The 262608-nt window shown below is 41.9% G+C and overlaps 14 protein-coding genes, 2 long non-coding RNA genes and 1 pseudogene across 27 annotated transcripts in view; 9 read left to right on the top strand and 8 right to left on the bottom strand.

Moving 5' to 3' along the window:
- Positions 1-12579: 12579 nt before the first annotated feature.
- On the bottom strand, positions 12580-13114 carry LOC306924667. The gene is made up of 3 exons (XR_013790195.1): positions 12999-13114; positions 12742-12791; positions 12580-12618 (listed from the first exon to the last, which is right to left on the bottom strand). It is a non-coding gene; the product is annotated as an uncharacterized lncRNA (long non-coding RNA).
- A 2634-nt stretch (positions 13115-15748) lies between these two features.
- LOC306924666 (serine protease 1-like) lies at positions 15749-19590 on the bottom strand (annotated as a pseudogene). The gene is made up of 5 exons (XR_013792517.1): positions 19533-19590; positions 18813-18966; positions 16909-17167; positions 16287-16423; positions 15749-16056 (listed from the first exon to the last, which is right to left on the bottom strand). The product of XR_013792517.1 is annotated as a serine protease 1-like (transcript).
- A 1650-nt stretch (positions 19591-21240) lies between these two features.
- LOC306924653 (trypsin-like) lies at positions 21241-25378 on the top strand. Its single transcript, XM_079503237.1, has 6 exons — positions 21241-21285; positions 21461-21617; positions 21999-22097; positions 22399-22562; positions 23388-23524; positions 25116-25378. The coding sequence occupies exons 1-6, from the start codon at positions 21243-21245 to the stop codon at positions 25266-25268; spliced, it is 753 nt and encodes a 250-aa protein (XP_079359363.1). The 5' UTR covers positions 21241-21242; the 3' UTR covers positions 25269-25378.
- A 1537-nt stretch (positions 25379-26915) lies between these two features.
- On the top strand, positions 26916-28348 carry LOC306924650 (beta-1,4-galactosyltransferase 1-like). Its single transcript, XM_079503234.1, has one exon. It carries the CDS (start codon positions 26920-26922, stop codon positions 27871-27873), a length of 954 nt encoding a protein of 317 aa, XP_079359360.1. The 5' UTR covers positions 26916-26919; the 3' UTR covers positions 27874-28348.
- A 21851-nt stretch (positions 28349-50199) lies between these two features.
- tomm40 (translocase of outer mitochondrial membrane 40 homolog (yeast)) lies at positions 50200-67648 on the bottom strand. 2 transcript variants are annotated; one of them, XM_079503232.1, is made up of 10 exons: positions 67497-67648; positions 66611-66825; positions 63375-63442; positions 60582-60674; positions 60345-60446; positions 60026-60131; positions 58585-58707; positions 51134-51210; positions 50843-50945; positions 50200-50717 (listed from the first exon to the last, which is right to left on the bottom strand). In XM_079503232.1, exons 2-10 carry the CDS (start codon positions 66822-66824, stop codon positions 50578-50580), a joined length of 1026 nt encoding a protein of 341 aa, XP_079359358.1. In that variant the 5' UTR covers position 66825; positions 67497-67648; the 3' UTR covers positions 50200-50577. The 2 variants fall into 2 exon arrangements, with proteins under 2 accessions (XP_079359358.1, XP_079359359.1); XM_079503233.1 differs by lacking the exon at positions 67497-67648 and adding an exon at positions 67094-67241.
- Positions 67649-71396: 3748 nt separating this feature from the next.
- On the bottom strand, positions 71397-85121 carry ddx61 (DEAD (Asp-Glu-Ala-Asp) box helicase 61). Its single transcript, XM_079503227.1, has 13 exons — positions 84933-85121; positions 82588-83470; positions 82415-82478; positions 82195-82299; positions 81838-81967; positions 76978-77124; positions 76288-76382; positions 75462-75584; positions 74666-74794; positions 74355-74535; positions 74002-74103; positions 73676-73891; positions 71397-73245 (listed from the first exon to the last, which is right to left on the bottom strand). Exons 2-12 carry the CDS (start codon positions 82764-82766, stop codon positions 73683-73685), a joined length of 1464 nt encoding a protein of 487 aa, XP_079359353.1. The 5' UTR covers positions 82767-83470; positions 84933-85121; the 3' UTR covers positions 71397-73245; positions 73676-73682.
- Positions 85122-85285: 164 nt separating this feature from the next.
- On the bottom strand, positions 85286-115476 carry bcl3 (BCL3 transcription coactivator). Of its 2 annotated transcripts, none has more exons than XM_079503228.1 (9): positions 115016-115476; positions 114031-114145; positions 102908-103016; positions 93059-93266; positions 90686-90774; positions 90476-90553; positions 88992-89162; positions 87081-87180; positions 85286-86517 (listed from the first exon to the last, which is right to left on the bottom strand). In XM_079503228.1, exons 1-9 carry the CDS (start codon positions 115440-115442, stop codon positions 86408-86410), a joined length of 1407 nt encoding a protein of 468 aa, XP_079359354.1. In that variant the 5' UTR covers positions 115443-115476; the 3' UTR covers positions 85286-86407. The 2 variants fall into 2 exon arrangements, with proteins under 2 accessions (XP_079359354.1, XP_079359355.1); XM_079503229.1 differs by having other exon boundaries at positions 88992-89159.
- Positions 115477-115632: 156 nt separating this feature from the next.
- Positions 115633-151974, top strand: cblc (Cbl proto-oncogene C, E3 ubiquitin protein ligase). Of its 4 annotated transcripts, XM_079503224.1 has the most exons (15): positions 115633-115704; positions 120399-120534; positions 122343-122751; positions 127164-127310; positions 127614-127770; positions 127903-128024; positions 128474-128611; positions 128921-129008; positions 129099-129230; positions 130559-130729; positions 131449-131601; positions 132010-132062; positions 132570-132653; positions 133454-133509; positions 134066-134851. In XM_079503224.1, the coding sequence occupies exons 3-15, from the start codon at positions 122399-122401 to the stop codon at positions 134215-134217; spliced, it is 1806 nt and encodes a 601-aa protein (XP_079359350.1). In that variant the 5' UTR covers positions 115633-115704; positions 120399-120534; positions 122343-122398; the 3' UTR covers positions 134218-134851. The 4 variants fall into 4 exon arrangements, 3 of the variants coding, with proteins under 3 accessions (XP_079359350.1, XP_079359351.1, XP_079359349.1); XM_079503225.1 differs by lacking the exons at positions 115633-115704; positions 120399-120534 and adding an exon at positions 121442-121532; XR_013790194.1 differs by lacking the exons at positions 115633-115704; positions 120399-120534 and adding an exon at positions 151953-151974 and having other exon boundaries at positions 122211-122751; positions 134066-134416.
- A 4982-nt stretch (positions 151975-156956) lies between these two features.
- On the bottom strand, positions 156957-169532 carry LOC306925068 (meprin A subunit beta-like; the record flags this gene model as incomplete). Its single annotated transcript, XM_079503750.1, has 11 exons — positions 156957-156961; positions 157676-157849; positions 157953-158405; positions 161241-161459; positions 162988-163288; positions 163381-163526; positions 163700-163965; positions 164073-164244; positions 168543-168761; positions 168935-169116; positions 169417-169532. The coding sequence occupies 11 exons, from the start codon at positions 169530-169532 to the stop codon at positions 156957-156959; spliced, it is 2253 nt and encodes a 750-aa protein (XP_079359876.1).
- Positions 169533-182155: 12623 nt separating this feature from the next.
- Positions 182156-187397, bottom strand: LOC306925067 (meprin A subunit beta-like; the record flags this gene model as incomplete). Its single annotated transcript, XM_079503749.1, has 6 exons — positions 182156-182519; positions 184040-184142; positions 184354-184518; positions 185206-185919; positions 186943-187110; positions 187256-187397. 6 exons carry the CDS (start codon positions 187395-187397, stop codon positions 182495-182497), a joined length of 1317 nt encoding a protein of 438 aa, XP_079359875.1. The 3' UTR covers positions 182156-182494.
- Positions 187398-205074: 17677 nt separating this feature from the next.
- On the bottom strand, positions 205075-213788 carry LOC306925409 (uncharacterized protein). 6 transcript variants are annotated; one of them, XM_079504214.1, is made up of 6 exons: positions 213483-213788; positions 213070-213395; positions 206856-207047; positions 206700-206753; positions 206087-206237; positions 205075-205944 (listed from the first exon to the last, which is right to left on the bottom strand). In XM_079504214.1, exons 4-6 carry the CDS (start codon positions 206737-206739, stop codon positions 205368-205370), a joined length of 768 nt encoding a protein of 255 aa, XP_079360340.1. In that variant the 5' UTR covers positions 206740-206753; positions 206856-207047; positions 213070-213395; positions 213483-213788; the 3' UTR covers positions 205075-205367. The 6 variants fall into 6 exon arrangements, with proteins under 6 accessions (XP_079360340.1, XP_079360341.1, XP_079360344.1 ...); XM_079504215.1 differs by having other exon boundaries at positions 213074-213395; XM_079504218.1 differs by lacking the exon at positions 206856-207047.
- Positions 213789-223533: 9745 nt separating this feature from the next.
- apoeb (apolipoprotein Eb) lies at positions 223534-229637 on the top strand. Its single transcript, XM_079503748.1, has 9 exons — positions 223534-223614; positions 223846-223999; positions 224253-224540; positions 224680-225019; positions 227113-227234; positions 227609-227679; positions 227830-227983; positions 228172-228459; positions 228978-229637. Exons 1-9 carry the CDS (start codon positions 223569-223571, stop codon positions 229318-229320), a joined length of 1806 nt encoding a protein of 601 aa, XP_079359874.1. The 5' UTR covers positions 223534-223568; the 3' UTR covers positions 229321-229637.
- A 5699-nt stretch (positions 229638-235336) lies between these two features.
- Positions 235337-236671, top strand: apoc1 (apolipoprotein C-I). The gene is made up of 4 exons (XM_079504720.1): positions 235337-235387; positions 235895-235959; positions 236189-236333; positions 236425-236671. Exons 2-4 carry the CDS (start codon positions 235905-235907, stop codon positions 236477-236479), a joined length of 255 nt encoding a protein of 84 aa, XP_079360846.1. The 5' UTR covers positions 235337-235387; positions 235895-235904; the 3' UTR covers positions 236480-236671.
- Positions 236672-240605: 3934 nt separating this feature from the next.
- Positions 240606-242612, top strand: LOC306924490. The gene is made up of 4 exons (XR_013790168.1): positions 240606-240689; positions 240945-240987; positions 241227-241317; positions 241989-242612. It is a non-coding gene; the product is annotated as an uncharacterized lncRNA (long non-coding RNA).
- Positions 242613-244787: 2175 nt separating this feature from the next.
- Positions 244788-246747, top strand: apoa2 (apolipoprotein A-II). The gene is made up of 4 exons (XM_079503173.1): positions 244788-244865; positions 245098-245142; positions 245764-245995; positions 246300-246747. Exons 2-4 carry the CDS (start codon positions 245100-245102, stop codon positions 246460-246462), a joined length of 438 nt encoding a protein of 145 aa, XP_079359299.1. The 5' UTR covers positions 244788-244865; positions 245098-245099; the 3' UTR covers positions 246463-246747.
- A 9371-nt stretch (positions 246748-256118) lies between these two features.
- apoc2 (apolipoprotein C-II) lies at positions 256119-257739 on the top strand (the record flags this gene model as incomplete). Its single annotated transcript, XM_079503747.1, has 3 exons — positions 256119-256167; positions 256479-256854; positions 257220-257739. 3 exons carry the CDS (start codon positions 256119-256121, stop codon positions 257308-257310), a joined length of 516 nt encoding a protein of 171 aa, XP_079359873.1. The 3' UTR covers positions 257311-257739.
- Positions 257740-260195: 2456 nt separating this feature from the next.
- The window catches only part of LOC306924654 (trypsinogen-like protein 3), a 4077-nt gene continuing 1664 nt past the window's right edge, over positions 260196-262608 (top strand). The window contains exons 1-3 of the mRNA XM_079503238.1: positions 260196-260236; positions 260924-261068; positions 261155-261408. Coding sequence (XP_079359364.1) covers positions 260197-260236; positions 260924-261068; positions 261155-261408 — 439 coding nt within the window. The 5' untranslated portion in view covers position 260196. The remainder of the gene's footprint in view (positions 260237-260923; positions 261069-261154; positions 261409-262608) is intronic.

Here is a 262608-nt window from a genome sequence, read left to right as displayed (position 1 = left end):
TGTGTCAACTTATTCCTACCTTTTATGCCGGTTCTATGGCTGCCCTTCGATTGCAATTCCTGGATGCTGCACTGAGCAATACAGTACAGTATGTTGAGGTAGTTGGATTGGGTAATTCTGTGATCGGTAGGCTAATACCAGATGTTAACCTACAGTACTGAAGAGGCTGGACTTATCTTGTGCCAGTGATTATTATTGCCCAGAAAGTTGTCCATTAGGATATTTTGCACAGACATGCACTTCAAGTGCACATATGAGGCTTTTGTAATGCCAGTGAGTTGAGAAGCTAAGACATTTAAAGAAATATTTAAATCCAAGACAGTTTGGCACCTGCATGGCCAAGACATTGTTGCATTTATTTTGTTATGCAATTTACATTAGAATGTAGGCCTACTGTAGTCTGTACCATGTCTGATGGCTTGCATTAGCACTCATGACACAAAACATGTTTTTTCCAGCAGATTCATAACTAAATTAATTTGAGTTTCACTTTCAAAGACAAATTGAAAATGATTTGACAGTAAATTGTGATGGAATATTAATCTTTATAGTGAAAATGTAACTGTCCTACACCAAAACATCCACAAGCATGTGAAAGCACGTTTTAACGAAACTCTAGATTTTAACATTCAAAACGCAGATTAACATCTTGATAGGGGTGTTCCACCAACCTGTCAAACTGGTTTGACACATGAGCGACAAAGGAAGGAGGAAGTAGGATACACTGTATGGGTTTCCCCCATTCCCCCAGCATTTATTTTAATAGAGGTGCTTGTTTCATGACCATAGTTTGATCAACCTATTCTAAAACACACTCTTCACATTATTCTCCATCTCAAATGATCACAGAGAGACTATCATTGTGACAGGCTCAGTGGTAGGACACACAACAGTCCTCCATTGTGACAGGCTCAGTGGTAGGACACACAACAGTCCTCCATTGTGATAGGCTCAGTGGTAGGACACACAACAGTCCTCCATTGTGATAGGCTCAGTGGTAGGACACACAACAGTCCTCCATTGTGACAGGCTCAGTGGTAGGACACACAACAGTCCTCCACTTACTCTCCTAGCTGTGGCTTGAGTTGGCTCCCACAGTATCAGTGGACTCACCATTGTTTCAGGGTGCCTAAAGGCCTATTCCTACTCCAGTTTTCGGTGATGAGATGACCACCGCCATCATTGAAAACTACAACATGGCGTCACTGAGCTGTGGTCAACAGCATGCAAACCGCTTCTCTCTGTTTTTACTAACCACCAAAACGGTGGTCACATAGATTCGCTCCAGTAGCCGGGGAGCCACAGGCCCAAAAGCTCAAGGAATAGAGATTGACCTGTGACCTGCTCTGCCAGAAACATTGCGAAAAAAAAGGTTATGGACATTTGTTGTATGTACCACACCATAGACAACCAATATTAACCATATTAATTAACCTATGGTTAAAAACAAGAATGATATACACTATACTGACGATAGACAAAACCCCTTTACAGCTCTCTCTTTATTGTCTCCACCAGGCCGAAGGCATGGGGAGAGAGTATGTTTTGCACTCCGTCCGTCCGTGTGTCCGTGTGTGTGTGTGTGTGTGTGTCCGTCCGTGAACAGCTAATCTCCGGCACCGTTAACCCGGTCGATGCCAAATTTTGCACACACACTCCCTGGATGCCAACGATGAACCTCTGCCCCAAAATTTCCAGAACGGCCTGTTATAGCGCCACCAGGAGGCTGCTTTGTGCAAAACAAGTTTTTGGACAGTACACCTACAGCTTTTGTCCAAACATCACGCAAATTGGTACACAGTCTCTCTAGAGCCATTCAACGAAACGCGTCTTTCAGATTTCTCAGACTCCATCCTGATTGGCTAAGATTGGCTTCCAAAGTTCGCAGGAGTGCTCAGTTTCAAACAAAATGCTGCAAATCATGAACACATCGTGTGATTTCCGTGAAATTGTGCACGCACATTCCCACTAGGCCGAGGAACAAATGCCACATGAACATTTTCAACTCAGCCTCATGGTGGCGCTATAACTGGCCGAAAGGTGTTTTTACCTCTAACTGCACGGATCTGTGGATAACTTTGTATGCCAACTCCCTAGAGGCCAAGGAAAAACCTTTGCCTGGAATTTTTCACATCTGCTCTTTATAGCGCCACCAGGAGGATTTTCTAATCGGATTTTATCCAAAGTTCACGCAAATCGGTCCACATGCTCTCCATAGTCATGTGATCAAGACTGGTTTGTTTGTTTTCTCATAATCCACCCTCATTGGCTACGATTGGCTTCTGAACTTTTCAGGAGTAGCCCGCTTTGTACCCGTTTTGTACAAATCGCCACAACTACTCAACGCAGCGTCCGATTGTGGTGAAATTGTGCATGCATATTCCCACTAGGCTTTGGAAGAAATGCCACTTGACAGTTTTCAAATCAGCCTCATGGTGGCGCTACAACAGGCCAAGCATCACACACACACACTCCTATCCTCCTGGTGGAGACCTGTGCCCAGAAGGGCACTTTTTCTAGTTAACGAAAATAATTCGCCACAAACGCCAGCCTATACACGCAGGACTGGACAGAAAAATTCAAGAGTGCACACAATATGGCAGATAATATGCCATACTAATGAGGCTGCGCTCCAACCAGCCAACGCGCATTATGCCCTCTCCACGCCGCGCACCACGGTGTGCATGAACAACAACATAAACAACTAGAAAAAGTGCCCTTCCGGGCACAGGTCTCCACCAGGAGGATAGGAGTGTGTGTGATGTTTGGCAAAATGTTTAGGAGAATTTTTTTTTCCTTCATTTTGTTGAGGAAATGCAGAGCCAGATCACTCATAGCATCTCTGAGGATAGAATTTACAAAACGGGCCACTCCTGAAAACTTTGGAAGGCAATCTTAGCCAATCAGTGTACAATCTGAGAAATCCAACAGACTCGTCTTGATCACATGACTACAGAGATCATGTGTACCGATTTGAGGCATTTTGTTCCAAAAATGTGTTTTGCAAAAATCAACCTGTTGGTGGCGCTATAACAGGCCAATGTGAAAAGGGTGGGATATATTCCTCAGCCTAGTAAGAAAATGTGTGAAAGATTTCACGTAAATTGCATGCTGCGTTCATGATTTGAGGCTATTGTTCAAAACGGGGCAATCTTGCAAACTGTGAAAGCCAATTATAGGCAATTAGGATGGAATATGAAATATCAGACAGATCCGACTTGAGCACATGACCATAGAGATACTGTGTAACGATTTGTGAGATTTTTGGACAGAATCTGGAGGAGTAATATAAAAAAATGTTTTACAAAAGTCGGCCTCCTGGTGGCGCTATAAAAGGCAGATGCGGAAAAGGCAGGTAAAAGGTTTGTCCTTGGCCTCTAGGGAGTGTGCATGCAACGTTTCACGCAGATCGGTGTAGTTTTAGGTAGAGAATGTGAAAAGCTGCCTCATGGTGGCGCTACAACAGGCCGTTCTGGAAAATGTGGGGCAGAGGTTCATCGTTGGCATCCAGGGAGTGTGTGTGCAAAGTTTGGCATCGACCGGGTTAACGGTGCCGGAGATTAGCTGTTCACAGACGGACGGAAGGACGGAAGGACGGACGGAAGGACGGACGGAAGGACGGACACACGGACGGAGTGCAAAACATACTCTCTCCCCATGCCTTCGGCCTGGTGGAGACAACAACTCCACCGTGGACCCACAACCCACGTATGAACTAGAAAGTTTATAAGAAATGGCATGGCGGCCATCCTTGCAGGCAGTGACAGTAACAGAATGAGAATCCTGTAACCTGTTCATGTTATTTTGGGGGGGCATCAACAACAGCCTGTTATTGATGAATGATAGCGTGAAACTTAAACAATTCATTATATAGTACTACTCACCCAATGACAGCACCACGGAGGATCTACCATGTTTAACGTAATTCCAAAGTGTTATAGCCTACATTGTGTAAGTCAAAGACGCATGGTTTGTATGAACGGCTAAAAGCATGTTATTATTATTCCACCACAGCACTTCTTGTCGGCAACTAAGACCTGACTGTCATGGCAGCTGGCTACAACCGAAACAGACTTCCTCTTCAAAATATAATCTATTTGTAACACTAGTTTTATTTCTTAAGTGAATTTACAGGATGTTGTAGTCGACGCAGGGTGTATATAGTGTGATGTTTCCGATGTAAATCAAACACAGGGCTCAGGTTAACCAGGGTCTGGACTTTCTAGTCACGGATTTTATTTTCTCAGGGTTTCTCACAGGGGGAAATAAACAGTGTGAGGCAATGTTCAGGGGGGTGAAGCTCTGTTCTCCTCTGGAGTCCGGTCTGTAGGGTGAGAGGGCACAGAGTTACACACTGACAACCAACAGAAACATACGTTGGGGCCCTGGGTCCACCCAGGGCGGTCTACCAACGTTTAAACACTCGATAATAATCCTCTTCTTAGCACTTCACTTTTTTGGACAGTTGGTACGGCGGCAGAGCCCTAGGGGGCGCCCTCGGGCCGCCTGACTGCCGCAGGTGGGTCTAGAAGAGGCTTTCTCTTGTGCGCGTCTAGACACGGAGCCCGGCCCAACCGGATCTTCAGACGGATACGGTTGAGTGGGTGGGTCCTTCACCGCTATACGATATCTTCGGCCAAATAGTAATAATAATAACAGCTTCTCAATGTCTCTTCCCCTGCGATCTCTTCTTTCAGATCGAGGCGCTCACACAATGTCCATGGGAGCTGGCCAGGCTCGAATTGTTAATCACCGTCTTCTTTAACAGTCTTCTATGGCCGTCCATAGAACGTAAGATTTAAAGGTGGGCTTACGACCTGAGATGAATGAATGCGTCCGGGAGATGCGAGCTCCTTGTCCTCGCATTGATCGACCGGGCCATTTACATATATTCGTCCATAGACGCGGCTGCTCCGCTCTCCGTCTCCGCGTCAGGACTGCTACTGCTGCTGCTCCATGAAGCCTATGAATGGATAGAGTGGTGAGGGTGTGGATCAGGCATACAGGAATGTGGTACAGAGAGGCGCTGCATTTCTATGCCACTTACCACCCAAGGCTCGCTCTACGAGCGCGCTGCGTCTCTAGCTCTCTCTACGTGGTGAACCAACCTGCACTGACACACGAGTCCGTCTGTGTTTATATAGTCCTCGTTCAGGCTCGCAGGTGAGTGTGGTTACCTGACGAGTAGGCGGCGGCATCAACCCTGACTGGCCGAGTAGGAGGTTCGGTAGGTAGGCGTTGTCTACCACGACACCCAGAGCGCGTCTCGTGACGTAGGGTTTCTGTCTGCTTGGTGCGCTGCTGGTTACCATGGCAACGTATGCCGGTGAATGGTGGCTGTCACTGGAGACACCACACATCCTCCCCCTAAGCTTCTCGCCCCCGCCAGAAGCTTCACTGACCTGTCCGTCTTCGTACCGCCTCGAGAGTGCATCGGCGTGTTTTAGCTCTTTACCTGGGCGGTGTTCCACCTTGAAGTTATAGTTTTGCAGCTCGACGAACCACCGTGTCACTCTGTCGTTCCTATCTTTGTTCGTCGACATCCACTTGAGTGGTGCGTGGTCGGTTATGAGCGTAAACCTCCGTCCCCATAAATAATAGCGCAAGTGGTGAATTGCCCACTTCACCGCTAGGCATTCTTTTTCTACTGTTGAGTAATTCCTCTCGTGTTTCAATAGCTTTCTGCTTATGTATGTGATCGGGTGCTCGTCGCCCTCTATTGTTTGTGCGAGCACAGCGCCGACGCCGGTGCCGGATGCGTCCGTGTGCAGCGTGAAAGGCTGGCTAAAGTCTGGTGTGACCAGTACCGGCTCGCTGCATAGTGCCGCTTTCAGCGCTTGGAACGCAGCCTCGGTGCTGTCGGTCCAACATACGTGGTGGGGCAGGTTTTTTTTTGTTAGATCGTGGAGCGGGCCAGCCAGAGTGGCAAAGTTTTCCACGAACTTTTGATAGTATGAAACAAGGCCGAGGAATGATTTGACTTGTTTTTTGGTGGTGGGTCGGGGCCAGGCCTGTATTCTCTCCACTTTCTTTTGTTGTGGGCGTATGCAGCCCCGGCCTATAGTATAGCCTAAGTAGTCCGTCTCCGTCCAACCAACCCGACACTTCTTTGGGTTGGCGGTGAGCCCCGCGGTGCGTAACGCGGCCAGCACCGCTTCCACCCGTTCTATGTGTTGGGACCAAGTAACGGAATGAATGATGACGTCATCAATATAAGCGGCCGCGTACTCTCGGTGCGGGCGGAGGACTTTGTCCATCAGGCGCTGGAAGGTGGCCGGCGCGCCGTGGACTCCGAACGGCATTGTCTTATATTGAAAGAGCCCGTCGGGGGTAGTGAAGGCAGTCTTGGGTCGGGACCGGGGAGTTAACAAGACTTGCCAATACCCTTTTGTTAAGTCCAAGGTGCTCACGAACCGTGCGGGACCGAGCCGCTGTACGAGTTCGTCGACGCGCGCCATTGGATAGGCGTCAAACGCGGAGATCTCGTTTAACTTCCGAAAGTCGTTGCAGAACCTCAGGCTGCCGTCTGGTTTGGGGACCAGTACGATGGGGCTGGACCATGGGCTATACGACTCTTCTATCACGCCTAATTCCAGCATTTTTTTTAATGTCTGGTTAAATCTTTCAACCAGCCCGTCCGTCTGCGGGTGGTAGACGGAGGTTCGAATCTGTTTCACTTTTAGCCATCTGTACAAGCTGGTCATGAGGCGTGCCACGAAACATGTGCCCTGATCCGTTAGGATTTCGTCCACGACACCCACCCGGCTAAATAGCATCATTAACTCGTGTGAAACAGTTTTAGCCGTGGCGGTGCGCAACGGGATGGCCTCTGGGTAGCGCGTCGCGTAATCAACTATGACCAGGATATACTTGTGGCCTCTGGCTGATTTAGGCAACGGGCCGATTATATCCATCGCAATGCGTGAGAACGGAACGTCTAGGATTGGTAGGGGTATAAGCGGCGCATGGGCTACTGCACGGGGGGCCACCAGCTGGCACTCTGGGCACGCTCTACAGAAGCGCTCGACCGCGCTCTTCACTCCCGGCCAATAGAAGCGAGTGACAATTCTATCATAGGTCTTTTGGACCCCTAGGTGGGCACCTAGCTGGTGTGAGTGAGCCAAATACATCACACGTAGGACGTATTCTTTTGGGACCAACAGCTGTTCTACAAGCTCGCCTGCCTTGTCCTTATAACACCGGTATAGAAGGCCCCGCTTCACTACAAAGTGTGGTAGGGAAATTTCACTCACCCCAGGGTTCAGGACGCCGTCGACGGCGGACACGTGGTTCCGAGCCGGCGCCAGGTTCGGGTCGGTCCACTGGCCGCTGGCGAACTTCCCTTGGAGATGGGCTGGCGGCGTGTCAAGCTCTGGGAAGTGAGTGAATGGGTCGTCGCTTGCTTCTCTCTCTGGTGCGTCGGCGGGCGGGAGGGCCGGGTTGCTGGGCCCGGGCCGCTCGGTGTCTGGGGAGGGGGCGTCCGATGAGGGCTCGGACGGGGTCCCGGCGAGCGCCGGGCAGGCCAGGCGGGGGCCAGCACTTCGTCGACCCCTCCGGCGTCGGCCCCCCGGGGGCCTGGCCCGCCAGTACTTCTTGAACAGTGAGCAGTCGGTGCCAATCAGAAGGGGCACCGGGAGGTCGGGGACCACGCCCGCTGTGACCTGGGCGTCACCCCGTGGGGTCTGCACCTGGAGCCGTGCCACTGGGTAGCGGCGCACGTCTCCGTGTACACAGGTGACTGGGAGGCTCCGGGGCCCGGTACTGGTGGCGAGGTCCGCCCTCACCAGCGTCACCACGCTGCCGGAGTCCACCAGCGCGTGGGTATCGGTTCCGTCCACCCGCACCGGGATGGTGGCGCGTCGGAGGCTGCCCCCCGTGTGGAGGCAGGGCCGGCCGTGGTCGAGACTGGCGGCCGACGCCATAGAGGCATCCGCGTCGCGGGGCCGGTCCGGGCAGGCCCAGGAGAGGTGGTCTCCTTGACCACACACATAACATCTCCTGGCCTTCTGGGTGCGCTCGCAGGGGGTTGGGACCGAGAGGGTGTCGGTTGCTGCCGTCGCTTCTCTCGTCCTTGTCTGTCGTCGGCCTTCTGGGTTGGTTCACTGCGTGTTTGCTTCGCCATGTCGATGCTCACCTGGTGGTTCTCCAGCAGGGCCACCAGGGCATCGACGGAGGTGGGGCTAATGCCGGCAGCATATTCTTTGGCCTTGGGTGGCAATGCACGGACGGCCCGGTCAACTACTATCCGCTCTATCCATGGCATGTCCTCGCCTGTGGTTAACCAGTTCTGTGCCAGTCTCATTAGACCTGCGATCTGGGGCCGGGGGGCTTCGGAGGGCGTGTATGACCAGAGATGGTACCGGTGGGCCCTGGCTGGAAGGCTGTAGCCCAGGCCGGACAAAATGGCCGCCTTCAGCCGTTCGTAGTTTTGGGCCTCCCCCGCGGGCATGTCGGTATAGGCCCTCTGGGGCTCTCCGGACAGGTACGGGGCCAGGATGTTGGCCCACTCGTCTGCTGGCCAGTGCTCTCTGGTGGCGGTGCGTTCAAACACCTCCAAGTACGACTCCACGTCGTCCTCTGGGCCCATCTTGGTGAGTGTGCCCCCTCGTGGCCGGCGTTGCTCGCCCTCGCGTTCGAAGGTGCGCGCTAGGTCCCTAACCGCATTCTGGAGCTCTGCCTGGCTCCTAAGCAGGGCAGCAATGGCATTGGCGTGTTCCATCGCCAGCGATGATTTGGATCGAAGGTACCCACGTTCTCCACCAAATGTGATGTTTCCGATGTAAATCAAACACAGGGCTCAGGTTAACCAGGGTCTGGACTTTCTAGTCACGGATTTTATTTTCTCAGGGTTTCTCACAGGGGGAAATAAACAGTGTGAGGCAATGTTCAGGGGGGTGAAGCTCTGTTCTCCTCTGGAGTCCGGTCTGTAGGGTGAGAGGGCACAGAGTTACACACTGACAACCAACAGAAACATACGTTGGGGCCCTGGGTCCACCCAGGGCGGTCTACCAACGTTTAAACACTCGATAATAATCCTCTTCTTAGCACTTCACTTTTTTGGACAGTTGGTACGGCGGCAGAGCCCTAGGGGGCGCCCTCGGGCCGCCTGACTGCCGCAGGTGGGTCTAGAAGAGGCTTTCTCTTGTGCGCGTCTAGACACGGAGCCCGGCCCAACCGGATCTTCAGACGGATACGGTTGAGTGGGTGGGTCCTTCACCGCTATACGATATCTTCGGCCAAATAGTAATAATAATAACAGCTTCTCAATGTCTCTTCCCCTGCGATCTCTTCTTTCAGATCGAGGCGCTCACACAATGTCCATGGGAGCTGGCCAGGCTCGAATTGTTAATCACCGTCTTCTTTAACAGTCTTCTATGGCCGTCCATAGAACGTAAGATTTAAAGGTGGGCTTACGACCTGAGATGAATGAATGCGTCCGGGAGATGCGAGCTCCTTGTCCTCGCATTGATCGACCGGGCCATTTACATATATTCGTCCATAGACGCGGCTGCTCCGCTCTCCGTCTCCGCGTCAGGACTGCTACTGCTGCTGCTCCATGAAGCCTATGAATGGATAGAGTGGTGAGGGTGTGGATCAGGCATACAGGAATGTGGTACAGAGAGGCGCTGCATTTCTATGCCACTTACCACCCAAGGCTCGCTCTACGAGCGCGCTGCGTCTCTAGCTCTCTCTACGTGGTGAACCAACCTGCACTGACACGCGAGTCCGTCTGTGTTTATATAGTCCTCGTTCAGGCTCGCAGGTGAGTGTGGTTACCTGACGAGTAGGCGGCGGCATCAACCCTGACTGGCCGAGTAGGAGGTTCGGTAGGTAGGCGTTGTCTACCACGACACCCAGAGCGCGTCTCGTGACGTAGGGTTTCTGTCTGCTTGGTGCGCTGCTGGTTACCATGGCAACGTATGCCGGTGAATGGTGGCTGTCACTGGAGACACCACAATAGTATAAACATTCGTGCAGAAGAGGAGGAGAGGAGAGGAGGAGAAATAGACTCCAGGCAGTCGGGGCTTTATTATTTTAAAATTTGCCAACAAAATGAACAGGGACACATTATAGTAACGGGATTACTTTTTTGGAAACGTCCCAACCGGAAATGACATTGCATGTTGCCCAATCGACGCTCCCATGCCTCATCCTTCTCTCTGACCTTAACACGGTCCACTGCCCATGCCTCATCCTTCTCTCTCTGACCTTATCCATGACCTGCGATAGGCCTGCGTACAGGTCCAATTCGTGGTTTTTGTATGTGACATCAAGTACATTTCAAGTACCATTCATAGCATTTTTTTGTAGACGCTATCGATGGCCATTTGCTGCTGTGAGCTTCCGTACAGATCAATCATTTACACAGACTTGACCAAAGCTCTTCATTTCCAAGTACCAACACAAGTACCGTGCTGTACATGTAGTTGTAACCGTGCAGCCAGCCATGCAAGGAAAAACTCAAAGAGATGCAAGAAAGAGGCCCTGTCCCTGTCTTTTCCAATGTGCATGTGGGGATGGGGTAACCATAGACATATAGACAGATGCCATAGATGTCAACAAGTTACAAGAAATAGTCTCTGCCAATTACAGGCAAACGGTATGGGATGTCAAAACAGTATTTGATGCTCATTGGTACAGTACATGCATCCAGAGGTAATTGTATTGTATCAGCCAACTTTATTATAAATGTATTATATCCTTCCCTTATACAATTGCAAAGATTTGTTATCTTGCGCTGTGATTGGCTGAGCTTTGTATGTATAACATTTGTGACACATGAGCCAATATAAGTGGCAGAGAGAGGGGGCAGAGAGGGGTGTGGAGAGAAAGAGACAGGGAGGGAGGAGGGAGAGTGAAAGAGGGGGCAGATCTTGAGGGAACCTCTAGTAATTTACAATTTAGGGATGTAGCAGACGCCAATGCTCCTATCCAGAGCATGAAGTGACTGCAGGCTACATTCATGTTGACGTTAAGTGAAATTGTGAGCTTTGGAGACTGTGCTGAAGAAATAGTCTTGTTAATTAATATAAAGGACTTTCTAACAAAGGCAGGGGGGGGGGGGGGGGGGATAAATACATGAACAAAAATCTTCTCAACACAGCAAGTATTTCAGTAAACTCTGGAGGTTGCTTTAAGAGGAGGTAAACAGTTACAGCTCAAGAGAACATATAGTTCAATTCGATATAGTATATATTTCCGCCGTGCCCCTCGCAGAGTAGAATGAGCCTCAGTGCTGATGTGAGCTTTGTTTAAATAGCCCAAGCTGATCAGATCCCAGGTGTCATCACTCGTTAATCAGACACAGCAGTCATAATTATCTATGATCGTTTCGAGTTGATTGAGGATGAGTGAAGGAATGTACCCCTCAATCACTGCCTAGGGTCAATCACTGCCTGAAGTGCTAAACCGCCACAAAATGTGAACAAACCACCATCCTTCTACAACTTCCTACAAACAATATCTGATATTTACGGAACAACATGTAAAATACAGATTCACAGATTTTGTTTTTATTAGCCTGAGAAGTTCTATAACCATCATAATGAAGAGGTTTGTTTGTTGTAGAATAATCTTTTATAATTTAAATGGCAGCGAAAATATCCATTTCTTATTCAATAGAATTGAGATTAATTATAGGCTGCAAGAAAATGTACTGCTTCTCAGCTTTTCAGATCATGAAATACATATATCACAATACATATATTGTCTTTGTCATGAACAAAAATGTCCACTGTTAGAGACAACCATACAGGCATGCATGTATTGTATTAACTCCTCAAACCTCAGGTATGGGTAGTGTATAGTTTCCTAAATCCAAAAGTTCAGCCGAGAATAACTTTGGTCTCACAGCCTGTTCATCTTTGTGTGCTCTGTCAGCACTCTTTCCTCATTCTCGGCAGCTGAAAATTGCTCTCACACATGAGAGAATGAGGGAAAAAAAGAGATGGGTGTCATGGTTTCTCCCCTCCATAGAAGCAGTTCATTGAGGGAATGAGGAACAAAATACTACAGATCTAGGGTTTCTGATCTTTTGATTACAGGACTGAATACTGTCACAGGCTCACAGCAAAAGTAATCACAGCAAACAAAATCCAAAATATGCCTGGTGAAACCAGTGCACTCCCCCTGCTGGACAACACTGCCGCAATCTGGCGGAGTCAGGTTAGGCCAGTAGGTAACAGGACAACTCACCCGTTTTCCTCACGGAAATTTCTCTAACTATAAACGTTTGCAACAGCAGACTATAAGAATATATATATATATGGAAGTTGTTGTAGTTTGAGCTCATATACTAAATTATACTACATTGTTTATAGGGTCAATACAAGTAAAATAATATTCCAAAAAGAATACAAACAGCCAAAAGCATTACAGTTGTCCCCCTCACTGGGGAAAATTCCAGGAGGAAAAGCGGGCAAGCACCGGGGTGAGTTATCCAGTATTCGGCCAGTAGGCCTATATGCCTATGTCCTCAACACCACTATGGCTGGCACATGGTCCAACAAACAATCTGGTAAAACCCAGTCTCACATACAATATGGCATGGTGGGAAAAACAGTGAAAGGTTGTAGGTTAGGTTAGTTGTCCGCTAGCCCGTTTCGGGACCATCAAACCCTACAGAAAGGTAACAGAGGGTACAATAGATCAAATAAATCATGGTTACCCCTCAATACAAATTCATTACGTTATACACAATATAGCAGAATGACTAACAGAAGGGACCCATTGAATACCCACAGCCACTGGAGTTGCTGGATGTGGTTAAACCAGTAAAAGACCTGGAGGCTCTGGAAGTACAGAGGATAAATTAGGCTAACAGTTGACTAACATTGTCCCCATGTCAAAAGTTCAAAACCCCTCTTAAAACCCATTCCCCTACCCTTTACTCACTGACTCCAGCAGCGTCCCATCTAGAATTAAATGTCACTATTAAAATATATCCCCATATAATCAAAATGAATTATCAAAGCATCATTTGTTTGAGGTTTTCTTACCAAGTACTAGGGCTGTACACCTCATGCCTCCAGGTCCCCAACAAACACAACAGGCCAAACAGGAGGCCTCTTCTTCTTCATGGGATTTTATGGTGCTTGGCATCCTTATTGTTGCATTACCGCCCCCTACAAAAAGTATTTACTATCAATGTACAGTGTTCTGTGTGTGCAAAGTGACTTCCCTTACAGTGTAAGCACTTTGGCTCTTCTGAATCACAGTCCTCGTTGCACTTCTACTTTCCAGACCTTCCACATAGTCTTACTTCTCTGCACACTGACGCAACATGGCCATAATCTTGACAACAAAAACATCTTTATAGGGGCTCTTTCATAAGGCCTGACTGCTGACTCTATAAAAACATCACATAGACCTATTCAACATATATTCGTTCTTGTAGTTCTCTAAATGTTAAACATATGGAGTTCGTGTCTTCCCTCTGCTCCTTTCTCACAAACACCCTGTACTTGTAGAAAAACGTCTGGCTTGAGTGTCAGCGGCACTCTTGAGTGTCAGCATCCTGTGTAGTACTGGGATACGGGACTCACCAAACTGATACTCCATAATTTTAATAGCCCTGTATGATTGCTCATGATCCCTGCATTCGATGATCACAATTCCGCTTCTGGTTACCCTCACTGACTTGACTTTTCGGACTTGTTTCTCAATAAACGTTCCCACCTCGTGTGGATATCTGAAAACACCATCAGCTTTTGTCTCTGCTCTCATCCCTACCACAGTGCTTTGTTCCTGCTCACTTTCTTCTATTCTGAATGAATCACTTCTTCCCTCCTTCTCTTTCTATCCACTGATATTCTCATGTCCTCCTCCGAATCATCAAAATCACTCTCCCCTCCTGATGTCATTTCAAACAATCCGCCCTCTCACACCGTGCTTCCTCCTCCACCTGGGGCGGAACCCTCATGCACTTCCCTTCTCCAACAGGATCGAGGCCTCAAACCAGTGGCCACCGCTTTTATGCACTACCCTTAAAGGGGCAGTGCTACATTTACATGCAAACAAGTAGTATTCTAGTAGTAGTTTCTAGTAGTAGTAATAGTTTCCTCCGAGGTGGTGGAAAGCCTGGTGAGGCGAGGTTAAACAAGTAGTGGTTCAGGAAAAACAACTTCAAAACTAAAACTATTACTTGTTATTAGGCAAAAACTACAGGGATATATCAAATTCAGCCGTGTCTGACTAAAAGCCACTCCCAAATTTGATGATGTCAATATCTCCTCCAAAGCTACATGTGCTCTGCCTCTGTGATAGTTTGGGGGGAATGGTCATTCCAGACCATGACAGTGATGATGTGAGGAGGCACCATAGCAGAGACCACAAAGATGTTGACACAGCAGTATTCTGACATACTATTATGTGTTTGTTTTCAATCTCTATCCAGCCATTGTATTCAACCCAATCACAGGGCCTCCAGGTTAACTGTAATAATGTGTGAACGAATGCAATCTTTTATACAGTGTTTTGTGATATATTATCATATTGGGTTTTTTACCAGCTGCTTGGAAAGCATGCTGGTCTATTTTTTTCTCTCAGGTCGGCTTTCACCGTAGTGACGACCTATCGTCCTGATTGGCTGCCTTGTCTCTATAGGCAACCAGACACTTTTTGCCTCTAGCCGACAGCATTGCAGCCAGCAACAACCCATCGTCTAAACGGCATGAACACTCAAAACATGATCATCTACAAGCTCCAACACTAGTTTTTATCATCCTATCCTTGTTTTCGTCACGCCGCGCGCTAATGTTATTTGACCAAGGGATTCTAATGTCAACTTTCAAGTACAAGATGTAAGCTAACGTTAAAGTAATGCAAAGCAGTCACGTGTGCGTGTGTGCGTGCGTGCGTGCATGCGTGCGTGCAGATGTTGAAATATGATGTCATACAGTATGTGTCATTATGTATGTCATTTTGAGCTTGTTTTATTATTATTATATTTTTTTTTTTACTTGAATATTGAATTATATCCTCAAGGAGGCCTTGCCTTTTGCCAGACCACAATTGTAAATAATAAGAGTTCTTAATTATTTTTTTCCAGGTTATATATAAAAAAGAAAACTCTCAGGACTGATAAACTGTAACTATGTCACATGTGTTCGCAGTGTAACCTTTATTCTCACACCCTGGAGTAGCACTTTAATGATCAAGGAATTATAGTACCAGGACCAGTTGTTCCCAAAACTTGTCTTGTCACCTTTGATGAATGGTGATCACGCTTTTGCAGGCTCTTTTGCGGGAACTCTGGAATGCTTGCCTGTATTTTTCTTTACTGTACACTGTACAATTTGTATTCCCATCAACCCTGTACAGTACAGGCTTAGGGTTAGACCCATACTGTGTGCAAATGTTAAAGTGTTATATTTTAGTACTGTTATTTATTATTAGGATTGTGTTTTTGTTTTGTTTTTTTGCTATTGTGTCTTATTGCTGTAATGACGAGGAGTTGAAACCAAAGAAATGCATTCTCATACTACATACTGTACTATTATAGTTAATAGTTTGCCAAATGCAGGTGATAATCTATACAGTATACTGTATAATGTGGCTAACCAGACTTCCTTACACAGCATGTCTTCTTTGTTTCAGTGTTGAGGAAACAATCATACCAGTCATGACAGCATTTTTAATGCATACTATTTGTATTCCCATCATCTTTGAATAAACAAATAGAACAAATACACAAGTAAAACAAATGCACAAATGGCATCAAGGAAGTAATTTTATTGATAAGGCAGGAACCCCTTCTGTGCTATACTGGAGAGTGGCACATCTCTCTCTCTCTCTCTCTCTCTCTCTCTCTCTCTCTCTCTCTCTCTCTCTCTCTCTCTCTCTCTCAGTTGTTCTCCCTCAAAAGTTTCCTTTGCACGTCTCCTGTGATGGGATGTGGGGGGCCTAGCTGTAGTTAGTGAGGATTTCGTCGATCCAGGGTAGCAGAGAACAGACCTTGGTGTAGACTCCGGGGTAGTTTGGCTGAGCACAGCCGGTGCCCCAGGAGACAATGCCCTGCAGCTCCCCATTACAGACCAGAGGACCACCGGAGTCACCCTGAGCAAGGGGAAAGGAAAGGAGACGGTACAGGGCAGATGAGGAGAGGACAAGAGAAGAGAAGGGGTGAGTGGAGAGCAAAAGAGCCAAAATCACAGTATGAATTAATAATAAATTAACATTTACAATAATTCACATATTTGTCCAGGACAGCTGCGGTTATTGTATAGTGTACCACCGGTCCACCAGTTTACGGTGTCATGCCATACAGATTATTATGTTTTGAATACCTGACAGGAATCCTTGCCACCCTCCAGGTATCCGGCACACACCATACGGTCAGTTATCTTGCCAGGGTAGGAATTATCGCATTCCTTATCAGACAAGATAGGAACATCCACACACTGCAGGTAAAATGGGTTGAACACTGGATGGTGTGATAGAAAGGTGGAGACATAATACAATACAGCTTTATTCCACACAAAGGGCTGGGTAGGTCACTCGTACCAGCTGGAGACATGGGTTCCAGCTGGCAGGACAGGACATGACGGGGAAATAGCCTTTCTGATACGGTTAAACTTATTTTGCAATAGGGTTATAATCCAAAAAGAAAGAGGCCTGGTATAGCACCATAGACGTACAGAATCAAAACACACACACACACACACACACACACACACACACACACACACACACACACACACACACACACACACACACACACACACACACACACACACACAGACAGGAGCGAATAACAAAATCTTCGGCTTCTGGACACACAATATAATTAGGAGAGTGATATTTCTCACATCCGTTTCCTGAACATATATTGGGATGAGATTTTCCATACAAAAAGCAACAATTCTTCATATATATAAAAATATATTTTTCTCCTCTCTCAAACCATACTGAATCAGTGTAGATGTTGCCCCATCCAGACACCAGGCACATGTCGCCGGCCTTGGGGCAGGCCTGGGGCAAGGCTATGGGCTTGACATACTCGGTGAGATCGGCAGGATGGGCCAGCCTCATCAGCATGATGTCATAATCCAGAGTCTGGTAATCGTAGCTCTGGTGCCAGTAGATGGCATCAACGGACATGTACTGCTCTGTGCCCTCGTACTTGTAGATGTGGTTTTCTCCCAGGATGGCAATCAGGGAATAGGGGCTGAATTAAGAGAGAGAAGACCAAACACAACAGGGACAGGGAAATTCACGTAAGAGAGACGAGAGAGAGAGAGAGAGAGAGAGAGAAAGAGAGAGAGTGTCTGCTTGAATTTATTTAATTATATTTATCCCTAACCCTAACCCACATAGATCTATTAGATAGATCTATAGATCTATTAGATAGATCTATAGATCTATTCAAAAGACACGCATTGATTCTCTTGAACAAAACATATGAAATCCAATTAAAATAATGCCCTAAAGCTTTGATTGATTGATTGATTGATTGATTGATTGAAATATTTATTAACAGTTTGCAGAATTACAGTACATTTCAAGCACAACTCAATACAGATTCCGATTTTACGGGGGCCAGTTTCGAATTGCAGCCGTCCGTAGGTAACCTGACTCCGCCAGATGGGGCAGCAGAGAGTACACTGGGTTCCCCTCCTGCTCCCATTTGGGAACTCTCAGGCAGACTTGATGCCCGGCCACAAAACGGCCTGGCCAATCAGCAGCAGCTATCCCGCCTCTGATTGGCCAGGCCGTTTTGTGGCCAGGCATCAAGTCTGCCTGAGAGTTCCCAGATGGGAGCAGGAGGGGGGACTCTCTGCTGCCCCATCTGGCGGAGTCAGGTTAGTCCGTAGTTGCCCTTTGAGAGCAGTTTTGAAGGAGTCAAGGGATTTGCATGTCTTAATGACTGTTGGTAGGGCGTTCCACATTTTGGTGGCATAGGAGCGAAAATAATTTAGTCCCTTGTTTGTGCCGAATCTGGGTTGTAGATGGTTTGTTGCACTCCCTCTGGTGTTGTGGGTGTGGACTTCGTTAACATTAAGGAAGTATTTAGACAGGTACATGGGTATCTTGGTGGTGTATCGAATCTTGTGGACCAGACCCATATGCTGTACTCTGTCGTCGACCCTAAGCCATTCCAGCCTGTCAAAATGGGCAGGGGTGAGGTGGGTTCGGGGGGTGAGGCCAAGTAGGAGCCTGACCAGTTTGTTTTGGGAGGTCTGGAGCCTTGTTTTAAGGGCCTTTGAAGTGCTGTGGTACCAAGAGGTGCATCGAAGAAACCTTGTACGAGGGCTCCTGTTGACCAGTGAGGAGATCCTGTAAAGGAATCTTGTTCTTTGATTGACTTTTTTGATTACGTTGGTGGCCATTTGGTGGCCATTTTATCACCGGAAAGGTGTGGTTTTCAACCAGTGGTCCTTGAGGGGGTTCCAGGTGGTCCCCAGCTAAATGATGGAGTTGGTAACCAAAAAGATCTTTAACTCTTGAGAGTGAAAAATGAAACCAAACGGACCCTTATGGTTTCATTTTACGCTCTCATTGTGCTCAATAGTATGATTATTGTTAATTGTTTAATTTACAAGAAGTCTACACAGTTAGATAATACAAATTATATTTTGATCAAGTTCGCCTGTTGTCTCTCCTGGAATGGTTCTGGAATTGTGGACGAAATCTTATCCAACAATAACAAAATATTCTTCAGTTTTGGATCCGAGAGGCTAAATCTCATCAAATGGTGGTCAGTGGACCACCATTTGATGAGATTTCCACCAGTGGAATTAATATTAGGCCTTGATATGAAAAAGGTTGAAAACCACTGACTGAACTCAAGTAAGCCATACTGTAATATTTACTTTTGCCAGCAGTGGGCAGCAGAGATGATCCACTTGTCGTTGATGAGGGAGCCTCCGCAGTAGTGATAGCCGAGGTTGATGGACACCTGCCAGGGCTGGGAGTGAGCCTCACACTGGTAACCTCCCACTATCTTGTCATCCATGGGGGCTGCCACTGAAAGACAGGAAGGGGAGAGACGGCAATTGAGAAGAACGCATATACAGGCTATATACAGAGTAAAATCCCCAGTGTAAAGCATAAAGTTTAATCCTATAAGGGTGGCTCCCTGATAAAATTCAGTGAAATGTGGGACCCTTTTTTAAACATGAGCTGAGACTCCCTGATATTTCGGACTAATTGTCCAGTCAGTCATTCATATGGCGGTCCGACTATTCATATAACTTTTACCAGTAGTGTATTATAATAATAATTATTATTATTGTTTTTTTACTATATATTTTTTTGTTTCCCTTAATTTTTGTCTTGTCTCGTCTTTTTGATTTCATTTCCTTTTTGTGTCTACAGTATTTGTATTTGTGAATGTCTTGCTTATTGTTGTCATATTGTCTTTGTGTGTGTGTGTGTGTGTGTGTGTGTGTGTGTGTGTGTGTGTGTGTGTGTGTGTGTGTGTGTGTGTGTGTGTGTGTGTGTGTGTGTGTGTGTGTGTGTGTGTGTGTGTGTGTGTGTGCACGCGCAGTGTGCAGTGCGCACGCATGTGAACGGCCGAGCGTGTGTTTTACCTGCAGCACCCAGGAGTGTGAGTACGATAAGGCCGATCATCCTGTAGCCTGACTCAAGTCTTCCTCTACTCGAACTGGACAAGACTGTTCTGTCATTCACAGCATTTATACCTCATGCCATATATCTGTGTGCTGACCAGAACCCCCCCACCCCCCTCCATCCAACCCCCACCTGTTTACTCCCTCTGCCCCTGTTCCCACCCAGAAAATGCCCCCTATCTCCTAAATTGACCTGTCATCACAATCTGTGAAAACTCACACGTAACCTTAATTCATAGCATTTTATTTTGTCTCTCGCCGTGTTCTCATTGCCATTATATAATGTGATCTTCATTTAATGTTCTCTTTCTTACTTTATTATAGGGGCAATGCAAGTTAACATGACATACATTCAAGTGCAGACGAACATGTTGCGCTGCACCGAGAATATTGTTAATTTTCAAATCTTGTCCTTAGTTGAACTTTAGGCTACATGTATTACATTTTTAAATATACAGCTTTCATTGTCATAAGCAGCACAATACACTACAGATACATGACCAAAGTAAAATATGGTTCAAATAATACAATAAAATAAAAAGCTAAACTAAAAAACTATTAACAATACAATACACTTAGCAAAAACTGGGAACAGCTTTGGTTGTTCTTAGATGTCTCACTCACTGTCTTCCAAGTGGCTTTGTGCCACAGAGTGACCAAGGCAAGGACCAAGGTCATGTCTATATTTTCACACTTCTGATGATTAACTCAGGCCAAAGGAAAACAGCCAAACAGAGTTTTGGGGATGGCTGCCATCCAAATGAATGACAAGTCTGTTTTCGACATTTGTCAATAAGGTTGTATTTCTGGTTGCCCTTCAAAACAAGCCGAGAGACGTGAGAAACATCTCACCTGTCCACAAAAGTGGAACATTTTGAAGTCCCATAATTTATCACTCGCATGACTGAGAGGTCATTTTGACCTATCTTTTGAGATTTTGAAGTTGATTATCTTTACCCATGAAGCTTTCAGAAGATTCCCCTTCCATGACCATCATCATTCCATCTCAGAATCCGAAACATTTTCTAAATATGAATTTAAGCACATTTTACTTCAGTCATGCAGTGATAACAGACATCACTTGATCATGCATTTGATTTACAAGAAAAAGTAAATATCTAAGGTTCTCATGGACTTGAATCAAAATATAATTGTGTTATTGCTGCCTGTCTTGGTCAGGTATCCCTGGGAAAAGACAAATGTTAAATATTCCGTTCAAATTAAGCTATATTGTAAATCTGATCCATTCTTTTGTGTGTGTGTGTGTGTGTGTGTGTGTGTGTGTGTGTGTGTGTGTGTGTGTGTGTGTGTGTGTGTGTGTGTGTGTGTGTGTGTGTGTGTGTGTGTGTGTGTGTGTGTGTGTGCACGCTCTGTGTCTGGCTGGGGTAACACTGCCATGGGAGAGGAGGGTGAGGGTGTGTGTACGGTGGAGGGGTGGTGGTTTTAGTAGACCGATAAGGGAATTGGGGCATGATAACAAGCCAGGGACAGGGGTGCCAGTTTGGTGGGAGGGAGGGATGGGGTTGGGGGAGGTTTAGGTGAGGGGGTGAGGACTGGGATGTGGGTGTTTGATTAAAGGGGGTGGGTCGGGGGGGGTTCAGAATGGACTTGGAGTTGGATATAAATAGGAGCCAGTGTTTCCCGGTGTCTTCTGATCATTCACCAGGCATCATGATGACACTGCTGGCCCTTCTTCTGCTGGTTGGAGCTGCTGGTAATCCATACACGCACACATGCACACTAATACACACAAGCGTCCACTCAAGTGCATATGTGTATATATATAAAACCAGCTGTGCAAGTAGCCTACGATGCATTGTGAATTGTTGTGAATGTGTGACTTGCATAGTTAATTTCCCCCTCTGTTAATTAACCCCTCTGTGTCACAGCGGCAGTGCCCCGTGAGGATGGGAGGATCATTGGCGGACAGGAGTGTGAGCCTCACTCTCGACCCTACATGGCCTCTCTCAACTACGGTTATCATTTCTGTGGCGGCGTGCTCATCAACAAGCAGTGGGTGCTCTCTGTCGCCCACTGTTGGTACAAGTGAGTATAAAAATAACTCAGAAACACTTTATTGTATGAGGTTCATACAAGGAATTTGGTTTAGTATTTAGTATTCAATGTACCTTGATGGTGTGGTCAGGTGTTTATTGCCACATATACACATACAGTACAATACAGCTAGTTTAACAATACAAGTAGGCAAAACATACTGTACACACAGTGATTGCGACTGTAGGTCGCAGTTTACTATTAAAACCTGCATCTCCCGTCAGTCAGTCAGTCAGTCACACCTCGTGACACGCTCCATATATGGCCTCGTGACACGCCCTCAGGGCGTCTTACTGGTTAAATAATATACAATGTTTATAGATGTATAGACAGCAAATTACCTTTTTATAAACCCATCCTGTCCTCTCTCAGTCCCTACTATATGCAGGTCATGCTGGGAGAACACGACCTCCGTGTGTTTGAGGGCACCGAGCAGCTGGTGAAGATAGACACCATCATTTGGCACTCAGAGTGAGCAAAACATTCTTTACCCACATGAACCCCTGGTGTCTTTATTCTGTGAAAATGTCAGCTCTACAAACTGTGTTGTGTGTGATCTTATAGATTGGCTATTTTCGATGAAGACATTTGTATAGACTCTACCCCTTAATTAATGTATTTGGCCCTCTACATAATAAAACCAATATAATTTAGAAGTTAGGCCTTTTCTTCTGAATGTATATTATCTAAACATAACAAATCACGACGCTTCTAACAACAATGATCCAATTCCATCCACCAATACACACCTTAATTATTCACCTGTTTCCAGCTATGACTACCAGACCCTGGACTATGACATTATGATGATCAAGCTTTACCACCCTGTGGAGGTGACTGAGGCGGTGGCACCCATCCCTCTGCCCACGGGCTGTCCAATGGGGGGCATGCCCTGCTCTGTGTCTGGCTGGGGTAACACTGCCGTGGGAGAGGAGGGTGAGCTGATACCACTGATCTTTATATTGTAGCATAATTAATAATTACACTAGAGCATAATTATAATCATATTTATGTAAAAGTATGTGAAATTATATCGCGACCCCATGGACGTTTTTTACGAAGTGGCTCTGCAGGGAGGCTAGCCGTTTATAAGAGGCTATAGTCTGTCTGTGCCTGATGTCTGTGTTTGCCTGAAGCTAATCTTGCAAACCAGTGAAACCACTGGACCAATCTGTGCCAAATGTCTTGTGCAAACTGCCAGTAGGATAGGTACGTTAGTACCTTCACTAATGTTGTGTTATATTTTTTTAATATTTACTAACTTTTATAATGGAAGTCAATGGGGCTCGGATCGGGCTTGCCCACATTTGAAGTCATACATCATAGATACGTCATAGACGAATGAGGTCACAAGAAGTCACATAGGAGTCACGCCAATTTCCACATGATTCAAATTAAAGGAAACTAGGGTGCGTGGCCTGATCCCTAATGCATCTCAAAATGGGGGTCCTTGAAATTAAAAGGTTGACAGTGCATTGTGTTTTTCCACGATACCGTTTGTTTCTTTCTTTACCATCAATGACGTTGGATATGACAGGGTACATAACACAAACTTAATAGATTTTTCTCACCTTCAGATTTACACACTATATGTTTGCTTGGTATTGTAGGGTACAGTTACAATAAGAATATTTCTTCCCCATTTGTTTTGAAAAATAAAATAGAAAATGGACTAACCAGCTACTGTACTATACTGTATGTTTTCTGATAGATGTGCACAGCCGTTTATAACTTTCTCATTGTGTGTTTGACCTGTTTCAGTCAACATGCCCGTCCTTCTGCAGTGCCTGGATGTGCCCATTACGGATGAAGCCGACTGTGAGAATGCCTACCCCGGTATGATCTCTCGCCGGATGGTGTGTGCTGGGTACATGGATGGAGGCCGAGATGCATGCAACGTAAGTACTGCCTCAGAAAGACAAGAATAAATACACAGTACTTTGACCTAAGGTTGCTTTCTGTGGTTGACAAAGTTTGCCTTTATGTACAGCTACAGCGGTTGATAATGGAAACTTCTTATCACACCACTGAAAGGATGTGAATTTCCGCGAAACGGTTAATCAAACGAATCAATTTAATTGAGTATACAGAAATATTGATTGTCAATCATTTAATAAAATTATGAAATAGTAATCAATCACTATTTTGGGCATGTCATTAAAAAAAGTAAAAGCATTCAAAAATACTTAAAATAACTGATTTACAAGCTCACAACTCATGATCTTATAGATCAGTTATTTTCACTATTAATGCACCATGCTGTGAAAGGGGGGTTAGTTAACTAATACAGTTTAGTTGAGCTAGGCCAGGCAGAAATGTAAACAAATAAACAAATAAATGTTTTAATTGTGACCAAAGTATACGTAAATGCATTTCATAAAAGCATAAAATTAATGGTAATTGCAAAGAGGTCTGAACTTCAATCCGGTGTGCGTTCTGCTTCCAATAACTTTATTGACATTGTTAACCAGTAGGTGTCCTACTTGGCACCAGGATCAACATGTCTCAATGGAAGCTCTCTTTCAACCACTACAGATATGCTATTGTAATAACAAAACTCTGACTTGACATATCTTATTCATTGAAATAATTCCTAGATTGTAGCTTTAATTACATTAATTGTGGTATAAATGTGTAAAATGTACATTCAATATATCAAATACACTTAGGTATATTTGTTTTCTTGCTTTGCAGTCGTGTTGATTTCCTGTGATCTATTGCGTCTGTGTATTAGCACGATGCTCCTAATTGTTGGAATGGGTTAAAGGCGGACAAAATAAAAAGGACAACATTTGTAGTCAATATATATATATACACATACATACACAGTATGAGAAATAGTTAATTTTAATGTATTTACATTCCCTGGCAATTTTCCACACTAAGCAGTATTCTAGCTTGGTATTGTATGCCATCTGCACGTGTATATCTTTCCATAATAGAAGACTTGGTTGTGCTTGGCACAACTCATTTGTTTTGTTCCACATTGCTTATGAAACAGGTTTAGCATCTTCCAGACTCACTTTCCACTTGGATAATGGTCTATGATGCTATTAGCCATCCGGAAAAAACTTTGCAATACATTAATGTATTGTTTGGGTGTCACATCAAGAAATAAGCACAGAGATAAAACAAAGTTTGAGCTTGCTTATAAGCTTTAAGTTTAGGGCACCAAATGAGTATGGACAGCCAGATTTTTGTTTCTCTCTTATGCTATGATATATCTTGCCAAACCTATAACAACAGCCCTTATGATAAAGCTAAACTACTACCACTACAATATAACGTGTAACTACAAAATAGAGTATAAACCTACATCCCAACTTCCACGTGCCTTTATGGAACATTTGTATAGATGTGCAATGCACATTGTCATGGTGGGGCTAAAACAGTGGTAGATGATATATCATATAAATCTATCCTTACAGCAGTAGACAAAACCAGTTGAAAAATGAATTAACTGTGACACTCTCTTTTTGTTTTGGACAGGGTGACTCTGGCAGTCCTCTGGTGTGTTCTGGAGAACTCCACGGCCTGGTGTCATGGGGCCAGGGGTGCGCTGTGCCCGGCTTTCCTGGTGTGTATGTTAAAGTGTGCGAGTTTCATTACTGGATCCAAGATACCTTGGCAGCCAACCCCTGAAAACCTCTCCTGGTCCGCATCTGCACCTATCTTCCCATCCATCTTTCTCTATACTCTACCTATTGTTCCTTACCCACCACAGACTGCACCTGACTAACCACATTCCTTTTTCCATTACAACTCATGTTCCACTCATGCATTATTTCCTGCTCTTTCCATTACCCTATCACGGATGATGTCTCTCTGTCTCTTACATCTGGATGGCACAGAGTTAACACAGTGTAAAACACACAATAAAGCCTGTAGTAACATACTCATCCATTTATTTTGTCTTTGAGTGATTTCAATAGAATATCATTGGATAGTTGTACCACAGTCTAACCAGCATTCCACTTGCTGTCTTAAGTCTTTTTCTGGTTTTATCCTCTTAGAAGATTTTGTATTGACCTGTACTTTCCTTGAACTGTACCCATTCTGCAAACTGTTAATACAATTTTCAATCAATCAATCAATCAATCAATCAATCAATCAATCAATCAATCAATCAATTGCATGAACAACCTGAAACCATGACCTTATATAGAGTGTTATAGTGTGAGACTTTTTAACACCATGGGGTCCGTCTTTAGGCCTGTTATTATGAGTGGGGAGGAAGTGGAGCAGGTCAGTCATTTTAAATATCTGGGAACAACCATAGACAATAAACTCACCTTTCAGACCAATGCAGATAACATCTACAAGGCAAGGCAGCGGCTTTATCTTCTCAGGAAAATGAGAAGTTTTAATGCTATAGTAAACACACCCTGAACATGGTCTATTTCATTCTGACCCCTCCACGAAAAGGCCTCGATGTCCTGACCCCTTATCTATCATTTATACATTATGGATAAATAGTGTGGACTTAGACTGTTTCTTCGTCTGTGGCATTTTAACGGGACACGAGACGGTATCACGCTAAAGGTTCACAAAGTTTATTACACAACAGGGAACATATAGTGCTGGATCATAATGACGTGACAATAAGATATGAGACAAAATAACGTGCCTACTGCAGCAAGGCTGACCTTGCTGCCGCTGAGATGTCTCTCGTAGCCTATCTATATATGCTACAGTTCAGGCAGTACACAATACATATCAAGTACACTGTATGTCAAGTTCAAGTACACAGAGGAGAGTACACAGACATGGGCAACTCATGATTATAACAACAATGAATGGAGAATTTTACGTCATGTCTGAGCAAAATAGGCATATTGTCTATTTTACATCATGATGATGTACGATGATAAGAGCACCCCTCACTTCACACAGGTGTGATTTATTTTTTAAATTATATTATAATGTAGGCTACTACTTCGAACTATAAATATAGGCCTATGTTTATTTGATTCGTTTCTAACCTTTTTACCAAATTAATTGCAAAGATGCTGTCAGACAGTGTGCGACCAGAGGTGAGAGAGAGGGGAGAGAAACTTGAGAACAGTCATGTGACATGTAAAAGTGACACCAACAGGTTGAACTATTTAACGGGAATCAGCCAGGGTGTTTGTTTGACTCATAATGAACTTTGACCATTTCGTAGTATAGGCTTAGCTATAGTAGGCACTAGGCATGCGAATATCCAAGGCTTTAATAATCTTCAGGCGAAGATTTCCTTGACCAAATATTAATCAAAATGAGGACAAAACGCTGGCTCACATTATTGACGTTAATGATACTAGTGTGTTTTGTCTTGCTGTGTTTTAAGTCCTATGCCGAATCACCTGTTACAAACAGAGTTGAGAGCTGGCACTCGGCTTGGCAGGACGCCGTCCGCGACGGCAGATGGATTTGGAAGAACGAGACCAACACGGGACGGTGCCCCGATACTTCACCTCACCTGTCCGGTCCGTTCCCCGTGGACCTCAACCAGACAATGAGTCTAGACACCGTCAAGGAGGAGAACCCTGCTCTTCAGCTCGGGGGGCGATTCAAGCCCCGGGAGTGCGTCGCCGTGCAGAGAGTGGCGGTGATCGTGCCATTTCGCAACCGGCATAATCAGATGAAGTATCTGCTTCATTATCTTCATCCCTTCCTGCAGCGGCAGCAAGTAGAATATGATTTCTATGTCATCAACCAGCACGGGGATGGGACGTTCAACAAAGCTAGGCTGATGAACGCGGGCTTCCTCGAGGCGCTGAAGGAAAATGAATATGACTGCTTCATCTTCCACGACGTGGACATTATTCCCATGGACGACCGCAACCCGTACAGGTGCTACAGCCAACCTCGGCACCTGGCCGTGGCCGTGGATAAGTTCAACTTCAGTTTGGGATACAACCAACTCATTGGTGGAGCGATAGCCCTTTCCAAAGCGCAGTTCGTTAAAGTCAATGGTTTCCCCAATTCTTTCTGGGGATGGGGTGGTGAGGATGATGCTATGTATTTGCGTATTACTTATAAAGGCATGGCTATTTCTCGACCTAATTCACAGATTGCCAGATACACAATGATCAAACATGCAAGAGACTTAAACAATGAACCTAATCCGAATAACATAAAAGTGCTGACTAAAATAAGACATACCATGGACAGCGATGGAATAAACTCCCTCGTATACCATGTTGTTGAGACTGAGAAAGACATGCTTTATACTTTTATTACTGTCGACATTGGCACCCCGTAGTGTGTGCGTGCGTGCGTGTGTGACTGTGTGTGTGTGTGCGTGCGTGCGCGTGTGTGCGTGCGTGCGCGAATCCTCTTAATTGATCCAGGCTCACCCAGCTCATTTACATTTTCAACTCTCAAGTCATGACTTTTTCCTTTATCCATCAATATCAGGTTGCCCAAAACCTTGGTGTATAGGCCTACGTCTTATTTGATCCCACTCTAAACATTTAAGTTGAGACAGGTTTATATAATTGCTTGTTTAGTTTAGTTTAGTTTTAGTTTAGTATTAATGATGAATGCCCTACTTCATTGTACAAGAAGATATTCAAAATCATCACACATACTTTTGTCTCTGTGCTTTGACTTGTTTTGTTCCAAAAGGAACAGACGCCTACTTTTCAGCAAATGTCTATTTCATAATTAAATGGTTTTTAATTGCATTGTTTGATTCACATGTTTCTTGTATAGTACTGATACTGAATATATACGTGAAAGCCGCAACATTCTCTTAAATGTCTCTTATATTTGCTCTTAATTTTCTGTCAAGAGAAAAATAAGAGAAGTCAATTCACAGATTCACCAAATGTTTTTAACATCTGCTCTTACCCTTGTGTTGAATGACGAATCCCACACTTGATCATAAATCAGAGTGGCATGGGCATGGCTGATTATTTTTCATTAGCATAGATAATTTAGGTATTACTTAAACCCTAAACAATAAATAAGAGGATTTGCGCATGTGCAAAGACTGGCAGGTCCATATAGCGTCTCTGCATGACCAAAAAGAAAAAAAAAGCACTGTTAATACATTTGAATAAAGTAAACATGTTTATTTTTTATATTTGTCATTTTTACTTGTATTTATTTAAAAAATAAACTGCAGATTGTGGGGAAAACCTGTGATGAATTTAATTGTGATTTTCTAGAGTACTGACATAAAAAACACATTTGTTAGAGGAGGGACACAGCAATTTAAAATAAAAGAACCTGAAGAGATGAATGCATGCAATATCATCCAATGATTTTTATATAGTTTTGACTATAGTAGCTTAGTTGTTTAGCCCACAAATGTAATAATTAAATAATTATAATTATTTATAATAATTAAGATATACTATAAACATATGATAGTATGAGTCATTGAGAGAGGAATATACACACTCTCGAGTAGTTTCTTATGAACTTGTTTATTTTGAGAAAACACGCAGTAGACTGCAACGTTTGCGTGTGTTTAGTTCATAAGAAACTATACTCTATATAATAAGAGAGTGCGGATGTTCCTTTCTCAGTGTATCTTCAAGAATCTGCACCCAGCTATAGACTACTCCTTAAGACTCCCCCCTATGCTGGGAAAGTTCTCCAGTATGCGTCATGTATTGTTCAAGTTCCTCAAATGTAAAACGTATTTTCCTTGCATTGGACAAATCAATCAGTAGACTGAAGACAAGATGTTTTTCCCCCTTTTATGTCAGTACAATGTATTTTTAGAAGAGCAAAAATAAGAACATTTAATTGGTGAATCCCAGAAATGAGAAATCCATAAAAAATACACAATTGTGGATACTAACAAAAGAAAGAGAAAATGTGTTGTTATATTACGTCCTCATGTGTGACTGTGATAGTCCCTCCCCTCCTTCAATGATTTGCATACTCTGTGATAAGGTAACCCAACACATCCCACTGTTTTGACTATAACCACCGAAAAGGTTAGTATAGCCTACCGGTATCACCTAAAACTGGAGTATGCGTGCGGGTCTTTACAGGCTATAAAGCACATTGCAACTTTTTTCAGATCTTTATAATTCAAACATGCCAGTTCTTTTCGTAACGTTGTGTCAGTAAATGGTTTCAGGACCCAAGTGGAACTCAAACAAATGCAGGAGATGAGGATCACATTAACTTGTCTTTACTATGAATTAACAACTGTCTGAATTATGACCTTTATCTGCTAGACTGTGTGGATCCCATCACTCATTTTCATAAGCATAATTGATAGCCCTTTGCCTGTGCATCTCGCAATGATACGAGATACACATTCTATTCCACATTGTTCTTGTCCTTGTCTCCTATCTTCTGGTGATCACGCCATGTGTTCTTACTGCGTATATTCTCTATGTAAGTATGTATTAAACTTCCCTTCAGAACTTGTCGTGTGATACTGCCTGCATGGTGGCACACAGTGCAGTCAGACTCTTGGCCTCAGGGCAGGGAGAGTGAAGAGGACATTGGGCTGAGGGGAAATAGGAGCAGGGCAAGGGAGGGGCAGAGGCAAATGCACAGATACAGTCACATCAGGAACAAAACATGTACCATCAGAACAAGACAAACAAGTCGATTGAGTGTGTGTGTGTGTGTGTGTGTGTGTGTGTGTGTGTGTGTGTGTGTGTGTGTGTGTGTGTGTGTGTGTGTGTGTGTGTGTGTGTGTGTGTGTGCAAAAGTCACCTGTCTTGTCTCAGGCAGTGTTCTGTCTCTGCTGTCTGACCTGCCTTTTGCCACGCCCAGTCCCAAGTGCAGAGGGGAGACATGATATGAGGCACTAAATACAATGGGAACAAGACCCCCAAACTTAGATTGATTTGCCTGTATCTGTGTGACGCGGGTGCCTGGCCCTATAGGACAGCGGTTCTCAAAGTGGCCTTGAGGTTGTTCCAGGGGTCCCCCGCTAAACCATTGATATAGGAACCAAATAAAAACCTTTTAAGACCCTTAAAAGACTGTATTAGGTTGTATTTTGGGGGCATCCACCCCAATGTTGTTTAAAGTAAACCAGTGGTTCTCTGACACTTTCATGTAAAGGACTCAAATCAATATGTATTTGCCCGCACACTCCCATCTGACAAATGTTTTATGACAGGGACCCTCATACATGATTTGTGTAGTTAAAATGTATACAAAAATCTTTTCAAGACTTTTTGAAAATAGCCAATGCATATATAGGGTTCAAGTGATAAAACTGCTGAGGACCATCTGTGTGTGTGATCACGTGGCCTTATCACGTGGCCTTATCACGTGGCCTTCTTTTGGGCTTGTTTCTCTTGCAAAATCTGGCAACACTGTTTCTGATGTGAATTATGTTTCCATGTCCTCAGGGTGCTGTAATTGAGCATGTTGGCCCACTATCCCTAATACAGAAGATACCACCTTCCAGGCTGAGGCTACACACCCGTGAAATGGTTTCACTTCCAGCTTCCAGTCTCCTATTTAAGTATCAGAATGTTCATAAGATTAAAGATACTGTATGTGGTTTGTGAATAATGGGTTCAATGGGGCAAAATAATCTACCATAATTTGTAGTCATTTGCTCACTTCTGCATTGCTTCTGATCTCCTAATGGGCACTTTCTTATATAGCTCAGTGTTGGGCACCCACATGACACAGATACAAGGCAAGGGTGTGTCTGTTTCATCTCAACTGTTTCTGTGTTGGCTCCATAGACTGTAAACAAGAATGACTCACGTCATAACTGCCAGGTGCAGCAAGCTCACTATGGGTTTTATCTCCCATTGGCTTAGAGAAGAGGTTCCCAACCACTTGTGTACCTGTGCTCGTACGCCGGGACATGTCCCACTGGCAGGCGATTGAATCCCAAGTTTTCCCGACGTGAATCTATAACCATGCGTCACCAGAATCAATGATATGGTCATAGACAATGATATAACATTATGTTGTGATATAATAATATAGCAGTGGGTAGGCTACTTGAAGTCAGTCAACTGTCTTCCGTGTTTTGGTACGATGATGCGCGACCGCAACGCACCCCCGCTCCCCCACTGCCCAGCCATGCCGGTCCGCGAACATTTTATGAACTGTCAGCCGGTCCGTAGTAATAGTTGGGAACCTGGCTTAGACGGCTTCACGTTGCAGCATTCAGACTATGGGCAAACAACAAAAACATCTCTGACTGTGAGAAGGAAAGCAAGGCTCATATTGTCGCTGTTATATGAGTTGATCCAGCACTAACAGTGCTGGATCATGCTGGTCAAACTAGCCAAACCACATTGCTTGGTCTCTCTTATCCTTTATTGATCCCAAGGGGACATTCAGGTGTCATAGCAACACTGCAGCACATAACACATACAGGTAAAGAATAGAGACATACAAAATAATTGTAAGTAAGGTAATAATATATAAAGATAAAATATAAAACAGTATACTGCTACAGAATATCAGATGAAACAGTGTGGATATGATGTGATAGCCTGGCTAATAAGCCAGACTCAAATCACACTGTCGTGTGGTATTTGAGTCTGGAGATGCTGTGTATGGATCTTGTTTCCCGGGGGGGCGGGTTCAAACTTTTTCTCTTTGACGCAATTGGTCAGAGCTACTGTCAGTCAAAGGTCTCGAGCATTGAACGTGGATCATTATGTACAGTCCATTTATAGTGAGCAATATGCATCTATTGATGATGGTGAAACATTTACAGCAGGTAGCCTAAGCAGGCCCACTGTTACATCCCAGTCGTCCATGATGAGCAGAAGTAAGATAATCTAAGGATAGTGATTAGAGAACATCGATCGGCATGTAGCTTAATGACCAAGCGATTCGGTCACCCTTTTGTCAAAGCAAGGGACGTTGAAGGTGCTCCTTCACTCTAGATCATCACGCTAATATGAAAACCTGATTAGTGTTGCCACAAGGAAGTTAGATGTTATCTGCTTTTAAATTGAGATTGTTGCTGGTAAAGTTAAAATGAAAGGCCATGATCCACATAGTGTGGCTGTTGCCTCATGTTTGTTTGCTGCTTTGTCATACCGCCATTATTGGCCTAATGGCTTGTGTAGTTTGGTGGCTGTTTGTCTGGACACCGCTGCATGCAGATTGCAATTCAATCTGATCAGAATCATGGTGGCACTATACTACCCACTTTGTTTTGACCTATAACACAACTTTTTGCTACTAATCCTACACATTTTGCCAAAAACTCACAAATCGCTACAAATTATCTCTGGAGTCATGTGATAAATATGTATCACACACATTTTTCATATTCCATTCCATTTAGCCTTTATTGCCTTCCAAATTTCCCAAATTGCAGGAGGGGCATATTTTAGAAAAATACCATAAATTATGAGCGTGTTGCCCGATCGACTCCACATTTGTCTCAGATGAGGGGCCACTATTAAAGCGAATAAACTTAGACCCACAGGCCATAAGTGTATAAAATCTACAAATGTCACTGTTGCAGAAACAGATTTGTTTCATCAAATGTGGTAAACATGATCTCAGGAGTCATGTGACAATGAAACAGGTTTATATTACATACCGTTTGCCTTCCAAATCAAATGGTAGGGGCCTATTTCTTACAATAAACACCATATATAATGAACAATTCCATGTTGAGGGACCTCTAGTGCTTTCTGCCTGCTGAGCGCCCTTTCTAGCCTAATGTCTATTTTCCATCCCCTTCCTGCAGCATGCTGCCACGGTTGTTCAGTTCAACAGCCGTGTGTGTGTGTGTGTGTGTGTGTGTGTGTGTGTGTGTGTGTGTGTGTGTGTGTGTGTGTGTGTGTGTGTGTGTGTGTGTGTGTATTGTGAAACAAGAGCTGGGCCGTGTATGGGCATTGTGAGAAAGTGTGGGCAATTTGTTCGTAGTCTTACATTTATTATGCTGTTCCATGAGCTATAGGTTAAAGTCCTAAACGATAAATACATTTGATTTGTCGTCTCCAACAGGCGAAGGTATGGGGAGAGTATATGTTTTGCACTCTGTCCGTCCGTCTGTCCGTGTGTCCGTCTGTGGACAGCTAATGGCTGGCACTATGGACTATGCATGGCAGGGTCGTCCTCTTCCCTGAGCCAACCATAACACTGACCGCATACCAACCCAATAGAAATGCATACTTATGCTGCACCCCATTCGACCGTTATCATACCATTAAATCGGCGTTATCATCCGTTATCATCACCATCGAATGAGGCCAGTATGGCCATACTGGCATACTCATCACCATCGAATGGGGCCAGTATGGCCATACTGGCATCTCTGTCTATACTCTATGGCTCTGTTGTAATCCAAATGTACACGTGTGTGGGTATAGGGATAGGGTGGCCTGGCTGGGTGTATGACTTGACTACCGCGGCCTGAATGATTCAGCCCTGCAGCCCTGGTGTGAGATATGATCTGGACAACAGATGTCAATATGAAGTTGAGGATAACATTGACCACTTGTCATACTTCTCTCTCCTTTCTTTCGTAATATTTTTTGTTATCAGACGGACAGCTTGGTCATATACTTCTCTCTTTGTTGACGTTTTTGTTAACTCATCCTCCTGCCGTTAACCCAGTGGTGGAAAGTAACTATGTACATTTACTCAAATAATGTACTTAAGTACAATTGTATGTTTTGTTTTTGTTTTTGTCTTGTTTTTGTCTTGTTTTTGTCTTGTTTTTGTTTTGTTTTTGTTTGTATTCTTCATCCTTTATAGCTATGTTGAATACTAGAATTTCGCCGCCCTTCGGGCGGCTCATCTTAGTTCCGTTGCAGCGCAATGGGAAGAAGGAAATTGCGAGATTTGACAGACTCCACTTCATGTTTCAGCTGTGTTTTTAAACCCAGTATTGTGCCCTTCACATGTAGTAACGGATGGGTATTATTATTATTTGTTGTATTTTATTTTCACATCAAAGCAAATTAAAATAAATTAAAATAAGCACACATGAAACTGCTTTTTACTGTTTTTGTTTACTTACAATAAGTGACTGTTTTTGGAAACCAAAAGATGTTGAGAATGGAGCAGAACATACTGTAGTATATTTTTGTGGGGACCTTGACTGCATTATAGTAGGCCTACAATCTTTTGGATTGCAGTGACCCCACATTGTTTCTTCGGGAACAATATTTGTAGTTACAATGAGGGCTACATGAGCCGAAGGGAGAGAAACACGTCGCCTCTCTCCAGTCCGTGCGTCTGGTGCTGCTGGTGGCTGAATAACAACGGATCGCATCGCTGACTGACATAAACGCACAGTTACAATTCAGAGGCACTTCAATAAGAAAACTCAACTAATAACGCTTGTGTGTGTTAATCTGCCCGATGCTGACGTTAGTATATAATGTTTAGATTGTTTTCCTCTTGTACATGCGTTTGTGGGCACAGTGGCAGGGGGTGAAAAGCCGATTTGTCCCATGGTGTGCACTGCGCAACTGTGCAGTGTAAAACATGCTGAAATCAAACTACACACACACACACACACACACACACACACACACACACACACACACACACACACACACACACACAGTCACTCAGTCACAAATCCTCCACAGTGTGATTACGTGTCTGCAGTGACACTGATGCGAGGTTACAATGAGCCCGTGGTGTGGTGAGACTGGGAAAGGAATAATGCGCGGAAGAGCTTGGCATCCGACTGCGCGCGTTGTGGCGATGAGATGGGCGCGTTCGGAAATACCGCACCGAAGCACACTCGCCTATTAGTTTGCATTGCATTTGCACAGTGCGCTCAGTGCGATATTTCCGAACGTGGCCGTTGTGTGTGTGTGGGTGTGTGTGTGTGGCTGGCTGGCCTGTGTTTTGCTGCGTGGGGATCGCCATGTGAGGGGGCTAGCCAATAAGGGCCCTGTGTTGCATGTGGAGAATTGTGTAGGTGAGTGTGTGTGGTGTAGCCGAACGGGGTGGTGAGAACATGAGGGGGATGTAGCACAGCAATCGGTGACCCCTACATTAAGCTGTGTTGCTCCCGACATGCAGTGCAAATGCGTGTTGTAGCAACCGTAGCCAATGGGAAAACAGGATGCAGTGTTGCCAGGTCCGCGAATTGTAAGCGAGTTATAAGTAGCGTGTTGAATGGCATTTTTTCTGGGCTTGTTTTCATAGACCTGGCAACAAATTAGGCGGGGGTGTCGGTGCTTGTGGCGTGTTTGTGTTTATTATTGATATTGATATTGTTTGTGAGTCTGGACGGGAGGCGGCTTTAGTGGCAGTGCAATGACAATTTTTACGCGGCTGGTGTTGAGTGTGGGCGTGCTGCGCGACATGAGTAGATAGCGGAGGATCGACGCGGAGGGTAAGTCTGTGACGTGTTAGTGTGTTTAGTGGGTTGTTGCAGTGTGTGTTGCAGTGTGTCAGTGACGTAGTAGCTGGTGCCTTTTGTTCCTGGCTGGCGCACAGCTTTTTGGGCACACCTTTTCAATTGTATAATAGATTAAAAGGGCTGGCATTATAAGCTGAGGCTTCTGCCAAACACTCCCTTTTGGTCAACAAAAAATAAATACCCTGAATACATTGTATAAGGTGTGTTTATTTTAAATGACCAATAAACTTGAACTTGAACTTGAACTTGAATTTTGAGGTATTTGTACTTTACTTGACTGTATTCCAATTTCCAATACATTTACATCTACTCCACTACATCTCAGAGCCAACATTTGTACTTTTACTCCACTAGATTTATTTGAAAACCTTAGTTACTAGTTACTTTGGACATTTACATTTTGATTAGAAAAACATACATTACTGTAACCACTTCAACCCTATATACATTTCGACCATTTGAAAATAGCTGATCTACAAGCTCACAATGCGTCGCGATGCGATGCATTGTGTGCGACCTCTCTTTTCTATTCAAATATGAATATAAACTGGAAAGGTTGCAATTTTGAAAAAGTGCAAAGTGTGGTTGCCGCAGTCGCTTACATAGGCCCCTCCCACTAATGTTGCTAGCCAATTACAATGTCGCGTCAACCTTGTGATCATGCGTAAGTAATTTATCCCCCCAAAATCATGTTTTTGCAACAATCGGTTACATTTTTCGCATTTGCGGCACCCCCTATGGATGAAAATGGAATTGCTTTTGGAACTTGGTTGATTGAACCCAAATTTGGGATGGTTTGGACATTCCGTTCGTGATTTGTGGCATTTTTTGTAAAATAGGCCCCTCGTACTAACTTCGGACGACGATTACGGCCGAAGTATATGCACTACCAAAATACAGTTGGTCTTTTAATCGGATAGGTCCGGAGATCATGTGTGCCGATTTTTGTGAGATTTGGACAAAATCTGTAGGAGGAGGAGCCAAAAGTGTGTTTTGGAGAAAATTCAAATTTGCAGGATTTTTTTTCCCTGACGAAAATGGGCGTGGCCTATATGTGGAAATGCATCATGACCCAAGGAATCCATGGAAAAATAAATTTAGATTTGACGACTTACGGTTCAAGAGTTATAGGGAAGTGGGCTGTAATAGCACCACCATGAGGCCGACAGATGTAATTCCCTTTCAATTAATTTTCATAATTATTATGAACCTTCCCCCAAGTCTTGTAAATATGGCGCTTACGGTCTCCAAGGGAAAAAAATACTTAAATTTAGTCTTCGATTTCCCCATTATAAGTCTATGGAGAACTAATTAATTAATATCAATTAAACTATACAGCGGATCTCTTAGCAAAATACAAGCACACGAGGAGTAGCAAAAACTGTGGGAGGAGTAGTGCGGCAAAGTATCCAAATGTACAATAACAATAGTCTGGTTGCCCTGCCCTGTTAGGGCAACCACACTAATTAGTAAAGCACACAACAGAGAACGCATTAATTGCTAAAACTGTTCACTGCTAATTAGTATTCAGAGCCTGCACTAGTATAAAACAGTCATCTGAATTCCATTCATTTTGTTATGGTGAAAGGCTGAAAGCAATGGAGCCTGATAGAGCAAGATATCTGTAAAGATTAGAGGTAGAATGTCTGTCCACCTATTATGGGCTTATTGTAGCTACGGTCACACCACACCCTAGCCTAGGACATGCGAATAGGGGAAGGGAAATGACAATCAAAAATCAAACAAAGGGGCTTTTTTGTGTTTGGCTTCTTTTTGTGGCTTGGGAACTTGAAAATACAATAGATTTTTCATGTTGCAATCCATGCACTGTGCCATAGTTTTGCACTACGATATCAGTGGTTATTTTCTTTTACTGTTCAGATGATCTAACATTGTGTTGCGTTGGTAAAGCTTGCACATGAAATAACATGGACATATTGAAATTGGGCCCTGAACGCATTGATTGATTGATTGATTGAAATAACAGTTTACAGTACATTTCAAGCACACACTCAATACAAAGACTGTTAACTGTGAGTGGACGACCCAATTAAGCATTACACTTGTTTACAAGAGGGTCCACCATGTTCAATTCATCAAAACATTTAGAGACGTACAAATAGACACTTCTATATAGTCAAAGAACAGAACAGGAATTCATCATAGAGGTAAAAAGGGAAAAGAGACAGTTTCGAATTGCAGCCGTCCGTAGGTGCCCTTTGAGAGCGATTTTGAAGGAGTCAAGGGATTTGCATGTCTTAATGACTGTTGGTAGGGCGTTCCACATTTTGGTGGCATAGGAGCGAAAATAATTTAGTCCCTTGTTTGTGCCGAATCTGGGTTGTACATGGTTCGTTGCACTCCCACTGGTGTTGTGGGTGTGGACTTCGTTAACATTAAGGAAGTATCTAGACAGGTACATGGGTATCTTGGTGGAGTATCGAATCTTGTGGACCAGACCCATTGCAAGATGCTGTACTCTGTCGTCGACCCTAAGCCATTCCAGTCTGTCAAAGTGGGCAGGGGTGAGGTGGGTTCGGGGGGTGAGGCCAAGTAGGAGCCTGACCAGTTTGTTTTGGGAAGTCTGGAGCCTAGTTTTAAGGGCCTTTGAGGTGCTGTGGTACCAGGAGGTGCATGCATGCGTTTTTGTTGACCAGTGAGGAGATCCTGTAAAGGAATCTTGTTCTTTGGTTGACTTTTTTGATTACGTTGGTGGCCATTTTATCACCGGAAAGATTAGCCTCCAGGATGGAACCTAGGTAGGTAATTTCATCTTTACGTGTGATAACATTGTCACCCACTCTAACCAAGAAGCCATTTGCCTTTCTGAGATTACTATTAGATCCAAAGAGAATGGATTCAGTTTTTCCCAGGTGCAAAGATAGTTTGTTATCAGCGAGCCAGGTGCATAGGCCTCAGCACTTTAATCATTTGCCTACAGGTGACATGAATGAATCATTAACTCATTGTTTACTCTCTCCTGATAGTATCTAGAAAAGCGAGCACAAAGTAGAAAAATAGGAGAAAGGCCTACTCGTTCTGTAAGTCGTACACTCCTCCTCAAAAGAGCGCTTACAGTGTGATGTGGCTAATTTGTACACTATAACGGTTGAGGAATAAGTAATGACAAAAGAACGGTCTCAGTGATATTTATTACACGTATAGCCTATACGGATGTTAACTGACAGATGTGCAGAAATCTCAGGCAGAGAGAGAGAGAGAGAGAGAGAAGAGGGGGGTAGGGGGAGGGGAGGAGAGGAGGTACAGGCAGAGAGGCGAGGGGGAGAAGATAGGAGGAAGAGTGCAGGGAGGAACCAACGCTATCTGTGCGCGAAGACCTTGACAAGTTTCCCCAGTCAGGGAGAAAACATTAATATAATTGCACAAAATAATGATCAACTTTTATCGTTACATAAAAGGAATCCTACGCACTCCTATGCCACCAAAATGTGGAACGCCCTACCAACAGCCATTAAGACATGTGAATCCCTTGACTATTTCAAAACCACTCCCAAAGGGCACCTACGGACGGCTGCAATTCGATACTGGCCCCCGTAAAATCTGAATCCCCCACACCCCCTTTGCCCATTACTGTATAAGTTTCTTTCCCCTTTTTACCTCCTTACATGATTTCTTGTTTTTGAGGGGCGCGAGCCCCTCCTACAGGTTTATTGACAATGAAGGGTAAACTTACGTCATATTGTCCCTCATTACGTCATAATGTCTCTTTATTGTTAATGACATTTAATGTTTGTGTTGGCACCGTTTGTTTTACATTACCATTACATCACCTAATCAACATGAGTTAGATTTTAATACATTATAGCGCCCCTCACTTCACACGGGTGTGATTTTTTATATAGAAGTGTATATTTGTACGTCTCTAAATGTTCTGATGAATTGAAAATGGTGGACCCTGTTGTGAAATGCTTTATCAGTGTGCCGTCCAACGGTAACAGTCTTTGTATCAAGTTGTGCTTTCATGTGAAATGTACCCATTCTGCAAACTGTTATAAATACTTCAATCAAACAGAGCTAACCAGGCTCTCGGATAGCCATTCTGTATATCTGTTCTTTTCTTGGTTATTCAATAACCAAGAAAAGAACAGATATACAGCAACACAATAAACAAAGTGGGGCAAAAAAAGGGATGGAGGGAGACTGTACGCTATACACCAGGGGTTCTCAACCCGTGGGTCGCGACCCCTCGGGGGGTCGCCAAATTATTTTGGGGGGTCCCCAAAATATTAAAAAAAAAAAAAAAGATTTTTTTTAAAATTTTATTTTCACGATTTTTCAAAAATAGCAGACCTACAAGTTCATAGCGCGCCACTCGGTGGCGCGCTATGAGCTTGTAGATCTGCTATTTTTCAATAGCTAAATTATAACAATGCTTAAAACATCAAAAGGGGTTCCCGCCCAAAATGGGTTAAGGTTATTGTAGCAGTCAATTTATATTGGGGGTCGGGACTCGGGAGGGGGCGGGGCGGGGGTCCCGAGACATTGCCAAATCATTTCCGGGGGTCCCCGGCCAAAAAGTTGAGAACCCCTGCTATACACAATGAAACCACGTCAGCAGAGGAGGAAGCGCTGCGTGGTCCGCTTGGTTTAAAACCTGTAACAGGTGCTCGTTGGCAAGGGTTCGACAATAGAATATATTTGCTTGCCATGACTACCAGTATTTGACCCTGATGAAGGCTTGACAGCCGTTTTGTAACCCTTTTCTTTACAATAAAGGCTTTTTATACCTTTCTGAAACAGAGTCCTTTTTCATAAATGTTTCTTCTGATTGCCTCATTGTTTTATCCTCAATTGTGCGTCCTCAAATACATGCAGATACCATACCATACCATACAAACACGTAAATTAATGAGCCACCGGAAACACCCTGTTAAACAAATATCTGACCTCTGATGATAGTACCATTAGTGTTCTACACAATAGTTTACCTATTAGTGTTCTACCAAGGTTCAAGGTTGTACTTTATTGCTACATCTTGTGCACAGGTACATAAGAGCAGCACTTATTTTGGTTCAGACAATTCAGCAGAATAGATTATAACATCAGAATAATGATAAAACACATCATCTTGGTATATTTCTCAGGCAGAAATGCCCAGCAAGTCTTCTCACTTGTGCTTACATCTAATGTATACAATACTACACAAACAGCATTTCTTCCCTCAGTAGCTGCCACCTAACTTTTTATAAACAACTTCACAGTATATTCGATATACAACAGATTAGTATATTCTATTCAACTTCAACAGATTAGGTTCAGTTCACCCATGAATGCAGTCTATTGCCAGTAGCTATGAGACTGTGTAGCCGTTTTCCATGCGGCAACATCTACAGTACCAGCCCTTATAAGTATTAGAAAGTATGGTGTGTAACCAAACATTATCATCTCACACAGCTTTAATAGCTTCAATGTGGAGTCCCTCAAGGGAGCTGCCTGGGTTTGTTGCTGTATATATAGCCTATTGTATTAATGATATTTTGTATGTACTGTAGAAATGTGATGCCACCATATTTGCAGATGATGTAACAGTGTATGCTGTGGGGTACTCAAATGGTGAAATAGAATAGAGGAGGCACTGACGCTGGATCTCGACAGATTCATAGAGTGGGTTAGGCTGAACAAGCTTGTGCTTAAAATGAAGAAAATCTAATTGATGGTAGTTGGTTCTGGGAGGAAGAGGAGCACTGAATCCCCTCTGCAACTCAGAGAAGATAACAGAGCATTGGACCTTGCATGTTTCTCATCTGAAGAAGAAGAGAAATGGAACTGCATGTGTATGTTACATAGAGTGTCAGATTATCTCCCCAGAAAGGTTTTAAATCAAGTAGCTCATGCACTAAAACAAAGTCAGATATCCTACTGTGCAGTTTGGGTAAATGCAGGGAAGGGTAAAATAAAGGTTATACATAATACAGCAGCTAGAAGTTTAATAAAGTGCCCATGCACTCTTATTGTTGAGCGTCATAATCCCTAATCGGTTAGGGATCAAATTGATAGGTCGATCACTTACTTTAATGTACACAATTCAAGCAATGAAGAGGCCACAATTGATACATTCAAGGTATCATATGAAATCATATGTTATTCCAATAGTTAAACATTTATGTGGTAAACATACTTTTTCTTACCAAGGGTCAATATTATGGAATAAGTCTTTGGCTAAAAGAGATCCTAACTAGAAAAAGTGCCCTTCTGGGCACAGGTCTCCACCAGGAGAGAGAGAGTGTGTGTGTGTGTGTGTGTGTGTGTGTGTGTGTGTGTGTGTGTGTGAGACACGGCTTTGCCTGTTGTAGCGCCACCATGAGGCTGATTTGAAAACTGGCATTTCTTCCTCAGCCCAGTGGGAATATGCATGCACAGTTTCACCGCAATCGGACGCTGCGTTGAGTAATTGTGGCGATTTGTACAAAACGGGTACAAAGCGGGCTACTCCTGAAAAGTTTAGATGCCAATCGTAGGCAATGAAGGTGGATTATGAGAAATCAAACAAACCCGTCTTGATCACATGACTATGGAGAGCATGTGTACCGATTTGTGTGAAATTTGGATAACATCTGAAGGAGTAATATTAGAAAATGTGTTTTACATATGTCGGCCTCCTGGTGGCGCTATAAAGAGCAGATGTGAAAAATTCCAGGCAAAGGTTTTTCCTTGGCCTCTAGGGAGTTGGCATACAAAGTTATCCACAAATCCGTGCAATTGGAGGTAAAAACACTTTTCGGCCAGTTATAGCGCCACCATGAGGCTGAGTTGAAAATGTTCACAAGGCATTTCTTCCTCGGCCTAGTGGGAATGTGCGTGCACAATTTCACGGAAATCACACGATGTGTTCATGATTTGCAGCATTTTGTTTGAAACTGAGCACTCCTGCGAACTTTGGAAGACAATCTTAGCCAATCAGGATGGAGTCTGAGAAATCTGAAAAACCCGTTTCGTTGAATGGCTCTAGAGAGACTGTGTACCAATTTGCGTGATGTTTGGACAAAATCTGTAGGTGTACTGTCCAAAAACTTGTTTTGCACAAAGCGGCCTCCTGGTGGCGCTATAACAGGCCGTTCTGGAAATTTTGGGGCAGAGGTTCATCGTTGGCATCCAGGGAGTGTGTGTGCTAAATTTGGCATCGACCGGGTTAACGATGCCGGAGATTAGCTGTTCACAGACGGACGGACACACGGACGGACGGACACACGGACACACACACGGACGGACGGACGGAGTGCAAAACATACTCTCTCCCCATGCCTTCGGCCTGGTGGAGACAATAAAGTCAAGTCAAAGTCCTGCCATTTCAGCACAATATACTGGCTTTCAATAGCAATTTCAATGTCTGGTGGAACCATGACTTTGGATTGATTATGTATAACCCAGAGACAAAATGTGGAAAAAACAGCTGATCTACAAGCTCATAACACAGCACATTGTGAGCTTGTAGATGAGAAATGTCCGGCACAGAGAGGTGATGTATTGTAGAGGGAAAACCCTGTGACCTATGGCAATGACGTAAAGCGAGAGGGAAAGAAATGTCAATATCTGGTTTTCCCTACGCCTAAACCCCCCAGCTAGAACCTGACCACCATCCAACCCATTACCTACTCAACTGGTAGAGCAGGACGTACACCTACTGCCACTTCCCTGAATCCAGTTCAGTTATATGTAGGGAACAGAACAGTCAAAGTGGTTAAGGCAACTCCGCAATAAAATAATCTAATGCCCCTGTAGCCCACTGATTACCACATTGGTTTAACTATACTTTGTTGTAGGTGCTGTAGTCTACTGTAGTCTATATATATATATATATATATATATATACACACACACATACTTTGGCACAACCTCAACTTAACAGACATGTCAGACCCTGATGAACCAGAATCACAAGACCTGAAACCTGAAAGGTCAATTACAGCCTGCAGTGCTGTAACTCTATGCTTAGCTATTTGCTTTTCTTTCACATATTTCCCTTTCTCCTCTTCAAAACTTGTGTTCAGTTTCATTAGTTTTTCAACTGCAATTACATAAACTCTACTTTGTTCAAAAGTCTGCTGACTACCATGTATACCTAAAAGAAAGTTACCGTTATCAGAAAAATGAATAAAGTACTCTACTCTCAACTGAATCACTATCCACAGTTCCACCAACAATGACACCCCAACTGCAAAGTGTACAGTAATACGGTGCACTTAATTATATAATTTGGTAAGATTATAATTTCTCCATGACAATGAACCGACAACTGCTCACAACCACAGACAACATAAACCAGTAAGACGCCTGAGGGCGAGAAGCGACGAGGGCGAGGTCGCGTGCACGCATCCGCCTCGTTGACGGAAGACTGCTGGGCGAGCGCTGGCGCTTTGGCATGGGGGGTCAGATCAACATGGAATGAATTCTGTACTGGCCATATAAGGAGCATGTCTTGAGTGTACAGGGTTTGATGAGGTCAGATCAACATATGGAATGTCAGAACAGGTCAGCTCCATACAGTATGGAGATCTAAGGGTGGTAGCAGGGACATTCTCTTGAGTGTACAGGGTTTGATGAGGGCCCAGGTAGGGCCGGGCATTCATTTTTGGGCCTGTTGAGAACTCTAGTTTTCGCCGGCTGCCGTGCGCGGCTGCACTAATAACTTTGGGGCAGGCCCGTCTAGAGTTTGAATGGATAGGTGGGCCTGTTGAGAACTCTAGTTTTCGCCGGCTGCCGTGCGCGGCTGCACTAATAACTTTGGGGCAGGCCCGTCTAGAGTTTGAATGGATAGGTGGGCCTGTTGAGAACTCTAGTTTTCGCCGGCTGCCAGGCGCCGCTGCACTAATAACTTTGGGGCAGGCCCGTCTAGTTTGAAATTTGAATGGACAGGTATAAGTCAAAAGGGAGACATCGAAGAGGGAGGATGAATGGGGAAGGATCGAAATATGGAATGTCAGAACAGGTTCTGAAATATATCCATATATGGAGATCTAAGGGTTTGAGGTTTTAGGTAGATGTAGAGTTTCTGGCCAATAGTGATGACATCAGGGATCTCCATATAGGCCTATGGGCTTAACTGCGACAGCAGGTCGCATTTACAATGACATTAGGGTCTCCACATATCCATCCCTGATGATGTCACATGATGTCACGAGACCTGGGCACCATATATGGTGTCCGACACACTAACTGACGGGAAATACTCGATTCCATAGTTAACTGCTACCATCTGTCGCAACAAACTGACAAGTCTTCAATGAGCACACCTGTGCACAAGTGTGCAAAACCTAGTAGAGGAACAAGTAGCATGCACTTTAAAGAACTGTTCATCAATTGCAAGTTTAAAGCCCTCACAATATAGATGCGGGGAGGCTGAGTGTATGAATTGAATCACTACTTACACTACTGGTAACAAATATAACATATCTTTTCATATTATAAATCTAATTTAGCATAATAGTGTCGCTTGTGAAACAGCTTTAGGATTTTATGGATCACAGCTCATAAAATGTATTATAAACCATGTACCCAATGCCGTTGGGCACAATAAAACAGGAGTCATAAAACTGGATCTGAAATAAAGGAACATCTTTTGTCCTGCACAATACACATACACACATCCTATCCAATCCATTGCACACCAGCTTATGTTCTGTAGAGAGCCGCCACACCCCACCAGACCCAAAACTAAAGGTGCATAGGCAAGGTTTCATTACTTTCCACAGCTATGAGAGGCTGCGAGAAACAAAAACTGACCCAGAAAGCTCTGGCTGAGGCTTGGGTGCATACCACATTCGTACAGTGATCTGATCAGTGACCTGCTTGCCAGACCATTTGCTGAATGTTATCCCCCTACTTTCTCTGCTTTTCCTGTCTCTCTCCACTGTCAATAAATAAAAGCTAAAAATGCCAGGTCAGTTTCTCTAATTTGATTTGATTGGCTGAGCAGCAAATTTTAACTGGAAAAACACATCTGCTGCGAGGAGCTAATCGAATGTGAAAAAGGGAGATAAAATCATCCACAGAGCCTATATTGCGTATGTATTTTTCTGTCCTAGCACAAATCTTGAAAACTCTTCAAAAATATTAGTTTGTCAAGCTCTTGAGCCACTGGAAAAGAAAAAAAGCCCACACACTGTCTTCAAATTTTGACTAAGTTGTTTCTTTTCCAGTGCGTTGGACCCTCTTTCGGTCTTCTCCAACGCACCTGTTGCCTTTGTAGGTGTGCAAGAGACGTTTTATAAGCTCTAGACTAGAGCCTCGAAAAGGAGTCAAGTCCACGCAGGAAGCACACACTGTGTGCAAAAAAAAAAAAACATGTCAAAAAATGTAAAACGTGGGCACTCTGGGGTTTTTTTTTTTTGAAAGTGGTGTGTGGGCACACAAAGTGTTAATTGCTTAACAATGAACAGCTGAGTACCAGGAATGTGTGTGTGTGTGTGTGTGTGTGTGTGTGTGTGTGTGTGTGTGTGTGTGTGTGTGTGTGTGTGTGTGTGTGTGTGTGTGTGTGTGTGGGATGGAAGGAAGGAATAGCTATGGCCGCATGCGGCCCAGGTGCGGAATGTTGTCACTGATGGGCTCGTTAACAGTCTATTCAACTACTAGTTGAGTTGTTGTGGATTACTCTCCTCACACTCTGATACAGCAGGACATGAAGAGGCTAACCATAGTTGTTACAGCTCAGTAGTTTCATTTCCCTTACCAAGTGAGGAATATAGTCTCTCTACTTACACACGATAGTCAAAGCAAAGAGATGCAAAGTGTCAGATTTCATGATGGCTACATGTCATTTGCATACCAAAGGTGCGAGGTTTGCAAGCCCTATAGAGCGTCGCAGTCCCGCCTCCTACCCTGGACCAGGAAATGAAACCCAATGCATTATTCTCATAGACATTTCTTAAAGTATTTATTTAAAGACGGTTACGCCACGGACAAAGCCAACTCGAGTCGTGACAACTCATGACAACACAAACAATATTTTGGACCAAACAAATAATTAGAAAGAAGAAAAAAACGGCAGGTTACAACACTTTTTTTGTTGTTTTTCTTCTTTGTAATTATTTGTTTGGTCCAAAATATTGTTTGTGTTGTCATGAGTTGTCACGACTCGAGTTGGCTTTGTCCGCGGCGTAACCGTCTTTAAATAAATACTTTAAGAAATGTCTATGAGAATAATGCATTGGGTTTCATTTCCTGGTCCAGGGTAGGAGGCGGGACTGCGACGCTCTAACGTGTATGTCACCAAGAGGGGGGCGGCGTCTGAAAAGCTTGGGACGGCCCTCTCGTGGGCATTAAATTCTAGCCCACATCACTCAGAATAGAGTGACGGTGGTATGTATTTGTAAATATTAAGCTCGTTCTTGGCGACAACATAGTGAACCAACACCAGGGTGGATAGAAAGAACGTCGGGCCCAAATACATTACAAGGACAAGGAAAATGTTGTGAACAAACACGGCTGTGCTTAGATACTTTGTTGAACATTATGTCTCTGCGCCCGTGCGCCGATCCAAGCCATTCTACGTCTTTTTGTAAACTTGTCAATCTGGGTTCCTTGATGCTGTCTCCATGCTGGAAAGCTGAACATCTAATTCCGTTTTCTGGCTCATTTCCTCGACGTGACCTGCTGTGGCACTTATTTACTGAGCAAGTCTGCACCATTGTGAGGTCAGTTTAAAAAAAGAACGTATACAAGCACACGGATAGTCGCTCAATGTAAACAAACCAGACAAGCCAGCAAGTATGGCGGCCGCTACCACGTGACACATATGTTGACGCCCCCTCCAGGAGATTTTGGTACACCCTATAAGGGCTTGCAAACCTCTTACCTTTGGTATGCAAATTCGGGGGGTGTGCCATTTTGGCTGTGATGAGTCACTACTATACCTGGCCAACGGATAGGCATACAGTGGTGGAAAAAGTACTCAATTGTTTTACTTAAGTAAAAGTACCAATACTGCAATTTAGAACTACTCCGTTACAAGTAAAAGTATCGGCATCAAAATGTACTTAAAGTACTCATATTGCAGGGCCAGCAGACCACCATGGCCCATCACCATTACTTTTTTTAACCGATATTGATAAGATCCTGCTTCTCAAGACCAATACCGATAACTGATAATACATTCAAATATATATAAAAAATATATAAAGATATAGGCTATTTGTAAATGTATATTAATCTATGTAGTATTAGCACACCTGAAGGTAACAAATACTAGTAGTGGGCAAAGATGGATTTAACATAGCTTTGACTTAACCAAATACAGTATATCATTATTCATTATCATGACTACAAAACCCAGAATAGTTCTGACTGAATGAACATATTTATTTTTTCAAGTCCTATGACACTGTTTTCCCCACAAGCAGGACTAAAAACCCATGGGTGCTTTGTCACTTGTCAAGAAAATAAAATGGACAATAAAAATATAGCCTACCCTAATAATACTAGGGACTTTCTGAGAAGGGCACTTCTCATTGAGGTTTTTACACACTGAAAACACGAGTGTTCATTTAACTCTGACTCTCCCGTACACTCTCAGTAACCTCAGTAGTTAATTTAACTCGTGTTTTTAGTGTGTAAAAACCTCAATGAGAAGTGCCCTTCTCAGAAAGTCCCTAGACATATGAGCTGGGGGTATATTTGAATGTATTATCTGTTATCGGTATCGGTCTTGAGAAGCAGGATCTTATCAATATCGGTTAAAAAAAGTAATGGTGATGGACCATGGTGGTCTGCTGGCCCTGCAATATGAGTACTTTTACTTTTAGTACTTCAAGTACATTTTGATGCCGATACTTTTGTACTTTTACTCAAGTACATTTTCAATTCCATACTTTTACTTGTAACGGAGTAATTCTAAATTGCAGTATTGGTACTTTTACTTAAGTAAAACAAATTAGTACTTTTTCCACCACTGTATGCCTATCCGTTGGCCAGGTATAGTAGTGACTCATCACAGCCAAAATGGCGCACCCCCCGAATTTGCATACCAAAGGTGCAAGGTTTGCAAGCCCTATTTGCCATTTTGGATATTTTTGATAAAATAATGATTGCATTTTTAACTATTTTCGAGTGGTTTATTGGGTCTTTTTTCCACATCTCATACCAAACGTCTTGTAGCCTACAACTGTAATACAAATAAAGTCAATTTATGTCAATAAACAGTCTAGAAAACAAAGCCAAGTATCAAGTAGTGTAAGTCAACCCATGTGAGCTGCAACTGGCCGCGGCCCTCATCAAGTCACCTTTCGCGCAATGTGGCCCTTGCCCCAAAATGAGTTTGACACCCCTGGAGTAGACCATCTTCGGAGGCCGGCCTCTTCCAAGTGGGGCCAGACACGAGGGCGTGGCAGCACAACACCAACATCTGAGGATGATACAGAAAAGAAGAGTGAATTAAGTAATTCCTAGGTAGAGGTCTTCATTATGTTTTTATTCGATTCAACCATTCCATTTAAAATATACATTAATGAATGTTGTATTACCTTCTACAATTGCATGTCAAAGTATAGTCCCATTTATGCGTTGTCTTTGGAGAATTCATCATGATAATATTGAGGAATCCATTTTCAATTTTATAATTTAACTTTTTCCGTAGTCTGTTGCCAGGCAAAGTTAGAGTTTAAGCCATATTAGATGCACAAAACCTAACTTTTACTATTCGGCAAAGATATATTCATTATGAAGTGTCTGATGCTGGAATCTGGTGCAACGCACAGATCCCGGTCGTACTCCTGGTGAGATGTAGGAAGTGCCCGGCCAGAAGTCAACCCAGTGCCTAGTCCCTCCACATGCCGGATGGCACGCCCAGTACCGGCAGAGTAGTTCTGGAGCAGCGGATTGTGTGTCCCTGGTTCCCTAAGGGACTGATCGAGGGCAGCTACGTGGGAATGATGTTGGAAGACCCGAAACCCTGATGACCTTAGGATACATCCCTGAGGATACGTCCCAGTTGCATCCTAGCAATGTTTTTTTTGTTATTATAAGTAACCCATAAGAAAAAATAATTTGTCAATTATCATCCCCCTCTAGCTAGTTGTCTGACCTATCCTAACATGGCTCCGTCCCCTTGTTAGGGTGTTGATTAATGCCGTCTTTCCACCACAATTAAAATCATTAGCAACAATGTTCCTCCACCTTCCTGGGGAATTAAACCATAAATGCAGGCTTCTCGTGTTCCAGAAGCACAAAGGTGGCTTCTTTATTTTGTATATATACACTACTGTCCAGGAATGGCAGCATTATCAATGTCTTGAACGTCCTTTGTCTTGTTTAAACGACCACAAACATCCAGCATTACAAAAGAAATTGTTTATTTTCAATCCATGATATATCAAGTCTAACAAACTTGTTTTGATTCAACACAATTAAACATCACACATGCATCACCTGATGCTCTCTGCCACGCATCACTCTAGCCTCTGGGGTTTTTCCCCCAGATACAACGAAAAGGAAATACACATTTGTGCTACAGTATGTAGGCATGGCTTGGCCAGTCCTGGCTCCTTGGGTAGTCGTTTCTCTTGCTCTCTCTGCGCTCTCTCTGTCCCTGAAGTCAGTTATAAGAGTCTCTGAATCTGGTTTCTACAAAAAAGATCAGTCCAGGTCCCTGCGTGTCTCTGTGCCTGTCCAAGCAGAGGCCTGTGTGCTGGCTCTTGATTGCCAGTGGCCCCTCTAGCCGATGGTGACGCTGAAGCCACACTGGAACTTGTTCTTGCGGTGGTTGAGGAAGGCCGCCAGTGCCAGTGTGAGGGGCAGAGGCAATAGTTTCTTTTCTAAGGTTGCTCCTACAACCCAGTTACTGTCAAGCGTACCTACAGGACAGAAAAGGAAAGATGGTAAACGTACTGGAAACTGGTGAATCATACAACTAAACATTTGTCAAGCACACACACATTATACAGCACTCTTATAATGTGTGTACTAGTTATTTGTTTACCTTTAAAAACAAGGTCGGCTTTGGGAAGGTCCAGCTGGTAGCCAAACGATGTTGTGGTGTCTTGCATCCTCGTGCTGGCCTCAAATTCAACCCCTACTTGCAGCTAGAAGACATCAAATAGAATATGGAATGAAAACACTAAATACAGTACATATTGTTTAAATTTAGTTAGAGTTCACACCTCCCTGTTGGTAAAGAAGATGTCCTTACATTCACTATAGGGACAGATGTGATGATTAACAGCAAACTCAAGACAACCACATGATAGCGAGATGTAACAAAGCTACCTACCTGGTCGTTGGCTTTGTGGTAGTATGTAGCATGAGCTCCAGCTCCACCAAGAGTTAACGTAGCAACATAATTATCACCTGGAGGGAAGATTGGATCACACGGCAAAAACAATATTTAACAACAAACAATAGTGTTAAATAGCTACATATTCCAATAATTGCTGTAGAGTAATTATTAACAAACAGGAGTCTCCACATCTCTGTAGTGCTTTAGCAAACAGAAGATACTTTCTCAGGTCAGGATACCAATTTTATCCAAATCATACAGGTTACTGGAAGTGATGAAACAAGAAATATGTGCAGAAAACAATTGGAAAACAATAAAATTGAAGCAGATACGATCTTTGTGGGGTTCCCTCTCCTGACTGGATAACATTGGTATGCTGACCTGAGCTGGAGTTCTTCCATCTGTCACACTCTAATGCTGATTTTGTGCCACTACTACAGTAGTTAAACTATGTAATTATTTTGAATGAATACAATGTAATTTTGTCCAATCTGTATGGTAGAGTATGTTAAAATACAATATATCTTATACAATTGGGATTGTTGCATTTTGTCTCCCAGCTCATTTATTGAGACATTTAGATTGTGTCAAAGGTCATGTCTCACCTAGACACAGGATCTGACACATCTGATGGTCAAGATTACATTTAAACCCCTAAGCTCTATTAGCTTTACGGTACAAAATTCTGCACTTGTGCAGGAAACCGGGTTCAAATCCGGGGTAGAATGAAGGACCGGAAAGTCTGGCGTGGCATTGTGAAATCCATGATCTGGACCAAGGTCGAAAAATGATGAATGATGATGACATAGTGCAGCTTTAAGTCAACATGAACCTAACTATCAAGAGACCGGTGAATATTATTGTTCAAACAAGGAAAAAGATATCACCAACAAAGTTAAGGTGTGTGAAAACATTCAAAGATTTCCTTTGAATACCTAAAACTGCAATCAAGGGAGGCATGGTTTATGAATGGCGTTTAGTTTACGTCAATTTGGGCAATTGTTGGTAGATACATACCGTAGCTGTACAGTAAACACTAGCAGCCGTCATGTAAACTGTGTAAAAGGAAAGAATGCAGCTTGCATATTGGTGCATCCAGAGTTCTGGCATAACGAGATCATAACCCGATTGTACAGATTCCTGGGATTGAAATGTCATGTATCCTATCCTTCTATCCTTCCCCCCCTCTGCCACTCAGGTGGAAGAGCACATCACTGCATGCCTGGCTGACATCTCACAGTGGATGTCCTCCAACCACCTCAAGCTGAACCCAGACAAGACTGAGCTTCTCTTCTTCCCAGCTAAGTCCTGCCCTATGCGGGAGCTAACTATTTCCGTAGACAACGCCCTGGTAACGTCTGTCCCAACAGCCAGGAACCTTGGTGTTGTCCTGGACAGTCAGCTCTCGTTTAAAACCCACATCACAGCTGTCACTCGATCCTGTAGGTTCACACTCTATAACATACAACGAATTTGACCGTTCCTCACCCAGGAATCAGCCCAGCTCCTAATCCAGACAACTCCCTCCTTACTGGCCTACCGGCATGTGCACTTAAGCCTCTCCAACTGATCCAAAATGCTGCAGCTCGCTTTGTCTTCAACCAGCCAAAATTCTCACATGTCTCCCCCCTGCTCCGCTCCCTGCACTGGCTCCCGGTCGCTGCCCGCACAGAATACAAAACTCTGATGCTGGCATTCAAAGCAACCAAAAGGTATGGCTCCCCCATATCTTGCAAGCATGATTGAACCCTACAAAACCCCCCGCGCACTCAGATCAGCCAACGCAGGAAAGCTGGAAGTACCCTCACTAAAAACGCCGGGACAACGCTCCACACGTCCCAAACTCTTCTCCCTTCTGGCCCCAAAACTGTGGAATGCACTTCCCGTTGCAATCAGAACTGCAGCATCACTCCCAATCTTCCGCCGTAGTCTGAAAACCCTAGCCTGGTTAATAAACCAGACCGAATCAGCCGTTGGCAAAAAAAAAATTCCCTGCCAGCGGATTAGGGTCTGGCGAGGCTCAGTAGCACGCCTCTTTCCTACAACCGAGAACAGGTCGGGCCAATCGGGACACGGTATGCAATATGGGCGGGCTTTGGTACAGTGACGTTCAATGCTTGAGACCTTTGACTGACAGTAGCTCTGACCAATTGCGTCAAAGAGAAAATGTTTGAACCCGCCCCCCGGGAAATGAAATCCAAGTGGAGCCAGCCCAGACTAATATACCGCGACAGTGTTGTGTGATATTAGTCTGGCTTATTAGCCAGGCTATGAAAACCCACCTTTTCAGACTCCATCATGGCCCATAGCACATACTAGTTGGCCCATGCATCCAGCAAGTCCAACCCAGTAGTCACTTTGAGTGGCACCGCATAAAACCACGGGTATGTACTTTATGTGAGACATTATTAACCCTACCACAAACCCTAACCTCAGTCTTATCCGGCCATGTATGTCGGCCTCCATCGCCTCAGTCTTAACCGGCCACCTATGTCGGCCTCCATCGCCTCAGTCTTAACCGGCCATGTATGTCGGACTCTGTCACCTCAGTCTTAACCGGCCACCTATGTCGGCCTCCATTGCCTCAGTCTTAACCGGCCACCTATGTTGGCCTCCATTGCCTCAGTCTTAACCGGCCACCTATGTTGGCCTCCATTGCCTCAGTCTTAACCGGCCACCTATGTTGGCCTCCATCGCCTCAGTCTTAACCGGCCACCTATGTTGGCCTCCATTGCCTCAGTCTTAACCGGCCACCTATGTTGGCCTCCATTGCCTCAGTCTTAACCGGCCACCTATGTCGGCCTCCATCGCCTCAGTCTTAACCGGCCATGTATGTCGGACTCTGTCACCTCAGTCTTAACCGGCCATGATCTAAAGCAGTGGTATTCAACTGGCGTGTGTGTGTGTGTGTGTGTCCAGCTGGTGCTCGTTGATGGTCGTTAATGTCAAGGCAATTATGTTTATGCACTGTCAAATAGGTCTCCATCTATTCTAAGGTAGCATATACCTGCATAGACATATTATCCTGCTCATTACTGTGCAGAAATATACATAAATCTTCGTGTTTGAGCACAAAATGAATTTTGAGAACCCACAAATGTTCACGCTTCGCGCGTGAACACTGTGCGGCCCCCCCACACACAATCATTCTACAGTTGTGGCCCTGTGGACAGGCAGTAGGCCTCAGTGAAGTTGGATGGGGTCAGGTCAGGGGAATCGCGGAAAACAGCCGCTGGTCAAGGGTCAGGGGCTGGTGACTTCAGGACAACCCTCATCTGAGGGAGGGGCCGCCTCTCCAGCATATGACGCAGTCTTCAAAGTATGAGGAAATTTTCCCCAGAATGCAGACCGGGCGGCCACAGAGCAATGAATATGGGCATTGGGGTCGCAAGGCTTATAATGTTTACCCAAGGGGTCGTGAGTCTCCTCCAAGAGAGTATGTGCAGGACGGACGTTCCAGCCAGGGTGGACCCATTGTGAGACTCTACTGCAGGAACGGGGACTTTTGAAGTTCCACAACAGGCCCACTGATATATCAAAGAAGTCGGCGGTTTAGGGGTGATTGATGTCATTAGTGTGATGAGATCATTGGTGTTGTTCGCCAAAGTGTTTGTTTAAATCTATTAATCTATTTTTGTTTAAATCTATTAATCTATTTTTGTTTAAATCTATTAATCTATTTTTGTTTAAATCTATTAATCTATTGTAAAGTTTGTATGGTCAAGTTTATATGGTTACTATGAGAAGATATTTTATACCCCATACGATAAAAGGGAACGAAACAGCAGACGTGCATGTTGTCCTCCATATTAGGAGATTAGTAAACTGTCTTACTGACCTATTGTGACCTCCCCTGGTTTCCCAAAGTCTCTATGAGAGATTTACACCCCCACCCCTAGTTTCACCCCATGTCAGCTGATGTGGCAGACACTATTCATTTTATTGTGTTTTGATTTTGTTTTCGCCTCCGAATCTGATATGATTAGTAACCGTTTTGTTTGTAATGGTTTACAAGTTGAATTGAAGAAGGGACGATTGTTTTTGCCTACTAACTAACTACTAACTAAGTAGAAGTTTGATTCCAGGTTGCTCATGTTTTCATATGACAACATGTGGTGTAAGCCTAAACATGTTAAATGAAATACAAGTTTTAATATAAAATAGGGATGATGTTATTTTAGCCTCCCTAGATCCTTAGAAACAGTATTGCGTTTTAATTAGTTTTTAATGCTAAAATGTAATGTTTGTAGGAAGTGTGTTTGTATATGACATGGTAAAAGGTCCTTAGATCCTTATTTTTATTGATTATATCATTTTTGTATGCAACTACAAGTTTATAATAAATCTTCACTTTTGGAAAATCAACGCCCTGGTCTTGTATCCGTCTATTTTGGTGAGTAACTGTAACTGTAACTGTAATTAATATTCTGCACATTCTGAATTATGTTTCCAGGGTATAATCATGCACTTTTGGGTGAGCAATATGTCAGTTGCCTCAATTGACATGCACGGTCAGGACAAAGAGAAGAAATCTACTAAAGTCTGCTTTTCCTCTCAACTCATGTCACATGCGAGGCGCTTGTGACTCCTGTGTTCAACGACCGGACTCCTCAGGCGAGCCGCTGAGGGTGTCCTTCATAGCAGAGGCCGCTCTATCCTTTAGGCGAGACGCTGGAGGTATAGTACGGTGCTCTCTCCGTCAGTAGTTCAATAGATACCCAGGCCTTACAGGCGAGTCGCTGTAGGGTCCTGGGGTCTGACTGACTGACTTCACCGACCAGCCGCTACGCCACTCACTGGATCCTCCAGTGACGTGGTGGGAACAGTTAAGGAACAAACAGTACACAGAGATTTGTATCTCACAACCGTTCGGGTGCACTACACAAGGCAGAAGGAGTGGAAGGACAACTTGAACCCTGTATATATGAGGTCCGATATTCCTGAAAGGCTCAACCTGTCAACATGGCCAGGGGGCTGCTCCGCTCTCTATGCGAGTCGTATAGGGGGGGGGGGGGGGGGGGGAGTGGTGCTCTCTGACCCAGCAGTACAGTACTTTTCCCAGGCCTTACATGCGAGCCGCAGTATTGCCCTGGGATCTGACTTCACCATAAAACATACCTGGAACCTGAAACAATTCAACTCAACTCAACTTCACCGTACTATAACAGACAGAAGGAGTGACCGACCGAACTTGAACCTGCAAAAGGGGGACAGATTTTTTCTGGTACACTCAGCCTGTCAACAGGCCCCCGGCCTAATCTAGTTGAATACCCCTGGTCTAAAGCGTTACTTTATCGGCCAAAACCAAGTTGTAGTTCGCACAGAAATAGTGGCGTAAGCAGGATTCGAACCCAGGATCGATAATCGATTTTAACATTAACGATGTGACTACATCGATGCACGTGTGTCTGGATCGGTCAAAATAGCGTCTGCATCGGACGTTGGTTCGATCCTAAAGTTGTGAATCGATATAATTCAACTAACTGCGGGAAAAACACAGATGTACAAGCCCAAAGCGCTGTGCATTGCGAAGGGGAGATAACTTGTAGATCTGCTACTTCCAGCGCAGGAAGGGCGCATGCTTATGACGCTCATTAACTATGCATCAGCAGCCAGCGACAGTCACAACCATAGAGTATATACGAGCAGCAGACAGGATGCACAGGCAGATCCGACACAACTTTATTGCACACATCTGCGCTTTTATCCACACTTCCATAGCCTTTTAAATCTTATGTCCCATCCACGGGCACAAGCAGTGATATCAGCAGCTTCCACCCGATCTGTGGTGGTGTTCTGTTGTCTGACGAGGGAAGCTACTAGCTAGTAGCTAGCATGGGAGCTAATGTTAGTTTAACTTCCATATAGTTAGGAGTTAGAAGGAGTCCTCCTTAATAACACTATGTACTTTCCATCCGTTCCCCAACCCCTCACACTCGCTGCTGCGTTTACACGGGCAGACACAAAGACGAATGGGAATATCATTTGGAGCTTTAACAATGAATGATAGACTGTATCGTTGCGTCTGCCCGTGTTTAATGGTCAGGGTTTCACTGTCCACAGCAGGCAGACCTGTCAAAACTATGCACTTCCCAAAACTCAGAGACATGCCACCACCTATAAATTCAAACCCACCTCTGGAATATCTCATTCCACTTTAATTTATTCTATTCCATAGTCTTAGTTTTTCTCTAATAAAGTTGTCTCATGTTCTCCTTGAAAAGTGTCTTTAAGTACTCAGAGAAGCATTATATAAATAATATTATTACTACTTGTTTTATTGCCTATGCTTATGTAGTCACTATTCATTGATTCACTCATATACAAATCCATTTGAAAAAAAAAAGCTCACTGCTCAGGTCAAATAGGCCTATTGATATGCGATTAAAATGTGATTAATTCTTTATAGATCTAGCTTCAAATAAAAAATCAAAAAAAAGGTTAAATGTGTCAGATCGCACCGTATCATATCGAATCGCATCGCATCAAATTCCATGAAATTCCACAAAATCGAAATCGCATCGATTTGGACTGAATTGAATCGAATCGTTCTGTATATAAAATGTATCGTCCCCGAATCGCATCGTAGCCCACGCGTATCGATACGTATCGAATCGTCTTGTAAGGGAGAGATGCACACCCCTAATAATAGGATTTAAAGGAATCATAATGCAGTGTCACAACTAGTTTCAGGCAAGGGCTCTTTGATCAGAGGTGAACAAACTTCTAAGCTGGAGGTCTGATGGTGATGGAACCCCAGGCTGTGGATCAAGGTTTCCACCGTTTATGATTGTAGAGTGATATTATAGTATTGTGTTGTTATATTTGGACACTTTAAACTGTGAAAGTCTTTTTCAGCCAGCTTTACTTGCCCAGTTCTTTTCCTTCTTTTGCTTTTGTAGCACAGATTGTTCTGAACAGATTTTTTGATTTGTTTTTTATCTTTTCCTGCACCTTTTTCACTGTAAATAAGACATAAAATGGGCTACGGACATAGAAAGGTCTTGCCACGGACAGGACACGTTTGTCCATGTACAGTCATGTTGATGACCCCTGAATCCGAGCACTCAAAAGATTTAAAGGAGAGGAAGGAAAGTAAAAGTTATAACAAAAAATATTCTATAAAAATGTTTTGACCAGGTCTTCACCCGTTCTTGTCCTGTTCCTTTTTAAATAAATAAGATCTGTGGTTTTCTTCCTCAATATCTTCCCCTCTGGGGTTTCCTACTTTCCACACATCATAATGTTGTTGGTTATGCTTCCCTGTTGCTTCCCCGTTTCAACTATCCTTTTTGACTACTAGACTAGTGGCACAAATACAGCATTACAAAAGATAACATCTACAAAAGATACAGTATGAAATTCTACTCAAAAGGAATCCTTCCTCACCCTATAAAACCATATTTTACATGTTTACAGTGAGGGTGTGTACTAGTAGATCTTACCCGTGTACCTGCCCATGAGGGAGGTGACGGCTCCTTCCTCCCCAGGTCTCCTGTGGTAGACCAGCTCACCACCAAGAGCCAGTGCTGGTGTTATGGACTGGAGGTAGTGGCCCACCAAAATACCTGCAACGAACACATACATTTTTCTTTGACTTAATTCGATGACCATTCAATACAAGCTCACCAAGGTAGTCAACCAGGCCAGTAAGATCATTGGAGACAAGCAATTGCAACTTCAGGACATATACAACCGCTCCATAACCAAAAAGGCAATTCAGATTTACAATGATTCCACCCACCCTCTTCGTTCTGAATTTGACTTATTGCCATCAGGCAGGAGGCTTAGAGTTAAATTAGCTAAAAAGAAGGTTTACAAAACTTTGTTTGTGCCAACTGCTGTGGACATTTTAAATAAGAAAATGTTTAAATAGTTCACCACCTAATCCCCACAGCCCATGATCACTGTTGCTGCGTTATATAGTATTTTAATGCATTTGTGTAGTTTATGTAATGTTTTTATTGTTGTGAACTGACTGCTGGTGTGCCGAAGACAAATTTCCATTTTATATATGTATTGGACAATAAAGTTTTTATATCTTGTGGTGTGTTTGTGCGCGCGCACGCACGCACGCACGCACGCACGCACACGCACGCACACGCACACGCACACACACACACACACACACACACACACACACACACACACACACACACACACACACACACACACACACACACACACACACACACACACACACACACACACACACACACACACACACACACACACACACACACACACAGTAAGTTTGTCTCTGGAACCTACCCTTCCCGAGCCATGTGGCCTGTTGTTCAGTCTCCTGATTCCATATAATCTCCTGATTCCATATAGCCTGTGGCTGCTTGATGTACATACAAGTACACCCCCTGGACATGATTCTAGTATGTCACAGGGACTTACCCCCAAGCCAACCCTTGATCCTGAGTGCCAAGCAGGGAGGCATTGGTTACCACTTTTATAGTCTTTTGGTATGACTTAGCCAAGGATTTACCACCAACCTCCCAGTATCAGAACAGACACCAACTACAAGGCCACTGAACTGGTCAACTATGTTTTGTCCTTAACTTTCATGATTGGTTTCTCTCACACTCTACCACCCTTTGGGGCAGCGGTGGCTCTGGGGTAGAGTGGCTGGATGGGAACCACAAGGTTGCCAGCTCGAACCCAAGCTCCCCCAGAGTTAGTGTCGAAGTTCCCCCGAGCAAGACAGAGGTTGTGCAGGTAGGTGCCTTGCATTGTTTCCTCTGTCATCGGTGTGTGAATGGGTGAATGTAATGTAATGCACAATCTATGTAAAGCGCCTTGGATAAAGGCGCTATATAAATGCACCATTTAACCCTTGCAATTTGTGAATCAATGGCATGTTCGACATAACTATACCAGAGCCGACGAAGACATCCGGGTTTCCGAATGTTACAGCAGAAGTAAAGTCCTCCCCGCGGTACTCCATGTCACACTGCCAGTTCACAAACTTATGTTGCTGAGTCTACAAAATACAAAAAGGCACACATAACATTACAATTTAGATGATATACTGTACATGTGTAACATTCTCTAAGAAACAAACATATGCTTAGAATTGTTCGCATATTCCATTTGTTCTTCATATTTAATGAAAATGTATCTTAACTAGAAGAATAGCGTACCTGAAATGACAAAAAGGAAATAAAATACCAATATATTTCAGCGGTCTGTATACCTGCATGACTATTTTGGAGCGAACAGCGGTGGTGAGCTGGTGGATGATCTGTGCGTTCAGGCTGCCGGTGTTGTCCATATCTCCAACCATAACTGGGAATGACTGAGGGGAACCAAGGTTTCATTTATTTTTCAGTCAAAATAAAACAAAACTTGATAATGTTGTGTTTGTTTTTTTCCAACAAAATATCAAAGAACACATGGGAACAAGGAGTGCTAAATGGACTGGTGGACCTACCTCTCCGGGTCCAGTCTGCTTGGTGCCTACGTAGGTGGAACCAAACCGATAGCCAGAATCCGCAAGGGTACTTAAGGTAACAGTATGACTTATCTATAAAGAAACGGGACACACAAATATGTTCAGCTGTAATCATAACATTGGAACTGTGTACACCAAAGTAGACACTAAGCCAGATGGATGAGCCGTTTAATTGCGTTTACATACAAGAACTGTTTCATAGCACATGTTAGGGAAGAGGGATCGAATGATCAACTGTTGCCCTCCATGAGGCGGTTTAGGTTCCCTAAATATAAGAAAAACAGGCTAAAGAACTCTTTTGTACACCAGTCTGTTCTGCTTTTAAACCAAAATCGGTAAACCAAGAGGATATGTTCTATTGTTCTTGTTCCTGTCTGCTTCTGTGATTTGTGTCCTGTAATGCATCTTTTGTAATATATTCTGTATGTCTTGTCTGTATCTTGAACGGTGACGTCATGGACACAAAACACATTTCAGTGCAAGCTGACAATAAATGTATCGAATGATCCCAATCCTGCGGCCGCCAATTACCAATAGTTTGAATTTGTCAAATTGTTTTGACTGGCATGCGTGCAAATATTTGATGTGCCTCTCACACCGAGAACACAATCAGAATGTTGTTGTTTTGTAGACTGGTTCAATGTCCCACCCACAGCCTTATTGGATTAGCTGAAAAACACGTACAATGACGCAGAAATAGCCAATCAACACTCTCCTCTATGTTCTCTCCTCTATGTTCCAAGCAGTACAGTTACAACCCCACACTCCTCCTTCAAGGGGAACATAAAGGCTGTTTGTTCACCTCTCCTCACACACATGCATGTACACAAGGATAGGCTACACTACAGCACATGTATGGCACACCCCCAAGTAAGTAAAGCATGCATGTACTGTATTGTATAACACACTCACGTTGCCAATGCATACTCATGTTACAACAATCACTTGATAACGAAACATTCCGCTCTCCTTTCCTCTCATGCAATCGCTCTTTTGTCTATCCCTCCTCTCACTCACATGCATACAGTATGATATTCAAGGGCTTGTTGGGAGTTTTATACATCCAGAACAATAAATTACACATTTGTTTCATAAAGAAAAGTCCTGATGATGTAGCAGTCTGCTCTTCATGCCGACAGATTAAATAATTGAAATCAGATCTAATTTAATGTCAAAAGAAAAAATAACCAATGAAAATTGTTCAATTACGATGATAAACTTACTCCATTCAGTCACATTCGATTTGTGCTTTAATAATTTAAGCATATTTCAGTGTTTTGCCAACCGTTTTGTTAACCAACACATGTCCTGTATACTGAGGCACTTATCACAGATTATGCTAAGGACGTGTATACAAGTCCTGGGAATCAAAACCACAGGGTGCCTTGGACGTGTATAGGCGTCCTTACTCCTTAGGTCTTTTTTATTGATATATAAAAAAAAATGTTTTGGTTGGCCTTTCCTTCCTTTCCTTCTGCAGCGTACTCCTCATGTTTCGTGTAGGGATGTTGAAAAAAGTTGAAAATCGACTCGATTTTCGACTCATGCCTTCCGCGACTCAAAAACGTATGAGTCGAAAAATCGTTTTTATTTTATTTTTAATTGTTTTTGCGCCTGTCAGCGCCGCACCTCACATGCATGCCCTGGCTGCAGTTAGGGCGCCATCGTCCAAGGGTGTGGGGTGAAGGGGAAGGGTATCTTAGCAACACTGAATGCTCTGTCCCATTGGTCGTGTGCTCGTATCATGAGCCAATGGCTGCAGCTCTGAGCCCCCAGACCCCAGGTTCGCAATTCGCATCTCATTGCTCACGCTCAAAGACAGGTCCGCTCTGTTCTGAGCTGTGAGCGCTCTTCTCTTCTCGTGAAGAAAGCAGGACAGCGTTGTCAAATAAATCCCGCCGTCATTCATACTGTATTTATTCCCCGACCCGACATTAAAATACGGAACAACGTGCGTCCCGTATCAGTTCATTACGGGACTTGTGACAGGCTGCTGCAGACACTTGAGTTGGGACTAGCTGATAGCATAGCAGCCGATAGCGCCGCTGCTCCTTCAGTGTCGTTGTTTACAAAATAAAGTTTATTTTTTATTAATGGGCTTTGATCATTGATGCAAATTCTAAACATATGGATGCAGCTGCAGAAGTTGTGTTGCTTAAAGGAATGCATAGTTGCGTTCTCCTCAACTGCTGCGCAGCAACAACAAAAATAAAAAAATAAAATATAATGGAAAATAAATAGGAAAAAAAGTCGATCGACTCGTCGATTTGCGGCCTCGATTTATCGATTGGCCAAATATGAGTCGTTTGGCATCCCTAGTTTCGTGCATGTGCACTGCCGTTCTTGTTTATGGTTCCATTAGAATGGCTCATAACTCTAAATCTAGGGAGCTCTCCATGGTTTTGACCAAAAGGGCAATGTTCTGTCTTCATTTCTGACTTCAGGAAGCATCTCGTTTGGACTATAAATGCTTTTAGAGAGACTTTAGATGTGACAGCGTGAGGTAAGAACGGAAGATTATGCCTCCTGGTTTTTTTGGGGGGGGGGGGGGGGTCAGAAGGCGGGGCTTTTCAGAGTAAAATCTGCATCATCTGCTGGCACTCTAGCGCCATTATTTTGAAGAATTCCCCAGCAAAAATAGTGTTACACTGTATCAATGGGGATGAATGTGCAAGGTGCCCTGGCCCCTGATCCCTGACTTGGCCAATACTGACACCTAGTGGTTATGGTAAGTCGTTCAACACAAGCAAGAGAACTGGATCCATCACTGACCTGAAAGTGATTACTTAGACCCTTGTTGACCACTAACCGTGCTCCTTCCATCTGCATAGGGAAGACCTCTGGAAAGGAGAACAGAACAAAATTGGGGATATGAAGCAAACACTTCTTTAAACTGGATTTTAAGATGACATGAATAAAATACAGCATTTATAGATGGTCAAACATTGGATTTACATTGCATTCAGCATTCAGTCTTTTTTTCATATTTGGTTCCACTATATAATCCATCATGGTCTAAACATGATCACATAACATTTAAAATATATATACATTAAAGTTATTGTTCCTGGACTAGTATCATTCCACAAATTCGCCATTAAGAACCTTGCAATACTTTGTTTTTGAAGGTATAGACGCCTTAACAGACGACGTCACACTGATAAGCAACAGCATACCGGCAGCACAAGAACCCTGCCTCTCATAAGATGCAATGGAAAAATTCTAACTGCACTCACGTGTAAAAAAAAAATGCACCATCAAACTTTCAGATGCTATTTTTCTCCCAGTGTGGAGGAAGAATGATTAGGATTTTTATTGTGATCTCTCGACCTTGAAATATATAATCCTTGGTTTCTGTTGTATTTGAACAATAATAATTCAAATCAGTTGTCCTCAAAACCACACCTCCAGTCGCTGTCATAAGACGTTGCGCTCATGAAGAGCCTGTTTGTCCATGGCTGCACGCGCACCTGCAACCCAACAAGTATAAATTATGCTTCGTCCCGCGATGGTGTCGTGCACGCAGACGCTCACAACAGTCACATCCGCGATGCAATGTGAGCTTGTATATCAGCTGTTCTCTGTGCGCAATACTGTTGCACATTGAAGTATAAATGTCTCCTAGGGTGCATCTTACTAGCAAACACACAAGAGGAGGTTGAATGAACTGAAACCAGCGCTCCCCAAAACAACAGGTTTGGAGATCTGTTGGGAATTGATTACATGAAACAGTCACCCATGTGCCCAGTCCCAATGTTTGTAAACAAATAATTGGTCTATATAGGATGTTAACAACTTAGAAACCCACGTGCATTGTCCAACTGAATGTGATGTCTGATTAAGGGCTAAGGTATTGACTGTTGAGCAAGGCCAAAATTATAATCCTTCTTGACGAGGATTTGCCAAGTTACAAGATGAAGTGGACTTTCTGAAAAGCAATTATGGAGAGCACATGAGAACAGTGAAACAAAAACTAGTGAAAGTCACACTGACTGTCCCTGTAACCAGTGGTGTCATGGTGATTTTTTACTGGTACCACGGAACGTCACGCGCAAAAGTAGATTTAAAATGGTCAGACAAACATCTTTACTGCACACTAGCGAAAATAAAAAGTTTGCTTTGGACGAATTCATCTGTAACTGTTCTTTGATGGAGGAGAGCTCACAGCTTCTAGCAGCAGCTTCTAGCTTCTAGCTGCTGCTGATGATGATTGGCCAGGCCGTTTTGTGGCCGGGCATCAAGTCTGCCTGAGAGTTCCCAGATGGGAGCAGGAGGGGGGAACCCAGTGTACTCTCTGCTGCCCCATCTGGCGGAGTCAGGTTAACTCACACACCGTCAAGAACTGGGTTTGGGGACATTGGCTCTGATCCATAGCTCTAAATGCGCATTTAGAGCTATGGATCAGAGCTAGGGGAGGAGTAACTGTTTTGTATGTAGGCCTATTTATTTTCTGTAATATTTATCATTTTATTATGTTAGTAGTCATAAAAAATAAAAGACGCTTTTACAATGAGTTAGACCTGTCATGGCTATTTTGTTCACTATTATATTGTGAGGTTTATTGTATATGACTAAGCAAGTTTCAACTGTGATTTACTCTGTAACGGTAGATGGTAATAACTCAATTTCTTTTTTATAATACAGTATACATTCAAGTCTATATTTTGATACATTTCATGGGCACCAAGTCATATCAAAACAATGTCCTTGGATGTGTTTTTTATCAAAACTGTGTTTCTTCATAATAGGTTTTTGAGATACATGCATGAACAGACAAGGTACTGGTAAGACTATGTAAACATGGTATATATCAAAATGTGCGTTAGAATGTCTAATTTTACCCCAAAAATAATTGAGTTTATATGATGTTCCAATTCAGAGCTATGGGGACTTTTAGCTGGATAGGTCAGATTGATCATGACTGACCATGCTATTTATAGATGGCAAAATATCAACAGTGGTACATGTGAGAAACTTTTTATTTTATTTTAATTGAACTAGACAACTCACCCTTTAAAATGAGATATTGCATGGCTATATATGCCCAGCAGAAAAAAAGTTATTTAGAAAATAAAACTTCAACCGGGCATAACTTTTTTTGTTGTCCTAGAAACACTACCCAGTGTAAATGCAGGCTCTTTTAAATGGCTTCCAACACAAAAACTAAACATTTTATCAACTCAGTTAATTTTTTTCCTGTAAGCAGACAAGTCAAGCTTTCTCTGAAGGTCTTTCGTTGTCACACATTCACAACAGAGAATTTTCAATAAATCATTCAAAAACGGGATTATGCCATAGAGAAGTCTACCTACTATATAGAAATCCTTGAAACTCTCAAAGAGTTAAGGGACTATCTTGGCAATTCACAAAATTGCGAATGCAGAGGGATGCTAGTCTGACAACGTGGTAGTGTCTACTTGCCGTCCAATACTGGTCTTTTTAGCCTGCAATGTGCATAAGCTTTGTTTTGCATTTTTGTATTGGGTCATACTTGGCCAATGATGGATTATGTACGTGGACCCAAAGCCTCGCCTCACCAGGCTTTCCACCTCGGAGGAAAGCCTGGTTTCTGTTCCAAAAGTGCCGCATGATCCGGTCGGGAGCGGGCAGGAACAATCAAACGGAACTTCCTTTTCCCTCAAACCGGAAGAATAACAATAAAAGCTCTCACTCTCATAGCCTGTAGCCCTGATGAAGACCGTATAGGTCAATAAAATATTTCCTCCTTTTAACATTAAGTGTGCCCGGATCTCCTCTTTGCTCTATAAGCCTGTAGCTTTTATTGAGAAATTTGAGGGAAAGGGAAGTTCCGGAATATTGCTGACTACAAAACAATACTACAACATGACGTAGCGATATCATCCGCTCCTGACCGGTTCATGAACCCGAAATGGAATGGTGCCCACTGCCCAGGCTACCAAAATGTAGTTTAAAGTGAAAATGATTAAAGCAAAATCCTTCAACATTCCAGGCACACTTGTCCAGAGCAACTTACAACAAGATCTGACCTTTACATTTGCGGTGACACTCCTCATATGTGCCTGGGTTTGGAAGAGGGGATTCAGCATCTGCAGGCTGGACTGAGCCAGATGTTGGAGGGACAGGAGAAACTGGAGGCATGGTGAACCCTGCAGGGACAGACATCAGGCCTGGTCCCCCCTGGCCACTTCCGGCTGCAGCAGGGGCTGGGGCCGGGGCGCTGGCAGCCAACACACTGCCCATACTTTAAAAGGAAGGATATGACAGAAAAAGGAGGGGATTAATTGAGAGTATGGGGGCTGCAGATCGGCCAAGGTCATCTAAAAGCCAGCGGTAACACAAATTCACCTGCGGAGGTGACTGGCACAGCACAGGTGATTAGTAGTCATTGCCTGGTGGTCCACCAGTGGTGGACACTGCTTGTGCCAAGTGCGTGCGTCAAAGTTACCGTACATAATACATTGAACTACTAACTGGTTGCACATGAGTGATATCAACGCTAGCCAACTTACCTTGGCTGCTAAGGATTCTTAATCGTACCCCTAGTCAGTCAATGAGACTAGCATGATTCTATTTGTAATTGTAAATGCCCTACTTTGTAGAGCACGTTCCAGAACCATTTTGACAGTTGTCACAAGTAACTATTCTGCCATTAAACTGGTTAACTAAAGAAGGCACACGCAGATGTAGATTTTATCCAGCAGGTCTTAGCAGCAGGTGTCAATTAGCCTACAGTAGCTAATGCAAGCTTAGCATGGAGGGCTATTTCGGCTAGCTAGCTAGCTAACTGGAGGAGACGCACCATGAGTTCAGCTCAAAACTTCATTAATTGACTGGTACAAAAACATCGGGGCCTGCCCGAGTCATCGGTACATATTTATACAACTACTATTTATATATATAGTTTATACTCACGCTGATGTTCGTGCCCGGAGGTAATTCAATACCCGGCAACTGAACCAACCAAGTTCACAGCAGCACTGTCTGTGACGTTTGTCACGTTTCTTCTGTCCGCCGAGGGAACAGACTAGTGTTCGAGTCGTAGCCGCGATTGGTTACTGTACACGTCACTCAAATCAGGCTGCAAGGTGTCCGCCTACCGTATCCGGTATTTTGCAAAAAGCATACAGGCATTTCCGTCTCCGCTCCGTGGCTGATCAGCAAGTTAACACCTTTTAGTCAGTATATACCTGCTTAGAGTACTCTAAGTCTAAGGTATATACTCGCTTAGGTTAACACCACCACCACTACCCGACATTCCAAGGACAGACCAGTGCCGTCGAGATGCTTAGTTGTGACACCACTGACAAATCCATGCATGACGTTTGTTCAAAGATGAGTACAAAAATCCGCCAAAAGTAACTTTATTAATAATAAAGCTGAGGAAAACAAAAACAATCCTCGAGAGCTCTGGAAGCTACTCAACAACCAATTAGGCTATAGTCAGAAACTGAAAACCAGGTTTTCAAACATAAACATTAAAGCGAACAACACTCTCATCACTGACAAGCTTGATGTGGCCAACTACTTGAACATCTTCTTTACAAACATATCAACAACGCTGGTTAACAATCTGCCCTCCCACTCTGGGCTCTTTGGTGTAGAGCACATTAAAACCTTCTACAGAAACCTAGGTGTTTGTAAAGACGATTTTAAATTAGTTATGGTAACAACTGATGAGGTACTTAAGAAACTGAGTGCCCTCCAACCCCACAAGGCCACTGGCCATGACAATATTCCCTCCAAATTTCTCAGAGACTCAGCCATCTCTATAGCTCCAATCATCACCCACATAGTAAACCTCTCCATCAAACAGGGACAGGTCCCCCTAGATTTCAAACTGGCCAAAGTAACCCCCCTGCACAAGAAAGGGAGTAAATTAGACCCCGGCAACTACCGCCCTATTTCTATTCTAAGCTCCATCTCGAAAGTGATGGAAAAAATAGTCTATGAACAGGTTGAAAAGTATCTTGCCACTAATAAATTATTGTACGAGTTCCAATCTGGCTTCAGAACATCCCACTCCACTGACACATGCCTTCTCTATTTGAGCGACCACATCAAACAAGAGGTGGACGCTGGCAAATACTGCGGCATGGTCAAGCTGGACCTCCAAAAGGCTTTTGACACAGTGAACCACTCCATACTGGTTAACAAGCTAAAAGCAATTGGTTTCGATAGCACATCAGCGAGCTGGATGCAATCCTACCTGGAGGGGAGAGAACAGATGGTGGAAGTGAGCGGAACACTGTCCCCCCCCCCCCCCTCCCAGTGAGCTGTGGCGTTCCACAAGGAAGCATACTAGGGACTCTACTGTTCCTAGTATATGTTAACGACATGACTTCAGCTTGTGACTGCAACTTGTTCCTGTTCGCAGATGACTCGGCACTGCTGGTCTCGGACAGGGACAAACTGCAGGTTGAAAATGCCCTCAGCTCTGAACTCGGTAGAATCTGCACCTGGCTCGCTGATAACAAACTATCTTTACACCTGGGAAAAACTGAATCCATTCTCTTTGGATCTAATAGTAATCTCAGCAAGGCAAATGGCTTCTTGGTTAGAGTGGGTGACAATGTTATCACACGTAAAGATGAAATTACCTACCTAGGTTCCATCCTGGAGGCTAATCTTTCCGGTGATAAAATGGCCACCAACGTAATCAAAAAAGTCAACCAAAGAACAAGATTCCTTTACAGGATCTCCTCACTGGTCGACAAAAACACCTTGAAGACCTTAACAGGAGCCCAAGCTTGTACAAGGCTTCTTTGACTATGCATGCACCTCCTGGTACCACAGCACCTCAAAGGCCATTAAAACTAGGCTCCAGACCTCCCAAAACAAACTGGTCAGGCTCCTACTTGGCCTCACCCCCCGAACCTCACCCCTGCCCACTTTGACAGACTGGCATGGCTTAGGGTCGGCGACAGAGTACAGCATCTTGCAATGGGTCTGGTCCACAAGATTCGATACTCCACCAAGATACCCATGTACCTGTGTAGATACTTCCTTAATGTTAACGAAGTCCACACCCACAACACCAGAGGGAGTGCAACGAATCATGTTCAACCCAGATTCGGCACAAACAAGGGACTAAATTATTTTCGCTCCTATGCCACCAAAATGTGGAACGCCCTACCAACAGTCATTAAAACATGCGAATCCCTTGACTCCTTCAAAACCGCTCTCAAAGGGCACCTACGGATGGCTGCAATTCGAAACTGGCCCCCGTAAAATCTGAATCCCCCCCCACCGCCCCCCCCTTTTTCCCTCACTGTATATGTTTCATTTCCCTTTTTACCTCCATTATGATGAATTCCTGTACTGTTCTTTGTCTATATAGAAGTGTCTATTTGTACGTCTCTAAATGTTTTGATGATTTGAACATGGTGGACCCTGTTGTAAACAAGAGTAATGCTTAATTGGGTCGTCCACTCACAGTTAACAGCCTTTGTATTTTCAATCAATCAATCAATACATAATTTTGTTCAGATCAGCTCAGCTGAGCAGCTCCTTAAAATGTATTAAAGTCCTAATTAACACTTCAAGGGTGTTTGCGTGCAACCCTCCAATGCATGGCTTTCCGTAGCCCTGGTCCAGTGCTTACAGCGAGTCTCTCTCAGACTCGCTGTAAGCACTGGACCAGGGCTAGGCTTTCCGAGGGAAAATAAATAAATAACAACTTCAGGCAGGGTAAACTAAAGTGATATTTTATAACAAAAAGGTTAAAGCACTACTCTGATCGTAATAATCACTGTTCAGTAACACTGGTATCACATCTCTTTGGCTGTTTAATACAAAAAACCAGACAATGAAAGTACTCCAATTTTCTGTTTAAGCCAACAAAACAAGAACGTAAAATATGTGCTATTTTTGAGTCTGTCTGTTCGTAACAAAAAATGAGCACGGTTGCTATGGTCACCCAGTTCACACGGGTGTGATTTCATTACGTCAGACATTACGTCAGACCACAGCTGATCAGTCTATATAAGACCTTACACCACTCAGTTCACACGAGTGTGATTTTTCTTTAACAAAGTAATACCGTTTTGGCAGAGTAATACCTTGGTTAAAGTAATATTACTAGTAGTAACTGCCCAACACGTCTAAGAGCTGGAGAGATAAGGAGTCATCCTTTTTTACTGAACACTCCGAATACTACCATTGAACACTTATTTAACAAAAGAATATCACATACCCCAACTTGATTTAACAGGACAGTCTGTTCGATACGAACTTAACCGGGATGTAGAAACCTCTAATTCAATGCTCTACGAGTTGCTTAGCCAGATATTGTCTCATCTAGACGACTAGTGCCAAAGGTAATAAAAGCTATTGTCCCACCTAAACCTCTGATAACTTTTTATTATACTATTAGTTCGATGCGTGTCATAATGACAATGCTATCCAATTGAATATGACACGTGTATATCCTTATTTAGATGGGGTTTCCATTTTAGTCTGTAAGCATTGGATATTTCCGTTATTTCCACATATGAGCTATAAATTATCCCCATATCGGAGCTCCAAGTGACGGCCTTTTATCCCCATATATATAGATCCACCTGAGAGCCTTCACAACAATTGCATTTCCACTTTGGCTACGGTTAGGGACTTTCTTGGCTATGGCAATTTGCAAAATGGTGATGCTAGTCTGACAACATGGTAGTGCCGTACGTACAATACTAGGCATTTAACCTACATAAGCTTTTTGTATCAGCAGAACACCATTAGAAGAGCCATTTAACACTTTTAACAAAAGAATCACATACCCCAACTTGATTCAACAGGACATTCAAAAAAATACAAAAGCAGAGATTCTGTTGGGCTTTTAATTTCAAATCTTTGGAGGCGCTGGCATCGATACACTTTCACAGAAAAAGAAAAGAAAATTGGCATCTCCCCCTAACAAAACCTCTGCTGTCATGAGAAAGAAAAACAAATTGAGGCAATTTAAATCCACAATTTCAGAGCTGGGGGCAAGAATCATCTCACATTTTACAAAAGGTGTCAAACAAGGTTACAAACAAGGACATACAACCGTGTTTGTGCCATTGCTCTGAAATACCACTGGTAGGGGTTCTTTCAGCCTCTGTAACACAAGTACCTCATTACTCAAGTTATATTTATTAAATGTTGCCTTTCCAAGGATTTAGTTCACCAGGGAAGCAAGCATTGACCTGACCAGGGTACATCAGAGCCAGACAAGAATGACACAGGACTCCACATGAGTAATGAAGACTAGAGCAAAAATACAATGGTCCCTTTTCTGCTGGTGATGGACAAATTATGCTGAAACCAACCAAAGAGTTGAGGTGTCAGGCCGAGTTCCAAGTTATCCACTGAATTTGTTGCACAAGGTCAACTCTATGACAGGCATACCTCAATATAGAACATTTCTTACTTTTTATGTGCCATGTACAAAGAGTCCAAGGCTGTATGACCCCAATGTGCGTCTTGCTGGTCTTGTCCAATAAATCGGTAATAAAAAGATAAGAAAAACAGCGAATCCTGTCATACTCCAAATTGTGACTACAAAGTGCTGCATTTAAAAGGAAAATTAAATCATAAATTGATTAATCTTTGAGGTAATGTCCACTCTATGCAACTACCCTCATTCACAACCAAGAAGTCCTCTCCTGAATGCCACTAAGTGCCGAGTACAAATCTGGAGCAGTTCATGAAAATAAAGACTGGACTGAGGCCAGAACAGAAAAACACACAAGACCGCAAAATGGAGCGAGGCTGGAGTAAGGCACTTCAGAATGTAAAATGGAAAACAAGACAAACAGAATGATCAAACAACTGGTTTGACTGGTTTCAGCACAATACATTATCTTGTGATCTTGACATAAACATCAACTCAACACATCAGGTTCATGTTAACTTCAAGACCTCTGAAGAAGCTGCCAGGTAGTACAGTTCTAAAAGTATACTGTATATTAAAAAGTAAACTAGCACCAAATACTGGGCCTGTGCTTTGACAAAATGAACTAGTGACAGTCACTTTTAATTAACACATTCATGTAGCACAAAAACCTCTTTGTCAGGTACATTGTTTTGGCCCCTTTTGTACTGCAGACTGTAGAGTACCTCAGGCAGCCTCCAGAGCAGAAGTGGCCATTTTGGTTTTTCACTTATTTATTCTTATAGTTTCTGGAATTCTCCAGTTTATTCTTTCCACTTTGGTTTTCTTTCCAACTATCTGCTCAAAAAGGTACATGGAGATAAACATTACCAGTAGGAAGAGTGTCAACTACACCGCAGTTATGCAATCTTGGCTGAAACAAATCAAGTCCACATTAACTTTTCACATCGTTTCTCTTCACATCATTTTCTCTCACCACAGTGAGGTTTATTTTAGGCTAGGGTTAAGGATAAGACTTCAAAAGTTCAGCCCAGGTCACAAGTTACAGTGATGACACTGGCAATGTGGCCACGGGCCAGCGTGATTAAAGGTTGGCAGTTTCGATGGGATTGACCAGCAATGGCTGTAAACTAGGCCAGGATTTACTGATTCACTGCTGTAAACTAAAACTGGACATTAAAAAAGTAGATAAAAAAAATTGAAAAGACCATTTGATGGACAAAGACATCTTCATTTGGAATCTTGTTGTCTGAATGTGCAGCAGAGATTTGGTGCGATGAATGCCAGACACCAACCATTCTGAAAAACAAAACAAAACTTCAGCTGTTTCCCTGTCAAAGTGGTCTCATTGCTTATCGGGAGATAACTTAACTGAAGGCAATAAGGTCAACTGTGAGGGGTTTCTGTGTGTCAGCATTTAGTAAAGTTATTAAAATAAGGTAATAATTCATGGCTGCTGGTGATTTAATTTGTATTTATTTTTAATCCAGGGGGTCCAGGTGCATTCTTGATTTTGTAAGAAGCTCATTAGGTGACAGGATGGGCAGGAGTTGCATTACTGAACTTCATTTGCACCATTTGGCTTAGGCCTATGCCAAGGGACGTTTCAATAAGTCATGCTATATTTATTGTTGACGCAAAACTGCCATTACTCGTGTAAGTTTTTTGTCCTCTATAACCATGGATATTTCCCCCTCCAACTTAGCATTCTTGTTTGAGACTAACGCACCATTGATTCAAGCTGCTCCCAGTTCCTTGTGGTTGCCTACTGCATCGCCGTCATCATCTGGGTCCACAGAGTGGAACTCGGCCACATACAGGCTCTTGTCGATGCTCCCAGGTATGGGCTTGATGTCAGTCACCAGCTGGTCCTCAATCCCCTTCAGGTTGAAGCGGTCCTCGGAGGTGATCAGGTTGATGGCTAAACCAAGGTGACCGTACCGCCCTAGAGTAGACAGGAAATGTAAGAGGGTGTCTATGCAACTACAACACAAACCAGGCTTTTGTAAATTAATACAATCCTGTATCCTATGAGGGCCCCTCATAGGATCTTACCTGATCTGCCAATGCGATGCAGGTAAGTCTCTGCACTTTTGGGGAAGTCAAAATTGATGACCACATTCACTGCCTGGATGTCAATGCCTCTGGTAAAGAGATCTGGGGGAAAGCAAGCACAAGCACTCAATTTACTTTATTTTATTTAATTTATGTATGAAATATTTTGCAATATTCTGAGGATAAACACAAGACATAGGTACACCATAATACACTCCTTATAAGATATCCACATCCAAGTGTAATAACGCAAATGTATAACTTTAAAAAAAAACATGAAAACACAAAACATGGGATGGCATTAATACAACCTCAATGGTACATTACAATCCCCTGCCATGTCCTTGACCTACCTGTACAGACCAGGTTTCTGCACAGTCCATTCCTGAAGTCATGGAACACACGGTTCCTGTACTCCTGCATCATCTTGGCATGAATGTAGAAGCACGAGTAGCCCAGCTGTGTGATCTTCTTGGCCAACAGCTCCACCCTCTGGGTAGAGTTGCAGAAGATGATCGACTGGTTGATCTGAAGCTAAATGCATAAGGGAAACCAACAGTGTGTCAGAACAACTAGGAATATAAAGACATGAAGGATTAATGTGCCGACGACGTCATGTACTTTACGGGTCTGTACAAAACTGAAGCAGTCCTACCACACTCACCCTTGAGAAAAGCGTGTTGAGGCAGTGCACCTTCTGCCTCTCAGTCACGTAGGCGTAGTACTGGGTGATGCCCTTCAGGGTCAGCTCCTCCATCAGGTTGATCTCATAGGGTTTCTTCAAGTGCTTGTTCTAAACAGGACAAATGTAATCAAAAAGCTGTACTTAAAATCATTGAAAAAAGTAATCAGTTGATGGGAGCCATGTCCGTGAAATAGATACATTGATACAAAGTCTCTTCACAGCAGTAATAAGCTTGTGTGATCCTTTCCATTTTCTATCATCATGATACCCAGGTATTTTCAAGTCTGGTTTACTCGAAGACGTCTAGCACACAGGCATATGAAGATTGTGACAAACTAATTTGTTCACTTTTCCCCAAATTTGAGCAGTTTATTTTGTGAACAGTCCTCATAGGCAATCATTGAGATCTGTAGTCATGGTTGCAGTCCCATGGCCCGGCTGGACGGTGGGTGGAAATGGCAGGTATCGACTAATTTGAGTAAATAAGCTATGCCATGTCACAGCATGGAGCTCCTTGAAACAGCATGGACAATCTTTAAGTGCCAAAGAAATACAATGCCAATGCTTTTTGACTGCAAATATAAATTATTGGGCAATGCCATTGCATTATTCTAAAAGTTGCGTTTTGACTGCACACATTTTAAATAAAGCACACATTTTTTGTTTTCCATTTTACAGTCAAAGTATGGAGTATCAAGGGATAAAAAATTAAAAAAAAAACACCAGCTAGTTGATGATATGGTCACTCTGCCAGGCAGTTTCTCTGTAGTCTTACCATGAACTTCTGCACACTGATGGGGAAGGTGGCAGAATACAGCAAGATCTGACGGTCCCTGTGCAAGAAGCTGATAATGTCCTCAATTAGGACAACAAAGTCCTGAGAGAGCAGCTTGTCTGCCTGTGAAATATGAAAATAAAATTGTGAGAAAGAAAAAAGGTTAGGCTACAGACAGAAATCTCCATGTAGTAATGATTATTTTGTTAGTTTACTGTACTCATTAAAGCTTTATATAACTGTACTCATTGATAACGTGTTCGTTCAGTAAAATGTCTGCCCGTCTCTAGAGCCTTTCAGCAAAACCAAGATATAATTTCAAGTTGGGTGGCAACAATCAGGCGAAAGAAAAATCATGCATTAACTTCAATTTTAGTGTGTTCCAGTTGTGTCAGCTCACTTTTTTATCCTATATCATGAGTTCACATTTCTGATTGAATAAAATTGGTATAACCTGAAAAATGAATTTTCTGTTGACTTTGAGCATATATTATTTAATTAAGTGTGTTTCAGTGAATTAAAGGGAAACTCAATCTCATCGCGTCAGTACATTTTAATTCAGCAATTCACTGAATTGCTTAGGTGTGCCGTCATCAGGCGCGGAGCCAGGAATTCTTTATGAGTAAGGCATAGCCAATACGAGGTAGGCAGGCACACGTCGGGTCGGTAATAGGTCGGTTCGGTCAGAGTTTGAGAACTTAACTGTTAACACTAAAACTAGGCTTCCCATCATGCATGTCACCTGTTGGTACCCTAAACATACAGACAGGGACAGATATTGCTGGTCATTGGAGTGGCTGCACCACTCAATAGGGACAGTCCTCACCTCATCCATCACCATCATTTGGATTCTATCCACTTTGGCCACACCTTTCTTGATCAGGTCCAAGATCCTCCCTGGTGTGGCAATCACCACATGCACTGAGAAAGCAGAATAGCACAGTTATATCAACAACCCCAGCACCTCAGCCAACACTGCTTGATTGTGAATTCAAGCACAATCAGGTAAATTTAGCATTAAGTCTACTAGTGCAGGAACCAGAGTTTACACCAGGCATTTTGGGCAGCCATTGTCTCAGGGGCTAAATGCTAAACTGATCCTCAGATCGGCCATTATGTCATGCACAATAGTGTGCAGATGTGCTTGCAGTGCACCAATTTATTACCGTTTAGTTCTTTGCACCCCATTCATTACCGTTCAGTGCTTTGCACCCCTTTATCACAGATGCACTGTGCCCTTCCTGCATTTGTAGTTTCCCAAAACAATCCACTATCAGTTTTGTAACTTATTTTACTGCATCACAATTCCAAGAGTCACTTGTGTGCAATGCATCACAAAGTTCTTCTGTTAGCTCCACCGCTCTAACCGTCATTGTCATATCATACCCTGTACCGGTTTGGGTCCGCATCCTATTATGCTAAATTGGGTCCAGGTCAGTTCAGATTTTACCTCAGGTCCCAGGGTCCATTTTATTATGTGTAATATACAATGCTGCTATGAGGGGATAGTACATACCCGTCTCATCAAGACGCATGATGTCATCCCTCAGGTTGGTACCTCCGGTGGTGGCCATGACCTTGACTCCCCCCAGGTGTTTACTGACCTGGATGCTAATCTGGCTCACCTGGAGAGCCAGCTCTCTGGTAGGCACCATCACAATGGCTGAGGGAGGCACAGAGAGAACAGAACGGATGGATATTTGGGAGAAGACAGGGAAAGAACATACTGTAGGCATAGAAATATATTGACAACCTGAAGCTATGTTTTAAAGACCAGTTGAAATGAAAAGTAGGTTTCAGATTTTAGAGAGCATATCCGTGGTCATAATGGACATACAATACTGTAGATGCCCAATCTGAATTACTTTTTTAGTGCAGACACTATAAATGCATCCCATAGCTCAACCTGATTTTAATTACAGAGCTACTGCTACTCCGCTACTACTCCTTCAAAACACAGACTTCATTTTAAACATGAAGTAACCTATATTAGGTTAGAAATCAAATGTATTTGTATAGCACATTTAAAAACGACTCAGAAATACAATACACCAGTGTAAAATAAAACGATAAACACAATGCATCGTTAGGATAAGTTTACCGCGTTGCTGTTAAACTGCTCTTAACGTTTCTTTTATACTGTACCATATGGGGGGCACAAATTGTACAACACCAGTCACCACAGTGTAAAGCTATACAGTTGCCCAGTTCCCCGAATCCCCACTTAAATCTTTGACTGCCATCTAGTGTTTGAATGCGTTGACTGGAGATCTGCCTCTCGTCTGCTCCCATTATACTGCGCTTGAATTGTTTCCGGGTTAAACAGGAAGGGGGGGCTTCCGGAAGGGGAACACCACCACACAACACAGCTCACAGCCTTTAGCTAGCAGTACAACCAGCTACATTTTCAATGCGGTGCCATACAAACTCACAAATGATTTACAATCGTCGGCCCGTCGGGTGCGCGGTGGCACACCATGGACAGCTCTAACCTTTGGCGATACGGCGCTTTGAAAATCCTGTTATAATGGAGGCTCAACGGAGCTGGATTTAAAAATCACATCGCTGGTAGTGACGGAGGAGGCCGATACTACCCGGAGCAATGCTAACAGACGGACGGCGCGTCCATATATGGACTAAACTGTTGGCTACGCTTATACGCGTAGTTGGCAAGAACAGGTCCTGGGGGGGGGGTACGTTTATAAACTTAGATAATAAAAAGGTTAAAGAGATATTTCACTTTTGGTAATATTATAGTCTCAGGCTAATGTGAACACCCCAGGCAGTTATTAAGTAGCTTTGCGTGTGTCTGGCTGCCTGGCTGGCTAGTGGCTACCTGGGTCCGAGCACGGAAATTGCATTTGGTTGGTTTCCAAAACCAAGTGTCACTGTAGCGCAGCCTAACACACATAGTAACTGTATATATGATTGCAGGTGTATCAGTACAGTACCCCCCTGGGGAACCCCACATGGTAACTGTCATTTCTCAACCGTTCGGACGTGGGGCGGCTTGCCAGAACCGGCCCAGACCCCTGGGCGCATTCCTGGGGGTCTGGATGTTCCGGGGACCCCCACACGGTACCTGTCATTTCTCAACCGTTCGGACACGGGGCGGTTCGCCGGAACCCTGGGTGCGTTCCTGCAGGTCTGGACCCCCACACGGAGTTGCACCACTTACTTCACACGGGTGTGATTATTTCTATTAATTTGGTCATTAAGGTCCACAGAATGAGAGGCCTGCTCTGCCGTGACAATTGTGACATGTTAAACTAGGGGGTTTTCATGATTCTGAATCCTTTCCAAGCCATTTGTTTTGCACGAAAAACACTCCTTGGCCATAGCCATCATCACAAATGTGATGAGGTCAGCACATTTTGGCCATGGCAGAATTTAGGCCAAGGAGTGTTTTTCGTGCAAAGCTAATGCTTGGAATGGATTCAGAATCATGAAAACCCCCTAGTTTGACATGTCACAATTGTCACATGCTACTTAAAGCTGCTATAAGAAATAATATGTCAATTTTAATGACCTTTTTATTTATTTTTGTATTCAGACAGCCAGCAATGGGTAGAACGCTCCCAAAAAACATTTTAGTCTCTGAGGCACATCTAGGGGCCACAATCTGTATTCAAAGATTTTCCTAGAAGCTTTGTCATTGGTCGATTTTCCTGATTGGTTAGTCATTGCAACCGGGGGTTTTTTTCCGACCAATGACAAAGCTTCTAGGAACATCTTTGAATGCAGATTGCGTCTCCTAGATGTATCACAGACTACATTTTTTGGGGGGAGCGTTCTACCCATTGCTGGCTGTCTGAATACCGAAATAATAAAAAGGTCATTCAATTTTTGACATATTGCTTATAGCAGCTTTAAAGCATGATGAAATTTGGGAAATGTTGTCTTATATTGGTTTATGGTGTAGTATACAAAAATGGCCATACGTTTTTTTTCGTGATGTTTTCGGCAGAGCAGGCCTCTCATTCTGTGGACCTTAACTGGCTTATGGCCAGCCTAATTAACATTGGATTGTGCCTTCTGCCTGCACTATTCATACGTTTAATTCGTCATTTTAATGCCAATAGAAAAATCTGTGATATACACATATCTCCTTCTGACACGGCAATCTTATAGTATTATACCCAGTCCTGATGGTGGTGGTAACATCACCATTATGCCGATTTGACCAAATAGTGAATCTGGCGAAAGCACTTCCGGTTTAACGAACAATAACATCCGGTAGTAGTTTGGACTGTGCTGCACTGTCAGATGTCCGGGATGCTAAGCGATCATCATTGATTTTAATAACCAAGTCAAATTAAGCTCTAATCAAGCCCAAAACATCGCATTTTACGCAGCGATGTACATAAAGAAAATGCACGTGCGAGAGAGCGTGCATGTGCGGATTTCGGCCGGTTTTAGGTAGATTACGTCGGCCGTTAGCCAAACAAGCTAAAAGTTGCTACATTAAGCCCCCGATTACAGGGAATTAAACGATTACGTCAATTACATCACTGGCCATAAGGGATTTATTGATTCATCGCGTAAATTACATCAAGGGCCATAAGGGGGTTAATGACCAAGTGAAAAGAGAAAACACAAATAAAAAGTACGGCATGACATCACAGGTAAATCCTTAACTGTTAGTTTTTGGGCCTGTGGCTCCCCGGCTATTAGGGATGGGTCCGATTAATCGATAATCGTTAATAGGACCCGAAATCGATTAAAATGAATAATCGATTATCGATAAAAAAAATATTGTCATCCAAACAGGACAGGGCTATAGGCCTACCAAAGTGTGCCTAGGATGTGTCTGTGTAGCTGCATGACTGAGAGGAGTGTGAGTGACTGAGTGTGAGTGGAGATTGATTCCAATCAAGATACAGGTTTGGAGGATTTAGCAGGTGTTGGGAATTTACCTAATCAGGCTTAGGCTGGGGTTGCTATGGTGATCAATTGGCTCAACACTGGTCCAGGGACCACCAGTGGTCCTCGAGTTAGTAACCAAATGGACCCTTATTAACTCTCAATAGTTAAAATTATTGTTCATCATCTACATCAGCGGTTCCCAAACTTTTTTGACTTAGGAACCCCTTGGGGGGGGGGGGGGGGGGGGGTTGAAATCGATTTTCATTTTGGACACATTTACACATCCCTACCGGCTATGACCATTTGTTTGACCTGCCATCTTGCTTCGGTAGCACCCAAGCAAGATGGCCACCGGGTGAACTACGTCGGAGACACACACAAGTAATTAAGGGAAGGGGTGCGAGTCACGTGACTGGACACCAGGGCTGCACCATATAACGCCACACTTCCACCATCCGTGTGATACGCATCGCTCCAATGAATTTCAGTGGCAAATGAGGCATCTACCTTTCTATGCCTATGGCCCACAGTGCATGGTTTTCACGTTGTTAAAGGTTTAGCGGCTCCTAACTGGCCAGTCGGTAGATACAACAGCAGTGACAACACGTGTGTGGGGAGGAATCAATTGGCATTAATGATTCATTACGTCAATTAAGGCACTGGCCATAAGCGGGTTAAGGACTAAATTGGGGAGAAAGGGGGTAAAAAGCAACCCAAAAAGCTGATTTAAAAGAGGGATATTTCACTTTCAACATCTACACAGGCTTTTGTCAGCACCCCAGATAGTTCAAGGTGCTTGATCCAGTATTTAGATATTTGACAGTCATTTGATCAGATACGCCGCCTTCCTATACAAACCCATTGTAACTTCAAACACCATATTAACCATGCTAGATTAATGATTGATATCGTCCTTCTACGTGAGGGGGACGTGTTTGATTACTTTCCATTTATTTTTTCCATTTATTTTTTTTATACAACAAAATGAAAAATGTTTTTGATTCTTCGTTCACCGCAACAACAAAATGTATAGTTGTATTCACAGGGTGTGTAAGTGATATGGAAACAGAAGTATCCCTCCTCACGCTCTACATAGGCTGCTAAAATTGTGACCCAACTACATTAGTTTTCAAATCTGGCCAAATTTGAGTAAATTGCAATACGGTACTCAACTTTTTGTTCAATGTACTTGCCCCAAACCAACTGTCCGGGTGCAAATGTTTATTAGATTGATTTTTAACCAACCATCAACAACTGATTTTCAAAAATATTTTGCTCAAGTTTGGGCAATGTGAACATTGGACATAGAAATAGGATGCCTGTAATCAAATGTGCAACTAAACGCTGCTTTTCCCTTCTTTTTTTAAAAACTTACAATGTTAAGCATAGTCTTTAAACACTTAAGAGACATTGTTTGCAACACTTCCATTTCCTGCACGGCAAGTGCTGCTTCTTGCCGTTATTATTCGTTGCACAGTCGCTTTATGTCAGAAGCTGGCTCTGTGCTCACCTTGGATATGGTCCTTCTTCAGGTCTATCCTCTCCAGGAGAGGGATGAGGTAGGCTCCACTTTTCCCTGTGCCGTTCTTGGCTCTGGCCAGAATGTCTCTGCCTGACAGGGCAATGGGGATGCTCTCTTCCTACAGGAGCATACAGACATATCAGAACAGCGTCAAAGTCGACTTGGAAAAAAACTACACTTTTACATCATTGTCTCCACCAGGTGAAGGCATGGGGAGAGTATGTTTTGCACTCCGTCCGTCTGTTACCAACTACTCTCCGGCACCGTTAATTGTTGCCAAAGGCTATGACCATAAGAATAAATTTCAATGTTTTGCAATTCTGGAACTCCATTTGCAACAATTACCTGGATAGGCGAGGGCTTTTCCCATCCCATTTCAAAGATCCCCATGAGCAATTCCCGCTTCAGACAGTAGTCCTCAAACTCGTTCCCTTTGGTTGATGTCACATCCTGGGAAATGTAGAGGACAAGGGAACCACATTAAGCTCTGATGTACTTCATCACACAGAGGGTAAATAAACATTCAGTAGAAGCACGAAAAAGGTAATGCAATGAGTTAGTTTACCGAGGTTCTCATTCTAGTGTCTTTTGGAGGCAACTGCAGGCACTTCTTCCAGTCATCGCCAAACCTGCAAGAGTGATGGGTTTGCAATGTAACAGAACAATACCTAACCAATGATTGAAAAGAGCAAAAGGCAGTAATGGGGTAAGAGGGCAATTGTGCAATTGGTATTTTACTTGATACCCCCACTGGTCTGGGGAATGCTGCTTCCTTTCTGGGGGGTACCAGGTTGCTGGGTAGTTGGCTGGAGTCCCGACTGTGGCCCAGGCGGCTTGGGCTGTCCTTTGAGTTGCCCATTTGCTGGCTTGTTCAGTTGCATCATGGGTGTGCGGTTTGCTGTTCTTGCTGTAGCCATGTCTTCAAGAGCTTATTTCACAGTTTCCAAAACTTTTTTCCTCTTGTTTCTTTTTAAACCGCAACAGTGTGTCAAGCTTTTTTTTGTAATTGTTTTTTTTATTGGTTCCTTATGCCCTCGTGTAAAAATATTTCTAAAATCTGAAACCCTAAAAAAAAAAAAAAATCTTTGTTTCCAGTTATTCTGATTCAAAGAATGTATTTGCGTACACAAGTCTACGTTCAGACCACTTGAAAAGAAGAGTCTGACGTACTTAATACCATCTATTTACAAGACTCTCCAAAAAATGGAGAAATAAGCATTCATATGAATAAATAGATCATATACTGTATGTATCCAAAACAAACTGTATTTCTCTTTGAATTTTGTTCAGTCTTGGTGTAGACTTAAACTGTACTTGACTTCCTTGCTACTGTGTGTATCTTGGCATTCCAAGTGCTGTTTTGACTTTGTTTTCATTCAGATCGGCAAGTAGTGATATTATGGTCCTCTATGCCAAATCACAGACTTTTCTTTGATCACTTCAAGAGTCTTTCAACGCATGTGCTGATGCTCAGTAATAGCTCAAAGCAAAAATCACTTCCAACAGTCTGTTAGATGGATGGTCCACTTTGAATCTCAATACTTAGTCTTCTTGCCCCGTCTTCTGTGGTAGACGTAATGTTACAGATGGCAGTCTGAAACTGCTCTCAAATCCAGATTACCTGTCAGGCACCAACGAAAAACGAAAGGATATTAAATCATGTGATTTTCAGTATATGTAGCAAGTTACACGATGACAAGACCCAAAGGGAGACAGAACTGCAGTGGTTATGCCACTGGTTCCCAACATGCAACCTGGGGAAACTCAGCGGTCCTTTGGGTCCCACTGCCCTGCTAAATGGTTGCTAGTTAGGAAACAAATGGGCCCGGCCTGCTCGGTTAAATTAACACAGGGGAGTTTACGTGTAGATTGCAGCCCCCAGAGATATAAATACTTTTCCAATTGGGGCCAGTACAGTGGCTTAATGTATTGGGGGGGTTCTTGAAATTAAAGAAGTTGCTAAATAATACTCCATTACAGTATCATTCTCAGGTTAGTAGGTTAGTATGCAAAAAAAACATCCATCAACTAGCGACCGAATGATTAGGAAGCACATCAGAGCGGAACCCTTGTTTCTCCAAATAACGTCGCTTATATTTTGTTTGTTAATTAAAATGGCTATATAAATTGTATCAATCAACTAGCGATTAAGTCATTATGGAAGTAGGCTACACCAGAACGGAGCTACGTTGGTTCGGTTCCCACCATCGGTTCCCCAATCAATGAATCAATCAAAGCGTTGGTTCGGTTCCCATATGGATCGTTGTGTGTACATTACAATGTACAGTCAGTGGTCTGCCAAACTGCCATTAAAATAACGTCACGTTCAGAAACACCACTTACTATTCTGTCAGATACCCGGGGCATCGCAGTCGGATGCCCAGCTCAGAACAACAACCACCTGTTTTCAAACTTTGGGCTGTTTTCGCTCTTTGTTGTGAAACACGCCGCCTTGTGATGGCTAGCAATAGCCAAAAGTTTTATCTGGAAAAGCTAAAAACAAACGGCACGTAAGCCCATCTCCATGAGCTCCGAAAATCAATGTCTTCATTAAAACCACGGCGTTGCTTAACTAGCGAAATAAATTAAAGCGAGCAGACAGTTTGATCTGTGAGACAAGTCAGTCTGCTGTCAGCTAGGTTTAGCTTAACTAGCCGAGAGGTGCTAGCAGGCTAGTTGTTGAACAACTTCTAGCATAGAAACGTGGCTAACTGGCTATCGGTGTGTAACGCTAGCCGACAAGTCCACGTTCATTTTATACCCGACGACCCTTTGGTTCGATAGAAACGACGCGTTTCAAGCGAAACGGTCGGAAAAATGTGTTTTTATGTCGAAAGAAAACTGACCAGGCGACGAAGTACTATGGAATAGCCTTTAGCCTGGTTTATACTTCGCCCCGAGGTCTCGCGCACCGAGGATTCGCAGATCTGCAAGCTCACAACGCGCAGTGGGTGCGACGCACAGTGGGCTTGAAGATTGGCTATTTTCGGCGCGCGACGCTGTCGTACGGCGGGGCATAGATGTGGCATTAAGAGAACAGACTTTTAGGTAGTCGCATACGGGAAAAGATGAGCGCAGCTTACCTTTATTGCGTTTACACGATGTTCTTCGACGCATTTGACGTTAGTTTATAATGTTGTCGAAGTCGTTTGGATCGTTTCTTTATTATTATTATTTTTTTTACAATCACTCGGTTTGTCGAAATCCCATCGAGTCGTTCACTCTTCTAGTCTTCTTGTCTTTTGTCTCTTTCAGAAAATTGACGATTCAACATGGCCGCGCGCTCCTTTTTGGGCTGGCTGGTCTGCTGTGCACGCCGCCGTCTGTCCAATCACAGCCACGCTTTTAAATGAACACCACCATCTGTCCAACCATTGCCACGCTTTCAAATGTCAGGCCCCCCAAAAAACCTACTGCAACTACAAGTGTGTACTTTTGTATAAAAATATTTAATACTTTTTTTAATCAAAATAATTGGTGTAAACTGTAAACCATTTCTCATACAAAACAAGACAACAGTGGGAATCTGTGCATACTACATTCTCGGTACCGCTTGAGTTGACTGACTGACAGAATAATTATTTTCTACTGTGCAAATAGCTGATATTTGTTTATAATAAGTATTTTTCACCATTTCAACTGGACTGACTGATAAAAAGACAGATGTGGTCCAAATTTCCATTTAGTTCTTTCCAAGCCTTTTGCAACAGTTCCAGTTTACAGATCGCCCCACGCACGGATCCATCTCGATCTGTCACCATGACCATGCTGTGCCTGTAGTGTCTAGTCAGTTTCAAACTTGCCCTTGGCCATGGCATGAGTTGCCATCTGTCACTTGGGCACTGGGGCAGGACAGCAGCTGGTTGAATGCACAGGATGTGGAGTTTCCCTGGGAATTCTAATGTGAAATAGGAGAGTAGAAATACCAGGCATCACTAGGCCAGTCAATCTAAGATTTGACCCAAAATAAATTGCAATAGTAATCGTTCAAGGTTTTTTTATGATCCTTAGGGTCATCCAAATAATATATTAAAAATTGATTATTATATACATTTTGACTGGCCTACACAGCATTTAGCATAAAGGCCTTTTCAGACAGGGATCGAGTGACGCAGATGTCACCTGGATCTCATGAGGGGCGCAACTCCAGTTGCATAAAAAAAAGCTCAACACAATCAGTTGTGGGTGTGTGCACGAAACGAGCATGCACTCAACAATTTCACGGGGCCGCGGCCACGAAAATACACGTGCGTTGTCGCCCCTCAATTTCTCCGTACGTACAAAAAAACGCAGGCCTCTCAATGAAAATGAATTACTAGGCGCGTCAGTCACTGCCTGTCTGAAAAGGCCTTAAGCCTGATTTATACTTGGTAGTGTGCCAGTGTTGCAAATAGCGGTTCTACAATCAGGCAATAGTGGCAGGCAGAGGCAGTAGCATTGGGGCCTTTGAAATTTCCTCTGTTTCATGATGCAGTTTCATGTAGCTTCTACTCAGGAGGATGTCCACTGGAGACTGGCTCTCAGTGGGACGAGGCTTAAAAAGTAGCCAGTTAAGTGGCTAAAATATCATTGCGAATGTAGGTGGAGCGGAGCCCTTTGGAGACAGGGAGGCACTGTGTGGGGTGGATGACGGCGAGTGCCCAAGACTGTGGTTGGGAGATGGGGATCCTAGGACAGGGAGAAATGGCAGCATTTAATATTGTCACTTTACAAACATGTGTAATTGTGTATGCGTTGGCATTTGATCATGGTTATGACATAATGTCAATTTAAGGAAATACAAGTGAAAAACTGTCGCTTTACACAGTGTGCATGTGTTTGTGTGTGTGTGTGTGTGTGTGTGTGTGTGTGTGTGTGTGTGTGTGTGTGTGTGTGTGTGTGTGTGTGTGTGCGCGTCACATACTGTATGTTTGTTGTTTGCATGTGTGATTTATTTTTGGGCTTTTATACCTTTATTGATAGGACTACTGTCGTATCAATAAATGGTTGGCAGGAAATGGGGAGAGAGAGATGGGGGTGACACGCAGCAAAGGCCGTCAGGATCAGGATTCGAACCCACAACACGCTGTCAGGCTGATTGATTGATTGATTGGAAATTGTATTAACAGTTTGTAGAATGGGTACAGTTCAAGGAAAGTACAGGTCAATACAAAATCGGGAGGCTAGGTGCCCACATTGCCTGGCCCGCTACCCTAGCCGTCCGGGCCTACATGTGTGTTTTTTGTGCTTACCACTTGCTGTCAAATTGCTCCCATGTGATGAGCTTGACAAACAATGCTGGTCTTGACTTCTTGTCTGCTTGGGGCCCTTCCCTCTAAGCACATCTGTTATCTGGAACAGATTTACGGATCAAAGTGGGTCAGCTATTGTGTGTTTTTTTGTTAAAACAAAACAAAACAAATACACAAAAAAAGGAAACCATCGATAGATTTGTGAACACAATGGGCCCCATTCACTAACCTGGTCATAATGTTATTTACAGTATGTAAAACCTTGTGGTACATTTCATGTATATTGCATGAGTGAAGTGTGATTCATGAAAGGGGATGCAGAGCTGTGATTTGTGTGGATCAAAGGGGTATCTCATTTTTGTTTGCGCTCCTGTGTAGATAATTTGCATTGTTCCACTCTCACATTTAACACCATCAGAAATAACCCACATGGGGAAAAAAACCCAAAAAACAGACCTGCAAGCTTACAACGTGTCGAGTCGCACCGCTGTGACAACTTGTACATCTGTTCTGTCTGGAAGCGAGTTCTTCGATCGCCCAATGGATCAACTGAACATTAATAAAGTAATGCTCTCATGTGTAATGAGAATAAGAAGTTACACAGTTTAACCCCACCAAATAATAGGCTAATAAAACATGGAAAGGATATCATAGAGAAGCCTTTTCTAGCTACGCTGGAATCCAGGAACATGAGATCCGATCCGATCCAGATTGCGCTTTATTGATTAGCCTATAGAAATAGAATATAGATTAACAACATATCCTGTCCTACGTCGGAATGGGGAATGGATATGGACACAGCTAGAGCCTAGATTTCATCCATACTGTTTCCTCATCAGATGGTAAGACATGATATAAGCATGATGTGATGTGGTCAATATTATAAATGAATAGAGCGACGTGGAGTTGCCATGGACGTCCAATACACAAAACTGCATGTGGCCACACTTTAAGAAACGGCAAACATGCTGAGGGATAAATAATAAATAAAAATCAGTTGAATTTGCAACGTGTCTATAATATGCATCCAAGCAATAGATCGTTTGACATCTTTTTTCTTTCTTTCTTATGTGTTGACAAATGTTCGGCACATGAATATTGTATTTGAGGTTTGGCACTATTGTAAATTTATGTTGCATGAAGAATAAGGCATTCTAATGACATATGCAAGCTTTGGTCCCATAGAAGACGTGAGTTTGAATGTCCGTCAAAAGTTATGGACTGTGCTTAAGTACAAAATATGTGCAACCCAAGCTTAGTGAATGAGGCAGACTGTGTACCCTCTATATCTGACCACTAGATGGCCTGATATACATTTGCATTTGCTAGAGTAACAGTCCATAGTGGAGAGGAGGATGCCATTTGTATCTATTGCTACTGTCCTAACCAAGCCTTATTGGTACAATTAGGATTTGCAATTTGTATTTGTCTTCAACTACATGCAGAACCATGAGTGTTTAAAAAAAATATATATATACATTTATATCTTGCCTAATTGACACTAATTGTAATTTATTCCCATCTGGCAATCAAAGAAACTGATAAGAAATGCTATAGATCAGTAGTTCTCAACCTGTGGGTCTGGACCCCCCTGGGGGTCCCCACATGGTTTTGCGGGGATCCTCAGATCCTTGAAGTGACAATTCAAGGACTTTTAAGTCCTTTTAAATACCTCAAAAGGAAGAAAGAAAAGAAAAAATATATACTATAAAAACTGGTCAAATTGTCAAATCATATAATATAGAGTTCACTTCGATTCTTTTTGGGGGTCACTGCCTAAAAAGGTTGAGAACCACTACTATAGATGACAAGTGAACTCTACTCGACCTGGGACTGTTTTCCCCATCTACCTCCACCCCCGTAATATCCTCTGCATCTCTCAATCATCAGTTACTTTCTCTTCCTCCTCACCATCTTGTTCTTGGCCACCATGACAGGGGTGTCATTGTGGTAGTTCTTGAGGCTGCTATCTGCTCCGCTCTTTAACATCAGTCTCACTGTGTCCACCTGACCCCGTCCACAGGCAGCATGGAGGGCTGTGTTCCCGCTGTATGACTGGCTATTGACATCACATCCATTCTGCTGGGGTAGAAGAGCATGCCCAGATTGTAGAAAACAATGGAACATGCCAAGTGCCTCAAAAATGCCTAATTATATTTTATTCTGTAATGAAGAGCAGTGATCGAGTCTAACAACCACCCAAGGTTTTGTGCATCAAACAAATTAAAGTATCTTCAACGTATCCTCAAGATAAAAACTGGACAATAGAAAGTGACATAATAGAAATAACTTTAAACTTAATGATAAAAGTCATTATGATTCCTTCATGTGTTTTTGACTGTGTCATGTCAGTCTTATGACATTCAGTGTAAAATGCCTAACAATGGCTTATGAGTTATATTTGGTTGGCGCTGGTGTACCACGCTGAAAATACCACATCTACAAAGCAATATGACACTGTGTGAACAGTGTGACATTATAGATCATTTTACTCAGCATGGCAATCCCCCAACCATCTTATACAACAAGGTGGTGAAAACAAATGATAAGAGTTCCTTCTTACTATCAGTCTGATTGACTGACCATTCTCCACGGTGCATTATATGCAGTGGCGTGCACAGATAGACACTAGGGGGTGCTAGAGCACCCCCTGCCCTTTTGGCAATGTGCCCTTTTGAAAAAAAATAGCAGACCTACAAGCTCGTAGCGCGCCACTCGGTGGCGCGCTATGAGCTTGTAGATCTGCTATTTTTCAATAGCTAAAGCATAACATAATGCCACGCGCTGCACAAGGTGCCCTTTTTTTACTTGAGCACCTGCCCCTCTAAATGTCTGTGCACGCCACTGATTATATGCATACACATACTGTACAAAGCATGAAAAGGCTGAGATAAAAGATGGGTGAAGCAGCATATCTCTCACTATCATAGTATGAGAGAGATTAAGTAAATGGGAGGACAACCGTGGTAAGGAAAAGGAAAGGAATAGAGTGATGGCAGAGCGTTGAACACATTAGCCTCAATGGTTATATTTTATGACAACCGCTGAGGTCTGGCAATAAAGCAATTGTGAATCATCTAGTCACATTTCTCTGGAACTCTTATCTGTGTGATAGAAGAGAAAGAGAAACTATGGGGAAGGGGTGGAGCTCACCACAAAACAACCAAAAAATTAAAAATAAACTATTCAACGAATGAGCTGAAAACAGCATTAACCACTTTCTACTTGGCATCCGTATCTTGGGAATATTTTTTTTTAAATTCTTTTTGATTCGTCTTCTTTTTTTTAAAAGAAATGTAAAAAAAAAAAAAAGCAGATTTACAAGCTCAGGCTAGTTTAAGGTGACTCACAGAAACTAACACACACGCACGTGCATGCACATGCACGCTCATTACCTCAATGAGGAAGTGGACCATGTTGATATTAGCGCTCTCTACCGCGTGCATGAGAGGACTTTGGCCACTTTTGATGTCCTAATTAGAGATTTATAAAAAAAGGAAAAAACATTGTCAGCATACACAAAAAGTCAGAAGAGACAATAATGAGTCCGGTAAATATGTTTGTGAAAGCCTAAACACTTATGTAAAAGCAGGATGTGGACTGACCATAGCATTGATGTCGGCTCTGGAATCCAGCAGCATTCTGGCCAGGTCCTTATGGCCCCCTCGCACCGCCAGATGCAGAGGGCTCAAACCTGCAGGCGGGGAAGGACAACGCAGCCTGAGCTAAAGGGTATAGGGTCACCAACCATGAAAATGCACTGCCATGTGCACGCACGCACGTACGCACGCACGCACGCACGCACGCATGCACGCGCACTAGGGTGACCAGATGTCCCTCTTTGCGTGGGACAGTCCCTCATTTCCAAGACTTTTCAGGCGTCCCACAAATTGAGACCCTGTCCCACATTGTGACTGGCAGGCAAATACCCTAATATTTTAGTCCCCTAATAGTTGGCCATCTGTTGTAAAGCTCTCTCATTGTCTCTTCCTGCAAGATGTGTTTTTAAGCCTGTTAAAATAGCATAAAAATATGACCCGGTACTCCAGTATCGCTTGTGTGGGACAAATGGGATGGGGGGACGGGGTCCCCATCCCACTTGTCCCACACAAGCGATACTTCTGTCCCTCAAATGAACAGTTTGGATCTGGTCACCCACCGCACGCACGCACGCACGCACGCACGCACGCACGCACGCACGCGCAAACACACACACACACACACACACACACACACACACACACACACACACACACACACACACACACACACACACACACACACACACACACACACACACACACACACACACACACACACACACACACACACACACACACAGAGAGGAATGCACAATCACATAATACGTGCCCTGTGACTGGTATCTACGTATTTAACTCTGACAGTGTATAAATGTAACCAAGTAAGTATCACTGAGGTTACATTTAACCACTTTCAACCTGCTGTTCCAACATTAAGGATTTACTGTGTATGCACACTGCACAGCCTCTCTCTCTCTCTCTCTCTCTCTCTCTCTCTCATATACACACATGCATGCTCATTGCTCCCTAACAGGGCTCATGAGTCAGCCCAGGGGTGTCATTTTGTTATTTCTTTCACAATGTTAGTCAATTTTAAAAAGTTTCTAATCGAACCTGTTCATTTGTGATGGTCATCTACAGTACATCAGGATGTTACATAATATTGTCATTCTCGATTAGATCATATTACCAATAGACAGACTAAGGGGCTGATGACTGACAAGTCACATCAACATTTTGCTGTGTCATGAGGAAGTAAGTCATGAAATGAATGATAAATTGCGAGCATGTTTTGGAAAATCATAGTTACAGTTTATCACCGGGCTTAATCGGATTATCTGATCTAATGACATAACTTAATCAGTCATTCTGGAAAAAAATCCCTCACTATTTTTACAGCATGGTTCTACAAGAGGCTAGCCATCTACGAGAGTGTCTGTGTGTGTCTGAACGGAGCAAATCGTGCAAACTGCTGGAAAAATCAGCGCCAATCTTGCACGCTGCTAGTAGCACAAAGATTACCTCCAGTGTTGTTCATGTATGTTTTAAAATCTTATAATCATAAACAATGGAGATGCCTTGATCGTGCTGAGACCTTGCCCACATGTTGGAATCATAGATACATCATAGATGGTGACATGAAGTCCAAGATCCACATCGGAGCCACGCTGTCTCTATAAACATATATCATTTCCTAGTTTCTTTTGAAGTAACAATTTGTTGTTACTTCCTGTCGGAAAACGACAAGGAAACACACCAAATTACACTGGTAAATAAAAGTGCCCCTAATGTGTGATTCTCACATTTCAAGCACCCCCAGTTTGATATGCACAACGCCACAAACCCTCATGCAAGTTATATATCTGTGACCCCAATCTAAACTGTAAAATGCTGTTGATTTAACTCTGAGAGTATACACTGACACCACGCTAGACAGGAACGCCCAAAAACGTCACATCCGGTTTTAGCCTGGGGTAAGAATTTTCTATGGCTACCAATGCAACTTAGTCCAATCCTTAATCACATACGGACAAACATCTATGCGATGCTATCTAACTTGCGGAGGTAGCGTGCCTTGTCCACGGGCAACAGATCTTTCAACGTATGGCATTGCAAATACGTTTGATAATCGCTACTCTGCTCAATATTGTTTTGAAAATGCTGCAAATTGCATTGCAGTGAACGAGCGCAAATCATAACTTCCCCCGGTTGTGGGCGGAGTCACAGTTTGAGGCGCTGTTTACACGCCGTGGTGTCAGTGTATACTGTACAAATGGAACAAAAAGGAGCAGTAAGGTGCCATTTCGTTCCATTTGTACATGGTCAGAGACTGAGTTAGAGACCCCTGGTTCCCACTTCCCTACTGTCAATCAATTATCCGGGCACCCTGGGGCAATCTTTGAGACCCAACTCTGAGACCAGCAGACTACAACCTACCTTCATAGTTTCTAATCTCCAGACAGGAGGAGGAAGCAGCACAGGAGTGAGAGAGGATCACTGCGAGGCAGTCCCGCTGGCTGTACTCGCAGCAGAGGTGAAGTGCCGTCTGGCCGTTGCGGTCCAAAGCCCCTGGGTCGGCACCGGCTCTAAGCAGGGCCTCCACCATGCCTGGCTGCTGGGTTATCACTGCTAAATGGAGAGGAGTCTGACGGAGAGAGAAAGAGAGAAAGAGTTACGGTTGGTATTGAAAGAGAGAGGAGTTGAAAAAGAAGGATATAAAAGAGGGTGATGGCGAAACAGTGGGGTAGATTTTTTACCAATGAATTTCCAAAACATTTCCAAAACTTTCCCAGAATATTTAACCCAATTTCCAGGCCTATATAAGAATCATTCAGTGCAATAATGAGTCTCTAACTCGTACTCCATGTGCAATACCCAAAGACAGGCAGTGTAGCAACAATAAAGCATAGAATATAGAATGCTATAATTCTATTCCAAATGTTGTGCCAAATGTTTTGCTACACCACCTATCTGATATTTTTGTCACGTACTGTTACACATTAGGCTGTAATCACGCTGCCCGTTTGGTGAATAACGACTTGTTGATGTTATTCATGTTTTGGAAAAAGGTTTTAATTAACAAAATCAATAGCAAAAACAATGTATAGTCAACTATTTTTACAGGACCCTTGAAAAATTCAAACATTTTCCAGGACTGGAAAACTCAAAAATATTTCTAATTTCAAAATATTTCCAGGAATTTCATGACCGTGGGAACCCTGTAAATAAAATAAAAGGGGTTGGTACAGAGAAAGAGACAAGTATAATTAATTATTTAATTGGATTAGTTTAATTAAAATTTTGCACAGTAAGGTTAAATGAACTTCAGTAAGGGTCTATTTGGTTCCATTTGTACACTCTCAGAGTACATTTAACAGAGGATTGCATTGTGTAGCCTTTACTATAGGTGGCACCACAACTACAGTTAACTACAGTTGATTACTACATGATAACACATGAAGTCACTATAAGACTCTGCCTAAAGGACACACACACACACACACACACACACACACACACACACACACACACACACACACACACACACACACACACACACACACACACACACACACACACACACACAGTGTCGATAGATCTAGAGCAGGGGTTCCCAACCTTTCTATTACCACGGACTGGTCGGGAAAACTTGAGATTCCCTTCTCGCGTACCAGTGGGACATGTCCCGCGTACCAGTGGGACATGTCCCGCGTACCAGTGGGACATGTCCCGCGTACCAGTGGGACATGTCCCGCGTACCAGCACAGGTACACGTACCAGTGGTTAGGAACTTCTGATCTAGAGCAGCGATTCCCAACTTGTGGGATGTGGGCCATTGGAGGGCAGTGAGAAACACATTTTAATGCCAATATAACATTAAAAGAAACATGCTATTCTTTCTTCAAAACCTAGAAAATAGAGCCAAAATATATTTATTGCATGTGCTGCTTACGGCGGCCATCAAATGCATTACAATTAAATGGCTAAAACCAGCCCCGCCGACATACAGTATGTGGGTGGAAAAAGTATGGGACATTTACCAGATGGAACAAATTACTTATGCCCTGAGGCTTCAACCAAACATATTTATTAAAAGATGGAGTCCTGTACTGCCTCTACTAATGAGGTAGCAGGTTTCGGAATCTCGAGTAACGACTCACTGAATACACTTCTCCCCAGACCTTCTGATGTGCTCATACTCTTTCCTCTGTCTCCAGTCATGTCTGTTCTCAGTTTTGTTCACTTCCCACTGTGGTCGACGCTCTGTTGTTTTTGTCTCGCTACTTATTTCCTTGTTTTATGGTGAATACTTGTAGTATTCTATTTCCTTGTTTTATTGTGAATACTTGTAAATGTATGTGAAGTTGTTTGTGTGTATGAGTGTATAATATATATATATATTTTGTGAAGGTATGAAACAGCTGAGGTTGTGTAAAAAAAGAAAAAAAAAGCAGTTGTAAGAAAAATGTATGCTTTTAATTCTGTGAAGTTGCCTAAACTGAAATAAAAACAAAGTTCAAAAAAAAAAAAACCTAGAAAATGAGTTTTAATGTTTAACCGTTTTCAATGTGTTTTCACCGCGTCACAGATGAACAGGAACTTAATGTAAACTACTCCAGTTCCATTGATCCAAGCCGGAACACAATCGATTGATGGATAATTAAAATAAACGCCCATCTGAACAATTAAGCGGTCAGATGGGAGGGCTGTGAATGCCTGTGAGATTTTCAAGTGGGCCCTGATGCAGAAAACACTGATCTAGACAAGACTTACAGTCTCAGATCTTGGTGATTGTGTGGGAGCAGTAAGAGGCAATGTTATTCCTGGCAAGACAATCCTGTCATCTGTGACTTTTTCTACATGGTTGAAGGTCAAAGATGGCAATGAAATGACAGCAATATGAGCCAACGCCTACAAGTAAACAAGCAAGCCACGTCAGATCATTGTTATTGACAACCAATGCCAAGATACACTGACACATGCTACAGTGAGCCATAAGACTATCATACCATATTATACATGCAATTATGTACATGCATGTGCACGCTTGCACACTCACACATGCATGTACGTAGGCACGCACGCACGCACGCACGCACGCACGCACGCACGCACGCACACACGCACACACACACACTTGCACACACAAACACTGTGTGCGGGTTCAAAACATCCCAGTCTCTCAGCAATTCGTACAGTGTCACTGTGTCACAGAACAGCAGTCAGGAACAGCGTATACTGTGTTCCTCCAACTTCAACTTGTCATCACAGGTTTACAGGTGTAGCTTTAAGGAGTGATTGAAATGATTTAAATGATTCGACAAATGACAAAATAACCACATGAAAAATACATAAGGTGTGTAGGCCTATTCAAATTAAAATCCCTTATCTCTTATGGAAGTAAGATAGGCTACACCACTTAGCTGCAGATATCGAGTATGAACTAAATGAGTGGCAATGGAGTAGATAAACAAGTCATATGAGGATGTCAAAATGAAGATTAACCTGTTCTAAAAGACAGATTGTCCAGAGTAGACTGACACAGTTCCGCACCAGAGGTGTTTTCCCGGTTTAACTCTGGGGCGAAGGAGAGGGGGAGATGGAATGAAAAACCTTGCACAATCTTGAATCTTCCACTGTACTGTGTGTTGTGCCATTGATAACTGTGTTAACTCTGGCATTGGGCCATGGCCCTGAAGACCTTATTGTGTAGATTATGCCATCCAAGGACAATAGTTTTGTGTGGAAATCCTGCTTAGTCATAGAAGGAAATATTTTAACCTGGATGTTCTAGAAGTTATTAATGTTAAACGACAAACGGAATGGTGATGCTCCAAGTTTCACTTTAGTGACATTGCTGGAGGCCCTCGACTGGCGCAGCTGTGGCTGTTCCAGTAAAGAGTAGAACAAAGTGGAGTAATAGTGCTAGATAAGGTTGCTGGAATTCCTTTGGTGTATCAATGCCAGTGGCATTCAGTGTTTCCCTGAATTCTGTGACTCACAAATGAGACACACACACGCAAGCACTCGTACACATGCACACACACGCATGCACGCACGCACGCACGCACGCACGCACGCACGCACGCACGCGCACACACACACACACACACACACACTTTGTGTTGCAATAACAGAACACTGATTGTACTAGGTTGTAGGTTACTGTTTTTATGACCTACTTTTATTTTACACTTTTTATTATACATTGCATGGCAGTTCTTGTTGGAACATGTGATGCAAAAGACATCTAAGTTCATCCGAATGGATAATTAAAAAATATCATCTTATCAGTCATATGTGACCAGATTTGACTGAGAGACTGCCATTGCGCAAATTACAGCTTTTCACCAGAGGAGAAAAACCTTTTTTTTTTTCAAAATGAGTTAATAGCACAGGCAGACTCTTCACATACTAGAGCATGTCTGAAATAAGTGTCAGAGCTGAAATCGACATATAATCGACAATAAATGCCCAAACATTTAGCTAGGTGTAATGTTTGCTTTCATATGACATGATAAAACGAAAATTCAAAAAAATCCAATGGCAGTCCCTCAGTCACATTTACTCACATATGACCCTGCAGGATTAATCATAGCCAGGATTGCATTATGTTTGGAGTCCACACTGCAAAAAAAAGTTAAGGTAACTATCCTCTACAATCATCCCCCTAATTACAGCAGGGGCCTGCTTGCAACTTAGGCCTTTTAAGGTCTTTCCAATAACATCTCAAAGTTCACAGAATTTAGCAACCAGTTTCCTGTAAACCATTTCAAAGTGACTAAAAACAAAAACACAGCGCAGATAAGAGGGCTTGGGAGGGAGGGGGGGTAGGAGAAGGGGAGGATAGAGGGAGAGACGGAAGTGGCGGCGGGGAGTCCAGGGGAAAGACAGGATAAGAGAGGGAAAATCCCTCCGTTCTCCCCAGCATGTCTGCCCTCACGGCACTCTGCACATTCCTGCAAAATGAGCGGATCAACACCCAAAGGAGGAGGAGGAGGGGTATAGGAGGAGGAAAGAAGAGAAGAGAAGAGAAGAGAAGAGAAGAGGAGAGGAGAGGAGAGGAGAAGAGAAGAGAAGAGAAGAGAAGAGAAGAGAAGAGAAGAGAAGAGAAGAGAAGAGAAGAGAAGAGAAGAGAAGAGAAGAGAAGAGAAGAGAAGAGAAGAGAAGAGAAGAGAAGAGAAGAGAAGAGAAGAGAAGAGAAGAGAAGAGTGGGATGGCAACAAGCCCTGGGCTGTATAACTCATTCCAAGCATAGATACTAAGCAAACACAAAGGATATTGCACCGTAAAGTCCACTCTTCAGTGTTACGCACATTAACCAAAGTGTCCCTGTTCTAGGCATGTCATAATAGTCAAACATTCAGTTAAAATAGGCGCACATTCTGCCCAAAATTGCAGACCCACAAGCTCACAACACTTTGCAACGTGACACGTTGTGAGCTTGTAGAGATTTGGTGTATGACGATGGGATTCTCAGATTGGGTGTAGAGTGAAAGAACGAGCGGCCCAAGTACTAACAGACCTATTGACGACACCTGTCAACAAAGTATGTAGGGTTTAATTGGTTAGTAGGCATGACGATTTGAGACATTTTTTACACTATGAGAGTAAACACAGATGAAGCAACAAAGAGATAGAGAGAAAGACGTCACGTGCGTGATATACAGTACACTGGTATAACATCACCTTATCAGTGAACCTTATACAGTATGGAAGACAAAGAGATCGAACACAATACCCTGGAAACTACGGCAGCCTCGTTGGAAAGCTTATATCGCAATGATCAGTTCATTGCGGAAGGTCAGAATTTATTTTATAATATTATTACACAGAGAGGAAGAGGGATAGAGAGACAGAAATGACAGGAGAAAGAGAGAGCAGGCAATGAGGTAGGATCCACCCCCATGGGTGGTATATAGAGGAAGAGTGGGAGTGGGATGATCTCTGAAACTTCATGCAAGCCTACCGAGCACACGCACGCACGCACGCACGCACGCAGGCAGGCACGCACGCACGCACGCACGCACGCACGCACGCACGCACGCACGCACGCACGCACGCACGCACACATACACACACACACACAGAGACAACAACTAGCTACTACTCATTTCTAAGCAAGCAACAACTACATCACTTCTACCCTGTATTTCTCTTCCTGTCCATGAGAAACAGAGAGATAGACTGTGTGTGAGTGTGACTGTGTGTGTGTGTGTGTGTGTGTGTGTGTGTGTGTGTGTGTGTGTGTGTGTGTGTGTGTGTGTGTGTGTGTGTGTGTGTGTGTGTGAGAGAGAGAATCAGGGAAAGTCCCTCTCAACTACCCTCTGAACCTCAGGTACATACAGTATGTTGAGAAACAGCCGGGGGAGGGCGGGGGGTGGTCATGTGACTTCTCGGAACGAAGATACTGAAGCTCACAAAAACACACATGCCTGCAGGAGAAGCACGCACGCACGCACACACGCACGCACGCACGCACGCACGCACGCACGCACGCACGCACGCACGCACGCACGCACGCACGCACGCACACACCACAGGCCACAAGCACACACAATGCTTGCTGAGAAATTAAGCAACCATTACCGGTATATGAATATCAACTAAATATAAATATAAACTATAGCATTACAGGAGATTCATTTTACCTGCAAAAAAGAATCTTTTGGCATTAATTCAGGCCGACATATATTGTGCTGAATTGTGCACGATGATTGTTTACTGTCAGTGGCAGTGCATACCGTCCGGGAGGCATGACTGACAATAACTTTGACGGGAACTTCTTATCACAAATGGTTAATGAATGTACCGCAGAGAACAATGTAGTGGAACAAAATGACACGTGTCATGTTTTGCATTCTTCACAGCAGCTGTAATGTGTGACTAGTTGACCGTGGCCCAAGCACACTGCACACATAAGACCTGTCAGTCGCGTTTCAGTTTCCTCTACAGCGTCCCCTTTCATGACGACGCCAGGCCCAGGAAATAATTCCCAATGCATTTTTCCCATGACATTTCAAAAAGTATTTATTTAAAGCCAACTCGAGTCGTGACAAATCATGACAATAAACACAATATTTTGGACCAAACAAATAATTACAAAGAAGAAAAACAAGAAAAAAAGTGTAACCTGCCGTTTTCTTCTTCTTTCTAATTATTTGTTTGGCCCGAAATGTTTTGTTTGTTGTCATGATTTCTCACAACTCGAGTTGGCTTTGTACGACTTAAAAGGTCTTTAAATAAATACTTTTTGAAATGTCTATGAGGAAAATGAACGGGGAATCATTTCCTGGGCCCTGGTAGGGAGCGGGACTGCGACGCTCTATACAACTGGTCCCCAACCAACCCTTTTCCTTGGAGCCCCCCTTCCTACATCTGACACAAGCTAAGCTTGTGAGCTTGCAGGTGTGCAAATTATTAACCTTTTTGAAACAAAGAACAATGTTTTCTAATTTACAGCGCACGACGAGTTGTGCTGATATCACATTGAGTGGATGAAAGTTGTGATTTTGAGCAACATGCTCAAAATCAGTTTGATATCAGTTGATATCAGTTGTGCTGATATCACTTTGAGTGGATGAAAGTTGTGATTTTGAGCAACATGCTCAAAATCCCCCCCCTCCGGGACTCCAATTTGGGGAACACTGGAGTCCAATGTGCTACTCTGCAAATAAACCCCTGGAAGAACGGTTAGCTTGCACCAGAGAGAGAGCCTATAACCCTGGCAGGCGTGTTGCATCGTCCCATATGTAGTATGTACAAAACTGCTATTGGTACTTACTGGGATAAAAGAACCTGTGTTCCTAAGGACTCAATGTTGTTATTCTTTAGTTACAAGCTCGTGTTAATAGCCTATCTACAAGCTTACATGTGACGCCTTGTGAGCTCGTAGTTTGGCTATTTTCACTACTTTTGTGTGACACACTTGTATGATGAAGGCATTCATTTACAAAAAAGAAACAGACATAAAAAGCTTAAATATGTTGAATTATGCAGGATAGCGATGAAATGCAAAACCGCCAAATTACAGGATTTCTCATCAATATTGGGAATTCTCCCCCTCTCCCTCTTATCTCTTCCTCCTTGAGAAGCGTGTCATTTGTCATCAGTGCTGTCTGTGAAAAAACAAATATTCCCAGAGCTGAGGATGTCAAAGGCCTTTGTGCTCAATAATCACGACCACACGATCTGGTAGTCAAATGATTGTGGTGGTGTGCCGTGCCGTGCCTGCTGCTCGAAAGTCTTGGGTTTAGCAACATCTGCCATGATAGTTAAATGTCCTTGAAAGTGTGTGCACATACAGTAGTACAAGTATGAGTGCGTGTGCGTGTGAGTGTGCATGTGCGTGCGTGCGTGCGCGTGCGTGTGTGTGTGAGTGTGTAAGCTCATGTGCATGAGCATAGACGTCTATTTGAAGGTGGTGCGCATGCACACGCACTTAAGTGTGTGCGAAGACACAGGATATTACAACGTGCACAAGGCCAAACCGAGCATCGAGTGGTTGTCGGCACCTGGCGTTATTTCTGGTAAGTCAGCCGGCGATGTCGCGCGACTGTGTGAAACCCCATCCTCTGTGAAGTACAAAGCCATGCAGGCCTCAGGTGCTTTCCTCTGGTACAGAAAGCAAGAGGGCAGGAAAGACTGGAAGGTTAGTGCAGTTTTTCCCAAACGGTTCACCTCAAGACCCGAAAAAAAATCCTTAACTATTCCTTTCTTTGTAAGAAACGTAAAAAAAGGACTGTGACCCATTGTTTGGGAAATTGGGAAACAATGGGCCAGTGGGCTAGTAGTGGATGTGGTGAGCTCTGAGTGTGACAGGATGAAGGGGCGGAGGTTTTGGGGCGGTGAAAAGAGAAAGTGAATTTACAGGGCAGACTAACTGGCTGCTGAGGGCAAGCAGCTGGGGCAGCACGGGATTGGGAAAGACCTTGAAGACCATTCCCTTTGCATAATTGTGTCTGTATCCAGTTGTGTAAGCCATCAGGAGTCGGACACTCCAAAGAATGGTGTAACATATACTTAAGCCCTACAGTACATACTTGGTCATATGACAAATAGCAAAAATAACGAGGCTAAATGCTCACAACGTATTGGATTTTTGCTATTTTTGTAAGTAAAACAAAATAGAAAAATCCAAAATTAGGAACGCCAGGGTTAAAATGTTTGAAATAAAGGAAAAAGGGAGGTAGGGATGGCATAGCGGCGAAGACATGCTACTATGTTCAATTCCTGTGACTGGAACATATCCGTCAACATTGTGTTATATCAAACATTGAACATGCTCATAGGACTCAGATCATCAAGTCTTTCTCAAGAGCCTCAGCTAAATCCCTAAAATGTGGTTAAGGTTAACTGATGAAGTTCTGATAAACTGGAAAATGATAGCCGATTTCATAAAAAAGAAAAAAAGCCAAATGTGCTCAAGATCCTAATACCAGTAACTCCCTAAGGGCATAATGCAGTCCCAAGGCTTTGATAAGGAAAGCAGATTATGGTAATGCATGGGTGACGAAAAGGAAAAAAAAACATATTACGGCCAAACGCGTGTGACACAATAAAAAAAGAACAGAACACAGGAAGTACACAGAGTACACAGCCGTTCCTTCTCAGCAGACTTTGGCTTCCAGCCATGTACAGGTGGAGTAGCAACAGGGAAGGGTGCATTCCATCACCCAGACTGCGGCCGCCATGCTACTGGGTGTCAGAGCGTGTGGTAAAAATGTGTCAGGGCAAAGAAGGAAACCCAGGACTTCCTCTTTCGTTTTCTTTCCCTGTCGCTGTCATCTGAAGGCCACAGCTGTGCGCCAATATACGCCCTGACCCTAAATTGATCAGGTAAAACCAGTGCCAGTATGAGACATTATGTAGAGAGGCCGGAGCCATGGATGGAAGGAATGTCTTTTACACCTCATGCGACCAAAAGCTTTTGCACTTAATGGCCAGTCAATCCACACCAATGCAACTCCTGCAACTCCTTGCAACATGCAAGTACTTGCTACCATCATTGCAATGAGTTCTATTGGCGTGTACTGGCCTTAAAACTGTTTTGTTGCAGGGAGTTGCGACTAGTTACATTGGTGCGGTCTGGCCTTTTAAGAGCACACAGATGCTTATTGGGGCAAAGCAAAAGAACATCAGTAAAAATAGGGTTCACAATTTATGTGTGTGTGTGTGTGTGTGTGTGTGTGTGTGTGTGTGTGTGTGTGTGTGTGTGTGTGTGTGTGTGTGTGTGTGTGTGTGTGTGTGTGTGTGTGTGTGTGTGTGTGTGTGTGTGTGTTTCACCTGTCGTAGGTTGTTGTATATGTCAAGGTCTCTGTGAGCCAGCAGCAAGAGGTGGATCAGTGTGTGGACCACACGCTCTTCTCCCTGCACCACTGCTATATGGAGTGGCCTGCAATGACACACACACACACACACACACACACACACACACACACACACACACACACACACACACACACACACACACACACACACACACACACACACACACACACACACACACACACACACACACACACACACACACACACACACACACACACACACACACACACACACACACACACACACACACACACGATCATCAACGATCCAAACTACTGTACCCCAGAAATGGATTGATGAAAAGATACTAGCTCACTTTGCTAGTATCTTGCATGGGGCCTTCATGCAGCAGGCTAGGGGAGAGTTTATAGATCCCCAGGCCCCCAGACTTCTGAACTCAATAAAGCGATATAACAGGACTGCACTAGTGGCAGATATGGACTGTACAAGTTTTGCTCAGATTTTATATTGTCATTTGATCTTTAACTACTATGGTACAACCATACATTGATCCTAAAACTAATTTACAACTGTTTGGAAAACCCATGAGGTAATGTTAATGTTGCTTGCTATTTCCCCCATTATATATTATCAGCAGCATTATTATCAGCAGAGGTCTCTTAGATATTTGCTTACAAAACAAGCTCATGGCTTAATCATGTGTAATGCTGTTAGATAGTTCATAAATGTGAATGCCTGAATGGCAAGGGATTATAACTCAATATTTATCAGCGTTGACCTGATTAGTCCCCAAGCAGCACCAATGTCCTCCATAGTACGTATACTGTATGACTCACCCAGCTTACTATTGAAACCTTATCAAGACTAAAGTGGGAACCACAAAACAAGAAGCATGTAAAGTGAAAGAACACACAGGTCAGACTTTGGGACAGCGGAGGAAAATAAAGAACAGGGAGGAGGGGTAGTGTTGTAGATAAAGACTTTGTATTCTGTTATCTTTGTTGACTTCCAGTAAAGAGGCTTTATGTCACATCCTGACCTGTTGTAGTAACAACGGCAGCTGTCTCTCTTGTGTATGTCTCCGTCTCTTTCTCTCCCTTCTGTGTTGCATGAATTATAGGCCTACTCCGTCGTAAGATGTAGTAGGACAAAAATAACAGGCAAGCAATGCGGCAAGCAATGCGGCAAGCAATGCGGCTCTATGTGACGAAGGGTACTCAGCTCTTAATTCAAAAATGGAGGCATAGTCATACTCAGAGACAATGTCGGGGAGCAGGGACCATTTAAGACTAACTTAAAAGTACGGTTGGAGAAGTTCAGTTCTCACTCACTGAGTCATTGAACACTGTACTTATCTTCCGGACCACGATGTACATTGTAAAATTCTCAGCGTTTATTTAACTCTCCTTTTCTACAGGTTGGTTCCCAATGGGAACCGATTCAGTTATTTTTGGTTCCTTGAGCCAGTTCTCCAAAATTGGAACATAAATCATGAATTGAGTGAGCAAAACTATATCTATATTACATTTTCTATTGCATATTTTCCTATATAATGCCTCATTTGCATATTTAAAAACAATTTAAAACAAAACAAAAAAAATTGTAATACAATAAATCATTGTCTTCGTGTAAGTAATCAACTGGGGAAGTTTCATGGTGATAACAATCTAATATAGGTATGGTTGTGCCCACTCAATTCATAATTAACGTCACAATTTTGGAGCTCTGGCTCATGGACTAAGAACCAAAAAGAACTGAACCGGTTCCCATTGGGGAACCAACCGGTGGAAAAGGGGTCTGAGAGTTACAGACCCTCAAGGGTCCAGTTGGACACCTGCTGGTCCACGGACCTGACATTGAGAACCAGTGATCTAGGGCACGAGCAGAACAAAATAATAAATAATTATTTGCATATAGTATTAAAGCCAAGCATGCAGAAAGTGAGGAGGGCACTCCGACAAGTAAGGACAAAGCTCTTTCTCAGTACACAACAGGCGTTGGCTGACAGTATGGTGCATGAGGACAGAAATCTTGTAAACAAACACAGACACCTAAGGAACAGCCTCCAACATTGTAGGCTTAGAGTCAGCAACAGTATGTAAGAACAAATCAGTCTTTCTTTCTTTCTTTCTTTCTTTCTTTCTTTCTTTCTTTCTTTCTTTCTTTCTTTCTTTCCTTTCCTTTCCTTTCCCTTCCCTTATGTCTACATTCTTTACTTCCATCCATCTTGCATCTATCTATCTCTGCCAGCCAATGTGTGCGTGCGTGCGTGCGTGCGTGCGTGCGTGCGTGCGTGCGTCCATGCATGCACAAATAAGCTACTTATGTTTTTTCTTGCATGTGCCAGCATGAAATGTCAACGGCATTGTGTGAGTGATTAACCCACACATCTCTATAGAGCAAAGCCCTTCTGAGCATTCCTACTGTTTGTTTCCATAAATGAAAAAAAAACCAAGACAAATAGGTTGTGCATCGGAGAATGCACAACCTATTCTCCTACAATAAATGATAGCAAAGAAATGCAAATACAAGTGTCAAATGATCAGATTGGAACCACAGCTACCATTTCCAAAAAGATGATTTGCTAATGACACCGCTGTGAAAAGCAGAACTTTGAATGTCGGTTCTTTCCTCAGCAGGTCCCTGTTCCTGTAAGTGAGTATGGAGCTTTCCACAAAAACAATCAACAGTATTTTATCACCCTAGCTCCGGTCAACAATGTGTTGGGGATTTTGAGGTGTAAAGTACGAGCAAAATGCTATATGTTGCATAAGTGAATCCCACAGGTAGACTATATGCTGCTGAACTGAAATTAACTACCGGTAACTATGCTGGGACATAAGCAGCTGAAATGAGATTTCTCAAACCCTCTGCTGCTCCTTTACGTGGAAAGGAGACAGTAAGGTGGTTTGGGTATCTCAATGGGGAGGTCATCTGGGCATGTCCCACCGGGAGGACACCACAGGGCAGACCAAGGACCAGATGGGGGGATTATAGCTCCATGCTGGCCTCAGAACGCCTTGGGATCCACCTGCGGATGAAGTCGCTAATGTGACGTGGGAAAGGGAAGTCTGGAACTCTCTGCTGGAACTGTTGCCGCAGCGACCCGACTCCCTATAAGCGGTTGAAGATGAATGGATGGCTGGATAATTAACTCGGACAATAACATATCATCTTATCTTACCTTAAAAGCTGCACAATGGTATTTTTTGTTTGTTTGTGGCCACCTGGCTGTAACAGATTTCCCAGATGAGCATGACAAGGGCGTTTGTGAAACGAGTGTCATCACAGCTGTCTCAGCAGCTGTCAACAAGTAGCAATGTACTGATGGGAACACAGGCATGTGCACGGCTGCACGCACGTGCGCATGCACACACACACACACACACACACACACACACACACACACACACACACACACACACACACACACACACACACACACACACACACACACACACACACACACACACACACACACAGTCTGTCTGTCTGTCTGTCTGTCTGTCTGTCTGTCTGTCTGTCTGTCTGTCTGTCTGTCTGTCTGTCTGTCTGTCTGTCTGTCTGTCTGTCTGTCTGTCTGTCTGTCTGTCTGTCTGTCTGTATCACTCCTTCCCCTGTTTAATTGTATGAATCTCTTTCTCTCAAGACGAAACTCTATCTGTCTCTGGTTCCTGGAAGTGGGGCAGACCGCAGCCCCAGATAAAACCCAACACAGCGACACTGACGCAAGATGGGGTCCCAAACCAGCCACATTCACACTGACAGACCCAGAAAGAGGCAGACAGACAGACAAACAAAGAGACAGGGTGAGAGAAAGTGAGAAAGAAGGTGTGTGTGAGAGAGAGAGTCAAGTCCTACTGCGAGCATTGTCCTGTGTGGATCAGGTGAAGTGCGCAGATGTTCTCAAGACAGCAACATGGACAATAATGCAATATTACAGTATGAAGTGAAATAGTCTTGCCAATAATCTCTATTTTAATAAGCAATCAACAAATGCTTAAAGTGCAATCGCTAGTTTAATCACACATCAATTGGTGATTATGTATTGTAATTGCGACATAGCTCTGGTCCATAGCTCTAATGCGTTGCATTTAGAGCTATGATACTCTCAACTTCTGCCGCTCGCATGAATGCAGACCAGCCTCTCGTCTTTAGCGTAAATAAAAAGAACGTTTTTGCTACTAAAACAAAGGCGGGTTGTGTCATTAGAAAGCCTACTTTCCTTAGTGGAAGCGCTCTGAGCCACACGTATAAACGGTACTTTTTGGCCAGAAAGGGATTTCTTTTCACCAGAGGAAAAATATTCTCTATGAGGCAATTCTCTGGGCAATATCGGTAGAAGGCGCAGTGGAGTAACTAAAGGTATTTTTTTTCCGGTGGAAACAAAATCCTCTTTTGGCCAAAAAGTACCGTTTATACGTGTGGTGGGGGGCTCAGAGTGCTCCCACTAAGGAAAGTAGGCTTTCTAATGACACAAAAAAAACGTTCTTTTTATTTACGCTAAAGACGAGAGGCTGGTCTGCATTCATGCGAGCAGCGGAAGTTGAGAGTAACATAGCTCTAAATGCAACGCATTAGAGCTATGGGCCAGAGCTAATTGCGACAGTAGGTCGCAGTTTACTATGAAAACCTGAATTTCGCGTCAGTCAGTCAGTCCGTCCGTCACACCTTGTTCCATATATGGCCATCTCGTCCATCACGCCTCGTGACACGCTCCATATATGGCCAATACAGAATTCAATCCATATGTTGATCTCATCAAACCCTGTGCACTCAAGACACGCTCCATATATGGCCATTGGCCACGACACTTGACCTCATCAATTTATCAAACCATGGATAGCCATACATGGAGAAGACTGGATCATCACCTAGATCTGCATATATGGAGCCGGCCAGCAACTCTACATCTGACCAGATTAATAGTTTAACTTCTGCTTCTTAACTGTGCAGTATAAGAAGCTCTATTTGTGTGTGTGCGTGCGTGCGTGCGTGCATGCGTGCGTGCGTGCGTGCGTGCGTGCGTGCGTGCGTGCGTGCGTGCGTGCGTGCGTGCGTGCGTGCGTGTGTGTGTGTGCATGTGTGTGAGTGTGTGAGAGAGAGAGAGAGAGAGAGAAAGAGAGAGAGAGAGAGAGAGAGAGAGAGAGAGAGAGAGAGAGAGTGAGAGTGAGAGAGAAAGAAAGAATGCTAACACGGGCAGTGGCGTAGATGTGGTATCCTGTTTGGTGTGGAGGTTTGAGGAAACAGCTAACCTGATTGGCCATGCCCGACATCCCCAGTGGGTTCAATAAGGACTGCCTGTGCTGTGAGCTATAATAGTAAACAAGAGGAGATGCGAGTCGAAACCTCACCACAATAAGGTTTATGAGAAGTGACGCCATTAGACGGCAACAAAGCATGACACTACTCCTCAATGCTGCAAAGGCAGTGCTACATGTCTGTCATAGAACATATGCATGAGAACCAGGTGTACGAAAACAGCAAGCTAAGCTGTTACTATATCTTAATATACCAGGGAATGGGGTTTTTGAGCATGAGCTCCAGATTCACTGTACATCATGTACAGTGCACGACGAGCGATGTAAAACCACGCTGAATTGAACTGTTTGGAAATGTGGGTCTGTCCTGCGCCACACAGTTCCAATAACTTCACTTGCATCCATTAATGAGTATGTGAGTGTGTAATTGGCTGAGCTAAAAATGGGAAAAAATAGCTTTTTATCAGTTCGTACAATAAACGGTATGACTGAGGGAAGAGACACGGTGTACATGATGTGTCGAATACGACTGGTCCAAATGACACCTAACTAGCTCTGCGCCACTCGTGGGCAGCGATCAGCTGGGTAGGGCTGAAACTAGATCGGGTGATCGGAAATCGGGGCAGATCACGTCATTTTCAAATGATCGGAATCGGATCGGGAGCCAAAAAACATGTTCGGGACATCCCTAGTATAAATATTATATCTATATCATGATATTAGACTGGAAATTGTCTGTGATTTGGGATATTTTACTATTGTGATATGGCATAAACGTGTTCTATAAAATATAAATATCGGATTGGGAAAAATCGGTATCGACAGATGCTCAAAATTAGGGATGTCCCGATAAACCTTTTTCGTTTCCGATCCGATCCCAATACCACAATTTTTGTGTTAGCCGATACCGATACCGAATACCGATACCAGAGAATAATATTTATAATTATACAAAAAGAAAAAAGATCTTATTTTGAAGTCCACCGACCGGGAATAGTGTTTATAGCTATCTAGATACCGGTATACATCTTGTGTTGTGTTTATAGCAGACTCCTCACTCAAATGTGCACTTGCAGTTTGGGCAACTCGAAAGCAAACTCCACATGCCCCAACATTTTATTTACCTGCCAGTGTCAACCGCTTACCCCTGTGTAGGATCGGTGGTTAGACTGGCATATTTGCCGATACCGATATGACCCGATATGACCAAATAAGGGCCGATACGATACTTTTCCGATACGATACAGTATCGGGACATCTCTACTCAAAATCAAATGATCGGAATCGGATCGGGAGCAAAAGAACGTGATCGGGACATCCCTAGCTGAAACCCAATTTACCCAGCAGGAGTAAGTAGGTCAATATTATTCATATTATTCTGGCACTAATAAATATCACTATACGCAACACTATAAAATGGCGTAATCCCTATATGGTGCACTAAATAGTGAGTAGTGAGTGCTTTCGGAGTGAAGAACAGACAGGAGAGTGAGCGCAAATGAGAGAAGGGGAGGCAGCGCTAGAGCAGGGGTTCTCAACCCGTGGGTCGCGACCCCTCGGGGGGGTCGCCAAATTATTTTGGGGGGTCCCCAAAATATTAAAAAAAAAAAAAGTTTTATTTTCACGATTTTTCAAAAATAGCAGACCTACAAGTTCATAGCGCGCCACTCGGTGGCGCGCTATGAGCTTGTAGATCTGCTATTTTTCAATAGCTAAATTATAACAATGCTTAAAACATCAAAAGGGGTTCCCGCTCAAAATGGTTTAAGGTTATTGTAGCAGTCAATTTATATTGGGGGTCGGGAGGGGGCGGGGCGGGGGTCCCGAGACATTGCCAAAGCATTTCCGGGGGTCCCCGGCCAAAAACGTTGAGAACCCCTGCGCTAGAGAGCAAGATGAGGTTGATAGAGGGAAAGCGCTAAATGAGGAAGTGAAGAGCGGATGTTTGGGTTTTTGAGCCCATTCATTTAAAATCACTGTGAAAGAGAAAGGAAGAGAAGAAACACCTAAGAGAAAACCACAATCATATATTTAAAAGCTGAACGTCACACACACAGGTTTTCCCGACACTGAAGGGCTCTGAGGCGCTGAGAACAGGGTATCAAAACCACATTGACGTAAACGTGTGTGCGCAGTGCGCACACGCACGATTTGAGAAACACAATCAAGGAAGTATATAGGTAAAAGACACCCATCAAAGAGCTACACAGTTGATGAGAAGGTAAAACACAGTTTAGTGGTTGAATCAAGTTTCTTTATTTTTTAAGAAATAATGTATATTATTCTTTATTTGTGCTACTGTATGTGGTACTATCTGTAAACTGAGAACTTGCCCGTCAATCCACAATTATATTCTTTTTATATTATATATATATTTTTAGTTTTTGGCTATTTATAGGTTGAACGTAATCTGACAGGAAATGGGGAGAGAGATGGGGAGTTGAACCTGCAGCACGCCGTCAGGCTGGCTCAGCAGCCTAGATGCCCAGACCCCACACGGTTGAGCTAACCGTCCGGGCACCACAGTTATTGTCTCCACCAGGCCGAAGGCATGGGGAGAGAAATGGGGAGAGAGTATGTTTTGCACTCCGTCCATGTGTGTGTCCGTGTGTGTGTCCGTCCGTCCTTCCGTCCGTCTGTTACCAGCTAATCTCCGGCACCGTTAACCTGGTCGATGCCAAACTTTGCACACACACTCCCTGGATGCCAACGATGAACCTCTGCCCCACATTTTCCAGAACGGCCTGTTATAGCGCCACCATGAGGCAGCTTTTCACATTTTTTACCTAAAACTGCACCGATCTGCGTAAAACGTTGCATGCACACTCCCTAGAGGCCAAGGACAAACCGTTGACCTGCATTTTCCGCATCTGCCTTTTATAGCACCACCAGGAGGCCGACTTTTGTAAAACACATTTTTTATATTACTCCTCCAGATTCTGTCCAAAAATCTCACAAATCGTTACACACTATCTCTATGGTCATGTGCTCAAGTCAGATCTGTCCGATATTTCATATTCCATCCTAATTGCCTATAATTAGCTTTCACAGTTTGCAAGATTGCCCCGTTTTCAACAAAAGCCTCAAATCATGAACGCAGCATGCAATTTACGTGAAATCTTTCACACATTTTCTTACTAGGCTGAGGAATATATCCCACCCTTTTCACATTGGCCTGTTATAGTGCCACCAACAGGTTGATTTTTGCAAAACACATTTTTGGAACAAAATGCCTCAAAAACATTTATATAAACGTTTATATTAATCCTAAACATCTCACACAGTCCTATCCTCCTGGTGGAGACCTGTGCCCAGAATGGCACTTTTTCTAGTATTCTAATTAAGTCTACGTGTTTTTCTTTTCTTTTCTGTCACTTTTTGATAATTTGGTTGGCGGGGGGGGGGGGGTATAACAAAAATGATGTACTTGGGTTGGGCCGATCATACATGCATGAAGGCAGATATTTGGTTTTGTGTATAGTTGTCTTTTTATAATTCCACACATTATACTATAGTTCACCATACTTCCACTTCCCTCACCTCTCCATTGTGGAAAACTCACACTAGAGCCTCACTGAATGTTTTGCCTGATATATCGGTCATTAATTGACTTTTTTTGACAACATCAGTATCGGTAATTATGCAGCCGATTTCTAACCACTTTAGATCTGGTGTCCCTATTTTGTAAAAGAAGAAAAACAACCTTCAAGCCTGTTCAAAAATAGCAAATCTACAAGCGAACATGTTGCATCACAACGCGTTGTGATCGGCTATTGGGTATTAAGTGATTCAATAAAATAAATACCTTTTTTGTAACACAAATAAAGAGACTATGAAAATCAAATCACAGGGCATCCTATCTGTCAAACTTCTTCCAGGTTACCAAACACAGCAAAGGTTCTCTCTCTCTCTCTCTCTCTCTCTTTTCTTTTTTTTCCTTTTTAGTTCCTGCACGTTTTGCTAATTCCAGTGAAACCAATCATGGTGTGCAATGATAGTTTTTAGTTTCACATTCATTCTTGTTAAACCTGTGACCGTTTCAATTTCACAGCTTGTGGACTAATCTGGCACTGGCTTCCTCTGTGAAGGCATTTGGGATGTAGTAGACCACTGAGTGGTCCTCTCCAAAATATATATGCTATCTAATGAAGTTTACACATAGACAGGGTGTTGTTTGGAATTCGGGTGCCATGACAACACAAGTCTGTTGCCTCCAAATATTTATTTAAACAATAAAATCTTGATCTTTCATAGCCTGGGGGGGCCTAGGATCTTTATTCCCTGTTTGATGCCCCGGCGCAAAGGTGGCAGATTGTCAAGTTGACAATTTGCTGTCTGTATTATGATAATATATCTGGGTAATCAAATCACATGAGTCATATTACATGCTATGGGATAATTATGCAGTGCCTAGAGTGAACCTGCAGGTGTATACATGATGCTTAGCTCTTCTTTCATGTCAGTTGTCATGGATATAAACATATGAGGTCCTTGACAGTTAGTTTTGATCGGTCACTGTACCATCACTCTGCTATAGCTAACATTCTGTTACCTCCTAGGTCTTTGTTAGGGCTGACATTGCAGTCTTGAAGGAACTATTTGTTGGTGGAATGAAAAGATTGCTGAAGCAATCAACAAAATCATGTACTGTTGTCGCATATTTCTTGACACATACTTTTGGTACAACTGGAAGAAATATTACATTGAAGATCGTGCTGTGATTATCTTGGGCATGGGGCCAAAGGCTGAGTGCCTACGACTGACAGGCATGCTGATGTACTTTATACTGTAGTGTACAATAGCACCCCCTCTCATGTGACTGATTTGCATTTCCTCGAGTTCACATACCATCATGCACTTGAAAATGTGCTGCATTGTGATTCTGAACAATAATCACTAATCAGAACAAAAGTTTGAACAGAACAAAATATTTGATATATAATATATCTAATATATGACATATTTTCAATTCTCCTTTTCTTTCTTTGCATGGTACATACGGTCTGTAGGTGTATCTATACCCGCTATAGTACACGTTTACTGTTTACTGGTGGACAGGACTACCTTTTTCGCAGAGCGTTGGACCTGATGGGTGCTGATGGGGCGCTTGTTTTACCCGCCGTGCCGTCAGTGGGGTAGGGAGTGCTACGTTGTGTTCATTTGGATTGCACGCAAGTGGTTATAATAACCTCACAAATACTATGCCTAAACCTAACCTTAACCTGGGCCAGGCTAGGGTTAAGGCACTGGCCAAAATAGGGCCCAATGGAGCTCCTATATCATTTATTATGCTCCGAGTCCACACAAATGGAACAAACTTCAGGACTCTCTGAAACTGGTTCGATTGATCTCCATAAAGAAATTCAGGGTGCTTCTTGAGGAAACACTACATAGTGACTGCACCTGTTGTAACACTAATTATTTCCATCTGTGACGTTGTAATGTGGTTCAAATATTTGTTATTTCTTTCCTTATATGTATTGTGTTTTATATCGTCTTTGAAAAAGAGAGCTTGCTTTCAATGGGCTTCCCTTAACAAAGAAAGAAAGAAAGAAAGAAAGAAAGAAAGAAAGAAAGAAAGAAAGAAAGAAAGAAAGTGACCAACAGTAAAAGGCTTTAGTTGTACTGGAAAGCTTCCAGAGCTAAACTGCACAGAAAACACCTCAGTGTAAATGTAATGCTGATAATGTAAAAACTGCATATTTCAAAGTTGAGATCCAGTGTAGCGCTTAACCTAGTGATCTTATAAATGCCTCATGTTTTACACTCTCATTGAACAATGTGGATTTTGTGTGCATGAGAAAGCAATGCTGTGGGGAAGAAGATAAATAAATAATATCAAAGTCATCAACATACGTGTCTCCATCCTCATCCTGGTCTGTGGCCAGAGTGACATCGGCCAGTAACTTCTCTTCTTGGGTTTGGGCTGGGTGGAAGGCAGCCACGGGAGGCCAGTAGTAGACTGGGCACACTGGATCGGACCAGAGAGAGATTGGGAGGAGGAGTGAACAAGTTGGCAAGACAGACGATATACTTTCCAGTTTCCATCATAAGGAAGTACAATCCTGGAAGGAAATGGACCCGCATGGTCACATTTGTGCACTCTCAAGAGTTAAGAATAACTTGTAGAGGATGTTTACTGTACTATACTAAGTTTTGAAATTACCTACTAAGCTATTCTTTTAGACTGCAAACTGCAGTGTTACTTAAGTTTCATCACTGAACTTCAATACTGTATAGCCTACTATAGGCAGGTTATTTATTATATCTGTGTTATAATTTAAAGCAACATGTAAAAATGTACCCATAATGGTAAATTGTGTTACACCCTGCAGACTTAAATTGTAACAGAGAATTTATTTTGTTGTGTAAGTATGAGTATTATTAGTGTAGGAATCCATGCATACCCCAGATCAGCCTAATTGAATGGGTTGCATTCAATCAATCAATCTCAATCTGGCCATGTTAAAGGCTATTCATGACCAATACTTCCATTACTTGTATTACAGTATGGTCCAGGTGTCCTTGGCTTGAGGGGCTTTCAGGGGTCCCCAGCTAAATGATAAGATTAGGAATAGGAACCAAATGGATGCTCTGGTTGTAGCCTATACTCTCAGAGCCTACAGTGTAGATTGGGTCCCGAAGATGATGATAATAATAATAATAATAATAATAATAATAATAATAATAATAATAATAATAATTATTATTATTATTATAGTAATATAACGAATATTATTTATTTTAATAAATAAATAATCAAATGGGGGTCGGTGGCATAATGCATATCAAACTGGGGGTCTTTTCAATTGAAAAGTCTGCATGAGAATCGCTAACTTACTGTACGGACTATACGCCTGCACGAGTCCTGCTGCTGCTGGATAGCCGTCTCTGACACCGGACAAGGACATGTGCCTTGGTGGCCGCGGTGGCGCACTGATACTCCTCTCCTCATCATCGAAGCACCTCGGGGGACTCCTCCGCTGGAGCCAGGCAGTGTTTTGTGCAGCCGGAGATAATAAGCGGTCTTCTCTGCCTGGTGGCGGTGGAGCGGGCGAGCGCTTCGGGATCGCCGCCGGGGCAGCAGGAAACCGGCGTTTCCTGAAGGGAAGCCTCGATGAAGATGTGTCGACCGCCGCGTCATGCTCGCTGCCCAGTGCGCTCCTATAGATGCGCTTGACCACATGTCCAAGTCCTTCACACTCGACTGCCTTTCCAAGTCCTTCGGCTGCACGTGTGGTCGAGTGTCTTGTGTCCAGCTGCAGCATGGGATTCGTAGGAGTGGGAGGCAAAGACCCAGCAAGCAGCTGCTCCCTGTGCAGCGCGTTCGTTTCCCCACCGTGTCCCATGCTGTCCGCTCGTGTGCGCCTGCTGCTGCACGGGGATGCGGTGACATGAGTGTCGCTGTCCCCGCGGTGACCTTTGTCGTCGTCGGGTGTCCTCAACAACACGCCGGTGCCTCCGCGGTCCCTGTTGGTGGTGCGTAGATCCAGCGGCGCTGTGGCCACCGACTGACAGAAAGCGTCCATGGTAATCGTCGGCATGAACCCGTCTCGCGGCGCAGTGTGTGGCCAGAGAGACAGTTTTCAGGTGTGTGGACTGTGGATTCAGAATCAGGAGGTTGAGGTTCGCAGATGATGATTCAGACGAGAGAAATCCTCCCGAAATGACCAACAGTCAACAGACGCCATGTCCCATTATCAATGTAGACTGTGCGCAACCATCAAATCCACTGCTTTTCCATGCAAGTTTGATCCTTATAGGTTTTCAGACAACTATAATTCAAAATGCAAATTTGTTTTCCGAGGAAAATAACCAAACTGACCGCGGTCACTTACAGGTAGGCTCAAGCGCGCACCTGCACACCAACAGATGTAGCCTAGGTGAACTATGCTGCATGCTGTGCGACGTGCGTGCATTGAACCGGATTGAACAGTGATCGCCTTTTGCAAATGTTGGGGCTTTCCTAAATCCTTTGCGCTACGAATTGAGGGAGAAAAAAAGCGTTTGAAGAGCCCATACACTGACAGTGTGCAATGAGGCAATGCAATCTCTACGATTGCTTTATTTTACTGTACTTCAGCTTGTACTGATGTAATGATAACTCTCTGAGTCTCTGGCGTCAGTGTATCGAGTATCGACTGTCTGTCGTCCGATTCGCTGTTTAGAAACTGATGGTAGACTATAGAAACTCAATCAAAACAACTATGTCTAATGCGTTATGCACAGAGGGCAAATCGTTCGGCACTCTGGCGCTGTTTAAGAGGAAGCAGACTTCGCATGTGATCTAATCTATCAATCGCGCAGTGTTCTGTTGGCCGGGCAGCATCTTTGGTGGATTTGTTGTGCCGTTCAGCCGTTGCCCGGGGCTGTTTTGTCACTGAGCAGAACGCGCAGATCTGGGATCTTCCCCAAGTGTCTTAATAGGGAATAAATGTATTTCCTGTGGGTGTGACTGATTGGTGAACCATGACAAAACTGGTCAGTTTATGACCTGGCATGACTTGATTGATGTAGCCTTGGTTCTCAAACATTTTCATGTCAAGGACAAGGACACCCACATAGCCTATTAATTTGGCTGCACCTCGATCTGAAAAGATTCTGTGCCAGGGATTGTGTACAATCTTTCAAAATCATTCAACATTTTTCACAAAATGTATTCGATTTTGCTTAATCTTAATCTTAATCTTAATACCAGATCTGCAAACTCACATCACTACAATGCACTGTGACCTTGTAGGTTGGCTATTTGTGAACATAGCCAAAGTAGTAAAAAAATAGGGTTAAGGTGGTTAAACTGATTTTAATGCTATATGAAGCAATTTATCTGGTCTGGGCGCCCCTGGAACCCCCGGCCCCAAGGACCCATTTTTGGAGAATCCCTGTACTAGAGCTGCCACTGGTCTCCACATGACCCTGTGACTCCATCTGCTCCCTCTGTGACAGAATGGTGACAAGTTGTCACCATTCTGTCACACACACACACACACACACACACACACACACACACACACACACACACACACACACACACACACACACACACACACACACACACACACACACACACACACACACACGTCCAGATTGACCACTGAAAGCACACACAGGACCACAATGGAAATAAATTATGGACTATTGTGTTTGATTTTAACCAGCAGCAGCAGTGGCTCAGCCAGGCCTCAGGTGTAGAGTGGTTCAGGGGGAGTGGCAGGGGTAGAATAGCCGGATGGGAACCCATGAGGTTCCCAGTTCAGCACGTGCGTGCGCGCGCGCGCACACACACACACACACACACACACACACACACACACACACACACACACACACACACACACACTTGCAGAGGCATGTGTGTGACACATTTCCTAATGCAGAGGCAATTCTATATACCCTGGTATAACAACCTGGTGTCTATAATGTGTGCATGCATTTATAGGTGAACATTTTAATTACAACCGGTATTTATTTTTTGCAAGCTTTATTTTTGTCTTGAGACTTTGCCCTCAGGCACAAAAAGTGTTAATGGCCACATTTATTTTAATGATCAATCAATCGATTGTGTTACGGCTTGGATCAATGGAACTAATGTAGTATACTTTCAGTTCCTTTTTATTATTGTTATATTAGCAATAATAATGTCTTGTTTTGCCAATTATTTGGGGGCCCACTTGCTGTATCTTCACGGTCAACCAGTGGCTCAAGTTGACAATCAATCACTGATTTATGTCACAGTGCAACAAATTCTGTGAAGATGGAAGAGAATTCATGACGTTCTTGTGCCCTTTTATCCGTGTCTCGTCTCTGTGTTTATGCACATACTGAAATACTTGTCAGTGATGGTGATGATGTTGAAATGCAATGTTTTCATCGGTCCATTTAAAGGGAAACTTCGCCCTCTTGTGCTGGGGAAGCAAAAGTGCAATGAAAAAAACGTAAAGGAACATAATTCTGTTAAATTACAATCTACATTTTGACCCTTCATTCCAAAACAGGATCTTGACAGTCAATGCCAGTTAATTTATGCAACTCACAACTCTTTTAGTTTTTATGGAATATTTTTAGTGTTCTCCATCACCAAATGTTGACCTGGTGTCATATGCTGTCATGGGTCCCAGCACGTCCAGAAAAGTCTAGTTATGTTCCCCATTGTCTGTCAAATATTGAACCTTGGGTTGTGTGTTGCGTCGGAATGTTGGAGTTTCAGAATGCCGGTGTGTAACCGTCACTACATTGTGATGCTCACTGTGCATTTGGTTAATTTGTTTTATATTGATTACATTTTCATATGATTAACCCAACTATACTGAACATATACCTGCGTGTGAAAGGAAGCTTTGTATTCCCAGTCTAATAACTCTGAAATACTTGCCATGTGTCTACTCTATACCCTGTAAAGTAAACATTTTCATGAATTAAAAATAAACAAAAATAAAATGTTTGTCTGGCTGCAACCAGGAACTCATCAAAGACAACAAGAAAAGGGGTTACACACTGGGAATACAAAGCTTCCTTTCACATAATTGTATGTTTATCATATGAAAATTGAATCAATATAAAACAAAGCAATACAACAACAACATGCAGTGAGCAACACAATGTATACTGTGAGTCTGTGACGGATATGATGTGTCTAATTCAGCATTGTGAATAAAACATCAGTGGAAGAAAATGGAATGTTCTCATTCCACCACTCGATGGCAGCAGATAGCACAGCTGATCCAACAAGTAGTATTGCTTCAATACCAAACATTTACATTTAGGGCTATGTTACTGGCATTTAACTGACACACAACTGTTTCTGATCCTTAAAACACCAAAACTACAAATAATAATAAAAAAATACAAAAATCACACCCGTGTGAACTGAGTGGTGCAACAGTGACGTCACACACTAACCATAGCAACCATGCTCCTTTTTGAGTGGTCACACACACACACACACACACACACACACACGGGTACTAACAAAGCCAGTTGTTGGAGTGGTTTGCACCACTCAAAAATAAGTAATTTCCTATGTCATGGTGGTAGGCTAACTCAATTGGTTCACAAAGTGGGGTCCAGGAACCATCATGGTTCCTTGAGGTGGGTTCTAAATGGACCCTTACAGTAACTCTGTAACTCGAGAGTTTACATTATTTTGTATACTCTCAGAGTAATGGGGGTCCTTTAAATGAAAAGGTTTCAGAACCACTGATGACACTTGGGTAAGGATTTAGATCCGGGTAGAGAGATGGCAAGGTTGCAGCACCTGTTTCATTTCTGGTGCTGCAGTGAGTGTGAAGTGACATTACAGGCGCACATCCTGTCTTGCGGTGGTCTGCACACCATTGTATGCTCCGTTCGCCCCCTTTCCTCTATCTACACACACATGCACACACAGAGGTATTGTGGGTGTCTTTGGTTTCCTCTGTTCTTAATTTGTAATAGCTGCAATTCATTGCATTTTAAAGTATTTTATTGAATTTCCACAAGTTACGGCCGGGCTCCACCGGGCGCGTCAGCGTCGCGTCTCCGTCACCGTCAGGGAATGTTCCCTTTTTAATCAATGAAGGGTGGCTCCACTGCCCGCGTTGACGGAGACGCGACGCGTGCATTAAAATTGAACCGGTGCGTTTTTTGACGCGACGCAGACGCAACGCAACGCGTCCGGTGGAGCCCTGGCGTAATCACAGTACATAAAGACTTGGAATTACATATAAAAACAGGCTGCTTGTCATCATATAAATACATATATCAAAATTACATACATGTCATCAAAACAAACATTTCGTATACACATTTAGGGTTAGCAAGTGCGAACAAAAAACACCATGCTTTGGTGCCATGTGTGCATGTGCTCGCACTAAACAACACCCTCAAAACAAAGCACTCAGTAGGCTACAAAACACCTAGGCGCCAGAATGCGCGAAACAGATAGCACCATCCGTTGATGCGATGTGTGCCTCTGCACGCACACTCCAAAGCCCAAATGCCTGCGCCGAATGCGTTGCTCTGAAGGTGCCACCATGCGCCAACAAACAGCACCATGCTTTGGTGCCATGTGTGTCTGTCCGCGGACACATAATAACACCCCCAAAACAACGCACTCATTATAAACATTAAGAGTATAAAACAGGTCGCGACCGGGAGGCGAACCCAGGTCCTCACATGCAATTCATTGCCCACACCTATCATAGTCTCTCTCTCTCTCCCCCCCCCCCCCCCTCTCTCTCTCTCAGAAAGAATTAAAGGAGTTTGGAGTTCCCAGTCCTAGAGGTCTCCGCGGCAGTAGAGGAAGAGGAGGGTCTACTCCTCTCTTTTTCAACGCCAAAGCTGGGAGACATACGTGAACTGTCCAGTAAGACCCTATATGCTGTGAGTGTCAAGGTCATCAACAAGGACACACTGGTGGGAGTACGGGAGTCAAAGTGGTCAAAAGTACTTGCACCAGGCTCCTCCCCACGGGGCAGCTGGAGGTCCATGTACAAAGCTCCAGTGGAGAAACGCACAGCGGATCTACAGTGGAGAATAGTGCATGGGGCCGTGGCTACAAACAGACATGTGGCGCACATTAATTGACTCTAGGGCCAGTAGAAGTTGTCCATTCTGTCAGGAGAAAGAAACACTTGAACATCTATGGTTAAGGTGCCCAAGGCTTGGTAGTCTGTTGGCGCTGCTACAGAGATGGTTCAACAGTTTTAATGAAGAGCTCAATGAGGAAATGTTTATTTTTGGGCCAAAGTACAAAGCATCAGAAAAGAGACGAGTGGGCCTGCTGAACTTTTTACTTGAGCAGGTAAAGATTAGCATCTGGCTCACTAGGAGGAACAAAATGCAAGGAGCAGGGTCAGTAGACCCAAAACTCATGGCAAAAGGACTGATAACAGCTCGTCTCAGAATAAAACTACTATAAACTGATTTCCTGTCTAGAACAGTTCGTTGAGATATGGGGACATGAGAACCTCTTGTGTAGCATTGAGCAAGAATCACTGGTTTTACCTCTTTAAGACAAGGAGAAAAAAAAGGGAACAAAAAATATATATTTTTTAATATTATTAAGCATGCAATTTCTAGAAATGTCCTGAAGAATATGTGAGTGTACACAAAATATTAAATAAAGGCTTCGTTAAAGGTCTCTCTCTCTCTCTTACTCTCTCTCGCTCTCTCTCTCTCTCTCTCTCTCTCTCTCTCTCTCTCTCTCGTTCTGGGCTATAAAAAGAAAACAAAACCTGTTTGTCTGGCTGCAAACAGGAAACTCATCAAAGACAACAAGAAAAGGCAGTGTAGCTGAGACAAAGAAAGAGAGTGAAGATAGAGAGATAGTGAGAGAAAGAGAATCAGCAAATTAAGCCACTACGGTCTTTCCATCTACTGTAAGTAGTCCTCAGAGATTTGTAGTTCGTTTTGAATGTAAGTTTTGAATGAGTATCACGCTTCACTGAAGTCAAAGCATTGTATCAGCAAAAAACGATGACAGAGTAAGTGAATAAATGTGATCATTAGCATGGAGAGAATAAGAATAGAATGGAGTGGAGTTGTTTAGAGAGAGAGAGAGAGAGAGGAGGTTGAGTGTGGGTTTTGAGACCTCCCTTGACTTAGTTTCAGCTCACCCTTTCCCTTATGCACAGCCTCTCGGGTTGTGCTGCTGATATACTGAAAGTTATACAGTTACCTAGTCACTTTGTGCCGTGTGGCACACATAAGGCCTTGGAAAGTTATACAGTATATACGTCTCAGTTATTTTGCTCCTGTGCTGCTGCTGCGGACATTTTTTGAGTGGAGACTTCACCATCTTGACACCTTTCTTGAGGATGCTTTGACCACGGATGTGCTTTCTCCTTGTTTAACATGATGCTACCGGTATGATGCTTGGTTCTGATGCTGTTAATGGATGCCAGCATGCTACCGTAAATATCTCACATAGATGTTGACAACGTGCAAGGTATCTCATCACATGCAGTCAATAACTTGCTACAATACAATTTCCAACAGCACACGTCACACGCACACACACACACACACACACACACACACACACACACACACACACACACACACACACACACACACACACACACACACACACACACACACACACGTGGACAGACAGTGAAGGAGAAAGAGAGACGCACATGTATTGACACTTGGCATTTGTGCCCATTTTCGGACTGAAAACAACACAGCAGGACCAGACCAGTCACCAGACCTTCCATACAAGCCAACTGAAGAACTGTAAACAATGGCGCCAACAAATAGCTCCAGCTCTGAGTTCCCCACCATTAGCGACCAGCGGATGGTGGAAAAGGCTCTCAAAAGACTGGAGAAGCTTTACCGGCGGTGCACCAACCCTCGGCTGAGCTTGAGGGCCAGCCCTCCATACCTGCCGGAGGTGGTGTTTGAGACTGCCACGTTGCTCACTCAGGTCTGGGAACCGTACCAAGGGCCCAGGGGACCAGGGAGCAAAGTTCCACGTGGGGATGAGGCAGAGTACCTGAGGATCTTCATTAGACACCTGGTGGACAAGACCGACAGGGCTGTGCTGCTGTTTAAGGAAGGACGGGACAAGATGTTTGAAGAGACATCCAGTTGCAGGTAAGAAAGCATCTATAAGGAGGGGACAATTAGAGTGACCTTTAACCACATGAACCCTAGTGTCCCTAGTATTCAGGGACTTACTAAGCATTGTAACTCAATGTGCTGTGAGCTTGTAGACAGGCTTTAGATGTAGATGATATCTATCTATATCTATCTATCTCAGGGGTTCTCAACGTTTTTGACTGGGGACCCCCGGAAAGACCCCCAGGTTGAGAACCCCTGATCTATCTAATGAAAATTAGCATAGGCAATGGGTGGTTTGAAGATGAGGTAACACATACTTTCTCCCTACCTCTTTCTCATTTGCACAAATAACATGCACAATGTTGCATTCGATTCTGACAGGTACTTCCTGTCAGAAGTTCAGAACAGTTAAAAATGTGTTCATTTCGCACAATTGTATTTCCTGCATAAATGATGCAGTAGAGCTGTCTACACATAAGAGTGCCCACAACAATAATGGCCTTTATAGGTTGCAACAACAAAAAAAGGAAGAAAGAAAAAAATGTTTCGGCAAAATCTGGCAAAGAGCTCAGAAACTCTATAGTCTTCCTAGACCAGTGATTCTCAACTGTTTTTCTTAATTTCTAGGACCCCCAGTTTAGTATGTATCAGGCCTTAGGAATTAAAGAGGATTTTGTTTTAATATTGTGTAGTTGTACATGTAATAATGGTGAAGATTAACTATCTGTCTCTAAACTGGGGACCTCATGGACCCCTGGAAGTCCCTGGCCCTCATGAGAACCACTGCACTAGATCTCTTGTTTTAGCTAATGATTGGTTGTAGCTTGAATTTGTTACTGCAGGAAATATTTAACATTTTCAATAATGAGTAAAAACTATTTTAACGGCACAAAAGAGACAACATAATGTCGTAAAATAACTTCTACTTAGGCAGTTGGGCCGAGGCCGAGGGCCCCAAAGGTCAGAGGGGTCCTAGAAGATTGGGCGAACTGAGACTCACTAGTACTCCAGAGCCTGACACTGAATTTCAAAAGCTGAGCCAAACCAAAACCCACATAATAGATACATTTTATAAACAGGTAAAATAGGCATTTTTATTTAATATTTACTTTTTACATTCATTATTTTACAATAATTATACAAATATTTTTAGTTTTGCCAATTACAGTTTTTCACGATTGTTAACACGTGTTTTTCACAACCTAACAGCATTCTCAAAACCCTCTGGCTCAGGGTCAAACCATGATTGAGCACATGGTCAACCACAGTTGCCCGTTCTCCTTCTTTCTCTTCTTCCTCTCCCTCCTCCTCTTCCTCTCCCTCCTCCTCCTCCTTGTCCTCCTCTCCCTAGCTCTTCCTTCTCTCTGTCCACCTACTCCTCTACCTCCTCCTCGTCCTCGTCCTCCTCTTACTTTTACCCCTCTCCTTCTCTGGTTGTCGATCTCTTCAAGGTTGTCCATTGTTCACCCAGAGGCTCTCAAGTCCCTTTTATGTTGCAGTCCTGATTGCAAATTTCTCACCAGATCTGAATGTTTAGAGATTTGACTATTTGTGTGTTGTAGGTTGATGCTTTGAGATTTTATGTGAGAAGTGTGTGCAACAACTAAACATTGTGTGTAGTGTTTGGACAGCAAGGTGTGTTGTAGGATGATGCTTTGAGATTGTATGTGAGAAGTGTGTGCAAGTGTAAAGAAGGAAAGTCAGAGTCTAATGCAGATAAGGGAGTGTGATGTAGTGCAAATTGTGTCGAGAGATTAGGTACATGAAGTGAAGTTTTCGATTTTTGCGTGTTAACAAACGTGAAAAACTGTATTGCAGTATCCTCTCTGCCCACCACCTCACACTATTTCAAACTTAGCCTATAATCATATAATCATATATGCGTAAATGGCAGCATCCATAAATAGCATCGACCAGCATTGACCATTGCATTGATACAGACATAATGGTGGGTATGTAGTGAGTCAGTGATTTTGATATTTGTGGAAAGGACAGGCTAAATGTGGTGACTTTATATTTGGAGTTTGGTTTCAGTCGCCTGGTCATGTTAGGACTACTAATGACAGAGAAGAAGAAAAGGTCGAACTTGGGCCTTTGAGATGTTAATGTGGAGTAACTGGGATACTAGCGTACTGCGTGCGTGCGTGCGTGCGTGCGTGCGTGCGTGCGTGCGTGCGTGCGTGCGCGTGTGCATGTGCAGAGAAAGAGAGATTGTGAACAATTTAGATTCTTTGACCAATGGCTGCCTCTACTAAAAAGGCAATGGATCAATTTGAGCTCATGTGTTTTGCATTGTCCTGCAGGTAAAACAGTAGTAGTACAATAATAGTAAGAATAGCCAGAAGAATAGTCATTCAAATATCTATAGCTACAGTATGTATATAAATAGCACAGCCACTAGTGTTTGCGGTGGTGACAGTATGGTGAAAAGTTTTGTGCAGACAGTATATTATAAAAACAAATTGCAGTAAACAATTGTTTTTACAGAACTAAGTGTGAACAGGATCTCTACGGTCATATACAGTATGTAACCTGTAGTTACAGGCTTACCCTGAAAAGAATTATCAATAATAGGCCTAATTGATTTGATTACTTGATTATATACTGTGTGTATATATATATATATATATATATATATATATATATATATATATATATATATACAGTATATATCGCTGTTGTCAGGCAGAAACTTTCATATTTTAGCTTTTTGTGTTTTTTTGCAAATGAATGCCCTACCTGAGAGTACAGCGCTGCATCACACAAAAAGTAGCAGGTCTACAAGCTTGAAATGAAAGTATGAAACAAGTTTTGGAAATATGAGGTTTTCATCCGACAGAGGCGAGCACGCACGCACGCACGCACGCACGCACGCACGCACGCACGCACGCACGCACGCACGCACGCACGCACGCACGCACGCACGCACGCACGCACGCACGCACGCACGCACGCACACACACACACACACACACACACACACACACACACACACACACACACCATTAAGTTGGAGGGAGGTGTGCATGTCATTTTCTAAAATGTGTACAATCATCCATATATATATATTACATGCATTATACGTATATCAAACAGTATATCAAACAGTATATCAAATACATTTATCAAAAACAAATCAAGCATAACATATGATGAGTTAAAAGCAATGCCATTCTCTTGACAAATATTGCTAATATTATGTAAACCTTTACAATCGACATGAACTGCATCGCAAATTTGCAATTTGATTAATCATCGTCAGTTTTCACTATTCTTGGGTGAGGTTTCTTGTCTGGAGGGCCAAAATGTTTCTGTGTCTACTCTATATTGCACTTTGCTATCTTTCTAAAATATGTAACGTAAATTCAGTGTCATGCAGTCATGCTAGGGTAACAAGTAGTCATTTCACCAGGGAAATTAGAAAAATAAAAGTTATTTATGAAATGCTACTTGCTTGCTACCACATGCATGCCATCTTAGAGGCAGGTGGTAATTTATGGGATAGAAAACGTGTAAATGCAGTATTATTATTATAGGGAACGATGTTGGCATTATTATGTAGTAATTTATTCTAGTTTACATCATACTAAAGTGCATTGCATTGACAGTGATTTATGTTGTTAGCAAAGATTGACTTCGCTTGACTTGCTGAGGTGTGACTTGGTGGCAGATGGAACATTTTGTGGTATTGACAGTCAAACCAGTACAAGAGAGCATCCTGTTTGTATAACATAGCTTGACTTGTGCGAAAGTACTGTGTGTGCGTGTGCATGCATGTGTGTGCGCACGTGTGTGCACGTGTGTGTGTGCGTGCGTGTGTGCGTGTGTGTGTTCGCACATGTGAATATGTATCGGTGTGCATGTCTGTGAGTGTTTTTCTAAGAGAGCTTATGGAAAGTTTCACAAAACATTTATTTTTAAACAATGCCACATTCTATTTTAAGGTTCTACAACTGGAAGTTAATTTTATCATTGTCTCCGCTAGGTCAAAGGTGCTTTCTTCAAAAGCGTTTGTACAACTCATCTTACAGAAGCTCACTCAAATTACTATAATCTCTGTAGTCATGTGATAAACACGCAATAAAATAAATGATGAACGCATAGTGCAATCAACCATAAATTGGAATCACATGTGTTTATTGTGGAAACATGATTTGTTGTACACCAAAGGTACACGTGATACTGTTTGTAAAAGGATTGACAGCAGAGTTAACACACAGAATGTTATGATTGCGATTACAATCGTATTGTATGTATTATTTTAATGAACAACTCAAGAGGGAGTAAAAGGACTATAGTTAATTTGCTACAGTATATGTTCATAGCTCATATGTTTATCATATTTGTAATTGCAATAGTTTAACATTTTAGAGTGGAAGAGCTCATGGACCTTTGCATCAGTTCAAAAACAACAGCTGAATGTCTGCTTTCCCTTTTATTCCCAGGAGGAACTTGACCAAGCTTTCTCTGCTCTTCAGTCACATGCTCTCCGAGCTGAAGGCCATGTTTCCTGGGGGACAATTCCATGGCTTTATGTACATGGCAATGAAGACGGAGGCCGAGCAGTTCTGGAGACATTCATTTGCTAACAAGTGAGAATGGGCACAGATACGGGTGGGATTTGTAAATGACTTGAAAATCTTGAAAGATTACACGTCGGATGGGTGGGCTTTATTTTATTAATCGATTGTGTTCTGCACGCAGTGTAATTTAAGTTCCTATTGCCATTGTTTTTAAAGAAAAGAATATGATGATCATTCTTATTTATTTATTAACTTTTTACATTCATTATTTTGATATAAATATTGTGTTGTAGAAATCTTGTTGAGAATCACTGCTATTAGAAACGACAACATGTAAAATAAATGTTATGTTTCCTGCCCTCGCCCACCCAGGTGTATAGTGCAGTGGGCTAGTTTTAAACAGCAGCTGAGAAGAGTGCATGCGTTCGAGGAAGGGATGGAGTGTATGGCACTGAAATCCACCATTGACCTCACCTGCAATGACCACGTCTCAGTGTTTGAGTTTGACATCTTTACCAGACTGTTTCAGGTATGCTACTTTCAGATTGATATTAAACAGAGCATGACACAGACAGACAAATGAACACAAGATTTGTTTCTAAATGAAATGCTCAGTGTCTCTTACTCTCTTTTTCATTTCTGTTCTGTCTTCTCCCTCAAGCCTTGGAGGACGATTTTAACAAACTGGAACCATTTAGCAGTGACTCATCCAGGCTACATGGCCTTCCTCACATATGACCAGGTCAAACTTCGTCTGGAACACTACCGACAAAGAGCCGGGAGGTGAGTTACAGTCTAACTCAGGGGTTCTCAACGTTTTTGGCCGGGGACCCCCGGAAATGCTTTGGCAATGTCTCGGGACCCCCGCCCCGCCCCCTCCCGACCCCCAATATAAATTGACTGCTACAATAACCTTAAACCATTTTGGGCGGGAACCTCTTTTGGTGTTTTAAGCATTGTTATAATTTAGCTATTGAAAAATAGCAGATCTACAAGCTCATTTTTTTTTTTTTTAATAATTTGGGGACCCCCTAAAATAATTTGGCGACCCCCCGAGGGGTCGCGACCCATGGGTTGAGAACCCCTGGTCTAACGCACCTTCCGTGTCTAACACTACTACTACACTAGTCTTGCGTATAGCCAGACAACTATTCCACAACCCTCTGATGAATGCTACATAGACTAGGCTAAACATTTACCCATTGGATTTACAAACTCTCTCCCCCTCCCAGTTACATTTTCCGTCTGAGCTGCACCAGGATGGGCCAGTGGGCCATAGGTCATGTGACAACTGAGGGAGCCATCATCCAGACCATCCCCCAGAATATACCTCTCCACCATGCACTCATCCAGGGCTTCGGGGAGGGCAGGTGAACACACGCGCGCGCACACACACACACACACACACACACACACACACACACACACACACACACACACACACACACACACACACACACACACACACACACACACACACACACACACACACACACACACACACACACACACACACACACACACACACACACACACACACACACACACACACACACACACACACACACACACACACACACACACACACACACACAAAGAACAGATTTCCAAAGTCATATTATGAAGTCATACGAGTTACAACACAGTATGCATTTGGGTTTTCTGTTCTATGGCTGCAGCTATCTATACCCAGATGGCCGTGATGTGAACCCTGACCTGACAAGTCTGTGTGAGCCAGCCAAGAAAGGCAAAGTCAAAGTCACAGAGGTAAACACACTTACGCATGCCACACATTCACATAATAAGACACCAGAGTATCTATTTTCCCCTATTATTTCATCCGATTCCTTTCCCCAGGAACAGTATGAGCTCTATTGTGAGATAGGGAGCACATTTCAGCTGTGTAAGATCTGCGCAGAGAGGGACAAGGACACACGTATCCAGCCCTGTGGTCATCTCCTGTGCAAGTCATGTCTCCTAGGCTGGCAGGTATGTAGGTCAATCCACTGACATCGTTTGTACCTGTAACTGACCACGCAGCTAGTATAAGCCACTCTGTCAGTTGGTCGGTTGGTCCGTCTGTCTGTCAAACTACGTGAACTTGCTTAAAGCAAACATTAAACGTCCATAGACTTGGCTGCCACATGCCAATGTTCATTGCCACCAAGTTTCCCCAAAATCTACCCATCCGTTCTTGATTATGACCTTGATTATGACCTTTTCAATCCAATAGTTGGTTAATCGTCTCTTCTGGGCAGACTGCTGATCATTACTATTTGCTCTAATTGTTTTGCTAACGGGTGGAATAGAGTAAAAACATAAGCTCCACACAAATCTTCTCTGTTGGACAGATAGGAACGATTACAAATCCCTGCCATGCATTGCTTCCTTCAGGGTGATGAGGTTTAGAGTTCTAAATGTTACTGAACTATAAGCTATCCCATTTGTACCAACAATATGATCTCAGACAGTGATTTATGATATGCCGACTACGTACAGTAAGCCCTGCTCATTAAATACACAGAAATGGAAAAAAATGCAGCAAGTAGGGATGTTAATAATTAAGCGTAACAGTACATAATAATACAAATTCTGCGGTTCTATCATTGGGCAGTTTTCTGTGCTGTCTGCACGCGGCCAAGGAACGCACATGTGGGCCGGGTAAAAAAGGTCCCCCCCACCTAGCCACAGAAACGTCTCTGCCTTTGCATGTGATGTGACAGACAAGACAGTGCACTTTTCATTTTATTCCTCATACAAAGATGCCATTGCCGGGTCCTGTATCTCAAATGGTCAAGATAATATAATATGCCTTTTGTATTCTTTCTAAGCAAAGGGTAGATTTTTATGTTACATTGAGGGAAATGAAGATTCTCAGATTTAAAAGAAATGGCGCTTATCAACTAACCGGTTAATCGATCAATCGATTAATTGATTAATCAAGGTTATCAAAACTTATCGATTATTAGTTAAAGACTTAATCGATAATTCCCATCCCTAGCAGCAAGTGTTCACATAGGAGGATGCATGCACACACACACACACACTCTCTCCCTCTCTCTCTGTCTCTGTCTCTTTTAGTATGCTTAGCAATAACCTTAACCTATACTAGTTTCCCCAAACCATACTCCACCTCTGCATTTACAATATACAGGAATAAGTATGTAAGTAAGCCTTGCCGAGCCTGTTTCTGTAGCGTGAGGTAGCTTGATGTACAAGTACACCCCTTGGTAACTCATTATTTAGGCTACTTCAGTGTTGCAAAATAGAATGGGGTGCATGAAGACTCTCATTCGCTGTCCATTGTTGTTGTTCAGAAGTCTAGTGGCAACTCCTGCCCATACTGCCGCTGTGACATCAAAGGAACAGAGTCCATCCTGGTGGAACCCTACCTCAAAGCCGCCGATCAGCAGGACAGCGACGAGGACGAGGAGGACGACCACGAGGATGTGGAACTGGTGATGAAGACAGTGGCCGCCTTGAGAAAAGTGTGTTCTGCCCACAGTTTGTGTTTATGAAAAGATGTCAACGACGAATTGTGAGCTTGTTGTACATTTTCAAATAACCAAAGTATGAGACAGAGGAAAAGGCAGCCGCACACTCAAAACAGATGTGCAGATATCAGAGTTTAATGCAAGCTTTCGGTCTTGAAGGACGAAACAGTACAAGGGTTTGAGCAATGTGATCACTTGATAGCCAATGCAAGGCACCTGTGTTCAACATTCCAGTTTGTAAACATCAAGGGAATTGTAGTCCCAAATGTAGTGTAGCCTACAGAGACTGTGCTCTGAATAACCAAAGTACGAATAGGGTTATAGTGGCTAAACTGATTTTGATAGTATATTAATTTAGCTGGGGATCACCTGGAACCCTTTCCAGGACCCCAACAGGTTAATAGGGCATGCAAACCTCGCACCTTTTTGGGGGGGGGGGGGGGGGGGGGGGGGGGGTGCGCCATTTTGAATGTGATAAGTCACTATACCTGGCCAACGGATAGGCATAGCAGAACAACAACAGTGCATCAAAAGTATTAAGCCAACAATGTTATGAGCAAGATTCAAAAACATATTTGTCTTTAAAACAAGGCACATATGTTACTGCCAATATTCAAGTTGCTACCCTCTCTTTTACAGTCTACCCTGTCTCTCTGCCCCATATCTCTCTCTCTCTCTCTCTCTCTCTCTCTCTCTCTCTCTCTCCCCAATAGCTCTCCAATGAGGAGTACCAGGTTCCTAGTTCCCATCCTAAATCCTTTATCAGCCCTCCCCCATTACCCCCTAAATCCAGTGTGGGCCAATGGAGCCGGTCTCCCCACTTCCACACTCAGCCTCCTGCGCCCAGCCTCCCCGACAGACATTCTGTAAGTTCCCACATCCAGACATTTAATTTGCTTAATGCGAAGATAGTATCTTACTTGGTGCAGGGATATTTCACTTTCACTTTTTTCCGTTTGCTGGCACCTCACAAGGACCGATGTGCTGTGCTCCTTTTGCATATAATATTTCACTTTCAAACATGAAATGTCCCTTTACTTACTGTGAAAATGATGCAAGAGTTTTCAAATGAAGCTATGGGATACAGAAACCCTCTTGAAATATTCTTCATATTAATTAAGTACAAACATAAATAATGTTTTCAATAAATCCGTTATTGTCAATGTTGTGAACGTAATGTACAATTGTAAATGTTGCACGATGTGGCCAAAGATGTGCATCAGGCAAAAACATGTATTGATGGTCCTACCTTTGTTCACACTCTGTTTTAACAGTATCCCAGTAGCAAACATAAAGGACATCATGCCCTGCAGGCCGACAGTAACAGGTAGGTTTCTTTTGAAAATGTAACCAGGTGTAGGACTACCTGCAATCTCTAGGACTAGGTAATATACTCAGTAGCATTTTGCCACTTGTCGCTTGTAAGCATAATGTTGACCCCTCCAACTGAAAACAGCTCAACTCTGCATCTGCGTCATCCCCATCCACACTAAAGGCTCATACATAGTCTGGATTTTCGGTGGTGGGGTGACCACCGAACTACAACATGACGTCACGAGCCGCGGTGAAGAGCAAACCACCGCCACCACTCCAGCCCTTCTCTCTGTTTTTACTCACCACCGCTCAACGTTATTTCAGCTCCGGTGGTCAGCTCACCACCGGAGCACTGGTCACCTCACCACCGAAATTCCAGACTATGAATAGGCCTTATGGGTTTGCTAATGGGGGAAAGCCACCCCAGTTTTACTCCTATTAGCATTGTCTGTTCAGAGTTTCACATGTGACATATCTCTGCACTGTTTTTTTGTGTTGGTTGTTCTGTCCCGTCCAATAGAAGGCAGTGGGAGGCAGCAGCCAGTACAGATGAGGAGAGTGCTGGTGGGTTGCAACCGTCAGTGTCTTACCCACTTTCCAGCAGGTGAGTGCCAGTCGTCTGCATTGAAACTCTCTAGTCTATTGCATGATTTCCAGATAACTGTTAGTATTTTGAACGTGTTTTAAGAATCAGCTAAATGGGTTAATACTAGAAACTGTCTTTACCATTCACGTTGAGCTACTTTGCTTGGGTCAACCATAGGCGTGCACGCCGTGCAGTTCCCCCTCCTTGAGGAAAACAGTTCATATCCACATGGTGTGGCCCCGGGTCTCTGAAAGATAAAGAACACATAATTATGGCTGATTGACTGTCCTTGAAAGTCTGACAGGCAATCAGGTCTCTTGATTACAGTTATTAGCCTCCTGCTGAACCACTTGCTGCCGACAGCAAAACACATACACAGTATCCCACTGCCACGGACTGTATGAGTGATATTAACCATTTAAACCCTGTGTACTTCATTGCCCGGTGTCCCCCAAGTTGTCTATACTGGACCCTTTCTTCTTTTTTTCACTCACATTTACTTGCCAAAAAATAGCCGATCTATAGCTCGGTATCACCCATGGTTTAGACACTATTGGATTGGTCCGACTGTCATTAGACCGACAACCTACGAGAGTCTAATCTTGGGCTAGTTAGTACCACCACTACAACCTCAGCTTAGTCCTGGGAAATGTTTGCACTGCTGTTCTGGCTTTCATCCATCTGATCACATCGCAAACTAGCACTAGTGGGTACCGTACCTGTGGACTGGACATGACAACCTATAGGTTTTATACAGAACCATATGAAATGTGCTGAATTATTGTTGGATTAATTTTGTGGTCATCTCTCTGTGACAGTTTGGAAATGCTGCCAGAGGCAAATCATCCTGGCTCCTCCCTGTCAGGTGCAGAAGGTAGGCTTTGTTTTGGGAAATTACTTAGCCCTCAAGCCATGACCTTTCAATGTGCATGTATTGTGTAGACCTGCAGCGTCAAAACGTGAATGAAAGGTGTCATTTTAAAATGTTAAATACAGTAAGATTGAATTATATATTGCTTTATTTACACACTTTCTCTCTTCTTATAGAATATACAAATATCAGATCATATAGATGCTCATCATAACACATTGCGTTGTTGCTTACTTACAAATGCAATGGTGAACAATATAGTTAGTGCTCAGTGTGGATGGCAGTCCACACTAAAGGTGGCCTTACACTATAGCTGATAATCGGGCATTTTTGACGCTCGGGGGGTGCCCGACCGCTCAAAGAATGTTTGATATTTGCTCTGCCCCGCTCCGATTATCCTGTAGTGTGTGGTGCTATCAGATTTCAGATTGAAAAAAATCGGCTAGTGTAAGGCCACCTTTAGACAATATAACTAAGACAATAGTGAATTATATAGTTATGGCTATATCCCTTTAGACAGAATATAAATAAAGCATTATATGTTCCTTCTTTTGTGTAGGTGGAGCAGCAAGTCTAACTCCCCCCATCTCAGTCAAAAAGAAAAAGGGAATAAAGGACACAAAGGGAAGGGGGTCAGAAAAGACAGAATCCAGAAAAGACAAACGCAGCCAACGAGGGATGGACAGAACCATTTCATATGAAAGGATATAATGAAAGGATCTTGTCTGTTGTCTGTAAAGCCTATTTTCTTTTACTTTGTCACATGATGTGCCACTTGCAGAAAGTCAGATGTCTTGTTTTTTTTTCAGTGAACATTGTTGTACAACAAAGTATAAATTATTGACTTTAGGGGCAAGAACATTCCATCACTGAAGACACTGGCAGTGAAGTTTCATCCACAATTCTGACTGTGACTGACATTTGACAAGTATTTACTGTAAACGGCACTGTAAAATGTAGGCCTATCTGTACTCAGGGATTGGTTGATAAAGGTCAGGTGGATTGTTTTTTGGTTAATAATACAGTAGTTACAGAATAGAGCTTATAATGAAGTCTGAGCTCTTTCCAAAGTGTTTTGATAGTCAATACAGCCTGTGCTTGATAATAAAATCAGTCAAGTGAGTTGCTTGGCATTCTAAAGATGCTTTAGTACTTAGGTACTTAATCACTGGGCAGCAATAGTATACTTGCTCTGAATATGAAACAGTGGAAATATGCTTATCATTATTTAATTGATACCTTAAAATATAGGCCACTCGTAACATTTGTTATTGTGCATATTGCATACATTGAGGGTGCGTTATTCCACTGAAATGATAATGAGTGTTATGTGAGAATTAAATTGTCAAACAAATTGCCATCATTTCCATCACTACGAAGCTTTCAGCAGTGATGATATAGGCTACTCCAGTTAAAATTCAAGTGCAGAGGATGCAAACAAAGCTAGAACAAAGAAAAGACAATGACTGAGAAGTGAACAAATCACCACTTAAAGCAACTCTGTTACTAACAGATGCAATGAACCTGGAACATGAGCAACAAGACAAAGATGATCGCAATCAGTAGATCTGATGGAGGGGAAACAATGATAATTTCTGGGCGCCCTCTGGTGGTGAGTAGGAGTCACGACAGCAGTAATTTGTGGAAAGTCTGTAAAGCTAAAGGCGTAAGGCTCATAGGTAAGCAAAGCAAAGTTACTATATTTACCCAGGGTAAATGGACTAAGCATCAGATACTTGTTTACAGCCAGGCCCTGCTCATAGAACATTTCATGGTAGTGGTTCAATGCCTTGCTCAAGGGCACTTCAGCGGTGGTAATTTTAACGTGCCGGTCCGGGGATACGAACTGGCGACCTTCCGGTATCAAGACCGCTCTGCAAACCGTTCGGCCACCGCTGTTTGGAGGTAAGGCTAAGCGGTAAGGCAGGATGAAGGGACGCCACGCAGAGAGCTGGAAGCCAGTGAATCAGCTGTAGAGAGCATAATGTAGGGATGGAGTAAGCTGTGGTCAGACGAGAGGTTCGGATCCAGATGCCATTAACAATAGTGTGTAAAACAGCGATACATAATGTGAAGATGCTAAAATTGGGTTTATGGCTCTAAAGAAAAGGTCATTCCAGCATTAATTTAAGGGAGACATCAACTTAAATCTGACTTGCACAACAATCTTTTATTTGAAGGGTTAGAACAACAGAAATTCCACTATTTAGAAAGCAGATGGTCAAGATAAAGTATCAGTATAGCTAAAATATAAACAAAATGGTATAGCCTCATCGTTCAGAAAACACTGAACTGCAGGCCAATTTTAAAGTTCTATGTTTCGTCAGTATTACACTACAGACAAACCACACCAGTATAATGTTAAATAAATTCTGCCACTTTCTTGTTGCTAGTTCATGATATGATATGATATGATATGATATGATATGATATGATATGATATGATATGTTATAGCGGTCACCTTTTCATAATGGTCTAAAGTAGAACTGGTCTGGCAATACATCTTTATGATCAGGTTTCAGAAAAGGTTCAGATCCCTTTTTTTACAATGGGTTTTAGGTGGAACAGTGGAAGAGCTAGACAGGATGAATTGTATGTTTAACCACATTTATTGATTGATTGATTGAATACTTTACTAACAATTCCAAAAAGTTATTAAAATAGTACAAAAAGGAACGATCTACAAGCTCACAACACGTCTTGTTGCGACCTGTTGCAGGTCATCTATTTTCAGATTTGGCATTGAGGGGAAATGGGAGGACCCCTGGTGGCGCATGTCAATAGAGTTTAAAGGTTAAAGAAAGAGTAAGCTGTTGATATAACCAGGAAAAGCTTGTTTCAGTTGTGAGAGAATTATTTAGAAAAGTTTATAATAAGTAAAAAGATTCTATCAAATAATTACAGCTGAGAACATCAATCAATGTCAAGCCGGTGTGTCAATGACAAATAGGAACCTTAGACCATTCAAGTTGTTGAAGTTTAACAAAATATTTGTTTGTTAAATTGTTTGGCTGAATTCACAAAATACTGTTTTGCATAAGTAGAAACGGTAAAATCTCCATAAAAGCATGAATCATTCATGCTCTTAGTTCAGGCCAAGTCAAAAATGAGACATTTCTGACTTCAAAGTAGGAAAAGTCCACATGAACAGTCCTCCTTGTCAGTCCATTATGTACCAACCACAACCACTTGAACACTGAGGTGGGAAGATCCAAGTGGATATGTTCCCAGTTTCCATTCTGCATGAACGCATCATAAGGTTGAGTTGAAGATGGGAGGAGATCACGGATTCAAAAGCATCACAACAGCCAGGATGAGGAGCAGATGGGAGGACACCATTCCAGAAGAGGAGTCGAAGATGCTGCAGGCAGGAGGAAAATAAATGGTTCAAATAAACTGCATATAGAGCACCAAAGTTTTTCCATCATTGCCGCTAGAGGCCACTCCCTCCACTATCCTAGAACTGTGGTCCAAAAATAAAGAAACCAGCCAGGCGATGTCACTCATATGGATATGAAGTATCAACTGACGGTGAAAAAAAATACTAATTTATCCAAATAGTAAGAAAATATTTTTTTCTTTAAATACATTATCAAATGTAACTGAATATCATATAAAATAATTTACTAAATCACCGGGCTAATTTGTTTATTTTTGGAACACAGTTCTTATAGAATGTAATCTCTGGCAGTGGTTTTCAACCCTTTCCATATCAAGGCCCATTATTTATTCGACATTTGAGCCAAGGACCACCATTTAATGAGATTTAGCATCTCAGACAAAACACTTAGAATATTTTGTTGTCATTGGATAAGATTCGTTGGACCACTGATTCAAAACCACTGCTCTATGGGATATATATATATATATATATATATATATATATATATATATATTGTCTTGTAGATCAGCTATTTTCAGAAATGAGCAATTTCAACATGAGCACCTGTCGTCGTCTTCTGTCGTTGAAGATGGAGATGGAGTGTTTGTTGGAGGTGGAGTAGGTGGAGCAGTTGTTGGAGGTGGAGTAGTTGTTAGAGGTGGAGTAGGTGGAGTGGTTGTTGGAGGTGGAGTGGTTGTTGGAGGTGGAGTAGGTGGAGTAGTTGTTGGAGGTGAAGCAGTTGTTAGAGGTGGAGTAGGTGGAGGTGGTGTGGTTGTTGGAGGTGGAGTGGTTGTTGGAGGTGGAATAGGTGGAGTGGTTGTTGGAGGTTGAGTAGTTGTTAGAGGTGGAGTAGGTGGAGTGGTTGTTGGAGGTGGAGTAGTTAGAGGTGGAGTAGGTGGAGGTGGAGTGGTTGTTGGAGGTGGAGTGGTTGTTGGAGGTGGAATAGGTGGAGTGGTTGTTGGAGGTGGAGTAGTTGTTAGAGGTGGAGTAGGTGGAGGTGGAGTGGTTGTTGGAGGTGGAGTAGTTGTTAGAGGTGGAGTAGGTGGGGGTGGAGTGGTTGTTGGAGGTGGAGTGGTTGTTGGAGGTGGAGTGGTTGTTGGAGGTGGAGTGGTTGTTGGAGGTAGAGTGGTTATTGGAGGTGGAGTAGTTGTTGGAGGTGGAGTAGTTGTTAGAGGTGGAGTAGGTGGAGTGGTTGTTGGAGGTGGAGTGGTTGTTGGAGGTGGAGTGGTTGTTGGAGGTGGCATAGTTGTTGGAGGTGGAGTAGGTGGAGTGGTTGTTGGCAGTAGAATAGGCCTAGTTGTTTGAGGTGGAGTGGTTCTTGGAGGTGGGGTAGTTGTTGGAGGTGGAGTAGGTTGAGGTGGAGTGATTGTTGGAGGTGGGGTAGGTTGAGGTGGAGTGGTTGTTGGAGGTGGGGTAGTTGTTGCAGGTGGAGTAGATGGAGGTGGAGTGGTTGTTGGAGGTGGAGTGGTGGTTAGATGTGGAGTAGTTGTTGGAGGTGGAGTAGGTGGGGGTGGGGTAGTTGTTGGAGGTGGAGTGGTTGTTGGAAGTGGAGTAGTTGTTAGAGGTGGAGTAGTTGTTAGAGGTGGAGTGGTTGTTGGAGGTTGAGTAGTTGTTGGAGGTGGAGTAGTTGTTGGAGGTTGAGTAGTTGTTGGAGGTGGAGTGGTTATTGGAGGTGGAGTGGTTGTTGGAGGTGGAGTGGTTGTTAGAGGTGGAGTAGGTGGAGGTGGAGTGGTTGTTGGAGGTGGAGTAAGTGGAGTGGTTGTTGTAATTGTAATTGTTGGAGGTGGAGTATGTGGAGGTGGAGTGGTGGTTGGCAGTAGAATAGGCCTAGTTGCTGGAGGTGGAGTGGCTGTTGGAGGTGGGGTGGTTGTTGGAGGTGGTGTAGGTGGAGTAGTTGTTAGAGGTGGAGTGGTTGTTGGAGGTGGAGTGGTTGTTGGAGGTGGAGCGGTTGTTGGAGGTGGAGTAGTTGTTGGAGGTTGAGTAGTTGTTGGAGGTGGAGTGGTTATTGGAGGTGGAGTGGTTGTTGGAGGTGGAGTGGTTGTTAGAGGTGGAGTAGGTGGAGGTGGAGTGGTTGTTGGAGGTGGAGTAAGTGGAGTGGTTGTTGTAATTGTAATTGTTGGAGGTGGAGTATGTGGAGGTGGAGTGGTGGTTGGCAGTAGAATAGGCCTAGTTGCTGGAGGTGGAGTGGTTGTTGGAGGTGGGGTGGTTGTTGGAGGTGGTGTAGGTGGAGGTTGAGTGGTTGTTGGAGGTGGAGTAGGTGGAGGTCGAGTGGTTGCTGGAGGTGGAGTAGGTGGAGGTCGAGTGGTTGCTGGAGGTGGAGTAGGCGGAGTAGGTGGAGTGGTTGTGGTCGTCACCCTATAGGGAACAACAAAGATTTACAATTTAGGCATTTAGCAGATGCTCTTAATCCAGAGCGATTTACATTAAGCAAGAACAACACATGGTAATACAAGAACATTTACAATCTCACATTGCAAAGCATGTGTTCAGTAATACAGCAATAGCAGCATGTTTTCTCATAGTTGTCAAGAATGGATTGCAGAAAATAAAATAGTGTGTGAAACTGTGTGATAATTAATTGCAGTACTTGTACTTGTCTTGCAATACTGTAATTTATCCCCACATAATAATCAGATATATTGTCCTACTGTGCGGCACATGGATTGTTATGATTATCCGGAGGATGTGTAATCTTTGCTGGCGGAAGTTTTGGACATGGAAGATCACTGCCATTAACAAGAGGAGAAATATCTAGAAGAGAAGAAAAAGAATTGTGTCCAGTGGTTCCAACTCAGATATCAATGTACAGTATAGAATCCTAAGTAATTAAGTTTTATATCTGGTTTCATGGTCAACTTTGAAGGTGAAATGTTTACCTAGTAGTCAGTGTGCCTACCTTGGAAGTCGATATGGAAAACCACATTTCCCCCCTTCAGGAAGTCTCTCTCTCTCATTGAACTCAGACTGGCAAAGTACTTTATGCCATACATCTTGTTGGCAAAATATGTCTCATTGTTCTCCCCTGTCACCACTACACCATTTTGACGAGGGTTGCCCCAAGTATAAGTACCTGTTTACAGATGACAGGTAGAAATGGTAAACAACCCACAAGAAAATACTGTTGAAGATGACATGCAACAGCTAGGATTTCTGAACAAATCAGTCCCTCAAGCTCACCATCACTCTCAGTTTCATTGGCATCATTAACAAAGCTCCTCTGCTTGGTCATCTGCAACTGGATATTGGGGTTCTGATCCAGCAACTGAAAAGTCACCTGCTTCCATGCGCAGGGCCATTCCAGCTGGTCATCGTTCTCACCGGACACCAAACGCACAAACAGTCCGATGTAAGTCCAGAGCAGTACTGCTACAACCTGGTATGCATAGCCTTCACTGGAATACTGCTTTGGGCTATACAAGAAGGTATTGTAGGGACTGGTGGACCAAACCTGCTCAAAGTCATTCATCTGCCAGGTCACATGAGGACACTCGGTCTCGGAGAGGTTGATGTCGTCTATGGAGAAGCCTCCTGGAGATTTACAGGTACCACCTGCTCCTTTCTGTGCCTGAAACTCCACTTGGAAGGTCTTGCTGGCATTTAGAGGAACATGGTGGAGCTGCCAATGAGCTGTTGGTGAACCTGGAGGAAGGATTTCCATAATAATAAAGGTTGTGATTGCAATATAATATTTGAACAATTTAAGACTGAGGACGATTCCGTCCGTCCGACCATACCAGTGATCTGTCCCATGAGACGTAGTTTTCCTGTAGAGTCCCACTGGTCCTGGAACTCTCTGATCCAGATGTTGAGCTGGTCTGATGGTCTCCCGCTGTGGTAGTAGTAGAACTGGAGACACTGGACATGACACGTCCTGCTGGGACTCATCCTCATGGTCTGCATCCAGATGGAATCTCCTTCCATGCCAGAGGCTGTGCTAGCATGCATGAAGTAACCTGCATAATGGAACAATGTTTCTCAAACTTTTACATTTCAAGGTCTTCCCTTAACTCTGGAACCAAATGGACAGCAATTGTTTTTGATAGCGCATCAGTGAGCTGGATGCAATCCTACCTGGAAGGGAGAGAACAGATGGTGGAGGTGGACGTAACACTGTTTTTATGAAACAAACACTATGCAGATAGAAAGAGGATAATTCAAGCTTTTCGTACAGCTGCAATGTTGGTGAGTTTGATGGTGTTTAATACAATTAGATAGGACGTTTCTGTTTGGATGAATGGGCTGTCAATGGGAAGTTGCACCAGTTAGCACCTTGCTGGCAGCGGTGTGCATAAGGTCAATTAAGCTAAGCAGATTTCACGCAGCTTTTTTCATCTCACTGACTCACTCACTTCACAGAAGTTCACACACTAGCTAGCACCCAACTGTACTGAAGCTGATTCTAGTTTCTGTTCTATTCTAATGCTCTGATATTAGACAGCCCATATGGGTATTTGGACAAAAAGTGTCACTGCATCTTTTGAGACGCAGGAGCTTAATTTTGAATGACAAAGTGTTTACTGCTGTGTTTTGCGTTTGAGTTATATTCTGTGAAAAGAGATTCAAGTCTTAGTGCCTTTTCTGGTTTTATACTCTTTAGCAAATTTTGTATTGACCTCTACTTTCCTTGTACCCATTCTGCAAACTGTTAATACAATTTCCAATCAATCAATCAATCAATCAATCAATCAATCAATCAATCAACCAACCAACCAATCAATCAATCAATCAATCAATCAATCAATCAATCCGTATGTTGTCATAAAACATTGCAGGCCTTTTGCTCCAACCATGTGTTATATGCAAATGAAAATGTTGACAAGGCTAATTGTATAAAATAAAGTAGAAAATACTGTATATTATTTGCTTTATTTATTATTATTATTCTCTATAAACAATACAAATTGGATTATAATTTGGCATGCAATTTAGCTGTGCAACAATTAATTGAAATAAATAATTTAGTTGATCTTTTTTTTTTTTTTTTAGACAGTTAAAATAGCAGGTGCAAGCTCACAGTGCATCACGATGAAACTTGTAGAGCTTGTGGATGAGCAATTTTCGCAGTTGACTGTTGCGTGACAATAAATAAAATGTGGCTCAAGTGGTCAATCAGACGAATGGATTTCATTGATTGTAAAACATCTATTAGATTTTTTTTCACTTAAAATTTCTGATACATAAAAAACAATATATAAAACAAAATATGGCACAAGATTATTCAGTTTATCAAAAGGGTAATGGACTAAGAGAATAAGACAATGGAATCAAACAGAGATACTACTATGGGTTAGCATCAGCTGAATTGTAAAAACGTACCACTGACACTAGGTAGGTTAGTGTGGTCAGAGCTCGGACCCCCAGCAGCAGATGTCTCCCACTCCCAGCGTCCATGTGAACTCAAACAGCGACTCATTCCACAGTCATATTCCTCGGTCATATGAGAAAAACCGCAGTACATTTTAAATGCAATGGTTGAATCTGTAGGCATTAGAGCAAAGAATAGAAGACAATTAGGTTGGTCTGACCAAATAAAAACATCACAAAGGCCTGTAGCAATTACTTTATATATATAGTCTGCAGGAATGAATTTAGCAAAAGTTAACATCCAAAATGTTATTTGAGAATGTCTCAAAATAGCTCTAAAGCAGTACAAGTACAAGAGATCCAACACTAATTATGCTATAACTAGATAACCGAGGAATGATGGGAAATGAGACTGTATATGTTCCCTAGATTAGAACACTGTTTCTCAACCAGTGGTCCACCTGCCACTAGTGGTCCATGCTAAAATAAAGATAGATTCTTTATCCCTACATGTCTTTGCCTTTTTTACTATTTTGGGGGAAAAAAGTAATCTTTCAAATAGTCGATCTACAAGCTCACAACGTGTTGATGTAGATCGGCTAGTTGAACAACTTTAAAGAGGAAGTGCCACAATTTTTGTATTTTTCCAGTTTTTCATGTGTCTATGTGCAATGGTGTATTAACTTTGTATTTAGGGTTACTTCCTGGAGGCTGAATCCTTGACAGTCAAACGGGCCAATGAAATAAACAGTAATATAGTGACATCACACTATCAGCCCCTCCCTTAACCCCTCCCCCTTTATCATACAACTACAGCTGTGGGTGCGGCTTCAGTTCAGGCGGATCACCACCCATCACCACCCACCAGGCAAACCAGGCCTACTTAATGAACTGGTGGGCGTGCCCACATAAAAACGACATTTTAACAAATACTGTACACTTTTTTGAAAAAATTATACCAACTTATATAACAATAAGTCCTGATGATCATATTTGTTTTTCAAAATAGTAATACAAAAAAAGACGAGGGATAAGGGGTGCGATTGTGGCAGTATGGGTGTGTCTCCCACAAAGGTATATATACCTTTGTAGTTGTACCTTAAATGTATTAAAGAAAACATGTTTAAATAATATGGTCCTTACTGCAGTGATAGAGTCGGTTCAGCTTCAGCACGTCGCTGGAGCTCATTTCCAAACGTTGACCAATCACATTCTGAAACTCTGGGTCTTTGGTGATAATAGTGGGCCCATTGCCATTTGTGAAAGCATACTGACTATAGTGCATCACTGAGTAGTAGTCATAAGAGACTCCCTGGGTGCTGCTTCTGTTTTCACTTAGTTTAGCAAAATTATGCAGTTTACCTAGATGAGACACAAATCCATCGTCACACCATAAGATAATTACAGAAACATTAAAATTATCAGTGTTCTTTTAACTCCAAAGAGTGTAGCTATAGTCTTCGGAAATCGAAATTAACACTAGATTCTACTGTGTAGCAAAATGTGAGAGTAATGAAAATGAACTTTAGATGTTAATAAAACCTTCTTTGATGTTAGTATTATTGATGGTCACGTAGTCATCTCGGTCATGTCTGGACTGTTCATGATAAAAGCCCAGAGCATGGAGAAACTCGTGTTCAGTAATGGATGTTGTATCACATCCTGGCCCAAGACTGAGCGGCTGTCCATCTTCACCAAAGCCTGATTGCCCAATGTAGGACCAACATCTGAACAGGGAAACAAAAAAACATTTAAATTCCACCTGCATTCACATCACCAGAAAGTAGCCAGAAAGTTAATTAAACTTATTATTATGGCCATCTGTTCACCATGTTATATTGAAGGAAGGAAGGAAGGAAGGAAGGACGGACGGACGGACGGACGGACGGACGGACGGACGGACGGACGGACGGACGGACGGACGGACAGACAGACAGACAGACAGACAGACAGACAGACATTGATACATTGATGGATAAAACCTACCCAGGTGACGTCTGGACAGAAATGTAGTTATCTTCAGAGTCCCTGGGCTTGAAATCAATGCATGACTTCAGTCTGAATTGTTCAAAGGCTCTCAGGCAGACCCCCTTGGAATTCATGTCTTAATTGGTCCATTAGATGGTGTCATGGTTGTGCAGTAGAGGTGGACGGTCATATCATGCAGGGTTAAAATGAGTCAAATGTCAGGAATCTCTTTTACGCTGATTGCTTTGACTTACCAATAGTGGTGTGTTGTGTCATCATTAAGTCACATCCAGTCAAATCTGATTCAAATCTGATTTATTTCTCAAATCTGATTCAAATCTGATTTATTTCTCAAATCTGATCTTTTGGCCCGACCGTTCACACTGCATTTGCAAGTGACCAGATCGGATCTGTCACAGATCTGTGTGTTCAGACTGGCAGCCAAATCTAGCCTGAATCTAGCCTGAATCAGATCTGTGCCACATCAAGATTGAAATCTGATTCGTTTAAATGAGTCTAAATGCAGACAGGTCACATACTGTACAATTCACATAGAATCAGATTTTTTCCAATGTGACTTGAGCCACATTCAGAGGTGGTTTAAAATCTGATTCAAATCTGATTTCAGGAGATCTGTCTCAGTCTGAATGCAACAACCTGATCTAAATCGGATTCCATGTGACTTCTTTTTAGCAAAAGGCCGATGCACACCTCAAGGCTATTGACAGGTGCGTAGGGCAATAAAGCATACTTAAAAGGGTATCTTTGAAAAACAAAGAAGGGTCCCGCACACTGTCAGAAAACTTGCCAAAAATGTTGCTCTTTATTCATGTGACTTCTTGACATAAACAAATCAGATTCCAATCTGGGCGTGGCACTGATCTGATTCAGGCTAGATTTGGCTGCCAGTTCAGGTGAATGACTGCATCTCTTTACGTTTAAGATGTAGATAAGATGTACAAAACATAGTGTTGTGGCACACTATTGTAATGATCAAATGGTTACCTGCATGCTATTGGTTATGAAACCATATAATCTGTGATAAAGAATTAATCTCTGACTGAGAGTGTATATATTACAAAATAATAGTACATATCTGTATATGTAGTCAGCTTTGTATTTACCAAGGGTCTGTCTCAGAACATAGGGTACTGGGATTGGCCATTGTTGACTGATGGTGTTTCTCTGATATGTCTGAAATAAAGAAAAATAGTGTTTTTGTGTTTTATTACATTTAAATGGTATGTATTACTTTGTCTGTAGACTGTATACTACTGTTGTAGGCCTGGCTTTAGTGGCCTATACCACATTTAATTTGGACAATTCAATGGACAACAAAGTTTCCTTTATCTTATGTAACTTTAAAGTACTGTAATCTCACACACGCAATGTGCCAATTACCTCAAGTAAAAGCCTTTACTTAGTCCTCAGGGCAGGGGTCTACTAGGCCCCCTCCCTTGACCTAAAAAGCCAATCTACAACCTCAAAAGGCATCACGTTGCTATGCGTTGTTGTGAGGTTGTAGATATGGTATTTTCACCAAATGCTCACTGAATAGGGTACCAATTAAGTGTTTAAATTGTAGTGATTTTATGCAATATTAATCTCACCTCCCTGATGTCACCAAATGTTAAGTCTAAACCTGTAACGAGAACATAGAAAATGGATGACACCACCACACATAGTTCACTTCATTTGAATTCCATTTTGTTTAACAATTTGTTACCCTCGTTGATTTCAGTAATGTCCATGACATCGCCAATATCTAGAGCAACAGAGAGATGATACAACATTGTGAAACTGACAGAAACAACGGTATGTAACACTGAGCACCAGATAGATGCCGTAGGCTGACTGGAATAAAAATCCAAATAAAGCATGCATATTGGGCCTATTTAAACCCATTTCAACCCATTTCAACATGAATATAAGCTTACCATGGATTGTTTCAGGCTGAGGGAAAAAAAGATTTGATCAAATCAAAAATCAACGTTTGTCAGATTTATTGTGTCATATTGAGATTAATTAAAATATAGATTTATAAACAAAATACAGTTGAAAAATCATTCTAGATTTATATTATATATAAAAATGAGTCTGTCAGTTGTAGTGTCAGTCAATAAAGCAACTGCTACAAAGCACAAAATAGTAGAACTGACAGGCTATAGGTATTCTTTCTGAACTTATTAAGGTTAGGCTTATACTTTACGAACTTAAACAATTTACATGCTTATTTTGTAAATTCCTTTCCCGACTAGTGTATAAGAAATGGTACTCTTACCCTGGAGAATGATGAATAACACAGCACAAGAAGTATAAAAGTATTCATCCTTTTCACAGTCCCTTGGTCAGGCATATCTTTTATTATTACCGGTATTATTATTATTATTATTATTATTATTATTATTATTAATAGTAGTAGTAGTAGTAGTAGTAGTAGTAGTAGTAGTTATTTTAGTAATATTCTTTATCAAAAGTTATTTTGTAGTTCATTTTTGGATTTATTAAATTGAATTAAATTACATTTAATTAAAGGTTAATATTAGCATGTTGCAAGCCTGTATGTAGATTCATTTGTCTGTTGTTCAGCAGAATATTTAGGTCTGTGTGGTACAGTTCTGTACATCGTGCTTATAAGCAGTCTATTTCTGGATAGCCCAAACAGGTTTCAAACAACAGAGGAGGACATACCAAATGAGAATTGTCAAAAAATGTGTCCCTTTGTCAATCAATGCATAGTTTCAAAGGCATTATCCACTTGGTCTCAACTGTAATCAGATACTGTATGCATTTTTACTATAATACACCTTTTTTTTAAATCCCAATATCAAAACATATTTTACTTATTGAAGAGTAAAACTGTACCAACTAGGGTTGTTCCGATCCGATCGTGTGATTTGAAATTGGGGCCGATCACGTCATTTTAAAAATGATCTGAATCGATTCAGGACAAATGGACTACCCTAGTATCAATATTATATTCATATCATGATATGATGGATATTGTCTGTGATTCTGTGATTTTGTCTGTTGTGATATGGCATACCCTAAGTGTTTTTTGGGGAAAATCAAACGATCGGAATTGGATCGTGAACAAAAAAACTTGATTGGGACATCCCATCCTAGTACCAACATTCGGAAAACTACACAATCATGTATTTACTGAATATATATAATATAATACCAATGAACTCTCAGACTATCTGATGAACTGGGAACATCTGTCCAGAATTTCTCTAGGTTGGTACAGAAACTATTCCTATGTATTTGGGTCCCTAATCTCACATTTGGTGCAAAGAGGAGATTTTATGTCAGGGAAGAACTTATGTAACTATTGTCTTTGTGTAATGAAATGTGTGTTATTTTAAACACAATAATTCCATGATGCTGTATAATATAACTTTTACCCACAGTTCTGATGTTATTACTTGTCCATCAGATATTCCATCAGATATTTTGCTATTAAATTGTCCATTTAATTTAGCACTGGATGTTCATCAGTCGTGGGAAAATGTACAGAAATCAGCTGTAGATTTTGCAGCTTCAATTATTTGAGTTATACAGAAGGATAAAAGAGCTGAGAATTTCTATTCACTGTTGTTTAGGAATGTGTGAAGGCTGCATAATAGCTGTTGACAGATATACTGTAAGAGACTGTACAACAGAAAAGTCACATCATTGCAACAATACAGTAGGTGTGATGATAGGGGCTGTCATTTGTTTCAAAAGTTGCTGCCAGTGTACGGTTTGTTCTTTTGTAGAGATGAATGGACGAGTCACTGAACGGAACACTGAAGATGAAATAATTTACAATCTGGCCCTTGGGATCATGTGTGTCATGTGGCTGCATGTTACGACATGAATTAGATATACAAAAAAATAAAAAAATCAGTGGTGGTGGACCACTTCAGCCCTATATATATTTTGGCCATTTGAAATGTGGTTAAAGGCTCGATCTACAAGTTCACAATGTGTCACATTGTGAGCTTGTAGATCTGCGCTTTTCAAAACATAAAGAATCATATAGAAAGTATACTGTGCATAAAGAGTACTTTCTACTTTGAGAAATGTGCAGCTGACAGAGTTTTACCTTCGGAGATCTCTGAAGAACCTGTTTAACTGTCTAGACTAGAACAGTGCATTCTCAACCTTTTCAGGCTGTGACCCCGCAAAATAATCATATTGGAATTGGGAACCCCCCCCCCCCCACACACACACACACACACACACACTCTGATAAGCACTTGGAATTGTAGGCATTACATTTAGTTTGACTCGGTTCCACAGATAAATATCGTGAAAATAGACGATCTACAAGCTCACAACGCAGATAAGAGTCGTTGTGAGCCTGTAGATCTGTTATTTTCTTGACAATTGGGCCATTGTTTGGCCAGTTTGTAGTCAATGCAGTAATGTTGTCACTCCTTCTCGATTTAGATGGTTCAAAATGCAGCTACTAAAGGTTAGGCTTCTTCAAGTATCTCCAAATCCGACACTTTTTAGAAAGTCAGAGGAGAGAGGGGAAACTACATTTTGAAATGACAGAAATTGAAAAACTTTTTATTAGCCCGATGTTAGCAAGGGTCATATTTCAGATATATATCATATACTGACTAATATTGGTAACTCCTCCTATGACTCACTGAAGCAAGTATGGGAGGAGGATATTGGGGTGACATTTGACCCAGAAGAGTGGATCTTCATCTGTAACAAGATATTTCCTAAATGTACCTCTATAAACATCCATGAATTAAATTTCAAATTCTTTCACAGAACGTATTACACACCTCTCCGTCTTCATAATATGTTTCCCAACTCCTCAGAACTTTGCTTCAAGTGTCATTAGGAAGTAGTACTATTATGTCTTCTGGAAGTGTGATCTAATTCAGCAATACTGGAAGAAGGTCCATTTTCAAGGTTCTTAGTTTTACTCCCAGCCTATACTTATTGCATCATGACAGTGGTTTGGCCTTGGACCCTGACTCTACCCGTTTATTGTCTCCACCAGGCCGAAGGCATGGGGAGAGAGTATCTTTGTCTCCACCAGGCCGAAGGCATGGGGAGAGAGTATGTTTTGCACTCCGTCCGTCCGTCCGTGTGTGTGTCCGTCCATCCGTCCTTCCGTCTGTGAACAGCTAATCTCTGGCACCGTTAACCCGGTCGATGCCAAATTTTGCACACACACTCCCTTGATGCCAACGATGAACCTCTGCCCCAAAAATTCCAGAACGGCCTGTTATAGCGCCACCAGGAGGCCGCTTTATGCAAAACAAGTTTTTGGACAGTACACCTACATCACGCAAATTGGTACACAGTCTCTCTAGAGCCATTCAACAAAACGGGTCTTTCAGATTTCTCAGACTCCATCCTGATTGGCTAAGATTGGCTTCCAAAGTTCGCAGGAGTGCTCAGTTTCAAACAAAATGCTGCAAATCATGAACACATCGTGTGATTTCCGTGAAATTGTGCACGCACATTCCCACTAGGCCGAGGAGGAAATGCCACATGAATATTTTCAACTCGTTTCAGTAGTAGCCCGCTTTGTACCCGTCTTGTACAAATCGCCACAACTACTCAACGCAGCGTCCGATTGTGGTGAAACTGTGCATGCATATTCCCACTAGGCTTTGGAAGAAATGCCACTTGACAGTTTTCAAATCAGCCTCATGGTGGCGCTACAACAGGCCAAGCCGCGTCACACACACATGTTTATATTGCTCCTAAACATTTTGCCAAACATCACACACACACTCCTATCCTCCTGGTGGAGACCTGTGCCCAGAAGGGCACTTTTTCTAGTTTGCACTCCGTCCGTCCGTCCGTGTGTGTGTCCGTCCGTCCGTCCGTCCGTCCGTCCTTCCATCTGTGAACAGCTAATCTCCGGCACCGTTAACCCGGTCGATGCCAAATTTTGCACTCACACTCCCTGGATGCCAACGATGAACCTCTACCCCAAAATTTCCAGAACGGCCTGTTATAGCGCCACCAGGAGGCCACTTTGTGCAAAACAAGTTTTTGGACAGTACACCTACAGATTTTGTCCAAACATCACGCAAATTGGTACACAGTCTCTCTAGAGCCATTCAACGAAACGGGTCTTTCAGATTTCTCAGACTCCATCCTGATTGGCTAAGATTGGCTTCCAAAGTTCGCAGGAGTGCTCAGTTTCAAACAAAATGCTGCAAATCATGAACACATCGTGTGATTTCCGTGAAATTGTGCACGCACATTCCCACTAGGGTGACTAGGCCGAGGAAGAAATGCCAAATGAACATTTTCAACTAAGCCTCATGGTGGCGCTATAACTGGCCCAAAAGTGTTTTTACCTTAACTGCATGGATCTGTGGATAACTTTGTATGCCAACTCCCTAGAGGCCAAGGAAAAACCTTTGCCTGGAATTTTTCCACATCTGCTCTTTATAGCGCCACCAGGAGGCCAACATATGTAAAACACATTTTCTAATATATTACTCTTTCAGATTTTATCCAAATGTCACGCAAATCGGTACACATGCTCTTCATAGTCATGTGATCAAGACGGTTTGACGTTTGTTTGATTTCTCATAATCCACCCTCATTGGCTACGATTGGCTTCTAAACTTTTCAGGAGTAGCCCGCTTTGTACCCGTTTTGTACAAATCGCCACAACTACTCAACGCAGCGTCCGATTGTGGTGAAACTGTGCATGCATATTCCCACTAGGCTTTGGAAGAAATGCCACTTGATAGTTTTCAAATCAGCCTCATGGTAGCGCTACAACAGGCCAAGCCACGTCTCACACACACACACACACACACACACACACACACACACACACACACACACACACACACACACACACACACACACACACACACACACACACACACACACACACACACACACACACACACACACATTTATATTGCTCCTAAACATTTTGCCAAACATCACACACACACTCCTGTCCTCCTGGTGGAGACCTGTGCCCAGAAGGGCACTTTTTCTAGTTAGACATGTTGATGACAATTTCTGTTAATACAACCCAAGGACCCCCCCTCTTTTATTTGTATTTTCTTTCTTTTTTCACTTTTCTTCTTTACTTTTCTCTCTCTCTCTGTTTTTGTTTTTGTTATTATCCTAGTCAACGCTATATGTATAATGATGGTTGTGGATTCTGTTTGTTCTTTCCCTTTTGTTTTCTCCTCAGCTGTTTTATTTTTATTTTTAATGTTTTTAGTTATTCCTCTGGCGCTGATTTGAATGTTGTCTATATTTGTTTTGGCATACTACGGGCTGACCCAATGTTGGGACAGAAGTCACTTGATTTATGCACAACGTACTGTATGCTGTCAAAATGTAAAAAATCAATACAAATTATAAAACAAAATGCAGCTACTAGACTTTTAAATGTTTTTTTTTGTGGCTTTCGCCTTTATTTTATGGAGGGACAGACAGTAGGCTGACAGGAAATGGGGAGAGAGATGGGGGGAAGACATGCAGTAAAGGCCGTCGGGATCGGGAGTCGAACCCGCGGCACACTGCCAGACTGGATTACCAGCCAAGGTGCCTGGACCGCTGAGCCACGGCCCAGGCCAGCTACTAGACTTTTAAGTGTGGAACAAAGAAAAGACAGTACATCACGCTTGTTCTGGCTCTGGCATTGTTTGTTGTCCACAATTGTCCAGAATGGTTTGTTTTTAAAGCCCTACATGAAATAGCTTCTAGCCCACCCTAACTATTGTCTACTATAACTAAGACAATGGGAAAAAAAGACATGAAGGGAAGGGGGTCGGAAAAGACAGAATACAGAAAAGACATTCAAGTATTTCCTGTACTGCACTGTAAAATGTATATCTGTACTAAGGGGTTGGTTGATAAAGGTCAGGTGGATTATTTGGTTAGTCATACAGTATAGTTGCAGAATAAAGTTTACAACCCTAGAACACAATCACTAAACACGGGTATATTTTACCCAATGTCAAATATTCCATAAAAAATATTTCTCATCAAAATATATTGAAGTACAGCATGGTAACTTGAGCTACTCTTCTTTAATATTTCATCATGACTTTTCACAAAAAAACATATCGTGGAGGGGACAAAATCGGTGAAAAACGTGCATATATATTTTTTTAAATATTCCTGAAAAAGTTAAATGAAGTTGGGTCCACCCATTCCTAAGACATGTGAGAATGGTCCAATGAAGAAAAAAATAAAAAAGTCCATTGTGGGTGTATGGGATTCTTTCTCTATCACACTATCACTAAACACGGAACACCTGCCTGTAGAAAAAAACAGGGATGTGGGCAGGGAAACAAACCTACCTTCTATGATGTCACTGAGCATCATGAAGGTACTGAAAGACCCATCCACCTCAGACATCAGCAACATTATGAAAATACCAAAAATATAATCGTCCAGGTGAAAATCCCCCGTGCTTAGTATTCTAGGGATAATGAAGTCTGAGCTCTGTCCAGTGTTGTCTTGATAGTCAATACAGTCTGCGCTTGATAATAAAATCAGTCAAGTGAGTTGCTTTAGTGAAGATGCTTTAGTAATTAGGCGCTTCATCACTGGGCAGCAATAGCATACTTGCTCTGAATATGAAACTGTGGAAAAATGCTTATCATTATTTAATTGATACCTTAAAATATAAGCCACTCATAACGTTTGTTATTATGCATATTGCATAAATTGCAGCTGCGTTATTCCACAGAAAAGATAATGAGTGTTATGTGAGAATTAAATTCTCAAATAAATAACGGATCATTTCCATCATCACTAAGAAGCTTTCAGCAGTGATTTAGGCTACTACAGCTAGAACAAAGAAAAGACTGAGAAGTGAACAAATCACCACTTAAAGCAACTCTGTTACTAACAGATGCAACTAGAAAAAGTGCCCTTCTGGGCACAGGTCTCCACCAGGACGATAGGAGTGTGTGTGTGATGTTTGGCAAAATGTTTAGGAGCAATATGTGTGTGTGTGTGTGTGTGTGTGTGTGTGTGTGTGTGTGTGTGTGTGTGTGTGTGTGTGTGTGTGTGTGTGTGTGTGTGTGTGTGTGTGTGTGTGTGTGTGTGTGTGTGTGTGTGTGTGTGTGTGTGAGAGAGAGAGTGACACGGCTTGGCCTGTTGTAGCGCCACCATGAGGCTGATTTGAAAACTGTCAAGTGGCATTTCTTCCAAAGCCTAGTGGGAATATGCATGCACAGTTTCACTACAATCGGACGCTGCGTTGAGTAGTTGTGGCGATTTGTACAAAACAGGTACAAAGCGGGCTACTCCTGAAAAGTTTAGAAGCCAATTCTAGCCAATGAGGGTGGATTATGAGAAATCAAACAAACCCGTCTTGATCACATGACTATGGAGAGCATGTGTACCGATTTGCGTGACATTTGGATAAAATCTGGAGTAATATTAGAAAATGTGTTTTACATATGTCGGCCTCCTGGTGGCGCTATAAAGAGCAGATGTGAAAGATTCCAGACAAAGGTTTTTCCTTGGCCTCTAGGGAGTTGGCATACAAAGTTATCCACAGATCCGTGCAGTTAGAGGTAAAAACAGTTATAGCGCCACCATGAGGCTGAGTTGAAAATGTTCATGTGGCATTTCTTCCTCGGCCTAGTGGGAATGTGCGTGTACAATTTTACGGAAATCACACGATGTGTTCATGATTTGCAGCATTTTGTTTGAAACTGAGCACTCCTGCGAACTTTGGAAGCCAATCTTAGCCAATCAAGATGGAGTCTGAGAAATCTGAAAGACCCGTTTCGTTGAATGGCTCTAGAGAGACTGTGTACCAATTTGTGTGATGTTTGGACAAAATCTGTAGGTGTACTGTCCAAAAACTTGTTTTGCACAAAGCGGCCTCCTGGTGGCGCTATAACAGGCCGTTCTGGAAATTTTGGGGCAGAGGTTCATCGTTGGCATCCAGGGAGTGTGTGTGCAAAATTTGGCATCGACCGGGTTAACGGTGCCGGAGATTAGCTGTTCACAGACGGAAGGACGGACGGACACACACACGGACGGACGGACGGACGGAGTGCAAAACATACTCTCTCCCCATGCCTTCGGCCTGGTGGAGACAATGAACATGGAGGGGAAACAATGATCAGTTTCTGGTTGCCCTCTGGTGTTGAGTAGGAGTCACGACAGTAGTAGTTTGTGTAAATATGCTGTGTATGGCTGGATGAAAGGGGACGCCCGGACGCCACAACCTTAAAATTGATGCAGGGAGCTGGAAGCCAGTGAATCAGCTGTAGAGAGCATGATGTAGGGATGGAGTAAGCTGTGGTCAGACTCCTTGGAGAGGGTCAGATCCTCTGGATGCAAACCTACAGGACAGAGTGATCTTTGTAAAGTGTGCAAGGACAGCTGACTGCTTCTACTCTAATGGGATCACAGAACCAAGAACCATACTGAGGAGTCAGCATCCATCACAGAGTTTAAACCTGTGATCACATGTGTGACCTGACCATGCTTGACTTTGTTAGTCACCTTAAATACAAAAAGTCAAAACCAGATTAATTGGCCAAGTAGGCCTATACATACCCATAAACTATAGGAGCAGGGATTCTGTGTCTTGCTCAAGGGAACATTAATGCCATGAACAATTGGTATCAAATGAAGCTTAATGAAAAACTACCAGTATGGTCTGGTCCAGTGCAGCATGATTTCAGCATTAATTTAAGTGAGACATCAACTGACTTGGACAAAAAGCTTTTATTTGAAGGGTTATTAATATAACAGAAATTCAACCATTTAGAAAGCAGATGGTCAAGATAAAGTACCATAGCTGAAATATAAACAAAATAGTAGCCTCACGGCCCTCACCGCTCAGAAAACACTGAACTTCAGGCCCATTTTAAAGTTCTAAATGCTTCGTCAGTGTATATCAAGTATTATACTACAGACACACCCCACCAAATGTCTTACTTGATTTTATTTTCTATAATTTAATCCTATCTTTCATACTCGTTATATGTCTACGCATTTGGTTTTAAATGAACTTCCAATCTTCAAACGTTCTGCTACTTCCTTGTTGCTAGTTCATGATATATGATATGATATGATATGATATGATATGATATGATATGATATATGATATGATATGATATATGATATATGATGATATGATATGATATATCTGATTATTAAGTCAAAAAAGTTATTCAAATAACACAAAAAGTAACGATCTACAAGCTCACAACAAGTCCTATTGTTGGACTTTAGTATTGGACCCGTAGTATTGACGCTCGTCAATAGAGTTTAAAGGTTAAAGAAAGAGTAAGCTGATGAATAACCAGCAAAAGCTTGTTTCAGTTGTGAGAGAATTATTTTTAGTAAATGTTTATAATACAAGTAAAAAGGAATCTATAAAAAACATCAGTTAATGTCGAGCCTCTGGTCTAGTTCACATTCTAAAGGTGTTTTCATTCCGTTCCCACCTTTATTTATTGATTGAATACTATAGTAATCATCAATGTAAACAGTACAGAGTATACAGTCAAACATTTAGTCTTAAAGGATATCCTTGCGGTGTTGTTTCCATTCAGGTCCTGGGGTAATCAATTCATAATCATGACATGAAAAATAACAACAAAATTCAAATCATCACAAAAAAGGGGGTTCTGAAGAGGTGGGGGGTATCACTTGACTAACCACTTGAACACTGATGCTGTAAGTTTCCAAGTGGGAAAGTTCCCAGTTTCCACCTTGCATGAACGCATCATAAGGTTGAGTTGAAGATGGGAGGAGATCACGGATTCAAAAGCATCACAACAGCCAGGATGAGGAGCAGAGGGGAGGACACCATTCCAGAAGAGAAGCCGAAGATGCTGCAGGCAGGAGGAAAATGAATGGTTCAAATAAACTCCATACAAAGTCTGCCATCATTGAGGCCACTATATCCTCCTGGGTCACAGAGTGATATCGTCCGATATTTGCAGTATCGGTCAATATTGGTATCGGCAAATTAAGCTGACATTAACCGATGGCATTAGCCGATATCTATATGTTATTGATAAGCATACAATTTGTGCTGGCTATGTTGGTGTGTTGCTTATCTGTAACCAAGCTATAGATTCTGAACAGTTATTTTCTATAACCAAGAATTTCTATATTGGTGCATCCCTATGACAGAGTAATTTCTTCTATTGGTAATCCCATAGGGACATCTTAGATTGCGTCACATATAGAATAAAATAAATAAATAAATAAAAACACCCGGGTGATTTCAGCAGCATCAACTGAGTACCCATTTATCCAAACAGTAAGAAAATAACACAGACATTATCAAATGTAACTCAATATCATAACATAACCGACTAAATCGCCATGTTAATTTGTTTCTTTTTGGAACACAGTTCTTATAGAACGTGAAGATTACTCTATGGGGGAGAATAAATAAATAAATAAATATTTATATATCACACACACGCACGCACGCACGCACGCACGCACACACACACACACGCACACACACACACACACACACACACACACACACACACACACACACACACACACACACAGACACACACACACACACACACACACACACACACACACACACACACACACACGCAACATTTCTTGTCGCTTGTAGATCAGCTATTTTCAGCAATGAGCTATTTCAAAATGAGCACCTGTCATCGTCTTCTGTCGTTGAAGATGGAGATGGAGTGGTTGTTGGAGGTGGAGTAGGTGGTGGTGGGGTGGTTGGAGGTGGAGTAGGTGGGGTGGTTGGAGGTGGAGTGGTTGGAGGTGGAATAGGCCTAGTTGTTGGAGGTGGAGTAGGTGGAGTGGTTATGGTCGTCACCCTAGGGAACAAGAACAATTTACAATTTAGGCATTTAGCAGACGCTCTTAATCCAGAGCGACTTTACAGTAACAACACATGGTGGTAATACAACGACATCTCACAATCAGTAGTCTTACATTGCAAAGGATGTGTTCAGTAATACAGTACCGTATTGCACAGATTATAAAACGACCCAAATTTTTCCAAGACCCATTTGTGGAAAAAGAACACTGAATGTCAAATTGTCTAGTCCCCGATTATAATACGACCGCGTGGAAAAACAACGTACTGTAGTCTTAGAACAATAGGGTAATAGCAGCATATTTTCTCATAGTTGTCAACTTGTCATGAATGGATTGCAGAAAATAATTGTGAGTGAAACTGTGTGATAATTAATTGCAGTACTTAGTAATGTAGTGCTAAATTGTACTCGTCGTGCAATAGGCCACCATAATTTATCCCCATAATAATCAGATATATTGTCCTACTGTGCGGCACATGGATTGTTAACAGTATCTGGAGGATGTGAAATCTTTGCTGGCTGTAGTTTTGGACATGGAAGATCACTGCTGTTAACAAGAGGAGAAATATCTAGAAGAGAAGAAAAATAATTATTTCCAGTGGTTCCAACTCATGCAGGTATCAATGTAAAGTATAGAATCGTAATTAATTTATCTGGTTATAATGGTCAACTTTGAAGGTGAAATGTTTACCTATTAGTCAGTGTGCCTACCTTGGAAGTCGATATGGAAAACCACATTTCCCCCCTTCAGGAAGTCTCTCTCTCTCATTGAACTCAGACTGGCAAAGTACCTTATGCCATACAACGAGTTGGCAAAATATGTCTCATTGTTCTCCCCTGTCACCACTACACCATTTTGACGAGGGTTGCCCCAATAGTAAGTACCTGTTAACAGATGACAGGTAGAAATGGTAAACAACCACCAAGAAAATACTGTTGAAGATGTCAAGCAACAGGTTTTCAGAACAAATCAGTCCCTCAAGCTCACCATCACTGTCAGTTTCATTGGCATCATTAACAAAGCTCCTCTGCTTGGTCATCTGCAACTGGATATTGGGGTTCTGATCCAGCAACTGAAAAGTCACCTGCTTCCATGCGCAGGGCCATTCCAGCTGGTCATCGTTCTCACCGGACACCAAACGCACAAACAGTCCGATGTAAGTTCTGAACAGTACTGGTACAACCTGGTATGCATAGCCTTCACTGGAATACTGCTTTGGACTATACAAGAAGGTAAGGTAGGGACTGGTGGACAAAACCTGCTCAATGTCATTCATCTGCCAGGTCACATGAGGACACTCCGTCTCGGAGAGGTTGATGTCGTCTATGGAGAAGCCTCCTGAAGAGTTACCTGCTCCTTTCTGTGCCTGAAACTCCACTTGGAAGGTCTTGCTGGCATTTAGAGGAACATGGTGGAGCTGCCAATGAGATGTTGGTGAACCTGGAGGAAGGATTTCCACAATCATAAATGATGTAATTGCAACAGTATTTTAACCCATACAGCTGGTCGCATTTACTATGAAATCGTGCATTTCCCGTCAGTCAGTCAGTGTATCACTCAAAATCCCCATACATGGGGTAAGCATGACATCATCAGGGATAGAGACCTGATGCCATAGTAAATGTGATCTGCTGTCGCAATTAAGCCCATATATGGAGATCCCTGATGTCATCAATATTGGCCAACAACTCTACTTCTGACCTCAAACCTCAAACCCTTAGATCTCCATATATGGATATATGTCAGAACCTGTTCTGACCCCAAAGTTACTAATGCGCCAGGCAGCCGGCGAAAACTAGAGTTCTCAACAGGCCTGAAAATTAAGGCCCAGCCCTACCTGGGCCCTCATCAAACCCTGTACACTCAAGCCCCCGCTGCCACCCTTAGATCTCCATATATGGAGCTGACCTGTTCTGACATTCCATTGATCTGACCTCATCAAACCCTGTACACTCAAGACACGCTCCATGGCCAGTACAAAATTCATTCCATATATGTTGATCTGAACCCCATGGCAAAGCTCCATGCAGCGCTTGCCCAGCAGTCTGCTGTCACCCAGGTGGATGCGTGCACGCGACCTCGCCCCTCACTTCTCGCCCTCAGGCGTCTTACTGGTAAAGTATTTTGAAATGAGCTACTGTCGGTGAAGTGAGCCAAAGTAGCTTAATGGGGTGATGAAACTGAACGAGTGAATCGTGCACAATGCGCCACATATCAAATAACTTCTTTGACTAGACAATTAAACACAATGGGCACAAGGAATTGACACTCTGCTGATAATAGGACAATTACAATCACAGATTTGTGGAGAATTAAGACAGAACGAGACCTCTGAGCTGTGAATGTTCTGCAATATTGTGCGTCATCGAGGCAGCTCCAAATCAGGAGCGCATTCTTTTATCAAACGTATTTGCATTACGGGTAGTTTGAAGAGGCGCTTTCCGTTGTCCTAAACCTGTGTGCATAAGATAACAAATATAGGGAAAGTGCATCAACACGCCTACAGACACACCTCCACCTGCAAATATAGGAGTCAGCTAAATGTGTAGTGGGTTGTGTGTGGCCGCCCGCAAGGTACCGTTACGCATAGTGGAAGCTCCTAAATGTGTAATCACGGAAAGTGGTTAATTCTTGCGGGTAAGGCATGAGATACGATAGAGCCCTATATGTTTTTTCCAGTTATATTTCCTTTTATGATGATTTCTTGTTTTTGGTTATATAGAAGTGTATATTTGTAAGTCTCTAAATGTTCTGATGAATTGAAAATGTAGGACCCTATTGTAAACAAGTGTAATGCTTTATGGTGTCGTCCACAGTTAACAGTTTTTGTATTGACTTGTGCTTATAACTGTTAATAAATACTTCAATTAATCAATCAATCAATCAATCAATCAACTAAAAGCATCAACATAAGAAAAGGGAATTTCTGGCATCTAACAAACTGTCTTTCAAATGAATCAGAAACGATCAGATTCAAGGCTGTTTATTGTACAGAAACTTTGCACCTTGCTGTCACTGAAACACTGCTAGGACTGTTTAGCCAGCAGATGTCCTCCCAGCCCAGAGTATTTGCTTATCTTATGGTTAATTTCCTACCCATCTCATCTCACACTCAGAGGGTGTCAATCATTTTGGTGATACCCTTGCTCATGGTCCTGACTGTGCACCCTCTTCTTTTGTTTAGTGTCCGTTGTGGTATCATGTCCGACAACGTTTTCAAACCGTAACATGCTAATGTCAAGCATTCTAAATGTTGTTTACGATCCACTGATATTCAGGTTGATATGCATGCATGCCAAGTTAATGTCTCCAGTTCTCAAACTTGGTGATGTTATGCAAGGCTGTTGAAGGTGCATAATCTTCATATCACTAGCAATCTCCCAATCTTCAGCAGGCTTCCAATTGTTAATGACATTCACACTACGATGAGAACACAATCTTTAAACAACAAAAAAATCAACTCTTCTTGATCAAACCTACATGTGAACCCCACTCCAAGATCTTACCCGTGGATTTCAAAGTGGGGGTTACCAGGGGTTGCAAGAGGGACCAAATGGAAAGAACTAAAATACATCATATGGATACATCTGGGACGTATCCTTAGTGATGTATCCCAAGGTTATCAGGGTTTCGGATCTCGCGAACATCATACCCCTCACTCAGGTGACCCTCGATCAGACCCAATAGGGCAGGCTTTCCCAAACTGTGGTTTGTGTGCGGATTGTGTGGCCCTGGTCTTTCCCTATTGAATAGGGAAAGACCAGGGCCACACAATCCGCCGCTCCAGGACTACTCTGCCGGGACTGGGAGGTAGACCAATCTGGCGCATGGAAGGATTAGGCTCTCACCAGGTCCACTCCTGCTCACACCAGGTCCAGGACCTGTGCGTTGTACCTCCCAGCACCAGACACTTCATTCAGTAGTGGTAGATTCTTGAGCCGCAATGGTTCTGCAGGCTGAGCAGATGAAACAGATGAGCATGTAGATTTTTTGCTGATTGTGTGCGTGAGCGTTTTTTCCCCTTTCACAATAGGGGGGGGGGGGGGGGCGTTTGGGAACCCATGTTCTACAATACTCACTGTAATCCTTGTCTTGATTTAAATTGTATACGATACAGTTACATGATTTATACTTTACTAATGCTTTTGTTGTGGAAAATGTTGAAGCATATTTTGTCTATAAGTGGCATATGGAACGTGTGCCGATTCTAAAAGTGTTTGTCCATTTGTTTTTCTGTGTATCAATCTGTCCGTCCGTCCGTCCATCCGACCTTACCAGTGATCTGTCCCATGAGACGTAGTTTTCCTGTAGAGTCCCACTGGTCCTGGAACTCTCTGATCCAGATGTTGAGCTGGTCTGATGGGCTCCCGCTGTGATAGTAGTAGAACTGGAGACACTGGACATGACACGTCCTGCTGGGACTCATCCTCATGGTCTGCATCCAGATGGAATCTCCTTCCATGCCAGAGGCTGTGCTAGCATGCATGAAGTAACCTGCATAATGGAACAGTGTTTCTCAAACTTTTACATTTCAAGGTCTCCCCTTAACTCTGGCAATATAAAAGTGGAACTAAATGGACCCATTAGGGTCCCAAACCACACCAATGCAACTCCTTGCAACTGCCATTGGGGATAATGGTTGCAAGTAAATTATGATTTGAGTCTTAGTGCTTTTTCTGTTTTTTCTTAGCAGATTGTATTGACCTGTAGGCCTACTTTCCTTGAACTGTACCCATTCTGCATTTTGTTAATACAATTATCAATCAATCAATCAATCAATCAATCAGTTGTCATAAAACATTGCAGGCCTTTTGCTCCATCCAATTATGGCATTATTTTATTTAATTTAATTAATTATATCATCTATTTTATGGGTTTTCAACTGGTGGTCCGTGGACCACTGGTGGTCCGTGAAGGTATTGAATGTGGTCCCTGACCATGCATGTAGGAAAGTGAAGATTTGTATTTTAATTTATTGTATTGACCACAAGTTGAGAAACAATGCAGTAAATGACCTGGTGACATGTGATGATGACGCGTCAATGTTGTCAGTTACTGGGAAGTCGGACGTCAAGAACTTCCACAGAAAATGGAGTTAGAATCTCAAGGGAAACTGTACCGGATTGCCTGATTGAGTCACCATTATAAGGAAATGAGCCCATAATTAATTGCATGAGTCTGCTCGCTCATACATACAGTAAGTTACAAAGAACAGCAACATGATTTTAATATGGAAGGTAAATTTTTTTCCCCCACACCACGCCCATATCCCCCGACCCCCCTCCTCCCAACGCAACATTGGTCCCCAGGTTGATTCTCAGTCAGGTCCCTGGTTGCACACACACTCCCTGGTTCATAATCAGTTGAAAACCCCTGATCTATTTGATTTTTTTCACTTAAAACTTGATACATAAAAAATTAAACTATGCTGCAAGATTATTCAGTTGATCTAAAGGGTAATCAAGAGAATAAGACAATCGATATCGAATCAAACAGAGATAGATGGGTTAGCTTAGCATCAGCTGAATTGTAAAATCACACCCGTGTGAAGTGAGTGGTGCAACTCCGTGTGGGGGTCCCCGGGTGGTCCCCGGAAGTTCCAGACCCACAGGAACGCGCCCAGGGGGCCGAGGCCGATTCCGGCGAGCCGCCCCATGTCCGAAACGGTTGAGAGAGGACAGAGTTACCGTGTGGGGGTCCCTCTACTGTACTGTACTGCAGGGGTTCTCAACCTTTTTGGCCGGGGACCCCCGAAAATGCTTTGGCAACGTCTCGGGACCCCCGCCCAATACACCATAAATAAATACTGAAACCATCATCATTAGGGAAGGTGTATGTGTACTATATACTATGTGTACTATATGTAAACTCTTCATTTCCACTTTACAGCCATTCAGTTGCACACAAAAAAAAACTTATTTTTCTTTTTTTTTCTTTTTTAAATAATTTGGGGACCCCCCAAAATAATTTGGCGACCCCTCGAGGGGTCGCGACCCACAGGTTGAGAACCCCTGGTCTTTACCTATAGCTGTAGGGATGGTGGTGGTACCTGGAGCTGGTGTAGTTGGTGTAGCTGTTGCAACTGGTAGTGGTGACAGGCCAGGACAGGTGACGTTCAGGTCACTGTTAGTCCCAGAGGACGTGAAGTTGACAAATCCTGGCTGGTCGCTGCTGATGTGACCGTTGATCCAATCTTGGTACTGAGACACTCTGGCGTAGACTCCAGGGAGATTAGGCAGGGCACAACCCCGACCGAAGCTCACTATTCCAGACTGAACCCAGCGAGAACCTTCTTTGCTCACCATTGGGCCTCCTGAATCTCCCTGTCGTGTAGGGAAACACATACTGTATTAAAACAATGAGATCTTTTCCGGGAAGAAATGCTCACAATGAACACAACCGTTCAAATGATCACCTGACACGAGTCCTTCCCTCCATCAGTGAAGCCAGCACAGATCATATTGTCAGTGATGGCGCCCACTCCATAGTCACAATTACACTGTCTGTTCCCCACCACTGGAACCTCCACCTCCTGGAGGTTTTTCGGGGAAGGAAGGGCAACTAGGGAGACACAAAGTTAGTTTCATGAGCAAATTATCATATCAAACGTATTTCTTTTCTTTCATCACAGTCACTGAGTTAATTTCTGTACAGTGGTTTCTTTGTTGTTTTACTGTAATTCACCTGGTTTGAAATGCTACCATTAAAATGGACCTTTACTGTACTGTACTCACGTCCAGATCCAATTGTGCCCCAGCCGGTGATCCAGCTGTCGATGCCACTGAAGAAGGTGCTTCCCGATGCTGCCAGGCAGACTGGTCGGATATAGCTGGTAAAAGTCACCGGCGATGAAAGTTTCAGGAGAGCGATGTCATTATTATTAGGAATACTGTTGTAGTCGGGGTGGCGGATGATCTGGCTAACCGACCGAGAGACCTCGTTAGGATTGGATAGTTCTTGACTCTGCCGACCCAGATAAACAGTGAGACCAGGAATGTTACTAGGAATAAAGAAAAAAGGCAATCCATAATTAGCACAATATTCACTTTCCTTTTGCAAGTATTAATGAAATGGTCTCAGAGACTCTTGCTGATAATAACACCCCACCTTTGGAAGCAGTGAGCAGCTGACATCACCCATTCATTGTTAATAAGAGATCCTCCACAGAAGTGACTTGGAAAAGAACTAGATACATGTAGACTGGCCTGCCAGGGCCAGCTCCCTGCAGGAGCGTCCTCACCTCCAACTATCCTGGTGTTCAGAGAAGGCTGGCCGCACACTGAGAGAGACACAACCGTCAATTGATCTGGGTTGCAATGCTTTGTCGTACGATGAAGTATTAATCATTACCCCCCCCCCCCCCCCCCCCCCCACACACACACACACACACACCTCTTATTCCCTTTCTTTGTTTTCTTGGAAAAATTACATGATGGATTTACATGATGCACAAAAATGAATTTCACCCACATTTTTACTTGTAAAACTGTGATGTGACAATGAAGCTGATTCTGATTCTGACGCTTAAAGGTATATTCAGTGATTTGACTTAATTCAAATATCACTTTCTTTTTTTTTCTTCTGGATAATCCTCCCTACTGTAGAGTGTGCTGACCATATAAGGAGTTCCTCCCTGTCCCCAGTGAGCCCCTGGGGTCAAAAACCCCTAGTTTCAGTTTTGGTGGCGGGTGGCAAAGCCTTCATCCAATCAGGATGAGAGGGGCCTTCCTCCAATCATGATCGAGTGGGGGCGGGCCTTGGTGCACATGCTGTTGGCCTGTTGCACTTCCCCCCACTGTAGAGCGTGCATGTGCACATTTTGTTACCGGGGCAGACTGGGTGGTTTTCCAAATCACCCAAATCACTCAAGTTATTCTACAACGAATCTCTTTGCTGAAAATAGCCAAACTACAATGCCTTGTAGTGAATTTGTACTGAATGAATAGAAAAATAGAAGAAGTGCCCTTCTGGGCACAGGTCTCCACCAGGAGGATAGGACTGTGTGAGATGTTTGGCAAAATGTTTAGGAGTAATATAAACATGTTTGCCTTTGATGGAAATTGGATGATTTGAGGCATTTTGTTCCAAAAATGTGTTTTGCAAAAATCAACCTGTTGGTGGCGCTATAACAGGCCAATGTGAAAAGGGTGGGATATATTCCTCAGCCTAGTAAGAAAATGTGTGAAAGATTTCACGTAAATTGCATGCTGCGTTCATGATTTGAGGCTATTGTTCAAAACGGGGCAATCTTGCAAACTGTGAAAGCCAATTATAGCCAATTAGGATGGAATATGAAATATCGGACAGATCCAACTTGAGCACATGACCATAGAGATACTGTGTAACGATTTGTGAGATTTTTGGACAGAATCTGGAGGAGTAATGTAAAAAAATGTGTTTTACAAAAGTCGGCCTCCTGGTGGCGCTATAAAAGGCAGATGCGGAAATTGCAGGTCAAAGGTTTGTCCTTGGCCTCTAGGGAGTGTGCATGCAACGTTTCACGCAGATCGGTGCAGTTTTAGGTAAAAATGTGAAAAGCTGCCTCATGGTGGCGCTATAACAGGCCGTTCTGGAAAATGCGGGGCAGAGGTTCATCGTTGCCATCCAGGGAGTGTGTGTGCAAAGTTTGGCATCGACCGGGTTAACGGTGCCGGAGATTAGCTGTACACAGACGGACGGAAGGAAGGACGGACGGACGGACACACACACACACGGACGGACGGACACACACACACACACGGACGGAGTGCAAAACATACTCTCTCCCCATGCCTTCGGCCTGGTGGAGACAAATAGCTTAGGCTGTTTATGGAGCAAATGTTCAGCATGTACTGTAAGTAAAGGTAAAAGGTGTGTCACTGAAGACAGTCTGCTGATCCTTGAATAAAAACACATAAATATGTGTTCTGTTCTAGGACTTAAGGTCCTAGCAGACTGATGCGCTTTTCTGCACTTTTCCGCCGTTCTTTCCGCCATTTGTCAAAAAAACAAAACAAAACAAACTAGAAAAAGTGCCCCTCGGGGCACAGGTCTCCACCAGGGCAGGTCAGGTTGTGGCCTCCTGGTGGCGCTAATGTGAAAAGGGTGCCATTTCTTCATACGCCTTTGATGGCAATTGGATGATTTGAGGCATTTTGTTCCAAAAATGTGTTTTGCAAAAATCAACCTGTTGGTGGCGCTATAACAGGCCAATGTGAAAAGGGTGGGATATATTCCTCAGCCTAGTAAGAAAATGTGTGAAAGATTTCACGTAAATTGCATGCTGCGTTCATGATTTGAGGCTTTTGTTCAAAACGGGGCAATCTTGCAAACGGTGAAAGCCAATTATAGCCAATTAGGATGGAATAGGAAATATCGGACAGATCCAACTTGAGCACATGACCATAGAGATACTGTGTAACGATTTGTGAGATTTTTGGACAGAATCTGGAGGAGTAATATCAAAAAATGTGTTTTACAAAAGTCGGCCTCCTGGTGGCGCTCTAAAAAGCAGATGTGGAAAATGCAGGTCAAAGGTTTGTCCTTGGCCTCTAGGGAGTGTGCATGCAACGTTTCACGCAGATCGGTGCAGTTTTAGGTAAAACATGTGAAAAGCTGCCTCATGGTGGCGCTATAACAGGCCGTTCTGGAAAATGTGGGGCAGAGGTTCATCGTTGGCATCCAGGGAGTGTGTGTGCAAAGTTTGGCATCGACCGGGTTAACGGTGCCGGAGATTAGCTGTACACAGATGGACGGAAGGACGGACACACACACGGACGGAGTGCAAAACATACTCTCTCCCCATGCCTTCGGCCTGGTGGAGACAATAATGCATCAATCCGCAAGGGAGTGCAGTGAGGTTTTACATACAGTCAGAGCCATAGAGTAAGACAGAGTTACGACAACTCCGTTCACTTCATGGGGCCAGGCTCTTCTACATAGACTTCTATTGAATGGGGACAACCGGAAGTTTACGGAATGCATTGGAGTCTATAGGGCTCGCACGAGTACATGAATCACGTGACCAGGCGGTTTTCTGCCCCCTCAATGTCCTAACTCTGTCTTACTCTATGGCTCTGCATACAGTAAATTAGTCTGTAATTCAACCACAGTATGCGTCAACGCTGGGTTAGAAGAAATGAGCAGCCTTAGCAGGGATATAAAATTGCTCTTTAGCCAGGTAAAAGAAAAAAGAAAAGAAAACTTTACTTACCATCTTGTGAGTTTTGTGATTGAGCCACTGAAAAAGGAATGAAACAACAAGCTATTAAATTTAAAAAATGTACAGCACATCGATTGGTTTTGTTCATCAGGTTCATTTGTACACTCGGATTTTACAGTTCTGTTCTTGAGAGATTAAGGTTGGGGTAGCAGAGATAAATAAATAAGATATTGTATGGTGTGTCCGAGTGGCCTAATGCATATCCTTGAAATGAAAAAGGTTTATGTTTACTGCTGTACTACATAAAGTGTCTGTACCAGTCATTGGGTTTAGTCATTATACGTCTACTGTAAGTGTTGTGTGCAAACAGCTTCAGCTATAAGTGGGTTTTTAGGGACTCACTTATAGCTGTATTTTCTTTTTAATATGTTCAGTGATTTTTACATTTTTATGACAGACAAAAAACAAACAAACAGACAGCTCAGCTCAGACACATTGCAGAACAAAGGACACATATATACACACATACACGTACCTACATCGGACCATAAAATACAAACATAAAAATACACAATATACTGTATATGGACACATGGTGCTTGACAGTCTAGATCAGGGGTTCTCAACCTTTTTGGCCGGGGACCCCCGAAAATGCTTTGGCAACGTCTCGGGACCCCCGCCCAATACACCATAAATAAATACTGAAACCATCATCATTAGGGAAGGTGTATGTGTACTATATACTATGTGTACTATATGTAAACTCTTCATTTCCACTTTACAGCCATTCAGTTGCAAAGAAAAACAAAACTTATTTTTCTTTTTTTTTTTTGAAAATAATTTGGGGACCCCCCAAAATAATTTGGCGACCCCTCGAGGGGTTGCGACCCACGGGTTGAGAACCCCTGCTGTACTGTACTGTACTGTACTGTACTGTACTGTACTGTACTGTACTGTACTGTACTGTACTGTACTGTACTGTACTGTACTGTACTGGCACACCCGAAATCATCATATATACAGTTTATATGTGCGTGTGTGTTTGTGTGTGTTAGGTTGCGCACAGGTGGTGAAAAACAACCATGCTGTTTTCGAGCTCATACCCACCCTGGCAGGCAGGCACCCACCCACACACATAGCTCCAAAAACATACCACTTCCAGGCCTGACACTAGGTAGGTTAGTGTGGTCAGAGCTCGGACCCCCAGCAGCAGATGTCACCAACTCCCAGCGTCCATCTGTACTCAAACAGCGACTCATTCCACATTCGGTCACATTAGAAAAACCGCAGTACATTTTAAATGCAATGGTTGAATCTGTAGGCATTAGAGCATAGAATAGGACACAATTAGGTTGGTCTGTGAATGTTTAGAACACTGTAAATATACCTTTGTACTTGTATTCTTGTGTATCATGTTTAAATAATATGGCCCTTACTGCAGTGATAGAGTCGGTTCAGCTTCAGCACGTCGCTGGAGCTCATTTCCAAACGTTGACCAATCACATTCTGAAACTCTGGGTCTTTGGTGATAATAGTGCGACCATTGCCATTTGTGAAAGCATACTGACTATAGTGCATCACTGAGTAGTAGTCATAAGAGACTCCCTGGGTGCTGCTTCTGTTTTCACTTAGTTTAGCAAAATTATGCAGTCTACCTAGATGAGACACAAATCCATCGTCAAACCATAATTACAGATACATTAAATTCATCAGTATTAATTTAATTCCAAAGAGTGTAGCTATAGTCTTCGGATCGAAATGAACACTAGATTCTACTGTGTAGCAAAATGTGAGAGTAATGAAAAGGAACTTTAGATGTTAATAAAACCTTCTTTGATGTTAGTAATATTAATGGTCACGTAGTCATCTCGGTCATGTCTGGACTGTTCATGATAAAAGCCCAGAGCATGGAGAAACTCGTGTTCAGTAATGGATGTTGTATCACATCCTGGCCCAAGACTGAGCGGCTGTCCATCTCCAAAGCCTGATTGCCCAATGTAGGACCAACATCTGAACAGGGAAAAAAATGTTTAAATTACACCTGCATTCACAACAGAAAATTAATTTAACTTGTTATTATGGCCATAAGCTGGTACAAGTGATGAACAGGGACCCCCATTAACAATATAGTGTGTGCCAACTGACAACTAACAAAACATGTATGTTAAAAATTCTGTTCACCATGTTATTATTATTATTATTATTATTATTATTATTATTATTATTATTATTATTATTATTATTACAGACAGACAGACAGACAGACAGACAGACAGACAGACAGACAGACAGACAGACAGACAGACCTACCCAGATGACTTCTGGACAGAAATGTAGTTATCTTCAGAGTCCCTGGGCTTGAAATCAATGCATGACTTCAGCCTGAATTGTTCAAAGGCTCTCATGCAGATTCCCTTGGCATTCATGTCTGAATTGGTCCATTAGGTGGTGTCATGGTTGTGCAGTAGAGGTGGACGGCCATATCAGGATTAAATGAGTCATTAGGAATCTCTTTTACACTGATTGCTTTGACTTGACTGATAGTAGTGGTGTGTTGTGTTGTTTTCTTGGGTCAGAGTGAGACCAATAAGTGTTTCAGGTGAATGACTGCATCTCTTTACTTTTTAGATAAGATGTACAAAACATAATTTGTATTGTGCCACACTATTATGATCAATAAATGACCTGCTATTGGTTATTATGTGAAGAATTACAAAATTACAAAATAATAGTTTAGCATTTTACTGTATACAAGTTCAGCTTTGTATTTACCAAGGGTCTGTGTCAGAACATAGGGCACTGGGATTGGCCATTGTCGACTGATGGTGTTTCTCTGATAATTCTGAAATCAAGAAAAACAAGAGGCACTTCAGTGTTTTATTACATTGTATGTATTAGTTTGTCTGTATACTACTGTAGGCCTGTCCTATACCAAATATTAATTTGGAAAATTAAATTTGGACAATAAAGTTTCCTTTATCTTTATCTTATGTAACTGTATCGGTCCGGGCACCTAGGCTGCTAAGCCAGCCCGTCGCAGGTTCGACTCCCGATCATGACAACCTTTGCCACGTGTCACCCCCCATCTCTCACCATACTGTACACTATCCAATAAAGGCAGAAAAAGCATATAGAAAAAATGTATCTTTTAAAAAAAAGTGTCGGACAGACTGTTGACTCATGTCAAAGAGGACGCTGTGTTTTCCTTTGTTTGCCAATGGGTTACCAGATTGGTGTCAATTTAATTTATAGCCTTACATAGTCCCCAGGGGTCTAAACTAGGCCCTCCTTTTCCTTTGACCAAAAAAAGCCAATCTACAACCTTAAAAGGCATCACATTGCTATACGTTGTTGTGAGGTTGTAGATCTGCTATTTTAGTATTATTACTAAAATTAGTAATAGTTTATGAAATATTAATCTCACCTCCATGATGTCACCAAATGGTAAGTCTAAACCTGTAACGAGAACATGGAAAATGGATGACACCACCACACACAGTTGAGTTCATTTGAATTCCATTTTGTTTAAGATTTTGTTACCCTCGTTGATTTCAGTAATGTCCTTGTCATCGCCAATATCTAGAGCAACAGAGAGATGATACAACATTGTGAAACTGACAGAAACAACGGTAGGCCTATGTAACACTGAGCACCAGATAGATGCTGTAGGCTGACTGGAATAAAAATCCAAATAAAGTATGCCTATTGGGCCTATTTAAACCCATTTCAACAACTGAAATAACGTAATTTAGTTAATGAATATAAGCTTACCATGGATTGTTTCAGGCTGAGAGGGGGGGAAAAGATTTGATAAAATCAACAAATCAACATTTGTCATGTTCAGATTTAGTGTCATATTGGGATTTATTAAAATATAGATTTATAAACAAAATACAGTTTAAAAATCATTCTGGATTTATAAAATGTCTGTCAGCTAGTGTCAGTCAATAAAGCAACTGTTACAAAGCACAAAATATAGTAGACTGACAGGCTATAGGTATTCTTTCTGAATTCATTAATGTTGCTTATTCTTTATGATCTTAAATAATTGACATGCTTATTTTCATAATAGTAAGTAAGTGTATGTAAATTCCTTTCCGGACTAGTGTATAAAAAATGTTACTCTTACCCTGGAGAATGATGAATAACACAGCACAAGAAGTATAAAAGTATTCATCCTATTCACAGTCCCTTGGTCAGGCATAGCTTTTAAAAACTGGAACGCTGTATGGAATTATTATTAATTATTAATAATAATTATTAGCAGTAGTATAGTAGTAGTAGTAGTAGTAGTAGTAGTTATTCAAGTAATAATTGTAATCAAAAGTTATTTTATTAAACTATGCTGCAAGATTATTCAGTTGATCTAAAGACTATTTTGTAGTTCATTTTTTGATGTATTAAATGTAATTCAATTACATTTAATTAAAGGTTAATATTAGCATGTTGCAAGCCTTCATGTAGACTATGTTTGTCTGTTGCTCAGCAGAATATTTAGGTCTGTGTGGTACAGTTCTGTACGCCGTGCTTATAAGCAGTCTATTTCTGGATAGCCCAAACAGGTTTCAAACAACAGAGGAAGATGACATACCAAATGAGCATTGTCAAAATATTTGGCATTATCCACTTGGTCTCAACTGTAATCAATCAGATACTGTATGCATTTTACTATGATACACCTTTCTTCAAAATCCCAATATCAAAACATATATTACTTAAATAGTAAATAGTAAAACCAACATTCAGAAAATTACACAATAATGTATTTTCTAACAATACCAATGATCTCTGAGAATCTGTGATGATCTGAGAACATCTGTCCAGAAGTTCTCTATAGGTTGGTACAGAAATTTGTGGGATACATTTGTCGCAAAGGAGATATTATGTCAGGGAAGAACTTATGTAACTAGTCTTTGTGTAATGAAATGTGTTATTTTAAACACAATTCCATGATGTGATATATAATATAATATAACTTTTAATCACAGTTCTAATGTTTTTACTTGTCCATAAGCTATAGACAGCATTCCATCAGATGTTTTGCTATTCAATTGTCCATTTAATTTAAAACCGGATGTTTGCAGCAAAGAGTCTCTTTTTAGAAGTCGTGGGAAAATGTACAGAAATCAGCTGTAGATTTTGCAGCTTCAATTATTTGAGTTATACGGAAGAATGTCATGTTGTTTGTTCTTTTGTGAGTTGAATGGACGACCGAATGGAACATTGAAGATGAATTAATTTACAATCAGGCCCTTGGGATCTTGTGTTGAAATATTATGGTTTCTAACATGTGGCTGTTATGACAAAAAAAACAGTGGTGGTGGAAAGTTTAAGTACTGTACTAAAGTACAATAATTATGAGGAATTTGTACTTGTGCTTAAGTATTTCAAATGTCCAATACTTTTGTGTGTTGCAATGTGTTGCATCTATGATGCAACACATTGTGAGCTTGTAGATCTGCTATTTTCAAAACATTTTTATACATTTGAAAACTTTAAATGAGACCTGGGGGGTGAAGTTGTGTTATTTTCCATTATCTTAGCACAGCTTGTGATGCTTCTATCGACCATGGCATTCTTCCAAAACAGTGACAGTGGCATTCAGACGCACTGCCATTCTGACTAGGTGGTTTCCGTGTGCGGTTAGATAATGGAATAGATAAGGGAATCGGAATGGTGGTGTGTCAGAATAGCGGACTTCAGAATTCCGGCGTGTAACCTCTTCTAAAACACCTGGAGGGTGATGTTGGTCATCCCCGACCCTGACTGCCATTAAATGTGACTTCCCTCGAGGTTCAGTTTTGGGGCCTTCTGGTCTGATGCATGCTCTCCTATGGCTCTGTCTTTGAGAAATATATTCCATATCACGGTTATGCAGCTGACAGATTTTTACCTACCTGTGTTCTCTGAAGAACCTGTTTAATGTCTAGATTAGAACAGACAGTGAACAGTAGAACTCAACCTTTTCAGGCTGTGACCCCACAAAAGAATCATATTTGAACTGGGGAAACCCACTCTGATAAGCACTTGGAATTGTAGGCATTACATTTAGTTTGACTCTGTTCCACAGACAAACATTGTGAAAATTGTGAATCTGCAAGCTCACAACGCAGAGTCGTTGTGACTGAGCTTGTAGATCTCTCTTATATCATTTGACAATTTTACCATTGTTTGACCAGTTTTTACTATAATTTGTTGATTACTTTTGATGCAGCAATGGTCTTTCCATTTTTTGTTAAACACTCTGACCGCCCAGGGGTATTTGGAACCATTAAATCAGGGCGCCCAGCGATTTGCAGCTTCAGAGCCTATTTCAAGGTTGCTCCGTGCCATCTTGGAAGTAGCTAGATGTAGCCAAAACACCCTGAGGGGATCGACAACAACTGGAGGTTTGATGACTTCTAACGCGACAAGCGACGGGACCGCGATGGGCCGTCAAAAACATAATCTTTGGTTAGAATTGGAAGCATTGATTTAGATCAAGAGTTATTCACGTTATTATTTTTCATCCCATCCATTAAAATGGAGGGGGACCACTTTGGATGACGTCCCAACCGGAAATGACATCGAATGTTTCCCAATCAACGCTCCCAGACTGTAGAGCGGTGCAGGTGCGCTCGGTTATGAAATGATTAATGTTCCGCGTTTTGATTAATATCCGTTCGGGGTTCTCAGAGTAACTATTTGATAGGACGGAGACCTCCATTTTGGCCGCTCGTAGTGTTAAAAGCATCTAAAAATGGGGGCACGGTGGCATAGTCGGTAGTGCTGTCGCCTCACAGCTAGAAGGTCCTTGGTCCGATTCCCGCTGTGGGCGCTGGGGGCGTGTTCTCTCCTCCACGTCATCAGTGCCCATACCCAAGGTGGAGTTGGAAAGGGCCTTTCTGTGTGGAGTTTGCATGTTCTCACCGTGTCCCCTAGGGTAGGTACACTCACAAAAACACGCATTAATCCTGATCTCTAAACTACCTCCCCTTGCCAGCCGGGGCGCCTGATGGAGGGCAAAGGATCTGGTCGGAATAACGTGTTCCTTCCACACGCTACGTCCGGCCGGGGAAACTCCCCCTGTCAGGTGAAAAGAAGCAGCTTTGACTCCTCATGCATATAAGGCAGCATGAGGTCAGTCCGCTGCCCTCCCCAGGTTGGCAGAGGAAGTGTAGCGCCCAGGATTACATTTCACTGGGTGAAAAAATGGGTTGCAAAATCGTGGGATAAAAATGCTAAATTTAATTTAACATTTTTAAATTTTCACGTTTCCAGAATCGTTTGTTTTTAAAGCCCTACATGGGATAGCTGGCGTACCGATAGGCACAGAATCATCTTATCCCCCGTCAACTTTACACTAAAGGTTCCAAATGTAAACACAGAACTGGGAAAAACAGCCTTTTGTTTTAGTGCCCCAATCACGTGGAATGATTGATCTTAAATGAAAGATCTGCTCTCCCATTACATACGGTCAATTTAAATCTTTGATTGCAGACTTACCTCCAAGTGTCTGCAACTGTTTTTAAATGCATTAGATCACACAATGAGAAAATGTTGCTGTTCTGTTCTGTTGTTTTTTTGTTTATTGCTTTGAAAATGTTGTATTATGTTGTACTGTATCTCACTAGGAATAGATAGAACTTGCACAGCTTTACTGACATATTAGCAGAATATATGAGGCACAATTGTGCTTAATTCTTCGTCGTACGATGAAGTATGAGTCACAGAGTCAGGCTTTATACGCTTCACTAAAAATAAATTCACAGGCGGTGATGACTGTCTGACACCAGCTTCATGGTTCAGATGCTCGAACTGGTCCAATGGCGGCAGGTGCTTTATCAAGCACAATGGTGTTATGCAGACTTCTGTCGATGATGACTGGGGGAAAAATATCATTTGGAGATGCAATGAATACTTGGGAGATAAAATAAATAGCCTACAATAATTATGTAATTGGTTTGTTAAAAACAAATACAATATCTGGAATATTTCTACAATTTCCTGATGATGAGCCTTTACATATTTTCAACATACTGTACCATCCCTATTTTGGGAATGTCATTATAGGTGAACATTGTCGTGCAATATCCCCATCATTGTCTTGTGATTGAGCCCCATCTCAAATGAAAATGTTTTTCTTGTTGTTTTGTTTCCTTCTTAATTATATAGTCTGTGCTGTAGATGTTTGTCATCATTTTAAAATGCTACAAGGATGTGAAAGCACATTTTAACGGAATTACATGACGACATATCTGATTGAGGTGTTCCATTTGTTCCAACATGTCAAACTGGTTTGACACATGAGGGGAAGGAAGTAGGAAGAATTTATCTTAATAGATGCTTGACGTGTGGGATGTTTCATGACCAGATTGATCAATCTAAAACACATCAGTTGGGTCGGTGCAGCATAGATGTGAACTTTGTGAAGGCTGCGTAGTGGACCGGACCTCTAGTTTCATGCTCTAGTTTTTGAAAATGTACAAAAAACATTTAAAAAAAGATCTCACATTTTCGAACTGTTCAAAATAGCAGAACTACAAACTCACAACGTGTCGTGTTGTTATGTGTTGTGAGCTTGTTGATCGGCTATTTCCACTATTTGTCGTCTGACAAAGTAGAGGTTAAATCAGAATGTCTCATCATGAGACATCACTGGTGCCACCATTTGCCTGATGAAGACCTAAAGTAAAGGGTCGGAATGTTGCAGATTTTTTGCCAATTAAATAAAGTAAGTCTACTATGGAGCTCTACAAACAAGTGTATGGATTTTCCTTCTTTCTCTTTGATGTTTGCCTTGATACCGTGACGTCCAGCACCTGGCCTAATTACAGGCAAAAGATGTGCACACAATCCTCTCTGTGAACATCACTCAGGTGAACAGGCTTACAGGCCACGATTAAACTTGAGTGTCCACCCTAAAATATTACACACTTCATATAAAGTGTTGGGTCAGCTACATGTAGCTTAACGTGCCCAACACTGGTTTTAATTATTTATTTGATGGGTTTTTTTCAGTAAGAATTGAGGCTTGAATACCTGCACGTATGTGGAATAAGCAATAGGTCTATTAAAGTTAATTGATAAGCCTATTAGCTATGATTCATTGTTATCTGCAGTGTTGGGCAAGTTAAGCTACATGTACTGTAGCTGACCCAACACTGCAAAACAGTGAATCCAGTCTAATGTAATCCAGGATTACAAAATCATGGGATAAAAAATAAAATTTTAATTACATTTTTTTAAATGTTCACGTTTCAAGAATCGTTTGTTTTTAAAGCCCTACATGGGATAGCTTCTGGCGTACCGATAGGCACAGAATCATCTTATCCCCCGTCAACTTTACACTAAAGGTTCCAAATGTAAACACAGAACTGGGAAAAACAGCCTTTTGTTTTAGTGCCCCAATCACGTGGAATGATTTACATCTTAAATTAAAGATCTGCTCTCCCATTACATACGGTCAATTTAAATCTTTGATTGCAGACTTACCTCCAAGTGTCTGCAACTGTTTTTAAACATGTATTAGATCACACAATGAGGAAATGTTGCTGTTCTGTTTTGTTGTTTATTGCTTTGAAAATGTTGTATTATGTTGTACTGTATCTCACTAGGAATAGATAGAACTTGCACAGCTTTACTGACATATTAGCAGAATATATGAGGCACAATTGTGCTTAATTCCTCGTCGTACGATGAAGTATGAGTCACAGAGTCAGGCTTTATATGCTTCACTAAAAATAAATTCACAGGCGGTGATGACTGTCTGACACCAGCTTCATGGTTCAGATGCTCGAACTGGTCCAATGGCGGCAGGTGCTTTATCAAGCACAATGGTGTTATGCAGACTTCTGTCGATGATGACTGGGGGAAAAATATCATTTGGAGATGCAATGAATACTTGGGAGATAAAATAAATAGCCTACAATAATTATGTAATTGGTTTGTTAAAAACAAATACAATATCTGGAATATTTCTACAATTTTCTGATGATGAGCCTTTACATATTTTCAACATACTGTACCATCCCTATTTTGGGAATGTCATTATAGGTGAACATTGTCGTGCAATATCCCCATCATTGTCTTGTGATTGAGCCCCATCTCAAATGAAAATGTTTTTCTTGTTGTTTTGTTTCCTTCTTAATTATATAGTCTGTGCTGTAGATGTTTGTCATCATTTTAAAATGCTACAAGGATGTGAAAGCACATTTTAACGGAATTACATGACGACATATCTGATTGAGGTGTTCCATTTGTTCCAACATGTCAAACTGGTTTGACACATGAGGGGAAGGAAGTAGGAAGAATTTATCTTAATAGATGCTTGACGTGTGGGATGTTTAGTGGCCAGATTGATCAATCTAAAACACATCAGTTGGGTCGGTGCAGCATAGATGTGAACTTTGTGAAGGCTGCGTAGTGGACCGGACCTCTAGTTTCATGCTCTAGTTTTTGAAAATGTACAAAAAACATTTAAAAAAAGATCTCACATTTTCGAACTGTTCAAAATAGCAGAACTACAAACTCACAACGTGTCGTGTTGTTATGTGTTGTGAGCTTGTTGATCGGCTATTTCCACTATTTGTCGTCTGACAAAGTAGAGGTTAAATCAGAATGTCTCATCATGAGACATCACTGGTGCCACCATTTGCCTGATGAAGACCTAAAGTAAAGGGTCGGAATGTTGCAGATTTTTTGCCAATTAAATAAAGTAAGTCTACTATGGAGCTCTACAAACAAGTGTATGGATTTTCCTTCTTTCTCTTTGATGTTTGCCTTGATACCGTGACGTCCAGCACCTGGCCTAATTACAGGCAAAAGATGTGCACACAATCCTCTCTGTGAACATCACTCAGGTGAACAGGCTTACAGGCCACGATTAAACTTGAGTGTCCACCCTAAAATATTACACACTTCATATAAAGTGTTGGGTCAGCTACATGTAGCTTAACGTGCCCAACACTGGTTTTAATTATTTATTTGATGGGTTTTTTTCAGTAAGAATTGAGGCTTGAATACCTGCACGTATGTGGAATAAGCAATAGGTCTATTAAAGTTAATTGATAAGCCTATTAGCTATGATTCATTGTTATCTGCAGTGTTGGGCAAGTTAAGCTACATGTACTGTAGCTGACCCAACACTGCAAAACAGTGAATCCAGTCTAATGTAATCCAGGATTACAAAATCATGGGATAAAAAATAAAATTTTAATTACATTTTTTAAAATGTTCACGTTTCAAGAATCGTTTGTTTTTAAAGCCCTACATGGGATAGCTTCTGGCGTACCGATAGGCACAGAATCATCTTATCCCCCGTCAACTTTACACTAAAGGTTCCAAATGTAAACACAGAACTGGGAAAAACAGCCTTTTGTTTTAGTGCCCCAATCACGTGGAATGATTTACATCTTAAATTAAAGATCTGCTCTCCCATTACATACGGTCAATTTAAATCTTTGATTGCAGACTTACCTCCAAGTGTCTGCAACTGTTTTTAAACATGTATTAGATCACACAATGAGGAAATGTTGCTGTTCTGTTTTGTTGTTTATTGCTTTGAAAATGTTGTATTATGTTGTACTGTATCTCACTAGGAATAGATAGAACTTGCACAGCTTTACTGACATATTAGCAGAATATATGAGGCACAATTGTGCTTAATTCCTCGTCGTACGATGAAGTATGAGTCACAGAGTCAGGCTTTATATGCTTCACTAAAAATAAATTCACAGGCGGTGATGACTGTCTGACACCAGCTTCATGGTTCAGATGCTCGAACTGGTCCAATGGCGGCAGGTGCTTTATCAAGCACAATGGTGTTATGCAGACTTCTGTCGATGATGACTGGGGGAAAAATATCATTTGGAGATGCAATGAATACTTGGGAGATAAAATAAATAGCCTACAATAATTATGTAATTGGTTTGTTAAAAACAAATACAATATCTGGAATATTTCTACAATTTTCTGATGATGAGCCTTTACATATTTTCAACATACTGTACCATCCCTATTTTGGGAATGTCATTATAGGTGAACATTGTCGTGCAATATCCCCATCATTGTCTTGTGATTGAGCCCCATCTCAAATTAAAATGTATGTTTTTCTTTTTGTTTTGTTTCCTTCTTAATTGTCTCCACCAGGCCGAAGGCATGGGGAGGCCGAAGGCATGGGGAGAGAGTATGTTTTGCACTCCGTCCGTGTGTGTGTGTGTGTGTGTGTGTGTGTGTGTGTGTGTCCGTCCGTCCGTCCGTTACCAGCTAATCTCCGGCACCGTTAACCCGGTCGATGCCAAACTTTGCACACACACTCCCTGGATGCCAACGATGAACCTCTGCCCCACATTTTCCAGAACGGCCTGTTATAGCGCCACCATGAGGCAGCTTTTCACATTTTGTACCTAAAACTGCACCGATCTGCGTGAAACGTTGAATGCACACTCCCTAGAGGCCAAGGACAAACCGTTGACCTGCATTTTCCGCATCTGCCTTTTATAGCGCCACCAGGAGGCCGACTTTTGTAAAACACATTTTTTGATATTACTCCTCCAGATTCTGTCCAAAAATCTCACAAATCGTTACACAGTATCTCTATGGTCATGTGCTCAAGTCGGATCTGTCCGATATTTCATATTCCATCCTAATTGGCTATAATTGGCTTTCACAGTTTGCAAGATTGCCCCGTTTTGAACAAAAGCCTCAAATCATGAACGCAGCATGCAATTTACGTGAAATCTTTCACACATTTTCTTACTAGGCTGAGGAATATATCCCACCCTTTTCACATTGGCCTGTTATAGCGCCACCAACAGGTTGATTTTTGCAAAACACATTTTTGGAACAAAATGCCTCAAAAACATGTTTATATTAATCCTAAACATTTTGCCAAACATCTCAGTCCTATCCTCCTGGTGGAGACCTGTGCCCAGAAGGGCACTTTTTCTAGTTTGTAATTGTCTCCACCAGGCCGAAGGCATGGGGAGAGAGTATGTTTTGCACTCCGTCCGTGTGTGTGTCCGTGTGTGTGTCCGTCCGTCCTTCCGTCCGTCTGTTACCAGCTAATCTCCGGCACCGTTAACCCGGTCGATGCCAAACTTTGCATACACATTCCCTGGATGCCAACGATGAACCTCTGCCCCGCATTTTCCAGAACGGCCTGTTATAGCGCCACCATGAGGCAGCTTTTCACATTTTTTACCTACAACTGCACCGATCTGCGTGAAAGGTTGCATGCACACTCCCTAGAGGCCAAGGACAAACCTTTGACCTGCATTTTCCGCATCTGCCTTTTATAGCGCCACCAGGAGGCCGACTTTTGTAAAACACATTTTTTGATATTACTCCTCAAGATTCTGTCCAAATATCTCACAAATCGTTACACAGTATCTCTATGGTCGTGCTCAAGTCAGATCTGTCCGGTATTTCATATTCCATCCTAATTGGCTATAATTGGCTTTCACAGTTTGCAAGATTGCCCCGTTTTGAACAAAAGCCTCAAATCATGAACGCAGCATGCAATTTACGTGAAATCTTTCACACATTTTCTTACTAGGCCGAGGAATATATCCCACCCTTTTCACATTGGCCTGTTATAGCGCCACCAACAGGTTTATTTTTGCAAAACACATTTTTGGAACAAAATGCCTCAAATCATCCAATTGCCATCAAAGGCAAACATGTTTATATTACTCCTAAACATTTTGCCAAACATCTCACACAGTCCTATCCTCCTGGTGGAGACCTGTGCCCAGAAGGGCACTTTTTCTAGTTTGTCATCATTTTAAAATGCTACAAGGATGTGAAAGCACATTTTAACGAAATTACATGACGACATATCTGATTGAGGTGTTCCATTTGTTCCAACATGTCAAACTGGTTTGACACATGAGGGGAAGGAAGTAGGAAGAATTTATCTTAATAGATGCTTGACGTGTGGGATGTTTCATGACCAGATTGATCAATATAAAACACATCAGTTGGGTCGGTGCAGCATAGATGTGAGGGCTGCGTAGTGGACCGGACCTCTAGTTTCATGCTCTAGTTTTTGAAAATGTACGAACTGTTCAAAATAGCAGAACTACAAACTCGCAACGTGTCGTGTTGTTATGTGTTGTGAGCTTGTTGATCGGCTATTTCCACTATTTGTCGTCTGACAAAGTAGAGGTTAAATCAGAATGTCTCATCATGAGACATCACTGGTGCCAACATTTGCCTGATGAAGACCTAAAGTAAAGGGTCGAAATGTTGCAGATTTTTTGCCAATTAAATAAAGTAAGTCTACTATGGAGCTCTACAAACAAGTGTATGGATTTTCCTTCTTTCTCTTTGATGTTTGCCTTGATACCGTGATGTCCAGCACCTGGCCTAAATACAGACAAAAGATGTGCACACAATCCTCTCTGTGAACATCACTCAGGTGAACAGGCTTACAGGCCACGATTAAACTTGAGTGTCCACCCTAAAATATTACACACTTCATATAAAGTGTCGGGTCAGCTACGTGCCCAACACTGGTTTTAATTATTTATTTGATGGGGTTTTTTCAGTAAGAATTGAGGCTTGAATACCTGCACGTATGTGGAATAAGCAATAGGTCTATTAAAGTTAATTGATAAGCCTATTAGCTATGATTCATTGTTATCTGCAGTGTTGGGCAAGTTAAGCTACATGTACTGTAGCTGACCCAACACTGCAAAACAGTGAATCCAGTCTAATGTAATCCAGGATTACATTAGATAATTGACACTGGGTGAAAAAAATGGGTTGCAAAATCGTGGGATAAAAATTAAAGATTTAATAATTTTTTTTTAAATGTTCACGTTTCCAGAATTGTTTGTTTTTAAAGCCCTACATGGGATAGCTTCTGCCGTACCGATAGGCACAGAATCATCTTATCCCCGTCAACTTTACACTAAAGGTTCCAAATGTAAACACAGAACTGGGAAAAACAGCCTTTTGTTTTAGTGCCCCAATCACGTGGAATGATTTACATCTTAAATTAAAGATCTGCTCTCCCATTACATACGGCCAATTTAAATCTTTGATTGCAGACTTACCTCCAAGTGTCTGCAACTGTTTTTAAACATGTATTAGATCACACAATGAGGAAATGTTGCTGTTCTGTTTTGTTGTTTATTGCTTTGAAAATGTTGTATTATGTTGTACTGTATCTCAATAGGAATAGATAGAACTTGCACAGCTTTACTGACATATTAGCAGAATATATGAGGCACAATTGTGCTTAATTCTTCGTCGTACGATGAAGTATGAGTCACAGAGTCAGGCTTTATATGCTTCACTAAAAATAAATTCACAGGCGGTGATGACTGTCTGACACCAGCTTCATGGTTCAGATGCTCGAACTGGTCCAATGGCGGCAGGTGCTTTATCAAGCACAATGGTGTTATGCAGACTTCTGTCGATGATGACTGGGGGGAAAAATATAATTTGGAGATGCAATGAATACTTGGGAGATAAAATAAATAGCCTACAATAATTATGTAATTGGTTTGTTAAAAACAAATACAATATCTGGAATATTTCTACAATTTTCTGATGATGAGCCTTTACATATTTTCAACATACTGTACCATCCCTATTTTGGGAATGTCATTATAGGTGAACATTGTCGTGCAATATCCCCATCATTGTCTTGTGATTGAGCCCCATCTCAAATGAAAATGTTTTTCTCTTTGTTTTGTTTCCTTCTTAATTATATAGTCTGTGCTGTAGATGTTTGTCATCATTTTAAAATGCTACAAGGATGTGAAAGCACATTTTAACGAAATTACATGACGACATATCTGATTGAGGTGTTCCACGTGTCAAACTGGTTTGACACATGAGGGGAAGGAAGTAGGAAGAATTTATCTTAATAGATGCTTGACGTGTGGGATGTTTCATGACCAGATTGATCAATCTAAAACACATCAGTTGGGTCGGTGCAGCATAGATGTGAGGGCTGCGTAGTGGACCGGACCTCTAGTTTCATGCTCTAGTTTTTGAAAATGTACACAAAACATTTAAAAAAGATCTCACATTTTCGAACTGTTCAAAATAGCAGAACTACAAACTCACAACGTGTCGTGTTGTTATGTGTTGTGAGCTTGTTGATCGGCTATTTCCACTATTTGTCGTCTGACAAAGTAGAGGTTAAATCAGAATGTCTCATCATGAGACATCACTGGTGCCAACATTTGCCTGATGAAGACCTAAAGTAAAGGGTCGAAATGTTGCAGATTTTTTGCCAATTAAATAAAGTAAGTCTACTATGGAGCTCTACAAACAAGTGTATGGATTTTCCTTCTTTCCCTTTGATGTTTGCCTTGATACCGTGACGTCCAGCACCTGGCCTAAATACAGGCAAAAGATGTGCACACAATCCTCTCTGTGAACATCACTCAGGTGAACAGGCTTACAGGCCACGATTAAACTTGAGTGTCCACCCTAAAATATTACACACTTCATATAAAGTGTTGGGTCAGCTACATGTAGCTTAACGTGCCCAACACTGGTTTTAATTATTTATTTGATGGGCTTTTTTCAGTAAGAATTGAGGCTTGAATACCTGCACGTATGTGGAATAAATAATAGGTCTATTAAAGTTAATTGATAAGCCTATTAGCTATGATTCATTGTTATCTGCAGTGTTGGGCAAGTTAAGCTACATGTACTGTAGCTGACCCAACACTGCAAAACAGTGAATCATAGCTAATACGCCTATTAATTAACTTTAGTAGACCTATTGCTTACTCCACTGTACGTGCAGGTATTTGAGCCTCAATTCTTACTAGAAAAAAACATCAAATAAATAATTAAAACCAGTGTTGGGCAAGTTAAGCTACATGTAGCTGACCCAACACAACGTTATGTCAAATGTGCGACAACTAGTTGCCATATTCTCAGTTAATTGTTGTTCATGTTATCCAGAAGCCGTTTGTGGACTTACTGTGCACCACATGGGCTCTTATTGGCATGGTTCTTTGTAGTGAAGTTGGTTGGCTTAACCTTGGGACATGGGAGTGAGGGTTCATTCTGCAGATTTGAAATATCTGGAGATAAAACACATACAGTTAAATGAGACAGTTAAAAGACATAGTAAAGTTAAAGGTAAAATATGGGTACCTGTGGTGATCTAGTGTAAGGAATCAACTCAATATTGACATGAGTAACAAACTACTAAGCACTTATAATTGCTGAAAGCTAGCTGTTGTTTCCCCCCCATGTGCTGTTGAAAAATTAAAATATAACAATTTATTATACCTTGCATTGACAAGAGGAAAATAGCACTGCCACCCTTCAGATAATTTCTAGATCTCAGTAGGTCGAGGGTGAAGATTGAGTCATAGCCAAACCCGGTGTTTACATACAATCTCTCTCCATTGACTCTTCTGAGTTTTCCAACTTTACGAGGGTTGTCAGATTCCTCTGGAAAATATACATACAAGAATATCAGCAGAGACTGTAACACAGTAGTTGACAAATAATATTGCAGCCATTATTTGCTTGAGACATCACATAGGGCTCCATGTTCGTTCAATCTTTCTAAATACACTGTTTGGGGATTTAGCAGTGAGGAAGGGGTGTTCCCCCACTAAAGTTGGTATTTTGGTTACCTGTCTAAATCCCTAAAACACCTCCGTTACCCGTTATATTATGCATAGGTTACAAAGAGATGCAATAGGAGAATAAGGAGAGATGAGGCAGCCTGATTAGTCTGTGCCTGGACATCTCCATTGAGGCGCACGCCACTGGTCACATCCCAAATGTATGTGACCAAAATAGCAATTTAGGGGAAAGCGTGCCAACACGCCCATGACCACAACTCTAGGCGTAAATACCGGTGTCGGCTAAATAGATAGCGGGTGACGCTGGACCAAAATACCATTAAGGGAGTCACAGAGCAAGCTCCTATACTCGTAATCTTCGGGTAGCGGCTGCATTGCGGGCCGCATCGCGGGAAACGGCGGCGACAAAAATGGAGCCCTTAATGTACAGATTTTTGTCCCCGGTGTATCATGGCCATAATGATAACAGATCTCTTGAGTTACTGCATTTCAAACGATTTCCCCCCACAGCACTGAAACTGCTCATAACAGATGTACGTACACTCACCTAATGACGGATCAGTGGTAATGGTGATCTGTTTAGACATCTGCTGCTGAATGTGAGGCTCCTGGTCCAGCAGTACAACAGTCACTTGCCTCCATGGGCATGGCCACTCAAGCCTGTCGTCATTATCACCTGACACCAGCTGCACGTAAACCCCAAAGAACAGTTCTTTGAGAATAACGGTCACTATGTAGGCATAGCCTTCGGGAGAGTATGTCCGAGGGCTGGGCAGGTACGTATTGAAATCGCTGGTCGTCAACAATTTATCAAAGTCCTTGATCTGCCATACACGATGTGGGCACTCAGTCTCAGACAGGTTGATGTCATCGATGGAGATGCCTCCCGAGGAGATACCTGCTCCTTTGCGCACCTCAAATTCCACCTGGAAGGTCTTGTTAGCATCAAGAGGAACATAGTGAAGTTGCCAGTCAGCCATCGGCGGATCTGAACTAGAAGGGTCTAAACTAATCCCGTCTTCCTCCTCCTTGTCCCTCTCAGAAGCGATCTGTCCCATGAGGCGGGGCATGCCCATGGAATCCCCTTCGTTCTGGAACTCTCTGATCCAGATGTTGAGCTGGTCGGATGGGCTCCCGCTGTGATAGTAGTAGAACTGGAGACACTGGACGTGGCAAGTCCTCCTGGGTCTGAATGTCTTGGTCTCCAGCCATGCAGAATCCCCTGTCTGGCCAGATGCAGTGCTGAAGTGCATAAAGTATCCTGTGTGGACAAAGTTTCAGTTTTGACCATTTTCAACAAATGTCTGGTGTTCAAATTTCAAGAGGGGGAAGGGGGGTTGGAATTAGTACTGTATTGAGGTTGATGCATGTTTTTGTTGTTATTAAAATCCCTTTTCTCAAATGCACACATTTTGTAATGTTATCGTCCTAGTATATCAATGTCCTATATCTATAAATCTACAAATATCTGTGGATGTGCATCTGTCTGTCTCTCCTATCCAGAGGGGATGATTTTAGTGTGACAAAAGTGGTGTATTTTGATTGGGCCTTTTGACTCAAACTTTAGGTGTTGCAGCTGTCCATGCTCAAACATACAAACACAGACATACATACATACATACACATACATACTGTACATACACACATTTATGCGTAATGGAGCGGTTCAAAAATACAAAAATACACAGGGAAGACATATTTGAATATTATAACCACACCGGGGGGAATAATGTTAACTCCATAGTCACACACAAAACCGAAAAAGTACAAAACTATGGCACTCCATTCTTTAAGTGAAATTAACAATGTGACTCCTTTCCGTGTGCTGCTAGTTGCTACCTTGTCGTGGTGGAGAGGCTTGCGCGCCTCCGGGACTCAGAAAGCTTTACCGGAGGAGACAATGTGACTGTGTCTGTGTAAGATGAAGGTCTTACCAGTGGCGTGCACAGACATTTAGAGGGGCAGGTGCTCAAGTTAAAAAAGGGCACCTTGTGCAGCGCGTGGAACCGGCCGGTTGCCTTAATCCATTTTGGGCGGGAACCCCTTTTGGTGTTAGCATTATGTTATGCTTTAGCTATTAAAAAATAGCAGATCTACAAGCTCATAGCGCGCCACCGAGTGGCGCGCTATGAACTTGTAGGTCTGCTATTTTTGAAAAATCAAAAAAAAAGTAGAAAAAAAAAAGTTTTTTTTTCTTTTTTTTCTCAAAAGGGCACATTGCCAAAAGGGCAGGGGGTGCTCTAGCACCCCCTAGTGTCTATCTGTGCACGTCACTGGGTCTTACCCTGGGTTTTGTTACCCCCACTGATGTCCATGAGGGTGTGATCAGCGGAAGGCCCTCCAGCAGCTGCCGTGATCCTCCTCCAGCCTAATGAGCCGTGTGTGCAGTGACTCATCCCACACACGTTCCCATGGTTAAAGTCGCAATGCTCCAGGAACGATATGGATGTATCTGTGGCAACCAAGCAATATATCAATACATAAAATAGCAAAATAATACATTTCAGTTACTTTTTCTACTCATCAAACGTTTGGACAAAATAATGATGATAAGAAAAAATAATTAAAAAAACAGCATGAAATCTGCCATTCCTTACTACAGTTATATAGTCGGTTCAACTTTAGGGCATCATTGGAGCTCATCTCTATACGCTGACCAATCTTATTCTGGTATTGTGGAAGCTTTGTTACAATGGTGTATCCGCCGTTTTTGCTCCAGAATTTGGCCCCGTAGTGCATGATTGAATTATAATCATACGGCGTGCCAAGTGTTGTTGATGTTCTTTTAGACAACTTTATGAAATTGCCCTCGTGACCTGTAGGTGAGATTGTTAGGCACATGAAACAAGTCCTGTCAAATTGCTTGTATCGTTACAATGTTTTGTTACGTTTTTCTGACTGAATTCAGATTTGGAGGCAATCATTATCGAGATAACATTATATGCAACAAAGTAAATAGTGTAATGATGTCAAATCTCATTCAACCTCGTTCAATGTTGTCATAGATTATGGTGATATAATCATCTCTGTCATATCTGGACTGTTCATGCCAGAAGCCCAGAGCATGGAGAAACTCATGTTCAACTGTGCCAGGATATCCGCATCCTTCACCAATAGAGATCTCCTGGCCACCTTTAATAATTTTGCCAATATAGGCGGCACACCTGTAATGGAGAGAAGAGTGGGTCAGGAATCTCAAAATGGACCAACTGACAAAACGAGGATGCTCTAGGTCCCCGAAAAGGTCAATAATGTTAATGTATGTGTAAGGGGGAAAAAAAAGTATCACCCATGATTCTTTTCCACACTAAGGTAGTATTCTTGAGAAACCCTGGGCTTGAAGTCAACACACGATTTCAACCTGAAATGTTCAAAGGCCTGCAGAATGACCCCTTTTGTGTCCACCGCTGTGTGCTCATGGAAAATACAATATCGAATGGTCAACCAACTGATCTACCATGCATGAATCTTGTCAGTCAAATGTTCACTGTTGGTCATAGCTTTATCCATGCATGCCTTTACAGTTTCGAAATCATTAAAGGTAGGGAAGTGATTATTTATTTTCTTTTTATCTTCCCTTTTAAGTTAATGCTCTGATATTGCTGCAGAGCAGGGCCCAAAAGGTAGCCCGAGATCTTTATAAATAAAAATCACAAAACTCCTCTTTTTGCCATCACGGCTCCCTTCACGATTTCTATTGCAGGAAAACCCACAATGCAATGCTTTGTTTTCAAGAGTGTTGTGAGTAAACGGCAGTAGCATTACAAAGTTATATAAAAATGTGCGTGGCAAAGAATCCAAAAACCTGGCACTTCCATACAGAATGGGAGGACCATTTTCCCCCCACTATTTCCCATTCCAAGTGCATTTGTCTTTGCCGTTATTCCAAAGCCCCCTCGATCTTGTTGAGCTGGTCATTTTAAACGGTAGTTCTAAAGTAAAACAAAGTGTGGGCACCCTGCTGTAGAGCGTTTGTTCAGTTAACATGGTCTCCCCATCTCTCCAGACATGTCCAGGTGTAAGACCAATTCAATTTTATCGTGTTTCAGTGTTGATTCTGCCCGCCTATTGCTTCCAATTTAATTAGCTTATCCTATATCCTGAGTTATTGTATAAAATTGGTTTCCTAAACTGAAAATGTATTTTCTTTTTACTAAAGCTGGAGAGACAGGGAAACACCTGAGTCTATATAGCAATGAGTATAGAGCTATTTAACCCTTAAACAATCACTTACTGTGCCTTTAATACCGATAATAATAGTAGAAATAATAACAACAACAATAATAGGATCAAGAGGAATGTATTGCTAACTTACAAAGACTTCCTTCAAGCACATAAGGAACTGGGAGATCCCAAACAGCATTTCTATCCAAAACTGCATTCCTTTTTGTCCTTCTTTTAGTCTAAATGTTGAGTAGAAATGAAAATGACAGTAGGAAAAGGAAAACCAACAACAGCTACCTGACAAAATTGATAAATATCAGATATTGTTTATAAAGAACAACAAAGTCTTACTTGTACATTGTTGTCTTGCAGGATATCACCTTCAAACAAATCTAGGTCTAAATGAGTACAAAATACATTTGCTGTTGTGAGTCATGAAGTTCAATTATGATGTTTTTCAAATGGAACATCTCAATATCTGTCCTGTGTCATCAAGGACACATAAATACACATTGATCAAAACAACTTGCTTTTTGATTCAGTGATATCTCTTTTAGCCACAGCTGTACAATGCAACTTAACCACTTCCAAGCTGGCATCCCTGTGCATAGGCAATTGTCAAAATTGATCTATAAACTCACAGCACGTCACATTGCAACTGTGAGCATGTAGGTCGACTATTTCCGCTATTCATCACACGACAAAGTATAATGGGGCTTAAGTAAACTCACCCTTGTTTATCTCATTTATTTCCAAATCGTCATCAGCAATATCTTAAGAAAATGAGATACGAGTTACTCATTTGGGAGCTACAGTAAGTATATAATTCATCTTCTGATGTTTCTCTGTAAGCACGTATAGTAATGTTATTCCATGAAGGCCAAATACAACAATTTATTCTATATTAAAAAAGATCTCACCTCTAAACACCGGTTCAACAGATTTGTGATGGATAGAATGGATCTGAATGGAATAAATTCAATCATAATTACATGAACAGCATTTTGAAAATAAATCTCCAATAACATAGGCCTACATGATGTGAAATATATTCTTTGTGGTGGACTGCAACACTGGTACACAGGAATCCATATAAGAATGTAACAGATTTTTCTACTCCCCTGAAAATTTGACTTTCTGATACCAACAAGGCTTTGACTTCTTACCTTCGAGAGGTGGATAATGGTTAACACAAGAACAATGTTAATGTACATTGTTGTAATTGTCCGTCTCCAGGTTTTCACAAAGTATATAGACTACTATATAGGCTGATGAAAACAGAATTCCTGTGTCACTATGGGATCAACAGAACTAAAGGCTTACGAATAGAATTCTTTGAATCCTGAATCTTCAATGCTCAATATTGATCCGTTTATTGCGGTGCATGTCCAACTGAGTCCACCTCAAAAGATCCTTGGAGAGTCCTCTGGGATTCAGATAACGTGAGAATAGCTATTTTAATCCACTATTATTGCCAGTCACAAAAGGTAAGTGAGTCAAAGTTTGCAAAACTGGAATATTTGACTTTGTAGCCTTCGTAGCCAGATCCGCAAATACTATTTTATTTACATATTATCCTCTAGCTATTTACATTATTTGTGACACAGATCATATGCCACAAACAAACATTACTCATTTTCTGCAAGCAAGTCACTCAGTTCATACTGCAAATTATAAAAATAAGCCCACATTAAAAAAACATGTTTGGACAAACACTGGGACATGTGTAGAACTGGCTTTCATTGGTTATAGTGACACAGCATCATTTAAGTTTAAACTAATGATTCAAAAGGAAGAATAATCATATTCCTCGCTTTATTTCAATGTATTTTGAAGTACACGTGTATATGCCACAGGGGGTTTGAGGAGGGAGGGGCCCAGTATCTGTTCAACAACAGGTTTGTTCAGTTTTCGGTCAATGTACTGCTCATTCCATTGCTTTGTGATAAGCTGTTAAAAAAAACAAGCAAGAAAAAGATATTAGTAACTGATCCATGGAGACAGGCAGCAACAGATCAGATCAAGTCATCACAAAAGTTCTCTAGGTTTGCATGGAGAAAAACATGATTGCTCAGTCAAATGTTTCCCAGCAGGTTATTTCAAAGAAATTAAATTATTACAACTTTATCACACTTATTAGATCGGCACCGATCTAGTGATCTCTATATCTCTATATTTGAATATAGAGATACAGACAGAGACTCTGTATTCAATGGATGGAAATCACCATAGTAATACATTTTATTTATAATGCACTTTACATTTGAAACGAATCAAAAAGTGCATGCTGCTCAGTGACATCATAGAAGGTTGGTTTGTTTCCCTGCCCACATCCCTGGTTTTTTCTACAGGCAGTTGTTCGGCTCAATTTCACCCGTATTTAGTGATAGTGGGATAGAGATGGATCCGCAATGGATTTATTTTTTTATTTTTTTCCACTAGACCATTCTCACGTGTCCCTTGAATGGTGGACCAAAGGAGAAGTTCCCTAGGAATATTTTTGAGGGGCGCTAGCCCCTCCTATGTCCAGCTTTGAGGTTTGATTGCTGTACTTCAATATATTTTGATGAGAAATATTTTTATGGAATATTTATATTCCATAAAAATATACCCATAATAGTGAATATGTTTAGTGTAACCTTTTAAAAGCGTCCGTGGTCGGGGAGGGCATTTGACACCCGAGGAGCAGCAGGAGGCCTAGTCCCCCATATTGCGGAGATTAGTATTTTTTCCTTTGAATGGATCGGCGGTTGGACAACTGGATATCCATATGCCTAATTGTTATAGTTCACCCTGTGTAGGCTAGACTGGAGTGCATACGTTGGTTAGACATACAGTCCGACAGGCATTGGTCCGACAACACTGTCGCTCCCGACATGCATGGGCGGTTACAACTAACCCGTGCTGTGGGTTAAAACTCACCCGTGGCTCCCGACATGCATGGCTTCATGTGAGGTTAGGTTTGAAGTTTTGGGTAGGGTGTCAGACTAATGCCTGTCGGACTGTTACGGACTAAGTACGTCGGACCAAACACATGCACCCGGCTATACTGTGTATTGGCTCATTATAACGTCTGGGTTTCCGAGGCTACTGTATCGAACCCGGGTCTCCCGCGTGGAAAGCCAATTAACATCTTAAGTTCTTAACCACTGTGACTAAGCCAAAGGGACATCCCCATGACTCAGGGGAGATATTAGACTTTTAGGCCATCAGGCTGAGATAATTGTCAGGCATGAATTCTGTTGTATAAGAGTTCCACAGTATGTGGAATTTACAGTAGTGTTCTTCCACATTCTTCAGATCACAATCTGCTTCATTCTGTTGTAGGTTTGCTTTTAAATCTATCCATCTCACCCATGTCCCTTTGTTTTTTGTGTGCTTCACACGACTTGTGTTGGTTCCCAAAGGTTTAGAAAGCTTTGAACAATTTTGATACAGACCAAATCAATCTGAATTGAAAACAGCATGAATGAAAAGAGAACAGCACTCTGCTGCACACTCAGCTAAACTCAATTATATCTGCTGCCCAGAATAGACACATTCTTGCAGTGGAGAGCCTTTTTCTTTGGTGGTTCAGGCCGATATTAATTCATTAATTTATTTATTTGACAGGGACAAAGCTCATTAATCAACATGTCAGTTTTCACATCAATGTAAATGGGCCAGTTATAGCCAGAATGCTAATTTTCATCTGTAGTCCCTGAGCAGGCTCTTAAAAATGAATGATAAAACCATAATATGCGACCTTCACTCACACGCGGAGGCTTTGTCAGAGTAGTACCTGTCTGTGTCCCTTTTGTGGCCATATATGGAGATCTCTGTATGTGTCTGTCAACATGTTTCCCTTGTATGCCCATATACTGTATATGGAGATATCTGATGTCATCAGTATACCCATTTACCCTCTGCATTTACCCATATAGTGGAATGCCCATATATGGGCATATTGGTTAGAAGTCAGTGGGTCTCATATGCACAAGCATAACAATATATGGGTTCTGTGGCTCTGGACAACTGGTACTAGCTGTATCTGTAGTGACGTGAGATGGAATCAGGTTTAGTTTAGTTATGCTTATTGGTTGTTGGTGACAAATGCAACATGCTGTCATCCGTGAGCAGTGCAAAGTGCAACACTAAGTGCAAAGTGCAATATTATCAGCAGGGAGCAGTCACAGAGTGTTGACTTAGACTGCACCGCTAGTCAGTATAGGTAGAATTAGCCTGGCTAATACCTTAGCCAGGCTAAGGTAGCATAGCCTAGTCACCTAGTGTTAGGTATTTAGCCTTGTGTTGGAATGCTGCATATAGTGCATACTGCATACAGTTACAGTATAAGAAGAGTCAGGTCGAGAATGTGAACTCAGAGAAAGTCTTTATTGTTACGTAACAAGTTACATAAGAGTACATTTATTTTGTTCTGGTTCCCTAGACATTGTAGTGACATAAATAACAATACAAATACGCGTAATAATACATTATAATAATCCCCCAATAAATGCACGGAATCGTATCGTATCTGTAGTTCACATTCTTGAGAACCGTCTGACTGACATCATGTGGGTCAATACATCATCATCATACATCATCATCATACTCATGTGTGTGTGTGTGTGTGTGTGTGTGTGTGTGTGTGTGTGTGTGTGTGTGTGTGTGTGTGTGTGTGTGTGTGTGTGTGTGTGTGTGTGTGTGTGTGTGTGTGTGTGACAATGTTTGGATAATTTTGAAATCTGGCAACACTGGCTACAAAGCGACTTGGAGAGAAACTCACATCCGCTGATGTGCTCAGCTGTCCTAGTTGGGGAAAGAGTGAAACCTCAGTCAGAGAAGAGTGAGGCCTCCATCACAGCCAAGTGTGTTTTCTGAAGTTTTTTCCAGAGCTCTGACATGGTGACATGGTGATTGTGACTATCTTCATCGTCACTGCTGTCACTGTCACCCAAATAAACCTCCACTCGACCAGTGACTAATTTTTTTTTAAAAAAGAAAAAAACGGAGACACAAAGAGAGCAAGCGATATAGAGAGGGGAGAGAAGAGAGAACAAGATGCTGTTAAAAACATATATGAAATATAGCAAATGTCCTTTACTAAACATCAATCGACAATCACTATACTCACTCACCTGTGGGTACTAGCTCATCCCTCCTGTTTGATAACGGCTGGGTGACTCGGTTAGAAACTGGTTTGACCTCTTTCCAGGCGTTATCTAATGCTTTACATATGCACAAACACTTTAAGAATAATATACAATCCAAGTTATACAACAACCACCTACAAACACACGCACGCACGCCGTTTATCTACAACAAAAAAACACAAATACTAGCTCTTCTGTGATATTGCCTTTACAAAATGATACTCACTTTGTATATCAATTTGTGTTAAACGTTTAGCAGAGGGTTGATCCATGTTGGTGTCACAAAGTCTCCTTTTATCCATTATTTCTGATATTTGGTTAAGCTTCATCAAGCTGTCTTTGTCTGTAGGCATATACAAACAATTTCATTATAACACACACACACACACACACACACACACACACACACACACACACACACACACACACACACACACACACACACACACACACACACACACACACACACACACACACACACACACACACACACACACACACACACACACACACACACACACACACTGAATACTTTATTATCAAGATTATTAACAGTACAGTCAGTACTCAGTAGTGAGTTTTCAAACTATGGCAGTAGTCGCCCCCTACAGTTTTTACTGCAAGGGGAAGTTTATTCCACAGCTTGGAAGCCAGGATGGCCGGGAAGTGCCTCAACTAGCGTCTAGACTTCCTGTAACCTGTACTGCCATGGTGAGCAGGAAGGGGTTGGGTTACTGCATTCAGTGCCTTATCCCCAGTGTTTTCTACTCTACTGTGTGCAAAAGCGAGTGAAGCACACACACGTTATATGTATATCCAATTCAATTCACTTCAATTCAATTCAATTCAACAATGGAATAGAGCTATGTCAAATTGCAACTTGAAAAGCTGGCTTACAAAACCACAAATGTTAATTTGCTGTATATGCCATGTAGACAAGGGTAGCTTGGTGTAAAGATTTTTTAAACAAATAGCAGCAATTGCTCAGGATTTTGCAGTCACTTGGTAAAAAAAAAAATCTTTGGGAAACATTCACAGCTTACCGTGAACGACTGCCATCTTTATGTGATCAAATGGTTGACTTTCAGGTGACTCGATCCTCCTGGCTGCAGAAATGAATGAATGAGCCCTGCTACGGCACAGCCTGCTTTATATTGATGACCAATACACATTTACCTTACAAAGGCTTTGTGTCAACCTATCTAGTATCTATATGTAATACTGGGTGTATGGCTGTGCTACTGTACCCGAAAGTGAGAGAGAAACGGAGTCATAGACAGAGAGAGAGAGAGAGAGAGATTGTTATTTCTTTCCATAAAGTAATAATAAATAATTAATTCATTATATATATATGTATATATATATATATATATATATATATATATATATATATATATATATATATATATATATATATATTTAACAGAAAAAGAAAGACATTGACTTATATGTGCACAGATTTGATTGATTGAAATTTGTATTCAAAGTATGTAGAATGGGTAGGCCTATACATTTCAACGAAAGTACAGGTCAAAAACAAAAACTGCTACGAAGATAAAACCAGAAAAAGCACTACGACTTGTTTACATCAGGGTCCCCCATTTTTAATTCATCAGAACATTTAAAGACGTACAAATATACACTGCAGATCGGTGAACCAATGGGATCTACCGGCTGTTTTCGCTGGCAAATTTGAAACCGCCCCTCTAGACCAGAATTCACACTGGCTGGGGCAGGCTAACTTCAGAGTTAATACAAGTAAGACGCGTAAGTAAGTAAGTAAGTAAGTACATTTTATTTATATAGCACCTTTCACAGAGAGGACTCACAAAGTGCTTTACATACAATAAAAATACAGAACAAAGTAAACAAGCAAACAATGCTTCCACGCGGGAAGCAAACGAAGCTGTTGTGGCAGTCTGACTGACACACACACACACACACACACACACACACACACACACACACACACACACACACACACACACACACACACACACACACACACACACACACACACACACACACACACACACACACACACACACACACACACACACACACACACACACACACACACACACACACCTGTATCGTTCCAATTTCAGTTGCCCTCTGGTGGCGGGCGGGTGGTGTTACAGCGTGACACACAGACACACACACAGACAGACAGACAGACAGACAGACAGACAGACAGACAGACAGACAGACAGACAGACAGACAGACAGACAGACAGACAGACAGACAGTTTTGGCAAGCTTCTATAGTTAGTGCTCACTTTGTTCGCAATAAAAAGCTTCTTCTTGATTCTTGATAATGCAATTACCAGTGAGACTGAAGAGACTAGGCTATTGGCCTAGGGCGTGCAGGGGGCTGGGTGTGAAAGTCACATCGGCATGTTATTGGTAGATAGTTACTTCTACAGCATGCATGAGCAACTGGCGGCCCGGGGGCCACATGAGGCCCCCACCTTCACTTAAGGTCGCCCTCAGGTTATCAGAAATACTGATATATTATTGATTGGCAAACATGAACCGCTTTAATTACTTACTCTTACTCTTAATTAGTAGCTTAATGATTAAAGTTAAAACGGTATTTTCTAATGTCCAATGTATGCATTTAGTACATAACGTTAACATAACTATAATTAAAGGCATTTGAAAGGCATTTGAAATTAAATCAGAATGTTACTTTTCAGGATTCCAATTCAAAAATAGCAAAAAAAATAATAATCAGGATTTCAAATAATAGTAAATATAGCTGATCTACAAGCTCAAAACATGTTGCAGTGCGACGTGTTTTGAGCTTGTAGATCGGCTATTTTTGCTACGACAGTATGCAATGTGGCCCTCTGGAGTGAGTGTGGTAATACTGGCCCTCTCCATCGTCAAAGTTGCCCACCCCTGTTCTACAGTGCAACAATGTAACAGTGAAGTGCTGGTTATACTATACTCTGTTACGGCACCAGTGTGCTGCGACAATAGGTGATCTACAATCTAAAACTTTTACATCTAGTAGTAGACAGCTTGAAGACACAGTGCTCAGTGGTTCCCCATAACCGAGTGTGCTTTTGTGAAAATCAGATTCTGATCTGAACCCAAGATCTGCACGAAGTAAAAAAAATCAAATTAATGATTTATAAATATGTATATAACCAAAACAGGATAAAAACAAATAAATAAATCGACAAACTACTTTAGACAACTATTTGTTATGTTGATTTGCTACAAGTTACCATTACCACGGTGGATGGTTTTGACATTTCAGACCCAAACAGGCTATGCATGCACACTACATTTAATCCTATAGTATAATATATAAACATTGCCTAGTGGGTCGACAGTCAACACTGGACGGTGGATGTCACAAGCGTAGCACCCAACTTGGCACAAACACAAACCACGTTCAACCCAGATTTGGCTCAAACAAGGGGTTAAACTCATTTAGCTCCTATACAGCAGGCATGCCGATGACACACAACTGTTTCTATCCTTCCCCCCCTCTGCCACCCAGGTAGAAGAGCGCATCACTGCATGCCTGGCTGACATCTCACAGTGGATGTCTTCCAACCACCTCAAGCTGAACCCAGACAAGACTGAGCTTCTGTTCTTCCCAGCTAAGTCCTGCCCTATGCGGGAGCTAACTATCTCCGTAGACAACGCCCTGGTAAAGTCTGTCCCGACAGCCAGGAACCTTGGTGTTGTCCTGGACAGTCAGCTCTCGTTCAAAACACACATCACAGCTGTCACTAGATCCTGTAGGTTTACACTCTACAACATACGACGAATTAGACCGTTCCTCACCCAGGAGTCAGCCCAGCTCCTAATCCAGACAACAGTCTTGTCAAAACTTGACTATTGCAACTCCCTCCTTACTGGCCTACCGGCATGTGCACTTAAGCCCCTCCAACTGATCCAAAATGCCGCAGCACGCTTGGTCTTCAACCAACCAAAATTCTCACACGTCTCCCCCCTTCTCCGCTCGCTCCATTGGCTCCCGGTCGCTGCCCGCACAGAATACAAAACTCTGATGCTGGCATTCAAAGCAACCAAAGGCATGGCCCCCCCATATCTCACAAGTATGATCGTACCCTACAAACCCTCCCGCTCACTCAGATCAGCCAACGCAGGGAAGCTGGAGGTACCTTCACTAAAAACGCCGGGACAACGCTCCACACGTCCCAAACTCTTCTCCCTTCTGGCTCCAAAACTATGGAATGCACTTCCCATTGCAGTCAGAACTGCAGCCTCACTCCCAATCTTCCGCCGTAGTCTGAAAACCCACCTCTTCAGACTCCACCATGGCCCGTAGCACTTGCCCTAGCCTAGCCCCTTAGATAGCACATTATGTAGACTTAGATAGTATTTTAAACAGACTTATAGCTTGTTATGTAGACAGCTCTAGAATTGCACTTTATGTAGTCATAGCACTTTATAGTACACATGTATAATATATTATATAGTATAGTATGTATAGTTTACATAGATACTCCACTGTTACGTTCTTAGTTTACGCATGATTCATGATAACTACTTTTTATACATGTGATGTATGCCATGCTTTTTGTTATTGCTTAATGTAAGTCGCTCTGGATTAAGAGCGTCTGCTAAATGCCTAAATTGTAAATTGTAAATTGTAGAGGGTATGCACGTGACATCATCATCAAACCCGGAAGTTATGCAAGAACGCCTACTGAGTTAGTCCATGAGCCAGACCCCCCTAATTTGCGCGTTAATTACGAAATGGGTGGGCAAATTCTTGTTTGAATTTTTGACTAGCTGTACTTGTCTACTTCACATTTTTGTATGATAACAATCGCAGACTAGCAGCTTAGTGGTAGTTATCATGCATTGAGTACATGCACCCCTATATTGCCACATGCAAATTGTGACAACAAATATATGATCAACTTTTGAACCTTACTTTGTGCAGAGACCAATGAAACCACTTTTCTGCATAATTCAAATATGGGGAATTGATTGGAATGGTTATTTTACTTCCACAAAACTTCCATATATGCTTAAATGGGCTTTTAATGCAGTATTTTGCACACACATCTAAGAAATTTAAAATAAGGCTTGCAAATATCCCCATTTTGGAAGTGTGTGCTAAGAACCAACATGTTCCTAATGGCTATAGAAAACTGCTCACCATTCTAAGCTTTAATATGAGTGGTAACATGTGTTTGTACGTTTTGTAACTCTAGAGATACAATCAGAAACACTATTATAGTGTGATAACACGAGCCAGGGCCATAGCTATAGAATCAAATCGGTGGGCAAAGCTGGTGTGATTTTTTTGACTTGTTGTGCATCTCTACTTCACAGTTTGGCATGATAACCATTGCAGACACATAGCTTAGTGGTCGTTATCATGCATTGAATATGTGGCCCCCTATATTACCACACACATTCTTACAAAAATATATGATAAACGTTTGAGCCATTATTGTGTAGAGACCTATAATCACACCTTTCTGCATAATTCAAGTATGGGTAATTGACTGGAATAGTAATTTTACTTATTCAATACTTTCATATATGCTTAAAACTCGACACCAGGCTGGCTGAAGAAGTTCCTCATGCAGAAGACCCCAACACATTGTAGTGTCTGGCCCTTAGACTTATTGACAGTCATGCCGAAGCAGGGTCTCACTGGAAACTGGTGGGGCAGAGTGAATGGATAGATGATGTTGGTTGGACACACTGCGTGGCCGTGGACTGCATCCCGCATTGACACCAACCACAGATCTTGCAGCTTTAGGCGTGCATCTCGTGCTTTGTCTGACTCAGCTCTCTATGCACGTTGTTGTGCGTCACGCATCCGGTTGCAGTATAGGCTCGGGTACCTTTGGGCATATTGGCATGTAAAAAAGGTGATCTGTAACTGCCATCTATTAGCCAATTCATCGTTCTGTTGAGCTGGTCAAGTCATGGTGATGTCAGCGGTATCACCTTTTATGCCCATCTTTGTCAGGCATGCCCAAATATGGGGTCTATGCAGATGTCAGAAGTCGGTGCCCAAATATGGAGTTGCAGAGGCAGAGGCCTTGTGATGTCAGCTGTGGCCCGGGCAGAGGCCTTTTGTGGCGGTTCTGGACAATCATGGGTCCGACCAACTCAACACCGGGCACTGCACTCCCTGTGGGGGTGTAGAACGCGTGTGTCGAATTTGAAGTAGGTGGGGCGAACGGTTTTGGTGTTACATGTATTACAGACGTACAGCTGTACAGACACAGAGACTTTGCATTTATAGTTAGATGATACATTGGCTACTATATGGACATTGAATATTCCCTCATTTAAAACCTTTGATTTTGACATGTTAACAAAATGAAATAAGAATGTTGACTCTGTCAATACAATATTCAATTGACAGTCATGCAAAATCAGGCATATTTTCCTATATAATGCCTAATTTGCATATTTAAATATACAATTTCAGAAAACTTGTAATACAATAAATCATTGTTTTCATGTAATTAATCAACTATAGGCCGTGTTGGGACCCCAGAAAAAGTGCCTAGAAAATGAATTTCGTTCCCGCGTCATGGGCACTACTCATTCAATGCATTTTTTCAAATCAACCTGGGGACCACTATTGTGTTGGGTGGGGATATGGGCTAAGATTAGTGCTTTTGTAACTTAACACTTGCTATGCATCCCATGTGTATACAACATCCCACTGTTTCTCAACCGTTGACTACTACTGGTAAAATGTCCTAATAATAATGACTCAACCAGACAATCCGGTGCACTTCCCCTTTCTTGAGATTCTAACTCCCTTTTTCTGTTGAATTTCTTGAACTCCAACTTGTCAGTAAATGACTACATGGATGGACTCATCATAGGTCACCAGGTCATTCAGTGCACTTCCCCTTTCTTGAGATTCTAACTCCCTTTTTCTGTTGAATTTCTTGAACTCCAACTTGTCAGTAAATGACATGGATGGACTCATCATAGGTCACCAGGTCATTCAGTTCACGGTTTCTCAACTAGTGGAAAGAACATTTAAAAAATCAACAAATCCTACATTACTAAATGCATGGTCAGGGACCACATGCAATACCTCCACGGACCACCAGTGGTCCACGGACCACCTGTTGAAAACCCATGGTCTACTAGATGGACGTGTGTATGCACGTACAGAGATTTTGTGCATTAATTATTTAATACTCCTATCTGTATCAATATGAATGTGTATATTAGAGTGTTCTAGATAGATGTAATCATACATCAGAGCATTTCAATGTGGCCTACTAGGGAAGTTTCATGGTGATCACTAGTTCTTAAGTTTTTTCATCCTATTCACATGTATATAGGTGAAAATAACAAAATGTGTGATAAATATGAAAAAGCTGCTCCTGTGGAAGTGTTATCATATATTAATTTACTTATATTGACCTTCTAAACAATTTAATATAGGTATGGTTTTGCCCACTCATTTCGTAATGAAAACTTGTCTGGCTCATGGACTAAGTGGCAAAAAACGACTTTCTGGCCTTGGCAGCCCATAGGCTACATCAAAACAGAAAAGTCCAATCTGATTGCATTAAACAACATTAAACAATGTTAAACTCACTTTGCCTGTTGCTTTGCCACTCGATTTGCCACTCGATGTGCCATTCACTTTAAGCATGCGCATACCCTCTATTCCACTAAAATGTGCATGGAACCAACAGCCGTTAAGACTCTCAAAGAGCACTTACGGCCTTACATGTACATGTTTTCCCTTATTTTCTAACCGTGTACTGTAGGCCTATATGATGATTTTTTTTGTTTTTGCATAGAAGTGTATATCTGTATGTCTTAAAATGTTCTGATGAATTGAAAATGGATGACCCTTATGTAAACAAGTCTTAGTGATTTTTTTGGTCTTAGATTTTGTAATTTGAATTGACCTGTACTTTCATTGAACTGTACCCTATTCTACAAACCGTTAATACAATTTTCAAGCAATCAATCCATCAAACTCTTCCTGGGTCTGCCATGAGAAATATCACACCAGGGGTCACATGTGGCTCTCCGGGACTCTGTCAAGGCCATGCAGGCGTATACAGTAGATGTCACACTATACATTATTGCATTATATGCACTACAGCAGTGTTTAAAGGACAACTTTTTTTCAACCAAGGTTCATGTTTTAGGTTGTTATTAGAGAAAGTAAAAGATGATTGTTTCTTTCATTTTAGCGATTTTAGCTATTTTTAACAGGGGGGCGGGGGCTTTCGAACATGGGGCTAAATATAAAAAAAAATTTACACACTTTTATATTGATTTATTATTTTATTATTTACTATAGTCCTACTAGACCCCAGGAAATTACATCTGGCCACAAACGATCACAGGATCTACTAAATGTGAAGGGGGTAGCAAACTGACATGTTGAGCCATACACAAAACACAATATGGCATACCCCTATAGTACCCCCCTTCACATTCAGTAGATCCTGTGATCTTTTGTGGCCAGATGTAATTTCCTGGGGTCAAGTATAGTCTGGCAGCCAACAGGCTTCTTTTGTTTAAAGTGGGAAATTTGGCTGTCACTATTGGGCAATTTTTTTTACATTAACATCCTATGGCAGGCAAAATGTCAAACTTTCCTTTTGCTTTAAGTAGCATGTGACATGTCAAACTAGGGGGTTTTCATGATTCTGAATCCATTCTAAGCATTCGTTTTGCACAAAATACACTCCTTGGGCTAAAAGCAGCCATAGCCACTTGCCCAAATGTGCCCAAAATGTGCTGACCTCATCACCTTTGTCATGATGTCTATGGCCGTTTTAGCCCAAGGAGTGTATTTTGTGCAAAACTAACGCTTGGAATGGATTCAGAATCATGAAAAACCCCTAGTTTGACATGTCGCATGCTACTTAAAGCAAAAGGAAAGTTTGACATTTTTGACATTTTGCCTGCCATATAGGATGTTAATGGTATGGTCACAAGAAACCCCTATAAAAAAATTGCCCAATACCGACAGCCGGTCAGCAAGTGGATTCATGAATGTATGTATATAGACAATATTTTAGGCCAATACAAAGACTATCAAATTACCCACCTGTCCTCGGCTGCCGGACTAGTAAGACTATACTAAATAATACAAAAAATAAATCGCAATAAAATAGTGTAAAAAAATACATATTTAGCCCCATGTTCGAATGCCCCCGCCCCCCCTGTCAAAAATAGCTGAAATCGCTAAAACGAAAGAAAGCAGCAAATGAACACTCATCTTTTACTTTCTCTAATAACAACCTAAAACATGAACCTTGGTTGAAAAAAACTAAAGTTGTCCTTTAACACTTAAAACACCATTGCTCTGATCACTGCAATATAGGCTAGATCTAAAGAAAATCTAGTAATGTAAATATCCCACCAAGGCAAAATACCCACATTATACATACACCATACAATTTATATTCAAGCCCTCATGCTGCTCTGTCAACGTGCTACCACTAGATGGCAATGTAGCCCATAGTGTGGGGAAAGGATGACCTGATGTTTATCCCAAACGGAATTCAAGTCTGAATAAGGATAGCATAGGAGTCAAGTCATTTTCTTCAGACACAAATGTAGGACATTCAGGTCATGGTCTTATTTACAACCAACTATTAAAACCAAAACTTGCAACCACATCCAGCAAGTTTCATCACATGCATTTTCTGCGAAGGATATACACAGCGATAACCTGACTGGGTTATTGTCCAGACCCCCTATAATTACATATCCAAGTTAGATATGTAATTATATGTATGGGATGTTAGATAATCTAACATCCCACCAGTCCACAGACAGAACAAAACAACACGTAGCCAGAGGGGTTGGAGTTTTACAAGCCCAGCGTGGAGACAGCTATCTCCTGCTGCTGATCTACTCATCTACCCGAGAGCAATATTCAGAACAACCTGTTATCTACTTCAAAACAAGCTTGAATCACTGTATGTCATAACAGTGGGCAAGGCAAGACACGGCATGCTCAAAGAAACTCCTGCCTGCATCCCACTGGCTGTATGTAAACAGGTCTAACAAATCCTCAGTCAAAGACATGCATCAAGAGCCTTAACCGTAATGGATCTGCAGAGAATGAGACAAACCAGACCTGGAACTGCCTCATTTTAGGGGCAAGGCCACTTGACCTTTGTTTTAAGGGCACAAAGGCCAATTGCCAGGCCAGGAAGGCCACAGATTAAAACAAATGATTACAGCTATGATGACTCAGTTCATTATTTAAAAAAGAAAATCATAAAATGAACATACTGGGTCAATCTGAATATTTAGAACTAACACTCAACATCTGTGTATATATATATATATATATATACACACAAACATCAACAAAGGGTCCAAACTCTCTGCTATATGCAAGATCAAGCATGTGTTTGTGAGTGTGTGTGATGTTGTCATTGGACTCTGACCCGCCACGCTGGACGCTGCTGTGTGTGTGTGTGTGTGTGTGTGTGTGTGTGTGTGTGTGTGTGTGTGTGTGTGTGTGTGTCGACAGCACGTCATTGACTTTTGATTATCAGTTCATGGTGCTCAAATTTAGGATAGAGTTCAGTATCTGTCCTGAGAAACCATGATTTAGTTTACACAGTACATATCATGATTTATTCACTTGGCATTGGCAATGAATATCATATAAAATCACATACAAATGTAGCCAATCCATAGGCCTCTCCATCTCTCTCTCAAGTCAATTTGACTTGATTTGACTTTTCTGTTCAAATAAAGCATAAGGGGGACCTATGGCAAGTACTAACAGGTACAAGAACAATGTCTTGCCTGCCACTTTATAAACCCACTGGATACCAAACTGTGTGACAGTACATGTCAGGACATGAGGTGAGACAAGGTTATGGAATCTAGTAAATAACTGTGGCTTACTCAGAGAAAACAGTAGCATGTGTCCTAGCAGTAAACATCACGGTTTGGTGGACCCTGTGTGTGTATACTTAGTTGATAATCATTGCTTGAATTTGTTATTTCCATTATCTTTCTATTATTATTATTATTATTATCTTTGTTTTACGTGTTTTGAATATTTAAGGCTATGACGTGATGTATAAGTAAATATTGACCAGCTTTGGAAGGAATCAACAGTTGTGTTCATATATGCATGCCTTTATTTTTGTTGATAATTTAGAACAATTACAAAACAGTAACACTTCAGTTACACTTTCAAACAACACAGCACAAGACTACAACAGTATGTACACGCTTGATGAGTGCAGAGGCTGGCTTGCTGTCTCTAAACCTTGCACTGAACAATAAATACAATACGCCCTCTGTTCATTTCTTATAATACAGTTCAGGTAATGACATGAATTATTTGGATGCTTGACTGAGCCACACGTAGGTAGACCAAACAAGGCCCACATCTTAATAAATCATGGATCATGTCGAGGTCAAGGTCTTAGTTGGCATTGACAAACGACTGATAGAGGGAGCTGAGCTGGGCCTCGAGGTCCCGAGCATAGGGGTCCAACTTCTCTTTCAGGTCCTCGGCGTAGGGGGCGACCATCTGCTTGACGAGCTTGGCTCTCTGGGCCAGTTCGAGCTGGATGTTGTCGGCCATGGGCGACACGGTCAACTGGAACTCCTTCAGACGCTCGTCTACCTTATGCTTCAGCTCATCCGCGTAGGGCCCCAACTGAGCCTGCAGCTCCTGGAAGCTCTGCTCCAAGCTGGCCGTCAGCTCCTCCTTCTTCTGCTCCAGGGTGACCCTCAGCGTCTCGGTGTCAAGGGACTCGGCGTAGGGGGCCAGCTCCTGCTTGAGCTGCTCCAATCTCTGCTGGACCTGGGTCTTCATCTGCTCAGCATATGGCTCAAGCTTACCCCTGACACTGTTCAGGTCCTGGCTGATGCGTTCTGTCAGCACCTCTGCCTCCTGGGTGATCTTGGAAACCAAGTCCTGGGCCATGGGAGGAAGCTTCTCCTGCAAGGAGACAGCATACTGGCTGGCAATGTCAGCGCTCTCTGTGAGACGGGAACTGGATGGTAGAGAGAGACAGTGGGATAGTTATTATGTTGGTCATGACAGGTCATCATCCAGAGTTCGCGTAATACAAAGCCAATGTCGTGAAATATGCAACATGACAAGTGACATGAGATGCGAAAGGTTACGAGACTTACTTGACTTCCTGGCCAAACTGAGTCTTCCTGATCATCTGGAGTGTGTCATCAGCTGTCTGGGTTGCCTTGGCGACATAGTCCCAGAATGCATCCGTCAATACTTCCAGCTGTGGTTTGGGTTCATCAGCATAGAAGAGGTTGGCATGGCAGCCTGGTGCATAGAGAGGATGTCGTTAACTCCATGAGCACATTGAGCACTGATGATTTTGTGTTAAATTGTCACATCTGCCACTGTTATGCTGCACCGTATGTACTGCACCTGCTGCCATTTCTAACCTCACCTTACAGCTGCACCTCATGTCTGACATCACTTCATATCAGCTATGATTTATGCTTACCGTACGTATGATGTACTGTAGCTTTGCTTTTTTTGCTTTTTCTCCTTGCTCATTCCTCCATTTCTATTCTTTATACCCTTTTCTGAAAACTACAAAATACTGTAGTTGCACGAACATTTAATTTCACCCACTTTGCACCAGTAAACCTGTGTGACAATGAAGTTGATTCTGATTCTGCTTTCAATTCAGATATACGTTTCTTTAGCTTAATGTTGTGCTGTATTGTAATTGACATTGCAATCAAATTATGTTATGCGAGGAAAAATTAAGCTTACCAGACAATACCGCAATAGCAAGCACCACAAACACCTTCATGACTGCGTCTCTTCCTGAAAAACAGACAAAACACTGATCACGTTTAAATTCAAAGAGGACTTGAGTTCCTTTGCGTTCCCATCATAATATGTGCTGAATCCTGGTTTAATTCCTACCTGCTTCCCCCTGTGGATCTCTGAGAGGTCAGTGTGAGTGTGAGTGTGTCTGGCTGGTGCTTTGCTGTATATATATACTGCAGTCAGGTGAGAGTTGTAGCAGGGAGGCCAAAGTCCAGGAGTCACTGCCAGGTTGTCACTGCCACGCTTATTCTGTTGCTGCCACACCTCTGGCTACCATCACATGATAGGCTACCCGATGACAGTGGTGGAAAAAAGTACTCAAAGGTTTTACTTAAGTAAAAGTATCAATACTGCAATGTAGATGTACTTTGTTGCAAGTGAAAGTCCAGAATTAAAAATGTACAAAAGTATTGGCATGAAAATGCACTTAAAATACCAAAAGTAAAAGTACTACTTATACAGTAGGTCCCATTTCAAGTTATTTTGAAAATGAGTGATCTACAAGCTCTAATATGTCGCATCGCAACGCATTGTGAGCTTGTAGATCCCTGTATTCAAATGGCCGGAATATAAGGCTGAAGTGGTTAGTGTGTTTAACAATATAAACAAATTACAAAGTAACAAAAGTTTTCTTAAAATTGTAGTGGCGTAAACCACTAAAATTTGGTTGATGAGCACAATGGACACACACAACCACACAAAACACCTCAGATTGTTTTTTAGAATAACAATTCGATACTATGCAATAAGCTATTAAAATCACACATATCTGTCACTGTGAGTGCCACACATTGTTCATAGGATATGATTCTATGTTTGAAACAGTTACACAGTTAACTCAGATAACCTCATGCAAACACTACTGTCCTCAGGCTCACCCTATATTGGACTTTGTAATAAGGTCAAGCAATGAGACGGAAACGACTATAGATGCTCCTACTTTCTTGAGTATAATAGGTCATTGACACACACACACACACACACACACACACACACACACACACACACACACACACACACACACACACACACACACACACACACACACACACACACACACACACACACACACACACACACACACACACACACACACACACACACACACACACACACACACACACACACACACACACACACGTTGATGATGATTCATGATGGTGAGAATGATGATAATCTTCAGATGCATATTAAGTTAAACCAAAATATGGCTGCTGAAAAATCCAGTTTTGCTAATTTTACAGTCATGTTTTGAATTATTTCCTGACTCCTCAACAGTGAATTCCTTCCTGACTCCTCAACAGTGAATTATTTCCTGACTCCTCAACAGTGAATTCCTTCCTGACTCAACAGTGAATTCCTTCCTGACTCCTCAACAGTGAATTCCTTCCTGACTCCTCAACAGTGAATTATTTCCTGACTCCTCAACAGTGAATTCCTTCCCGACTCCTCAACAGTGAATTATTTCCTGACTCCTCAACAGTGAATTATTTCCTGACTCCTCAACAGTGAATTCCTTCCTGACTCCGCAACAGTGAATTATTTCCTGACTCCTCAACAGTGAATTATTTCCTGACTCCTCAACAGTGAATTATTTCCTGACTCCTCAACAGTGAATTATTTCCTGACTCCTCAACAGAGAATTATTTCCTGACTCCTCAACAGTGAATTCCTTCCTGATTCCTCAACAGAGAATTATTTCCTGACTCCTCAACAGTGAATTCCTTCCTGACTCCTCAACAGAGAATTATTTCCTGTGTTTGCAAGTAATAGCTTAAAAAACATTCAAACAATACTTGTTGAGCCCACGTCTTTTTGACAAATCCTGAAAAGAGCATGTCAACTCTGGTGAACTTTGTTCTACAACAATGGCTGTTCTTCTTCATAAACTATAGCGGTGCAGGTCAGCTACCCTTTGGTCAGTCTATTGACACATAGCAAGATTGGACACAGACATCGCACCGAAACTAAAGATGCCAATTGGCACAGCACCAAACTAATAAGGGATTATAAAAGCATAAAATAAAAGTCTGATATCAAAGTCATTGGGGATGAAAGGCTCAGTCTTCCCGGGTTACATGAGGCTGATAAACGAAATCAAGAATCCTGAATTAACCTCAGTTTAGCAAGTGGCCCTGCAATTTGAGTGTCAGGATATCACTGGTTGAAATATTAATTCTCAAATCACACACTAAACAATCACCCTGATATTATAACTGTGCTTATGTAGCCTACAAAAAAATAAAATAAACATAAACCTGCATCATTAAACAATGAAAGCCAATGAATGTGTCATGGTCACAGATGAACAGTGTATTATGCACTGATAGGTAATGAAATGATCCTACCTTCGGAATAGCAGTAACCTGATTACAGAAACATCCATGTGAGCAAACATGGTTTCCATTTTCACGTTATGAAGAATAACTCAGTTATCTAAATTTCTGCTGGAGAAACCTGATTACTTGTGTAGCCTTATTCAGGTTTATTAATGGTTATTAAGGGTGCACAAACACATATGCACAACAAACACAGATAATATATCATAATCTGACAATATCTGATACGAAATATATATAGTTTATATAGCTATATAGCTTTTTCAAAAATGGGTCACTTCGTCTACTCAGGTTTTTGTGAACACTCCAGACAATTTAAGTTGTTTGATTCAGTATTTCGATATTTGGATATTCATTTTAGATGCCCCTCCCCATCCTAGAGTGCTGTCACAAAGGTAGGTACTAGGGGTGCACGATTATGAAATTATGACTGATATCCGATCTCCAATTATTTGTAGGGTCATATCTGCCGATACCGATTCTGACCAATTCCGATATTATACAGATTATACTGCCTTCAAACATTGAGCCATTGACTGTCACATAGTTATTGCGTCATCAATATCTGTGAAAATAATCTGGATTATTTTTAGACAGATCCGATACTGATATCTGATTTGTATGGCCGATATGGCTGATTTCAATATCTTCCGTTGATATCTATGTGACAAGTGATGAGTGGGGTAAATACTCCACTGTAGAGTAAACCTCTAGTCTGCTCGTCATGTTTCAGGGCTGACTACTGGTGTCAGCTGACTACTGGTGTCAGCCCAAACTGGTGGGTCTGGTGGGAGTACTGGTGGGTCCAAAGCAAAGCTAGCGAAAACATGCTATGTGTGTTTTGTTGCGGGCCCCATGGCTCTGGGGTTGCCAGATTCTGTGGTCAGGTCTATGAATACAAGCCCAAAAGAACCAACCAGTTTCACCATTTGAGCCCCATTAAAGCAATTTAAAAAAATAATCGTGAAAGCAAGCCCAAATAAGCAACGTTACACTTCAGAAACAAGCCCAAACTAAAGCAACGTGCAACTATGAACATCGGAGGCCTCGCAGTTTCTCTGAAAACCAGTCTGTTGCAATCAGTGACAGGGACCTTTAGTTGTAGTGTATGCTCAACAATTTAAAATTACCAAAATAAATAAACTATTAACACAAACATAAAAATGTTGTGGGATAGGGGATTGAGTTTTATTTTTATATTTTATTATGTCTGTTTAATACTTGCCCCTGGGCTTCTGTTACAAAAAACCTGAATAAAAAGATTTTGAAAAGAAAGAACAAAATGTTGAACACATGCATATGCTGAATGCACTACATTCAGTATATATTAAGACCTCTTTTAATTACAAGATTGTATGCTGCTTTCATAGGCTTTTTGTGCTAAAGAAGCAGGTAAGAAAACTGTTACCCGTAATTGTGTTGTGACAATAAAGTTGATTGATTGGTTGTTTAACTATGCCAGGAAAACAACCGTCTCTCGACATTGATAAGACCAAGGAGGTGATTGTGTATTATAGTAGGCTGAAAGGTGAACACATTCCATCTACATAGATTCGACAGCATTGTGGTGAAGAGGGTCAGTGACTTTGGACCCTGGTATAGGACCCTTTTAGAGCACAAATGTACAGCTGGGGTTATAGGACCCGGGGAACATAGCGCCCTGGGAATAAGACCCTTTGTTATGTCCCCATTAATATAAAGATGGAGAACGTACTGTAGGACCCTGGGAACTTAATGTACGGTATACACGTATGGCCCTGGGACGCATGTCCCCTTGATGCGTTTCTCTCAACGTTCATTATTAACTATTCACCACAACACTTTGTTTTAAATCATGGATTCTCAAATTATTTATGCAGGACCTCACGTTTGAAGGCTACAGAAAAGTGTTTACTGTACCCATTAAGACATGTGAATCCCTTGACTCCTTCAAAACTGCTCTCAAAGGGCACCTATACGGACGGCTGCAATTCGAAACTGGCCCCCCTACTATCTGAATCCCCCACCCACCCCTTTTCCCCCTCACTGTATATTTTTAGTTTTTCCCCCTTTTTACCTCCTTTATAATGATTTCCTGTTTTTGGCTATATAGAAGTGTATATTTCTAGGTCTCTAAATGTTATGAATTGAAAATGGTGGACCCTCTTGTAAACAAGTGTAATGCTTTATGGTGTCGTCCACTCACAGTTAACAGTTTTTGTATCGAGTTGTGCTTGAAATGTACTGTAATTCTGCAAACTGTTAATAAATACTTCAATCAATCAAACCCATTCGTAAATTTACAATTTAGTCATTTAGCAGATGCTCTTAATCCAAAGCGATTTACAGTAAACAGTAAATGGAGTGATACAGTACACTGTACAGTATATAGCATATGTTGCCAGAACCTTAAAAAATGTATTCACACATGGGCTTTTCAAATACAAATAGAACAGTTTGTTGAAGGACACTTTTTATTTTTTCACTTGTCTATATGCCCACCATCACCTTCCCGTAACCCGGCCTGCTTAGGTCCCGACCCATAGTTTGAGAATCTCTGTTTTATATGGTATTACTGTAATCCATTGACCATCAAAACATAGTTGTAGACAATCACATATTCTGTATCATCATGTTTGGTTCAAGAGATATACGCAAAATACATCGTTTTGTTATGGCGGAAAGTAAAATGTCCACACGGCCACAAGGGGTGTTTTTCTATGGCTCCATCTGAAAATATTCAAGGCCCCAAAATGTAAAATTGCATACTTTTGTATATAAAAATTGCGCTCTGTGTGAACTGACTGGTGCAATAATAACAATACTGCAGTGTTCAATGGGTGAGTGAGTGAGTGAATGAATGAATGAATGAATGAATGAATGAATGAGTGAGTGAGATAAATATGATTGTTTATTTCATGTCTTTAAAATGCTGTTTGTAGTCATTCTCTTGAGTACCACTTTGAGACTAGTACACAAGAGGGCTCTTTCAAAGATCAAGCTAGCAGACAAAGCAGAGACAATCATGTCCAGGTATGCAACCTCTGAACTCTGACTGATGTTACGTGGGAGTCTGGGAGATAGATAGGTGGAGAAAAATAAAACGTTTTAAACAAATGTAGCAAGCGTTGTCTAGAACCCTTGCGGTGGTTAAAATATTACTTATAATAAAGCACAGATGGTGAAAATATTGATATTGGTTTTGGTGTAGTAGAGACGTGTGTTCAAAATACTCAGGAGAGTATATCAGTAGAGTAGTTTTGCACTACCGAAACTGAAACTTGTCCTGCTATTAGGCTGCCACTCCTTCTACTCTGATAACGAGATGCATTCTGGGACTATGATGCAAGGCAAAGCAGTCAGTTCATGACACCCTGCAGATTCACAGGGAGTTTCAGTAGAGAGAGGAATTAAGTCGCGTTTTTAAAGGCTTTGTTCATACTGCAGGCATAACCAAATTGTCCCTCAAATCTGATCTTTATGTACAGTATGAAATGACTACGCCATCCTCACAAATAGGAGTGAGGGATGGATAAAAGCTATATAACTATATAAATGCACCATTTGCCATAGCAATAACCATAATACTGTGTATGCTGGACAATGTAAATGAACAAGGTAAAGTTCCCCAAGTTAAAATATAGAAGGGAAGAGGGGTTATTATAGCTGGGAAATCATGATCCTAAAAGTGGGACTGAGCCCAATTAAAGGGCAGGTGATATGGGGTGAAGGCTTCAGGGCCTATACCGGGTCCTCCAAACTAAACATACACAGCAATTAATAAACTAATCAAATCAATATAAATATGCAAAACTAAAAGCAAATAAAGTAAATCAAGTATAATTATTAATTAAAGTAATCACAGCAAAAAAAAATCAATTTGGTATCCAGTACCTAATCTATGTCCTCAACACCACGGCACATGGCCCAACAAACAATCTGGTAAAATACAATATGGCACATTGGGAAAAACAGTGGAAGGTTGTAGTTACCTACTAGTTAGGTTAGGTAGGTTAGTTGTCCTCCCATACTCAAGGCTCCACAGGACAAGAGTTCTTTAAAAGCTCTAGTCTATACCTTTGAGTTTGTAAAAGTTCACAATGGAAAGAGAGTTGACGGTGGAAAACTTTAAAGATGATCCAAGGCAGCTCTGTTCAGTTTGAAGTAGAAAATCCTTTATTAGATGTATATTTCTATAAAAATCAAGGGTTAAAAAACGACCTGAGGCCATCTTCAGGGGCTCACTCAGGGGCTCAAGGCTCCCACTGAATACCACAGGAGTGGCTGTGGATGTGGTTAAGGAAAGGACCTGGATGCTCTGGAAATACAGAGGATAGGCCATAATCAAAATGGGAGGCATACCATTTCGGGTTTATGATCCAGTCGGGAGCAGATGATAACTTACGTCATGTTGTAGTCTGGTTTGTAGTCATCAGGCCAGAACCCCCAAACCGGAATCAGAAACCAAAATAATAAAAAGCCTTGATGTGGCGTATGAATCCGGCAAGTTTCTTCAAGTACATCTTGGAATATTAGCATATTCATCTTTTATTCCAACTAGTAGCGACTGGCAAGACTAAAAACAATCAGGGGGGAACAAAACAAAGCAACACCGGGAATAAGAGTATTTATTTATTTTGTATCATCTGGTCTAGACCATGTAGCAGGCTACCGCAAGGTTATGCCTCCAGGTCAGCAACAAACACTCAAATCAGGCTTCTGGCCAAACATGAGGCCTCAAACCTTTTCACCCGTTTTATGCACTACCCTTAAAGGGGCAGTGCTACTTTAGTGGCAGCGGTGGCCGAACGGATAGCGGCGCGGTCTAGATACCGGAAGGTTCCCAGTTCGAATCAGCCGTCCGACACGTTAAAATTACCACCGCTGAAATGCCCTTGAACAAGGCATCAACCACTACGATGAAATGTGTTCTATGAGCAGGGCCTGGCTGGAAACAAGTTCTTGAGCTTAGCCCAGATACCCTGGGTAAATATAGATTTCATTTCATTTCATTTCATTTCATTTCACTGTTCTTCTCCCATTGTTTATATTGTGTTTAGTTTCCAAGATGGCCGCAGCACCAGGAGGGGGTGGGGCGGAGGTGAGCGGGCGGGGTCGACATATGCCCTTACTGGGCTGTATTCAAGTCCCTTGCCTTGTGTCTGACACCTGACTTGTGTCTGAACACAGCTTTGATGGATGTGTTCTGCCCCCCCTTCCCCCCATCAAACAAAATGTTTGGTCAAACCATATGGGCTTCCATTGGAAATGCATTGGAGCGGCCATTAAACACAGACACAAGACAAACGCAAGACAGGTGTCTTGAATTTGTGAATGCAGCCCATAAGGGCATATGTCGACCCCACCCGCTCACCTCCGCCCCACCCCCTCCTGGTGCTGCGGCCATCTTGGAAACTACACACAATATAAACAATGGGAGAAGAGTGGGGCCGAGAAAGGCCCTTATCAGTTCAGATTTGTGTTTTCACTCAGGCATTGTTGACATATCTGCATTAGTTGCTGATAACAATAGAGCGCCAAAGTCCGTCACTCGCTCATCAACTGGTTCCACAAGGGGTTCGCAGAAGTTTCTCAATACAAAAACTATTAACTGTGGACGACACCATAAAGCATTACTTGTTTACAATAGGGTGAACAAGTAAACAAGTGTAATGCTTTATTTTTTCAGAGCTATCCTCTATGGAGGATAACATTGGGTCATCTTAAAATCGTCTCATATAAGAATTGTGGTCCAAAAAGAAACAAACTGTGTTGTCACTATTGTCGGTGACGTGTCTCTGTATCGACGAAAACTAACTAATTAACTAACTAACTAAACTAACTAACTAATTTGGCAGTAACATTTGCGTTTTCTCTCAGTCAGTTGATTCTTCAGTGAAACCGCCGGGATGATTTGTTTATTTTTCAAACACAGTTCTTATATGAGGTGATCTAAAATCCCCCTATGGGGATTATAATCCATATAAATGACTTCAGCGCTCTATAGGCATGGATTATACTTAAATTATACAAAGAATCACACCCGTGTGAACTGAGTGGTGCAAATCCCCCCCCCCCCCCCCCCTTCTCTCTCTCTCATTAGCAGGCAACAGTGCAGCACTATCTCTCTCTCTCTGTTTCTGGCACAACAGCGCCACTTTTGGTACTCATTGGTACTGGTGCTCATTAACGTCACACACAAACACACAAACATAGTCACATAGGTTAACACGGACATTGCTGTTCCTTGGAGTGGTTGCACCACTCAAAAATAACAGGTGTCACTCACAATGTCACGATGTACCACACAATATGAACTTGCGGTACTTCTTAGTATACTGTACATCCTGGTTCAGAATCAGAATATCCAGACACATCTTAGAAATCACATTTCAAACTATCTAGGAATGTGAATGTCAAATCTGATTCACAAAATTGTGTCTCCAGTGCTCCACGGACCCTTTTTAGACAATCAATGTGCAAATGCAAAGTGCAAATTGTGTTGGGGGTGTTGAATCTTAATCCCAATTTTTTTCATCTTTGAAAATAATAATAATCTGGATAGGCCAAAGATTTGGGCTGCCAGTCTGACAGGGCCGGATCTACCATATGGGCACTTTGGGCACGTGCAAAAGCTCCACAGAAAATGTCCCTGCTAATCCGAATTAAATAAATGGTGTCTAAAAAGATTAGTGTTTTATTGTTGGTGAGAAGGGCAGCTGAAAAGTGCAATTGTGTGTAAAGCAGCAACAATGCGCTAGATGGCTGTCACTCTGGGGTGGGTAGGCGACCGGAAATAGGCCAATATAACGGCATAAAACTGCCCCAAAACAGCTCCGAAACAGCAAAAATTAAGGGGGGCCCTTCGAGCTTCAGTGCCCAGGGGCCCTCAGAGGTGTTAATCCGGCCCTGCAGTCTGAGTCTGAATATATCCTAATATAAGTAAGGCATGTGATATTTTATGTTACATGTTGGTGTATTGTTGGACATGACATTTCTGAGATATGATTTAAGATGCTGACTTGACATGAACTTTCTCTCTATGCCCCCATCCACTATTGTCCAATGGCTGTCTTGGAGAGAGCGTTGAGTTGACCCAGCCTGTGTGCAGTTTGCAAGAGAAACCCAGAGATCAGAAGAATTAAGGTAGGATGTCCGCACACTGTCTGTTGAGCTCCCAATATGTTTACATATTAAGGGATGAGAATCAACATTTCGACCCTTCCGGGTCTTCGCCAGGAATGATGTGATGGGGGTCGAAACGTTGATTGTCATCCCTTAATAAACGTATTGGGAGCTCAACAGACGGTGTGCGGACATTCTACCTTCTTCTGTGCGTGCTTCCCTTTTGGATTTTAACCCAGAGATCACCCAAGAAGCTGAGTTACTGGGAGAGTGTATTGTCTGTGCGTGGGCTGGACATCTTCAGGGACAAGCAGGAGTCTTTTGTGTTAACGAGGTTGATTTAACCTCTAACCAGTCAGATTATTAACACATTCTAATCATAATGCCATTTCCACCCGGTCAATTTTCTGTGTCCCCTTAATTTACTAAATTGATGGAAATAGCAAGTAAATAAAAATACATAACTGACGAAGTTGGTACATTCAATATCCACAGAGGCTGATGAGATGGTACCGTATTAAGGTCTTCATCTAAAAAATAACAATTGTTTAATAATGTTGTGCAAATGAAGACATCTGCACATGTGTTATTATAATGCTGTTGCTACTTGTCCAATATTGGATTTTATTTTACTTAGTAGACATGGGTCGTTTGCACCAAGAAAGATTAAATAAAGCTTAGTTTAGTGTTAATCAAGGATTTGTTGATCAAGGATTAATTTTAATTCGAGTTGTGTTGCACCACTTAATTTTAAGCATTGCTTAACAGATCTGTGATTAAATCCTTAACCTGTGATTAAAATCCATTAAACTGTGATTAAAACTTTAAACTGTGATTAATGAATGGATTAAACTTTGTTGTGTGTCCGCCATCTTGGTTTTGCGCTGTAAATAAACAGCAGCAGTCGTGAGCATCATTAGCGTTACTATTTCATTCATATTTGAGAATGTTTAAATTAAATCATAGTGCCTGCAGCAAAAATATATATAATAATAAAAACCGTCTCGCTCGCTAAATAAAACAACAGACGTTGTTTGACCATGTTGTTTTCATTTAAACCTCCTCTCCTGCTGGTTTAGAATTAATCCCTTATTGGTACTTAAATCAAAGTTTAAAGTAGTGGTGCAACAGGATTGACATTAATCCAGGTTTACTGTGAAAATTAAAACCAAGATTAAAAAAACAAAACCAAGATTAAAAGGATGGTTTAAAACTAAACCGGATTAGTGAAAACTAGGTTTAAAGTTTGGTGCAACTGGATTAATAGATAAACCTTGATTTAAACCAGATTAAGGCTTAATCCTTCTTGGTGCAAACGGCCCTATAGTCTACTGAACAAGTCTGTTATGTGTAACCACATGGATTTGAATCAGCTCTCTGTGTGCTACAGGCAGAGCTCTGGGAAACCATACATCCACTGCTCATTGAATACCCCCTGCTCAAGGCATATACGGTTACATCTACAATACAATATAGAATTAGATGATTAAAATATGGGCATTGGAATTCTCATCATGATACTTGAGCTCTCGTGCTTAGATTAGGCAGCGGTGGCTCAGGACTAGACCGTTTGTCTCGGAAGGTGCCTGATTCGGCTCCTCCTGGATTTGTGTCGAAATGTCCTTGAGCAGGATTAACCTCTAACCTCTCCCGATGAGCACTTTGGTGCCTTGCATGGTTGCCTCTGCCATGTGTGAATGGGGGTGAATGTAATGCACATTGTAAAGCCCTTTGGAGTAAGGTGCTATATCCTATATTAAGATTTGGAGGGCGGGCAGGCAGACCATGTTGTCATGCTCATGTGACCATGACTCAGACATAAAAGGAGCCATTTACCTTTTTTTTTAAAGAGATACATGTATAAGCCAAGGCAATGTTTACCTTCCAAACTTTGTTTGTCAAAGTGTGCAAACTTTCTATTAACTGTTATGTTGGGGCTTAAAATGTAATATCTTCCTAAACCAACCCTAAACTCTGTTTTAATAATGACACGGAATGGTACAATCGCCTACACAGTGCTATCACAATACACCTTTCCAAAGAATTGACGCCATCTAGTGACTGTTCACTTGATTAGGCAAATGGCTAAATTGCATCAAAATGCTATAAATAAAATGCTTTGTCTTTTGGGGACCATTTTGGTGCTACACTATATCACCTATCTTTTTTCTTTTTTTAAAGATTTGTTTTTTGGCTTTTCTGCCTTTATTGATAGTATCAAGTGAAGATGGACAGGAAAGAGGGAGAGAGAGAAGTGGAGAGATATGCAGCAAAGGTTGTCATGAACAGGACTCGAACACGCGACACGCTGTCAGGCCAATTAAAGCCTATATGCTCCTGGACCACTTGGCCAGCGGGCACCTATAGCACCTACTGTATCTTAAAGGTGCTATCACCTTTGTCATGGTGCTATAGTACGTGTATAGCCCGTAAAGCCTGCAGCTTTAGTACCTTTAGAATTACCTGTCCTGAACTAAGCTGAATCACACACCCACCAAAACAACAGCTGGAAAAAAATATATATATATATATATAAAAATAAAGTGTGTAGACTATTGTGATTTTTGGAACACAGCCAAATCGGTCATAAAAATGTCAATCAGTGTTGTTTGTTCAGTATCTGGTTGCAAAATCTGCCACTGCCACCACCCACCCACCAGCATCACCTGTATGGACAGGGCATGTTGAGGTTTGTCTCTGCTTGTCAGTACATTCAAGATTACCTTCTTCCTTTACCCATTAAGACATGAGGCCGATTATACAAATTAATCTTCTAAATCCTTACAGTTTTCTGAAAAGGTTTTGTTTCTTTATTCAGTGGTGCTCAAACCTTTTCATGTCATAGCACTACGACTTGTTTACAACAGGGTCCAGCATTTTCAATTCAGCCGAATAACATTTAAAGACATACAAATATACACTTCTATGACTAAGACTTTTTTTTATAAGGTGCCCTTTGAGAGCAGTTTTGAAGGAGTCAAAGGGATTCATGTCTTAATGGCTGTTGGTAGGGTGTTCCACATTTTAATGGCATAGGAGCGAAATTAATTTAATCCAATGTTTGAGCCGAATCTGGGTTGCACGTGGTTTGTTGAACTCCCTCTGGTGTTGTGACTGTGGACTTTGTTGACATTAAGGAAGTATTTTGACAGGTACATGGTATAGTATCTTGGTGGTGTAGCAAATCTTATAGACCAGGCCCATTGTAAATTGCTGTACTCTGTCGTCAACCCTAAACCATCCCAGCCTATCAAAATGGGCAGGGGTGAGGTGGGTTCTGGGAGTGAGGCCACTGAGTGGAGCCTTGTTTTCAAGACATTGAGGTACTGTGGTACCAAGAGGTGTACATGCATAGTTGAAGAAACATTGTATGAGGGCTCCTGTCCTGTCCTGTCTTCAAAGGTGTTTTTGTTGACCAGTGAGGAGATCCATGTAAATAAGCTTGTTTTATTAGGGACATTAATGTGATTACATTATTTCTTTCTTCGAATTATTTCTCTTTCTTTCTTTCTTTCTTTCTTTCTTTCTTTCTTTCTTTCTTTCTTTCTTTCTTTCTTTCTTTCTTTGCTTACGAAATACACAGTTGAAGGATGCCAACAAGTTCAGGTCACCATAACTTGACCATGATAACTCGAACCAGTGAAGTGAACACAAGGCACTATCTGATTCTGCATGGCACAGATCCCAGTCAGCTGACTCAGAAGAAGAAATATAGACATAAAAACACAGCATTCTGAAAGTAGATGATCTTTTGCCCTAGAGGCATCAACTGCACTAACCTTACTGACTCATGTAAACAGATGGGTGGTGGGTGTTTCCTTAATAACCTGTTTTGCTGAGATAACACAAATTTGACCACAGCCACATCAAAATAGTCCATGACTGCTGGGAAGAGGAGATCATCAAACTGGGGTTATGCAATGTCGACTGACAGAGGTGGAAAGTAACGTAACTATAAAAAACATCCACTGGAAATCAGACAGGCTACATCAGTGTCCACTTTTCTCTTTTTAAGAACTCTTTATAATACAACCTTTACCTAAAAGTAAAGGACAGTGTTTGTTGTGTTTCTTCCACTTTTTTCTTAATTTTCTGTTCAAAAAGGCCTCCGCCCCGGGCTCTGGACCGGGCCCCTGCCCAGTGTCCATATATGGAGCTGGCCTGTTCTGACCTCACAACACTCCATATTTGGGCATGCCTGACACTGAACTCCAGAAGCTGGCTGCATATACTCCATATTTGGGCATGCCTTACAAAGAACTCCATATGGGCATAAAAGGGAGACAGACATAATATCTGGTGCATGCATTTCCAACTTGCATCGTTCCAAGTAGGCCAGTTCCCAACGGGCACCGCTGTAGAGGCCCCATGGGCACCGCTCTAGTAGAAATTAAGTTTATTATTATTATTGCGACTGTAGGTCGCATTTACTATGAAAACCCTGATATCTCGTCTGTCTGTCCGTTAGTTAGTCACCCACGCCTCCATATATGGCCATGCCTCGTAACATCACATCTCCATATATGGTCCCTCCTCGTGACATCACGCTTCCATATATGGTCAGGCCTCGTGACATCTCGTGACATCACGTGACATCATGGAGACCCTTAGATCTCCATATCTGCATATATGGAGCCGGCCAGCAACTCTACATCTGACCTCAAACCCTTAGATCTCCATATATGTACGTAAGTACTTTGAAGTAGGCTACTTGCGTTACTTTAGAACTTCAAAACTTACAATACATAGCCAATTAACCAATTAGTCCTATTTTATATTGTCATTATTTCATATATTTCGTTATAATATTACAAGCAAATATTGTAGCTTACAACTTATCGTAACACAATGTGTTGTGGGTAGTTCTGCTATTTTCTTAAACCCTACTTTTACTTTGATACCAATATTTATTTTTACTTTTATTCAAGTTAAATGAGTGAGTGCAAAGGAGTATTTTAATTGTGGTATTACTTTTACTCAAGTACTTCTTCCACCACCGTTGACTGAATGCCCTCTCACACACTGTTCTGCTAGACAATGGAACATGAATACATCTCAAAAGGGGAATTAACAGTCAGAGTTCATCGTGACCATAGCCTTCCCGTAGTCTTCCCGTCTGCCATTATTTATTTTTATTGTCTTACCTCGTGGTTCTTGTTTAATCCCCTCTTTCACATCCTTATCTTAGTTTTTTTGTTTTCTCTCTCCTTCACTTCTTGAGTCTAATTGTCGGTCAGTGACACTTCATTGTGTTTGTACATTAACATATTGAGGATATGCGGTGTGGCAGCAGGCACCCTACAGGTCAGGGTTCTTGCCATGTTGGCTACTCACTCGTCTCTCTCGCCTCTTTATTTTCACTCTGAAAAGTAGAAAATGTAAATGTAATGTAAAAATGTAATTGTATATAATGTAACATATGGCCTGTCATAGCCAGGATATATATCTAACCAGATGCAAGGGAGGTGAGGCAAAGTTCATGCTCCCATCACAACTAAAAGCTTTAAAAAAGAGCCAAATTCAAACACGATCCTTAGATCCTGCATGTCATGGGGAGAACATGTGATTTAGACGGAGATTATAGCCTACAATGAATGAATGAATGAAAACCATGGATCACGTTTGTTTGGATTAAATTACTTATGTTATTCAGTTGGTATGTTGAACTGGACTGAACTTGTACTGCTTTGACACACCCTGGTTGTGACATACCACTGTCTACATAACATGCATGGTCAAAGGCCTTTTAGTTTTTGTTTTAACTTCACAACATAATGCTTTTTTGTGTACATTTGTTTTTTAATTACACAGTAACAATTCCTCATCTGGGGACTTAATCATACAATGATTGACTACATTTATAGATATTTTTGTCAAAATACAAAGCTTTATCTGTGGGTACAATGGACAAATATCCTGTTGGTTGGCCTTTAGAAAAATATAATGCCTGATAAAAAATAGAAATTACTAAAAAGACAGCTATCCTTTGAATATTACAACTGCCTTCAGACTATAAGAGTATGTTGAGTAAAGATATGAATGTATTGTCATTACAGCACAGAGAGTAATTGCAGGACTGACATAATCCAGACCATGTCATAAAGAACATTGCTCCTGATCGGAATAGATAAGTCAAAGTTTGCTTTCATCACAAAACTCCCTCACAGACTATGTGTAGCACATTCCTGTAAATCTTTGATAATAAATTATGATTATGTGACTGACATCGACTTGACCCTACTTACGTGCAGTATTTTTGAATCACTCTCATCTGCGTAAGCACATACCCTTGATTCCATGACCATTAACTACTTTATCAGATAGACTGACATCTGTACAATGATATGGTGTGTGTGTGTGTGTGTGTGTGTGTGTGTGTGTGTGTGTGTGTGTGTGTGTGTGTGTGTGTGTGTGTGTGTGTGTGTGTGTGTGTGTGTGTGTGTGTGTGTTCCCAAGGTTCTATGTTCCCCACCATAATATTATTCCCTCACTGTATATGTTTTTCCCCCCTTTTTACCTCCTCTATGATGATTTCCTGTTTTTGTGTAATAGGCTACTTGTGTAATACTTTATGGTGTCGTCCACTCACAGTTTTTTAATTGAGTTGTAGGCCTACTTGAAATGTAGCCTTAATTCTGCAAACTGTTAATTATACTTCAACCAACCAATCAATTAATCAATATAGGCTACCTGATAACACAGGCTACAACAATTCATCATTGGTCAGCCATAGGCTACTCATAAGTGTAAGCAACAGCAACGTTTACCTTTTAGTCACCAGGGACGCACGTTGCTCAATCATGATTAACATGCAAATAATGTGAGTACTTCGGACGCGACCGCGGTGGCACATTGGCGTGGAAGGAACCATGAGCTTTCACATACAAATCAGCATTGACTCATGCACATGCACATGCACATGCATGCGCACACAAACACCATACGTGGTGGTAGTAGTATGGTGATTGCATGGGGAACACCCCCTCCCCCCCGCGACGCGCGCACCACATCGCCACCTGGGACCATAGCCTGGGACACTATAAAAAGCTTTGGCGTCTGTCCCTACAACACTAACAACAGCACGGACCAAAACAACAACTTCTCTCAGGTGAGTGAAACTTTAGCAGCAATGGAAAACTTAACTAACACTAACTTCTTCAAATTACGTTTTCTCTTTGCTGCGTTTCATCAATGTATTTTTATGCAGTGCAAATTGTATTTTACAATGTTTTAGTAAAAAGCGTTTAAAGCCAAATTGTGCAATTAGCCAACCGTATTAATTCAATCATGAATAGCTGTTTTACACCGTTTCCCCTCTTTCTTTTTTCTAGGTGTATAGGCTACTTCCCAGTCAAAAACAAGCACCATGAAGGCTGCAGTAGCTCTGATCCTTGCTCTGGCAGTCATTACTGGTAAGCATTGATTACTTTATTAGTCAGAAATGTAAACAGCACAAAGGTAAAGGCTAAAATGATAACACAATAAAAGTACAGATCCTCTTTGTTTACACTAGCCTAATGGTTGATTCAACTGGTTTGAATAGTGTTTATTTTGGACCAATTATCAGTAATGCATGCATGTATATCCACTTTCACTATCTTGGTTTAATTTGTTCTACAAACTATCAATCAATTTCTTCATAGGCTGCAATGCTCGTGCTGTGCGAGATGTTGAGGCCTCTCCAGTCCGCTGGGAGGAGAGTGTGGATCGCTTCTGGCAGTATGTGAACGAGCTCAGCGGCCAGGCTGATGGAGTGCTGGAGAACATCAGAGCCTCAGCCATCAGCAGAGAATTGGAGTGAGTGATATACTGTCACACTGTGGCCACATGTCTCAAATGAGCAAGAGTTGTTACATTTTTTATTTGAATTAGGAACTGACTGTCTACCGTTCTGTAGAACATGTAAATACTGTCTTTGATCTTTGCCCCATAACCACCCTCTTATAGGCTTCCTTTAGCTATCCTGTGTTCTACTCCCATGCTTAAAATGTGTCTATATCCATCCTCCTCATTTGTCCTGACCTTCTCTTACCTCTGCTTCCCCATGCAGGACCCTGATTGCAGACACCATGGCAGAGCTGAACACCTACAAAGATGACGTGGAGGCCAAGCTGGCCCCCTACACCCAGGACACCGCCGGGCAGATCGGCCAGGACCTCCAGCTGCTGGCCGACAGACTGCAAAAGGACATGTTGGACGCCAAGGATCGCAGCACCCAGTATCTGGGTGAGCTCAAGGCCATGATGGACCAGAACACTGACGATGTCCGCACCCGTGTCAACACCTACACCCGCAAGCTGAAGAAACGCCTGAACAAGGACAGCGAGGAGATCCGCAAGTAAGTCGAACCGCAGACATTTTTAGTTTTCATTTTTTTCTTAATTTGGTTTTTATAACCAAACTAAGCTGATAACATCCTTTGCCGTTTCTCTTGCTCTCTGACCTAACCTCTCACTTATGTTATCTTTCCCTTCCAGTACTGTGGCCACTTACCTGGGTGAGATCCAGTCCCGCACCTCCCAGAACATTGACATGGTTAGAGAGAACGTGGAGCCCTACGTCAGCCAGGTTCATGAGACCGCCTCTGAGAAGCTGAGCACCTTCACAGTTCTGTTGCAGAACCAGGCTGAAGGCCTGAGTCAGCAGCTGGAGACCCAGGCAGAAAGCCTGAGGGAACAGCTGGAGTCCACTGCCCAGGACATGCGCACCGCCTTGGAGACCAAGATCGATGAGCTGAACCAGATGCTCTCCCCATATGCCACCAAGATCCGTGAGCATGTCCAGACCGTTGTGGACAAGGTCAAGGACAGCACTGCTTAAAAAATAGACACAGAGACTTGGGGTTTTCAAAGGGTTTGTGGATAGTTGGTGGTCCTCTAGCAGGAAACGGCAATGTGGAGCACTGACTACCTTAAATCCCAGAGGAGAAAGAAGGAGAGCTAAAAGCTAATTTATGCTTCAGTGTGAGAGTCAACCTTTTGCAGAGCGACAAACACTTTTTCACTGAAGCATAAATTACGTTTTAAGAGTTACTGATCATGTATTCATTTATGTGGGCATTTTAGGGGTTTTGATTAAGAAGGAGCTGATGATATTCTATTTGATCACTGTTATCAGTCTTTCTTGGCCATGCATCTCCCCTGATTACCAAAAAAACAATAATAGCTTTCTTATGTAAACAGTGCCTTGCCGTATTGGATCTGTATTTACACCATGTTGTGTTTTATATTTGTCAGTATGTAAGTGCAATAACAAGTGTATTATGCGACTTTCTTGACAATCGGTAAGTGAGCAGTAGATGTCTGTGTTGTATTCTGACCTGTTTCACATGTAACATGCCCACTGTCACTCGCCATGGTACGCTGCCCATCTATGTGTTCGACTGACTGCATAGGATGCAGTGTACTAAACAGCATTCAGTGAATAAATAAAATGGCACACAAAAAAGAGGTCTTCTGTCAGTGTCTGATTCTCTGAACAAACATTTAAAAGTGATGTATTATTTAAGATGGGCTTTGAGTTTCAATAATGGTCTAAAATCACCTCTTAACTTTTCCCTGTATTATGTTAGGCAGAGAGAGTGGAGGAAATGGGATTGAAATGCAAAACGAATCATTTGTATATGGCATCAGTTGATTTATAATCGATTATAAAGAGGGCATAAAAAAGAAAATGCTTTGATTTGAGAATAGTAGGCATATCCTATTTTTTGGGACTGTTAATGGTATATTGAGCCTTTTTAGGGTAATGGGGCACCTGGTATTTCTGGGCACCTTCATTCTAGGCTAGTATATATTTGATTTAATTGCATAAGCATTAATACATCACATTTAAAAGTGATGTATTATTTAAGATGGGCTTTGAGTTTCAATAATGGTCTAAAATCACCTCTTAACTTTTCCCTGTATTATGTTAGGCAGAGAGAGTGGAGGAAATGGGATTGAAATGCAAAACGAATCATTTGTATATGGCATCAGTTGATTTATAATCGATTATAAAGAGGGCATAAAAAAGAAAACTGCTTTGATTTGAGAATAGTAGGCATATCCTATTTTTTGGGACTGTTAATGGTATATTGAGCCTTTTTAGGGTAATGCGGCACCTGGTATTTCTGGGCACCTTCATTCTAGGCTAGTATATATTTGATTTAATTGCATAAGCATTAATACATCACATTTAAAAGTGATGTATTATTTAAGATGGGCTTTGAGTTTCAATAATGGTCTAAAATCACCTCTTAACTTTTCCCTGTATTATGTTAGGCAGAGAGAGTGTAGGAAATGGGATTGAAATGCAAAACGAATCATTTGTATATGGCATCAGTTGATTTATAATCGATTATAAAGAGGGCATAAAAAAGAAAACTGCTTTGATTTGAGAATAGTAGGCATATCCTATTTGAGCCTTTTTAGGGTAATGGGGCACCTGGTATTTCTGGGCACCTTCATTCTAGGCAGGTATATATTTGACTTAATTGCATGAGCATTTATTTTACAAACGAGGGACCAAATACATATATGTTGTAATCCCTAGGCCGAATATAGGCTACCTGTCTACAGTAGGCCTATTTCTACAAATGCTAAAAATAATAATGTAATATTCTCTTTTATAAAGCATACATTTATTCTTTATTTTTATTTGTGTTTTTATTTTATTTTTGTGTGGGGGGGAACGGCGAGGTGAACACAAGGTTAGGTGTGCACTGGACCTGTATTCGAGTGAAGCACTGTCTTGTTAAGTTTTGTCAACATCCGTGCTGTTTATTTGCATTGACAGGCACGTTGCTCAATCGTGATGAACGTGCAAATATGTGAGTACTTCGGACGCGGTCGCGGTGGCACATAGCGTGGAAGGAACCATGAGCTTTCACATACATAATCATCACCTCATGCACGCACGCACACACACAGATACACTCGCGCGATGAGGAACTCCCCCCCATGCGACGTGCGCACCGCATCACCATCTGGGACGCTATAAAAACCCTTGGCATCTGTCCGTACTGCACGGAGGAAACTAGCCTACTTCTCAGGTGAGAGAAACAGCATAGTTAACCTCACTATAGTGCCAGCTTCGAATGCAATTTTCCATTTCGTTACTCAATCCTATTTTCTCTTGGAGGATTAGGACTATAGGCTATCTTAATTTGTGCTTTGTTTAAAACAAAATATTATTATTTATTTACTATTAGACTAGCCTATAGGCTACTATTGTGAGATTGCAGTGCAAATGGCATCTGGGAAATCGTCTAATGCTACATTTTGAATTATTGTTATACTTTTTTAAATATAGAATATATATCTTTATCGCCTTTCTCAAATTTATTTCATTTAATTTTGTTTTTTGTGTTAGGTAGACTATAGTCACCTATAGTCAAAAATGTTAACTACCGTATTTATTTTCTAGGTGTAGTATACCTATCTGTCAAGCAACTATGAAGGCTGTAGCTCTGATCCTTGCCCTGGCAGTCATCACTGGTAAGTCTATTTTGGTGGTTGGTTAAATTGGTTTGTAAAAGTGTTCTTTTTGGTCCAATTGTCAATTCTATATATGTACGCATCTGCTATCTTGTTTTAAGCTTACTGTGTGAACACGCAGTGAACATTTCTATGTACATTTTTCCTTAGGCTGCAATGCTCGTGCTGTGCGGCAGGTTGATGCTTCTCCAGTCCGCCTCGAGGAGAGTGTGGATCGCTTCTGGCAGTTTGTGAATGACCTCACCACCAAGGCTGATGAAGCGCTGGAGACCATCAAGGCCTCTCAGTTCACCAGAGAACTGGAGTGAGTGATAGACTCTCATTTGTACTTTTAAAAAAAAATTAGACACTGTCTTCAGCCATCCAGAACGGAATCTTCTATGATCTCCCCATAACAACCCTTTTCCTCCTTGGCCCTATGTTCCACTCCCATGCTTAAATGTTGTCCATTATATCCTCCTCGTTTGTCCTCTTATACCTCTGCTTTCCCAGCACCCTGATTGCAGACACCATGGCAGAGCTGAACACGTACAGGACTGATGTGGAGGCCAAGCTGGCCCCCTTCGCCAAGGACAGCACCGGGCAGCTAGGCCAGGACTTCCAGCTGCTGGCCGACAGACTGCAGAATGACATGATGGAGGCCAAGGAGCGCAGCACCCAGTACCTGGGTGAGCTCAAGGCCATGGTGGACCAGAACACAGACAATGTCCGCAACAGTGTCAACACCTACACCCGCAAGCTGAAGAAGCGCCTGAACAAGGACAGCGAGGAGATCCGCAAGTAAGTCAAACCGCAGCAGGCCCATATAGGCATAGCATCCCATAGAGATTTCTAAAAATATTTATATAAATTATTTTAAGCCTAGAAAATGAAGCCATCTAGGGACCTGGTGAATCGTGAGTTTCGTGACCATAAAACCTTTGATTCTGTGGGGGGGGGGGACGACGACAAAGGGTATTTATTAAATATAATAACATTATATACATAGGCATAATTAAATAGTCAAAATGTTTTTCACAGAATCAAAGGTTTCATGGTCAAGACCCTGGATGGCTTGATTAAAAGTAATTGAAATATTAAATAAATAAATCACAATGGGAAAAATGCATTGGCTTTTTTTGAGTGGCAGACATTTTGTGGTGCCACTCATAAAAAGCCCTATAATCCTAGTTTTTGTTTTTGCTTAACTTGATTTTCATAACCAATATAAGCTACCCATATGGATGGTAGTATTCTGGAGGAGTTTCTCTCATGGTCTGTGACCTAACCTCTTACTTATGTCATCTTCCTCTATCCAGCACTGTGACCACTTACCTGGGCGAGGTGCAGTCCCGCGCCTCTCAGAACATGGACATGGTCAAGGAGCGCGTGGAGCCCATTGTCAACCAGGCCCAAGAGAGCGCCGTTGAGAAGCTGGGCAGCATCACAGCTCTGTTGAAGAACCAGGCTGAAGGCCTGGGTCAGCAACTGGAGACCCAGGCCGATGTCCTGAAGGGTCAGCTGGAGTCCACTGCCCAGGACCTGCGCACCGTCTTGGAGACCAAGATTGATGAGCTGACCGCGTTGCTCTCCCCCTACGCCAGCAAGATCCGTGAGCATGTCCAGACTGTCATGGACCAGGTCAAGGAGAGCACTGCTTAAAACACACAGAGACTTGGGTTTTTCAAAGGGTTTGTGGCTAGTTGGTGGTCCGCCATTTTTAGCGGGAAGGGGCAATGTGTGTGGAGCACTACCTTAAACCAGAAAAGAGAGGAGTAAGGAGGAAAGCTAATGGCTATAAGCTTTGGCAAAAGTGTCATGGGGCATGGTGCTTGTAAAAAAATTCAAAGCTGTATATTGCATGACAAATTTTCACAAAGCATGAGGGGAACATGGGAAGTCTTCTGTTTCATCACTGTTATCACTCTTTCCTGACCATATCGCCATATCACCAAAAACAACGCCTCATATTCGATAATCTTTTTTTTATTGTTGTTTTGTACTGTGATATGGATTCCCCTGAGTCTGCAATAAAGATTGAATTGATAACAGGCTTTCTTACGTAAACAGTAAAACCAGTGTTTAATCTGCTTTGCTTGTCTACTCCTCCACACCGCACCCCCCATACACTGTGCAGCTAATCTGTGTCATTTGTTTTGACATTCAGAAACTGTACTTTGTGTTAGAGCTCAATATAGATGATGTGCAATTTTGTAATTGAATTTCAATGCACTGAATGTTGTCAACTAGTCAGCACATTGTATGTAAGTGTCTAGAAGTGATATTGAACCACGAGGTGCCTTGCTGTATTGGCTCTGTATTTACACCTGCTATGTTGTGCTTTATATTTGTCATGATTCAAGGAAACAAGCGTAATATACTGTGACTTTTATTGACAATCAGTAAACAAGCATTAATGCTGATTGTATGTGTTCCATTCTGACCTGATGTAACATGTCCACCATGTCACTATCCATCTATTACTGCATAGGGTGCAGTGTGCTAAACAGCACTGAGTGAATAAATAAAATTACCTACAAAAACAGGTCAGTGTCTGTTTCTCTAATCAAACATTTAAGAGTGATCTATTATTTAAGATGGGATTCCAGTTTCAATAATGGTTGGTGTACAAAGGCTTTGCTCTATTCTTTAGCCATTTTTCTAAGTAGTAGACAAAACTTTAGGGTGAAATGTCCAGAAGTATCATTTAGTACTTTCTGTGAGATGTTCTTAACTGGAAAATGATGCATGAGACTAAAGACTTACATAAAGTAATTTTGCCTAGACCTCTGTTACACCCCCACGTTCTAATCTGTAAACATCTCCCTCTCTCTCCCTGTCTCCATCTCTGTTTTATTCCACTGCCACTCGATCTTGTCTTAACTTGCAACCGCCCTCTTGCACCCACATTCCACTCTTTTGATCGCTGCAGGCTTTGAATGTTATGTCCTATGTTGAAGACACACCTAAATGAAAAAGTAAAAACCCAGAAAGCAAAAGTGCACGCATGCATGTAAGGCTGCAACTAACGATTATTTACTAAGCAATTATTCTATTGATTACTTTTTTGATTAATCAAATAATGAAGATGTGCAGTTAAAAAATATACACCAAGGAATCAACATGAAAAAGTTCTAATATATGTATATATATTTTTTCAATAATCAACTAAATCGATTAGTCTGCACTTAACCCCTATTTAATATTTTGTTGTACAATGGTGTAATGCAAAAATGAGCTTGTAGATCTGCTATTTTCGATATTTTTGAAAATCTATTGTGTTTTATAAAAGAATGAATCGATTAGTTCCATTAACCTTAGTTTCACCTTACATGCATGCATATAGAAGGGTATAAAATGGGAGACATTAATGTATGCAGAATTGTGCAAGTACATGCACATAGAGATAACTGCATTTTAAAGGACAGTACGCATGGAAGATGGTTCAAAAACACTTTATTTAGTTTTTCAATTCAAATGGGCTTTATTGGAATGAGAAAACAAAGCAAAAATGAAACAAAACAAACATAAATCAAGACAAGTAAATGTATGTACACAAATAATTATAGCTGGCAAAAAAACAAGATAATTGTGCATTTGCTGTCATAGCCAGCTACTTTGAACCTATAATAATTAAATATACTATTTCATCCCATGGGGGAGATTCAGCTTTTACAGCTTCACCGAGCTGAGTGCTTCTCAAGTGAGTGGACAGGGAGCAGGGGGTTCTTCTGTGGTCAAATACATGGGGGGTCCCTGACATGGAAAAGTTCGAGGACCACTGGTCTAAACAGCAATAGTCCCTGGAGAAAGAAAAGAGAAAAAGGAAAAAAAAGTGTAGTGAAGACCAGCAGGGGACACCATTTGTCTCTTGTTTCACTTTCCTCCTCTGACCCCATATACACTCTTGTCCTCGGTCGCTGTGTAATGAGGCAGCTGTGTTGTCTTTTTGTAAGAAGACATTTCAATAAACAAGAATTGTCTTACACATAGGAGTAGCAAATGTATCTAGTCAATCTGCAAACCATGATATTATTTTACTGTCAAATCTGGTACATGTGATCAAAAGGTGAGGAAATGTGGATATGCTGCTGTAGACAATTACTTTTCCACCAGCCTTCAGATTGTTTTGTGTAAATCACTGCCTCCCACTGCAGTGGGAAAGACTCATCATCTAGTGTTTATATGTTGTAATTTGTGCTAAATGTCATTGCATGCAAAGTTAAGGACCAAACAGGTGACTAAGCGATGGTTTCTGCTTTGTTCCTACTTCTTAGGTGAAAAACACTGTTTATCTCTGCAACTCTGCAAAAAAGACTCCACTGCTCCACAGATTTGGCCTTAGTGAAAACAGGAACACCGCAGGCATTTTACCAGTCTGCATTATGCATAGTCTGGTGGCCCTTTTGGAGTTGAGTTGGAGACACCCTAGGCCTAGGGTGTCTCCAACTCAACTCCAAAAGGCAAAAGTCACAGCAGGCTAGCAGCCCACAACCGCTAGTAACCCCTAAAAAGACACCCCTGCAGAGATTACCTTCTATAACCCTCCCCCCTCCTCCTCCAAAGCTGACATGCAATTCATCACCACAGGGGCCTCCAGCCTTGGCAAAGACAAAAACAGCTTTTTAAGCTTGTTATTGTGAATTGGGTGCAGGTAATTACATGTACTTTCACACCCCATAGGCGCGACATCATCCCATATTACTATTCAAGAGGAGCTTATGTGTACACATGCTAATGTCTAAAATCCCTATGCCACTCAACTGTCCTTCTCATCTCCTGTGGACAAAGAAAATGCAGATTGCGATGCTTCCCAAGTTAACGTGAGAGTGACAAGTGGTGTGATCCTCATGCAGCTCAATGACGAACATGTATGCATCATCAACAGCCTCTAACTGTAGGGCTGTGCACTTACCAATGAGCACTGGATAGACTCAGGTGTGAATAAAAAAATATTGGGAAATGAAACGATTTTGTCTGTTCCCAGCTCAAATAGACAAAATGGCCTCATCTCACCCTGTTGTTGTAATAAGAGGTAACTTCAGTTCAAACAACTTTACTTTACTGACCTGCACCCCTCTGCTGTGTGCAGCCTTACAAGACAGACCACATGCTGTTCTGTCTGACTCATTTCCTCTATTTTTCGGATTACTATAAACATGACAGTCATCATAAATTAGGATAAAAGGCAAAATGTCTGTTGTGGATAAGTGCCAAGATGAATCTACTATTGATGCATTGAATAGGATAGGCATAAGTGCAGACAAAGGAAGGAGCCTGCTGAGGTCTTTGCTGGACTGGAAATTTTGATTAAGAGCTTAACATTTTAATCAGAGTTTACAGATAACATATGCACCATACACAGCCAATCAAACCCCACAGATCTGATTGAGAGATAGCGAGGGAGGAGGGCTGCAATGTTGCAAGAAAAATACATTACTAATGAATAAATTAGGACATGTTTGTTGTCAAATGTTGGCTGAGCCATTGTTTTTGTAAAAGGAAATTGTATGACTGTGTGATTGACGGAGCATGTTCTCAAACAAACAAAGTAGGCCTACATAGCACACAGCACTGTTCTATTGTGTAGCTTCATTGTACATATATTGTACTGTTAGACGGATGTTAGGTTCTTAGCTTACTTATGATCCTTGATGACTACCGGCATTTCTATGTCTTTTATGTATTACCCTGTGTTGTTTATTCTTGCTTACTGTAATGTGATTCCCTGTGACTGACATGTTGGCATAGCGTGTTGTATTTTGGATAATAGCTCTGTCCTCGTTTTTATCTCACTTTTCTCTGAAAAGATAATTGAAAAATCACTATGGGAGACCTGTCGTATGTTTGTGAGTGTGTTATGTAACTTATGTGATTGTGGACACACTTCATACACTCTACAGTCTATGTAGAGGAAGGTCCCTTATCTGTGTGTGCATAATTTAATTTAGCCTTAGATAACTACATTGTGAAATCAAATCGCCCCATGGAATAGTGAAAAGCAATAAGCAATCAGTGCTAGCTGTAAGCAGAGTCTCAAATATGAGACAAAATAATTACCGGTAATTAACCTTTAAATAGTGATAAATGCAAGGCATTTAAGTACACTGCTAATAAAAGCACTGATGTTCATTGAAGAGGTAAGAACTATAGGCCTACCTACAGCACAGGTGAGGAATTGTACAAAATCTGGATTATTTCATCCTCGGTGGTGAAGAGACTTCATTGACTGAACGGTTATAGGCCTATTCATGGATAAATTAATTAAATTAAACATAATTGTATTGGTGCTATCTAGTATCACCCCATCGATCATATTGATATAGGCCTATGATATATAATATACAGAGCAGGGAGCAACTCAGATTGCAGACAGGTACAGTGGGCTACTTTATGGCAGTTTTGAAGGATGGTAGGGAAGCACACTTTTTGATTGCTGTTAGTGACCATTCCACATTTTGGAGGCATATAACAGCAGAACGAATTTAACCCCATGTTTGTGCAGTGTGCATGTAATCCTAGGTGGATTACATGACAAAAGGACCACTTCACCACTATCTTCAACCTATTCATATAATACTCACTGATAATCATGATAAAATGGCACGATTTTTTCTACTCAGTCTGTGTCTCATAGGAGGGCTGTGGGCAGTTTAGAAACCGTCTTCCAGTGACATCATCATTAGGCAGATTTTTTGTTAAACAAGATTTTTTTTACAAAAATGTTTAGATTTTCATTATCGTGAGAACGATGGCTTCCATTTTCGCATTGCAACTTTTCAGGACTAGAAAGCCTGCAGTTTCTATTAGCTTGGATTCCCCATCGATGATGTCACTGGAAGACGGTTTCTGAACTGCCCACAGCCCTCCTATGAGACACAGACCAAGTAGAAAAAAATCGTGCCATTTTATCATGATTATTAGTGAGGACCTATTATATGAAGATAGGTTGAAAAGTGGTGAAGTGATCCTTTAACACCTTCAATAACTGCCAGTGCTGCACTTCAGGTCCAAAGGGGTCAACAGATAAATAATGTCTGATAATTCATATTGACCACTGGTGTATAAGGTTCACCAGTGTAGGTTACGCCTAGCTGGGCTGGACTCTGAGCTTCGTGTTGTTCCAAATAACTTTTCCTTTTCACCTATAATCATCTAGATGATTGATTGATTGAAATATTTATTAACAGTTTGCAGAATTACAGTACATTTCAAGCACAAACTCAATACAAAGACTGTTAACTGTGAGTGGACGACCCAATTAAGCATTACTCTTGTTTACAAGAGGGTCCACCATGTTCAATTCATCAAAACATTTAGAGACGTACAGATAGACACTACTATATAGTCAAAGAACAGAACAGGAATTCATCATAAAGGAGGTAAAAAGGGAAAAGAAACATATACAGTGAGGGGAAAAGGGGGGGGGGGGGGGTCAGATAAATAAGAATTGATATATCAAAGAAAAGGCAATTTGATGAACAGACACAAACATATAGTATTGTATAGCCTACTCCATGATCACGTTATAATAATCAGTGTTGTTAGCAGAGTGTTTAGACTTTGGTTAGACCTATTCGCATCTAAACAAATTGGAGAGGTCGGTGGGGGTCAACATTGTTTGGCTGCGTCACGTCACTGCTTTCCTAGAAACGAACGGCCTATAAAGAGCAGCACTGTTAAACGCTCAAACACAATCGTTGTACTTTTCTCTGAGACTGAACACCAGGTAAGATTTGCTGTTCTTCATATGCTATTTCTACAAAACATGCCCTCGTGTCATCATTGCTTTTTTCAGCCGGACACAGACCCAGCTATTTCTTCTGCACTTAGAGATTCACATTATTGCATAACAACATTCATTATACCAACAAAATGCACTCGACATATAGCAGACCGACATGTTTAAATTAAAAAAAAAAAGATAATAATAATAATAATCTAAAGCAATGAATTAGTTACCCAAATAAATTAATGTTGAGAAAATCCTCATGGAAACAAGACGTTGACATAGATTAGATGTACCTACGTAGTTCATTCCTTGATATGTTTACAGAGGCTGCGTTAAACACACTTACCGTTTGTAACTATGCATGTTGGGAAATGTTTATGCCGCAAATGGACCCTAAACTGTTCATAAAAGCTACCAGTGCTGACGGCCTGACGCACGGGGGCGCTGTTTGCAAACCCAAAGTTTCATGCCCAGTTTGTAATCCCACAATTATTGTCTCTACAGCACAGTGAAGATGAAGCTGTTCCTTGCTATTACCGTGCTGCTGCTGGCTTTTGCCGCACATACAGGTATTGATCCTTAATTGTTTTAAAATGTGTCTCCCCATCTCTGTGTATTGTTTCATTAGGCTGAACCAACCTTGATTGACCGAGGGTTTTATTGACAAAAATGCCTAGGATATACATGGAAAAATTGTATGAGAAACCCCAAAAAAGGGGTTAAAAAAAGAGGTTATTTCCATTTATTTTTAATCGTCCCTTTAATCTTGAATAAAGTTGTTTATTCCTATCCTCACAGGAGCCCAGGATGCCGAAGAGAAGACAGTTGAGCAGCGTCTAGCTGATTTTGGTGCCTCAGTGACTGAGTTTTCCACGAATCTGGCTGATAAGACCAAGGTGGCATTCGAAAATATCCACACCAGCGAAACGGCAACAGAAATCAGGTGGGTACACAGATATTTATATAAAGAAAAAAAAACACACAACAGGGCAACACCCTTTTATAACTATATGTATGTTCCCTTTTCTTGTCAGGAATTGGTTCACTGACACGTTTAACAAGGTGAAGAATTCTGTAGGAGCGAAGTAGTATGCTGACCTCTCGTCCTTACCTTACCTGAACTCCCATGCTGCCACACCAAACTTCCACATTGACCACCAAGACCAAAGACTGGAGTTTGTCCCCCTTCTGTGAAGACACCCTTAAAAAATATGTAATTTTTTTAAATGCATGAATGTGAAACAATGTGAAGTGCAATAAAACAATAAATACTTTTTTATATCTGTGTCTTGATGCTTTTCCTGGTTGGATAGTGAGTTGGATCAGTAGTTCTTCATAAACAAAGAAAAAGAAAATGAAGGTAAAACAACAAGGCCACAAAATATTTCAAGGTTCAATGTAAATTAATGTTCTTTATGTTTGACAATACTACTGTCAATGATGCTACATCATTTCATGGTTGGGCACATTTAAATGTCAAGTTATGAAGCATTTAAATGTAACTGATTTAATAAAGGGAAAATCTAAGGCAACTTCAATTATAATTCAAGTTGCCATAACTGCCTTAAAAATGGTCTAGTGAAGATTTCGACTTAAATTATTGGGTAAAATGTTAATGTTAATTTCAAGAAAAGATGTCAAGAAGGCTTTAGATATGTGAAAAAAGCACATGTAATTTTATATTTAAGCCAGTAGAAATGGAGACTCGGCAGTAATAGCTAATAGGTGTCATCTTGGTTTTATGTGTGAATATGATACAATATCATAGTAAGTCCTTTGAACCTGGCATCCCATGGACATGTCTCCCCTATTTTGGGCATGGGAAAAAAAATAAAAAAGCTCGCAATGTGTTATGAGCTTGTAGATCTGCTATTAAAGTTTAACTATAACTGTAGTAGCTCCAGGCTGGTCATGACTCATTTCCCCTCATTGACCAGATATTTCTGTGTCAGTTTTGAAGTTTCCTTTGGATCACTTTGTACACCTGAGAGTAACTGCTGTAAAGTTATGATTTACAGCCTGCAAGACATAATATAATATGACCTAATATCCATAACCACAGAATTGTGTGGAATTCAGCACGTATGTATGCATATGTAATTTAATATTTAAGTCAGTAGAAATGGAGACTCTGCAGTAATAGTTAATAGGTGTCATGTGTTCCTCCAGTTCAGACCTCCATATCTTAGTTTTAAGTTGTAAATACGATAAGATTGATAGAATATTATAGTAAGCCCTTGGCCCCTTTGAACCTGGCATTCCCATTTTGGACATGTCTCCCCTATTTTGGACATGGGAAAAGCTCACAATGTGTTGTGAGCTTGTAGATCTGCATAAAATAAACAAGTGGTTACCTCAGTAGCTCCATGCAGGTCACGACTCATGAGGACCAGGCATTTTCCCTCATTGACCAGATATTTCTGTCAGTTTTGAAGTTTCCTTTGGAACACTTTGTACACCTGAGAGTAACTGCTGTAAAGTTACGACTTTACAGTCTGCAAGACATAATATAATATGACCTAATATCCATAACCACAGAATTGCTAATTTGATAGTGTGGAATTCAGATTCAGAGTTGTATGTTTTTGTCACAACGTTAATTAAAAAATCAGAAAGAAACTCCAATGAGTCCCTGAATCTCTTGCCTTGTCATCCAGCGTGTTTAATCAAACAAACAAGTTTTTACTGTGGTTGGTAACATATTTAAAAGGGATGTATAATTAGTTATTAAACAACAGCTGCAACAAGCTCTCGTTTATGAACATTATAATCAGTTTGTGTGCCGCAGCCTCTGCCTCAGCTCACGGCTTCACGTTGTGGCGTTCAGAGTATGGTTTTTATGCTGTCTATGGGTTTTATGGGGAAGTCTCCCATTGGCTTAGAGGATGATGAAAATGATTCCACTAGGTCGCAACTATGGTCGCTAGTAGAGGTAGGTGAACATGTTGTCCAGCCGCTTTTCAAGCAGCTGGCCAAAAACAAAGAGCCACAGTCTTACACAAACACCATCACTAGCTAGTCGTTTATTTGTGTCAATAGTTTGTACCAAAGGGCAAGTGCCAACATGGCTGCTTTACTCATATTTCACAAGACATGGGCTAAAGTCACTGTTTATCTTCGGTTAATGATCCATCAGCTGTCCTATTTCCTCAAACCTGATGTGATTGACAGGAGAGCAGTCAGAGACAGAGGTCAGAGGGCAGGATGCAGACTGTACCATAACTATCATAATGATCATACTGGTGTCAGTTCATCAGTTTGATTCAGATGTCAAATGAAACTGCCACAAAGTACTTGCTCAGTCATCTTATTCACGATGGGATGCAGGAACAGTGTATTTTGATCACGACCACACCCCAGGTCATATTAGGCTAAAACTCTGCATAATAGAGGTTTTACACGTGGAAGGCAATGTATTGAATATTATTTTCATGACATGGAGTCTAGAGATCTTTTGTATTGATTTGTGAGATTTGGACAACATATGTAAAATGTATAGAAAAAAGTGAGTTATGAATAAAATGCTAGATGGTGTAAAACAGGGGTGCCCACACTTGATTTGAGAGCTACTTTTAAAATGACCAGCTCAACATGATCTACCCATCCAAATGTTGTATCTGAGGGGGCTTTGGAATAGTGGCACTGGCGTTACTTATAAGACAAACACATTGGAATGAGAAAGTCTTCATCGCATTCTGTATAGAAGTGGTAGGTTTTCGGGTTCTTATGCTACTGACTCTTGAAAACAAAGCAATGCATTGTCGGTTTGACTCTTTGGCCTCCCTTCACTAAAACCGTGAAGGGAGCTGACAGGCTCTTCTTGATGTCAAAAAACATGAATTTACACATGAAATCTTTGAAAATGTTTCATCTGTCTGGGGACCTAGCCTGACAACATGTCGTGGGTTCAAATCCCGATCCAGCGGCGGATTTGCTGCATGTCACTAGGGGCGGAGCAGCAGAGTCAGTCAGTCAGTCAGTCAGTCAGTCAGTCAGTCAGTCAGTCAGTCTGTCTGTCTGTAATGTAAGTCAAAGGGGCTGAATCCTAACTTGCCCAATGTTGGAGTCAAGCATCTTGGATACGTCATAGAATAGATCCATAGATTGAGTCAAAGATCCACGTGAAGCCATTCAGTTCCTATGTGAGTGTGAATTTTCATCCAAATATATGTAGTGTTGTCAACAATACATCAATGACAAGTCCAGAAGTGAGTCTAATTTTCGCTCTGGATTTGACTGTGCATTTAGATGAAGACAATAATGTAGACTGAGTTTGAATAGCCCTCTTTGAACAGGCATTTTCTCAATGAAACTGATGAAATGAATCAATTGGCTATAGGACAACATGACTTTGTTCTTCATGCAAGGACTGTAGAGACTGAATTGATTTGTACGTAGGTGGACTCTGTCCACACAAAAAGTGCTTGTTAGGCTAAAAGTGCTTATCTATTTCATCCCGCCTTCAGTCTTCACTAAAGCCCATATCACCTAAATTGCTCAAAGGACCCACAGACTTTGACTGGCCTGTTTACATATCATGATGTGCTAAATGGGTTGAGATGTGAACCAAAGTGCATTTGGACAACCAGTGACATCATCAATGGGGAATCCAAGCTAATAGAAACTGCAGGCTTTGTAGTCCTGAAAAGTTGCAATGTGAAAAAGGAAGCCATCGTTCTCACGATAATAAAAATCTAAACATTTTGTAAAACAAATCTTGTTTAAAAAAAATCTACATAACGATGTTATTGACTGAGGAGTAACTGTCCAAAATTCAACAGAATAAGGTAAATGCTAGTTGCCTCGCCAACCTCTGTCCATCCAAAACAAAATAAGCTATGATGCTATGAGCGATATGTGAAATTGGAGTATACTGGCATGCGCGCAAGTGTGTGTGTTTGAACCTACTGAATTTTACCACTTCATGAAGATAAGTTACCAGATTTAGAGAAATAATAATAAGGATCATGTTGCCATTTTTAACATTTAAACAGTTCTTCACCTGAACTGGGCTACTGTGACACCTACATTACATTGTGGGTGAAAGCCCAGAAGAATGAGTTCCCCAACACGCCTGTAAAGGAAATCTCTTTGCCAGTGACTGATGAACAGTTATATAATGTTAACTTGACATTGTACTCGATGACCTGAGTCCCCTGCGGTCAGGGAACACATAAAAACAAAAACAATTAATTCATTCGGCAGTGATGTACACGTAGAATTGCCTCACATCTGATGTTGTGGTCACTATAGCCTGATAGCACACTCACCTCATTCAGAACTTGAAGCCAAGGTAAAGGTAAAAGCCTGCTCTAATTTTCTTCGCTTGTTCTTTGTTGATAGTCATTGTGTAAATTGATGTAACATTTTAGGTAACGTTTTTAGTTGCAAATTGTTGATCATTGAGTTTGCCTAGACCATATGTTTTTAGTTGAGAATATGTTGTATTTGTGCTATCTAGGGGACAAGTCCTGTTTTGCATTGTTAATGGTCCACATTGCATAATAAATAAGTGGTTTATTTTGTTATTTGGATTTATTGTTTTTATATGCAGATGCAGAAGAAACTGATAATTGTTGCCCTCTTGCTGATACAATGTACGTAATAATTAGTCTAATAGTTTATTTACTTAAATGACAGTTTTGTGCATTCAGAAGAGTCTCATAGTTTAAACTAATCCGATGTATAATTCTCTTCATGTTTCTTGTCCTATGTTATCTGTGTGTGTGTGTGTGTGTGTGTGTGTGTGTGTGTGTGTGTGTGTGTGTGTGTGTGTGTGTGTGTGTGTGTGTGTGTGATGTGGGCCCATCATGGCTGTATCTCTTTAATCTCACAGCATGTGGGCCCCTTTTAGCCCAGACACCGGCTCCAGTGAGTGAGGAATCAGTCTCTCCAGGAATACTGCAGATGGTGGTGGAGAAGACGAGGTACGGGACACACACAACCTCCGCCTTCATGGCCTCATTTCAGACCTCTCTGTAGTGAAAATCAGTTACCTTTCATAGATTCACTGTAAAATAGGTTTGTGTTTGCAACTTTGCACACATCAACGCACGTGCACAAATGCAGATGCTTGCACGTGAGCTTTGTGAGAGAACTGGGCACTATTTGTTTCAATCATGCAAAGAGGCAGACTGTGACACTTTTCCTAAAGCCTGTCAGTGTGTAATGCCTGTAAGTATTTGCTACAATGTATGACTTGCGATGAAAATGCTACACTTTATTCAGTCACTTACTCACTTTTATTCAAGTGTGATGCAGAGGAATTCTATGTGAGTTGATGATAGGCAATATACAAAAAGGTGCTTCTTCAGTGATAGTGATGTATTATAATTCTCTCCACTGCAAACTCAATGATGATTGTTGGAAGAACTGGGCCCATAATCTGTTTGTTAAACAGATTTGTAAATGGCCCACTGACAGTGCACCCAGTTCTCCCATGAGATCACTTCACAAAAGTTCCCAATTCTCCTGTAGTCGTTGTTCCCTTGCCTATACATGCCTACCGTATAAAATCCTCCGTTTTAATGTACCATTTGTAAATAAACACTCAGGATTTTTAGTGTACTCATAGTGTGCATTGTTTTCATCTCCATAGGGCAGCCACAGATCAAGTTGTGGCAGCAGGAGACACAGTGCTGGGATATGCTAATACTTACTATATGGATCACGTTGAGCCAGTGACAGACCCTTACATGAAATGGGCTTACAACACAAGCAGCTCGCTGTGGGACAGAGTCCGTGTTCTCCGTGATCGTCTCTCTAACATCCCACTGAATATACTGCAACAATAAAATCCATTGCTGGACTCCTACATTGAGAGCTTTGATGTCTCAACCTATCTGATCTATGCTAAATTGACACAAATATTGGATAAATATCACGCATGGACTGAAATCACACATGCGTGCACAAGCATATGTGGGGCATGCTCAGTGATGTTATGGTGATCGAAGAGAAAAACACAATAGAGCACGCACATCCACTAACTAAACGCCAGGTGCCAGGCCGAGGTAAACAATCGAAAAGAAAATGAGGTCCGTACACTGATGAAGAGCTGTGAGGCTCGAAACGTCATGTCCACTATGGTGTAAGGAACCTCAATACATTTTAAGCTTTGGAGCTTATTCCAGTGTGCGGACCTAATTTTCTTTTTTATGGTGATCGAAGAGACATTCATTTGAATATAAGATATTTGTTAATTACAGTTGCTAGTGATCATTTGTTGGGGGGCATTGGGGGACTCATTAAAAATAAATTAATCCACAAAACCAGCGTAATTTGTATTGTTGACCTATTTCTACCATATAGCGTAACTTTCGTTCAACTTTCGGCCCCCATACTAAACTAAATGACCGGAACTACTTAATATTCACCTCATGCAATCTATTAATACCTTTGCAACCACTATATTAATGGCAAGTATTTCCTACACTCCTACAGCTTTAAGTCCAAAAATCTGAACTAACCCAGGCTTTAAGTAAAAAATGTGAGTACTTATTTTCACCACTCAGCTACATACATGACATAACATGATTACACTGTTAACATAAAAACATTACTGTACTATTATGCAATAACTAATTGCCTTTTAGTACCATTGTAAATTAATTAGGGTCATTATGAAGTTTCTCAATCTCAATGTGAAATAAAGGATAAAAGGTGAAAATAAAGGTTGAAATAGAAAAGAAAAGGTGAAATAAAGGTTGATGATGATTGCAATCAACTCAATTACAGTAGAGAAAAGTAGAGAATGATTCAAAAAAATAGAAAGATGGACACACAGACTAACATGCTAAGAAAAAATATATATATATATATATATATATATATATATATATATATATATATATATATATATTGCAGGTAATCTATTTAATGTATTATTTATCTACATTTGTATTTGTCAAATAGGTTTTTATTGAGAACAGATTATAAATTGTTGTAGATTAAACATTGTGATATGAATTACATTTTACTTTTATAGAAAACAAAAAATGAAAGAAAAAATACAAGGGAAAAAAAGAGGAAAAAAAACCTCAACCCTCCCACCCATACTGCTCAGTGACACCGCAGGCGCATACTATAGAATAAAATAGTAATTTGAAAAATGGAAAACATCTGAAAGAAAATGTCGTACAGTCAACCACATCAGTGGTATCCTGTCTATGAATTGTTTCTACTCAAGTAATGGACAAGGGGCAACCAAACCTTATCAAATTGTTTCTCCCTGTTTCTCAGGAAATACCTTATTCTCTCAAGATGAAGCGTACTAGTCATTTCATTTAGCCAATGCTTAAATGCAGGAGCCTCCTCCTTTTTCCAGTGCGTCAAAATTAGTTTTTTTGCTGTAATCAGACCATATGAGAAGAGTTGTTTCTGTGCTCTCGTCCTGAAATAACTTTAACAAGTCATGGTATATTTAGTTATTTTTAGTCTGAATATCTCACTTTCTTTAAAAGAAAATCATTCACTTGTTTCAAGAATGATAAAATAGTGGGATAAAGCCAGAAGCAGAGATGGAGGGGGGAATGAACATTTTTAATTAAATATTAATCAATCTATACTTAGTAAACTTTACTGGGGTTGGCTCTGTACTCGGCCCACTCTTTTTCCCTCTTCACCAAATATCTTTGCTGAAGACAGCTGAACAGAAGAGGGATGCTTGGGTTTAAGTCGTTAAGAAGTAATATTTTGCGATAGCGATCAAGCGGGATCCTACAGCACATTCCACTGTATGTGTCACTATGTGAGAGGTGAGGCCACAGATGTGTATGAGTGTGGGTGAGAGTTGAGGGCAGACATCCAGACATCCAGTGTGAGTTTAGTAGGTCCATCTGGTCAGGCCAGACCCTGAACTCTGTGGGAACAGCTTGCATCGTCCGGTGGGCCATTTGACTCTGATCCCAATGACACTTTGAGCAGGCATTATTACACATCAGTCCTGGAAAATTATCAAGAGAGCAGAGGCTGACACGAGTAATGCTATAATGTTTTAGCGAAACCAAATGAAACTGAATGAGCAAAAATATGCTCAATACTGTCATTTCATCTAATATAAGATGTGTCGTTTCTTTTTGCACAAACCCAATTCATGCACAATCAAGGCTCCATGTGAATTGCCAAGCAGATATAGATAAACGTACATTATAAGTGACATTGCATAACTGCAAAGTCATATTTCCACATACTGAATTTCAGGAGAAATGGACTTTGGGTAAATGTGTGCATGTGTTCCATAACATACAGTGATTAATTCTTGGAACATCTGTGTGACTATGTGTATGCTCAACGGGTCACCAGTGCATGAGTGCGTGTGCGTGCATGCGTGTGTAGGTGTGTGTATGCTCATTAGATGACGTTTGTTAGCCGTCCCCCCCTGTATATCATCGTCCTGTAGCGAGTGCCGAGTTACAGACATCTCACTTTCAGAGAAGACTGTCAACTCTTGGACCTGTACACCTAACATCTAAAAGTAGGTAACATCTCCTCTTTATACATTATTTAGCTATTGATAGCTAAACCTATACACATTTATAGTGCATTACTCAAATGTGCTATCCATAACGCTCTTATGATCTTTTGGTTTCAGTTTGTAAATATACGTTTTTCTAGAATATTGAATTGCTCTTTAAACCTAATAGATTCTAAGTGACCCATTCATCATTTTGATATTGTAATTGTAATTTTTGAATTTCTTGTTATAGACATGAACGGAAAGTACGTCTTGGCACTCATTCTGACACTGCAGGGTAAGGGCACTCATCAAATCGTCACCATGCATGGATTTAATCATTTGAACAGAGCTAAGAAACATTGAGTTTGCAGTGGAGAGAATTATAATACATCACTATCACTGAAGAAGCACCTTTTTGTATATTGCCTATCATCAACTCACATAGAATTCCTCTGCATCACACTTGAATAAAAGTGAGTAAGTGTAGCATTTTCATCGCAAGTCATACATTGTAGCATATACTTACAGGCATTACACACTGACAGGCTTTAGGAAAAGTGTCACAGTCTGCCTCTTTGCATGATTGAAAAGGCTGTTTATCTGTGGCCTTTGTACAAGTAGCCTTCTGAGTGACTGAGTGACACACAATGCTACACACATTATTCTCTTGAATTAGCATCCCCTTGATATAAGTCAGGATAATGATGATGACAGAATGTACTATCAGAGACAACTGAATAGTAATCCTTCATGTTGTCAGTCCTAGGTCCATAATTCAACAGAAATAGCATTGATTCATGATTCAGAATTTGCATCCATCCATTCATTCATTCATTAATTCATTCATTCATTGTGTAATGTATCTTTGCTCCCAAATTAACATGGATATATCCCTCTTCTATCCTGCCCGCACCAGTCTCTCTGAGCCTGTGTGATGTCGCTGCTCCAGACCAGGAGCTGGTGGATAAGTATGAGGCATTGAAGGCCACATTCTACAAGAGGCTGCTGAATGCCTACAACAACATGCAGGCACGCGCTGCGCCCTATGTGGAGAAGGTTGGTGATAACACCCACGGACAGGCCGCCAAGGATTACATCGAACAGCTGCAGGCAAACCCCCATGTCCAGGGCGCCGTCAAGATTATCACGTGAGTGTCCACCACTATACCTGTAAATGTACAAGCTCAGTCTACTCACATCATAGAGTTGCATATTGTTTGCAACAAAAAACACAATATACTTTAACACTTCTAAACTAGATCACGTCCATAAAAGAACAATGTACAAGATAGTTGATCAGACAAGTTTCTCCACTCAAGTCTTTTTTATTTTCACCTTTTAACCTCTCTAGCACTTTGAGATTAATAAATAATAATAATGCATTATTGTGACTATTCGACTAGTGAACCTGCTGGACTATTTTGACTAAGTTGGGTTCCATGTTTTGTGCAGCGGTGTGGCTGGGGAGGCTACTCCTCTGGTGGACAAGGCCCGTACAAGCGCCCTGGGTGCGTACGGACAGTACGTGCGCCCATATGTTGGCAACTACCTGAGCGACGCCATTGATCACATCAAGACCGTCCTGGACAAAGTCATGCCCGCAGAAGAGCACTAAACCGGAGTAAACCACAGATGCCCATGCTATCTTGGGTAGTCCTAGCAGGCTCGTGATTGATTTGTTGCCAATAGAAACTTTACGCCAGCATATGCTGAGAAGAGCAATGCGCAATGCAAAATGTGTTCTCTGTCTGTACTTTAAACCACTATCTACCTTTTTACAAAGTGAGTCACGTTCCACAGTGTGACAAACATGCCAACACCACCTTTGCATAAATTGTGCATGTACAGTGTTTTGACCTTACCAAAGTTTTTGTGTGAGTGTGTTTGTGTGTGAGAGAAAGGGTTCAATAAAAAAAATCAAAAAGTGAATTGGATATTCAGTCTGTTATGAATTTACTGTATTTATTAGGGCCAATTGGCATTGCCGGCCTAAACCCAGGGTTTATCACATCCCCTGGCTTATGACATACTATCTTCCGCTATCATGATCTTCAAAGGATAGCACACAAGTTATGTCATGAACGATTACTTACATGATTTTATGATCACTTGCATTACATTTAATATTAAAGGGGATTGTTGGAAATACATGTACATGTTGAAACGTATAAATTATTTGTGGCCTTAAAGTTGTGAATTGTCCATTTAGTTGTGAACTAGCTGGCCTACTAAGAATAAATCAGGAATATACTTCATAAGTCATCAATCATGATGACATGACACATGTGTGCGTCCATGCATGACGACATGAATGAGGCACTTTCAACTCATGCAAATTCCTGATTATTATTATTATTATTATTATAGGTATTAATAATAATAATAATGGATTGCATTTTATATTGCTTTTCCAAGTGCTCAAATCGCTTTACAATGGTCCATTCATTCATACATTACATTGGGAGGATTATGTCATGTAATGGATTATGTCATGCATTTTTCATGAATGAATCAATACTGTTAATGTATGGGACAAAGACTGATAACACGAAGGATTACTATTAACACTTAACACTAAAACGTAACACTAAAACATTATTCACACATTAACCCTGGCATCTCAATTTGTGTCATTATTTATTTATAGGCAGAAAAGAAAAAAAGCTTGAACAATTTTGAACACTGAGCAACTGAGAGCAGGCCATGTTCATGTTGGTGGATTCCACCTGTTGGCCATACATGAAATTGCTTTTAATGTCAGCACTGTGGCAGAATGCAGCTGTTCCGTACACATTCAAATCCTCAATCCTGTTGCCTACTTTAACTGTGTTCAACTGGACATGTAAGGTAAGGGACTAAGGGTCCATACATGTGTACACTGAGTTAAATGAACACCAAGGATGTTATTGTATCCTCTCCCCAGTTGAGTTGACATAGCACCTGGCGATTAACACCTTTGGCTATTTTTCAAATTAGAGTATGCAATACAATATCTAAATGGAGGAACAAAAGACAAGTAATGCAATTAATGAAGGTCACACGATACCTCAGAAAAACCCATGTGTCCATCAGCAATGTGTCAAAAGTGGCATTGAGCCAAAACACTGGCTCACATTTTGATGCCAACCCTGTATTTACACATGTTCTACTAGTGACTGTCTGGGGTCGGTGTGTGGAACACAACTGTCGGGTCACAGCTCCAAAGCAACATGACAATGTCACATGTGAGACTGGATCACATGAGCGGTCTGCTGTGTTTGCTCTGTGGGCTTGGATCAACATCTAGTGCACACAAAGAAACAAAACAAGAAAAAACTATTGAACCAAAACATATTGGACCAGAGATTGCATTCTTTCCGATTACTGTTGTAACAGGGAAAGACGGCTTTGGTGGACAATAGCTGGTAAAGCTATTTATTGAAATTTATTGAAAAGTTTTCCAGCACAGGATGAAATCCTCTACGCCAGACTCATAACAGACATACATACATACATATATATATATATATTTTTTTTAAATAAACAAAGTTGTATGTGGACACGCACTTTTTTTCCCTTTTTTTTTTCTTCTTATATTTATACATAATACAGTTTCAAAAGTCCCATATTTACCAGTCTATGACCTTACAAGCCAGCCCTATAATTATACAACAAATCTTTCATGGCCAAAATTTGTCAAGTCTATTCTTGACTGAAGGAGCCTGGACCACTTCCTCTGGAAGTTTATTCCATGCTCTGACAGCTCTAAGTGTAAAGAAATTCTTTCTCTTTTCTGAATGACAATTTAGTGGTAAGAGTTTAAGAGAATTCCCTCTCAACTCATACCTGCTGTCCCAGAAATGAACAACAGGCTCGGCTGTAAAGTCATATATCTGGTGAACAAGTTTATAGACCTCGATCATATCTCCTCTGTGCCTCCTGTACACTAACGTTGGTAACTGTAAGTGTCTTAACCTTTCTTCATATGACACTTCTTTCAACCCTGGTATTAATTTAGTAGCCCTTCTCTGAACCTTCTCTATTTTCTCTATGTATTTGATTTTGTAAGGGCACCAGACTGAGCTTGCAAATTCAAGATGTGATCTCACCAATGATTTATATAACGGCATAAATAGTTCTTTACGTAAATTTAAAAAGGTTCTTCTTATTATCACCAACATGGAGTTTGCCTTTTTTACTTTTTCAGAGATGTGCATCTCAAATTCTAGTGAATTATCAACCACCACCCCTATATATTTTTCTTCCTCTACTTGATGAATCACTAGATCTCCAACTGTATAATTAGCCAAGTTGTCACTTTTTTCCCCAATGTGCAACTGTTTACATTTATCTGGATTTAATTTCAGTAACCACCTGTCACACCAATTGCTGGTACTCTGGAGGTCTGCTTGGAGTTGTGCTGTATCTGTGTCATTGGTTATAGTTCTAAATATTTTTGTGTCGTCCGCAAAAAGGTAGACATCGGATTGTATCTCACTTGGTAGATCATTTATATAAATAACAAAAAGTACAGGTCCTAATACAGATCCCTGTGGGACTCCAGAGGTCACTGACTTCCAATCTGAAGTGGCTCCATTAACCACCACCTTCTGTTTCCTGTTACTGAGAAAATCCTGTACCCAACCTATAACTCTGTTGTCTATACAGTAAGACCTTAATTTTGATATTAGTCTCTTATGGGGAACTTTATCAAAAGATTTTTGGAAATCCATATATATGCAGTCAACCGACTGTCCTCTATCTGAAGATGCTGACCATTTATCAAGAACCGTGAGAAGTTGAAGTGTGGTCGATCTTCCAGATATAAAGCCATACTGGCTGTTACTAAAAAGCTTGTTGGACTTCATATGATCTACAATGTGTGTCCTAATTAATTGTTCCATTGTTTTACATATAACAGATGTCAGGCTGACAGGTCTGTAGTTCCCTGCCAGTGCCTTACTTCCTTTTTTAAATATTGCACTGATTTGTGCCTCTTTCCAACCATTTGGTAAAGTTGCTTCCTCCAAAGTTTTGTTAAATAGCATCGTTACTGGTTCAGCAATCACACAGGCTAGTTCTTTTACTATCCTAGGGTGTATTGCATCTGGCCCGGGTGATTTGTAAATATTCATGCTCTGTAGCAGTTTTTTTGTATCTTCAGTTGTTATTATAAAGCGTTCTGAATGCTGAACTTCCACTCTTGGCAATTCAGGTATAACATGTCCTTCAGGTTCATTCACAAATACACTGCTAAAATAATCTGAAAGTATTTCTGCTTTATCTGAGTCCTTCTCTGTTTTTGGGGAGTTCTTATTGTCTTGATTGACATATAGATCTCCTACTGATGTTTTAATTTTTGTCCTTTTATTAGCTATAGGCAGGCTAGGAGAAAAAAGAAAGGAAGCTTTCATACAAACTTTACTGTAGGTCTTTTTGAAGAAGGTTGATAATTAGCTTGGATGCTATTTATTGGCTCATGCAAGGATTGGCTTCTTGTTTACCCAGGCTCTCCAAAATCAAATTAAACATCCTTTGCTCTTGTGACTAATTTCAATAAAGAAAACAAAGCAGATTTTTCTTTTCAACCATAACCATTATACCGTACAAATGTGTACAAAGACAACAATGTTTCACTTTTGGTGGTCAGTAACCAGCTGTCATTACTGAACTGAACTGAACTGATCACCCCAGGGTACCATCTCATGAACAGCAAACATTCAGGGCAGGCAGAGCAAAACACAACTCATCCGTCAGCAGAAACAACCCAAAAAAATAAATATAATAAATAAACATTTGTATTGGGGGTGGGGAGGGGGGCGGAGCGGGGGTTGCAAAACATGGCAAAAGCATTTACGGGGGTCCCCAGCCAAAAATGTGGAGAACCCCTGGTTTAGACTGACCAGTGGTTCTCAAACATGTTTGTTTCAGCTAGGGCACCCCTATAAATGTTTTTATTCCACGGCACCCTGTGTTATTACTTTACAGCACCTGACATTTATATCAAATATGTAAAACTTCACGCCTAAGATACAGTTTATGCTCAACATGCATTGTGAGCTTGTAGATGTGCTATTTTGTGAGTGGTGCAACCACTCCCTTACGGAGCTATGTGTGTGGGTGGGTGGCTGGCTGGCTGGGTGGCTGGCTGGCTGTGTCTGAGCTCCATCTCGAAAGTGATGGAAAAAATAGTCTATGAACAGGTTGAAAAGTATCTTGCCACAAATAAATTAATGTACGAGTTCCAATCTGGCTTCAGAACATCCCACTCCACTGACACATGCCTTCTCTATTTGAGCGACCACATCAAACATGAGGTCGATGCTGGCAAATACTGCGGCATGGTCAAGCTGGACCTCCAAAAGGCTTTTGACACCGTGAACCACTCCATACTGGTTAACAAGCTTAAAGCAATTGGTTTCGATAGCACATCATTGAGCTGGATGCAATCCTACCTGCAGGGAAGAGAACAGATGGTGGAGGTGAATGGAACACTGCCCCCCCCTCCCAGTGAGCTGTGGCGTTCCACAAGGAAGCATTCTAGGGCCTTTACTGTTCCTAATATATGTTAACGACATGACTTCAGCTTGTGACTGCAACTTGTTCCTGTTCGCAGATGACTCGGCACTGCTAGTCTCGGACAGGAACAAACTGCAGGTTGAAAGGCCCTCAGCTCTGAACTCGGTAGAATCTGCACCTGGCTCGCTGATAACAAGCTATCTTTACACCTGGGAAAAACTGAATCCATTCTCTTTGGCTCTAATAGTAATCTCAGCAAGGCAATGGCTTCTTGGTTAGAGTGGGTGACAATGTTATCACACGTAAAGATGAAATTACCTACCTAGGTTCCATCCTGGAGGCTAATCTTTCCGGTGATAAAATGGCCACCAACGTAATCAAAAAAAGTCAACCAAAGAACAAGATTCCTTTACAGGATCTCCTCACTGGTCAACAAAAACACCTTGAAGACCTTAACAGGAGCCCTCGTACAAGGTTTCTTTGACTATGCATGCACCTCCTGGTACCACAGCACCTCAAAGGCCCTTAAAACTAGGCTCCAGACTTCCCAAAACAAACTGGTCAGGCTCCTACTTGGCCTCACCCCCTGAACCCACCTCACCCCTGCCCACTTTGACAGGCTGGAATGGCTTAGGGTCAACGACAGAGTACAGCATCTTGCAATGGGTCTGGTCCACAAGATTCGATACACCACCAAGATACCCATGTACCTGTCTAGATACTTCCTTAATGTTAACGAAGTCCACACCCACAAGGGAGTGCAACGAACCATGTACAACCCAGATTCGGCACAAACAAGGGACTAAATTATTTCCGCTCCTATGCCACCAAAATGTGGAACGCCCTACCAACAGTCATTAAGACATGCGAATCCCTTGACTCCTTCAAAACCGCTCTCAAAGGGCACCTACGGACGGCTGCAATTCGAAACTGGCCCCCGTAAAATCTGAATCCCCCCCCTCTTTTCCCCTTTTACCTCCATTATGATGAATTCCTGTTCTGTTCTTTGTCTATATAGAAGTGTCTATTTGTACGTCTCTAAATGTTTTGATGAATTGAACATGGTGGACCCTCTTGTAAACAAGGGTAATGCTTAATTGGGTCGTCCACTCACAGTTAACAGCCTTTGTATTGAGTTTGTGCTTGAAATGTACTGTAATTCGTGATTGTGGGGGTTAGCAGAGATGGAGTACTTGTAGAGAGGCTGGGGAATTGGGAATTGGCTATACTAAATTGGGACTAGAAGGGGAGAAAATGTTTTTCCTTTATCTTTTTATCTTGAAGGGGCATGTTTTGCACTAACAGTCTTTTCATTATGTCTGCCCACGATCTCTGTGATTTATACAGTACGTTTGTTTACCTCAGTCACTGATACTAAAATCTGATATTTTATTTTTATTTTTTCTATGAACCTGTGACCACCCATACTGTTATAAAAAGGAAATAAAAAGATTTTGAAAAGAAATGTACTGTAATTCTGCAAACTGTTATATTATATTTCAATCAATCAATCAATCAATCAAAAGCACGAAAACAGCATGGTTGTTTTTCACCACCTGTGTGCAACCTAACACAAACACACACTCACATATTAACTGTATGATTTTGGGTGTGCCAGTACAGTACAGTACAGTACAGTACAGTACAGTACAGTACAGTACAGTACAGTACAGTACAGTACAGTACAGTACAGGGACCCCCACACGGTAACTCTGTCATTTCTCAACCGTTTCGGATGTGGGGCGGCTCGCCGGAATCGGCCCGACCCCCTGGGCGCGTTCCTGGGGGTCTGGAACTTCCGGGGACCCCCCAGGGACCCCCACACACAGTTGCACCACTCACTTCACACAGGTGTGATTTTGTTGAAGATGTAGACTTAAAAAGATCGCACCAAGTACAGTACAACTCAGTTCCGTTTAAGTAAGTATAAGTGGTTAAACTGAAGTGATGTTGATAAATTCCAAATATTATCAAAGTATTCTGAGGCACCCTAGGATACCACGGCACCCCATTTTGAGAAACCCTGGTTTAGAGGTACAACACTCACCCACCCACCACTGCTCAGACCAGCTAGGTTCAACAGTTTGGCCAGGCAACAGGCAGTGTTTGTGGGTGGGAATCTGGGATCCTAGCTGTCCTTGTCACTGCACTGACCTCTGCAGGTTGATCACATTGCCTGTGCCGCAGGGAAGAGAACCTCTGTTCTCACCACAGGGGAATTAGCAAGAATAATATACATTTAGTATGATATCACATGTATGGGGAAATGCAACATTCATCCATGGGAATAGCAGTGTCTTCATGCTATATTATGTTAAATAAATAAATATACAAACAAACAAACAAACAAACAAACAAACAAATAAATAAATAAATAAATAAGAAGAAGAAAAACTCCAAAACCAGACATCCGCCATTTGAAATAAGTTGACAGACTCTTACATTTTTTTATCATAAAACAAATCCCTGTTTGTGATCAATGAGGGAAGATTTATGGATCCCATAAGTGTCATACTTTTGATATCGGTTACGCTTTGATTAGCAACCAATAAAAAAAATCTATCTGTCTTGCATATTTCATACACTGGGGTTTGGTTTTGCCCTGTGCTAACCGCGATGACGTGTCCAACATGCTCTAGACTTGGACCATAGCAGTAGGACTTAGGACTATTTTTGGAGCACATGGACGCACCACCATCGGCCCACCATTATGCAAGTAATGAAAATGTCCTTGTGGAAGCTGAAACGAGGGCAAGGTGTAAGACTAATCAATTGAAAGAAAAACCGATAGTTGATTGGAATAGTTCTGTAATCAAATTATAGGAAACCTCTTCCAACTAATGAAATCCAAGCACAGTTAAGAGAGAGTGAATCTCACATAGGCCAGTCACAATTATTACATAATTACCTAATTAGTTTTGCATAATTGTTTCCATGTTGAAAAAGGTCCATCATATAGCATATAGTGATTTCTTTGTATATTTAAGTTATTTTCCCAATCTGCCCAATTTGTGATTACAAAGACTAAAAAAATGTTCAATGCAGAAAACAACTAAATCGTTAATTGCAATTATTTGTGACAATGAATCGTCAACTTAAAGTTGTAATCGTGACAGCCCTAACCTCACAGCCCTTTCCATCAATTAGCCTGCAATTCCGTGTTTAGACAGACAATCTTACTCTTTTATCAAAAACGCAGTGTCCCACACACACACCAGAACACAGTAGAGGTTTATCTCCCTCGCAGTGCACTTTGGCTCATGGGAATGACATGTCAACACGCCTAACACTGCTATATATACAGGCCAGGTCAGCAGTGACTCTTACCGGATTTTCTTTGTCAATTCTGGAGAGGAGAGACTGTGAGTACCACTGAATTTCTATCGTGGGGTTCTATGAGGGGTTCTATGAGGTGGTATACAAAAAATGAGCACACACCAATATGCATTGAAAGTATATAAAATATACTGTGTGTGTGTGTGTGTGTGTGTGTGTGTGTGTGTGTGTGTGTGTGTGTGTGTGTGTGTGTGTGTGTGTGTGTGTGTGTGTGTGTGTGTGTGACTGTGTGTGTGTGTGTGTGTGTGTGTGTGTGTGTGTGTGTGTGTGTGTGTGTGTGTGTGTGTGTGTGTGTGTCGGAGTGTGCAGTCCCTTCCAAGGAAGGGACTGCACACTCCAGGGAGACGGACAACTTACTGCATCAACTTATTTATTAGCACGACGCGTTTCGCCGTGAGCTTCGTCAGGTGCTATACAGAAGTGTGAATGTGTCAAGCATATATAGGGACATTCATTATACAGATCCACCCCCCCCGGGTGTGGTATCAATGATTCAATTAATTTACATGTATGGGAGGGGCAGACTAGACACATGAACAAACAGATCAAATGGAACCTCATTAAAAAAAAATATATATATATATATATCTCTTTCCATATACAAAGATATGACAATATAAATATATATAGCAGATGTATAAAACAAAAAACCCACCACAGTAGGTCAGGTAAAATAGTCAAAATTAGGGCAACCACATCAATAATAAAGGCTTAATAAATAGGGCAGTGTGGTAATAACACATTTATGACCATTGGGGTTATACAAATGGGCTGAGGTCTAAACTCTCATTTAAGCCATTAGGCAAATGAGAGTTTAGACCTCAGCCCATTTTTATAACCCCAATGGACACATTCACACTTCTGTATAGCAATTGACGAAACTCACGGCGAAACGTGTCGTGCTAATAAATAAGTTGATGCAGTAAGTTGTCCGTCTCTGTTCCCTGGAGAGTGCAGTCCCTTCCTTGGAAGATTTTTTCGCTTTTTGATGTCTATGCCTGCTAACTAGACTTGCACCTCCCACAGGTCTTTTTTGGATGTGCAGGAGTCCCTTTTATATATATATATATATATATATATATATATATATATATATATATATATATATATATATACTGTATGTATCAGTGTGGGTTTGACTGGGGTCCCCCGGGGCTCTATACTACTCCTTTTTTCCATCACCACCAAATCTCTAAAGCTGAAAACAGCTGATCTACAAGCTCACAACGTGCTGTGTTGCAACATGTTGTGAGCTTGTACATACCGGTAGGCTATTTTCGCCGAATGTTTGCCCCCAGAATAGGGACGCTAGGGTTCGGTGGTTAGGGGTGAGAAATAATGATAATGCTGCTTACTATGTTGACCAAAATAAAGTTGACCCTTGTTTGACTCTATAGTGCTGTTTCCTTGTGCTTACAGACACCCAGTGACATCAGCATGAACAAGCTTCTGGTTATCGCTGCACTGGTTGCACTCCTTGCTCTCAGTAAGTATACACTAACACTTGGACACACTGGCTGGCTCTGGATTGCCTCTCAGAGATACCATGGCTCATAGATTTTGTGACTAAATACAGGGAGTAGCTCCCCTACTTTGACCACAATGAAACACTTCAACCTTCAAAAAACATTTAGGAAATTTGTCAAAATAAGGATGCTAGGGATAAAGTGGTTTAAAGGAGAACTTCATTTGTATAGGGTTGATTTGAAGATGGCTGCCATCCTAAAAACGAATGCTCCGTGCGGCACACTGTGAGTGACAAACCTCTGACTTATGCCACTCTGACCTCTTGTTCAGGTGCTGAAAGCTTCCGTGTCGCAAGGGAGGCTGGAGATGAGGCAGAGGCCGAGGCAGCGCCCGAGGCAGAGGCCGTGGTAGAGCCCGTGGCAGAGGCCGTGGCAGAGGTCGTGGAAGAGCACGTGGCAGAGACCGTGGAAGTGCACGTGGAAGAGCCCGTGGCAGAGGTCGTGGAAGAGCACGTGGCAGAGACCGTGGAAGAGCACGTGGCAGAGGCCGTGGAAGAGCACGTGGAAGAGCACGTGGCAGAGGCTGAACCCGCCGGCCCAGTGACCCAGATCACAGATGGCATCAAGCAATACTATGCCCATGGTGTTGACACCGCCAACAGCTACATAGAGAGCATCCAGGGCCTGAAACTGGAGGCGAAGGCCAAGTAAGATAGCGCGCGCACACACACACACACACACACACACACACACACACACACACACACACACACACACACACACACACACACACACACACACACACACCGATCTATATACCTGCATTATGTTTCTGATACATGTGCAGCTGCTACATTCCAACAGAAAGGCACACTGAAAGTATACACCACCATAATAACAGGATGATAGGACAGTCATGCCACATTAAGCCTTGTCTGAACATAATTCGTTTTTGTTATTAATCCACTGTTGGCAGGTCTGCCAACATGATTGGGCTTTTAAATATGAATTTTGGGCCATGAGAATAGAACTAGAACATTTCAAACAGCTGTCTTTTCTGTGTTTCTCTTAGGAACCTTTACGATGATACAGTCAAGGCTGCAAACACCTACTATGGCATCATCTATGACCAGCTCTACCACGTTGTCTACCCCCAGCAGTAAATAACCACCACAGGCTATAGCTGCCCCTGGACTACTCCCAATGTCAACCCAAATAACCTCAATGACAGCTGCAGTATTTTGTGGCAAGACCTCTCTCACAACATGTAGCCTACATTTCCGTAAAGAACTTTAGCAAAAGACAGACTCCATCTTCCTCTTTAGACTAGGCCAAATCTCGAGCTTCTGCAACCTCACATAAAACATCGACACAAAAACCTTAAGCAGCTTTATAGGATCCATACAAGTGGAGTCCTACAAAGTGTAAATTAAGGGAGAGAAGTAGAGAACACAGCCTCTTACCATTTTCAATGGAAACCTCCATCGGCTTTTGCAGCCAGGAATCACACAGCTATGACAATGACACAACTAAGCTTATACTTCATCGCCACCTAGTGGTTATATTCTTCATCTTCATCAGATTGACTGATATCCTGGTCAACCCATATCCTAACATGAAATATTTATGTCACAAATAAAATATTTGTAGGAAAACAAGTGTTTGTGGTATTTCAGAATTGGAGAGTAAACAGTGAATTGACTGCAATTAGCATTCATGTTGTATAATCTAATAAAGAGGTTATTCTAAGGGACTCAAAGAAATGGAGGACACATATGGTTTTGTCTAGATAGCAACCACAGAGTGGTGTACTGTGTAGTTGTATCACAGAGTTACATGATATTGAAATTCATATTTCCATTTATGAACTACAAGGGATAAGCTTTCAATACAAGTAAACCCAGAGTCAAGTGATTAACAGTGGATGAAAAGAAAGTCATTATGATGAAAAATAAATTTCATAAGGACTCTTATAGAGGAACACAAAATATATGGCCACCAGTCACGACTATGTCTAATGAATGCATACAGAATAGCTGTAACCAGTGGTTGAAAGTAACTAAGTACATTTACTTAAGTACAATTTTGAGGTATTCATACTTTAATTGAGTATTTCCAATTTCCAATAATTTTACTTCTACTCCATTACATCTTCGATCCAAATATTGTACTTTTACTCCACTACATTTATTTGAAAACTAGTTACTTTGTAGATGATTTTGGTTATTGTCAGCTTGTAGATCTTCTATTTTAAAAAGATTTTTAACTTCTAAAATAGGACCTTCTGCATTGGTATAATTTTGATACCAATATTTTTGTCCGGTACTACTTTTGTACAGGACTTTATTTACTTGTAACAGTATTTCTAAATGACAGTATACTTTGTCCCCATGTCAAAAACCTTCTTAAGACCCATTCCCCTACCCTTTACTAACTCCGGCAGCATCCCAGCTCCCCCACAAAACACCACACCTGCCAAACTCTGTAAATGGAATATATAATGTCACTAATTAAAATATATCCCCATATAATCAAAATGAATTATCAAAGCATCAACATTTTGTTTGAGGTTTTCTAATACCAAGTACTAGTACACCTCATGCCTCTATGTCTCCAACACAAACTCAAGTCAGGTTTCTGGCCAAACATGAGGCCACCCTTTTTATGCACTACCCTTAAAGGGGCAGCCAGCCACCAGCAGCCACACATTTATCTTTTTTATGTTTTATTATTGTACCTTTCTGCACTACACAATACAAACATACATAACTTAACACAGAACCAGAAAATGACATACTGTTTATTGAAAGTTCGATAGAAAGGTTACTGATTGGAGTGCATAACCTTTGTTAAGGGTCAAGTTGCTTTATCAGGAGTCATTTCTGAAAAGCTAGAGTTGATTTGCTGGCCAAGGAAAGGGGTAAGGTCGTCCATGTTGTGAAGTTCTGTTCAGTCCCTTTTTTTTATTGGGCCCAGAATTATTGTATTGTTTGTAATACTTTTACTGGGGAAAAACAAGACAGAAAAGGTAATTATTTTACTATTATTTACTATTACTCTACATTAGGTTAGGAGGGAAATCAAATGAAATGAAGAAAACATTGCACATGTTTATTACATCGGAGGTGAAAACAGTTCTGTGAGTACTTATCAAAGTCCATATAGTATTTCAAAATACGTCTTGTCTATAGATAATACAAATCCAGAGTCATTATATTATGTCCAGTGGAAGTTGCATAACATGAGATATTTGTTGCGGCTAAGACAAGAGGAAATCATGGTGAAATATTAACCTCATTAACAACGTTTACAATAATAACTTCAGAGTTCTGGAACTTCCCATAGTGACTCTGCAAAGATGTATCCTGTCATGAGAGAAGGGCATATTGCACATGGTGTATTAAAAAAGCACAAAGTTTCAATATAACAAAATGAAAATGTTTTAATATAGCTGCTTGAGCCCATGAGTTCTTTCATCTGTAGAATGAGACACATTGTTCGTTCTAGCTAGAACAAACTCCAACTATCATCATACATTAAAAACCAAACTCTGTCAACCTTAAAGAGGTTGTCATTGTACACATCAGTGTCATACATTAAAAAAAAAACTGAACCATTGATATACAGTATGTAAGTAATCACAGGCAATCCCTATAACAATAGTTAGGGATTCAGGATTCTGTACCTGTATGTATGTCCTGAGTGTTAATAAATGTGGTTATGTCTACACTGTTACAAATGGAAACATTTACACAGAGTACTTACTGTGTACAATCTTTCTCTGTCCAATTCTTTGGCAAGGGCATGGTTATTAACTGTGGTGTGACCTTATCATGAGCTCAGGTGTCGGGAATTGTTCTGATAAGAAGAATACTATGACAAAACGTAATGTGCTTTAGCCGGAAATCCTCTCCCTGTCCTTCAAACAAGCCCAAGGTTAGGTATATAAGAGCCAGACGGTCCAGGCTGTAGTCATGTACTATTTTGGAGAAACGACGACATACAACAACAAATAACAGAGAGAGAGAGAGAGAGAGAGAGAGAGCAACATGAAGCTACTAATACTGGTCATTGCTTTAGGATTCACTGGTAGGTTCAACACTCCCTGAATGACTTAATAATGTTGCTGACCAATAAACTGTGTGTAATTTCATTGTATAGGCAGCAACCTATTGTTGTATTTATTTAAACGATTGTCCATGTGGAAAATGTGAATGTGTGAAAATAATTTTCAGCAATTCCCGACGCATTGTGAGCTTGTATTGGCTAGTTTCACTAAACTTCATATGACAAAGTCAAGGACCACTTCACTTATTTTCAACCTATCTTCATGTAATTGTTCCTCATTAATGCTCATTGGTGGCCAACACTGATGGCTACTCTGTCTCTCAGAGGAGAGCAGATGGTTCAGAAACCTGCCTACCCGTGACGGCATTTGATTTCAAAACATTTTTTTAGAAGAACAATGGTTTCCATTTCAGCATGCTAATTGTCCAGGGCAGGGGAAGAAAGGCCGTAGTTTATAGTTTCTATTAACTTGGAATCCTCATCGCCGATGTCATGTCCTTGGTAGGCAGGTTTCAGAACTGTAAGTTATGGTTACTCGCTCTGCATCTCATTGGTGGGTTATGGACCATAACCTTCCAATGAGATGCAGAGCAAGTACTTAAATTGTGGCATCTTATAATTGGCATTTGTGAGGACCAATTATAATGAAGACGAGGTTGAAAATGGACCAAGTGGTAAAAACCGTGTCTGTCTTGCATTAATGCACAGGGGCAGCTCCGTTGGAAGATGACAAGGCATGCGAGCCTCACTCCAGACCGTGGCAGGTCAGGCTGCATGGTGAAGGAGCATCCTGCAGTGGTGCCCTCATCAACGAGTGGTGGCTGGTGACCTCCTCCTACACCTGTAACCCCAGGTAGAGGCTGCACGGTTGCTGCTAGTGCTGAACTATTGCACTGCTGTGAAACATCTTCTAATCTACAATCTCTTCTCTTCTCCCAGACCCTATAACACTATAGCATCTCTGGGGGTACATGACCTGAGCGCACAGGAGGGGACGGAGCAGCACATCCGCGTGGCGGATGTGGTCCATCACAGCCCGTACCGCTCGCCCCTCCACAGCCTCACCATGGTCCGTCTGTCTGCACCCGCTCGCCTCACCCCATTAGTGAGGCCCCTCCAGCTGCCCACACGCTGCCCACAGCCAGGAGAGACTTGTACAGTCAGCGGCTGGGGCCGCACCAGCCAAAATGACTGTGAGTGCATCTCGTGTATTTCGGTTCAAATCAGAGGGCAGGGGGGTTAGCAGCAGCCAACTGTTGATGTAGTCTAGGACCCCTATGTCTCATTTCTGATGTTGTTATTTCTATAGTGTGTAGAGTAGAGTAGAGTAGAGTACAGCCCAAACGACACCAGTAGGGACAAAATGAGTTGCATTGGTGTGGTTAGTTATTGTAATACATTCTATTATAATACAAATATATTGTTAATTTACTATTAATATTGTAGATGGGATAGAGGTAGAAACTGACTGAAAGCTGAAAGGTTTGAGAGTGCTCGGCTGTGATTGGCATAGCAGCGTCAGCTGAGCTGTGATCGATCTACTTTTACGGGGACTATGATTGGTGTAGAGCAATGTCAGTTACGCTGTGTGGTTTGCTGTTGGTCTACTTTTGAAATGACTGATATAGGTGAGCTGTAATAGTTTGCCGTGATTGTGCTACTGACCTTATTGGGACATACACAGATGTCTACTCAGGGGACATACTGTACAAACGCTGTTCTAGGCAGCTGGCCCCATTCAGCCACACCATAGAAACATATTCAGCAGAGCGTTTACACTGTTGTAAAATGTAGTGTGTATGGAATGAGTATGGATGCTGAGACTTAACCTTAGGAACACAGTATAAAGGGCCATATACATGGCAATATACATTAGATTATATTAGTTTAGATTTGTTGTTTGTTTACATTTTGTTCAAAGTTATGCCAATTCTGCCAAAACATAAGTGCACCACTAATAAGTAATTCAATCAATCTTTTCTCCAGGGACTATAGGCTACTATTCATTTTAAACCAATACATATTTTAAAATGCATTAAATGGCATGTTAACAACACAATTATATTTAGCTTGCTGGATTCCTTTGTGTTAAGTCAAATTGATCTTCATAATAGTTAAATGAATGGAATTCAACTATATCATTGGTCAAAGTCACGGTATAAGTCATAGTAGTAGAGTAGAGTCATAGTCAGTGGACTACACATGATGATTACAGACTATCGGTGTGATCCTTAAGGCTGAATATTTTACTGTGTGCCTGTGCAGTACAGTGCATCAGAGGTAATGCCTTGTGTGTGTGCGTGCATGCGCGTGCTTGCGCGCGTGTGTGGGTGTGTGGGTGCGTGCGTGTGTGCGTGCGTGCGTGCGTGCGTGTGTGTTTTCAGAAAAACATA

Source organism: Electrona antarctica (genome assembly GCF_951216825.1).
Source record: "Electrona antarctica genome assembly, chromosome: 6".
NCBI lineage: Eukaryota > Metazoa > Chordata > Actinopteri > Myctophiformes > Myctophidae > Electrona > Electrona antarctica.
The sequence above is the reverse complement of the archived record's forward strand: the minus strand, read 5'-3'. Positions and strand labels throughout refer to the sequence as shown.

Coding starts and splice junctions, on each gene's coding strand:
- apoa2 (XM_079503173.1), top strand. CDS start 245,100: ATGAACGGAAAGTACGTCTTGGCACTCATTCTGACACTGCAGG. Junction 245,143..245,763: donor ACTCATTCTGACACTGCAGG/GTAAGGGCACTC, acceptor TGCCCGCACCAG/TCTCTCTGAGCCTGTGTGAT. Junction 245,996..246,299: donor GGCGCCGTCAAGATTATCAC/GTGAGTGTCCAC, acceptor TGTTTTGTGCAG/CGGTGTGGCTGGGGAGGCTA.
- LOC306924653 (XM_079503237.1), top strand. CDS start 21,243: ATGATGACACTGCTGGCCCTTCTTCTGCTGGTTGGAGCTGCTG. Junction 22,563..23,387: donor CACTGCCGTGGGAGAGGAGG/GTGAGCTGATAC, acceptor GACCTGTTTCAG/TCAACATGCCCGTCCTTCTG. Junction 23,525..25,115: donor GAGGCCGAGATGCATGCAAC/GTAAGTACTGCC, acceptor TGTTTTGGACAG/GGTGACTCTGGCAGTCCTCT.
- LOC306925409 (XM_079504214.1), bottom strand. CDS start 206,739: ATGAAGGTGTTTGTGGTGCTTGCTATTGCGGTATTGTCTG. Junction 206,238..206,699: donor TGCTATTGCGGTATTGTCTG/GTAAGCTTAATT, acceptor TCTATGCACCAG/GCTGCCATGCCAACCTCTTC. Junction 205,945..206,086: donor CAGTTTGGCCAGGAAGTCAA/GTAAGTCTCGTA, acceptor TCTACCATCCAG/TTCCCGTCTCACAGAGAGCG.
- ddx61 (XM_079503227.1), bottom strand. CDS start 82,766: ATGGCTACAGCAAGAACAGCAAACCGCACACCCATGATGCAACTGAAC. Junction 77,125..81,837: donor GAAGAAGGACCATATCCAAG/GTGAGCACAGAG, acceptor TGCCTCCCTCAG/CCATTGTGATGGTGCCTACC. Junction 74,795..75,461: donor TCAGTGTGCAGAAGTTCATG/GTAAGACTACAG, acceptor TGTCCTGTTTAG/AACAAGCACTTGAAGAAACC.
- tomm40 (XM_079503232.1), bottom strand. CDS start 66,824: ATGGGCAGTGTGTTGGCTGCCAGCGCCCCGGCCCCAGCCCCTGCTGCA. Junction 58,708..60,025: donor GGATGTCTTCGTCGGCTCTG/GTATAGTTATGT, acceptor TGTTCGTTGCAG/GTATTTTGGTGGGCCACTAC. Junction 50,718..50,842: donor AGCCGACCTTGTTTTTAAAG/GTAAACAAATAA, acceptor TCTGTCCTGTAG/GTACGCTTGACAGTAACTGG.
- apoeb (XM_079503748.1), top strand. CDS start 223,569: ATGAAGGCTGCAGTAGCTCTGATCCTTGCTCTGGCAGTCATTACTG. Junction 225,020..227,112: donor AGGTCAAGGACAGCACTGCT/TAAAAAATAGAC, acceptor GCACACACACAG/ATACACTCGCGCGATGAGGA. Junction 228,460..228,977: donor GACAGCGAGGAGATCCGCAA/GTAAGTCAAACC, acceptor TCCTCTATCCAG/CACTGTGACCACTTACCTGG.
- bcl3 (XM_079503228.1), bottom strand. CDS start 115,442: ATGCTGCAGCTGGACACAAGACACTCGACCACACGTGCAGCCGAAGGA. Junction 114,146..115,015: donor GCAGGCGTATAGTCCGTACA/GTAAGTTAGCGA, acceptor GGTCCGATCCAG/TGTGCCCAGTCTACTACTGG. Junction 87,181..88,991: donor TGGTGGCCAAGAACAAGATG/GTGAGGAGGAAG, acceptor AATCTGTTCCAG/ATAACAGATGTGCTTAGAGG.
- LOC306924650 (XM_079503234.1), top strand. CDS start 26,920: ATGATACTAGTGTGTTTTGTCTTGCTGTGTTTTAAGTCCTATGCCGAA.
- cblc (XM_079503224.1), top strand. CDS start 122,399: ATGGCGCCAACAAATAGCTCCAGCTCTGAGTTCCCCACCATTAGCGAC. Junction 129,009..129,098: donor GCAAAGTCAAAGTCACAGAG/GTAAACACACTT, acceptor TCCTTTCCCCAG/GAACAGTATGAGCTCTATTG. Junction 130,730..131,448: donor CAGTGGCCGCCTTGAGAAAA/GTGTGTTCTGCC, acceptor TCTCCCCAATAG/CTCTCCAATGAGGAGTACCA.
- apoc1 (XM_079504720.1), top strand. CDS start 235,905: ATGAAGCTGTTCCTTGCTATTACCGTGCTGCTGCTGGCTTTTGCCGCA. Junction 235,960..236,188: donor GGCTTTTGCCGCACATACAG/GTATTGATCCTT, acceptor CTATCCTCACAG/GAGCCCAGGATGCCGAAGAG. Junction 236,334..236,424: donor GAAACGGCAACAGAAATCAG/GTGGGTACACAG, acceptor TTTTCTTGTCAG/GAATTGGTTCACTGACACGT.